Consider the following 271,731-nt stretch of genomic DNA (forward strand, 5'->3'; position numbering starts at 1 on the left):
ACGACATCAGCCATACATGACCGGTAACCGTTGACCAAATGCCCAAAACCCTAAAAAGGTAGAAAAACAGCCCCACGTCGACCGAAACTGGAAGCTTCTAGAGAATGGCAGAACTTCCGTCCATATCGGGCATAAAACTCATTGAACCGAACGCCTTGATGAGAGAGTGAACCTCTCAAGAAAAAAAGGGCCAAAATTCCGGCCGGACTCGAAGGATGTGCGTTGCCGATCCAGCCAGCGCCATGTGAACGCCGTCGCCAAATGTCATCTATACGTCGCCCTTGTACCCTGGGTATATCGCAAAGCGCCGCCCGTCGCTTGAAGAGATCGCTGAAATATCGAAATAGATGCTATGATGTTGTGATTGTTGGTGTGTTCGTCTGCTCGTCCAAGCCTCTAGGATTAAATCATGTCGGCCTCGGCTCCTGACTTGGCCCAGGCCCCTTGCGTTTCCTCATTCTTGGCCGGTGTTTGACGACATTCTGGCATCGCAGCGCCGTTTCCGCTGAGCCTCTGAATCGCAATGCCCCGTATTGTCGTAAGCCGCCCGTCGTTCTCAATATCGATTGTGTATCCGACGAGTCGAAAATCTGTCGCATCAGTTCGTCGTTATCTCCACTGAAACCTTCGTCTGATTCCAAATTGAAAGGGCGTTCAAGATTCTGGCGATCGTCGACCTCGATTTCTGGGAGGTCCGGGTACGTGAGTATTGATCGTGTTGACGACGTCGGCGCCGGAGTGACGTTGCACTGGGATTTGTCCGAAATCATGTCCCTCAAACGAGCCTCCATAGCGCGGGCATTGTTGGGGTTGTTGACATAACGGCTGTGCCATTGACGTCGTGATCTCTTCCAGTCAGCAACTGGCTGATGTTCCTTGACATCATTCATGGACTGGTCCATTTGGCAATCATCGTCCACCTCCAGCGCGACAGAAGACAAATGTGCGATGATCGATGATGGCCCTGATAACTTCCTCGTATGCGGTCTCCGTGAGAAATTTGGGGACGGAGTCTGTTTGTCGAGTTGGTGACCGAGGTTGTTGATGGGCTGTAACGGTGTTGAAGGCTTGTCGTCGGGGCAGGGAGCCAAATCCGAGAGTGCTGTGAGTGCCGTCGACAAGTCCAATTCCCTCGGTCGTTGCTTTGGTGATAAATGAGGCTCCGCATCGGCGGCATCAACAGCTGGGCGAACCTTGGTCCCCAAGGCGAAGTGGTCGAACATGTCTTTGAAGTCCGACGACCTAGGGTAAGCTGTCCCTTGAGTGCCCGAAGAAAAGGGAAGCGAAGAGGAAAGCTGTCGCTCGCTTGGGGCGGGCTGGTATTATGAAGGCATCCGCAACCGCGCTAAGGCTTGGGCGAGTAAACGCCGTGGCGGCCACAAAAGGCCCAGAGCAAGCACTAGGGCAGTTTTGGACGGTGAGTGCTACCAGCAGGAATGACGTTCCGTTAGTATCGAAGCCGAATACAGGACTGCGACTGGACGGAGATGGACCAGAACGTCTGCCATGTGGTTGGGTCTGAGTGATGTTTGATGTTGACGATGAACAGTGGGTGGGCAGAGTAGCGAAGTGCAATAGCGGGTGACAGGTTGGTCCCTCGTTGTGGTTGTCTTGGATCGAGGCAGAGAAGAGAGGGACGTTTAATGAGTGAGATGGGAGAAAAGGAGTTGATTTTGTTTGGTAGGGCAGGATGCGATTGAGGGATGGGGAAAGGGTGAAGAAGGGAAGGACCAAACAGAAACGGGTCTTTTGGCGTAGCGTCACATAGGACACCAGCTAGTGTACGGGATGAAGAATCTGGATCTGGACAGGGCCGATGAGGGTTGCAGAAGCGGGCAAGATGGGGTTTAGTATGGATACCGGTATCCAGTATCCAAGCAAGTGGAATCTGTACCGTACGGACGGCAGTCTAAAGAAGTAGCGCGGCGAAGTCTCTCTGCAGACGGTAGGCAGCTTGTCGGGATTGGTCGTTATTCAGGTAGGACAAGGGGGATGGTCGCACAAAGGTAAGGCTAGAGTTGACGGTGGCACCGAGAAGTTGCGCTACTCTTTACGCAGCAGCTGCCACGGCCAGATGTCGACGAAGTGCGTTACGGTGCGCTGTTGGCAGAGGCGGTCCGGAAATGGTGTGTGAATCAAGTGCAAGCGAGGTCTTGCGTGGGATATGGGTACACCAGCTTCATATGTGAGTACCGTAATTGCAAGACAGAGAGAGGTATTGGGATGTGGTGCCTGGATGCGGGAGTCGAGAAGTATTGGTGGTATCCGTACGTCGCGTCGAACCGTTTGACGCAAGCTAGGCTTGTAGAAGAGGTTTGGACCGAGGAAAACTGCTAGGGATTAGGGGTCAGCAGAGCTAAAAAGGGGATCTTAATTCGTAATACCAGGAATTTCGGGAATCAGTGTCGTCTGCCCTGCCGGTAAAACCGGACCGGGTGGAGTGATGGAAGTCGGAGATGGGACTCGAAACTCGATAGGCGAATGAGTACCTATCCTCGAGAAGCCAGAGTCGAAGATGAGGCGCCCCGAACCGTGGGAAACGGTTCAGGACCATTAGGTTGGGCCATTAGTACGAAGTAGTTTGGATGCGTAGTGTGTATTCGTAAATCGCGAAGCACCCGAAGTTCTGGGTCTGACGGCTGAGTCAAAACGACCAGAGACACTTGGGAGATTGGATGACGGCCGCAAGGAAGGAACGAGCGCCGAATGATGCCCCCTGCGTTGATTCCACATTGGATATTGAAGCCGTCCAGACTCTCGGGATTTAGCAAAAGGCCGGTCCCTCGACTACGGATATGGCTTGCAGCCGGGTTGCCGCAATACTCTCAGGCCTCTTGTTGGTTGGTGTTTTGCTGATCATCATAAAGTGAAGGCTGTACTTTGAAATGGAACAAGCAGAAATCAAAACGGAGATTGAAAACGACGACGAGAGGAAGACGATTGGAGACGGAACTGGGAACAAGGTGTTGGGGGCAACTTCCGACCCAGGACCCTGGCTCAACAACGGGCTAAACGCAGCCAAAGATTTAAGCGAGTGGTCCACGATCCACTGTGCCCACTGGACAAGCCGCAGCATCTCCGTCGGGAATGTGGGGACTCGAACCATGGCAGAGCCAAATTGCTGGTGTCCGTACTTAGACGTGGAATCCCTCTATATGATGCTCTCTCTGTACAACTCAGAAGCTGCGTTAAGTAAATGTGCAGCTGACGAGGTCTTGGACGATCAAATTCATCTTCCATCGTGAGTTTCAGCCGCATCTTGGTTTGAAAAGTCCCAGATCAGCTGTGCACGTTGTGGAATGCACAGCAGACCAAGTGCCGCCGCGGCGTTTCCAGCCAATCCAATAAGAGACGTGGACGCTACCTAGCATCTTCACATCCGAAGTGGATCCTTCTAAACATGTTATTATTGGCTGTGTTGGTTGGGTGGATATACATGACCCCTGTCCTGTGAGACCCACAACCGCAAACCACCTCCCCGGGCTCCACCGTTCGCTTGGACTCTTCAGTGTCTTCAGTGAGTCTCGTCGCTACCCAGAGCAAGTGCACACTGAAGACCGTCTCTTGCTGGCGACCGTAAAAGTCTGGCACACTGTGCTCGATACTTCCTCCCTCCAAACCTCCAAACCGCCAACGGGCAACCTCGTGGAATCTAGCCTCCCTCAAAAGTTCTCTTCACCAATTTCGATTCATCTACTAACTCGCTCTAGTTGAACTAAAACTCTGACACACACCACAAACATCCCTCTATATGGCCATTATTCAAGACCTTCTTCCGTGTGCCATCCAGACGACCCTAGAACTTCCTCAGTCCAACAAACACCGCAGCATCGCCGCCATCTATCGAATGCTTCCAACATTACGGATACACCGCGTCCGACGAGTTACCTTTGGTGTCATCAAGAAATGCTCTGCGCTCAGTCGGAGACCCCATCATCGTCTGATCAGAGTGAGACCAAGGCAGGCAGCCGGGCGCTTGGATGCATGGATTCTGAGACCGAGCCAGCTTAGCTCGACCGCTATTCATGTCACCATCCTCCTGCTCACCCTTCGAGAATCGCTAGAACAACCCGTTGTCTCTGAATCTCGCATCCATACGTCCGTCTCCGTCACCCTCTTGTCACCCGCGACCTGCCACCCATACCTGGTACTCGACGAACCCGGACGTGCTCACCACCCGCCCACTGAGATCTGAGACTCCTTGCTTGTTCGACCCTCGATGCAATGCACGGAACCGCGATAGTCACCTGCAGTCTGCAACATGCTGCATCCTGCTGCAGCCTCGCTTGCACCATCTACCGATGCTTACGGACCACCTTAGGCCCACCACACATCTACCATGTGGTGCCCGACGCCTCCAGCTCCGCTCCCGCCCCTCGGAAGGGACAAGAAACACGCCATTGTTGAGACGACGCAGATCCGTCGTTGCACAAAGCTCCCATCGCCAAACAAACACCACATGGTTCACAGTTTCCCTCGCCCGTGACACTGCATCAACTTGCCTTGCGACGGTTACCACCAACCACACAACAGAGAGGATGCCGTTGCATCGAATCAGTCCCAAACAAGTCCTCAAGTATCACATGCATTGTACAGAGTGGCATTTGTGACCAAAGCCTTTGCAAGTCGGCGAGGAAACCAGATGTTACACACAACCACGACTCGACCTACATATCCAGTGTGTCCGGGATGCCCCTGCCGCTGCCTTTGGCCAAGCTTGTCGGGATGGCGTCAGCGAGTGTGCGTCATTTCCACGAGGCATTCAGACCTTGATATCTCCAATCAACTGGGACAGCTTCGACACCAGAGCTGTCGAACAAGAAACTCAATGAGGTGGAGTTTGGATCGATGTCTTTCAGGACTGTCAAACCACGCGTTTGGAACGCATTGGGGCTATGTGCACATTGAATACTCTCCGATCAAGGCGCGAGCCCAAACATGAGACGACACAGCGGGCGACGTCTTTGACGACTGCTAATTCCGTCTTGAGGGCGTAACCAGTCTCTCGCAACCTGAGGTCGGTTAACCGCAGTACGTCATTGGTGATCGACAAAGCTGCCGGAACGAAGACATTCTGTTCCAGATCGAACTGCCTCCAACCAATCCGCCTAGACCACAGTCATCTTCGACATCTTCACCGGTGGGGCCATCCCCAGACATGATCACCAAGTCCCGTCCAGAAGTGGGTTTCAGCGGTCGGTGCAGACCCGGCCCAGACCGTTAGCAGTGGATATCGAAAGACGTAAAGCCGGGATGTCATCTGCAACGATCCAACTTCGTTGCCCGTCTCCACGACTCGTTCTTGAGACTCGTTGACTCCCGATGTTGTCCGAGACCCTTCGGTATGCAACCCAGTGTACTCTGTAACGATATCGCGTCTCTTTGCGCATTATCTGGGGTTGACTATGCGCCTTCGAATTGGTGGTAGCCATATCTCAATTAGGGAACCCGAGCTGGTTCGCCTGACCATTGACGTTGGAGCATATGCATCATGACACCCTACCGCATGCTGCCGGCTCATTCGTTGCCCCTTTCTATCTCAAACTATGGCTTCATTCAGTCTGTGGCACGAGACTAATGTCTTGAGTGTCACTAACAAACAAAAATTCGTGAGCCTAATGGAACGGTGTTTATTGCCATATGACCAAACCCTTCAGATATCTGAATAGTAATCTTGTCGACCATTAAATTTCCCCTGAACTCACTTGTTGCATCAATTCAATTCAAATATTCCACACCGGACCTCCGACTGTCGAATGCAAACCCCGCGACTAATCGCGTTATTTCTGTCACCCGATCCTTCTCCGACGCGGCCCCGATCCACCGGCTCGACCAGATGTCCGTTCCGCGCAGCGACCGTCGTCTCTGAAGACAACCTAAGCCGCGCTTAGCTTTCTATAGCTAAGGCCAACTGCAGAGGATTTTAAATCTCTCATGGTGATGCTAAGTTAGTTGGGCTTTCTCGAGCCTGGGGGCGCCATAGCAGACATGGCGACTGCTGGCTTGGATCCGCATCAAAGGGCAACTTGTTCACTATCCAGTTGGTCACCCGGACTACGAGAAAAACAAAAACCCAAACATTTGGGGCGATCCAGTTCGACCAGCTGAACGAACGTTCGCCCCAACTCCGCGCACTACGTCCGAACACCTGCCGCGGCCTCTTTTCTAGAGTTACAGCTCAAAAAAGCAAAGACGTTAGCTTCGCCGGTAGCTTCCGCCTCGCGATCTTTGTTGATCCCAGAGGCTGTGCTCCCCGGGTGGCTTACGGCACAGGGGACGACGACCAGACGGCTCCCCAATCTTTTCGTCCGTAACTCTATTTCACGGCATTCGCATTTTGAGGGGCCAAGTGCCGGAGGGGAGGTGATCTGCGATGTCTCGCGGAGATGTCGCAGGAAGGAGGCGCCCTTCTGAAGAAGATACCGGCCGCAGCTCCACGAACGCCTTGCTGCCTGGCGTCTAGGCGGAAGCTTATTTCGAGGGTCTGCGCAGATGGTCGACTGCGGCTGCGCAGTTCACGGTGAGTCGTTGTCGTCAGTGTCTCATACTTCTGAGTATTCCTGTGATCGGATTTTGAAGACCTGGAAATTTGATCGAGATCTTGAGCCTGAGGACAACGACCGTTGTGGACAGGATGGAGGTGACTTGATTGTTAAGTTCACGCCTGGAAGCACCGGCAATGTCACCAACCTATTCAGACGAAGTTTCTGGCCATTATCAGTAGGAGGCGTCAATGTCTCATCTTGTGGTTTCGTACCCCTCGTAAACTCGATGGCCTTCATGTGCTTCTTCTTGTGATGGGTTTGAGGTTGTCTTGTCCATTCTTGTGATGTACCGTTGCAGGCAACCCTGTAATGTCATCCGGGACTCGACTGTGTACTTTCTTAGTAGGTATTGCCACGACAACGTTTTGGAGTTCCAGCTCATGGACACGGTATTTTGAATAATCAACAATCGTGAGTACTATTATAAAGTCGTGGTAGTAACAACTACAATCCAACACCAAGAGACGAGCATGACAGCACTACAATGCAAGAAATTGAAGAAGTACAGCTCCACGCTGTCAGGCAGCGGCAAACTTAAACGTGTGAATATGTTTCTCTTCCCCCATCAAGGTCCCTCCGGAGGGTCTTGCTGTGCATCTTTAAAGTCTGCCCAGCCAGTAGGTAGAGCTGCGTACCCGTTGGACTTGGGAGTCTAATCTCGTGGCAACGAATTCTCACCACAAATGCAATATACCGAGCAATATAATGCAGCCACCATCGTTATTTTGATCAAAATCTCGCCATACCCAACGAGTACACACATTTCGAGTTCTCACAAGGTCCAATTCTACCTCGCTTGGCTGTCTGTACGAGTTGGATCTTTGGCTTAACTTTTGCGCATGATGAAGACCTCATCAAGGTGGCACTCTCAGCTTTCTGAGTTTTTCACTTGATAAAACCCCGTACTATTCGCCCGGCTTCCAATCTTCATCCCCGGCAGACTTTTCTCCCGGTCATCTTCTTGTCCACTACACAATTCTGGTTGAAGCAGTTTCGCCCCCATCCGTATATACTCTCTTCTTCTATACACGCGGAAACTATTCGCTAATTCCCGCCTACAGACACACTCCAGCTTCCAACGACACGAGAAGAAACAAAACCCCCCCACCAGCTACCACAATGACGACCGAAGCGCCCCACGAACTGCGCGCCGTAGGCAACACAAGCACCGAAGACGCTTCATCCATCGACATCGAGAAGACCGCCGCGCAGGGCGGCCCCCAACAACAGAGCACCCGCCGCTCAAAGATTGGTGTTTGCTTTGACATCTCTCGGGTCGTAGTAATCATCTTGTTGTTGGTGTTATTCGCATTCGTCACGGCCACCGCCGTGGGCCACATCATGGACGCGCGCGCGGCTCGACAGTGAAGTCGTCGATATCGTGGCTTTTCTCGCACGGATATCTGCGAGCGCCGATCACGGTTGTGTTGTCCGTGGGGGACTGACTCCGGCATCGGGGGAAAATGGAACGCGACAAGTCGAGGTTTTGCATGGACACACACCGGGTCGAGGGCTGAGAACGTGGAGAGATGTGCGAGGATGCTGGTAAGGAGGTCATCGAGCGGAGAAGGGACTCTAAAGTGTCATGTGTACGGATATGTGAGAAACGGGTCTCCTAACGAAGATGTCACTTCGGATGGCGACTCATCTGTCGCTGCTGGGGGCACCTTTTGAGGTAATCTATCGAATGGGTCTCTTCTGTGGCGGTTGGCTTCAACACTTAGACTTTCAAGGAGCATGTACCTCGCGGATCTTTCACAATGACTGATACTGGTTGCATTTACTGATTTTCAAATCACCGATTTGTCAACCTTGTCATGTATGTTGTCTAGTCTATCATCTTTTCTCTCATTTTCTGTCACACCTTTGATATTATCCTCATTCCCTGTGTTATCATCCATCAGCCCATCTCTAGCATAATACCTTAAGGTACCTTATGTGATAAACCTGCAAACGAAGTGCCTGTGGTGAAAATCGCTGAGACCGCGCTTCCCAGCAGTACGTCCACGTCCAACACCGCCGGCGTCGTGTCTTCGCTATCTCATTCAAAATCAACATAAAAGCCGGTAAGTTAAAACTATTTCCCAAGCCTTGATCTACCAGCTGCAGTCTTGTCAAAGTTGTTTTTCATCGTTCCGCAAAGCCGATCTGAGAATTCTCCGCATCAGCCAATTCAACAGACGGTACAGTTACAGGCTTTACCATGGCCGATGCGTCTCGAGGCCACCCAATCGCCTTGCTTCACGTCTGTTATCCCGGCAGTATTCCTTGTTTATACCACACATCGTCCCTATGGCACAGCCCACTCCCTTGGGCATTCTACGCTTGATGGTCTGCGACGACGTGGGCTTAATCAAGTGCATCAACAGCAACTAAGTAGACCAGGGACAAGCTACGGAAAGCGCGAAGACCAGTGGGTCAGTTGCCTGCTGGCTGTTCCTGAAGTCAGCCGGGATCTCTGTTTTGTATCTCATCAATGCCACATTCTTGTAGCGCGACGTTGGATCATGGGTCTGGTCGCGGTGTTACCTCACTCGAGTACTCGGCGTTTTTGATACATATAGTCGGTGTTCCCATTATTGAGATGTATGCGACACGGGTGGATGAAGGCGCCCCAGAAAGAGCTTTGCGTTAAGCCTGAGAGCCAGAAACCTCACGGGAAAAGGGCAAATCGTGTTCTCGACTGTTAGACTTGAATTGCTCGAATCAGGCAGCTAACCGTCTTCCTTCCCCTTTCCCGTCATTACTGTACTATTACTCCCATGTTCATCTTCACAGAGGAGGTATTGCACCTACGCTGCGGCCACAACATATTCCTCGGCTTTCATTCTACAGTCCAGACCAGAGGTCACGACATCATACAAAGCGTCGTGTGGTGTCTTAATATGGGGAGTAGCATTTCCATGCACTCTCATAGAGCCTATATAGACACAGAGAAACAGACATATGGGACAAACCGGATGCAACCGTTAGATGAGATAAATACAGGATGATCTAGCACTCGGGGTGTATCCCACATCGGCAAGGGCGTCAAGGCACCACTTGGAGTGACACCTCGTCGTTGATTAGATGATGTCTCGACTGCGACGCGGTGTTCCCGTGGCCGTGCTGCACCGCGTACGCGGAGGGGAAAATCGGTGGAATGATGGGAGTTCCTCTTGTTCCTGCGTTTCTCCGTTTTTTGCCCTCGTCTTGCCTCGCTGCTGTCATTCTGACCGTATTCTGTGTTTATGCAGTACGTCATGTTGCTCACAACATTCGTCTATTGAAATTCTACACCTGAAAAGGTGGCAAGCTGAGCACAGGATATAACTTGAAAGAAAGTCTACGAGACAACTTACTCCCCGTAGATCAACGCAAACTTCATCTTGTCCTGTCTGGCTTTCTTTTCTGGTACTGTGGACGGGCGAGGTGATTTTTATATCCCTCGGGGCAAAGTACTTCAGTCTTGTCACATGCCACACTCTTCACGGCTTTAGAGCGTGGGTTTGCGTCGCAGCATCACAGAGCCCACCCGATTCCTCAGTTACTGACTGAGCTACTAGTTACACATCTTACGTCATTTCGGTTTATCATGAATATTGATGTAAACGGGTTGATAATTATGGTGGCAAAAACGACAACGCCAGGCCTCATTCTAACCCAAACTTGTGAGCTAGGCACTTACAGCATTTCAAGGTATCACTGCGCTGAAACCATTTCTAATATGGCCATCGAAAACCGTCTTGGGCAACACCCCGGGATGCTGGTGGATACGTGCTGGGGACAGCGCCATGAGCTTGGTGGTCTCCTGTGTACCTAGTTAAAAGAGCCTCGCCATTCTTGAACACAGGTTCTCTGACGGCAGTGGATCTGGTAGATTGCGTTCGCAATCTCTACAGGTTGCCTTACTTGCTCAATACGGCCACGATGTTGAACTTTATAGGCTGAAACTAAGTTCATGATTCTTGAGATTACTCGTATGAGGTTGGATGTCTTCTCTTTTCTTCTTCACCATCGTCTTGGAAGTATTCATGCCATGTCAGCAAAGTATCCCACTTGAATTGTGACCTCGGTTTGTTACCAGAATTACGTTCATCGACGCAGAACAAAGTCGATTTTGACATACTGCTAATGTGAGACGGTAGAAATTTGTGTCGAATGCGGTGCCAAGGTCCTCGAATAACACCTGCGTTCCCTTATGTATAATATAGACATCAAGGGACAACTGTACACGTGGAATAAGTTGGGCGGTAGTTAGATGAGAGGAGGTGGTCACATGCGCAGGACCCTCCAGGCTTGATATAAACGTCAAGTTATTCCTTGTCATCACCGTCACGGCAAACCACCCAATTGGGCCAGTTCCGAGCACATTTCGATGAAGGGAGGTCCTTGACTGTATCCCTCTAGAAAGACGTCAAACCCCTCCCATTGGAGCCATTCAATGATTTTCCAGCTTCTACTATCAACAAATGACATCAACTCGTCGGCGTCCGCCTTCTCTGCCGCACTGATATTCGACGAGTATTCATTCTTCCGGGAATGTAAGTCATCTCATCAGCTCTGATCCTGACCCAGCTCATCATTCAAACGTAACAATCCCAGAGAGGTTAAGTAGCGCCGGTGTTGCATGTCCAATAGCTCTGTATCGCACTATCCAGCTGCAATCCTCAAAACCCGGTGCCAACACTCGTCTTTTATATAAGCCAAGGCCGCTTGACACATAACTCACCCATCTGGACGCTATGTAGTCAATACAACCAAACCGAAAACGCCATGATTATCAACAGACGTCAAATAAATTACCTTTCCCCCACGTAAGAGCCAAGCCGTCCGTCCCTCCAACATCATCCGAAAAGGGTCCGCCCCGAGAACCCTCGGACCTCACCGGAGCGCAGACCGCACCTTATCTTATCAAAACCCCGCCCCCTCCACTCCGCGACGGCGGGGCCTCTCCGGAGCTACAACATCACTTCTCTATCATACCATATCTCACTCACACATCCGAGTCACTCAATCTTCTCATCCCGCCCATCCAAACCCTCACAAACAATACACATGCGATCAGAAGAACCCCGAAAATGAACGCCCCTCCACCCCCAGAACTCGAAATCTCCCCTCCCCTCCTCAACTCCGCGAACCCGTGGTGCACGACCCTAGGCGACCTCAAACGCCTCCACGCCTCCCCTCACACCGGCGCCCTCACCACGCGGACCTCTCTCCTCTCCGGCTTCGCACACCGCGACGCAGTCCACCAGTACACCTTCTTCTCCCCGGCGACCTCCCAGCCCTCCTCCACGGTCCCGAACTCCTCGTCCCACCACACCACCCCCCAGGACCTCCAGCCCGAAGACGTCGCCTCGCTCAACAATCTGGGCTACTCGCCGCTGCCGCTGGACACGTACCTCGACTTCATCGCCGAGCTGCCGACGACCAAGATCGAGGGCCACGGCCACCACAAGCTCATCATCGTCTCGGTGACGGGGTCGCCCGCCGAGATCGCGGAGTGCTACGCGCGCATCGCGGCGTTCGCGACGACGACGGCGCATCCGCTGGCGATGGAGGTGAACCTGTCATGTCCCAACATCGCGAACGCGGCACCACCGGCGTCCGACCAGGCGCAGTTGCAGGCGTATCTGGCGGCGCTGCCCTCGAGGCCCGCGATCCCCGTCGGGCTGAAGACGCCTCCGTACACGCACCTGGCGCATTACAGGGCCCTCATCAGTGCTCTGCGCGAGGACGCGACGGTCGTTACGAAGAATGCGATGCTCAAGGTGCCAAGCAAGATCAGCTTCATTACGGCGGTGAACACCCTCGGCTCGTGCCTGCTGCTGGAACAGGACGATGAGGATCCGGACGGCGATTTGGTGGCGCGGCTTCCCGGTTCTGGGTTGGGCGGTATGGCTGGGCCTCCGCTTCATCCGCTGGCATTGGGGAATGTGAAGACGATCTCGGAGCTGGTGTCGCGAGAGCCAGAACTGTTACACATCAAGGTCATCGGTGTCGGCGGCGTCTCGGACGCGGATGGCTTCAGGCGCATGATGAGTGTTGGTGCCTACGCCGTTGGTGTCGGAACGGCGTTGGGCCGGGAAGGGGTGGACGTCTTCGAGAAGATCGCTTCCAATCTTGAGAAAAAGTAGGCAACACGTAACACCGGACAAAAGATACCAATATTGAATCTTAACCTTTATTCATCGAACTTCATTATCATTGGGTATATGGCAATTAATATAACAGGGGGCGCATTAGCCCGATGTCGCACAAAAAAATCAAAAACATTCGCTCATTCATACGGTCTGGGACCGCGTGTCATTGCTCGCCTCGGACGAGTTGTTGGAGTTCTTTTCTTCAGAATGCTCCACGGCCGGGGGAGTGACGCTTTCTCCGTTGGGTCTGCCCAAGTGGGAGATTTTGCTAAAGATGCTGCCGCGCTTGCTTTTCGCTGCAATAGTAGATAGGGTTCTACGCCGTCTTCTGACTTCGCGGTTCATGTCGATTTCGTCCGCGTGGGCTTGACGCTCCTCCGCGGTGACCACCGAATGGGCGGGATCCGTCATCGTCCTGGCGTCCCTGAGAGACTCGAGCCAGATTGGGTAAAAGGCTGTAAGCACCAGTAACGCCACGATGAGGACGAACGATAGCTGTACCGTGGCTCCGTGGTTGATAATGGCGTACACGACGTAGGGGAAGAAGGCCGCGCCAGAGCCTCCCATGGTGATAAATGCTGCGGCGCGCTTAGTGCGGCGGCCTTGACCCCGCAAACCGATGGCGAAGATTAGCGGCCAGATGGGCCCCTCGGCGAAGTAGAAGAGTATCACCGGGATGAGCAGGAGGTTGGGGTCCTTCGGCTTCAACACGACAGTAAGAAGCGCGAAAAGGAGGGCAAGCCCAACGCTGATGGACAGCCACGTTCTGGGTTTCGGCATACGGGGGTTTCGTACAGACATGTAAGTCAGGTACGCGACGATGAACCGAGAAATTGCGAAGACGCTGTGGGCGACCAGGTGATAGTCGGTCACCCCGAGGGTTAGACCAGGTGGTTTGTCGCTATTCTCCCCTGGGTTTGTGTCCGCGTTTGTCGCAGCAGATCCCGCATCCTCCTGGTTGGGAAGGATCGCGATGAGGAGCGTGCGGAAAAAGATATTATTGCACTCCTGGCAAGCGACATATGTCCACTGAGCAAGGACGGCAAAGATTAAACTCCACGTTCGGAGCTGCAACCCGCCGATGCTGCGCTTCTGGACATCAACTGGGATGCGTTCAGCGGTTTCTTGTAATTCGTTGTCGTTCAGCTCTGGCAGGGGCATGTAGTAAAAGAAGAGCCCAAGAGCAACGCAAAGTAGTGTGATAGCGAGGTATGTCCATTGGACGTTTAGTAGGGTTGTGGAGTTATCACTGGAGTTATTTTGGTTCGTGATCTTGGTGAAGAAGACCCTTTGGGCCATCAGTCCGCTGAGGACCGCACCGATGCCCTGAACACCTTGGGCAAGGAGAAGTCGGGTCTCGCCGTATTCCGGTGGCCCGCAGAGAATGAGGAAGGCATTAGCGCCGGTTTCCAATACTGACAGACCGAATCCGACGACGAAGTTGCTGAGCAAGAAACCGCCCCAAGACTTGGTGACGGCGGACGGCCAAAAGATGATTGTTCCAACGCCGTAGAAGCAGAGCCCAACGATGAAAGTAACCTTAAAGCCTCCAACGCTGTCCGGCTCACGGCGGCTGTTCTTTCGATTTCTTCGGTGGTGCTCGTCTCGTCTCAGAATCCACTCACCCACAACCAGGGGACCAAGGAAGTAGCCACCCCCGAAATAGGCGGTTGTGAGACCCAGTGTCTGAGCTACAGACATATTTGATACGCTTGAAATGACGTTGTTGAGTGTGTTGAGCAGGCCATATGAGATACCCCACATGAGAAACAGAATGGTGACCACAAGGCAGTATCGGAACGACTCCTGAGAATCGCATTTGACCATGCTTTTGGGCCGTCTCATGTTGACGAAGCCGAAGTAAATGGTGTTTTCCCTACTGGTAGCCATGGAGGTCCTTGTCCGGATTCCGCCCAACCTCCCTGCGTTTGATGCTTCGAATTGCTCCAGGGTCATGTCAGGTGTTGTCAGGAACTCGAGCGCGGTCATTCCATTTTCGTCCGTGTTTGCCGTGGGGTTCACAGCCCCGCTGAAATCGCGGCTAGCACGCGCGGCGGCTGCCGGCTGCTGGATGCTGATGCTGACGCTGCCACGGTTCGGGTTGGTCGTGGGTGACACGAGACCATCGCTACCTGTGCGGTTCCTTGGGCTGTCCAGGATGTCCTTCTCAGTCTGGGTGCTCGAGCGAGTGCCATCGGGATCGATGATCATGGCCGGGAGGATCTTGATGATGAGGGGCTTCAGAGTCGGGATACAAGCGCAAGACATTCCCACATTCACCTCCACGGCCGACCACATAAAGGATAAGGACGAGTTCCAGGCGAAGTTTGGGGTACCGCCAAAATGGGAGGCTGGGTCGGTCGATACACCGGTCGGAACAGATGTGACGGCTTGTTGCAAGTAGTAGATCCGAACGACGTCAACGATTGTGACGAAGATACCGAGGGTGAACGTGAGGACGAGGATGATCTTCTGCCTCGGGGGCAATCTCATGCCGGTCAAGACGGGAATCGGCAGGGCCAGAATGGCCAAATCGGTAACGATGTTGATCGGCGCGGAGCAAATGAACTCGGTGAGAAGCGGTATACATTGCGAGGTATCCCTGCCCACCTCCCACGCTGCCTGAACTGGTCGGCACTGAAAAATGTTGATGAGTGTGAGTACGGTGCCAGCGAGGTTCACGATACCCAGAGTAACCCAGGACGCGAATCTCAGGACCTTTTTGGTGTTTTTGGAAAGGCGCAAATAGAATATCAGGACAGCGGTCTTGGTGGCCATGAGAGCGGGATTCTGCATGATGTCAGCGGAGGGCCACTAGAGCGGCATCGTGGCGACGGGACTCACATAGAGGATTGAAAAGACATATTCGCACGCTCGTAATGAATGCCAATGATCCCCCGCAATATCCTTATCATAGCGGCCAAGACCTCTGGTGGTACCGAAGCAAATGGTGAAAGACAATCCGAAAGCAATGAGCCATGCCAGAAACATGGTCTTGTCGTCCCAGCTGACATTTCTAACAATGAAGCGTCTGCAGAAGAGTCGGGCGGCCACCATAACACTCGCTAATACGAATGTTGCGATTGTCACGGCAAAGACTGCCGGACCGCGATCTGGGACGCTTGTATTCGTGACATTGACGACTGACATGCTCGGCGAGAAGAGGCGGCCAACCGGGGGAAGTCGATCAAGATTTACCACCACGGAGGTTTGGTGAGGGGTGATGAGTGGTTAGCTTGACACCGATGACAACCATGCCATGGCTTTAGGCTCTGACACATGGACGCAATGAATGTGTTGATGTTCGGGGCGCAAGTCGGTCGGCGGTCATCGAGGTCCTGTGGCGAGGACTGTCGGCGGCGGTGCAGCTGTCGTGAGATGTTGTTGTTGATGGGCACGCGACGAGTTCGGAGTGGGCTTGGCGTTGTATGTTCGTGGGCAAAACCAAAAAAAGTCGGGGTCGCTGAGTCGTCTGTCGAGGCCGGGGTCGTCGCTAAGAGGCGGGAAAAGGCTGGGGCAGTAAGGTTGAAGTCTCTTTTTTTCAGTCGAGCGAGTCCGGCGCAGTCATCCAATCCTTCTGGCTGCAAGCTTGCGCGAATATCTTTCTTTGCCGGCAGTTCAAAGTGGTGTGGAGGTCCGACGAATCCGCGGCGGGCAATTGGCAGAGTCAAGACGGTTGAAGCGTCATCCACGACTCTGACAAGAACTAGCGGCCGTGTTGGCGCAAAGGGTTCGGTTGGATAGAGGCCGTGAGCGAGGGCGAAGAGCGGGAAGAAGGAGGTAGACAGGAAATAGAATTCGGCGAAAAGATGAGATGGGATGGGATGGTGAGGAAGCAAGGTAGGTACTGCGTAGAAAATGGGCATGCGAAAATGCTGGGCATCGGCCGTGAGGTACCTTGTCAATGTGAGCCTTCCAATTGACGGAGGAGGTAGGGTACTTGAGTACCTCACTTGGCAATGGAAGTGGATGGACTATCCATATGCGTGTGTATCCGTAATCCACCGGGGGTTGCAGTCCATCCACACAGGGCGTGGACCTCGAGGTCGAGGTGCCGCAGTCGGTGGGCAGTGGGCGGTGGGCTTGGCTTGAATTTGATTTGTCTTGGCCTCAGTTTTCTTTTGCTGTGTTGGCGGAGATGATGGAGTTTGTCGTTGGAGGTGGTAGCAAGCAAGCCAGCCAGCCGTTGCAGAGTTTTCCGATCCAGGACAAGACTGATGGAGTCGTCGGTATGGCGTATGGGTACGGTCACGTCTGTACGAAAACCTGTACCGCAGTACGGATACCCAAGGTACTATGTGAGGTAAGGTAAGGGTAGGGTAGGTATTCGTTCTTTTGCCGAAGGACAGGTGCTCCCTGTGTAAAAATGGAGCAGGCAACTCTGAATGAGTGGACGATGATGCGAATCGAAGGATGCCCTCTGCAGCGTTCCCCCGCCGAAGACAGGGCGGTCGCTGTCGGCTCAGGATTTCGCCTTTCGGAGTGGCAGAGCGAGATTGCCGTGGACCCTCTCCGTCTCCTTCAGCTTCTCCATCCTGTGCCTGTCTTGTCCCAGTCTTTATCAGCACGACAGATAAATCCACAATAGCGGTGACTGAGGGCGGCTACTGCTTGTCAATTGTAAGGGGTGGCTTTGGACATGACTTGGCCGAGGCCATGATAGGAGTTTGGACGGGACGGAAGAGGAAGTGTCTTTGCCAGCAAAGCACACCACACCACGGCGGTCGGTACTTCGACTCTTTGAGAAACAGACTGAAAGAGTCGAGGCTTGCATCGCCCTGTGCAAGAGGAAAGTAAAGAAGAAAAAAATCGAACGGTGCGATGTGGAGCCGCCTCTCACTACTGAAGTAAGTCCTGATTTCTACTTGCGACCTGACGGCGCGGGAAGTATTTCCGCTGCGGAAACACCAGAGAACGGTACTTCCTGTCGGCATTCACGACTGCAAAAACCAGGTGAGGAGGAAGTACCTCGTCTTGGCGAATTGCGGCGGACTGCGCAATAACCAGCGGTGGGCGATGACATAGGGTACGTCGATCCTCAGCCTACCGGAAGCCAATCAAAGATCTAATTGAGGCGGGACTACCCCGGATTCTGGTCCTCTTTGAGCCAAGTTCGAGTTCGCTCCTGCTACCAACGCCAGGATCCCTTTTCTTTCTGATTTTGGACGCTGGCAAGCTGGTCCAGTCGTCGTGAGGCCTCGAAGGAACTTTCCAGGATCACCTCTGAAGAGGAAAGAAGCACTGGCCGTTACCTGGCACGGCACTCGCAAGAAATAGAAACCGCCCAAAGTAAACATCCACAACTTTTGGATACCGCAATATCCACTGCACTCCTTGGGCAATCGTGACTCCGTGAGTGTCCTCCCCCAATATGGGAGTGTCCTCCCACTATTTGCCTCTTGAGACCGAGTCCGAACTGACGACGAAAAAGCAGGATCCGGCTTTCTGGGAGCTCCAACCTAAATTGCCTTTACCACAGTACACGCGTGGTCGCCAGTTCGCCACTGTCCACACAAGCTACTTCTCCTCCTCATCCGAGACTCCCCTCAATTTTTTAAGGGCCATTCCCCGTCTGGCATCTTCCGTACCGGGACCCTCGGCGATGCGGCTCGTGGTTCGTTGCCTCGGCCTGCGCTGCTACACCACGACGACTTGAGCATGCGGCAAATACATCGCGCATGTACTCTGCGTGGTGAGACGGCTGAGACTGAGAGAATAAACACGAATAAAGTGGAGAGACGACAGGCAAAATTTGTCTTCTCTGTGCCTCAATGCGACAGCGACAGCGAAGCGCCGCAATGCCCGACGTTGCCAGAATGCCAAGCTATTCACAGCCTGGCGCTGGCGCCGCCGCCCACTGCACTCCTCTGCAAAATGCTTGGCTGGCATTGACCTCGAGATGGAGCTCTCCTGTGGCCCCCAGTTATCGCGCGAGAAATGCACCGAAGTACGAGCGGGCCACGAGTTGCACGCTACAGCTGTGGGTGATAATTGATCTCCTATATTGTTTAAAACGCAACCTACGAATACGGACCCTTTGTCGATCACACTGAGGAGGGGGAAGAGGAGGTGAGAGCTCCTGCGCGAGCCCGGCCAGTCATGCGCAGCCGCTTACCATGGGCCACGGGAATCACAGAACAGCTGGCACTCCAACCATGGCATGGCAGCAACCGACGCTTATGCCGCCTTTTGGACGGCACCTCATCCTCACTTTGACGGGAGCATGGACGAACGCTCGGTGACCGCAACTTGTCATGCCGTAACTGCGGTCAGGGACAGACGGTACGTTGCTCCTTACTGACCATGTGTTCGTTTTGGCCTACCCTTTGGGAAATTTGTACCGTCTCGTTCTCGGTATTGAGACTGTCGCAATCAACGACACTACGTTACCGAGACTCCGTCACTCTAGACGTCGGCCAAGGCAGACCAGTCCCCCTCCTCTAGGATCTTGGGACGGGACGATCGGTCGGTCGGGTAGAAGCTGCTCTCTCAATTGGGAAGCTTATCCATCACGTCGTTCCACGTAAGTACCTTCCCTACCTCGCGCTTATCGACTGCCACTGACATCGCAGCCATCTAGTAGCGCATGTATCTGCAGCATCGTTGGCAACCCCATCCGCATTCTTCACGACCACGTTCGACTTTTCCTCATCCGGCCGACATCCCATCGCCTGATTCAACTTTCCATTGTCCTGGATTTGGGTTTGGAACAAGCAATTGCGTGGCGCACCTGTCAAAGAACAGACAGTGCCTCTCCCTCGGAAGCGCCTTACTAGGGCGTGTCGGACGGGCGCCTCGTTGTTTGAGGCACCAGATTGCGCCCAGACGAACAGCTGACTCAGCTAGGCCGTCAATGCTTCTCTTCACTTCACATCGCTCCAGCTTCTACGTAGTAGGGTCCGGAACATCCTGGCCATCCCATCTTGAAGCATCGATGTGCCTGCCGGATAGAGCAGACATGCTGCCAATAGCCGCCGACCCTGAGTCGAGAAACAGATCGTCCTCTTCCGAAACCTCAACTCCGTCAACCACAAGACTGCTTCATCAAGAAACAACGTCATCCGAACCGTTGAGAAAAGAACCTTCTTTGCGGTCCAGCATTGGTGCCCACGTCTTGACTTCTTTCTCCAAGGGCTACAAGTCCCCAACAACCCCCGGATCCCAGGTTACCCCCCGGCAGTGGATAGCGTAGCGGACCAACCCCACGGCACCAAATCTTGGAAGCAATTGGCAACACCTTCACTGAAAAGGCAATGACTGCCCGCATAGGGCCAGACATCGGATCGTCAACCTCAACCCACTGGCTGTTTCCACAGACTGCAACTCTGAGAGTTTCATGATGATGACGACCAGTACATGAGTGAAAACTCTGACTTGGAGAAAAATCACTCTTGCACAGTCTTTACGTACATCACAGGCGGGTTGCAACGCGGCGGCTAGCTTACCGCGATTTTTGCACAGGCTTTTTTGATCGACGTCCGGCGCCAAGCGACATTTTTTGCAACTTTACTTACGAGTCAGTCACCTGCAATTCGCAAACTAACCAACCTCGTACGACTTTCCTGCTTCCAAAGACTTCCGATGCCAAGACAATGGCAGCTGTCGATACACCAAGCGCAATCGACCCCGACCCCTCGTCGCCGCACGGCAGGCAAAACCTGCACGAACCGCCGGTCAATGTCCGACTATCGCCAGACCGCCTGGTCCCGGAACAGCTTGCTTCAGAGATACCGATTCGGAAGCCCCAACCTTCCAATGTCCCGTACCGATAGAGCACAAGCATCCCCGCACTTGCTCTCCAACGCGCATGTTTCCTGATGAGACCGCAACTTGGTGTCCGTAGCCGGACCCATGAGATTGCTTCACCCGCTCAACGGACCCGTCCCGAGCTGTATGGGAACGCGGTCCAGGCTCTGCCCGGGATCTAGTGTTCTCTCTCGAAGTCGATCCTACTTTTGATCAGTATTCACACCGATGACGAACTCACGTTGCAGTTCTTACACATGAGCAAACGTCATGTTTGTTTCGTCAGTCCCGCGATGCATATTGGGATGAGCGCAACTGTTCCCCACGGCATCAAACCCGGCGAATTGCCTTCCAATTCAGCACATTCTCATCTCCTCGCAGCTATGATAGATCCCGTTGATCAGACGAGATAAAGCCAGAAAGCTGATGTTCCCCTAATGGCTTTAGGTTTGGCGCAACTCGAGCCGCACAGTCGTCCGGCTGCACAGAGCATTTATCTCCGGCCTGACTCGCTCCTGCCTACCGCGAGTATCGTCTCGTAGCTACCGATGAGTCGCCCGCACATCGTTTCGAGCCCCGAGGTACTGTCCAATGGCGTTCTCTCTGAACGGTGAAACCCGTAGTCTGTAAAAGAGGCTCTGCGTGAGGATCCCTGCCTGACAGCCGAGTGGGTTGAGTCGATTCACGCGAACTTGCACCCACAGAGCCGATCTCACAAGGCCGTGTTATGCTTCTCAGAAGGTTTGCAGGGCGAGTGTACTCGTCGATTTCGGGCAGTTTCTGGCGGATGCGGAACCAACGTCCGCCTGTTGAGTTCCGTGGACTCCACGGACCAGAATCCCGTGTCGTGAGCACGTTTCTGATGATGGTCAGTCTCTGGGTGCTTTCGACGATGGGCGCGGAGGGCGACTCATTCAGTCGAACCTGACAGGATGCGTCCGCTTGAGGAATATATTCGGCTTTTGACTCCAGTCGCGGGGAAGAATCGTGAACTGTGACGACGACGTGTCATTCCTGAAAACTGCCGCCTAGAAACCCCCCGAAGAGGTGTCCGGGAGTGAGTTCTTAGTCTGCTGTTTATAGCATGTTCGTATGCCATCCCTATCGAGCGGAATGTCGAGGGCAAAGAACATGCCTCAAGCTGCATATGGCGAGTCGCAACGTAACCGGACACATGACATACCTGGTTTGCTCGACGCTCCTGATGCTGGGCGAAGTTGTCTGGCAACGAAGTAAGCTAGCTCACAGACACATAGAAAGCCGAGTGTTTGTTGCCCAACCCGACTCGACCCGACGTTGAATCTCATGCGTACGAATTATCCATCGCGATATGACAGTGACGTATTGCCCGTCTCAAAGAACTCTCAGCCGTTCCCAAGACCGCTAAAGCCTTGTCCTAGGCTTCTAGATACTAGGTTTCTTCATCCTAATATCGTCTCATTGATACTCGAAGCGTACGTGGCCCTCACAGGCAAGTGACTTCCTCTGAATACTAGGTGATGGGATGTTTGCGACTTCATTTGACCGAATCAAGCTCTAGTTCTCGTAGCTTATAGCCAATACATCTTCATGTGTGTTTGTATTCTCGTGAAGCTTTGCGCTGTAACCGCTTTCATATCACAAAGTCCCGTGAATAGCCACCGGTAGCGAACCAGATTCTCCGCACCCCGCCGAGAGCCTGCAAGAGCCGTGTTGAATGTTCCTTTCCTCTCACAAAGATGAGGAGCTCAGGATAAATACGCCTGGTCGCTTCTACAGCAAAGAATCTTCGTCGGCAAGTGAGGTCTGTGGAGGACTGCATAACAAGGAAACAGTACTCACCAACACGTACTCTGCGGCCGCGTCGAGCTCTTTGTGTCTGGAGACCATCTCACAGGGAAGTCTAGCACGCATAACAGACCCGTGATTTATTCAGGTGCTGGGATATACCGCGACCTGAGCAAATTATAGACGGTAACGAGTGACGATGGCTGCGGGATAGTTTGTTTTTCCGGCTTCTCATGACCAACATGGAGCCGGGCAGCATTGAAGGTATCTCCAATATGTCCCGAGAGTGAGCGCCAGCTGACTGTAACATTCACAGATGTCTGTGTACAGTTCCAGATACGCGAGCAACCTGTTCAGTCGATACATAACAAGTCCAAGATGCGATTCTTCCCCGGAACGTGTGATTATTCCACCTGAATGAACCATTCGGGGACCCAGGGGTATACAGCTCAAAGCTGTGATTGCTAATCCGAGTGTTCAGTGACATCTTCGCGTTGAGAGACGCAAACTTGGGCTTCAAATCAGACCCCATGCCGCACTAGATACGAGAACGCGAATAGAGTTATCTGGAACATTGCCACTGTTCGACGATGTTCGTGATCTGACCTAGGGAGCGACAACTCGTCCGCTCTTCCGCTAAAGCACTTCTACCATGCCCGTGTCTTTTCCGTTCCTGTTGTATTTTAAACGCATCGGATCCATCATCACGACGAATCTTTTCATGGCAATGACATAGTGTCTCGTCAAGAGCAACGGACCGCACCTTGAGTACCGGGCGCACCCTCGAGTACCTTTCTTTACAGAGGAACTGCTCCCTTAGCCTTCCAGTTCCACCTGATCAAAGACTGACAACTGGCTTGGTGTTGGCAATGTCTTCCGATGGAACACGCAAGCAACAGTAGAGGTGACATCCAGCATTTGTTCAGTCTGCTGCTCAAGATGTTATTCGATGGATTTTGGAAGTGGCCAAGGACCCTATGCAACTGGAGTTGTGGTCTTCCATATGAAACGTGAAGATTCTGGACCCAATACGCCTCCTCCTCGCCTCCACCCCTCATGAGAGATATATGCTTCGCTCCGTCCCAGAAATGCCCCAAATAGAGCGACGACACTGGTTTCAAGTGAAGGCCAACATCCATATACTACTCGTTAGGGTACTTAAAGCATAGGTTCCAGATCTTGTCAGACTTGGAAACGGACAATGACAACCATGTCCAGTTGACGCTCCCACATAACCGGTTTCCCCTGGCACAAGCTTCAACAAGTCATCCCTGCACTCTGGAATGCTTCTTTCGAGACTGACGCCTGGCTCGGTGTCGACAGTGTCTTATGATGGAATACTCCGGCAACAGCAGAAGTGAAGCCGAGCATCTGCTCTGTATGCTGCTGAAAGAGATTCATACGCTAAGGCTATTGTTATACCATCGATTAAACTGTCTCTGGTTTTCTTGTTCTGAAACTGGGCAACGTCCTTGCTATGCTTGGCTTCGTTGGCATGTGCTTTGAAAGGAGGCGAGATTTATATGAAGTTGAAGCACGTTAGATAGTGTGTATTCGCGACAGAATATCCTAGCCTTCTCTTGCACCTGACACGTCTGTATACCCTCAGGAGAGCTAATGTTTTCAGGCGAAGCATGTATAAGATGTAAGACGAGATCACCTGTCAAAACAGTAAACACTCAACTCACGGCCGCAGCCAGACCAGAGACTCACGAGCCGTATGCCTAGAGTATGCGATTAAACCCCATGACATCTTAGACCGAGCTGAGACACATAGTCAGCTCTGTGTCCACTGCCCTCTTCCTCTCGACAGATAGCCGCATATTCGGAAAACGACCGCCGCCAGCACGTCGGCCTTGGCCAGCGGCTTCCCGCGTCCAGTCCTCCTTCATCTTCTGTATTCCAGAATCAGTCCAGCTCTTGCTCAGAATAGTATTGATAAGTCAAGTCAATCATTCACAGTACTCTTACTGCTTTCTTCTCGTTGTCGTTCACTCTTGTGTCGTTGTTGTTGGCCGTACTTCCGTAGTTATCAGCCCTCTGTATGTGCCTCTGGCCTTTAGAAAACTATAACAGCTATAACTAGATATATGTGTAGAAGAGTTTAGTGATGAGTTGGTTATTTTCACTCCTTCTTTGATGAGTATAATGAAGCTCTACTGCAAATTATGTACATCTTAGATCATTGCTCTGACCGCCACTGAATATGGTTTGGATAATGCTCTTCCTTAGCTATTACATGCGGTTCGTACCATTGCTCTAGCCACTATCATATGCAGTTAAGGTGTGCTCTGTATACAGTGTGGTCCGGATCGAGCATTTCGCTCTTTAAACATACACTTCGGGGACACTCTGCAGACCAGTCTCGCCCGCTGGTCTACCGCACAAATAGGTACGACACATCGACGACTGACGAAACACTGCTTCCTGAGTATGCTCCTGAACGACTTCGAGCGCTGATTGTACACAAAACACAAAACGAAAAGCCGAACTGGAAGTGTCGATAATACCACGTCGGCCAACCCGTCCTCCCGTGCAACACGACCTACGTTCCCAACCACCGCCACAGAACATCACATGAACAATTCCAATCAACAGCCCATAAGAACACTCCGTCTCTCCCGTGTCCATCTCATAATAAACCGCCCAAACTTTCGCTATCCCGCCCCAACACGCCAATCACTTCCTCCCAAACCCATATGAACCCTCCACAGCACGTCTCCTCCCCCGCAATTCAATCCCCGCAGATCCTCCCACCCAGGTCCAGGGTTAAGCAAACCACGGAAAACCATCAAAACAAACATGGCTCTTTTCCATGCGTCCATTCCTTTTAATTCCTTTCAACGATCCTTCATTGGGAGGAATGAACGAACACACATCCCGTCCCCCCAGCTGAGCATCCATCACGAGAAGGTGAAAAAAGGCCTCGTAACATCGTGCTTTAGTCCCCCCTCTCTCCATCTCTTCCCACGCAATACAGCTGTCCCGCCGTTCTGCCCCTACGGTACCCGGTACGTCCGCCGCAGAGTCAGTCAGGCACGCAAGCCACACGAACCCCAATCTCACTACTACGTACCTCCCTTACTCACTCACCCATATCGCCCTCTGTTATATCCCCCCCTACGATGTCTCTCATTCTAGAAAAGAAAATAAAGAAATCAAAGGGCCTCAGATGCGACGGCCCGATGTCCCGTCAGAACGGAACCTCCGTCTTGCTGTTCCTGTTCCTGCTCCTCTCCCCCTCCAATTTCTCTGAAAGACAACGGAGCCGCACACACCGCCGTCACACACACACTTAGAAAAGAAAACATCGCCCTAACTACTCAATTTCCCTGCCTGCCTTGCCCTGCCCGTACCGTTCCCTCCCGACCCGAGCGAATACCGGGGACTCTCACCTGTCGTATTCGAACCCCGGTGTCTGGCGCCTCTCTCTCTCGTCTCACTCGCTCTCCCCCCGCATTCGAGGTGCCCAACGGGTCCTCGGCACATGATTCTTCTTGGGGGTGGTCCCCCGTCTCCTCCCTCATCGTAAAAAGAGAGACCAAGACCCCCCTGGTCTGCGTACCCTTCCGCTCGGCCGAGATGCACGAGGTACCCCAGAAAACCGCACAACCTACCTGACTCCTTCTTCATCTCAGTAGCAACTCAGATGGGGCGGGAAGGTAATGCAAATGCAAATGCATGGGGAATGGGGGGGATTGATTGATGATGAAGGCCCAGGACCGTGTCCACCTGTTCCCTCTTCCGCGGAGCACGCTCATCGCCCGCTGAGAAAGAGCCAAGACGCGTCTGCTTCTTGGCTCCTCGCCGGACTGGCAGTTGCGCGCACAAGAAGCAAGCGAGCAGCTCGGGACATGTGTGCCAGACGTGCAGAGGCGGCAACGGCGCTTGGGGGCCGATCGGATCAGACCGAGGTACACCGGGAGCATCTACAAGATAGCACAGGTCCCCGAATTTCCAAGATGAGATAGCGGACAAATAGGTTCGAGGTGCTTTGAGTAGACAGACTTCAGACTTTGGGTAGTGTTTTTATTCTTGATGATCGGCTCTGATAAGCGTGTACTACAGAGTCTGGAAACTCTGGCCGTAGTTCAAAAACCCCCCAAAATCGGGCTCAGTAAGAGACCCGTCGCCCAGCGACGAAGAAGAATAAAGTCCCTCCTTCGCGAGACACATCCGTCTCTCGGCTTCCCTCCCGGAAGCCATTACCCAGAAAATTCCAAGTTCCATAAATGCTTGTTCTTACACGATCCCCCCTCCGAGAAAGCACCACAGCCGAAACTCCCGGACATGCTAGATCATCCCGTCGTCAACGCTCCGTCCGAAAGTGCCGTTTCCCATCCCGATTGCTTTTCTCCCGATTTCTAAACAAGAAGGCCCAGGCCAGTGTCCGTCGAAAATGCGTGAAATAGAGGTATCGTGCTGGTGAAAAGAATTTGCAGAAAGGTGGAGGAATCGTTCGAATCGTACAAAAGTTTCTTACTGCGCCGCGCCGCCGCCGCCAAAGAAGAAGTCGAGCTCGCTGCCGGGCCGCGCGAATTGGTGCTCGTTCTCGGCGAGCTGCTCCAGCAGGCTCAGGAACGGGTCCTTCTCTTCGCCGGGACCGGTTCCGGTGCTGCCGTTGTTGCTCTTGTTCCCTGGGCTAGGAGCCGCAACCCCTACTGCCTTGTTTCCTGTCTCTTCGCCTTGCCATGCGGCGGGGCTGCCGAAGGCGTTGGTTGGCAAGCCGCCAAACATCGGATCGTAGCTGCCGCCCCCTTCATTGTTGCCACTTGGACCGGGAGTCGCAAAACTGAACTGTGGAGAAAACGGCGTCGAAGATAGCGCGGGGATGTTGCTCTGCTGGTGATGCTGAGGTCCAAGAGAGAATCCCGCAGCCGCCGCCGCCGCCACTGCCGCGCTGTTGGCTGCTGCCTCGTCGTACTGTCCATGGGACATGGACATAGAGCCGTGCTCTACTATCTCAGGGTGAGGTGGCAACGACGTGGGTGTTGCCAACAGTCCCGGGGAAGGGTGAGTGGCCACCGTCGGGGTGGGGTGTGAGAATGAGTGACGAGCATGAGATGGCGTCGGTAGCCCATGCGGAGGTGCCATGCTGGTGGTACTGAGAGGAGAGAGGACCTTTGGATCAGGGCGCTTGCGGCCGGATGGGGCCGTGTTCTTGCGCTTGAGGTTTGGCCGTTCAGTTTCGTGCATGCTATTTGCGCGAGGAGCGTAGAGATCATGTCCCGTGTACGTATCGGTGGTGAAGTCAACAACAACGTCGGACAGACTCAAGTTCGCCGCGTCAAAGTTGAATGACTGACCACCAGGACCACCAATGTTAGAGTACCGATCGAAGAAATCCTCCAGATGAAACGCCGGAGAGTACCGCATGGGGTTGTTCCCTAAGCTCTTGACAAGCTCGGAGTGAGCATTGTAAATCCCTTGAAGAGTTTCTCGTTGGTGCTGAACGCTGGCCCACGCATATCGCAGCTCGCTGAGTTGCTGCATCTCCCTCGATAGGAAGTCCGCCGACATGCTGAAGACGGTCGAGTCTCCGCTTCCCGCCTTGTTGTAGTGAGCGCCGTGGATGTGGACTGTACCGGCAGTGCAGATGCAGTAGCCCACGAAAGCAGGCCATTCGATCGTGCCCGTCTGCTTTCCGAGTTCGACAAGCTCAGAAATGGCATTGGCGTGCAGGAAGCACATGTTGGTTGCCTCTATCTGCCATGACTGATGCTGTCCGGTTCCGGCGAGCTCGGCAAGGTCGATGGGAAGGAAGGGACGGTAGATCAGGCAGTGTATGAGGTGGTAGATCAGCTTACTCAGGACCAAGATTGTTGAATCGGGCTGACCAAATAGCGTGTCCAAACTCGAAAAGACATCTTCGGTGCCCGAAGCCCAAATATCCAAGTCTTGGCGAATCTTGGACAGGTTCGAAAGCGAGTGCCAGGGGAAGTGAGAGTCTCCCTTGACACCTCCCGCTGCCAGGTATCGGTTCGTGATGCCGAGAATGCGACTGATATCGATGAGCATGCCTGTGCTTCCCTGCGACTTCTTCCCACTGCCCTGGAGGAACTGGAGATTGGATCCGGACTGGAAGAATTCACCGTCCATCGGCGGTGCTGATGGGTTGGGTGACCAGCACGGCAGCCTCAGGAGAATTGTTTTGTCGCCGATGAGGGACGGGCGTTTGGATCCGCATGCGAGAAATCGGTCCAGAAGATAGCATGTCCAGAATAGCCTCCTGCGCATTTCCCTCTCCACAGGTGTTACTCGGGCGTTGTTGTCCATCTCACGATGTGTTTCCAGAGCCATCGCCATCCCGACGGCATTCGCTGCGAATCTGTCAGCAGAGTTCTCGTTCGTGAAGTTTCCCACCACCTACTCATCAGCATGTACGCCTTCTTGCCTTTACCCGCTGCAGTGAAGGCAATAACCAGCAAGAGAAGTGCCTGCAAGGCGTCCACCGAAGGCTCATCCGTGTCGATCTCTGCCCTTGCCCGCGCCGCGAATTCCTCGCTCAGATGAACCGCCGACTGGTAACCACTGGGATGAGGCGTATATCTGTCGCACATGTCAACAAATCGTCCTCTGCAACGTTGTCTTGTGCATACCTTGCTGCAACAGCATAGATACCATGAACCAGGTAACTCGGCAGCTGATTCAACTGAAGCCGTTGCCGGACTGATGACTCGTCTAGGATGTGGTACGGTTTGGAGTGAAACCTCGTGAAGTATGTGTCCAGGAGGGCGTCGGGCTGAACACCAGGAGGCGATGGCTCACTGCAACAATGAGTTTTCTGTCCTGCAAGTTCGTGTAATAGCGACGTACCTTGCCGGGGCAGGTGAGTAGACGGCCGACTCATCCACGTCGATCTTTGAAGTATCCAAGGCTAGGCGTTTAGGGTTACTGTCTTCTTCCGTGTCGTCTTCTGCCCGCGAAGCCTCCTCTTCCTTGATGCCCGCTGAGGTGGGAGTCGTCGGTGTCTTCTCTCCGGCGTTCTTCTCTTTCAATTTCGCTTCCAAGCCATCCACTCTCTTGAGAAGAGCCTCAAGCACATCCGTCTTGGGTCCACGCTTTTTCGGCACGGCATCTGCAGGAAGGAAACCAAACAAGTTAGTCACAAACGAGCCCCTCCAAGTTGTTTTACGCCCGCATCTCAGAGCACCATCTGACTTACCGTATATGCATGGGCATTGAAAGACTTGACAAGCTTCGCACGAGGGGCGAAGTCGGTTGCACTTGATCTAGTAGACGAATGTGTAAGACGCCGATTCAGGTCTGCGATGGAAACCTTCCTATTCGTGCCGTGCCACGAGAAGGTTCCGTGGTCTGTCTCACCTTGCGCTTGCGGCATGACTTGCAGTTCATTGACTCCCGCGGCTCATTGCTCATCCGTCGTGTCGGTAGGCGCTCAATGCCGACCTGAGGACGGGACATGGCCACAGGGTGAACTCCTGGAGGCGCCATTCCGTTCATTGGTTCGAAGATGGACGTCGTCATATCTGAGTTGGTCGTCGGAAGAGGTACCGAAAGGCTTCGAGTCGTTATGAAGCTCTAAACAACAGCAAAAGTTGACGTCGGTGCGAGATTGTGTTGGCCCTGGTTGGCGTTGGCTGTCCGCAAAGCCAGTCTGGTTTCTAAAACATGTCAGGCGGCTCCGAGTTGTCGTAAGGGTCGTCGTCTAGTTGTCGATGAAGGACGACGTGTACAAGATGTTCGCTGTGAAAGTGCAGAAGCACAGAAACCAGAACAGAGGCCGGACTAGTGAGACGGGATCGGGGGCCGGTGAAGTTATGAAGTAAGGAAAGGCAGAGCAGAGCAGAGAGGAGGTTACCAGGCCTAGCCTAGCAGATAAAATGATGACTGTCCCCCAGTCCCAGACTCCAGTGGCCGTATGTGTGTGTGTGTGTAGACATGTGGAGGTGGCTAGTGCAGCAACGAGCTAGGGTGTGTTCGTCCCTCATCGCCCTGGGAGGCAGTTCGGATGCATCGAGCAGCAGGGGAGCTAAAGTGAACGGTTACAGAACCAGGGGAAGAGATTGACAAGGAGCCCGAGTCCAATCAAGGCAGAGTGTTGCACGAAGGGAACAGAAGAAAAATAGAATAGAGTAGCTAGGGTCACAGAGTCGTATGTACGAAGAGTATCCGTACGGTACTCAGTAGATGGATGGTAAGGTAGGGTAGCTCAGGAGGTACTTCGTACATGAGGTACTGCTGTGCTGTGTGTGTCCGGAGAAGAATGATCGAGTCGAGGAAGAGAGCAGCCAACCCAACGAGGGCCCCGGGACAAGAGCGGAGCCCTGAGGGGAATGAGAAGGGCCCAGCAGGAAAGGACCGAGGGTCAGGGAGTTGGAGGGGAGGGGAGGAAGGGGGGAAGGGCACGATGTTGGGGAAAGATGGGGCAAGCTGCTTTGCTAACGTAGCGTGCATGCCGGGGTATGGGGGGTAACCAGAGAGGCTTGTCTCGTTCTGTCGAAAGGTCTCGATGCGACAAGGAACCGGCCTGGGGCTGGCAGGCTGGGATGATGGGGTTTTGACGCCCATCGGCCCCATGTTCTTTTTCCTCTCTGTCTCCCCCGAACGAATGACCCATTCAACAGAAAGACACCAGACCGCTGCGAAGGCGTATCCGTATGGTAGGTATGGCCACTCGAGAGTCCGCAGTACCTCCGTACCGAGACCAGGTACGCAACCAGGGCGCGTGCTAAGGTACCTACTTGTCCGTCTGTTGCAGAGAGAGACCTTCCTTGCCTTAGAATACGCTGGACGGAGAGGAGAGGCTCGGTAATGGGCATGGAAAGACATCCTGTTGGTCCATCTCGTGGGCCAAATGTTCCAGAGCCCGAACAACCTATCCCGATCCCGACTCCCAGTAGTGTCTCGGAGGCCATCGACAATGGGTTGGGTTGGACAAGGCCTTGTTGTAGCCGTGGTCAGTGCCGCCGTGTCCGTGTCCAGCGTTGAGCATTGAAACAAGCAAAGTCAGGAATGTAATATAAAAAATCAGGTAGACGAGTCGGGTCCGTAGGCAAGGACGAAGGCAAACAAGGACAGGCAGTGAAGCCACCCGCTCCCGCTTACCTTATCGCCCTTCTCTGTGTACCTAAAACAAGCTCGACAATGCCGTTGAAGGTTAAAAAACGAAGAGATAGAGAAGGTCGATAAAGTGGTCAAGTCACCATCTAACATCCATCTACCTTGGTGTTCGAGACAAACGGCTTGCTGCAGACTCGCGTGGCTAACGAGCGTAAGGTACCTGCTTTGTGGCGTCTACGTCCTTTCTTCTCCCCTCACACGACTCGAGATACATATGGACGGCCAGGATGTAAGTCGGATGGATGAGTGGGGTCTTGAGATGAGAAGTGATGTCGCTGCACGCAAAAAAGCAGCGTGTGCAGTTTTCTGGCATGTCAGAAGGGATGCGAGATAGACAGCTCGCCTCCTCAGATGGCCAACCCAGCAAGGAACCTGGCGGACAGGGTCAGGTAGATGGTGAGTGCCGCAGGACGGGATAATGCACTGGCATGGTCGTTGCAAAAGACCCAAATGTTTTGTGGCGTCAGCGAGCTCATTCCAGGAGGATGCAATTAAGCGCGGTCGGTGTATGTGTCGATGATGCTCATGCTGACGCTGACGCTCTCACTGAGAAGGAAATCATTCTCTCCAAGACTCCCAACACGGGAATTACGCCGGGCGTCAAATGCACGTAATAGAACAAGCAACAGAGACAAACTCGGGTTGGGCGAGCCCGACTCGGCATAGCGGACACTGTGAGAGTATGATGGAGCAACATGGCATTCACGACCCAACAGATTGAAGTCAACCATGGTAGGTTGGTCTGAAGTGAAGTTGGTAATAAGAGACCTTGTTTTTGTGCCAAGCCATGAGTGAGAAGCCAGAACATGGGAGGAACATGGGGCACCACGTTCTTCCCGGCGCTCAATGCCCACATGAGATGGACACCGCAAAATGCATTTGAGCTGTGGATTCTGGGAAGCAGGGAGAGATCTTCTGTGGAGGAATGGAAGAAGGAACAGGCCGAAAACTCCACTGACGGGTCGCGGTACTTCATCTCCATTCTGACCTTGCCTTACCGCATTCCTTGGTCTTAACAGAGGCAGTTAAGTCAACGCCGTCCGGTTCACTACGGGGACTTCAAACCTCGCAATCGTCCTTCATATCATGTAACCACCCGCTGTCCACCTCAGGTACTCGGTATGCACGATGAGAATTGAATCACAGACATCAGACTCAGAAGCAGTCAACATAAGGTGCGCGGGACGCTTGTGAATCCCGAGTCAACGGCTACTTGCAGCACCGCCTGCCCGAGCAGCAACTCGATATTGCCGTCCCTACTACGCAGTAGTTCCATCTTGTATCCCACCACCAGAAGTTCCCTTGGCAACTTGGAGGGTATGTCACCTTACCTACCTTACCTTGATGCAGCCCCAGAGTCAAAGCCGGTCAGGCTGGAGTACTGACTTCAACATGCGAGATTCCATTCAACATCAGTGGCATCCCCGGCGAGCTCGCCAGATGTACCGACGCTGAGCGAGTCACAGGGCATCGTGTAACCCCCGGGTCACCCTTCAGACAGGGGCTATCAGGAAATCCATCCGCTGGTTCCTTTCTCACGCACATCTCCATCGGCCTCATCCAGCCAGCTACAGTCCAGGGCAGCTTGTAAATTGCCCAAATTTACTCGTTGCTACGTGGTGCAATGCCCCCCTAAGCCTCGACCGCGCAGTAGGGCATCCCGGACAGGGACTCAGCTGAGGGCATTTGCTGGCCCTTTCATTGCATTCTCCACACCGGCCGACAAAACCTACTACGGTACATACAATATACTATGACGGGTGGCAGCACGTAACAGCCGTTCCGCCCGCATCACGACTGAACATGACTCTGCTGCTCACTTACAACTCGTAAAGATGGGGCGTTTCTGGAAACCGCCTATCCACATCTCATACAATAACCTTTTCCCTCATACTTGCTCGTAACTATCCGTCGGCGTTGGACGAGCTAATCAACACGTGGGAGACAGAAACGCCCGGCCGCCTCATCCTCCCGTCAGCCCATATTATCAGAAGACGCTTAACTCGCCTCCGGCCCTGTCCTTCGCGGTCCTGAGCCTCCAACTTCATCACGGACAGCACGGAACGGTGTCAAACCACACCGATCCGAGTCAAAACAGCCAGCATACCATGCATCTTGACGCCGCCAAGCACCACGAGTGACTGATATGATACCCTTCGAATGGAACCTCCGAAGCCACTTGTACTACCCACGACACCATGCAGAGACGCAAAAAGGCCCGGCGAATGGACTGTTCCGCGGTCTAGGCGGCACCTGTCGGAGCCGGTACTTGGCCCAAATTGCGTACATTGCATGCATGCACTTCCCCAGGACCTATCTGGCAGACAAATTAATTCCTGTGCCGCGTGCCTTACGTACTACTTACTGTACTGGACGAGAAGCCATGGCGGAAGAGAAACGACGAACGAAAGGGCCAGTCGTTCTCCAACAAGGTGAGACGAAAATCGTTTGGATGATCATTCGAACTTTTGAGACGAACATGAACAACATTCAAGGCCCAACAAGACGCAACGGCAGCGGGCTTGGTAAACCTCCCTCCCGGCAGATCAACGACCTGGATGGGCATCGTGGTCGTCTTCGCTTACAGCCCAGATCCCCGCCGTCCCGTCAGGACCTTCGCCTTGCCTCGTCCTGCCTTTTGCAGGCAATGCTCCCGGCTGACCGCCCCGTCAGACCCTGCGAGGTTGCTTCGACAGTGGTGCTCTTTTTTTTCTGCTCACGAGGCTCACATTTGGTAGATTCAACGTCGAGAGACACGAATGCGGATATCCAGCTCTGGCCACGTCGGAAAAGGGACACACGGCAAAGTGATGGACTCCCCTGCCATGTGCCCTCGCACTTGGTGCAAGACCATTGTGTCGGACCCCGTTGGTCAAGCCGGCACTCACCGGGACCGCCAAGATCGGGCCATCTAATCAATCCATCGAGGCTGCCCTTGGCACAGGTCGTGGTCGTGCCTGGAACAGGTCATTTCTTATTCCACATGGCTTCATACAAACTCGGGTCATGGCTCTGACGCTGACGTTTGACACTGACACTTGACAGATTGGTTCCAAGCACACAATGACACAATGACGAGCTTGATGAGCTCGTTCCACGCTATGAAATGACGCCGACCTGAGTCACCGAGATAAAGGGCCGGACCGTCAAACATGCCCTGGTCAATGTCACTGCCAGATCTCGAAAGGATCGGTTGGAAAAGGAAAGACGTTGAAGAAGAAAACAAGCGGCGTGGGAAATGTTCCTCGGCACAGGCAGATTGGGACCCGGCATTGTGCCTCTCCCCTCCACCGTTTAAGCATGACAGTGACCGCTGCCATGGATGGAACTATCATCAAGTACCGGGAACCAAAAAGTGAGCATGCCCTGGCCATGCCTATGCCTGCTGGTCCTTCGTAAAGATTCCCTTTTCTGAGTTGGTGCCTTTTGACAGCGCTGGCCCTGTTCCTTTTGGTGTGCCTGCATACCAGTTGACATGGCAGACTTCATGTGAATGAGGGAAAGTGTGTGTGTGATGGAACAGGAGAGGGGCTAGGGCCCCTGGAGAGAAGGAAAGATGGGATGAAGGATCCTTGTCCAGACCCAGGTCCGAAGACTTTAGGGTAAGTTACGGGTCAGGGCCAGCCGGGCAACTCTTCTCGTCGACATGGGCGAAGCTGAATTTCGCGGTCATATTTTGTACCTTGGGCAAATATGGTATTGGGCCGCGGGTAGCTGGTGACATTCTGCAATGCGAATGTCCAGTATCCGAAGACTGACCTGCTCTCCAGAGGCACAGGCGGGTGCTGACTATCTGCAGGACCGTTGACGCCGCCCATACCTACTTTCTGTTCTCCTTCCTGCTCTCATTCACGCTGACCTCTTTGACTGGCGAGTGTTGTTGCGGGCGGTTGAGATATGCGTGATAGCGGCGCAATAGGAAGGACACATGAGGATCGACTTGGAGAGCGACTGGGTGCTCCTGCCGTCATCAAAAGCAGCTCCTCGATCGGGACATTTAAATCCGTTTCCGAGATAACGCCTGCCGTGAGATGGCTGCTTCAACATCGGATGTCGACATGAGAAACGATATCTACGACAACCACCACGCTGTCTGTGGTTCTATCTCGCGCCTCAAATTCCCTCATCAAAGGTCCCCTCCTCAGTACCGCGTTTGCCTGTTTCTTCTTTCAGGCACATCTCGAACGGCCGCCAGTCGAGGCCTGCCATTGCCTTGCTGGTCTGGCTAGGCATCTCGCATGGAAAAAGGAATCTCACCCGCCTCAATCCAACCCAACTTGGACCACGAGGACACGGCTGGCGTCTGCTCGTCTTCCGACATGAACCAATGATGCCTTTCTGCAATCCACCCATCCGTCCATCCGTCCATCCTCGACGCTCGCTCAGTGCCTTTTCGTTCAGGCCGCAGCTAACAAAGTGCTTCAACCCGGCAGGCCAGCCTGCCCTGGGGGATCGCAGCACATGGCAACCAGATGTGGTGATTGCATGGCGACGATCCCGGTTTGCCAGCAATCAATCGCGCCAGGGGGGGCGGCTCGGGACCAGAGATCATGGAGGGGGCGGGCAGAAGTACATGCGACAGGCACACAAGGGGCAGGCAACGAAAAGCAAAAGAACGTCAGCGAAAAAAGCCCATCGCATCACGTTCACAGCACGAAAGACACCAACATCAACATACCCTGAGCCTCCGGCTGAAGGGGAGCGGAGGGTATGTCGATCGATGCGGAGAAGCTTTCTGCATTGGTCTTCCTGCTGGACCGCCATGTCACGCCTATGGCCCAAGACCGTCTCAACTTATGGGGGTTTCGACCGCGGTTCGTTCGACCTTTCAGGGCAGCAACAAGGAAGGGCGGGCAACAACTTCAACCACACCTAGAGAGCAGAGACTAAGGTATATAAGTAAAGCGTATTTATATACTATATAACTAATATTCTAACCTAATATAGTAATAAAGTTAGTATTATTCCTAATACTATAAATAAATAAGTTCCCTCCTGATTTAACTTAAGAGTAAATTATTAAAATTTAAACTTTAAGTATATAGTTTACTTAAAAGGTAGTTATAAATAGCTTTATCTATTTAGGTCTTTATATTTTATTTAATAGAGTTATTAAATAGTAAAGCTTAATTAACTTTCTCTTTTATCCCTTTTCTTTAAGCTTCTTTAACTCCTTTAAAATAATACTTATTATTATATTAATAGCTATTTAAATACTCTATTAGAACTTTAAAGATAGCTTTTATAACCTTTAAGTAATTACTAAATAAAATAAAACCTCCTTTAAATACTTCTTTAAGAATAAGGGTATTATAATATATTAAAAGCCTAATTATTCTAAAAATATATTAATTTAGCTTTTTCTCTATAATATATAGCTCTAAAAGATTATTACTTATAGTAATATTACTATTTAATTAAGTTATAAAACTTTATTAAATATATATTAATCCCTTTTAGTTAATATTTATTAAAATAAATACTATTTAACTAGCTATCTCTATATATTAGTCTATACTTTATATTAAAATACTATCTTTAATATTATTAGGGAGGTTTAATAAGAAGAAGGGAAAATAAATCCTAAAGGTTATAATAGAATATAGGGGGGGAAATAGCTATATAGTAATAATAATAAGATAAATAATATATAAAGTAGAGTTTTAGCCTAATTAATATAATAATAAAGAAGTTTAAATAGTATACTTTTTTATAGGAGCTACCCTACTAGAGAGTAGAGACATTACCTATAGGTTAAAACCTCAAATTGGATCTACTCGTGGATCCCCCCTCGACCTCAACGACAACGGCACATGTTGCTTGCCGCTCGAATCAGAGCATTCTTGAAGCAGATTAATGACGTTGGCCGCCGCCCAGTTGACCCTTCGCAAGCCACCCGATGCCACGCCAATCCCAAGAGCTTGACAACCGGAACCAACGCGTTGGCCTGGCCTAGGATCTCTTCCCCAGATTGCCCTTCGTCATTCGCCACACCCAGCATCTTCCTTCACGAGAGGAACACTGCCGCTTGATGCCCAAGGCTTCTTACGACTATCTCATCACCGACCTTGTGGCTGCCATTGAGTCGTCACAGTCGCCCCCTAATAGATTGGTTGCCTCAAGATTCTCGCCTCAGCCTGTACGACCTTCGACAATGTCCTGTCGGTGTCGTGCAGGGTTCGACATCTTGTACAATGGTCCGCTGCAAGAAATCTCCACAGAAGGTGGACAGTTGTCGAGAGGACTTACCTACTCCAGCAAACTTGTAGACTTGGCGACCCAGAATCGAAGCAACTACAACATTGGCATCTCCGAAGCCAACTCCCTTCGGACTAAAGCCTGGGTACGGTAGGCGTATCGAGCAGCGAAATCGACATTCGCAAGCTTCAACAAGAAAGATCAAGTCGTTGCCCCGCACATGCGCACCTGACTCCCGTCTTCTCCTCCCAGTCTTCGTCCAACCGCTACAGCAGCCGAGCAACGACCGAGAGATACTCGGTTCAAGAGCTCGGTTTATGAGCCCGATGCAGGCCGGCGTAACAGCACCCAAACATGCCCTGGCTCATAATTAGAGCCTGCAGTTCCCTCTGGAAGCAGCCCAATACGTCTTGCTTGTCCACCTCGTGCCGCTTCGCTTAAAGCCCAGCTCTGATGGCATGCATGCATGCAGCCACGATGCTGGACAGCCACTGATGTCGATGCGCTGGTTCTGCGCTACTGCACCGAGGCTAAAAGAACAACGGCCGTGATCTCCAAATCTGGGGGCCAACCTCCATCTTCCCTGGTTATCACACGAACGCGCGAGGCGATTGGAAAGAAGCAGGGTTCGCGAGAGACTTTGTGTCACACGTGGTTTTCCTGCGCCGCAAGGAACAGATTGGCTACCCGGATTCTCGACCTGCTTGTTAAGAGGGCACTGTTCGAGGAGAAGGCCGTCCGTCCACCATTATCCGACGTCAGTTAAGAACCACTGCCGAGAGAAGCTTTGACTCTGCATCACGTTTCCTGTACCCCAACCGGTAGCGCGGAGTCGACCTTCGAGAAGGATGGAATGCTCCTCAGAGCCAACGGTCAGAAGAGTTCGGCTCTGCCGTACTGAAGTTCGCGCCACGCGCCTCGTTATTACAGGACATGGCGGAGAGATCAAACCAGCGGTTTACAAACTTCGGATATCGGAGATCCCTTGCTCTTCCTGCATACCCAACGGCCACTTCCTCATTTACATCCTCTGCCGTCGTTACATTACCAAGTCTTGACCGCCACACGTGGGTCCTACGCATCGCAAAGCGGTGATGTCGAGGAGGAGAGTGTCGAACCGCTGGTCTCGGCTCCCGGTTTCTAGTCATCCAATCTCAGCAAGACAAACCCGCGTCTAATTTCTGAAGTTGCGGGATCCTCGCCCAAATAACTCCGCGGTGTTGCCAGCTTGTATCAGTCGGAGGCTCTGACACGACCTTGACGAAACCTCAACTCTACGGTCCCTCAATCCCCGAAGACAGCGTCACAATGTGACAGAAAAGAAAGAGAGAAAAAGCCCTGTGCCGCCAAGATCGGCCGACCTCCGGCACCCACAACTGCCGCAACCCGGGCTTCAGACCACAGACGCGGTCAATACTGCAGACTCCCTGTACTTATCGAAAAAGGCCTTCCGCGATACGGTATCAGCTGATGCGACCTACCATTCTTAGCATTTTCTTAGCTTTCTTGAGATTTCCTGACGATCATCACGCCGGCTCACAAACCGAGGAGATCTATATGACTGCCAGCTATTGATCCAGCATCAGCAGCCCATTCTCTCACGGTTCCCAGCGCAGCCGGTCCGCCGGGAACTGCAAACAAAATACTGGCCTGTCTGGCGATGGTGCGGCGAGGTTTGCAAAGACCGAGGCAGCTTAACAGCCTGCGTGCGACTCAGAACCAAACAACGACCTGCCAGTTAATAAATGTCCTACAGGCACTAGATCGTTCCCATGCTAGCTGCATATGTATTTCGGAATCCTGGACACCAGACAGCCAAAAGTCTGCGAAAGTGGCGTCTGGGGCAATGTTCTGGCCTCATGTTCACTTTCCCAGTGCATGGCTGACGGCCTTGTCTTCATTTATCTTGCCGGGTTCTCCGTTCACAACAAGAACCAGCCATGCGGACGACGGGCAACGCCCAGACTGTCATTCCAAACTGCCGAACTGGGCCAAAACATGCCAAAGACACCTCGGCCTTGCTCCGACTTCACCGCCGGAGGCTCGGGCAGCCCCGACGGCTTCCATCGCGACGGCATCTCCAACGGAGTCGTCCACAGACATTGGCGGCGGACTCCTCTCGATACCCTCAACAAGCCCTTGCATATCTTGTTTAAGCTTATGGGCGGCTAGGCGCGAACCCGTCCCACAACCCTTCAACTCGCCATGATCTCTTCCAACCGTGCCAATCATCTCATTCCCTTCGCGGAAATTGGAGAATTTGGAGAAGTCGACCACCACCATCTGAGTCAAGCACCTCTCGAAGCTGGGGACCGAAGTTGCCAATAATTATCGACTCCGCTCAAGATGCCCCTCTCCGCACTCCTCCACACATCCACCATCGACGCCACCTTCACTTCTGCATGTCTTGAACCCTGTCAGGTACAGACTACCTGTGTTTACACGTATGCCCCGCGACACCTGATCACCGAGAAATGCCGGCCCGATACGCCAACCTCTGTGGAAGCCTCTCAACCCCAAAGGTGAGGGCGACACGGCCTTGCTTAATAGAAACAGGCACGGGAGGTGACACCCCGTAAGACGACAACCCTCGCTGTGATCTTTAGCGAATAGCGAGCCGTCTTTGTCAGTTCTTGTCAGCCACCTTATGATTTTGCCCTTCAGCAAGCGTGTACGCCTTGCCGAAGGAGGCACATCAAGGGCGGCAGCTTCGTTCAGTTGGTAGTTCAGCTGCCTGACAACATGCCACTGGTCCGCCTTGCCACGGCTGCCGGCATCTTGCCCTTCAATAGAAGTTGGCAGTCTTAGCAACGTCACTCGCATGTATCGAAAGTCTTCTGCTTCAAGGAGAAGCGTGAAGTGGCGAGGCATTTGCTTCCCCGACGCCGTGTGACAATAGACCCTGCCGTCTCTCTGCTACCAGGCACGTTAGACAGCAGTCAAACTGGCATATGCAGATGCGTCATGCTCGCCGTATCGAGTGGCGTATGCCAATTAAAGCGGGAGGGGTGCGTATGATTAGACGCCTCACTTCTGAATAGCGATTTGGGTCGGAAATATGGTCAATTATCGTTCAGCACGCTCAGAGCAAGCCTCTTTCACCCTTTCATTTCTCTACGGCAAGGCCGCATTCTCGTCACCTTTCCACACCTTTCTCCCCGCTCATCAGCTTCTCTGCCGTCAAACCCTGCCATCCAATTCCGACTCTCCCGAATCACGCCTGGCGTCACTGACACCCTAAACAAACCCCCGGAAGGTCGATACCTCTCCGTCTTCCGAATCTCACGGGCCTTCTGATTCGTCCCTGGAAAGCTAGAAGAAACAGCGTCGATCGGCCCAGCCGGGCAGCTCAGGGGCGACCCGGCCTTTGCTCTCCCGCCCTTGCATGACGACGTTTTCCTCTTTGGTGAAGCTCCATATACACGTCACCCCGTCTAGACTGGATAGAGCTGACCTTCGAGACGGGCCGAGCAGGCGTTGCGACCCCTCATCACACCCCAGCCTTTCAGCTGGTGGTAGGTTGGACAAGGGCTTCAAGACCGAGCCACTCGAGTTTGGTGGGAGAACAGGTCGGGTCAGCGTGACTTTTGCTTCTGCTTGGAGTCGAAGGAACGTCGAACCCTGATATTCTTCAGCATTTCTACCGAACGCTGCTACCAGGCGTCGTGTTTCCTCGGTGGGAAGACGCATGGAAGATGGCGGGGAGATGAAGTACATCACACGGGTCTTGTTAAAGATCACAAGTGTAAGCACGACGGTTTGAACCAGCTATCATACTTGCCATACACCGTCGATCTATCGGAGCCCGGCTCGACAATGACCACAACCACAAACACTGACACGGACAATTGCTCGTGTCTCTACGAGAACCATCTCCTCCCATTGCCTCTTCATGTTAGACCCTACTTTGATGACGCCGTTCTCTTCCGCATCAGTAAGTCATTACAACATGATCATGTCAGCCACACACGGCGGGCAACGTCCCTCCCGAGAAATGCGACGTTGTGGCCTGAGATGGGCGTGAAGATCACGACACTTTGAGTTCGTTGCAGGAGACGCGGCTTACACCCACCCCATTTCCCCTTGTGTTTCTTGCCCGTCACACCCTCGCGGCGGCGCAGCTTTATCCGGAGGAGGATGATGGTTCAGCTCGTCGTCCGCAGTCTTGCACGTGCTGCTTCCCTCAACCCGTCAACTATCGTGTGTCCAGAGGTCTCGATGATCCGTGTTCTTGAAGGTGAGTTTCGAGCTGCTTTATTGGCCAGTGGCGTATATGGAGATGATTGCGTTCAAAGACGGGGTATTGGAACGGTGTGTCGTCGTAGGATACATACAAGCAAGACCCATAACAGGGAATGTGCTCTCTGTACGTGTGGCTAGTGGGATTGGTGATCATTCTGGGCTCGGTTGAACGCAAATGACTCTGGCGAAGAAAAAGCACTGAGGTCTCGAGGCTATCCCGTCGTGACGCTTTGCAGCGTTGACTTTGCCACCGGACGATGACGAACAGAGTTGGCCATCGACCATCATAGGACACAAACAAGGTAGACTACAGAAACAGTAAGGTCCTCATTCATCATGGGTGAAGCCGCACGCAGGGTCCTGCGATCGTCAAGATGAGTCCATGTCCATCGGGATCGGACAGGGTAGGGTACCGCAAGTCGCTGTCGGGAGGTTCATCCAACGCATCTCCGAGTTGAAACTTTCATCAAACGACCTGGAATCGGCTTTACGAGGAAACAAGCATGTCAATGACCACCACAACTGTGACTGATGTGGCTGGCAGTTGCAAAATCAAAGCATGTACGCAAGTCCGTATTCGAAGAAGAATTATCTTGAAAGAAATGCGACGTCGCATAGGAACTAGATGAGACTAGATCTTGTTAAAATATGCTCTCCACACATCATCTCTCGTCTCCCCATCTGCCCGAATCCATTTCTCCAATATAAACGCCGTACATGCAATCGGGGCCTCCTTCGTATCCGCCGCCCCAGATGAGCTCTCAGGAAAGAGTTGCTCAAAATGTCTCATCGAGGCCCCATTTCCGCTTCTCCTCCTCGCAACCCTCCCCCTTGACATCGCTTCTCCGCGTTTCCCCAGGCCCTGGTATCGGAAATGACATGGTGGGCCGCCGTCATGCCCACCCGTTCCCACCCCATGTTGAGAACGTCGTGGAAATGCAGCTCGAGGAATTGGATCGTTTCTGGCTCCCTCCGTTCTCCGCACTGGGGGTGGCGGCCGATAGTCTGCCTTGGCTGCCGGCGTGGAGAACTCCACAATATTCCGCATGGTTGTCTGGGGGCATCAAGCCCATCGGCGCGGCCATCGTTGCTCTTGCTTGTCCAAGACCGAGCGAGGTCCTCTCGGACGTGCAGGATTCGCCACAGGGTGCCATTGAAGCGAGGCTGTGGTCTGGATATCCGCAGTTTTGACTCTTATCCGACTCTTGAGGCAGATATCATGCCGGTCCTTCTGTTGAAGCAGCTGTTTCGAAAGCCAGAAGTCTTGTTCTCTCAACTTGCTCAGAAGAGACTTCTACCGCTTGCCAACCTCACAAAGCTGTAAGGTACGTTCTGTCCCACCAGCAGCCTCAATGTTTCGACTGTGGTAAAGGCGGCCGTATCGGCGCTGCCGTAGGCAGAAAATCCGGCCTGTTGGGCAATGATACCAGGATCACCGCCTCTTCTCGCACCGGCGGTGTCGGCCAGGTCAAGGAAAACCTTCTTGGAGTTGGAATTTCCCTGAGAATTTGAGCCAAAGACTCGAACGAGCATACCGACGATATTACTCTTCTCCGCCCCAAGAGCCGAAACGACTAGGAACGGAGCCGCACCATCACCCACGGTTTGTGCTCTCTTTAGGCTTTCCAGGCTGTTGAATGGTTCAATCACCGGCCCGTCTCTGGCCAGGGCCGCCGGAGTCCGGAACCCAACAGTGTATATCTTGCCGACTTGGAGGGCCTTGAGAGCGTACATTACTGACGCAGCATCGTCGCCCGAGGAAGCCAGAACGACAGCTGTGCGGCCGAAGTACGCAGAAGGGGCCATGTCTCTTGTCAGCGTACTGATGATGCCTCTCCAACTGGCGTTGTCTAATATTAAGGACGTGCTTGGTGACAGGCTGGAAGCACCCGACGACAGATGTCCAAACGAATCATGGTGTCCGTGGCGTGGGCTTGATGGGATGGAGGCGGGCGCTGATGAGGCCGACGACGAAGATGATGACTTCACGATGATGGTGTCGACGGTCCCAATGAGTCTAGCAGCCTCTGTCACCTCCGGACCCTTGCCACCGCTGAGCGCCCCGAAGAAAGGACTGTACTTCAGCAGACTGCTCCAAGACACGGGAGGGCTGAGGTAGGCGCCACCGAAGTTCTTCTGGTTACACCACGCCTCCATGGCTTGGAAGTTGTTGGGCAAGCGCTCCACGATAGCAAAGTAATGGGGAAGGCCGAGCTCGTTGAAGCACTTTTCGTAAAACGGGGCTTGAGGTGTTGAACTTCGAAAGGCTGGGGTCGTGATGCCGTATATGCTCTTCTTGGGAAGTTGTCCCAACAGAGCCAGAGCCGCATTGATTTCCGACGCACTCATCTGTCCTGGAGCAGCAACGATGGGCAGTAAAGGATGGGTGATAGGAGTGAAGACTCTGTTCAAAGTTCGCGAGAACTGGCCAGTTTCTCCCATGTTAACTCCCGAGAATGGCGGAGAATTTGGGTAGTCTGCTCGCATCTTTGAGCGGAAGTATTCCAACTCGAAGTTTTCGTTGTGGTCGTTGATGATGGCAATCATCTTGATGATGTCGGCATATTTGCTTGATTCCACGTAGACCTGCTCTGCATACGAGGAGGGCCACTTGAAAGTGCCGGAGAAGTCGTGGAACGCAGACATGATGCGACTGCTACCTTTCTGTTCGTATAGCCTCTTTCGGATGGCCTCTGGTAGCCAGAGCTCAACGTCGATGTACTCAACGCCCCATTGGATGGCACGGTACAGATATTCGTAATAAAGATCAGGATTCTCCATCGGGAAACGACCATTCTCTCGCGTACATCTTGTAGTAAAGATGATGGGAAGTTCCGTCCGTTGGCGTAGAAGCATTAGTTGCTCTCCAACATAGCTCAAGCTGGGGATTGCGGAATACGTTCCGTCGCCAAGTGGCTCCTTGAGAAGATCGACACGAATTTCCACTGCGTCCGCGCCAACCGTGAGAATGTCGATGTTGGGGAGTGCTGCACTGACGTCGGGAAACGTTGTCGAGATGAAGTAAGTCCGTGGCTTCGACATCAGAGTCTCGTGATGGGTTATCTGCCCCAGTGTAAAAGAGATAAACCTGGCGAGGTCTCGGCGGAAGAATGGCGCTTCCGTGTACAGAAACTCGTAATCGCACTCGGCCGAGAGAAAAACGTCCGGTGGCATGCCGAGGTTGACACAGTGGGCGTTGATGGCAACGACGAGTTCTGTGTTACGCGATTTGATGTCGTTCTTGGCCAGCTCCGCTGGGAGGCCGACCACAAGCCCTTGGTCAGCAGCGGTGATCTCCTCGAAAGCGGAACGAATTGCGAATGGTTTGCCCAGGACATCGGCGAAGACTGACACGATCTTGTCCTGGCCTGAAGCATACAGGATAACCACGATCCTCGTGTCGCCCCGTTGAGGAGCGGTTCCAAATCTGGTCCCGCTCGCAACGGCCGGGCTTGCGTTTCGGTCGATGTCCATCTCGATGTCGTGGTTTCCAGAGCCGTTCATGCTGCGTGGGCGTGCCGGCGTTGGCCCAACCCCTAGTTGATGTACTGATGCCATGCCTGTCATCGAAGGTCCGTTGATTCCAAGGTGAGAGAACCGAGCAGTTACCCCAGGAATGGTGAACTGGGTTCTACTATTTGCAACGAAACCGCGATAGACCTCTTCCTCCCCTTCTCCTCCTTCAAAGTGATTTGGATAGTTGTACGGAATGTTGGCGGTGAATAGTGTTGCTGAGTATGTCAGGCCAAAGTCCCATGACAAGACGAACTGATACTCCTTGACGGATTATGCCAGCTCGAAGGGCGAATGGAAGTAGACTCGACAGGTCACAGAGGGGATAGACGGCGTGGTATGGCTGACGAGAGAAAGCAGGGCTAACACAGGTCAGGTGATTTGACGGTGTCAGAGATATGCGCCGGGAGCAGAAAGCCGGTGGGGGTCGTCGTGAGGCTGCTGCATAGGTGGTCTCCTCGAGATGGGAGGCGCGGTGTGCGCCGTGAGAGTTTGGATTGATAAGAGTAAGAGAAGTCCCCGGATGACTACTGAGAAGAGACCGACGATAGGGAGACCGTATCAAACGTTCTGCTGGGGTCCAAGTACTTTCTTCCACCAATTCGCGCGGGGCTCTGAGGTGGTTCCGATGCAGGATTGGGATTTCGCGATTTCAAGGGTGGGCAGGGTCGTCAAATTGAAGCACAGGCGGGCTCGGCTGCGTGACAATGACGGGTGGCAGGAATCTCGATTGAAGCTCTGGTGATGGTGCTACGGATCCAATCGCAGGTAGCGCGCGAGTCGGACCGTGGGGGGTTTTTGTGCCAGCGCGACGAGGACGGAAAGGTAGAGCTCAGACAAGCGCGATGGCTACAGAGCGAGAACGTGTTTGTGTGGACGTTGTCGCAATATGAGAGGAGTTGAGATGAACCGGCCGGTGGCACGGGAAGGACAGGCCGCAGACAGGTTTAGCTTGGTGGGAAGGGAAGTATTTCGCCGAGCAGGGAGCTGGCGAGGCGGCGGCGGTGGTGGCTTTCGGGATGGCACAGCGTCGTGAGGTCAATGTATTCGTACCTCGCTCCGTCTTGCTTTCCCCGGTTCGTTTGTATGGGGTTTTGGGAGTGCTTCGTAGTAGGCAGTATGGGCCGGACCAGAACCTGGAGATAGATCCCTGACCCGACAGGGCAATATGGAGGAACGATAATGCTGGGATGACGGGCGTAGCGATCGAGTAGGCGATGGCGTGTGGTTTCAACGGCAAAGCCGGCCGGTACGAAGACGATTCTCAACGAACAAAACTGGCGTTCGTCGTTGGTGGAGGAGACGGAAAGACTGATGGAAGTTGGGGACGAAGAATTGTTCCACCACAGACGCTGCGTTCCACCGGATTGCTTGACAAGAGCCAGAAGGGGGTAGAGGGGCAAGCCGAAGAGCTTGGCATGGGGCAAGGTCTGGGACGGAGCTTTCAGACGCGGGTGAGGTTGCTGCAATGCTGCTCCTGTACTGCATGTCTCCGGAGCCTTGCCAGGGGTATTGAGCTCTTTGGTCCCAAGAACAGCTACAGCTGTCTGCTGGCTGTCTGAGCTGCTGGATGCTTATCAGAATGGTCGTGCCGGTGTTCCTGGATGCCGGTAAGATACATCGAGTATTGAAGGTTACGGTTGATGAAGTACCTTTTTAGGCGGGAGATTTAATTGCTGTCCAGAACACGGTCTAACGATAATCTTCCCCAGACGGAATGAGTGTCTCGTTTTCTTGGCTGCTGATTCGGAAACGCTTTCCTTTCCAAGCTGCAACTCTTCGTGATGGATGTTCGTACGGGGTCCTCCGCTTTACCTCGATATCAAAAGATCCGTGGACAGACAAGACAGCGAGGAAAAAGGAACAAGAAGAATACAGATGTCGACGGTCTATCCGTACACGTACCTTAGACTTGGACAGCACAAGTTGTAAGGTAGATGCGGACCCGACTGATAGTGACTTCTCAAGCGTTACGCATGCCAAATGGTGGGGTAAATGGGGAAAGCACCGGGGAATGGCGTCCCTTGTGGCCCCTTACTGCGGATTTTACTGCAGCTGGCTGGGATGTTTCCCTCGAGTCCCTTGGAGAAATGGGGAGACTCGGGGGGTCGTGGACGATCGTGGTCGCCGCAAAGATTTACCGCATTTTCCCTATTTCCGGGATTTGGGAGACCGAGATTATCCGCCAATGGCAGCTTCCGATACTCACGTCGTTCGGGTCGACTTGGCACCGTTAGCGTCCCGCTGGGGAGGGAAACTCCTGTGCAAGGTCAAGGATGCTGACCAGACGTGCAGACTTGGTTCCATCACCCTCAACTTCCTCGAAACACCTCTGTGCCTCTCTTCCAGCCGTTGTCAGCTCAGTCCAGCCTAGCCCAGCCCAGCCCAGCTGTTGTTCTCCCTTCTCGAATCACACTCTCGCCTTACCAGCCAACTGATCAACCAACTTAACCCGTCCTGGCCTTGCCAAGCATCTCTGATGCCAATGGCGCGGACTCGACAGTTCACATAGCTGGAGGGCAACGACGACTCCTTTGTACACCTCAGCTGTCTCATATTCAATATGGAAACTCATATACGGCAGACAACAGACACTCAATCATCCACGATGTATGGTTACAGCCGACCGCAGCAGAGATCTTCCGGCGCCCGTGTCGCTGGCTGCGTGATTGCAAATGCTACCTTATCTCTTAGCCTGAAGTGCGAATACTTACACAATGATCCGGCCAAATCTACCCCGATCATGGCCTGGTTACATGCGGACGCTGTTACCTAACTCCTCATCCAACATGCTCCACATGGATCACCTCGTGAAACAAATGTTCATTCACGAGGATCGCGTCGGATACTCGCCGAGTCTTCTTTTCATCCATCATGTTCAGTCTGACCGGACATCGCTCCATCTGGGGACCGAATGTGGAAACATCATCGGCAAATATTTGATTGGGCCCCGCCGCCGCGCCGGGAATGCGACAACCTCGGGATCGCCCTGCCGTTGGCACGCCCTCAACCCCTTCACCACCGTCGTGCGGGTAGCCGTTTTCTGGAAGCCCGCGAGCCTGCAGACGGCTAAAGACGGACGCTGATCGACGTCCTTGCCTCAGACGTACAGAGTCTGCTTTAAACGAGGTCAACTATCCTTACGGAGTATTCGTACACCACCTGGAAACGGTCCAGTCTACACACTTCGCTCTCAAACCTCCTTCTTCTGTCATCTCTTCTGTGAGGACTGCCACCGGCATAGCCGCTGCTGCAGCTGCCAGTGTGCGCTCGGAGAAAAAACCCTACAGCTCAAGCTTATCTGCCCATCCAACAATCACACGTTGGCCTGTCTGGCGCTGGCATCGACTCCGAGAGGTCCAAGATGGATGGAGGTGGAGCTCGCCGCAGCCAAACTCCGGGGCCTCGAATCCCCCTTCATTCGCAACGTTTCCCTCAAATTGATACAGTTTCGAACATCATATCATGGCGGTGGGCATGCAATATACTCTCTCACAGGCAATTCGTGGAGATTGCTCAATCGACGTCCGCATCGCGCTAACGTGAGACGACGGTCCCGGCCGTCGCCTTATCCCAACGACTAACACGAAGCCGAAGTCTTGGGTCCAATATTCAGAGTTTCGAAATCCCAACCTCGCGGTCCTTGGCTCAACGAAGAAATCTTCTTCCAATCTATCGGAAGCTTATCACGACCTGAGAATCATAAACAGCAATTGGTGCGGAATCATCTCCTGCCGGAATCTCAAAGTCAGCCCTCTCCGTTGGTGGAGAAACGCAGATACGGCTCAAGGGTGGAGTGGTCGCTCGAGTTTCACCGCTTCATATGTACGCCAAGATTCCAAAGTACAAAACATAAAAAGGGAAGCAGGTCAGTTCATCCGGCCGTTCTCGACTCACCAACCGACATGCACCAGCGCCAAGGACGAAACGGCCCGGATAGGCGGAATGCGCAACCCCAGGAAGATACGGAATTTCTCATCGACTCGTCAAACCGCAAGCGAAGGAGGGCGACGCCAACATATCGACACGCGATGAGAGAATTTCTTGTGCAGAGGACGAAACCGAAGCCGCATGACAAAGATGACCAGACGTCGGAAGTTGAACTCGAGGCACTAAACAAACGCCATCTCTTGGAAACGTGGACCGACATACAATGAAACGGTTTACTCCTGAGCCCAGATACCGACCAAGTTGCCCTCGCAATCGATGAACCGACAGAAGAAACCCATCCCACCACCAATCGCGGTCTTCGGCCTGTATGAAGCAACGTCAGACACGGCTTTCCCAGGCAACTCTTTGGGTGTAGATGAGGACAACAACGAGTCTGTCACTCACACATGGACCTTCCCGCCCAACTTCTCGGCCTTCTCAACCGTCTCTTCGATGCTTGCCACGCAGAATGTCGGCAGTACTGACACTCGCTCCGGTTTCGACCCGTCGTAGTTGATAATCTGGTTGCTCTTCTCCATTAGGAGGAACGCACCGTTGAGGCCCCCCTTATTGAAGAAGTGCACCGACTTTACCCACGGCGTCGGCGACGGCATGGAGGCCTCGCCGCACTTCCATCCCAGCACCGCCGTGTAGAACTTGGCGGCGCGCCCCGCGTCCGTGACAGGGAGCTCTAGAAAGCACATCTCGCCGAACGGCTTGGGGGGCGGGACCGTGAGATCGCCGTCTACGATGTTTGAAGACATGTTGGACAATGTCGTTTGAATGTGAATGATACGGTCTTGTGTGATGAAATTCTGAAATGTTGCTCAATTGCTCCCGAGAGCGTGAGTGCGCTCTCGTCTCGTAATAAGTCGCCATCCCAGCGCCACCACAAGTCGGTGACTAGAACACTCAAGATTTCAGCCGCAAGCCTCGACCGAACTTTGGCGTCCCAGAAGCCGTTGAAGTCTCAGCTGCCCAAGCCATGATACAGCCACCCAGCCACACACCTGACAGCTCCTAACAAGCGTGCGTGCATCTCGTCTTGTAAAAGCCAATTGCCCTTGTCTCCGACAAGCAAGAAAAAAACCAGCCTTTGGGACAGCATGACTCCAGCTAGAGAACGGATGTTGCCGCAAGAAAGAGACGCGAGGACGAGGAAGCCCTCCAGCCGGGGCTACAATTCTCGGACACCAGTACATACAAGTCAACGGCGATCTTGGGCGACGGCAAAGGAGTTACTTGTTGGTCGATAATGGGTACCATGAGCCAGGTGAATTAGTCTACGACGAGCCGCCGCCCCCATGAAAACGATAAAACAGCCCGTTGGCAGGATTCTTCTGCAGGCCGGAAGCCTTCGCGGCATCGAATACATCCCCTTCGTACCATCACTCATGATTCTAATTAGACCTGTCATTTTCATCCAAGAAAATTATGTTTTATCATCTATGGTAGACGACTATGAATATGCGTGAGAAGATAAGTATACAGTTAGGACGATAACATGCCCCGGAATCTATGTACACGTCATCGAAGTGACATGGGTGTGTGGATGATGCCGCCATGCAAACCATCCAATGCGATATGTACCACCAAGGCCATTTTCCAATACCCAAGGTTAGACAAAGCCTCCGCGGGCCCGTCAGTCAGCCTTCTTCACGCTTCCCCAACGCCCTCATTCTCCATCAACGCCGCCCTCGCCTCCGCCTCATCGTCGGCCTCCACCTCCCTGACCGGACTCGTCCACCCCGAACACGCCTGGATCAAGATCGTGACGACAGCCAACGCCGCACCGGCCTGCCACGTCCCCCTCGACGCGCCAGCGTACCTCTCCACCGCGATAGCCTGCTCCACGGGCTTCAGCCCACCGTTGAACACCAGGGCCGGGCTGCCGATCAACCTCGTGATCAACGTCTCCCTCTCCGGACTCAAGCTTCCGCCGTCGAGCCTAGCAAAGCTCTCGGCCAGACCCGAGCGCAGGAGGCGGTAGAAGATGCCGCCGCCGATGGCCGTGCCGAAGCTGCCGCCGAAGCCGCGGAACGTGCCGAGCAGGCTGGTCGAGATGAAGTGCTCGGCGGGGTCGCTCAGGTGCAGCAGGTGTGCGAGGGTGTAGTTGAGTGTGGCGCCGGTGGCGAGGCCGTTGAGGACGACGGCGGCGACGAAGAGCCAGAGCGGGGTGCCGACGGTGCCGGCGAGTGACAGGCCGAACATGGTGGCGGCGAAGCACGAGAGGGCGACGATGGAGGGCAGCCAGAAGGCGCCGCTGCGGCGGACGTGCAGCCAGCCGACGATGAGGCCGCCGGAGCCGAAGCCGATGTTGGTCGGGATAAGGATGGAGCCGGCGACGGCGGGGGCGGCGCCGCGGACGGCGAGGACGAAGATTGGCGTGTAGTAGAGGAGGGTCCAGCGGATGGACATGAAGAAGAGCTGGGCGACGCAGGAGAGGAGGACGGGGCGGGAGGAGAGGATCGTGACGGGGATGATGGGGTCCGTGGCGATTTTGAACTCGATTGTGAGGAAAATTGCGAGGCCCAGGGCCGAGAGGAGGAGGGGCAGGTATTGGATGTCTCCTGAAAGGCCGTAGAGGAACAGAGAGATTGTTAGGACCTAAGGAGTCAGCAGGCGTTCAGACATGGCATTAAAGGGGTGCGGAGGAGCTACCAGCATGAAGGCGCCCGCGTAGTCGATGCGGGCGAGTTTCTGTGTCACCGATTTGCCCTGCGTTTTCGTTTCCTGCTCCGGGTTGAGGGACTTGGGGATACTCAGAAAAGCGCCGATGCCGGCGAGAATGGCGATGGGCGTCTGGGCTGCGAAGAGAGCTCTCTGAACTAAAGTCAGTCTATCATTCAGCGAGCATTTCATGAGAAACCACGAACCCATCCGATGACTGGCAACAAAGCCCCATACACGACGGCCCCAAACGACAAGCCGATCGTGAACCCGGCGTTCACGAGCCCGACGAAGATGCCTCGCCTCTTCTTCCCAACCAGCTCGAGAACCAAGATGACGGACAAGGTCATGATCCCGGCGCCACCGGTCCCGGTCACGATTCTGCCAAAGATGAGGACCCAGAACGAGTGCGCCATGGCGGTCACGATGCCGCCGACGGCGAAGAACCCGCCGAGCGGCAGGACCAGGTTCCGGGGCGGGAAGATGGTCGCCAGACGGCCGATCAGGGGCGCCAGGGAGGCCATGCTGATGAGATACGAGCTCGTGAACCACATGGCGCCCTCGTAGGCGTGCAGCTCCTCGGCGATGACGGATTGGGTCATGGTCATTCCCGACGTGTTGGACGCTGGCAGCAGTTAGTGACATTGCGCGCAGTCTCCGGTGATGATGTAGAGATGGACGACCGACCTTGGAGGAAGATGAGCATCCAGACGCTGAGCATGAGAACGGCGGCGCGAGCCGTGCCGATGGACTGTTTAGGAGCGTCGTCATCCTCATCCTCATCGCCATCATCCGAGTCCCGGCCTCGGCGACTCCCGGCCGGGGATCCATTTCGGAGCGTTCGCGAGCTCGTCTCGGAATTCAGCAACGTTGTCGTCTCCGTGGCGATGACGTCTTCAGAGGATGCATCGGCATCGCCCTCTGCGTTCTGCCTCCTCCGAACAGGTGTTTCATCCGCCATTTTGGAGCATTCGGCCAAAATGCCCTTATCTCGGATTTTGCGAATGGAAGCTCGGAAATAGTGTTCCCATTCAGAAGAAGCTTCGGCGGGGTAGCTTTCTTCTCCTCACGACAGGTCGAAGCTGCTCAGAAAAAGAAGGAAACGAAGATGTCTATCAAAACTTAGACTAGTCGCACGTCACATGAGTTGCCTGAAGCCGCCATGTGTCTCGTAGGATGAGGTGCCGTTAGACTAGTGTCACATGGGTTGGGGATCGTTTATCTCGATGGTTGGTAATCAATCGGGCTTCTTAATTAGTAGCTAACACGAAGTAAAAGCTGCGTCAGTTGAGCGCAATTTGTGGAACGCCAGCCCCGCTTCATGCGAACAAGCTGGGAAACCGACCATGACCAATCATGCTCTTCTCGTGCTTCAACAAACCAACCTCCTCGACGTTCTCTCCATCAAATATGTGCTCGCGTGTCGGCAATTCCGTCTACTCTGTAACTTGCTTCAGACCGTCCACTTCGGCCCATCATCTGCCAAAATACTCTCTCGTGTTTTGTGAGGGGACAAGAAATCGAGGGCCCTGTTAACCTTTTCAGCCCGTGGGATTTTGAATGTCCGATCTTGTTCGTCGACCAAGTCCTTCAGAGCTTGATGAGTGAGTGCGTCCATAAGTCCGGCGGTGGCTACATTTGTTGGAATGTATATAGGCCAAGGTCTCCCTCCGTAGTGGTGTTCTTTGAAGACGCGGAAGCAGCATGATGATTTTGTGTCCTTGAAAATGCAGTTCGCGCAGACACCTCCAAACTCCCCGGGAAGCGAGACGCAACCAAGGTATGGCGCCATCATGGGCTCGTTTTTGTCGTTTCTTTCTTCCTTCCATTGTTTGTTACAATTGTTGCAAGGCTGTGTGTTTTGGTCTCCAAATCCCTGGATGATAAGACTTCTCAGGCTGTCATTTATCACCAGCGCCCATTTACCAAAGTTTCCAGCGTATTGGCGGGCGATGAAGACGCGTCGTGTGAAGTTCCCGTCCTATGAGTATTTCTGGATCAGAGAGAAAAGGAAATCGTCGTAGGTATTCCACAGGCGTTTTGTCACGTTTTGGAGAGTGTCTCCTTCACCGACAGAACTTCGAAACTTGACCTCGACGAAGGAGTCTTGGCGAGGATGCTGGAGCAGCCAGTAGGAGAAAGCAGCAGAAATCTATGAAGCTGTCAGCGACATCAGTCTATCAGTCAGGTATAAGCATACCATGCACTGCTCCCCGCAGAGGATAACCCAGCCATTCTAGTGCTCCGGTCTGCTGTCCAGTAGCCATAGCTTTGGAGCAGGGTCCGGCGTCGGATAACTGCGTACTTTGTCGCAAGTGTATCTCGCGTGCCGCCGCGCGATATTCCGGAAAGTCTTCCCCCCTGAGGTGGACATGGTGTCAGTATAGATGCAAGAAGTTAAGTTGGCTTTACGCGACGTTTTGAATGCTGTAGACGGGCTAGATATGGGGTGCTTTCTGTGATGCTGGTTCTTTATGGCGACCGATGTTGGTTTGAATGAAGTGAAGTCTAGCGTATCGAATCCAGCCCAAGAGAAATAGAAGAGGTATGTAGCCTTGTAGTGGAAGGAGGAAAGCGCCATCCCCACTGATCGGAGGTTCCTGTCTTCAACCTCGCACACTCCCTGCCTCTTTCCGACTGCTACTTGGGCAGCGTCGCAGACCAGCTGCTTCCTCGGCGTATTGCAGAGATGATGAGTAACGATTCTGTGAGGTAAGAGCGGGAGACTCAAGTTGGAATTTGGAAAGCGACGGACTACTCAATGGAAGGTGACGACAGAGGTTGAAATCAACATCTCCTAGCAAAATCACAGAGTAGTAGCCAACGGTTGATAAGGGACCCTCACCGTCCCAATGTCATGCATATTCTCGTAACGACGTTCGCTCAGCTTCAACGCCGTTCATTAACTAACGCCGCTCATATCAGAAACCCACATTCATACAAGCACGTACGCCCTACATGTAAAGTCCCGGAGTCTTCCTCCTCACTTACTGACCCGAACCGCTGTAATTCCAAAACATTCGTTCCATACGCCAACATCCGTGTCTCAATCAGAAGCATCGGGACGGATACCCCTGGGGCATCAAGTCGAAAGGCGCCGGCATATACCACGCGAGGCCGATGGCGAGGTTGTACGCCCAGCCCTGGCTCGGACCGACGCCGTCTTTGGTGTACAGTTCCTCGTGTTTCTCGACTGGTGCGTCCCGGGTCTTCTTTGAGCCCTCGCTGTTCTCGGAGGCATCGCGATGACGATGGAGGCGGAGGAGCCGGCGAACTCTGCAGCGGTGGCTCCGTATGGGCCTTGAATGAGACATCTCAATGGGGGTTTCTTCAGCGACCTCGAGTAAAGGTGCGTCTTCTGAGTGCCGAGTGTTCGCAATCACCATCTTCTCGTCAATTTCCTCGGCTTTTGTTGATATGCGATTTGGCGCGACTGCACAGGTACTCTTCTTATGATGCCGCCTTGTCTAATACGCGTGTAAGTGAATTGAAGGTTGCGATGTTCTGAATGTGAAACACTCACCATAGAAGTCGGCAGACGCGATCTTCTCTTCATGCGAACGACGGTCCCGTCTCCGGACGACGGGGCCGCAATGGCGACTTTTGAACTCCATGGTTTCTTCGCGCTCCAGCGCCGCCAAGAAGCCGGCCACGTCGGAGATGGCGGTCCTGCGTGGGATGTCGGCTGTTGTGGGATTGCGCAAACATGCATCTTGATCGCGACTTACACCGGCAGTCGGCGGGTGTCGTGCAATTGATATTGACCACACCACTTACAAACCACAATCGACGGAGACTAGATGCGGCTGACTTTATAAGTAATTCCCTGGGAGGGAAATGTCTCTGATATTGCCAGCTCAGAAGTATGACAGCGTGCCACTGACGTGAGAATCGAGCGGTGCCGATGGCATGGAAAGTTACACCAAGCCAGACTTCCCGGTAGACTCCCGCATCCTCCGCTGGATCACGGCCGACCCTTGGTCGCCGGCGCCATTAAACCTCGGCGCCACGACTCGGCCACCGCATACAGCTACCCCATTCAAAAGCACGCTGGCAAGCTTATTTTGCGCCTTCGATTCGTGATCGTAAACAAACTTCCTGACGAAGTAACCAGGCTCACCGAACTCCCCAACAATGACGAGTGAGCTGGCAACCGCGGCGACGGCATTGGGGCAGTCCGCCGCCGAGCAATTGAGCTCGCAAGCGGCGCACAAACAAGCTTTTTGCGGGATGCCCTTGCGAGTAAGCGATTACCACCTTGAACAACGATGATTACTTTTGTGGCCGGCGACTATGTGCCTCCTTTAGGAATATAAACCTCTGCCATGCATCCGACTTTTTGGTAAAAGACATCTCTCAACGCCGAATTTCCTTACCCCAACCCATGGTATATGTGTATGTCGCAAGCGCAATGTTCAAACTTTTTGTTCCCTCAACGTCAAGGCAGATCATCCACGTAGGCCAGCATATCCCTATGTTCGTCGCACAGCCTCGCAAACTCAAGCAGCAACCGCCACACGTACAACCTCATGTCCTCGCGCCTGAGAACCTTGTCCGCCCACTCCTTCCCCTGTTCCGCGATCCATCTCGCAGCGTCATCGCCCTTGCTCTTCCTGCCCAGAACTTTGTGAACGTCCCATTTAGAGGGCGCTTCGTCGTCGCCGTCGGTGAAGAAGTCCAGAACGCCGTAGAGGTCTTGGAATGTGTTGTCCAGCGGGACGAAATGAAGCCACGGCATCAGGCGGTCGTCATGCCACTCGGTGTACACCGTCGCCTTTAGAGGCACACTGGTCGACAGCATGAATGCGCGGAACCGTCCGCTGAAGCTGTAGCCGTCCGCGTCGGGGAGGAACTTGCTCGAGAATTGCTCTGCCATGGGCGTGGCGTTGACGACGGAGAGGTGCGGCGCAAGCCAGTCGCATTCCTTGTCGTGACTGGGCCCGCACGACAAGTGAGTAAACCCCACGTCCGCGAATCCCGAGAGAAAATCACCCAGACGCTTCTCACGACGGCGTGTGGTGTTGTAGCGTTCCAGGGGCGGCATGTCGAACGTCATGGCGCGGACGTCGTTGGCCTCCATGCCGCGGACTGTGGTGCCGTTGAGCATCTCGACGAGGCGCTGGCGGTGGAAGTGCATCCAGTTGTCCGACTGCGCGAGACCGCCAGAGCCGACACCGCGCCAGACGAGGCGGTTCAACTTGTCCGGCCAAGCAGGCCCATGGGAGGTACCGCCGGTGTAGGCCTCGTCTTCTGAGAGGTACATGGCGCCCGGGATGAGAATGTCCGAATTGACGCGGAGTTTGGAACCGCTGAAGATCGGAATGAGATCCTTGGTGGTGTTGACGTTCAACGGCTCGACAAAGGTTCCGTGGAGAGAGCGCAGGTGAGGCTGTACGCAGGGGTCTTGAGAGCTGGTGAAGTTTTGAACGTAGCCTTGCCGCGAGAATGGTGCTTGCCAGGAGTATGGCAGCGTCGGCGGGAGAGACAGGTCTGTTGCCGCGGGCACGTTTCTAGCTGGGGAGTCACCAGGGCAAGCCTCGCGAACGAGGTCCCAGTACTTGCGACGGTCTCCGCTTGTCCAACCCTTCGAGTACGGCTTGCCTCTCGCGCCATCGACAGCCGCCAGGCCCTTGAAGTCATTTGTTGCCTTGTTCTTGGTGGGCATCTTCCGGGCCTTCTCCTCCTTCGCCGCCAGTTTCTCCTTCTCCTTCCACGGCACCAGGAGGCGCGGCTCTTGCATATAATTGATGGGCATATCCACGTCCGGCAGATGTTCCGAAAACTCGGACACAAGCGCCGTCCACAAGTCCAGCCACGGCTCCTTGCCCTCCGTGTCTCCCTCGCCCACTGCCGTGCCGTTGCGTACCCGAACCACGTGCTCTCCCGCGTTCGCCTGGCCTGTGATCGTCTTCGCATCGAGAGCCCAGAACGGCCTCAAGTCGTCGTAGATACGGTCGAAGAACTCTTCGACCACAATCGCGTCGGTCTCGGCGGCATGGCGGAACCACTCCTGGAAGCCCGGAGGCGGGTGTCTGCCGCGGCGCTCCCGGTATCGCTGGGCGGCGTTGTGCAGCGTGCGGCTCCGTTTCTGGAGCACCGCATCTTGTCTCGTTCGCGCGTCGTGGATCAGCCAGTCTATCGGGTTCGCGTGGGCGTCGCTGGCGTTGAAGGGGTACTTGAAATAGTCGGTCGCTTCGCCGTCGGTGAACTTGATCGTAGAGGCTTTGGTGGCTATCGTGTCGCGGTACATGTAGGTGCTCGTCAAGATGAAGGTCAGGATGAACGTGACCAGGGCGCCTTTCAGCAGCGGCTTGACCGACCTGGTGGGCGGTCTGTTGTTGGCCTGCCACACCATGGCGACGACGATTTTCCTACCGACTCGAGCTTCAGGGAAAAAAGGTTCAGGTCAGGTCATCGAGGTGGTTTCGGGGTGCGAACAACTGCCCATGTTCGACACCAGCAACGATTTGTCCACAAAAGCAAAGACCAATTCTTCATCCGCGAATGGAGAAGGTCATAATTGCTTTGCGGGTTGCTTTCGTAAAAGACTACGCGGCTCTGGAACCCCTTTACCCGTGGATGCGCTGCAGCGACAAACCCTGGTTCACTTGACGTGGAGACATGATTGCTTGGTGGGGGAGATTGCGCCGAGCCACTTTAACTCTGGAAATTTGAACCACAGCTGTTGTCTGAGACTTGATGACCTCTAGTGAAAGAGGTGGCGATATTGAAAGGAGAGATGCTCTAAGATTTGAGCAGATGCGTTTGCCGAGTTTACATTTTCAAAGGTTTGTTGTCTGGGAGAAGCGCTGAGTTGCTTTGGCGGGAATGTTCCAAGCCTGGATATCATCTTAGTCAACATCCGAAGCTCGGGGCCGACGCGGTGCCCTACCCTATTTTCCGTCCGGGTCACTCTCCTAGAATTGTGGTCATTGAGGATTCCAAGGAGGTCAACTACTCAAGGAAGTAAGCCTATTTTTGTGACCAAGGAAACATGTTTTGCTGCTCTGAAGGTGCTCTCACTATGTCCGATTTGTATTAGACGTCAAAACCGCCTGTTGAAGTAGAGCAAAAGTATTCCACTGAGCTACCCGACTGCACGAACTGATGGCCGGACGAGTGCGAGAATGCGCAACAAAACTTCACTTCAGCTTGGGCTTAGACATATCATCTCAGATCGACCTACTGCCTACATTTGCACTTCTGATAAGCTACAATCTAGGACACGAATACAGACGCTGCCTCTAACATGACTTGGAGATTATCGTTTCTAATTTCCCCTGCCTTGGATGCCACAAACTTGTCAAGTAGCCACCGATAATTCCAGATTAAACCGGCGGTAGCAATATATTCGGCAGCAATAACCACCGACAACCGTAGTTTTAGTGTAAGGCATCAACTTACACACAACGGTCGAACATTGGGATCGTGCAGTCACCGATGACACGTCGATTAGACCTCCGGGATGTCTAGCTGTGCCACTAAGATAACGACAAACACACGGCTTCGACTCTGGAATATGGACAGAACAGACCGAGAGTGGCAACTACACTGGAATAGCTGATGATAATCCAATAGAGAAATTGATGCAAGAAAAAGTCTACAATCGTTCACATCAATGACCAAAAGGTAACCTCACACAACCCCCACAAGCTTACCTAACCGCCCTCCTCTTCCCCCCAAAACCCGTCAACGGAGCTCGGACCAGCCCGGCCCCAAATCGACCAATCACAAGCTCCGTAATGCAATATTAGCGAACGCCCGAAAAAGAAGAGGCGAAAACCATCGACGACGTCGACTACTGCCGAAGCATCATCACCACTCGAATTCCCACCCCCCGTCCTCCCGCAGGCCGACCGCCCCCCCCGCCTCCCAAACCAACAGAAACCTCTCCACTCCGTCGCCAATCGAATCTCCATTCTCTTCGACCTACAACACATCCTCAACCACCTAAACGATAGAAACAATGCTTTCCTCCACGAGGACAGCGGCCTCCATGGCCCTGCGAGGTAAGCTCTCCTCCTCCCCGACCAGAACGAAACCCGACCGACCGACCGACATCGACCGCCACCCCGCGACTCAATTGGCATCCCGCGACGGTTCACGAATGGAAGGGAGCCATTGGGATGAATTTGTGTGTGTACGTGTAAGGAACAATGGCTGACTCCGACTGTCCCATCCAGCGAGACCGACCGCGTCCCTCATGCCTCTCCGCGTCGCCGCCGCCTCCATCCACTCCTCGTCACGAAAGGACGCCAGCTCCGTCACGTCGCACTCGGCCGGTGGACTCATCAAGAAGGACCGCAAGGAGGTTCCCCTGCCCAGCCAGGAGGGCACCAAGGGCGTCTTGCAATATGCTCTGTACGAAACTCTCTCCCCGTGTCCTCAACCCGATATCTCTATCTTCTTCAATACTACCCGACGACGTTCACGCATCAAAAACAAGCAAACACTAACCCTCGCACTCACAGCTCTTCCCTCGACGTAATAACGAACTGGGCCCGCCAGTCCTCCCTCTGGCCCATGACCTTCGGCCTCGCCTGCTGCGCCGTCGAGATGATGCACCTCTCCACCCCGCGCTACGACCAGGACCGCCTCGGCATCATCTTCCGCGCCTCCCCGCGCCAGTCCGACGTCATGATCGTCGCCGGCACCCTCACCAACAAGATGGCCCCCGCCCTCCGCCAGGTCTACGACCAGATGCCCGAGCCCCGCTGGGTCATCTCCATGGGCTCCTGCGCCAACGGCGGCGGCTACTACCACTACTCCTACTCCGTCGTCCGCGGCTGCGACCGCGTCGTCCCCGTCGACGTCTACGTCCCCGGCTGCCCCCCGACCTCCGAGGCCCTCATGTACGGCATCTTCCAGCTCCAGCGCAAGATGCGCAACACCAAGATCACCCGCATGTGGTACCGCAAGTAGATTGCTTCTTTGGATGGGCTATGGGCTCGAGAGGCAAGTGGTTGGAGGGCTAGTGGTAGTGGTGGCGATTGCGGAAGTTGTGTGGCTTTGCCTGGGATTGGTTTCCCCTTGGAATTTTAGAAAAGAAACAAGAATGGCAAAAACGAGAGAGCAGCGAGAGAGAGAAGGCTTGATTTACACATCTCGCCACACCAATCGGGGGGTAACCCGGGGAGGTGGGCTTCTTTTCTTTTGTATGCGTGTGCGAATGTGTACATATGCGGAGGATCCATTCGGCGCGGTAGAGTGGCCGCGGATGGATTGTAGATTACAAGTTCTGCTTCCATGATCATTTCCAATGCCTGGGTTTTCGCTGTCACGTTGTGATTGTGTAGTTTTAAGTGTAAGTACTGTGAATTGAGAGTGTATCAAGACCAGAGGTTGGTATTCGAACCATGAGTTGCATCAGAAGACGACGTTGGCACCTCTATCCGAAAGGGAGCGGCTACCACAAATCCCTCAATGCCACGCGCCAGTAAGGTGGCCCACCCCTGATTCAGCACCATCTCAACTCAATAGGGCAGAAAGCACCGATTCGCAATCGTACAAGGCAGGTATCCAAGCTCATATATGTATAGGACTATATATCTGATGCGGATTCCGTACTTGAGCGTGTGATGCCCCGTTTTGAAACAAAAGCGTCCGTCATCCCATAGCAAAAGCCCGCCGCATCCTTATCTTTCGCCCTTGGAGGCTCCGCGCGACTGCCCCGTCCTCCGAGGGCAGGTATTATCTCCTCGCTGCGACTTCACTTCCGCAGATGTCTAGATTCTCAATGCAATTTCGCCGCAACCCCGGCCTCGAGGGTTTGCGCACCATACGGGCCTGCTCGTCAACGCTCTTCTCATCTTTCTCTCCGACTTCAGCATCTCACTTCCCGCAGCCCTTCACTTATAGAAAGGAGAAAGAGAAGGTTTATTCCAAATATCCCTAACCGCACGCCGAACTTCCGAATGAATTTGATGCTGCAGAATTCCACACAAACGACAGCTCCGGGGGCCGGTCCCTTTCCATGACGCATGACCATAAGGCACGATACTGACAAGTCTTCAGTCAACGTCGAAACCGGGTAACAATAAGTAAGGATCGCAAGTCTTGTGCAAACATTGGTTGCCGTCTGACAGAAGACGACCGTAACGTTTATTCCTGGCCGAAACCCATCGTCTCCTCGACGGCAATCGTGAGCTTCTGCTGCAGCATCTCCAAACTCTTATACGGAGGCAGGTCCAGACGGTTGAAACTGAAACAGTTAGCGATTGTGTTTTCTTGAGGGATTTGATATCCAACTTACCATGTGTGGGCCTTGGGAAGGTTGTTGATCTCACCCGCCTTCTCAATAGTGAACCTTCTCGGTCCGTCACTTCCTTGCAAATCCTTGAAACCGTTGACCGGAATACGCGATGTACCGGTAGCAAATTGGAGCAGACGCGACTTCTGCTCTCCATCCCATGAGCGAATCGTCTGCCAGAAGAACTGAATAACCTCATCCGACTCAGTGTATCCACGGTAGTCGGTGTGCTTCTTCCAGTCGTCGACATCGATCTCAGCAATACCACCAATGAGCAACTCAAGCTCACGCTCGTCGAAGACGTTGACCAGGTCCTGAGGGATAAGCTCGTGGAAGCCATCCTTGAAGGCCTGGAACTGCTCCGCAATACGCTTCTCGATTCTCCACTTGACCATGAGGTCAACGTACTCCTTCTTGTTCTCGTTCGTTACGTCGATGTTGCGTCCGTTGGGAATGAGATCCTCGACGGTCATAACGCCGAAGCGCTCATCTTCCGTAGAGAACGTCTGCTCGAGAATACCGCCTGAGATGTCGTTGTCCAACATCCACTGGAGGGATCGGTGGAAGTCGGCATCCACACCCTCCATGTCGGCAAGTACGACCGACTTGCCGAGAATCATCTTGTACAGAGCACCGATGAAGAAGGCATCGAGGAAGCGACGGTGGAAGATGGCCAAACCAACAACACGGCCGATGAACTTGAAGTAGTTCAGATGCTCGGGGTTGATTCCAGAGTGGGGGTTGATCTGAAGAGTGTAGTTGTCGTGGGCGGAGTACTCGAAAAGACAGTAGAAGGGGTTGAACATTTCGTGGGAGAGCAGGAAGAAGAACTCTCTGGACAGACCACCGTAATCCAAACCATCTTCGCCATCAAACTTGATCATTAAACGCTTCTTCAAGTCAGTAGCAGATTGCCGAGTAATTTCGGCAAAGGAGTCCTCGAAAATGTGGGATCGCCGGACCTTGATATGGCATTGGCCGGACAAAATGCGCATAGCAGGTTGCGAGCGGAAGTAAATGAGCTTCCTCCTGAAGTCTCGCTTGTACTGAGGCACATTCTGGTCCAGGGACGACGGCAAACGGGGGTCGTCCCACGTCGTCGTCTTTGTGTTGTGATCCACGAAATACACCCTGGCAGTGTTTGTGAGACGCATCTCCCAGCCGCTTGGCAAAGGTCCCAATTGGGATACGGGCTGTTGCTGGATAGTCCCGTTCTGGTTGTTCTGACCGCCGTACATACGGATGTACTGTTGGCGACGGGGGTCCACCCACGTGGTTGTCCTGGTGTTGTGGTCCACAAAGTAAGGCCTTCCTTCCGGTGTCCACCTCTGTTCCCATCCAGGCGGCAGCTCGCCGGTGCCAGGACTAGTAGCTCCAGTATGCATCATCGTAGCATTGTTCGCGTTCTGAGTGGCTGCCGTCTGCTGGGCTTGCAGCGTCGGCGAGTTCGCACCGGTTCGGTCCTCGGGCAGGGTTCGGTTCTGGTGTCTCTGGCGCTCCACTTGGGTCGCGGCCTCACGGTCGTTCCTCTGTTCAACAGCTCCAGCAGCAGTAGGTCTGTTCCAGCTCGTGGTTCTCGTGTTATGGTCGACATAATACGTCCGTCCAAGGTTATCCTCCCGACGTTCCCATCCCGCTGGCAATCGACCCTGGGCGTCCTCGAAGGGGCTGAGAGCACTAGACTGTCGCGCCGGAGGAGGAGCCCCGTTAGCAGCCGGCGGCGGGCCGCTGGAAGTCATACTGGCCGGGCGATGTGGCAGGTTAACCTGGGAACCGGGCGCCGGAGTCCCGTTTGAAGCGCCCATGGCGGATCCCGGTCTGCCATCCTGCGCTGGAGCGGAAAGCGACGAGACGTTGGATCCTTGTGCAGGCGGGACAAGAGAGGGACGGCTGGATGAAGGCGCTCCAGCCCTCGCAGGTGTGGAGAGGTTCGTGGAAAGGTTGATAATTAGTTTGCCGTGAACGACGAGGTTATCGGTCGATTTCTTCAGGTCTCGCGTGAGCATCTGGTCTGTACGACAGGAGTCCGGTTAGCCAAGTGTTCCGCAATATGAAGCAAATCTAAGGGGGTGGAAGGGCGTTACCATCAGCGTCTGGTGCCAGTTCGATAACATCGCCAATTCTAACGTTAATAACGCCGAGAAATCCTTGATCCTTCTTCTTGAACTTCTTTTGGTCAAAGACTTGAACTGCGAGGATGGTGTCCTCATTCACATGGCTGTGGTTTGTCAGCAACGTCATTCTGCGCTCATATCCAAATGGCTACGCACAGATCGAAGCTCTCGTTCCAGTATGGGTTCAGCGTTCGCTTTTGAGCCGTCGTGGTCTTGGTCTGGTCTCCGTTGACGGTAATGACGGCGAAGGGATCCGGAAACCCTGTCACAAGAGTTAGTCTGCTTGTTCGAGCATTGGGGTTATCACGACTCAACGTACGGAAAACATCTCGCTTGTAAAGGCCGTCGGCGGCGATGACTGTGTCGAGGTTAGTAATTGTTGATCGAGCGCGGGGAGACGGCGAAGGGATGACGAACTCGTTACTCGGAGGTTGGGCTTGCGGCTGCGGGTAAAGTCGTTAGCTATGACGGATGGTTCGAGTTGGAGGCCATCGATGAAACACAATCGATGGAGGCCTGTCCGGATGAAAGGCACCAACACTCACTTGGGCTGCCCGGCATCGTTGCGGGAGGAACTCATTTCGTCGCGGGATGTCCAGCGACAACGGTATCGACTCCCAGAATATTCGTCGTGTCCAGACGAAGGTCGTTGGGTATTTGGAACTAGTGAGGGGTTACGGATGATCTGCGGAACTTGTTTGAGGATAACCGGTCGTGGTCGTTATCGGGTAGGATTGTTGTCGGCCACGGGATGCACGCGGCGAAAATGGATTGGTGAAGGTGAGGTAATCCGAACGGGATTGACGTTGACGACGACGGCAAAGGCAGAGCTGAGGCTGTGCTGTGCTGTGCTGTGGTCTGCAGAAAACCCCCCGCTTCGAGTAACCAAGTGGGCTGGGTTTTTGGGGGCCTTGGGGTTCCTCGGGGCTGCGGTGGATGATAAGGTGACGCGGCGGCGGGCGGGAAGACCGAGCAAAGGGCCAAGCCAGAACGGCACGGCTAAGAATACTGGGCTGGGTATCGAACCAGCGATGGGTGGGAGAGGAGCGAGGGGAATAGGTTGTGGTTCTCGCGGTCGACGTCGCTGCGGTGAGAGACGGTTTTCGCCGGGTGGATTCGTATGTTGCGAAAGGAGGTTGGCGATGGGAAGACAGGACGGCGGGAGTTTGGTGTTTTGGTAGTCGCCCCCGTCTGAGCGCTTGTCAAACGGTACAGAGGAGGAGGATGTGTGTGTGGGAGTGGATTTTGTCTCCGGTCGGAAGTGCGCACGCAGTAAGGCAAAGAAGGTTGTTAGGTGAGGTGCGGGAGGTGAAGTAGGAGGTGGGTAGGCCGGGTTGGCTGAAGCGGCGAACAATGGAACAGGCAGAGAGAGGAAGTACCTTGGCCCGGCCCGCAGAAGCCCAAGAGCTGGATGTACCTTACCTGCTCCTGTTAGGTCGGGTATGTAAGGTATGTCGAGCACCTCAGTATTTGGAACAGGCGCAGTGGACAGGTTGTAGCGGCAGCAAACCAGTGGTATGGTGCAGACGGCGAGTCCAGGTGAGTTGATGCAGCTAATAACAAGGCAAGAATACCAAACTGGCTGTGCAGATGGCGAATTCAGTTCCTTCTTCCAGGTTGTTAGGCCTCGGCGGGGCTTCGAAGTCACGATGGTGTACCCACTGACAGAAAGATACAATTTGGACGAGAGACTTTGCAACTGGGGTTTGATGTTTGCATGATGTCTGTATGTTCTGCTACTGCTAATAGCACATTGCTAGCTAATTACCTCTCATCATGGACGCACACAGAAGAGGGGTTGTTCTCGGAATAGGTACTTGAGCATTCCAGAGCAGGTTAGGACTGTAGATTAATGTGTGGTATGTATGGCTGACCATTGTAAGCTGCTGAGGCTGGTGAGATACCCAAGGTACGGCACAGGCATTAGATGACTCGGGCAAACAATGCTGTTGGTTGATGATGGGCATTTGCTGCACTAAACATGCTCCCAGTGTTCTGCAGGCTGCATTCCACGTTCTCGGCGTCTATTCATCTCCATCTCCATCTCTGTCTCTGTCTCTTGGAAAGCGATGATTCTCGACACACTCGTCCAATGGCCTCGGGATCGCAGTCGAGTCGAGTTCCACCTCCCGTTGGCCCCTGCCCTCCAGTCCCGTCTCCCGTCTTCCTGGTTTGCCTCTCGTCTCCCTCTTCCCGAGCTCGCGGGTGTCATGTCCTGTACCTGACGTAGTGCCTCAGAAACAGGTCGACTGCCCCTCCCTGCTCCTGGCACCTACCATCCCGTGTATTGAGGCAGTCCACGCAATCCACGCAAAACGAGTGACAACTGATGCGAAGCAAGCACCTCACCTTAAGTCACCTAACCGGAGCTGTGTTGTGGCTGGTGTTTTCAAGTCTCACCTCTCGCAATTCGAGGCACAGGAAATGGAGCTCAGCTCAGCTTCTCGTGTGTGGCAATGCATCAGCAATCTTCAACTCACCTCAGACTACGGATACCTCCTGCAAAATCGTGACAGGCCACCGACTGCTAAACACTGTTCCCAATGGCGTTTCATACTCATGGACGTCCTCAATACTTCCGATCCCCTTGCCTGACGTGACCCTACCTTTACTTTCCCCCAGCCAAGCAAAACCAGGTACATCATGTTTGCCCACGGTACCATCCGATATGTGTACCTTACCCTGACGATGCCCTGCCGTACTTTCTGCTAGCAGCAGCACCGCCCACGATTGCTTGGGAGGCCCCTCAGTTCGGCCCGTCGTCAAAGATCTAGAACCTGACCAAGCATCTCAGCGAGCGAATACCAATCGTTACATAATCCCTCTGTGCTCTGTGGCGAACATCCAGCATTCCCGTCCTCCAGAATTTTCTACGATCCATTACAGATAGATGACATGTCTTCACTAATCCAGAGACGCATTTTCTCACAAACGTTAGAAAGCAGACCCTAGAATCCAACACAAGCCTCTGGCCAAGGCCAAGACAAATAATGTACCGACAACGAACCCAAACCAGAAACAGCGCATTGTTGCTCGTCCCATCCACCCCCGAACCTCATGCGCCGCCCTCCCATCGACAGGCAAGCGAACCCCCAAAAAATCAACCCCCCGTCCGGTCCCAGCGTGCGAAGAGCCCAAGAGAGAGAGCGCGCGCGCCCTTGGAATCAAGGGCATATCCGTACTGAAGATCAAATCGCCCTTGGCATGATTGTCGCCCGGCACGTTCAGTCCGTTCCCCCCCTGCTCCATCCTCATCCTCCAGGCCCTCTTCTTCTTCCTCTCGCCGGGCTCCATCCATCCCATCCACGTCCAACCGCGCCTTACCTTCGGCGACAGAACCTCGCTCGCGCGTGCCATAAATAACACAAACTTGGCCGAATGAAGACATTCGTCCTATTCAAAAGTACCAACCCTCCTACGAGAGACTCGAAAAGTAGAGAAATATCAGCGGAACTGCCAATGAGAATTGATTTCGCGGCTGCGACATCACATATAATAGGAAGCACGTGCCGCAGTCACGCTTCACTCTGCATCAAATCCTCGGCGTGAAAAAGGACACCATCTCCCTGTCCTTTCTCGAGCCCGTCGATGTCTTTGCCTTCGCCTTTGCCTTTCCGGCGGCAAGGCAGCCCAGGGATTGAGGCCTTCCAAGCAGCCCGACGCACCCAATCCTGGGCCGTGTGTCAGCTGGCGGATGGAGACTCCGCGACATGTCAGCGACCTCGTCCGGCAACTTTGCGCCCGGGTCGGGCGACCGTCGTGGGTCACGAGCGGAAGGGCGGCACCGCTAGGCTCGTCTGCAGTGTCCTGTCTCGCAGGGTAGCGTCCCGACACTGTGGATTACACGCGATCGATCGCTTGGTGTTTTGGGGCTGCTCGACGTTCCGTTGACCCCTGTTCGACGATGTTTACATAAGTTGCTGAAGCTGCTGCTTAGCGTTGTGACGGCCTGCCATGTGCTGCAGTTATCACCACTCTGGGACCCGTTCGAGTGAAAGCTCGTTTTCTTTGCTACAAGATCTAGTCCGCGTCCGCTCTCTTGATGATCACTTCGGCTCGGATGGGGGACTAAAGAAACTGAAAACGCATCGACTCTTGATCGTTGAGTCCTGACCTATCCCTAAACGCCATAAGAAGCTTCCCTTGCCTCACCGGATCCTGTATGGTACAATCAAAGTGCAGTCCTATCGCCGCCCGAGACCTTACTGCATCGGAACCTCGCTGCGAGGTTTGGATGGATTCACTCCAGGCACCTAGTACGGTGTGAAGCCTCCTCTTCCTCGCCCACGGTATCCTCCGCGGTAACCTCCTCTGGGAGGGAAACCGCCGCGTCCGAAGCCGCCGCCGCGACCTCCACGGAATCCACCACGGCCGCGGCCGCGGGACATACCAGGGATGTTGGTGCGCTTGGGGGTGACCTTGATGTTGCGGCCCTTGAAGACGCTCTCGTTGAGGACGAGAGCTTGGGCGACGAGGGCGGGCTCGGTGAACTCGACGTACGCGTATCTGTTCAGAAGCACGTTAACTTTGCCGCCGTCTTTTTGGCATACCGGGATTAACACGTACCCCTTGGGCTGTCCGCTAAACTTGTCCAACAGGATGGTGACGCGGTTGATGGAGCCACAGCTCTGGAAGTGAGCCTGAATCTCCTCGGGAGAGGCCGAGTAGTCGACGTTGCCGACGAAGATGCTGCGACCATCGACGTCTCCCTTGTCGTCAGACAGGTCCTCGTTCTGCTGGGCGAGGGTTGCTTGCATCTCGCGGAGCTTAGCAGCCTCCTCTTCCATCTCGGCGACGCGTCTCTTCATCGCCGAGATCTCCGCCTACGATTTTTATGCTGGTCAGTCTAACCTCCTCTTGCTATGCGAAGGCCAATGGCGAGAAAACGGCTTTCTCTCTGCGCACCTCATCGTGACCGTCATCGTCCGCGACGCTTTTGTTCTCGACGCCGTGGTCCTCCACGGGCTTCTCCTCGGGCTTGACGTCCGACATGGCTATGATTCCTTGGTTGAAACGGAAGTTACGATCGCTCGCAGAAGCCTGTGTGGATAGAAAAGAGATGGTTAGTGATGTTGCGAAAAGCTAGCAAGCTGAACCGTGCGACGAGGCAGAGAATGGAACGCGCCAGTGAGGTAAGGCAACCAGCAGCCTTCCAGGTTGGGAGGGGTTCCCTAGCTGATGCTGGGCTGGCTCCTGCCGCCATTATGCCGCCAAGGTAGGGAGGGTAAATGCACTTACAACTGAGGCAACTGCGGACAAGCTCTTGCCCTGCGTTGATGGAATAGTAGCAGCTTGTGCAGAGGGACGTTTGAAGCCGATGGCGAGACGATGGTGCAGGTTGGGTCCAGATGGTCGACTTGCAAGGGAGAATCGGCCACAGTTTAGCCGGTGGCGCACCGATAAGACCTAGTGATAAGAGCTCTCGTAGCTGAATCGCGACACGAGATCCGGCTAGCTGATGTTGTAGAGAAGAAGTGCGTAGATGAGAGATGAAAAGGTTTCTGGAAAAATATATACGTATTGACTCTGATGCTGGAGATAGAGTAATCGCGGATGGGCAAAAGTCAGTCCAGCCCTGCGAGCACTTTTGAAGTTCCAGGCGACTGGCTGCCTGGCGGGTCGCGGAGCTCACTGAACAGCTCCCGTCACCCACCTCAGTGCAGGAAGCAAGGTCTGGCAAGGTGCCTGAAGCCGATCAAAGATCTCGGGAGGGTCCGCTTCACTCGAGCCTTTCACAGCATACGTTTACCAGCTATTATCCTCACCTTCCTGAGTTGCATCCCTTGCTTGGGTCCTATTTGTTTCAACACAACCTCCCTGGTAAATCAACAAAACTAAGTCGTCGATTGCCGCCCAAGGCGGTGGACGCTTCGTCAATGGCAAGCCGTGAGCTCTGGGGCACAAAGGAGACATGTTTAACCATGGCCTTTGGGGCTTTGTATCATCAGTTGGTTTACCAGCCGCCTTCTCTCGTCTCTAACCATGTCTTCGGTCGTTTCTTTCGTCCTTCGTGGTGTCCCTTACTTCCTCCCACACCTTAATCTATCTGCGAGTCAGCATCTTTTCGGCTTTCGAGGCGGACTAACTCTTTATTCAATTTTTCAAGCATCGATTCTACGCCAGACCTGTCCGGCATGGCAAACTTCAATATTCATCTCCCGTTGGATTCGTTGCTCGACCTTACGTCACGCAGGACCCTGGCCACGTTACATTACCAATGTCCACAGGTGCTGTCATAGCGGGGGAACGTGTGCTGAACCAAGCAACTCAGCAAGCAGACCGCCGAGCCACTCCCTCAACACGGTCAGGTCATTAAAGATGGACGGCCAGCTCTCGTTGATCCCCGTCCCCGGGATCGCCTATCCTCCGTGACAGCTCCGGCGAGCGATCCACATCCTGAGTCTCGGAGGGATCAAAGACCACAGAAGAGCCGGCTTTTAAACACCAACCCGGGGCTTTTCGGCGCGACGATAACCGACCACCCTCCCTTTCGGGACCGCTTAGCCGGACTTGAGGTCTCGTCGCAAGGAGGCTCGCAAAAGGGCAGCCCGCCAAGGTTTGGTGCTGTACTTAGTCAGCCCCGGGTCCTGTTGTCGTCGCCCACGTGTGACGTCGCTGACCACCGCGTCAGCAGCACCGCACCGGCGGCACCCGGCACCCATCTTGGCTCTTCCTCAGCCTTTTCGATTTTCTTGCGCGGGCAAGGAAAAAAAAACGAAGGGTCCCTCGTCCGGATAGGCTGCGATCACATCGCTTCGCCTGTGCCGCCCGGGAGAAGGCTACACCACATAATCGCAGCCCGGTTCCTGGTTGTTTCCATCGTGCGCCGGTATTCTGAATGGTCGAGTCCGTTTGAGACCAAACCATGGCGACCGACACCGACGACGACGAGGCCATCCGGCCTCTGCTCTGGAGCTTCAGCGGGTTCCGCGAGACGCACAGGCCGGCGCCCCTCAGGCGACACCTCACCGAGTCCCGCACCAGCCTCAAGGACGTCCTGGGGTCGCGGGCGAAGCATTACGTCGTCCTCGCGCTGGTGTCGCTCGACGTCGCGACGCTGCTGGCCAACATCTTCGTGGAGCTCGTCGCGTGCGACATGAAGCGCGAGGACGAGCCCTGGGTGCGGACCACGCGGCAGGGCCTGACGACCGCCGGACTGGTCTTCAGCTGCCTGTTCATGGCCGAGCTGATTCTCTGCGTCGTCGCGTTTGGTCTGCGGTGAGTTTCTTCCAAGTCTAAACCCTTCGAGTGCGCACAACGTCTGACAGAAATACTAGATATTTCTCCGACTGGTTTCACCTCCTTGACGGTACCGTCATCGTGGCTTCTTTCATTATTGACGTCCTGTCACACGGCATCGTCGAGGAGATCGCATCGCTTGTCATCGTATTCCGTTTGTTCAGGTTCGTCAAGGTGGTGGAGGAGATGAGCATGGGAGCGGCGGAGAGGATGGAAGGCCTCGAGACGCAGCTGGAGGCTCTGAGGCGAGAGAACGGGGAGATGAAGAGGCAACTCGCACGGCGGTAGTCCTGAGATACGTCTGGTTTTCTGGCGGCGCATGTAATTGTTCTCGTGCCTGTCGAGTAATGTGTTTAATGATAATGAATTATTTTTGGCACGACAATGAAGAAACCCCAGGCCATTTCGAGCGCTGTGGCTTTTCTTTAGTCGACGACCGTCGTCTGACGAATCGGATGCGGTTGATCTGTCTTTGACCTAAGCCCACAATCGCATCGCAACATACTCGGGAAACGTTTGAGATCTAATCGGTAGCCTCCCGACGCTGATCGTCTGTACGATCCCGAAGCTTTGTGCGGGCCGGAAAGCGCATGGGTATATCGCCAACCTGCGGATATCCGTATGCGTAAACCAACGTTGATATTGAACAAACAGAGCGCCGTCTCGCATCTTCTACAGTCTGCACGGCGGCGACATACGGTTGTCCCACTGACAACCGATAGAAAACCGGCGAATATTTGACATCTCGATCCAACCACCCCATGCCTCACCCAGATTCGTCACGTCTCGGCCGGGTTCGGTGGCAGCTGCAGCGGGGAGAGTTACAACGTCGCCGGAGGCAGCCTCCGGCGATGCAACGCCAGCCGCCCCGCGGCAGCTACTGCACCACCTCGTATTGCGCAGGTTCGAAAGATGGTCTCCGTGTCTCTCTCTGCGTGTGGTGGTTGGTTTGTGAGACAACTCTTCCCCTCTCCCAAAAAGCTGCCTGAGAGGAGAAACACTTCTTCTGCATGAGCGGATACCCCGAAGGCATGCAAAGGAACAAGAATAGAAGCGGCTGTGGATGGGAAGGGCTGGGAAATCGCGCGCCGTATCGTCAGCGACGGGCCAGGCCTCCGAGATGTACGAGGAGGCGAGAACAGGCGACTTGTTGTTATTCTTTTTTTGAAGGCTGGCGAATTTTTACGGGATTCGCTCTCTTAGCGTGGCCATGTCTCATGCTGCGTACGATGCCGCGACAGCCTGGAGAATTGCCATCTGAGCTACCACCACAACTGCAGTCAGTCCATTCTCATTCTTATTCTTATGCTTGATACCTTATCACAATATCGAAGCGAGGCGGGCTAGAAGAATCATAGCGGATATAACCATAATCGTTGAACGGCGAATCAGGACGAACAGAATCTGTGGAGCGCGACCAGTGTTCGGACCAAGAAAACAGGACTCGACACGCGAGTCACAGACCTCCAACCCGAGGCAATAAACAATGGCCGGACCATTTGAGCAGCGACGTGTATCCAGGAAAATGCCTTCCCCAAAGAAGACACGAAGAAGAAGAAATCCATTTCGAGGCTGACGACCCTGCTATTCCTTCACCATCTCGCAGCCCCGTGCGTGACCTGCATCAGGACCGTCAAAGCTCACATGTAAAACACCAGACGACAGGCGACGGCGGCGGCGTCGTGTTAGATCAGACGTGTCTGTCTGCCTATCTTCCTGGTGAGAGGATTGAAGGACAGTTGACGTCGAACGAGATGCAATGCAATTCCAACAACCTCCCCATCCATCCGCGGCATGCCGCCACGGACGGCACTTGCATCTCGGTGTAACCCATCCTTCGAGTCCTTCCACACCCCCCCTTGTCCAATGTTTTTGGTGCAACCCGTCTTGACGATTTTCCTTCTCTCAGTTCTTGGCCCGGGAAGAAGAAGAAGAAAAAAAGGAACCAGGGGCTCGGTCCCATGTCCTGACCAATCAGCCGACTGCCATATGGGGGCCTACCCCCCTAAGATTAGACTTCATCTCGACGTCCGGGCCCCATGGATGTCTCCGTTGTGGTCCGTTTTTCTATTGAACCTCGTCTCCGTCTGCCGTGATTCACTGCTGGATTATTCCTTCCGTTTCGGTCAACGAATGCATCATCAACTTGATGGGCGGGTTGCATTGGCAGAGCAATATTCTCGGTCGAAGGAGCAACAAAAAAGGGTGACGAGGCAGGCGTGCAGTCTAGTCTCAGCCCTGGATCGTCGGTTTCTTTGCCAACAATCTCTAGGCATTCCCTTTCCCTCGCGCCCTTCCACACCTCCGTTTTCCTTGTCAAAGAAAAGATGTCCCAGGAACAACCCGTTCGAGTTCTTCAGAAACAAAACCCGCCCGCCCTTGTGAAGAAACACCCAAAGAAAAAGGGCTGCCGCCGCCGAAGCGCGGTGCGCACAACGGCCGTCCTGCCCGTCCCTCCCGCAACCTTTGAAGCAGGGATTGGACGGACATTGTTCCCGTATCCTTTCTTTCCAAATCGTAAAAGTGGGAAGATATCAATCAAGCGGGGGATTATGAGCAGGGACGGCAAAGTCACAAGGGGAACTCGGGGACTCGAGGAGTCGAGGAGTCGAGACTCCAATCTCGCCCGTCTTTCTCGGTTCCAGCATCTGATTCCTCTCAGATCATCTGTCTGATTCACTCGCGCCGTCTCGATGCCTCCTCCTCTTGCCGGGGGGCTTGACGCCATCACCAATGTCCCCGAACAACCCACCTCACACTCCCGTCTCCTTTTCTTCCTGCAATAACTGCTGCAGGTAGGGTACTCCGTATCGCACCACACCACTTCTTACCTGCAATCGCGACTGCTACCCTCCCATGATCATCTCCATCACAGTCAAGCATCAGCGACGGGCCACTGACAAAAACAATAGACCCCTGGGAGGGACCCGCCCTCAACCCGGTCATCATCTCCTCCTCCACTCGCGTTGGTTCCTCACCCGGAGAAAAAAGCCCTCTTTTCTGTCTCTCTGTCTCTCTCTCAGCCTCTCCTGGTCCTCCTCCGGCCAGCCCATTCGCGAAACCCAGCGGCGTGCGCCACCATTTTCCCTCCTCGGCCTAGTCGAACGCCTTCCCCCTTCTTCCACCCCTTCTGCTTCTGCGCGATCCCTCCCCCGTCTTGCTGCACTACCATAGTACACTACCCACCCCCAGTACGAGATGCAGCTATCAAGTAGCCTAGCGTAGTGTCGCGGACGCGGCGAACGCTGGTCCCAATATCCACGCCCCCCAGAATATCACACACACGAAAATACGGATACAACGTTTTGTGATGGAAATTGGCCTTGCCCGTTCCTCCCCAAAATTTACATTAATATTCGCTTCTTGCCCAATTCCCACCCATTCCATCTCTCTCTCTCTTCTCCCTTCCCTTTCCCATCCCTCTACCGTAATAGCCTCCACGAACCCACAAGTTGGAATCAACCAGACAGCTTATTCCCGTCAACCCAATCCCTAATAAGCATCTTCAACTTCCTCTTCGAGGTTCATCAAGTCACTCGCTACACGACCACAAAACCAAAGTCTCGCCCGACTTACACCACATTCGTTGGATCAAACCACACCAGTCGTTACTCGGATCTATACCACGACCACACCAAAACCTCTTAATACTCATCCGAAACCGCTTCCTCCAAAACCAACCGTCAAGATGAAGTTCCTCCTCCCCATCACCCTCCTCGCCGCCGCCGTCGCCGCCCAGACCACCGCCGTCTCCTCCGGCGGCACCGTCAAGTGCGACGCCGAGAACATCGTCGAGACCTGCCTGCAGTCCGAGAACGCCAAGGTATGTCCATACTCACGAAACTCAATTCTTGAGGCTCTCGATATCCCAAGCCCTCATATCCACCAAACCTGAACCTTGCTAACACACACCCCCCTCCAGGTCCAAGCCTGCTCGCCCACCGACTACGACTGCCAGTGCGCCGCCTACCAGGCCGTCGCGACCTGCTACAACAACTGCCCCAAGGACGTCCGCGCCGCCCCCGCCCAGCAGCAGGTCGGCATCTACTGCCAGCAGGCCTCCCTCTACGGCTCCGCCGCCCAGCGCAAGACCCAGTCCGTCGCCTCCGGCACCGCCTCCGCCGCCGTCGCCTCCCACTCGGCCACGCCCACCGCCACCGACGACGCCGCCTCCACCACCGCCTCCGTCTCCGCCACGAGCACTCCTAACCTGGGCGTCGGCCAGCTCGCCCGCAACACCGGCGGCGTCCTTCTCGCCGTCGCCGGTGTCGTTGCCGCCGTCCTCTAAGCGTTTCTTCGCTCTCGGGAGGAGAATACATCTTATGCCATCTTTTCACGCCACACGTCTTTTTTTAGAGCGATAATGTTACACGGTGCAAGACACAACATACCATCTTGGATGAATACCATGGACCTGGGATTCCCAACAGGATATCAGTTACTTCTAGTGAAGGAGAATCAAAAGTAGGAGCAGGAGGAGGAGGAGCCATGACGACCCGGGCAAAAGGAGCAAAGACTCCTTTGGAAAAGGGAACTTGTTGTATATGGTTAATCTTTGTAATTACCTAATCCAGCCAAACAAGAAACTTCATGAACAATACTTCAGATGAACTTGGTGAACCCAATGCCGAGAAGTAAAAGCCTACGCATACGTCTGATTGAATTGGCTTCCGAGGAAACAAGTATCAAATCAAGTCCTCAGTCACATGTCGCAAATTCTCCCGTTCTAATTGGAGAGAAACCAAAGTCACCTCCCTCCCTACCCAGGACCCGAAGAGAAACAAATATTGGAGTCATTAGATTTGTTGACTCAGCAACATTCCTCCTGAAACATGCGTCAAATCTACGGCCAGCTGTGCTGTCATTTTCTCCTCCCCGTTCCCCACGTACCAAGTCTGAAGTAGATCAAAAAAAGGGCGGGAAATAATCATTATGTTTTTCCACGATTTCAAGAAGGGGACCTTGCTGCAGGGACGAAAGAAACAATATTGCGGGATATATGCACCAAACCGATGACACTAGATTCTCCCCCAGTTGTTTGGAATCGGTGGAGAGGGAGTTCCCACATGGTTGGTGATCTTCATCAGGCACATCACTGCTCCAGGGATGACGGCCAAGACCGCGATACGTCAGCGGTGGGAATGCGGGTGGAATTGGATACAAGTAACACCGATTGCCAAACATCGTCACGTGCGACACGGTGGAGACAGTTTGTGGGAGCTCAACGTGAGCTGGTTCTCATCATGTTTTTCATCAAGCCTTCTTCTCCAATCGCTATGATACAACACTGGTGTCCTTGAATCCTACAGCTGCCTCTCGCAAGCATTGTACCCCCCCTCGTGGGAGACTATCTCCGTCTCTTCCGTGTTCCTCTCGAACCCGTCTCCCACTCTCGGGGCGCTGTCATCCAGGGTGAGGTTGTAACAATGTAAAGTCTACAAGCAAAAAAAAACCAAGAATAATCAAAAGGCAGACGCTTCCCAACACCCGTGACGCCTGGTTCATATCTCTAACATGTGACGTTGCCCATCACTAGCCACAACATCATTGCAGCCTGCTTTTTTTTTCGTGCCAAGTGACCCCTGGTTGCGCAGAGTCGAATAATAAGGAGTATGAGAAGAGGAGGGAAAATAAACATCGTCGACTAAAGGGAGTATGTGTGCGCAAAAAAGTCTTGGTCGCCAGAAGAAAGCAAGTGAAATAGAAGGTAGTGGCGAAGGTAAGGGGCGAAGGTAAGGCTGCAAGAGCCTCGAAGGAATCTTCATGCAGAAACAAAACATGAGCATAATCGGTCCAGGAAACCGAAAACGCCCTAAACTTTTCGGGAACGTTTCGCGCCGTTGTTGACAGGGCTGACGAAGGTGACGTGCTTGTTGTCGTCTTTCTTCAGACGCATCGTGGTGCTAGAGCCGCTGTTTTCCCGGTGATGAATGGGTCGTCCCTCGTGATCTTCATCGAGCGTGATCTCAGCCACGTCGGAGACCGACTCGGCCTCCATGCGGTCGCTAACGCCAGACTCGGAAGAACCGTCATCGGAATCGTCGTACTCCCCGTCGTCGCTCACAAGCGAAGGCGCGTTGTTACTGACCATTGTGCTGGGACTCAGGTCAACGTCCATGTCGACGTCCTCGTTGTGGAGCATCATCATTCTCGGCCCTTCGTCCTTGTCGGGACTGCTCATGGGAGGAGAAGCGAAGCCCAAGTGAGGCGACCGGCCCTTGCTGCTTGTCGGTCTCGTCGGCGCCAAGGCAACGGGTGACATGACGGCCCTTGCCGGGACGCGCATGGCGGTCGAAGGCACGCGGGCCGCGGGCACGCCGACGCTGTTGGTAGGAGTGCTGAGACCAGCCTCGACCTCTTCCGATTCCTCTCCAGGCGACGCGACATCATCCAGTGACATCTTCTCCTTGGCGTCACTGACAATGTCACTGAGATTGCCGTTGAAGTTCCTGCTCTGCATGAGTCGCGAAAGGAAGGGTGTCTCTTTCGAAGCAACGAAGTTTCCAGCCTCCTCAGCAGCAGGTTCTGCGGGCTCCGCCTTCGGGGCGCTGGGAATGCTCGATACACCGGGCAGCTTGCCTTCACGATGCCACTTGATCGACACTTTGAGCCTAGAGAGCAAACGAGAGTAGGCCTCCTGGGTAGAAATGTCGCTTTGGGCAAAGGGATGAACGAGACCAGGGGCGACGGCGGGAGGCGGGGGCGCAGGCTTCTCCTCTCCAACGATACCACCGCCTTCATTCACCTCGATAGGGTGACCGCAGTGCACCGCAGCCTCCTCGTGGCTCTTGAAGTCTCTCCTGTGCGCAATACGACAATGGTTGATGAAACCTTGGGTACTGCTGAAGTTCTCGCGATTGCAATCCAAGCAGACGAGCTTCACCGTCTGACCATTAGAGCGCTTCAGAACGCAAGGTCCAGCCTTTTCCTTGGGTTGAGGGTAGCCGCTAGACAGAGACTGAAGCTTCTGACCAGACAGACCCCGGACCGGGCGGTTCTTGTTTGCGCTGACCAGGTCAGACATGCTGTTTCTCGTTGTCCGTCCCTCGGCCGAGCCTCTGCTACGGGCAGTCTCGAGCACGGGATACCACTCAAGCTGCATGCCATCAAATTTGGGATCTGGGATGAGCCACTTGGCATAGTGTCGAGCGTATGGGCCATCGACGACTCCAAAAGGCGGCGCCCATTCGGGAACAGACTCTCCCGGCCGGTTCTGCAGAGACGGGCCTTTGCCGTTGCTGATATCCACCATCTGTGCCGGGGTAGGGCAGGCAGTGGGATACGGAATGAGATGGCAGCGACGAAGCTGCTCGAGAGCAACCTGGCATTTGGCCAGTTCTTGGTTGATTAGCCTCAGCTCATTGTGCTTGAGCAAGATCTCAAGACCAAACTGGTACTGAATGGCGTCGCGCGCCTCTTCCATGTCGTTAGTCATTGTGGGAGTCGGATCCGACTCAAGCGCAGGTTCTGGCGCGACCACAGGCACGGGGACGGGAGCGGGAGCAGGAGCAGGCGCCGATGCTTGCATGGCAGTATCGCACGAGGGAACGTCAGCAACGGAGGGGCTGCTGTCCTCTTGCTTTGCCCGCTTCAAGGGCTGCTCACTGTTGGTTGAGGCAACATTCGGTGCGGATGAGGCGTCGACACTAGACAATCGCCTCTTGAGAGGCCGGGCTGGGCTCGAGAGAGCTGCCGTTGCCGATGGTGCAGGCGGATGCGGCAGGATGAACTGGTGTTTTTGCGGGAACGAAGTCATCGGGTGAGTGAGACCAACAGTCGTTTCGCTTCCCCGCTCTGAGCCCCAGAACCGGAACATGGGAGTGGGAAAGGATGAGACGAAGAGGTGGTGAGAGGGCGAGCTGGCGATTTTATGCGGTGCGAGGTGAGGCGCAAGGCAGCGACAGCGACAGCGACAGCCTGGCGAATGACACGATGTGACAGTTGGGTTGGCAGTGGCGGACGGGCCAGGCAGCTGCGACGACGTGATGCAGGTGCGGCGATGTGCAAGTGGAGATGCAATGCACTATGCGTTGTGCTGAGCTGTGCTGAGCTGAGCTTCGTTTCTTGGGGGCGGACGCTGACGTAACGCGCGAGAATGGAATCCCCGGAAACAGCGATAGCGGTGGGCGACAAGAAGCAGGAAGCTAAAGGCGTGGACGAGGACGAGGATGAGGTGGAGGGCGTGGGTGTGGCCTCGACGGGTGGGCGTGTGCTTGTTTGGTTGGCTCTAGTCGATGGGGCCAGAAAAGGGGTGGCAGGGGCGAGCAGAGTGAGAGGTGCGCGCGCGATGATGCGGTCGGGCGTGGGCGTGGTGGGCGTGGGCGTCCTCCTCTCAGAAAGTGTCGGGAAAGCGCAAGCAGGAGAAAGCCGGAGCGCCGAAAGATGGGCGACGAGGCGATCAAAGGGATGGGATTGCGACGGGTCGCGCAGCGAAGACAGCGACGCAGAATAATCGAGAACTAATGAAAGCCTCGATATCGCGCGTAAAAACGGAGAGAACGTGAATGCGCGAAGAGAGACGGGAACGAGCAAATGAAAAAGGGTGATACGCCTTTTGAAATGCTCTTCTCTGTGTCGGGCGGACGATGTTGTTTTCTGGGTTGGAAAATGGGGGGAGGAAAGGGTGTTTGTGAGGAGGGAGGAGAGATGTTAGAGATGGGAATCAGCGCAGATGCCAAAGAAGAGCGAGAATAAGGTGAACCACGGGGGGGAGGGTAGCGGGCAGCCCTTTCTCTGGAAGGCGTAGGCGGGCGACGAGCGACAGACGACAGACGACGGCGTGCGCGAGCTTGGTGTGGGAAATTGGCCTCTCTGGGGGTCGGAAGGAGAGAGGACGGGGTGATTGCGAGTGCGGGTGGGCCTTTGATCCTTGGGGGGGGGATACTGGATACGGTACGGTAGCAAGGCCGTAGCAAGTATTGGCAGTTGGATGTTGGATGTTGGATACGTCGATGCGAGGTATCAAAACAATGCCTTACCGCCACAGAATACCACCGAAGGGTAAAGGTAAAGGTGGATGTGCTGTGGGCAGTGGGCAGCGGGCAGTGGAAACACCCAACTCTCTCTTACCAGGGCACTGAGAGGTGCTTGCCGTGCCGGGCTTGCGATGCAGATTGGCACTTGGCCTTGGCTTGTGCCGGTTTGTGTGTCGCTGATTGAATGCGCCGCTCAGCTGTCTCTGCACAAATTGTGGGTGTCTTTGGTGCTGCTGCTGTTGATTGATGATGATGATGATGCGAGAGACACTGACTGACTAGGAAAAGGCAATTTGTGAAGTGAATGCAAGGGGGGGCATAAAATGGAGATGGAGGGTGTGAGATGTGGGTGGTGTGGATAACAATTGTGCAGACGCCGCCGCCTCTGATTGGCTCGTGGCGAGAGAGAACGACGGAATGCGCTTGTTTGGTCTGACCCGGTCCCAGACACCCAGACACACAGAAACACAGAGACACCGGCCGCCAGGGAAAAGAAGGCGAGGGAACCCAGGGATGATACTCCCGTCCGAGCCAAACGCAGGGTTGGGGGAACACGACAGCTAGGCAGGCAGGCAGGACGACACGAAGCCAGGGAGACGGAGCCAGACAAGAAGACCCGATGTCGACACAACCTAAAAAGACACCCGATGGTTTGACGAGGGAGACGAGAAGGGTGAAGAAAGAGTCAGGTCGACTGAACGTCTTACGCCCTTCGATTTCGTAACAAGGCGTGCCGCGACCAAGACGAAGGAAGACGTTGATGCTGCATAACAGACTGTCGACTCGACAGCGATGACAAGGGACAGAGACAGCGGCAAGCACTGAGCTTGCTCAACTGAAGTCTGTCTGACCTGAAGGGCAACCTAGAAAAAAGTCAGAAGTCAGAAGTCAGAAAGCCCCCTACATGGGATGGGACGCACACGCTGTTCCTCCCGGCTCCCGTTCTGTCTGCCTTCTGCGTCCGTGTTTGATGGTTGGATGATGAGACGGACGGGCGAACTCGGTCTGTCGCAACTCGCAGTCGGGTCGATGGCCACGCAGCAATGCGTGTTTTATCGCCGCACCGAAAATAGATCGGGTTAGGAGGTGGACGTCCAAGGTACAGCAGTTGTGGAGGTCTATCAAATAGGGATCCCCCTTTTTTCGTTGTTGGTGATGGACAGATGAGAACTGCGAGAGTTGAGAAATCAAAAGATAGGGAGGAGAGGAAGACGCGGATGAGCGAGAAAATGATGATGCATCTGACACGAACGCCCGCTCCTCTCGTCTTGCGCAATTGACATTAGGACTCGCTGTCGATCTACCTTACTTCGATCGTGTTTGGTTTGTGAAGGTTTCAACCAGTGTCTTATCGTCCGACCTGACTAACGACATTCACGGCGCAAAGTACCTTACCCAACTAAACAGTCGGCGGCGGTAAGGTTTCTCTAGCGAGGAGCAGAGACGGGGAAAGCTCGTGGTGTGCGAGAGTGAGAGTGCCTGGGCCGTTCATCACCTCGGGGGGTGGTAAACAGAATGCGTGCGCCAAAGCTACGGATACCTCACACCAGGAACCTAGTAATACTGGACCTAGAGGCGTGGGAATGGACCCGAATGCTTCAACAAGTCCCACTCCCGCAGAATCGGGCGCCTCCAGCAAATCCAACAACGCTAGACCGCCAGTGCGCATGTCCAGAAATGCCGACCGGCGGGACTGCCAACGACATGTCCAGAGCTGCCGGCTGGTCGCTTCCCGCCGTCAATTCCATCAGTGTTGTTGACTTCCGTGAGAGGCAACTTGCGAGGTATGGCGCTGCCTGGCGTATTTCCCATCGATCCAAAACATCAAAGGAGCCGTCCTTCGTGTATTCTCTGACGAATGCAAACATCAAACCGGCCTCTTATTTGTTGACGATGGTTGTTATTGCGCTACGTCCACAAACCGCGCCTTTCTGCTCCACGTTCAGGCTCGACTTCCCATTCGCCTGGTCGGCTGCGTTCGCCATTCCGGCTGGCTGGAAGATGGGTCGAGAGTCCCCGATTTCCAAATACCATCACAATCAAAGTTTCCCACGAGGCCGACGTGAAGCCGCCGCGCGCGCGGCAGGAACTTGGGAGTTCGGGAACGACGTGGGATGACATGAGAGCTGGACCCTTGAGCAGCAAGGGAAGGCCATGCCTCACGCATGCTTCTTCCGCTTCCATTCCCCTTCTCTGCCGCCTTCTTTTCGTCGCCTCGCTGGTCGAACCCTTCGAGCAGGTTCAAACACTCCGATCCTTCATCGGCCTCTGAGGCCTCGCATCTCGCTGTCTTTCGGGAGCCTCTGCGACCTTGATGACGGCCGGGCCTCGCACGAGGGCTGAGGGATGGGTGGGTGCGACATGCAGGAGAGCATGGATGGTCGCTTGAAGTGCCACGCCACCCGGCTTGCCCAGCTTTTGCCTTTAGCCAGTTCTGGTTTCAGACCTGAACAGTGCTAGCGAGGTACAACAGTCTCCAAGGCCTCGTCCACAGTAATAGCCAATCCGCTTGCCCAGACACCATGCGACGGTCCGCGGAAGCAACACCCATCGCTCCGGCTCACCGGCCAAGTCGCGACGATTCAAGTACCCGCCTAATACTGCACATCCTTGCCTTTAGCAGAAGCCAGCAGGCCCTATCCCGGGTGTCGAATGGCGCCTTCTGGGCGAAACGGATTGATGCGACTGCAGCATGCTGCATCTCGGAAGCTTGGAATCTTGGGGAGAACCACCATGGACCCTCTTGGAATCTGCTGAATGACGAGATGATGCTTGGTCCATGATTCAGTCGCGAGCCTCCATCGCTCTGGACCTTCCGACGACAACCCATTCGTATGCCACCGTACCGATTGTCCATCCTGGACACCCCGTTATCGCCGGTCGAGATGTCGTTTTCTGCGAGGGCTGCAAGCAGCTGCGCTCGTACCGTCGCCCAGCGAATCCAAACGATAGCGCATTCGAGGATGAGTCGTGCCACCGCACAGGCGTACCGAGCATGTGAAGTCGAAAAAGCCACCGCCAATCGTGCATGGGACGGCTTGATGCTCTAGCGGGGCTTTCCTGCTTCCGCGGAACGCTAGGCCATGTCCGGCGAGCAGGGCAGTGAGCTCGTGTTCAAGCGTGATTCACTGGCAGACTGGCAGTGTCCATAGAGATCCACGTGCTCCGTCACGGGACTTTGCGTGTTTGAAGTCATCTGAAGATGAACTCTAGACCAACAGATTGCGCCCGGTCGACGAATCACCGCAGTTTTCCAGTCAAGAACAAAAAATCGGCGTCCGTTGAGTTCGAAGTTTGATTTGTCTTACGTAACCATCTTGCGCCGGTTTTGCGGCTCCCGATCCATTGCAGCCGCCCCGACCTCGGCTCCGAACCCGCTGGTCCAAGCTTCTTATCCGATAAGATCTCGGAAAGATCTACCGCCGCACTTTTTCACAGCACCCCTCCGCCAGCCTTCCACAGCACGCCTCCAACGAACAAGATCTCGACCCCGCGCGTAACCGCTACAACCAGCCATTGAGGGTCGGCACTGCCATGCCGACAGGCGCCGACGATGCAGACCGCGGCTAAAGATACCGCCGCGATCCACGACGGCAGCAACAAGAAGAGAAAACCATCAGCCATGACGGAGCCGGAGGACTCGAAGAAGAACAAGCCATCGCCGGCGGCGGCGGCGGGCAGCGGCCCGATCACACCTATACCCCACGAAGCCCTACTCGACGAGCTGCGCCCCAAGTACGACATCCTCCCCGCCTTCACCATCTCCTCGACAAAGATCCACAAGCGCGTCGACTGGCTGCTGCTGCACCTGCGCAAGAATAACGGCGACCCGCGGAAGCGCGCCGTGCTCCTCTACGCGCGGCCCGGCGAGGTCGGCAAGATGATCACCATCTCGGAGCAGGTCAAGCGCGTCGTGGCGGAGGAGGAGAAGGAGGAGGGCGATGGCGGTGGCGGACGGTGGTTCCAGTACAACAAGATGTACGAGCTGCCGCCCAAGCCGGAGGTCGTGGAGGAGACGATGCTGGCCGGCGGGAACGACGACTCGGACGGCGACGACTTCGAGGTGATGGAGAGCCGGTTCGAGAAGGCGACGGTGCCGCAGCCGACGAAGCGCGCGCAGATGTCACTCAGCATCTTCCTGTCGACGGGGCCCATCCCGGAGCTGAAGGCGAAGGAGGGCGTTACGCAGCAGACGAACGAGCCGCATGGAGCTTCTGCTCCCGTCGCAGATCAATGAGCAGCTTCGGGACGACTTGGACGAGGGGAAGAAGGTTCTTTTCGAGCAGGACTGGCATCGGGAAATACAGTCATAGAAACGGGCAGGGCAGCACGTGCATATTGCATCTCACGGAGTTCGACGGACACATAAAAAAGGGACATTCACGGTTTTGATACCCAATCGAGCAGTAAGGCAGAGTTGATACGAGACAAAAAGAAAAGATGATTTTGCTAGACAATTACGCTGTCGTGAGCCGGACTGATGCAATTTTTCGGGTGCCAGTACTCCAATTCACAATGCATGCACTTTTCCACGTCCGCTTGCGCGGACCCTCCACATCCACACCTTATACAATAGCAAGACAAACGAAACCACAACTCCAAAGCGATCGCTATCTTTTGCGTTGCCAAAAGCCAACTGCTCTTGCGTCTCTCCGCCACCAGCTTACACGGGCACAGCATCCTCGCCACTGGCCCTGACGCGGATCACGCGTCCCCCATCTCAACCCCCAATCCATTCCCCGTTTCTCGATGTAGTCCTGGCTAGCTTAGTGCTTGCCCTCCTTGGAGGAGTAGGTTATGCGCAGGACGAAGTTGACGATGACGGCGAGGAGGAGGATGATGGCGAGGAAGGTGGGGCCGAAGCGGTCGTCGAAGCCGGCCTGGCCGCGGATGCGGATGGATTTCGCGCGCCAGTGGTACGTCGCGAGGGCGTAGACCATGGTCAGCATGGCGACGCCGGTGAAGAGGAAGGCGCTGATGAAGGCGGGGCGGTCGCCGAAGTTGAGCATGCCGATGGCGAGGGCGCCGAGGACGACGGTGAAGTTGAGCCACGAGAGGAAGGTGCGCTCGTTGGCGAAGAAGACCTTGGGCTCCACGCGCGTGGGGAGGGCGATGCGCTTGCCTGTTGATGGTCGGACGTTAGCAAGCTTTCCTGAGAAGAGGAAACATCGTGAACGTTGCGGCGCCTGACAGGGGCTGCGCTGGTGGTAATGGGGGAAGTTGACGTACCCGGAGCGGTCTGGAGGAGGGGTTGGCTAGACATTTTGGCTGTTTGTCTCGTGGTTGGAGATCTGGTGATGGGATATCGACGTCGTTCGGGAGCGACAAGGTGAAGAAGTTCCTTTTTCGGGAGGCTTGTCGTTCTTGAGGCTGAGAAGGCTTGGCGGTGTTCGAGCTCGGACCGCGGCGTTTGGACGAAGTGAAAGGATTCGAGCTTGAAGAGAGTCGCAGCGCAACGGAGGCACTGGGTGAGCTTGTGGTAAGTGAATTGGTACGTCAATTGGAGATATCGCAAAGTTTCGTCCGACGAAATTCCAGGTCACGAAAAGGTAGTAAAAACTCTGTCCAAGATGGTTTGCGGAGATACAGAGAAAAGAGCTAACAATATGGTAAATGCAACAGACCAAAAAGTGAGAGACAGAGAGAGTTCCCGTAACCTAACCGAACGAGACAGAGAGAACCCGCTTCAAAGCTTGTTCGATGCGACTCGACGGAGACGCAAGGCGAAGACAACTGGAGACAACCACCGCGGCCCCTCTTGCCTCCCATCAAGCTCCATCGCAGAACTCGCGACGCTAGGCATTGCACGGCTAGAGCTCCCCACCAGCCACATCTGCGACCCTTGCCGGGCGGCCGCGAACTGCTGCAGCTCGTCGTCGCCAGGCACACGTGCCATTCGTTGTTGTTTTGATTGGGGGAAGACACAAGCAGGGGCCTTCTGCGGGAATGCATACGGAGGTCCTGTGTGGCGCCGACAGATCTGATGACTAAGAATTGTGGCTCGGACAGATTGTCATCACGTGATCCGTTGCCCCGCGCACCGAGTGCCCAGAGCGGCCCGTGTTGCGACGCGAGAGCGGGCATCCGGTGCGCATCACAACACGCCCTGAACTTTTTGTGGAGGAGCCTCAACGTCGCCTTACCGTAACTGTCAACAACACCACCATATCACCTTGCGATAAACACCACACTCCACGCTGAACAGGACTTTTGCCTTTCGGTAATACACCTGTCACAACCTACGACTGTCAACCGTCCTAAAAGGCTTGTCAATCGCTCTTTCACCTTAAATAACAAAAGACAAAACTTCAAAATGTCGGCTCCGTCCACCGCAACTCCCGTAAGTCAAATGCCCCCGCCTCAATTGGCCGGCCATGTTGCATTTGGGCATGATGACTGACTCTCTACCAAATAGCCCGTCGCCTTCAACAGGCTCAAGCAGATCGCCACCGACGTAAGAACCTCAGCAACGCAACCGCTCGCAAACGACGAAAAACGACTGACACAGATATCCAGGCCTGCTCCTCTGCCATCGGCTCCGCCGAGTTCTACGACCACGCCAAAACCGAGCAATGGAACTCCCAAATCATTGTGAGTCTTCTTCTCCCCCCATTGTCACATGCCGGGAACCCTCCAAACTAACCACCCTACAAACAGAACTCCGTCCTGAAGGCCGTCATCTCCGAGTCCACGCCCCAAGGCGGCTCAGCTCCCACGTTCAAGTTCGCCTGCAACTCCACGATCGTCCAGCACCTCGTCCCGACGTCCTCGCTCAACAAGTCCAAGGGCACCACCGCCAACTCCGAGGAGCCCCACATCTCGACCAGCGCCGAGAGCACCGGCATCGACGGCAAGCCGCACGTCGGCAGGCGCGGCATGCACAGCGCCACCGGCGCCTACTGGGACGAGAAGAAGGACGGCATGTGGTCCTACAAGTACGACGGCGGCGAGGGCAAGGGCATGGATGTGGTCATCATGCTCATCTGGGTTGCCATCTAGGCGAGGTCATCTAGAGCGCAGAAGTCAAAGGAGACCGAGGATGCTCGAGACGAAGACAAGTCCCAGGAGCCCAGGGCGGAGACTGAGGAGATCATCGAAGAGGATCACCAGGAGGCAGGCTTCGGCGCTCTCCCTCTGCGCTGACCAGCGTCGACTGCGCAGAAGGGGCTTCTCCGTCCAGCCACGGGAGGTTGATACAGCCCCCTGACGGACAAGGTACGGTACATACACTGAGCGTCGAGCGTGTCGAGAGGAAGGGAGCGTCTGTCGGATTTTCCCATGTCAAAAAAGTCAGGCATCTACGGCGAACGGAGGGTCTCTGCAGGTCTATTCTATCGCAATATGCTGTCGAATTCCACACAGCCGGAGTTTTGATGAAACAAGAAACACGATGACATTCACGTCTGCAAGACTCGTCTTTCGTCTCCGGGTTGCTCAGTGACACAATCTGATTTGTTTGTTTGTTGTGGCCTTCACCGCTAAACAATCGAATTTCGTTAAAAATCACTCGGCCTGGTATCCCTGCGCGGCTGACATGTCACTGTTATGCATCTTTCAAAGCTATATGATCGGAGCCATGCCAATATCGCTCAGTTTAGATGGGTGGTGAGCTCACGTGCTGATATGCGCCGAGAGTGCTTGAACCGAGTGACCAGTCCGAGGTTTCGACGAAATTGTCTGCATGGCATCATAGCAACAAGCATTTGGTGCCGCAAGATCGGAGTGGTGTCTATCTGCAGCGCGATTCAACATCCAAGATTCCATCATAATCAGGGTGGTCCGTGTCGACCGCTGTAGTACTCCAAAATCGCTTGGCCCTGATGATCTTTCTTCTTGCCCGGTTGCATCCCATCTGGCATCTTGACGTTTGCCAATCGGGCTAAATGGCGAGGCGCATGTAGCTACCGGCGGGTAAGGTAGCGCTGGGGGCAAACGGTAAACCCGAAACGGATGGAAACGTCGTCATATGGCGGGATGGCACGAGTCGCAAAGAGGTCTAGCGAGGATCTTTGGGCGGTTCACGGCGGCAAATATTTAGTGGTTGCATTGCCGTAGACGAGTGGTTTTTCGGTGACCCTCAATGTCGGGACCGGAGGATGGCGAGAAGCAGACGACGGTGTTGAGTCCGGCGCCGACACCGGTGGTCTTGCACACCCTCTTCGGAGAGGACGAGGCGCATTGATCAGCGAAATGGTGGTTGTTGAAAATCGAGAAACTATCGAGGATTGGCGTTGAGGATCTGACCGTGCGTTGCGATTTTCACGACTTGCAAGGCCCGGGGCAGCTTGGGAGATGCACATCGGCACGACTATGATGCCAAGAGCGGCCGGAATGCTGCTTGAAGCGACAATGTGCGGCGAGGGTCAGATCATGTAAATTTGCTGGCAATACTCTGTCCTGGCCTGACCGGTGTGCGCCGACGGCCAGATTAGATCAGCGAAACGAGAGGCGTTTCGACCATTTCGTGGCAGCTGGTAGCCCAGGGCAGACGTTCGTCCACGTTTCTACCAAGGCCGCAAGGTCAAGCGTCGTCGTCGATTTGTGTCCGGTCGCACGATAGCTCCCCAAGACTAGGACCCTCTTATGGCCGCTGACGGGCGGGTCATATCGTGGACACCCCGTCCATCAACCCGATGCGCGGGTAAAAGAAAGCTGGGGTTCAGAGATGACAATCTGATTTTCGACGATGGTAACTGGGGCAGAATGGAGAATCCAGTACACCGACGAGCATGTCGCGACAGGTCACCGACGGAATTGCAGAGAAGATACTCGCCACCGCTTTTTTGGTCCCCCACAAAACTTGGGTGGTATCTGTGAATGTACGAGTGATACACCGCATAGCATGACGCCGTTGATCCTGTGAGAGGCAGTGCCCTGTTTCCCGCGGTCTGGGTGCCTTCTCTTCCGCAATGGCCCTCGACTGATCAGAAAGCCGCAGGCAGACATATGAGCGTTTGCTGATCTGATAGTACCTACTGCCGTGCGTTGCTGGCCAGTTGTTCGTGGTCATGAGACCATGTTTCCCGGGGTGAGACCTGTCTCGCTTCCCCGCGTTGCAACAGCGGCAGCCTTGCTGGTTTGTTGGCTTGGTGGCTTGCTTCGACTGATCTTGGCCTAGTCTGCGATCATGTTCTGATGGTGATGAGAATCATCATTCTCGAATGACAGCTGTGCCTCGAAAGTTAAGGCTGCGTTGGATGGTGACAGAGACATCAGACCAGTCGAGGGCGCCAACCGGAATGTCGATTGATGGGTGTGTATCCCTGCCAGGTCGTATTGGGGGGACGAACAGAAGATGGGAGAATCTTAGGAACGTTATCAATTAGACTCTCGAGGATAGATGGAGGGGCATGGAAGGGCTTCGGGCCGCCGTTGGCACCTCTGTGCCTGTCGATGCCTCTTCCATTCCTTCGATAACGGTCGTGTGTTTCCATGCGTTGAAGGTCGCATGCCGTTGACGTCTGGCCAATTCCAGAACAGCAACTCCATGGAAGGAAGACCTATCACAGCCTGTCAACCGTCAAGCCTGCGAAGTCCCCCTGTCGTGTCGCGCATCCCCCACGCCAGGCGCTGCTTGGTCAATGAGAAAGAAAGCTGGCTTGGAGGACATACGAGGGATGGCGGAGGGGTCAGGATGCGGATTCAGAGCTTCGGTTGGTCGACTGGCAGCCATGGCTTGCGTCGTTGTCGGTTGTAGGCAGTGTGATGTGGTGAGGCAGTTGCATATTGATGTCTCTCGCTTTTCCGACCTGCCGAGCGTTGTTCTCGGATCTGTCGATTCGCATGCTGGCGTGCTGCGGAGATGCCCTACGGTCTGCAACCTCCTCGCCGGTGACCGCTCGCGCTACACCCGACCTCACCTTGCTGCTGGTGCTGCTGGGCCTTATGACGAAAGTAACCGGACAAGTACTCGGTACTTGAGGATGCGCCCGCTGAGAGTCCGGTGGTACCTCGTACCTCAGCGGCGCACTCACCTCACCCACGAGTGGAGGGAGACCCGGACAGAGGCAAGTCAAAGACCCTCTAGGAAGAGTCGTAAGAAGAAGGTGAGTGGTTGAGAAGGCGACAGCTCGTCCCTTAGTTGGTTACAGACCTGGAGTCCGGCGTCAGCTATCTCCATCTTCTCCAGTGTTTTGGCGAGGATTTTCGAGATTATTTCTGTATGTGTTATTGGCCGTCATGCTCCATGATTCGCGCGAGGATAGCGATGACCGAATTACCCCATTTTTGTTTCTGCCACGTCCCCTCGGCTGATGGGCAAGGCGAAGGAAAGGAAAAGGCAGAAGAGATGAAGGGACCAAAGAAAAGACGAGAGAAAGTGCGCGCAGGCCGGGAATACCTAGCGCCACCTCAGCCAGAATGTCCAGCAATAGCAGTCGTGCCTCGCGCTATCCGCTAGCTTATCAGGGGAGGCACTGGAAGGAACTGGACCCAAAGGGCCACTTTGCTGCCGTACTTGGCAACTATGGCGTAGTTGGTGCTGCTGGTCGATTTTGCCAGTGACACTCTGGACACTCTGGACCCTCAAACCCCACCGCTAATCTGGTCGGTCAGGTCGGTGTTGCCCTGCTTGGCCTGACTAGTACTCGACCTCGTCCTTGTCGCGGTATTCGTACTATGTACCTGTGACTTCTTCGCGCCGGTCTCGAGGCCAGTCTTTGCTCCATCACACCACCACCGCTACCACACCCTTTTTTTCCCTTCCAGGGCTTCCCGTCTCTTCTTCTTCCTCAAAAGAACATAGTTGATCGGCACCCGAATTTGCCTCTTCAGGGTCCTGTCACTTCGCGCTTGACGTACCTTTAAATATCTAACGAACCTCCTCCCGACTCCGTTCTCAACGGTCCATATACTCAACTGATGAACTTGCTATTGAGGCATAACGGCACTATTACACCTCTCAACGACATAGGCCCTCCCAGCCACAACATCGACGTTACCTGAAGCGAAACACTCCTTACCAGCAACCAAGGAGTCCGAGAACATACTCAGCCTGAGCACAGCAACACAGATCCCACGAGCCTTTGACCGACGGCAGGTTTTCCCCTCACTGCACAGGGGACTTCTTTCGTCTGAGGAACGCCTCCTCTCATCTTACGGGACACGGCGTTCAACGTGGTTGGCCATCGTCAACCCCTCACACCACCATCCCATTTATCGTTGGATAGCTGTCCAGCTCGGGCCGTCGGCAGTCTGTCAACTTACCATCCGCTGATACGAGCTTCACGATGGTCGAAGTTCTGTCTCCGGGCCTCGCCCAGAACGGGCACTCCAACCCATCTCACGACGACAACGTCGCGTCTCTGGCTCGCATGCTCCTCGCCAGCAGCATTGCCTCTAACCAGGAAGACAAGATGATGAGTCGTGAAGAGCGTGTTGCTATGATGAAGGAGATCAGTCAGCACCAGGCTATCAAGGACGAATTGAACAAAAAGCGCGGCGGCTGGCGCACTCCCCGCCGAGGCTGGTCCATCACCGACTCACCAGTCGCGTCTTCGCAGGCAAGCCCTGCGCCCAATGCCTCCCCTTATCCTGCTCCTCCCATGGAGAAGCAACCATCTTCCTCCAACTCGGGCGCTATCTCTCCCGTTCCTGAGCAGGGTGAGCTTCCGGCTCAAGAGATGAGACATTCGCAACACCCTCCCCAGGTTCGCCGGCCTCCTCTGCCTCCCCCGCGTCGGTCCTACTCGGTCATGGAGTATGAGCCGCCACCACGCACCCACCGACCCTCGGCCCGTATGGATATCTTCGACCTTCCTGCCGAGCTTCACTACACGATCTTCGACTACCTCGACCCTATTGATAGCGCCTGTTTGGGCGTTACTAACACCCACTTCTACGATATCCACCGTCGCATGCATGGCAGTGTCCCCTTGTCATCTCACCGCACCGGGCCTAACGACCTCGAGTGGGCATTCTACCTTGCCAGCCGCAAAACAGGGCCTTCCGGCTCGGGCTCTTCTACACCAACAACCGAGACACACGATCAACCTCACCACCTTGAGGGCATGCGCCTGAAGGGGCAGGTCTATTGTCGCAAGTGTGGTCACTATCGGTGCCAACTCTACCGCCATCTCCGCGCGTGGATGGGCCCCGATAGAGAGTACTGCGAGGTCACCAAGAAATACGGCCGCAAAGCTCCTGAGGATGCTCCCGACCACTGCTCCATCAAGTCGCCCAAACATCCCCACCGATGCGGTCGACATGCCGCCAAACCCCCTCAGTCACCGACCAAATGAGAGGTTGCTTTCATTGCTCTCGATTGAGAGCCAAATTTTGTATCATTATAAAGGAGCGGCGAATCAGTAGGTTTCGCAAAACGTAGCGAGGAGTTAAGACTACAAAAGAAAAGACACAAGAGAATTGTATATCCATATGGGAAGGCGTTGAACTACGGTTTGCATTTAGACGAGGAGATGTTTTGGGGTTTGGTTGCATTCAGTCATTCAGAGTCTACGATTGGCTACAGACTTCTTGAACAAGACAGAAGAAAAAGAGACCACCAACCGCATTCTTGCCGGCGAGATGATCTATCATGAGCATACATTGCTAGAACATACAATATCAAGCATTATTACTGTAATTTTGGCCCGCCAAGCCTTGCATTTTTTGTCCCCTCCAAGTCGCAACGGCAAAGCCTAGGCAATGACGTAGTGCTGACACAGATAGATTGCGGAGCCCTACGGCACGTTTCGCCTTTAAGATAACAATGCTTGAATCATTGTTTGTCTTTACCGGTAACAACTCCCGTTTGCCGAGGCAGATCAGCCGTCGAGTCCCGTTCCGTAACGGCTGAGCGTGAGGCGTTTATGTGAGCCTGGCTGAGATTATTGCCAACTATGCCAAACGCACCAAGCTATTCAGGATTCGAATAAGTTGATGCGCTGCGGCCTGCTACGCCCGAAAGACTGGTTTACGGTTGCTGAGGAATACGCTCGAATGATTAACCAAGCGACGCCTCCGGACGCATCTTGAAAATACAACAGATATGGAGGGTAGAGTGCCGCCGTAACGACAACCAAGCGAAGTTAGGCGGTTCGATACGGAGCTGTTGACCTCCAACCGCTTGCACCCACTTGTAGGATGTGATGGTTCTTCAACATCATTTCTCTTCGCCCCCTTGGGTCTACGGAGTGCCCCACTGGTTTCCTCTATATTTCATCTTACAGTCTCGGCCGATGATTAATCACTGCTATGGTAGTGAGAAGATATTATTCGGCGGTAGTGGATTATGGCGAGATCAGAGGGCTGATAGCGTTGGGCCATGAAACTCCGCCTTCACATGACGAGAGGAGTTACCTCTTTGACACCCAGGCATCATATGACAGATACCGTATGATAGGAGCTTTGAGAACCCGTCTAAGTCGCTCAGAGTCCATTCTCTCAGAGATATTGCCGTTACCTGCCAGGGATAACTAAAAACGTTGTAGTTGATCCTGCGGTCTCAGTGTTGCACTTGAACTTCCCATGACCATTTACGTCACATATGCCGCCTTGGTTGAGTGTAAGTGTCATTGCGTTCCGAACCATTCCTCATTATGTGACAAAATCATCTTTTTTTTTTATATACAGATAGACGATAAAGCGATTCATATGAGAGAATAGGTTTGGTCTTTTCCGAAAATGTCAATTTCGAAGAAATACTAGCTATTGCCAGTTCAGAAGCTTTCCCCATGATCCTCTTTCTCTAACGCAATTGCGCTAGATATAAATATCTAGTTATGTTCCAGCTATGTTGAAAGGTTGGTAGAAAGAGTTACTTAGTTTTCTCGTTCCCCAGGTAAATGGTCAACTTAACTTCAAGGTTGTCATGAAATATTAGGTAGCCATTTTCTTGCTTTGCTCGTTCATGGACTCGAAGACACTTGAGCTTGCGTTTAGGGATCGATTAGCCCAGCATCTCTAATACCGAACTGAATAATAACGACTTCCAAAATGATCTCGGCGGTCTACGTGTATCGGGCCGACAGCGAGCACGAACTCTATCCATACGAGCCCGTCGACCCTTACGGTCTCTCACAGTACACCCGCAACCCCCCGCCACGACATCTTCCACCAGGCAGGATTCGGAACTTTGATCTCGACAACATCGGACCCGAACGCCGAGCTAGGATCCGCATTCGTGAGGCAATTGCCGTGGGCGATGACAGAGAATCCCAGATACTCCGCGTCGACATCATGGAGCCGCCGATCATCGAACGAAGCACCCACGCCTCCCTCATTGTCGACGGCAAGACTGAAGAGGGCATTCGAAAGTCTCCCATTACTCGAACACTCGTCCCCAAGGTCTACGATGCCGAGTTTCGCCCCAGCGACTGGGGTGCGCCGTGGAGCAACGTCGAGCAGGCCGACGGCGAGTTCGCCCGTGAGCATGGCGCCTACAAGTACTGCTACGAGCAAGGGAGGACGGGGGGTCAGCACCTTTTGCCGGAGTTCTTTGGTGGCTGGGCCATGGTTGTCGATGATGGTCCGGGGAAGACGAGACAGGTTGGACTCACGTTGATGGAGGATATTCGTGGCTTCTCCGTGGAGAATCTGTGTTATCGTGAGGTGACCGAGAAATGGGAGGGTCCTCTCGAGCCTACCGACCGCCCCGTCGGCTTCCTCAAGTCTGATAACGAATCCATCTATATGGATATCGACCTCGCCTTTCGCAAGGATGTTATGAAGCGGGCGCTGGACGGCATCGTCAACAACTTACACATCGGTGTCGAACACCGTGACTTCGAGCCAGCCAATCTATTCATCACGATGCGAAACGTCCACAACGACGAGACGAAACTGCGTGTCGTTCTGCTCGACCACACCTTCACCCAAGTCTGGTCTAAAACCACATACGCGGCCACCAATGGGGAACGCTACTGTCATCAGGCTCTTCCCTACCCGGCTCACCCTTACTTCCGCTTCGGCATCCTCGCCATGGATCGGTATGTTGGCTGGTATCCGATGGACTACGACGATGATAAGGAGTTCGACGAGTGGCTTCTCAGCGACGAGGTCTTCGGTCCTCTCAGGGAGGCCAGGGACGAGATGAGCGAGTTGAGGGCTACGAGGATGGCTTGGGTGTCGGCGTTGCGGAAGACTGGAGACGTGGCGGAGGAGAAGTTGCGGGGAGACGTGAAGTGGCCGCACGAGTACCCCAAGTACTCGATGTTTTCGACACTGGACGAGATACAAGAGATGAGGCGTAAAGGCTTGTCTGCTGTCTTTAACAGACTTCGACAAATGAGGCTTGGGTCTGAGGAACGTACTAAGGAAGGGCTGAAAGCGGAGAAGCAGTCGGCGGAGAATCTTCGCGAGATGGGTGACGCGATGCGTGCTCTTCAACAAAAGCAACGGCAAATGGATGAGCAGGTCCTTGAGAGAGCTTTGATAGCTCGTCTCAAAAAGCTTCCATGAAAAGCTTACATGAATATGAAAACGAGGTGTATCATCAGCTTTTTGAAACACTACTATGCTTAGCCAACTTAGATGGTTTTTAAAACTTCATCCTGTGTTTGACTCAGTGCTCTTGAAGTTGACACGGCTTGTGGACCGCCTGACTTCAAGAAACCTGATACTTCATTCACACTGGACACTATCCACCATGGCCCTTTCCATTCATGTTTGCAACCACATAGAAAGCTCATGTCAACCGGTTTATAGGCCAAGCTATTATTCAACGCGGTACCGTCTGCTGCGGGTGTAACATACAGTGATTACACAAAACCTATTTTCAAACCCAGGCGTCACGGCCCATAGCTCAAAGTACGATGAATCTCGAGAACCGATCAAGATCAACTCCCTCGCATCTCAACGAGTCATTGCAAAATAGCCTCCTCCAACGTCTTCATACTCACAACAAAGTTCTAGAACTTCTTGTACTCCCCATCGACAAAAGTCACATCGAAAGGCAACTCCTCAACATCCCCCTCAGCAAGCTTCAAGTAAAACTTGCCATGAGACTCGGGGTTGACATCCTTCCCCGTCCCACTCCCATCCGCATTCCTCTCATCAGCGTAGAAGAACCTAGTCAAAGCAAGTCAGCAAGCCGTCTCTTCGCATCAAGAGACAATAGAAGGACACCAAAAGAGAATAAACTCACCTCCACCCCTTCCCCTTAAAAAACCCATCGGCCGCACCCAACCACCACCAAGCCTGACTCTTCGCGACCCCCAACGACAAAAACACCGGCACAGGCTCGGGCTTCACGTTCAACCGGTTCCCCGTAAACACGAACCTGCCCCCCTCCTCCCCCACCTCCTTCCACGCCTCCACGGCCCGCTGCGCAGCAACGTACGCCCCCGTCGCGTTGACCCTGACGTCGTGCTCGAGCTGCCCGACGTCGAGGCTCAGCAGGTTCTCGGCGTCCGGGGGCTGCGAGATGGTGGCGGCGTTGTAGACGACGACGCGGGGCGGTTTGCCGAAGTGGGATCTGACGGCCGCGAAAGCGTCGGCGACCTGCGAGGGGATGGCGAGGTCGGCGCGGATGCGGAGGTGGGATGTGGAGGGGTCGAGGGCCGGCGGGGAGGGGTTGGAGCGGGAGACGACGGCGACGGAGTAGTCTGCCGACGAGAATGCACGGGCTATGCCTGCGCCGAGGCGGGAGCCGGCGCCGAGGATTAGGACTACGGGGGGAGACATTGCGGGGCTGAGATGAGTGTAATAGCAGAAATTGAAGGGGATATGGTTAGTTAATGGGAATGAAGACGAATCGGGTTGATAGAGTACGAACACTCAGGATATCCATTCACAACTTATATACCCAAGTTTCGAAACCGCCTCACCCAACCAGATTCATCCAATATGATATCCCGTAGTGTGACTGTGCCGTATCCGACTACATGTGCATATCACAGATACCACTTCCTACTCACCTGACCTGACAAATCGAAAGACACCAATCCCATGCGGCTCACATTCCCTCTCGGGCAACCTTACCACGACCATCTCACCGAGCTCACCGAGGCGCCGTAAGCAACGACGTCGCACCGCATATTCCTGTTTCCCCGCCATCCTAGACAAATCAGACTCGTCTGTCACAAAAAGACAGGACGGCCTGGAGAAGGGTGATCGTTTGATGACAAACACGACGGTGTGTAAGCACCACGTGAATCGCCATACCCCAACGTCAAGACGTCAAGAGAAGGATGCAATAGAATACCGCGCGGCTCCTACCGGCACATACGTCCCGGCCGAGATCGTCTGCCTGCCTGCTTTTGGTACGCCTGTCTCTTATGTCTCTACGTCTACCCGAACCGGCTTCGGCGTCCGCATCTACAAAGCAGACGGACGCCAGAGGCACGCTATCCCGCGCGGGATTGGACTAGTTCGATCCAAACCGCGAATGGCTTGTCATACGTCGCATTTCCTCCGTCCGAACATCCACCGGCTTATAAATCAGATGTCTGTCTACGCATCGTCAGTTCACCACATCATCACACATCGCTGGCGCATGAAAGAACCAAGTTGTCCAAGGCAGGGTACGAATTCCATTATCCACGACTACAATTACAGTCCCCCCCCCCAAATGGTATATCTGCCTTGAACCTGACTGCTTCCAAAAATAACTCAGGCAGTCCCCAATTCCAAAAGTATGTGGTATCAACCAACTTTCGCGTTGCACATCCCAACCCAATTCCTCATGTCTCGGGTCTCAACCAAGTGAGGGGGATTCCCGTCAGGGACCCCCTCGAAAACATCGCTCAAACGCAAAACCGTCAATTGCGTGTCATGTCGTCGTAAGGCTGAGTAGCGAACCATTGTTTTCGTCCTCCGCTTTTCCCCATCTGGCTCCAAGATGCTTTTCTGCTCCTGGGTCCGTTGCCGCCTGACAGATCTTTCCTGCCAATTCTATAGCAGATTGCACACATCTGCTTCAATATGTCTTATGATTATTGCCGATCATGTGGTTCAAGCTATCAAGTACCACCCACTCATTTGGTACGGCTCATTTCCTTGTACCGAATGGAAGGAGCTTGCGATGAGAAATCTTCTTCTAAAAGGTGTCGGTCTCGTTGCTGGCGACAGTGCCGAAAGTGTCTATGGAATGTTAGTTATATGTTCGTCAAGCCAGAGATAATATGATGTGCTTACCTCTCTTGCGGCGTCGCTCTTCTCTGGCAGCTTCCTCCTCCGCGCTCTTGGGGGTCATGGCTCGAGGACCGCTGGGCCGACGAGCTGGCATCCCAAGGGCAGCGTTGAGGTTGCGGTTCTCAGGCTTGGGGCTGCCAGTGTAGTTGCTGGGCTGAGTGCCAGCGCCGGTGCCGTAGCCGCTTTCTACGCTGTTGTAGGGAAGAGGGCTGTTTTTCGAGCCCAACTTTGAGATACGAGGCTTCGAAGGAGTGGTTGCCCTGTCCTCGATGGGCTCCTTGGGGGGTCGTGGAGGCCCAGCTGGAGAAGAGTTCCAGTACTCGCCGTTCGCAGCACCGGATCCGCCACTATAGCGGTTGGCGTTTGCTGGCAACCGGTGCAGACTGGTAGCAGAGCCAGCCCAGTCAGCGGTGTTGGGAGACATCGGAGTGTCGTATTCGTAAGCTTGACTCTCAAGTGCAGCCTTGAATCTCTCAGTCTGTCCTTGACGAGGCTGAGGGTGTTGGAGATTTACTGAGTTGCGATGCGCCTTGTACTTGGGATCCTCAGGGGTCATGTAGGTGTTGGGAGCAGGCGGGATAGTCTCCAGTCGCGGAGGAGCGGCAAGGTCTTGCTGGGAATAGCCAGTGTGCAATTGATCGCTCTGGTAGTCGTCTTGATACCGATCATCGAATCGAAGATCAGAGCCAGACCGGGAGGGAGGATGCTGGAGGAACTCTTCATCTTGATCTTTCTTGCTGGACCCGCTAACACGGAACGCCTTGCTAACGCTCGTTGCTGTCGATTCAGACCATCGGGAAATCTTGGGAAACCAGCTGGAGGATCCTCTGGACTTGTGCTTCTTTCCCTTGTCGGTCTTCGGCGTATTTTCGTTGCTCAACGACGCGTTCTGGGTGTGGACGGGCTGAGGTGGGGTGCCCAGGGGCACTGAGCCGCCGCGCTGGAATTCACGGGTAGGAGTCATGAGACCCTGGGAGTTGCGGTAATTGTCCTGGTGGTAGTCCTCCTCGTTGTCTTCGTGAACGGTGCTGATGCGGTTGGGCTCGTACCCCATCTTGGAAGGACCACGCGATTGTCCGAATGAAGACATGCCCGAGCCGTGGCTGGTAGAGGAGGTGCCAGCTTGGCCCTCGGGCTCGTACCCACGGTCTTGGTCGTACTGCGCTTCCGGGTCAAGATTCTCAAAGGATTGTCTATCGCTCGGCATGCCGGGCCGGACAGTTTGTGCCTTGAGGGTGTCAACCTCGCTCAGTAGCTGGTTCAGCATGTCCTCGATTCGGCTCAAGTCGTTGGTACCCTTGGTGCTGAGACCTTTGAGGGCCTTCTTGAAGAAGTTGCTCTTCTTGGTGGTCTCATCCAGAGTACTATTCTGAGAAGCGCCACTGGCCTTGATAGATCTGGGAGGAAGGCTGCCGGGGTAAGGCCGAGGACCGCCAATGACGTTCTTGACCGTTTCCTCGGTGTTCTCCTGGACCTCCTTGATAATGACGTCCTCAGTATTGGCAAGGAGCTTCTTGAGGTCCTCGAAGGAGTTTCGCATCTCTGCTGCCGAGCGGACGAGGGTGACGAGAATTTCAGTGTCACGGGCGCTTCTTTGAGCGTCGCGAACCATGAGCTAAGAAGAGTCAGCATTTGTTTCCAGGGCTAGAGAATGCAAGATTACTCACATGTTGCATCAGAGCAATAATGTCCTTGGACTCGATGTTGTCGATGCCGTTACCGGTGGAGGCATCGTAAAGGGGAGAAGCCATGCCCTGAGACATGCCACTTAGATGCCTTGTGTGTTGGGGCGCGTAGAAGGGGTCGTCCGAGTTAGGGCCATTGAAAGGCATCATAGCCTTGCCGTTGGGCTGTCCGATGGGCGATTGCATGGGTCCCTGCGAAATGTAGCCTTCGTCGAAATTTTTGTGGCCAGGGCTGCCGTGGAATTGCGCAGCGTAATCGTCAAACCCACGAGCTCCAAGAAGCTCTGGGTTTTCGATGGGGCTGGCACCGTCGTAGGGGTTTGTGATGACAGTGTCTCGCTTTCGCTCAGCCGAGGTGCGTCGCCACTCGTTCTCGTCGGTCGCGGGGTCTCGACTGGGCTGACGGTGGAGAGCCATGGCGGCTGCAGCTCCCGCAGCAGCACCAGCGGCGGCCATACCGAAATCGTGGCCCTGCTTATGGCTGTCATATTGCTCATGAAGCCCAACATCGCTCTGGCGAGGAGTGATATCGCCGGGCCAGTGACCGCGGTTGCCGTGATCACTGCCGCCAAGGGGCTCCTGAACGAGGGACGGGTTTGTCAACGCATCGTCATCCATGTAGCCGACCTCGGGCATGGGATCATTCATGGTGGGCATGGCACTAGCGCCCATCTTTGGTTGATCGTCCAGGTCGAGGCGGTCGATGCTGTGAGCCGGAGTATGGTTAGGCTCGCGTCCCTCCATTGTTCGCTGCTTGAACGACTTGTTCCTTGAGACACCATCTCCAACCCAGTCTTCATTGTCCTCCTCATCAACCTCTTCAACGGTCGGTTGCTTCTTGTCCTTGGCAGCTCGCAGAGCAGCAGCCGCGGCACCAACTGCGCCCGCGGCAATGGCCTTCTCTGAAGCTGTCGGCGAGTGTCTGGTCGAGGTGGAAGGAGAGTTCCTGTATCTGGCAGTGGGGATCTTTCTGCCGTGTTCATCAATCTCGTACTCTCCGTTGAACTCTCTCGACCTGCTTTGGCGGCTCGAGGTAGGTGTCCTGCTGCTCTCACGCTCTCGCTGCTCGAAGAATTCACGCTGGCTGGCCACAGAGCGTTTCTCGGGACTGACGTCTCTTGACTGCGCCTGGCTCTTAGTTGGGGCGTCGTAAGAGATTTGAGAGTCCCGGACGTATGACACGTTGGAGTCGCCATAGGAGATTTGTGAGTCTCTTCCGTAATCGTAACCAGACCCTGTGGTCATAATGGACTGATCAAGCATCGATCCGTCAATGAGAGAGGCCACGTTGGATTCGACCCCATTGGGGACATGGACAATGTTAGGGTTGGCGACTATGCCGCGCACAGCCTGACCGGGGACTCCAACATCACTGTTCTCGGTGTACTGGCTGTTGCGGTACCCAGCATCGCTGTTCTCCGTCATCTGACTGTTGCGGTAACCAGCTTCGCTGTTCCCAGTCATCCCAGTGATTTGACTCTCGGTGATTTGACTGGCAGGGAAACCAGCCTCACTGTTCTCAGTCATCTGGCTGTTGCGGAAATCCTGAGCACTACGAACACTGCGCTCATCCAGAGATTGCTCGTCAAACCCTCTGCCCATTACATTGCTAGGTATCGAAGACGAGGGAGACAGAGCTCTCATGTCTGCTTGAGATGGGTGAGACTTTGTCGGTGACGCAGTGCCGTGTGAGAGCCTGGAGTCGCGTTGCGCAGCCTCACTGCCGCCCTCAGTGTATCCGGACACACTGTAAATTGGGCTGAGGCCGCGGCGTTCTGGTTGGTACGGGACGTACTTCAACGGGGGCGGTACATCCTGCGTGTTGTAGTAGTCATACTCGTGAGAGTCGTCGTAGTCATCACCCTCTGTGAGACCGCTTCGGTCGTCGTAATCATCATACTCATCGCGGAGCGGCTGGACAGGGCTGTTGTAGTTGTCTATTTGTTCTGTCAACTCGCCGGTGCGTGTGCGGGAGAGCTCCCTCAGGTCACCGTGCGATATGTTGGCGTGCTTCGTGCCGAGAGTTTGCTGCAAGTTTGAAGCTGGCGTTTGAGTAGGCGTTGGCGTGGAGTTGGCTGAGGTCGCGTTGATCGAGGTGACGTTGCCTTTGGCGACCTCTTGAACCGTGGGCAATCTTTCCTCCATCGCTGAGTGAGGACGATCGGTATCAGCCGACAGGATTGATGTGCGAGTCATCTCAGAGGGGTTGATTTCACTCATGAGCGGCATCGGTGGAGCAGGTACTTCTTCCTCCTCATACTCCTCGTCGAATTTCTCTCGGCCTAAGCTGCGGCTACGGGCGGAGCCGTCAGCGCGACGCCTTCTCCGTTGTCGTCTGTCGTCGGCGGCCGGCGAAGCCGCGCTCAGAGCAGCCGCGGCGAGTCCAGCGGCTGCCGCACCTCCCGCTGCAGCCTTGAGAGCTCCATTGCTTCGTCGCGGCGTGTCGTCAACTGAGAGTACTGATTCTCCTTCAACTGATTCGCCGGCAATGCTGCGGGGTGAGTCGACGAAGTCGTGTCGAGCTTCCCGATCTCTGCGCTCGCGGTGGCGGCTGTCGCGGGCCGAATCGTTGCCTTTGGTAGAAGACCTGCGTCGGTCTACTCCCAGGTCCTCGCGAGACAGAGACGTGCCAGTGCCGGTAGATGTGATGGAGCTGCGCCTACTTTCGCGCTTGCTCTGCTCCCGTTTCAAAGCGCTCAGTTCTGGCAGAATAAGTCGTCGGATGGCGTCCTCGACGGTCTCCAACAATTTGGGGTTGTTGATTGAAGATTTTGATGCTCCAGAGCGGACAGAGCTCTGGTCATAGGAGCGGTGGCTGGGAGAAATGCTGGATGTGAGAATGCTGGAATCCACCCCAGACACAACAGAGTCAACATGACTGCGACTAGAGCGTCGCCTAGGCGATCGCGTTCCAGTCTCGGATTGCTTCTCGCTGATGCTGCTCGTTCGACTTTTGCTCGGGCGATGTTTGCGCTCCTTTTCTTTTGATCTCTCATTCGACACCTTTCGCTCGCCGCTGTGTCTCTTCTTGCTCCTCACTTGATCCGCAGCAGCTGCGCCAGCCATTGCGCCAGCGGCACCGGCAGCCAGTTCACCGCCTCGACTCGAACTCTTGCCTCGCTTGACATCAGACGATTTCGTCAAGACGGTCGATCCAGAGCCGTCGTAACCGTCGAGGAAGCTGTCGTTAGGAATGGCCGAAATCTCGGACATGTTGGGAGGCAAGTACGTTGACTCGTGAGCGGCGTCGGCGTCGGGGATCAAAGGGCTCGCCGGCCTTCGACGGCGTCCTCCGCTGCGGTCGATTTCGATGTCGATGGGGTTCTTGGAGACATTGGACTCCTCGGTGGCGGAGGCGTAGGACCGCATGCTGTCTCCGTCCTCGCCCTCGAGGGCTTCGACGTCGAGATGATGAGAGGAGGCTACGGTGGAGGTGCCTAGGGTAGAGGCCAAGGGCACGCGGCGGGCCAGCGAGGTCTTTCGGGTGTTGCTGCTGCTGCTCTTGGTCTCTGTGATTTGGATATGGTCGTGGCGGTGCTTCTTGGACGGGGTCAGGCGCACGCGGACGCTGGGCTTGCGGCTAACCGAGCTGGAATCGCCAGGTTTGCCACCCTCGAAATACTCAATCAGCAACGAGGTCTGGGAGCGATTGGGTCTGTGGCCGCGGGTCTTGATGGTGACGGGAGTGCCGTCCTCGGGCAGAGAGTAGTGGGAGGTTTCGTCGTTTGGCCTGGAAACATCGGTCGCCAGTTCGGTGGGGGTGGTGGAATCGGTCTCGGTCGGGGCAGGAAGTGGAGGAGGCTTGTCGGAGTCAACACCCATTGTGTTGCTCAGCTCTCGGCCTCGGCGACGGAGGAGGTGGTGTTTGCGCGGGCGCGGAAGACGAATGCCTCGTTCGACGGCTCACACGCACACACCTGTTGCACTTTCTCTTGTCCTTCCCTCGATCAGGGAAAGGAAAGAGAGAAGAGCAGCTCTGTGAAGGCGAGAGGAGGTGTGTGAGTGGGTTGCAAACGGTGGGCAAAGGCAAGGGTTTGTTGTGGGTGCCGGTTCGCCGTTCAAGACATCAGGAGCGGTTCGTTGCTGCGGGAAAAACTGGGCAGGCTGGGCGATAAGCTGGGCTGGCGAGGCGAGGCGAGCTCACGCCGTTTGGGGGCCGTTGCGATTCGGCGATGTTTGCGCGCAGAGGAGGGGGAATTATCGAAAATGGAAAAAGAAGAGTATGTGGCCGCTGATGCCACACGCGCAGCCAAAGAAGAAACCACAGCTGAGACAAAAATGATATCAGGTGCGGGAAGAAAAAAGTGAGGGAAAATGAGTGCGGCAGTACGATGGCGCAAGAGAAAGGCCAAGTGGTTGAGGTGCGGTGCAGTAAGAGCGAGGTGAGGTCAGGTAAGGTTGGCGGTTGCCAAACTGGGGTGGCTGGGCTGGCGGTTGCCCCCGGCGATGTTTTTTTCCCCGGCGGATCTTGGAGCTGAAGTGAACAAGAGAGGCAGGTAAGCTCCAGGGGTCTACCTCCTTTGGTTTTACAATAAGGTAGGTAGTCAGTCTACTTCTCCTCCCTTCAACGTCGTCGTCTTCGTCGTCGACTTAATCCCGAGACAACGACTAAAAAAGCTGGCGGTCTGGTCGAGAACGCAAGGGCGAGAACAATTCTTGTGTGTCAAAGAAGGATTTCGACGTTGGGTATCCGTATAGCAAACGGGCAGTCGATAATACAGAAAGCGACAAGGCGAGAGAGACGTGCAAACAGATGGCAGCCCGGGGGGTCGAGGTAGTTAGTTTGGAGGCGACAGGCTCACAGTCTTGGATGATGCAGGCAGACACAACCTGGAAAGGCAGAAGGCACAGGGAAGGACGCTCGAGGAGGGGGAACGGTAGGGGACTTGGGAACGCTTCGTCAGGCTCTGGTTTGGCTCTTCTGCGTCTGTGACTGCGTCTTGGTGTCTGTACCGGATCGCCTCCCCCGGTCGTCCCTCGTCCAAGCTTATGAGGCTTTGTTATCGAGGTACAAAGAAACCACCCCAAAATACTACGGTCATCCAAGTACCCGGCGTCATCTCAACTTGACAAGCTGGTAAGGTGAGAGCGGGAAGCGGCTGGGCTGGGCCGGGTTTTGGCTCTTTGGGCTGTGTGGCCTGGACTGGGAAGACTGGTCGACACATTTCGAGAGAGCAGAGCAGAGTCCTCCCGTCAGAAACAACAACCCGCCTGACGGACGGATATCTCACGGTTCAGTTCCCCGTCCACTGAATCGAAGCGGCGAGCAACCCCTCGAGAGCTAAAAACGGGTGCGACTGTGCCGACCAACAGATGGCCTTCGTCCCACGAGGTGGAGGGGCTTTGATGAGTTGTCCCTCGCTCCCTTCCCGAAAAGAGCTGGGAAGACGCCGGGAGACGGGCCAATTGCCGCCGCAGGCTTGGGGCGTGTGCGAAGGACCTTGCATCTGGGTGCTGTTCCAGAGGAACACTCATCACACATTCTCTCACTCTCGCTCTCACTCTCATGATATCGTCGTGCCTCCACGGCTTGAGCCACACATTCTCCCCTTCTCCGGCCCATCACATCGTTTAAACTCCCGACTACCTGTCTCAAGTGGCTTCTCTCGACCTTCACCGTCTCTTCTCCTGCAGCAGTTCTTACGGATACCCTGTTCACGTTACGTGCCTTACCTCTACCCAACGGCCAAGCCGACCCCTCCGTCGTGCCTTAGTCGAATTCCAGTGCTCCAGTCTCAGCCCGGGTCAGACAGAGCTCAATCACCAATTCGTGACATGTGTGGCAGCTTCACTTTGACCGTTGGCTCTTCACTCATAAGCTCATCTCACGAGCACCATCATCTCACTTGCCAATCCTCGTTTGTGATGCCCCTCTCTCTCTCTCTCTCCCAGCCACCCCGCGATAAACAATCACAATCGCACAATCGCACCCATATCATCCCACTTTCCTCGCTACCTTCCCGTCTCTCTCTCTCCCCTCCCCCCCAGCCCCTCCAAATCAACGGAAATCATTTTAGAAAAAAACCCAACTTTGGCTCAAAAAGGATCCCCTGTCCATTGGGTACATTGAAACATGGCGACGGCCCCCCACAGACGCCGAGTGGAGCGAGCTCGGGCGTCCGTCACATTTTGGCTGGACGACGGGAGGAGCCCGTGGAGAATGATCAGCCACTAGCAGGGCGCAAAATAAGAAATCAAAACTGGGGAGCTTGGGCTGTCCCGGTCCGCGCCTCTTATTTTCCCGTACGTTTCCTGAACTGACTGACGACTGACACCGCAAACACTGACGCTGACGCTGCCGCTGCCGCTGCGCTGCTGGCTTGACAGGGACATGAATCAAGGTAGGACCGGTAAGATGGCAAATCCTATCCCGTCCTGGCGCCTGAAACCGCATCTTCTATCTGCCACCCGCGGCGCCGCTCGTTATGTCCAGGATCAGTCCTACGTGGAGTGACATTCGGATGTCATCTCGCAACCGACGGAATCAAGAACCTCTCTGTAACCCGAGACCGGCCGAATCCAAAAGGCCTCCTTCAATACACCAGAAAGACAGAAAGAGACATCGGATGCCACCCGACTAACGGGTCTAATCTCACTTCAGCTGCCATCTTCCTCGATAGTGCGTGGGAAAATCGGTCTAGGCAAAAGTCCACGTATCTGGTCCAAGCAGTGGCAAACACACAACTCTCCCCCGCCTCCATCGGGATGCCTCGAAAGCCAAGACTCGCTCTCCGCCGACTCTCCGGCCCCAGGCCCCGGCCGTTTGCACACCCGTCTACCCGCAACGCTCCGTTAAGTCTCAATATCCGTACCAGTGGACTGACACTATCAATGGGCTCCGGCAAACATCCACTGCTTCTCCTCCTTCTTGCGCCGGGAAATTCGTATATCGCAGCATGCCCAACATAGATGCTTACCTACCTACCGCGAGCCACTCCGTGCCCGACAGAACGTCCTCTGCATGATGCAGGAAGACGACCGGCCAGTCCTCTCGACGCCGTTGGCAGACCGCTAGCGCATGCAAACTCGCGATCGCGGGGGCCGCCTTCGTTTGCACCACTCAGCTCCCCTGAACACGAATGACCGCCGTCGCCTCCGGGAGGACGCCCTCCTTCGCCCGCTTGATTGGCCCGTTTGGGCGCTCTCGTCCGACGAATTCGTACCGAGGGATAGATCGGCCTGCCGTGCGACTGTGGATACGCCTCCGGCGGAAACCCGCAGCTCTGTGGCTGTTGCCAGGGACGTCCGCCCCTTCTCGACATCTTACGAAAATAATGAACAGATGGATGTGTCACTTGGAGGTTGATAAAATATTAGGTCATGTCTGCTGTGAGGTTCAACTTATGTATTGTCATGCAATGATGCTGTCTGAGGGTCCTCCTCTTTGTGGTATCTTCTGCCGGCTCGCATCTGTGTACTACTACTACGCCAAATGCCAGATGCCGTGTCCCATTTAACCATGATTCGTCTATCGACACGTAAAGAATGAAGGAAACTACTGACGTCCAAAAACGTCTACGTTGACTATTAACATCCAGCCGTTGCTGGCTCATCTCCTCATTTTCTTGGCGTCCCGTGGCCGCAATGCGTACTGCGTCGATGAGTCCTCCGTCTCGGCGCCATCCAGCAGCTCTTCGACGGTCGGGTTCTCGTTGAAGTGAGTCGGCAGCCCGCCGCCCAGCACGGTCCGTGCCGCGTCGAGCCTCGCCATAAGAGACCACGAGTCGATGAGCACGACCTTGTTTCCTAACCTCAACTTTTCGCGGTACCCGAAGCCGCTCATGTCATCATCGTCGTCGTTTCTGCGTCCAGGCTCCGCCTTGGTTCCTCCGGTGTGCGGGTTGAACGACGGGCGGCCGGCGGTCGAGAAACCGGGGCCCTTGCCGTGTTCCAGGGAGGTGACGATGCTGGCGAACTGCTTGCGCAGGTGGCGACGATCCTTCCGGGAGGTCTGCTTCACCGAGGGCTTTGATGCTTCGCGCATGCGGCTGATGAGCCGCTTAGGATCGTACTGCAAGTTCATTGGCTCGCCCGTCTCTTCTTCCAGGTCTCTCGCAGCCTCGAAGATGAAGGCGATGTTGAAACCGGCGCTCGTCTGTACATCGACGTCCGTGCTGTCGAGCTGCTCTACAAAGGCGTCGATGGCCGTGTAGACGTTCTCGGTGATGTCGTCGATTTGGCTGGCGACAAAAGCCCATGATTCGAGTGCCGCAGTGACGACGTCGCCGCAGTCGCCAGCGCTGATGGATTCTCCGTCGCTTTCCACGATCGCGACGGTGTACTCGAGAAAGTCGCTAGCGGCCTCTTCGCTGCCGCCGCCGTAGAGTGTCGCGATGGCCATGGCCCAGATGGCAGCGGCCTTGACGTCATTGTCCTCGTCATCTTCGCACGTCTTCTCCAGTTGCGGGTAGATGTCGTCGAAGAGTGCCTCGGACGGCGAAGTAAGCAGGGTGGCCTGCAGCGACTTTAGGGAGAATATGCGCTCAACGGAGCTGCCTCCAGACCTGATGTTCTTCATCAGGGCGGAAACGATCTCGTTCAGAGAGCCGCTGATCTGGCGGCCACCGTAGTGGTGCTTGACGAGGTGTAAGTAGGACATGAGAGTTGTCTCACGGCCCTTGGTATTGGTTCGCTTGCGGTCCTGGAGCTCGACGATGCGGTCTTGCAGTAGAGTTGCCCATGATGCGTCGGATGCTCCGCCGGTGCCCTCGTCGCCGGAGTCGGTTGCGTTCGACAATGTGCTCATGGTCATGTTGTCATCGTACTCGTCGTCGCTGGCGTCGTCCTCGGAGGCATAGCGACTGCCCGGGCGCGAATGCGCGGGGGAGGCCACTTGCGAGTGAGAAGGAGAGATATTGGGGGAATTCCTCGTGGAACCCCGCGCGGACTCGGGACGCGATCTCGCCTTCTTGGAGACAGTCTTGCCGCTCTCGCGGAGAACCTTGAGTCGGAGGTCGTGCATGGTGGCGACGGTGAATGTCGAGTACTAGGTGTGTGTTGTGTAGGTAGGTATAGAAGTGGAAGTAGCGCGCGGTACTTCTCAGAGAGAAGACCAAGATCTGTAAGCGTTCCGATTAAGTGGAAACTAGAATATTCTGTATTTGTATCGGGGTCGCGATTGTTTGGTGTTGATTCTCGTGGTGTTTTCAATCTTTGACAACCAACAATCCATGAGGCAGCGTCGATGCGTGCTTATATATAGACGAAGTAGAGAGGAGTGGCGAAAGGTTTCGGAGATGAGGCAGCGTCTAGCGTGCTTCTTTCCCCGGTTGGTAGTCTGTGGGCGTCTTGTAGGTTCGTCAAAGACGCGGAGGTGTCGCGTATAGTCCGGGAGAATCACCAAACTACCGTCTCGGAGGTAGGAGTTTGGGGATTTAAATTAGGGCAACGGCGAAAAAAAAAAGTTGTGGAGGGTTCGATGAGTATGGTGGGTGGTAGCGGGTGAATATTAAGAAGAGGGTGTTTGGGTGGCACTTGATTTTGGAGGAGAAAGAACTATGACCCTTGACGTGAATGCTCATGGCATGGACCTGGGTACGTCCAGGTCCCAGTCAGCGGGTGGACATATGACGAATGACGACCGAGACTTTCTAATGGCCTGTAGGGCGAGACACGCATTTGCGCAAGGAACACAGCACTTCTGATTCTCTGCCATTTTTGCTCGGCGGCAGCTTGTCACTCCACATTCCCGAGTGCTGGACTCCAGAGTGATGTATTTTGGCGGGGGGCTTTGTGGGCGTGGTCCATCCGCTCGCGCAGTCTGGTTGGCGACCCCTGCACGTAAGGGAGATCGCCCCCGTCCTTGGTTGTTGGCCTGTGTCACTGATGAGTCTGTCACTCAGCTACTATGCAGTAGACCGCATGCGAAAGAGGGGTGTTGAGGGACCATTCCCTTCCGAGGTGACCGGCACCGAGGTACATGATGCCACTCAGCACTCTGGGGGTCTCAGCGATGGATGGGAAACAGGCAAAAATGCATCATCTGATCGTGGCAGATTCGGGCTTAGACAGTTGCGGCCGGCGCAAGCGACAACCGATTCTAGGTGTTTCTCAGAACCACCATCGGATTCGGTAGATCCGCAACTCATTTGTCTCTGGACATGACGGTTCGGCGACAGCTGCGTCTGTCTTGTCAGGTACCCGGCAAGAAAATGTTTGGCTTTGCTGACTATCGTACAAGCTATCCTGGTTGATAATGCGTAGGTAAGCTGTGATGGTCTAGCGCACGAGAAATCAAGGAAAGGTGTATGTTTTATGCCAACTTACCATCTTCACCCAGGCGAAGGCAACATGTGCATTATCTGCCTCAGGCAAGGGTATATTGTGCTTTCGGAAGGGAGAAACAGCGCATGAACAGATGGGAGGATGTCAAGGTAACCAGACCAACAAGCCAACAAGCTGTACGCACATTTGCGCATTAATTATTGAGCCAAGGCGACGTGGGCGGCGTCTGCTGGCGCGCCAGATGGTCAGATGGCGGACCAACGTTCAAGGCAGTAAGGTAGCAAGTAAGTATTCGTCAGTCGCCCCGGCTCTCACCGCGATCTCACTTGAAGGCGGATTCAGGCGACTAAAATAGAACTTAGAAGACTCGTCGGATACCTCGCTTGGTCTCACCTCACAAGACAAGGGTCATTATAGAAAGACTTTCACAAGGAGCCAACATTTGGACAAGTTTTCAAGTACGGACAAGCCTTGTACTGTAGTTTACCGGAAGGTGCGATTTCTCGAGTCGTGCCTGCCTCTCCGTCGCAGCTTCACCTGGTACCTTAGGCTTTTAGATTTACCTTGGTCTACCTACCTATCTCACCTAAAGTGCACCTCTCCAACCAATAAGCTACATCACCACCACTTCACACCTCTTGGCTGCCTTCCCTTCCACATCTTACCTTCCATTGCTCTATGACTCCCGTATCCATCTTTCACCTCTTCATACTTTTCTCATACAGCAAGCCATTTCGCCTGGCACTTCATCGTGTTGCTCATAAGCTCTCCGGCTGTCAGGCGTAAGGTCGAAGAGAGGTATCCACAAGGTGTGCCCCTCTTTCCTAATCCCGTCATCACCATTCCAAACTGACCCGGCTCGGAGTGAAGCCTGACGCCCAGACACACACTGTGTAGTCTGGCGGGGCACCAACCAATCAAGGTTCCTTTGGCGTACACTTGTGAATTGCACTTTCTGCCCTTTGGTCCCCTCAACTTTGAGAGAAACCTTGCGACAAAAAGTACTCATATCAAGAAGCCGCGGACGAGTCTTCTATTCCTTCTTCCACCTTACTTCTTCTACCTCTTCTCCCGGCAGGTCGAGTCAGTTCCGGGTCGGCAACTTCACCTCCTTCAGTGTCCTCTCTCTTATCACCACCACCCGACCAACACTTTATCTAAAGTGTCCGAACGTCACCTCACCGACCCCACTAATCCACCATCCCCCACCACCAGGGACGCCAACACCCTTGCAACCACCCCCTCCGCGCGCTTGCCTGAGGTCCGATAAGGCGTTATCGCAGTCAAGTTGCCTGCGACTGCCTGATACAGTAGCCAGCACGGTGCTGCTTCCCGATTTCTGCCCCACTGTACCTCACTGGCCTCAAGTCCTCCTTACTTACACTGTATCGCTCCTACCTCTTTACCTACCTGCCTTCACCTCCCACCTTCCTAACCTTCCCAGCCAGCCCGCGGCGGACAAGAAGGCTGATTTCTACGCCCGGTTGCCTTCTTTGCTTCTTCTACCATTTTCCACTCTTCACTCCGACGTGGTCTTCTGCGAAGATACACCTCAAATCTCACGTACTCATCGAGACCGAGTCGTCTTATCTTCGTCTGCACCCCATCAGCTCGGACACCTTCGGACGGAGGTAGCATCTCCCGAGACACGACCAAACACACCACCGCACCTCGATTTTGACCCTTCAAGCTACGTCGAGGATAGCAAGGTCCTCGCTTTTTTCGACAAGCACCCTGAGTTCACAATTACTTGCGGCCAAATCCCTTCACGATGGCTTCGGGTCAGAAGCAGCTGGCGAGAAGTGGTGAGTGCCTTCCCCCAACCCGCTCCTTCCTAATGGTATTGAATGCTGACCGATTTACCAGTGCTCCTCACATTCTCGACCTGCCACGCACCTCCCGAGTTCGAGTACCCCGAGCGCAGAATCTTGTTGGAGTCCAAGGGCACCGATACGCCCACTCCGAGCATCAAGATTGGCAGAACTAGCAAGCGCTTTCAAGAGCTTGGAGCCAAGGAGAACAACCTCTTCTTCGACAGCCCGGTTATGAGCCGCGACCATGCCGAGCTCTTGGTTGACTGGTACCACAAGGTACGTTCTCTTCTATAATATCTTAGCATCAATCTCTAACCTGCATGACAGAAAGTCTTCATCAAGGACACCAGCTCCCTCCATGGCACTCACCTGAACAACTCGAGACTGCGTTCTGATGAGAAGCGTGAGTTGGCTCACGGCGATATTCTGAAGTTTGGAATCGATATTCAGCGATCCACCGAGACGTTTCCGCCTTGCACAGTTGAAGTGCAGTGGGAGTGGAATCCCGCGCCTCATTCCCCCGAGAAAATAAACAACCGGCCTGCGTTTCAGGTCCCTGATGATTATGATACCAGTGACGACGACGATGACGAGAGCGACGTCAGAGCAACGGTTGAGAAGATTCGAAAGATCGAGCAATACCGTTCAATCCGCTCTTTTGGCAATATGCCGTCCATCGATCTGACCCGGGAGTCTCCCAAGCCCGGCCCTGTGGAGGGCCGTTCGGTCATCGTTATTGACGATGATGTCCCGAAGGCTGCCACTCCTGAAGTCGTGGTTTCGGAAGTCACAGTCTCGAACGTGCCTGCTATTGCGACCTCGTCGCAGCCCACCTCAGATGCGGTCCTAGATATCGACGCCCCGCACGAAGATGATCCACAGATGTACGATCATCCTCTTCGACCGCTTGACTTGGATTCTGATTCCGACAACGAGTTGGTGGACGAGGCATTGCCGCCGTACGACGACGACGTGTCAAGTCAGTCCGACTCATCTGCCGAGGAGGATATCTGCCTCAGTGACTCACTGAGTGGCTCCGACAGCGAAGAAGATCAGAGCAATGATGAACAAGATATCAACGATTCGGACAGCGAGCAAGACGCCAGTGGCGACGAAGAAGACATCGAAAGCCCCATGGATTACGACATGAATGATAACGACAGTGTCGACGACGAGTATGAGTCCCAAGTCGATGAGCCCACCTGGGAGATCCCGACGACCACTCTGGAGCAATCTGTTTACGGGAAGGTCGCCAACGTCCCCATTCCTCAGGTGCCATCTCAACATATTACCAATCTCCCTGTCTTTCCCAACATCAGCGTACTCTCTTCTACTTCGACTCTGCCACGTACCCCCTGGACTCAACTGCCTCAGCAGGGCGCGGAGGAGCTCAAGTTGCCGCCTCTTCTCGGCCAGAGAAACTTTCCCGACTTGTTGACGGCGCAGCCCTCGGATATCAACTCCTCTCATCGTCCTATGCTTTATGTACCTCCTCCCATGCCTCTGGAGAGAAACCCCTGGCTGCCTCAGAACGACGGGCCATCCGCTGAGGATCTGGGCCAGATGACTGGCAAGCCTGAATACTTCGCAGCTCGTGAGCATAATAAGGCAAAGATGGAACGAGAAGAAGTTCGGGAACCTTCTCCGGAGCCCATCCAGTCTGTTGCAGCCACCAAGGCGACTGACGACAACACGACGACTCAGCCCAGCTCGACGCCTGTCGAAGCTCCCAAGTCAACGCAGATTCCTCAGTCTGCTTGGATGACTCCCGGCAACAGGTTCATCAACTCGCCTCAAGAGCCCCCTCTGCTTCTGCGCAAGGCCAGCCCTGAGTACGATATGACTAGCGCGTACCAATTCCAGCAGAGCAAGCTTCAGGCGTCTACCATGCCGACATCAATTCCTCATGTTGCAGTCGACAGCATCCAGGCTCCTGTCAAGGAGCTTGCCAAGTCTCCGAAGCGCAAGGCTGATGACATTTCATCTTTGCTCCCGGAAGAACAGGCTGTCGAGGTCTCTGCTTCTGCTACGGAGCAACCCAATGGAGAGACGAGTCAAAGCGCCACTCCCACTGGAGAAGCCGCCGTTGCGAACGTTGCATCGAACGATATCATTGTGTCCACGAACACAAAGACTGAGCAGCCTCCCGCGAAACGTCTCCGTTTCCTTCCTAGCTGGAAGGGAGTCGGTACTTTTGGCGCTGGCATCAGTGCTGGTGGCATCATGCTTGCTAGTATGCTCGCCATGTCAGCTCCTAATCTTTGATCTAACGCACCGATTCTTTTCTTTCCTTTTTCTTTACTTGCTTACAACTCCCAAATTTGGGTCAAACGGTCCTAGACTGAAGGTTTGGCCACGGCGTCATGGACATTAGGTACAGGGTATCGGGTCGCTGAAGGGTCCGACGATGAAATGGCATTTTTAACGGTTATGGATACGAACGGTTATGGCTCGGATTCTGGGAGGACAACTACTATTACGACGGCTATGCCACAGGCCGCAACATTTCTTTGGCCGGACGTTTTCCTATTTTTAGCAGTTAACTTTTAGCCATTCTCAGGGTTAGCTTAGTCTACAAATGTTTCGCTACGTATTGCAGCTCAGGGCTATTCTGGGATCGTTTCGAGAGGTACCATGATGCTGAAGTATGGCCTTCTGCAGCGATGTTGTTGCGAGGACAGTGTTACCATAAACCAAGTATCGCCGTGCATAGCGAGCGTAACAGCATCTCCTCGGCGTTCCAGGTGTTGGGACGTTGCTAGCTTGAATGACGGAAACAGCAACAAAAGAAGACACAATGGGGAACTGTTGCGTCTGAGTAAAGCGGTCTCAAACTCTACACGTCCGTCTACTCCCCGTCTCGCGACGCACAACAGAAATATTACGCTGTGAATGCTCAGAGAGTGGTAAACGACTGTAATAATGTATAATGGTTCAGTCAACTGCGCGTTTTGACAGCTCAAGTAATGGAAAAGAATGAAACGTCAGAAACAGGCTGTTTGTTTTTCGCTGCTGTATATCAATCTACAGCGTTTAGACTCCCGTCCCTCCCTGACCGGGAAGTGCGGCGCGCGAAATACCTTTGACGACGACAGCGGCAGCGAGGACGATAAGGGGAAGCGCTGTCGGGAGAAAGGACTTTTATTTCCTGTCCCTCCGAGACATGCGTGAGCATGTTCTGACCTTGGTCCCCGGTCGAGGACTCCTTTTTGAAGAAAACGATGGCCAAGATTGGGGGCTAGTTCTTTTTGTGCTACTGTTCACTGCGTCTCGCAAGTTTATCTACGGCGGGCGACGCCACGCGGATGGCAGCTGCGTGTATTCAGGTTTCCAAGCCGGAGGAAAGACGAAGCGTTCTTGAGGTGTGCGGCATGCGTCGGTGAACGCAGCAAGACCGGGGGTAAGGGTAAGCGGTCGGGTAAGAGGAGAACGGAAGAAGGACGCAGGGAGAAGGACGCAGAGAGAAGGAGAGGAGATAAGCTTGATAGATGGGGAAATATCACGGGGTGCGAACACTATGTGCGTACTATTCCCCGGAATCTCTCAGACGCTTCTGAGAGGACCGTGTAAATGAAGGCGTGAGAGGTCCTGCATGGTGATCATGCCGGGAGGGGGAGGCGATGTAACGAGAAAACGAAGGAGGAAACATTCCTCACTCCCCTCGCGCGAGAAGGACCAGGGCCGTATCGGCGGGTGTCGGGAGTACTGTGATGGAAGCGCCGAGCCTTCAGTCCACGGCCACGTTGCCGTGCGGCGATGTTATACTGTGCCGGTTGGGATAAGGGGGAACTTTGGAGAGCGCCATCGAGAGCACAAACTTGTCAGATGACCTGCTATGACGGCGTCGAGAAGCTCCTTGATGGTGGTACGGCGCAGGAATTAGTTGATTGTTGTTACAGGAGTGCCGAGATCGTGAGGCCGGCAGAGCTGCGATCTTGTCAGAGTTCCCCGATGCTTAGTGGTTGCATCAGTTGAGGATCCTTCCACAGCCTCGAGCTATTCAGGAGGAAGTTGGATTATGAGAAAATGGCATCCGGTATATCCCGATGTGCCTGACCGATTGAAAACGGGAGAACCAGCACCTGGAGAAGGCAGCTGCGTGTAAGCTGGAATATTGGGTTGTTTATCCACAAAATGGCGCCTAAACCCAGCTGGCTGGCGGCGCCTTCATGCACTGTCGCATGTCGTAGACCGGTCAACTCTATGAGACCTCGCGTAGCCCAAGCTTGAGGCAAGCAAAGGCAGTAGTCCTCTTGCTGCGTTTATGATGACTGGCGTCAAATATTCGCCTCACCTAGCATGGGCCGTCCCGTGCTAGTCGCTTGACGAGACAGTGGTACTCGAAGGGAAGGGCTGAAGTGGCTGCTGTGTCCGGTAGCCCACGAGAGCCCAAAGGCAGCTCTGACATCTTTTGAGGCTCTCATTGGTTCCGGCCGAAAGCTTTGGGATGTGGTTGCACCGCCAGGGGTGAGATGGGTTCTTGCAACACCAACACTGCTTCCATCAGCCGCGAGCTTGTCGTGGCTGAGCCGACATCAATCAACACCGCTCTTTTCTTTTTTCCTTGTTCTGTGATATGCTGACGGACCCTTGGCCTGGCTTCTTTGACTGCAGTCTCCCAAGACCCTAATGTACTCGGTGTAAGTCTGTGTGGGCGGATCGGCATGGGTATGATGCAGGTATCCGGAGGCCGGTCGAGGTCGCAGGGTGGTTGCTGGGAACAGCTGGCGTCCGACGCAACCGGACCTATCGCCGAGCAAATCAGGAAGTTCCAGAGGAGAGTGCTTCCATTGTCAAAAAAGAACAATATGTATGCGACGCACTGCGATCGGGAGGTCGAGAGCTCGCTTGTATGGTAACGCAAAGGATATTCAGGCTACTGAAGTCAGGAAACAGTCACAGCATCGGAAACACAGATGCCACTTACCTCCAAGGCGCCGCCAGGATGGCATATGTAGGCTGAGGCCTGTACTTCCTGAGGCTGACGTCAATCTTGTGACGAAGTTGCTGAGTTGACTGACGTTTGAACAGCGTTTGTCGAAGGACCCATGTCGGTAAGGACATTATCCCGATCAGGATAGTAGAATAAGGCGGCATATGAAGTATCACCCACACCCTCCACCCCATTCGTTGGTACGCAGGATGAAACGAGGCAACCTTGGGAGCGGCGCCCGGTGTGGTCACAAGACCGGGCCAACAGTCTTCCCCTGTGATGACTTGATAGCTGATTGATGCTCTCGGCGAAGATGCCGAGAGCGATCTCTGGGGATGGCGGTGAGGGCTGACCGAAGTCGAAAGCCAGCTAGGTCCGTCAAACCTCATCCAAGGCGTGATACGCCTCCAGAGGCTTGTCAATAATCACCCGACAAGGTGTGATGGGAAAGTATAAAGCCGTCCCCGTGGCCTACCTCTTCAAGGGCCAAAAGCCTTGAAGAATCATCGCCAACTTGTCTGGTCATATAATACTGCAACTCCTAAAGCTCATTACAAGCAGTCGACGACATCAACACCATGTCTTCCATTGACGAAATTTGCGGTTGTATCGAAGACATGTACTCGGGCAAGTGGGACTTCAGAACCTGTACCCATTGTCTTGGGCATGAAAGGTGAGCAATCATAAACGAATGCTTCATCATCGCCGCACAAGTGACTGACGAGTGTTGAAGAAACGCATGCGATTTCTGTGGGTCTCAGGGTGTGGTTAGAGTCCCATGCTCTCATAGGCGTGCAGTCGAAGATCGATCCTGCAGCTCCAAGCCTCGGACTGGAGACACTCATCCAGGCAAGCCCGGGCCCAGAGGTCCCAGAGACCCAACCCAAGGAGGTCCCAATAGGGGAGTCGCCGCTGGTCGCAGCTGAAGACGTCTGACGAAGTCTCTTTGGAACCCCAGCAATGGGCATCTTGTATATGTCATCATCCCTGGCAACCGCACCGCTCTAGGTGAGAGCAGGGAGGCCGGAAGGGCCACAACTGTGTGTTTCTGGGCGGAGTTCCTGTGTCGAATTCGTTGAGTTTTGTTCAGTTCGGTGTGAAGTAGGATAGATCATTTGCGGCTGGCTCAGTTCCACGACACTGAATGAAACCATCGCCAGAGAGTAAGCCGTTAGAACCCCAAAAAAGAAGCGTTCTCAGATCGTAAATTCCCTGAGTCAAGAATATGAAAACATAATTGCTCAGTAGCTCTCGTTTTTGCTGCTCTCTGTTTCTTCTTGCATGTTGCGTTGCTATCGGGCTCTGCTTCCAGCCGCTGAGAACAGAAAGCCGAAGCCTCACCACGGCTCATGGCCCAAAGGAGCCCAGAAAAGATAGTCAGTTTCAATGGGCAACGAGAGGAAGTCCGATGTCGTCTGAAGTAACGTCCGCTCGCCTATCCGATGCAGCGGAACCACGGAATCTGCTCGAGGTATTGCGCAAATCCGATGTGTTGAGATAGTAAAATCGTTCGCATGACCCGCAAGGGACATTGTATGTGCTCTGTTGTAGACCATCGGGTCAGTATCCGGGTGACCCCATTGGATGAGTTATTACCTGTGTACTTTGGCACGATTCTTTGGGACGAATACCATCGTACCTCGATTTGAAGCTTCCTTCGGGGAAGTTTACATTGCTTCCGAAGTTGGACAAGGTCGTTGCAAGCCTTAGAGTTTAGCTCGCTAAAGAATTCGGGAGACGTGCTTGAGTACGAGCGCCGAGTGGCACAGCAGAATTTGCGTCAGCTTAAGGTAAGAAAAGAGACTTCCAAAAGACACTCGTGGTAATCGGCGTACTCGGGTTGAACAGTGTCCATGTTGTTCCCGGCTACAGGAGGGCTGACACGCAGACGTGGCATCGACAATGATTGACAGCATCGAATCTGGCGGACTTTGAAAAACTCGACATTCTATGTTATTTGCGTCCAAAACACTCCTCATATAAACCGCTTTGTGAGCAGATTGACAGATCTGCCCGGAGCCGTTGAGTCTGTTGAAAGATCTAATCGAACACTGTGTGTGTTTGATGTAGATCGACCAGGGGACTCTGCAAGTTCGGGCTGAAATGTACAAAATGCCGACGTCCAATCGTTTCCTCGGGACGTTTCCGTTCAGCAGTCGGGATGGCGTGGATTGAGACAAGTCGAATAAGGCAGCGATGTAGGTAGGGCAGTAAAAGATGGCAGCACCGCCAGTCTAATCTGATGACACAGTACAACAGTCGTTGTCATCGTAGAGAATCTTCGTCAAAACTCGTCGAAGACACGTGGGCACATCGGAGGAGGCGGTATCGGCCGAATCAGTGCTGCGTGAGGGAAACGTTCCAACGTCCGAATGTCATACGTGACGACACTTGAGGCCCAATTGACAACGTGGTGTTCCAGAAGATTTCAGCCTGATAAGTGACTGATCCGCCGACGGGATCTCCAAAGAGGCGTACGAGTTCTGTACGAGTCCTGCGCAAGTGGTTTGAGCAGATCATGGCGGCAGCACGAGACCTGATTCTGATGACGCTGGCGGTAAGTATGCCTATGCCACGTCGACGAGAAGCCGGTATTCGTACAGCAGCTGTACTTCTTCCAAAGCCGGATTCTGTCAAATCGTTCTCGTTATGTTATTGGTAACGAATACCAGTCCGTTGGACGCAGGCCAGGGCAATGTATCCGGTTACACTGCTGCATGGCTCGCCGAAGGTGTCATGTGGCCAGACTCGGGCCAATATCCGTGGCAGATCAACTTCAACACAGAATATTACGAGATGTAATTTCGTTCGCATTGGGGTGTTCGAATGACGCAACGTTGCAAATGTGGTCGAGGGAGGTTCAGATTGATGAACAGAGGAAGTCGAGCTGCAGGTGTAAGTGGTACGTACCTAGGACTTCTGTATCCGAGGTTTTTCCGACGGCAAGCACAGAGAGGTGGAGCCTCTGCGCCCCGGACCTCTGGTGGGGCCGTGTTGAATTAGGAACCACAGTGGAAGGTGCGCAGCTCCCGTCTAGCGATGGCAGTCCAGCCGACCGCATCGTGGAGGGGCAGCTTTTGGTGGACAACTTACGCGCAACACCCTCTCCGGCGCGACCTTCGAGTCCTCAACAATTTCTTTTATTTTATGCGGTATATGATGAGATAGCTGAAGCCAAAGACTTCTATGCAGTAACCATGTCTGTGATTCTTTGCACAGGTAAGCCCCAAAGTCTTTCGCATCACAAGGTGCCATTCAGCCATCGCGCCTTTCCACTGCTCAAATGCGCACATTGCTAACAGTTTGCCAGCGGGTTACGACCACACGATCAGGTAGCTGGAAGCCAACGCAACTTCCAAAACGTCGAAAGTTTCTGACACCTCCTAGGTTCTGGGAGGCCCTCTCTGGTATCTGCTCCCGTACGATCCAGCACCCCGACTCCCAGGTCAACCGCCTCTGCATCTCCCCCGACAAGCGCTTCCTCGCGGCCGCGGGCCACCACACCGTCAAGCTCTACGATATCAAATCTACGAATCCGAACCCGCTTCTGACTTTCGAGGGCCACACGGGCAATATCACTGGCGTCGCCTTTCACTGCGAGGGCAAGTGGATGGTCACCTCCTCCGAGGACGGCACCGTCAAGATCTGGGAGACGCGCAGCGGCCAGGTCCAGCGCAGCTACAACCACGGCTGCCCCGCCAACGATGTCGTTATCCACCCCAACCAGGGCGAGATTATCAGCTGCGATCGCATGGGTAGTGTTCGCGTCTGGGATCTCGCCGAGAACAACTGCTCGCACCAGCTGATCCCCGAGGAGGACGTCTCCGTTTCGAGCGTCACCGTCGCCAGCGATGGTTCCTTGCTTTGCGCGGCCAACAATGGCGTAAGCGAAATATCGCGCTTACGAAAGGAAATAGAAGGCTGACAAAACACAGGGAAACGTCTTCGTCTGGCAGCTCCTGCAAACATACGACCGCACTCAGCTTCTCCCCATCACACACTTCAACGCACACAAGGAGTATATCACTCGCATTCTCCTGTCCCCGGATGTGAAGAAACTCGCGACTTGCAGCGCCGACCACACCGCCCGCATATGGGAGGTCAAGGACTCCCCTCCCCCTCCCGGAGAAGAGCCTAAGCCTTTCGACCTCGAGGCCACCCTTACGGGCCATCAGCGCTGGGTGTGGGACTGTGCTTTCAGCGCCGACTCTGCTTACCTCGTGACCGCTTGCTCTGATCACTACGCGCGTCTCTGGGAGCTGCACAGCCAGCAGATCATCCGTCAGTACAACGGCCACCACCGAGGCGCAGTCTGCGTTGCTCTTAATGACTATTCGGAGTCGGCTAGATAACCAGTCAGGCCGTCATGGGTTGGCATTTTTTGCTTTTCGGCTGGTTTCAATTGGTCTTTAAAAGGACTTCACGCATGTGACGTTTTCTCTCTGTTGTTTTGGACTTGGGGAATGGTATGGCGGGGCGTCTGGACACTTTTCTTTGTATCGCATCACAGATGGGCTGCGGCCGTCTGCATTACGATTCTCATCCGCAGACTAGGGTAGCTGTTTCATGATCATTACAGGCAAGATTATGATATTTCAAGACGTGGGTCTCGCTGGACCTGACTCCAAACGCCGTACACGCTTCAAGATGTGTTTGCCGCAATTATTTACCAACCATCGCCCCAGCCATCGTCTTCGTCTTCTTGCTTGGGCTTCAGGTCTATCTTCTTCGCTACTATGGGCTTCGCTGCTGGCTTGGCTGTGAGGGGTTTCTTCGCTGTCGATGTCGACGACTTGGACAGACCCTTTGGCAGAGGCTTGCTCGATCCGCCCTTCTTCTGTGATTGGGCGGCTAACCAGCCTGCAAAGTCCGGCTCACCGTCATCGAACGGCGTTGCGCTGGCAGTGGATTTAGCAGCGGGCTTTGAGCTCTCAATTGGTTCTCCCCAGGCATCATCGCCCATGTCTCCCCAGGCGTCACCATCGTCCGCAGGCTCGGGATTAAATGAGTCCGCAACAACAGACGAAGGCGTCCGCGACATCGGAGGTGGCGACTTGACCGCTTGCCTATGCAGGGCAGAAGCCGATGAAGTCGTCGGTCTCTTAAGCTCCGGGCCAGGAGATGGGGCCGGCTTTGGTGATGCGGTCCCTGAGGCCGCCGTGGTCTGCATCTCACCCGCGGCCGAGGACAGCTTGTTGGTGAATGATGAGATGGCCCAACCAGTCCAGGAGGACGCCGCCGCGTCATTAGGTTGCGGCGTACCCATGCGGGGAGCCGCAGGGCCGTCAGCGCCCTGTGGCGGTAGAGCAGTGTCGGGCATGGCGGCGGCAGCTTTCCTGATCTTCTGCATGTAGACATCCATTGTCTTGCTTGCTTGGTCGCGAATCAGCTTCTCCTTGTCAATCAAAAGCGGGCAAACGACCGGCATAATCCGCAAGGCGACGTCTTCGTCGGAAAAGTACTCTCCAGTCACACCCAGAGCCAACAATGATGCATTACGGGCATGAACGAAAGGATCTCTGAGGGACCTGGTGAAAGCGGCGATTAAGACCTTGCCCCTAGAGGAAGTGCCGAGCTTGCCAGCGATCTTTCCGAGACAGATAGTCGTATTTGTTCGAATACCAGGCTGCTCGTCATTCGCAGTTTTAGCGAGATACTTGAGCAGATCACCGTTGATTGTGCGGTCAGACAGCTTGCCGATGATAACAAGAACCGATTTCAAAGTCTGCTCTCGGACGATGGGTGCAACGTCCGTGAAACCAGTGACTAGCTGCGGGAAGATTTTGTCGTTGACGATCTTTTGTGGAAGGCGGTCGATCATTAACGGCAGGCTGTCGAGAAGGCACACGCGGATGGCTCTGTCTGGGTTGGAGAAGAGCCGAACGACAACAGGAGTGATCTTGGCATCAAAATCCTCGTTGGAGAGTTTAGCCGCGATTTTCATGACGACGCTGAAAGCTTTGGGGCCTCCACCGCCAAACTCGACTGATTTTATTAATTCTGGAAGAACTTTCATTTTAAAGAAGTCTTCTGGAAAGTCGTCGGATAATTGGTCAAGATCACTGCGACGATCAGTCAGTAAGGTAGTCCTTAGTCTCATCATAAGTTGTCAACCCACTCAAGGAACTCCTCTCTTTCGGTTTCAGACTTGACACCAAGGTTTTCAATACCCTCGGTCAATTTGATGAGAGGACTGTCAAAGAATGAACCGCTACGTTGTCCTTGCTCCAAGAAGTGGCCAACGCTGACACGAGCTTTGGGGTTCGGGTTGACGAGGCGCTTGTAGCTTTGCTGCATTGTTGGCGGAATGCTCTTGGTTTGGCCAGCCTGATCTGAGCCCATATAGTCGCCGTTGAAAACCTCGAATATCATGCAGCCGAAACCAAACGAGTCGAGAGCAGAGTGGGGGTTCTTCTTGATGGCATCCCAACCGCCACGGGCGAGCTCTGGTGGTGCATATCTCGCAGAATCTGGAACTAAACTGCCGTATGTCTACGTGGACAGTCAACGACTGTGAGATCTTCTTGGGAGGGGAGTACTTACGTAGATTACTGCGTCGTCATCTTTCACGTTGCTCAGAACCTCGAAGCCACTCATCTTCCACTCCCCACTCTCGGACGTGTAAATCGAGCCAACCCTTACGTTGCCGTGAATTGAGGTTGCCTCATCGTTGATGAACTTGACAGTGCGCTACAAGCGGTCAGCCGTCTTCTTCCGCTCCTCACAGCTGTGCCTCCCCTACCGCAACGCTGCTTAGGCCCCATTTTATCGTCTCTGGCGTGAGACTCTTTCTCTTGACGTGCCACCGTAGGGGCACTACTCGCTCGGTCGCAATGTAGATGTATGAGTCGGTCTACGTCCAACTCGTTAGCTGACGCTTGGCCCGGACGAAGGGCTCCCATTACCTCCACTGTGTCCAACACTTTTATGACGCCAGGGTGGCGCAGAGTCCTCAGCTTGCGCAATGCGTTCTTAGCCAAAGGCAGTCGAGACTTATTCGCGGTAACGTCGAAGGAAAAGATACTGCAATTCGATCCGTCTTCCTATTGCAGATATTGATCGTTAGAAACCTGGAACCTTTGTTAGTTCGTTGGACAGCTACACGTACCCGCTTGGTGCCATTGTTCAGCGTCCAGACGGACTCGTCGATATCCACCCTGTCACCAAAGCTGTATGGAAATGGCGGTCCTTGTGCTATGGCAGATGCAACTGCCGACTTCAGGAAATTCATATCGGTCGTATCAGTCTTATTCCACTTCGAAAACGTCCGGCAAAGCTTCAAGAAATGAGACTGGTCTTGGAATCGTGCAAGGGCTAAGATGTTGCAACAACGCGCTTCTTGCGCAGGCAGGGAGCTTCGGGCAATTTGGCGACAGGACAGTGGACCGTTGACGCTGAACAGGGGCAGCACTATTCCTACCTCAAGCACCTCAGACAGCAGGGCCCCGCGCTAACCCGCGTTGGATAGAGGGGTGCCGCGGAGGGTGGTTGATCCGTTACCGATGTATTATGGGACCGAAATGGGTGTGAAGGTCTAGGTCCCCGTCTCGCCGGTCGCTAAAGAGTGGAAGCTAAGGCAGGCAAGGATTACCCGGAGGTCCCTCAGCAGTGGCAAGCACCTCAGTTTAAGCAACCAACACTTGACAACCTCTCCACTGAAGGTAACGCGAGGCGGGAGCCTCAGCAACCTTCCGCGACCACGAGTTCGCGTTCAGCGTTTGCTAGACACAGGCACAATTTCCTGTCGTCATTTCGACCTCGTTATGGAAACCGATCGCGTTTCACTGCTGTACCCGTCTTGAGGAATACTTACTTCTTCGGATCCATGCGAAACTGTCACTCAACAGCAGTCGCGAAGCGGAGGGTGCGTGGGCGCGAAATTGAGTCTGCAGGCAGGCAGGCGACAACAGGTGAGTTAAGACTTTTTTCGTTCTGTACATTTCATCTTACACTTCCGTCCTTTTCAATTCTTCATACTGCGCAATGATGACTATTGGTAAAAGGTCCGATCGAAAAGGATTCTTCTGGGGTTGTTGTCTCGTCTTGTTCCTGATTCATGGCTTCATTCTTCGGAGTGAGCCACGTCCTCGTCCCTGCAAAGCCTGCGCCCGCGTTGAGCTGCGTAATGTCTGTCGCTGCATTCTACTCACAGCTTCATTACAAAGGGACTGGGGAGCGATATCAAACAGACCTCATTTGGAGTTCAGCTTCCGGTTGCCTCGACGGAGTTGGACCAAAGGCCGAGGCAGACATGAGAGGTTCAAGAGCAGGCTTCAAAACCGCTGCATCCCCAAAATGAAGACCAAAATAGAAACTGAAAAGACCTGAGCGCTACTTCATCTTGACACTCTTGTGTTGTTTCTTCCACTGGATTCACAATCATGAGCTTTCATGGTGAACGCAAACTCATTCGCTAATCGTTCTTAGGATTCACGGCACACGTGTCTAATCACATTAGTCTCAGGCTTCGGAATATGAGGCCGGAGCACTCGATTGCCCTCGACTTCCCTTTCATCGAACGCAAGGGGAGGTGCGAGACTGATCGAGAGACCTCGAGGCCACAACTGCGGTAGCCTACTTGGCCAACCGGGTCACAAAATACGCGACTCCCAGGCCTCTGAGGCTCATCCGACTCAGCAAGAGAATACGCGACCCTAAGGAGTTCCTGACTCAGATATCGCGACTCGCATTATCTCAAACCCAGTACGGAAGGAACATACCAGGTACCTTGCGACCAGCTTATCGACCTGTCAGGGCATCCGAGTGAGGATGGAGGCGCCGCGCCAATTCCCTCGATGCGCCACGGCGGGGTGCAATTCTATCGTTATGAGCGACACCGGAATACACTGCCTCAAACACAACCCTCACATGATGAGAATCACCAGCAACAAGCAGAATAGCAGCTCGGCATCCTCCGCCACCTCTACTCAATCACCGAATGTCTCTTTCAATCCATCGTTTGGAGGCTCAAGGAATCCACGTGCAACAGAACCGGTCAACGGCCTATCTCAAAATGTGCACCACACCTCTCGTGGTAGCTTCGGCGCGGGCTCTCCCTCCATGGACCCCCGCAAGACGGTTCGGAACACACATCCACCGGCTGACATGCTGAACAAGCATGCGTTGACAGAGAAAAAGACGATCGGTGGATACACTGCAATGCCTCGAAGCCACCTGAAATCTTCCTCGCCACAATATTTTACGTCCGCGACTGGTCATAGCCAAGGGCAATACACCTCCAGGCTTTTCTCTCGGACATCAAGAAGCCCAGACAAAGCACCCCCTGGTACATCAGCGCAGAACGGCGTCCAGCCCGGCTTCAGGCCTTCGGCGAACGGGGAGAGTCAGCGCAAGGCTGCTAGGATCAGCTCAAGTGTATCTCCGTCGTCCGCTCGCGCCGTCTCACAAGTCTCCCCCCAAGACTTGCAATCTTCTCGATCTTCGGCGGCCGATCACAGTAGTCCCTTTCGTGCCCGTTTCGCCGGCGCATCACGGATAGCGGCCAACCATCGAACAAGTGATACCAGAGAAGAAGCGAAAGCTTCATCGCCGTCGACATCGTTTTCAGGAAGAAGAGACCTTCGCTCAATACCTGTCGTGAAAACCAATTTCCGGCCTCCGACAAGTATCAAAAGGGCACCGCCAGTCGATACGAGATCGCCCGGGAAACGCGAGAGGGACACCACTTCCGGCTCGGTTTCAATTTGCTCCTCTTCTGAGGACGAATCCGACGAGGACGATCTGATACAGTCAACGTCAGCAACAACTGTGCTCAGAGAAACGCAGGCCGCTGGTCCGTCGCTGAGATTCCGTGCTGCAACCGAGGCCTCGTCTGCAGGGGAAGCTGATGCGGACGCACATGACTGGGCTGCACATAATGGAAGTGTGGACAATAACATCTTCTCAGGCATGCCGAACATTCACAACTTTATCCCAGACCCCGATGGACCCTCGACGTTTGCGCCGAACAACCCTTTTCTTATTGCTGGACGCGATGCCTCACATCAAACACCTGACAACGATGAAGCAAGAACAGTGCTTCCTACTATCGAGAACCAGGAAACTCGCGCCAGCATGGAACACTCAAGCGTTCTCGAATCCGAAAACCAGCGGGTGTTCTTCGAGGCAGACGAACAGTGGCGCACAAGACCCTCGGTCCGGAAAAGAAAAACTTGCGAACAACGTCGGCTGGAACTCTGCGTCGAGTTCGACGAAGCCAAGTTTGACGCTGCTATCTATGGCCAGCCCGAAGCCTCCAAGCCTCCCGCGGGTGTTACCATTCCGGCAGACCCAATATACCACGGACCCGCCCCAGCCGCAGGAGAAGCGCCGAAGCCGTTCTACATGCGAATTGACCCTCGAATTCACTGGCCTCACGACTTCTCGGACGAGTGGTACGCGCGCAAAATTAAAGAGGTCCTCGCTCGCGGCGGGCGTAAGGCAAATTTCGGGAAGGCGACTCAGCGGATGCGTGAGCAGAGGATTGCTGAGGAGCGCCTTGAGGCGCAGGAGGCTGCTGAAAAGGCTGCTGCTGAAAGAGAGGGAGAGGAGACTCCTTCTCACAATCCACCTGTACCATGGTCGCACCGGAGGCCGATGGACTTTGGCGACGTGCCGGAGGACGAGCTGCCTAGCTACGTCCAGAATAATAAGGACTGGCTGCGCGCGGCGGCATCTATGCGAGAGAACCGCCAGCGGACTCTGCAAGCCAATGCTCTACAAGCCGCCGGTAAGCCCTGGGAACATCTGTTCTTGAAGGACAAGAACGGACGATACATCAATCAGCATAACGAAGCAGACGAGTGACCGGCTCTACATAGAGCTAAGCGGCTCAACTCGTACTTGTACATCATCATGAGGCATGATATTATCACGCGGAGAAGCACGCACATACAGCGAGACGGCCGACACCAGGAGGGAACGGAGGGTGAAGAGTTGGGCGGCTTTCCGGCTTTACTTTTACATTTTCTACAGCATGATACCTGGGTCCTAATGGGTCCTGTCTTTTTCTAATCGCGGGGGGAGGGTAGGGCAGCAGCGACTCGTACTAAGGTAGGGTCTAAAATCGCTTGTGGTTGCATCGGGAAAGGAGTCATAGAATAGCAACTATCATCAGATCCTTCAGCTTTGCGCTAGAAGCCGCCTGGCTGAACGAGCGAAACATATTCATGTGACCCTTTCTTGTGCGATATCTGCATGTGTCGGACACGTAGAATTCCATGGCACAGGACTAAGATATACTGTCATTTCAGCAGAAGAGCGATGAAAGCATCCCGGTTCTCTCGACAATCCTTTTTCGTGGATATACATAGAGAGCTATGATATTTTGCTTGCTGGTAAGCCAGTCTGTCGAAAGTTTAGGGATCTTGCAAAGTGGTGCTCCGGTGGCGTTGTAGACCCTGCGTCATTTCACATTTTCTGGTGACTGAACCCTTAGGATGGCACGACACAGTGGCCAAGGGAAGTAGGACAGGAAAGATATCAAAAAAGGAGTTGTTCTCTGAGCTGCTGATGATTTCGGTGTCATGTTCGGGGCAGTTCCATAGCCGACATGACTCCTTGCCAGAGGATGCGTCTGGCCATTTTCGAGCCCCAATATGAGGTTCACAAGATATCTGGAGCTGAGAGTTAATGGTAGGCATATATATTGAAGTTAAGGAAGGGAAGAAATAAAAACATACCCAATCTCCAAACCTATAAGGATTTTCTCAAAAGTCGTGGTTCAAAGAGTTGACGCCTCCCTCACATTCGATATTCCCTGATAATAGTCTCAGTCCTTGAATGGTAAACTCGATCTCCAGTAGTTCTTCTCTATCACCTTGTCTACGAAAATAGAGGTTCGTTGTTGAGTATTGAAAACAGATATATATTGTTCGCAGTGTAGGTGTACCGGTCATCGGAAAGATCCAGCGGTGTTTGCTGGTCCCTCGACGTTGCACTCTAGGATTGGACGTGAATGTCGAGGGGAGAAATTAAACAAACTCATCAAACCAGCGAGCTGGTACATGATCGAGTGAAATACCTAGATATATAAATCGAGGCTGAATCAACGGAGGGAGGCGAAGACCAGCAGAAAGGAGAGGGGTTAAGTAATATCCTTAACACCACATCTGCCATCCTTGACGTCTCGATGAGTGGAGATGGAAGTTCTTGGATTTCCTTGCAGACTCACCAAGCCCATGTGACCACCGGTCCAGTCCCCAGCACCATTGACCGCATTCCTGGCAATTTTGACGTATACCAATGTCATTGCGAAGGCCTCAAGAGGCTACAGCCATATCCTGGAAGACTACCGTGAATGATCGAGAGGTCAGTTGAATAATAGTTAAAACTTACCTCTTCGACGAGCAAAGTTTCCAAACACATCGTCTCGGTCAAGCTCCAGCCAGGGACTCGAGTTACCAGCGGAAGGGGGAAAGGGAAGGGGGATGTATGAGTAGCGAAAGCCACATCATCATTGATCTTGCAGCTATCAGTACGACACAGACACATGACACTCAGCTCAATGCAGTAATTTTCAAGTGAGTATACAAACGGGGCTGAGTGGTGTTTTGTTAAAGTGCGCCCATATGAAGGTATGCAGGTTATATAATAGTATTGACCAAGTCCTCGTCGTAAAACCCTCCTCATCTACACCGTCTTCCTCATGCCCGTCATCCTCCTCGCAGTACTGTTGCCAACGAGCTGTTTATTAGTAGAGAAATACTCAGAGAGAAATGGAGAAGAGTACGAACGAAAAGCAGCCCCGCATATGGTTAATATCCCACCGCCGTCGTCGGTGAGAATATTTGATCGCGATTACTGCTTCCACTTCCGCAGCAGGTCACGACGTTTCTCATCTTCCGAGAGCTCATGACGCCTTGGAACACTTGGCTGCTTATGGCGCTTAAAACAACAATGGTAGTTTCCATTATATGTACATATAAATAAATCAGCACACCAATACTCTGTTTTATCCGAACTCCTCGACGGCAAGAATCGGGTGATGTGTGATCACGAGGCGGACTCAGCATCTCAGTGTCCATATCTCAGGCCATCGACCACTTGAGGAACATGATAGGGGACCGAGGATGTAGCAATACATTAGCATACGATCGCGGAGCTAATCGTTCCGTTTTCCCCGAACGTACCTTCGACGAAGCAAGAGCGAGAAGGACCGCAATTAACTAGTCGTGAATTATACCACAGCTTGGCAGACTGCACCGAACAACACGCGCACGCGTCAACACAGGGACCCCCTTTTCAATCGTTTCTGTTTTGTGTGTACAACCCTAACTAACTCAAGGCCCAAGAAACAGACTATTTCACGAGGTATATAAGATCATCAATTTTTTCGTTCGCCGTTGTATCAATAAAGAATCCCAGTAAAACAAGAAAGCCAGCCACACGACGTGATATCTCCAACCATCTATCCCGAACCCCGTTCAGCTCCTTTTCCTTTCCCTCTCGAAACTCTACGCCTGGTTACGCTTGGCAAGCATGCTCAGCGCGCTGCCGGCGAGGATGAATCCGGCCTGGTCCTTGGTGACGGCGTGGAGGGTGGGGATGAGAACCTCGGAGCCGTCCTTCTTCTTGACGAGAAGCTGGACCTTGCCCTTGCCGCCGTTCTGCAGCATCTCGTACAGGCCGACGGTGCTGACCTCGTCGCAGGCGGAGATCTTGTCGTAGTCGGCCTCGTTCTCGAAGGTCAGGGGCACGACGCCCTGCTTCTTGAGGTTGGTCTCGTGGATGCGGGCGAAGGACTTGGTCAACACGACGCGGGCGCCGAGGTAGCGGGGCTGGAGGGCGGCGTGCTCGCGCGCGCTGCCCTCGCCGTAGTTGTGCTCGGCGACGACGAGCCACTCCTGGCCGCGCTCCTTCCAGCGCTGGGCGAGCTCGGGGATGGTGTGCTTGGAGCCGTCGACGTCGTAGGCAGCGTTGACCTCGCCGGTCTCCTTGTTGACGGCGGTGTTGAGGGTGTTCGTGCTGATGTTGGCCAGGTGGCCCTTGTACTTGAGCCAGGGGCCGGCGGCAGAGATGGTGTCGGTAGTGCACTTGCCGGTGACCTTAACGAGGACCTTGAGTCCGGTAATGTCGCCCTCGGGGAAGGGGGGGAAGGGCTCGAGGAAGGCGAGACGCTCGGAGGTCGGGGAGATGGCGACCTTGACGTCGGGGTTAGGCTTCTCGGGGGAGATGGACTGGAGGGAGGCGACGCCGGACTCGAAGGGGGTCTTGGGGTTCTCAAGACCACGCGGGGGATCGAAGCGGAATTCCTTGCCGTCGGAGGTTTGCAGCTTGTCGGTCATGGGGTTGAAGGTGGTAGATCCAGCATATGCCATGGCGGTGACAATCTCGGGGGAGGCAAGGAAATTCATGGTTCCAGGGTTGCCGTCGTTACGGCCGCGGAAGTTGCGGTTGTAGGACGTCAAAATGGCGTTGAGCTCGCCCTTGGGGATGTCGTCTTGACGCTTCCATTGACCGATGCAAGGGCCGCATGCGTTGGAGAGAACAATGCCGCCAGCTCCCTCGAGGGTCTGCAGGGTACCGTCACGCTCAAGAGTAGCACGGATCTGCTCGCTACCAGGGGTAATGTAGAAAGGGGCCTTGGGCTTCAAGCCAGCAGCCTCAGCCTGCTTGACCATGCTCTCGACCTTGGTCATATCCTCGTAGGAACTGTTGGTGCAGCTGCCAATGAGGCCGGCGGACAAAGCCTCCGGCCATTGCTCTTGTTGAATGGTGCTCTTGAACTGCGACAGGGGGGTAGCCAAATCGGGAGTGAAGGGGCCGTTGATGTGGGGCTCCAGCTCAGACAAGTTGATTTCGATAACTTGGTCGTACTCGGCGCCTTCGTCGGCTCTGAAGTTGAAACTTCCCCAGTTCTTGTAGCCCTCGAGGGCACGGTGCTGGGGCTCTCTGCGGGTTTGCAGGAGGTAGCGTTCTGAGGCTTTAGTGTAGGGGAAGATCGAGGTCGTAGCGCCGACTTCGGCGCCCATGTTGCAAATAGTTGCCATACCAGTAGCGCTGAGCGTCTCGACGCCCTCACCGAAGTACTCGACGATGAATCCGGTTCCACCTCGGACAGTAAGCTTGCCGGCTAAGTTGAGGATAACGTCCTTGGGAGAAACCCAGTCGTTCAGCTTGCCCGTCAACTTAACACCGAGGACGCGGGGCGCCTTGAGCTCCCACGGGGCACCAACGAGCGCCTCAACGGCGTCGGCACCACCAACACCAATGGTGATGGTAGACAGACCGCCGGCATTAGGGCTGTGAGAGTCGGTTCCCAGCATCATGATACCCGGAAGAGCGTACACCTCGAGGACCGTCTGGTGAATAATACCAGCACCAGGGGGCCAGAAGTCCATGCCGTACTTGCGTCCAGCCGATTCCAAAAAGTCGAAAACCTCCTTGTTCACACTGATGCCATCAACCAAATCGCTCTCAGCGCCCTTGGAGCCAACAATCAAGTGGTCGCAGTGGATACTGGCAGGAATGGCGGGCTGGGCCAGGTTGCAGGACATGAACTGCAGCAGAGCCATCTGCGCAGAAGCGTCCTGCATGTTGACTCGATCCGGGTTGAGCTTGAGGTTGGCGCTGCCACGGATGTTGCGTCCGTTCTCGGTGTTCGTAAGAAGCGACTCTTCGGCATTGTCGAGATGGCTGTACAGGATCTTCTCGGCGAGGGTTAGGCGCTGCTGTCCGAGGACGTGGCGAACCTTGAGGAGGTTGTCGTGAAGCTTGCGGTAAGTATCGGGCTTGATCGACTTGGGCAGAAGCCTGCGCATCTCGGCATCTTTCTGCTCAATGTCCTGCGTGGTCGCAAAGGTCCTCCTGGCCGGCAGGCATGAGGATGCGGTAAGGCATGGTCGCGTGCGTGTTAGGAGCCGCTGTCGTGGGGTTAATACTCTCATCGTTGCAATAATCGTGAGTTTAAGGAAGCTCATACCCTCGCGGCGCCTCCAGTTCGACTGGCAAGCTCAATTGGTGCCATTGTCGCAGCGCACCTCCCTCCCAGGACTGTGTGTGAGTCGTAGTGGCGGGGTGTGGAATTTTTTGGATTGCAAATTGGCGATGTCGGATTGGAAAGTCTGGGGGAGTTTTACACCATTTGTGGGTCAACCCCAAACGACCCTTGCACTGCCGGCACCGGCGAAGCTGCGTCGGAGCAAACCCCTGCCCTTAAAGAACAGACGGATGAATACTGTAGTATCTGTAATGTCCATCGAAATCGGTGACACACTCTGTAGAGAGCCTGCCAAGAGGCTTGTAAATGTTGTCAAGACTTTCTTTTTCTATATTTCATTCGACAAAAAAAGAAAAAGTTATTCCCCATCCCGAATCCGTATCCATCTTTCCAACTACCTGACCTGCATACTCCCGCAGATCTACAATGCTGAGGTTGGGTGGAAGATGGCCAGATACATATCTATACACAACCCTTTTAACTCCTATATCTCACAATGATGCCTTTGCGCTGCCAAATGCTCCTCTACTGGTCGTACTCAGAGTTCTTCGTTCCGATGAAGCCTTCGCTCCTCTCTCTCCTCCTTCCCCTGACCTCCTTGAACCACTCGGTAAGAGTGTAGCCCCAGTGGCCGGCCACAAGCACACCACTGACAACGTTCACAATCTTCATCAAGAACTGGAGGAAGCCATCTCTAGATTCTTCCACAGACAACAGGATTGGCTCAATGTCGTACTTGAAGAAGATGCCGGGGATGTTGTGGTCGTCAACTTCCTTGCTCTGCTCGGTAACGGCGTACTGGTTCGTGAAGATGGTGTTGCGGGAAGAACCTGACTTGCCCACGGTGTAGACAGTAGGAACTACAGAGAGGTAGTACTGGAACTTGTGGAAGTTGATTCTGGCAGTGTTGACGGTTCTGTCCAGAGGGTTGACGAGAGAGGGGTAGAATGGTCCAAATGACATCTCGGAGATGATGTGCGAGAAGTTGAACGCTGTGGTATTGTCAGTCTTTAATCCAAAAACCGACCAGTAACATGTCACTTACCAGCATGGTCGAGATGCTCTCCGAACTCCATGTAACCATGACCTCTCGCCGTGATATGGAAGTCACCCTGAACCCTGTTGACGTCCAAGTTGCCGTAGATACGACAGCTGTCGCCCTCGCCCCAGAGCCTGGGTGTCTTTGCCCACTTGGCCCTCTTCTTGCCGATCGCGACAATGTCGTGAACGTGCTCCTCTCCGAAACCTTCCTCTTCCTGCCATCCCTCGCCGGTGACGATCCTGCCCTTGCTGTCCCTGCCCAGACGGTGAATACCCTTGTTATCGACCCATTGCGACCAGTTCGTCTTGTCGCGCTTGAGCATGCTGGCGGCAAGAATGCGATCACCCGCAGCGTCCTGTACGTTGATGTGGAGGTCATCGCAGTGCATGCGCACGACGATGTCCAAATTGATCTGCATCTCGTGACCCACGCCCTTCTCGACAGCGAAGGTATGCGTCTCGGAGCCGCGCCACCAGCGGCCGACTTCAGTCCAGAAGAGAAAGAAAGATATGGCCGCCATGACAACAGTCCACTTGCCGCCGCCCGATGTCCGCGTTACATATTGAGGTTTCGCTTTGGCTGTTAGGCAGAACGTGGTCAGTATGTCTTCTCAAACTTCTCTTTCTTCTTCTTGAGCATTGAATTGCGGCGAAGCGCCCGCTCAATAGGGGGAACTCACGGAAGGCATCGAATGCGCTGACAATGTTCCCCTTCGCGCCGAACGCGTCGTCGTCCAGGCTGTGTTTCTCGTCCCAGCCGTTCATCATGGCTATTTGGTTTGTTCGCTCGGTCGTGATTCTTCGAGTTTCGAATCTTTGATCGAAGTAGTCGTAGTCCTCGGCTCAGTGTTGCCGATTTCCCGCGAGGCTGTCGCAATGTCGATGTGATGTTGTCCTGTTCGGCTTATGCAAGTGCCCGCCGTCGAAACCTTAACCTGCTACCGCATGCCTCGTGGTCGGCGCCGAAGTGCAAGATGAAAGACTTCGAAGCTTCTAGTGGAAGTTTGCTTAGATTTCGCCGCCTGGAAAGCTGGTCAGATTATTCGGCGCAAACCTCGTGAAGTGGGAGATGTACCACCACAATGTCTTAAGGACACTCTATCCAAAAGTTATCTGCAGTTCGTACCCCTTGTCCAGGGGTCTGTAATTGATTGGTGCCGTTACTAGCGCCAGTGGGCTCAGTGGGGCTTGTGCATTGGACCTTCCGACAGGGGTGCTATTACCTGCACGTGCCAGTTCCCATTCTAGAACATCAGATCTTCCGTCACTCCAGCTCCATTTCGAAGCTGTTATCTCGCTCCATCTTCGTATTTGGATACGTTCACAGAAAATAACCTCGGATTTCTTAGAGCTCGAGTAGCCACAATTGATTGCTGCCTAAAAACTACAAGTACCAAGTACCAATCTGTATTCTGTCATGAAAGCGTCATGAAACGAGCGTCACCTCGACCAACCTGGTTGACGAGTGATCGGTTCTTAGCATATATGCTGGCAAGGCAGCAGCGCATCGCGCCCTACTTCTGCCAACGACCGCTTCACTGTCTCGAACACAGGTTCTTATGAAAATCAAATACCCGAATAACCCTGTGAAAATGAAAAATGCGAAGAAAGCCAAAAGCCCTGAATAGACCGGTCACTCCATATCCAGCGGTAAACGAAACCTGACTGAAGTGGACTGTGTTTACTTCCTGAGCCGCCTCTGCTGCTCCTCGAGGAACTCCTCGTCAGAAGCGTCCAGAATGTCGTATTCCTCATCCGTCATGAAACCGTCCTCGGACGCGTCCCACTCTTCATCCTCACCGCAGTCCTCGAATTCTTCTGCCTCGGAGCTGGTAGCCGGAGCAGACTCGGACTTGACCTCCTCGTGAATGCTAGAAATGGGCGATTCCTTCTCCAACTTAGGGAAGATCATGTTGCTGCTCTGCATCTCGGCGGGAATTTCCTTGGGCTCTTCCTTGGGCTCCTCGACAACGGGCTTCGGGGCCTGGACGCTGACGTCGCACCAAAGTCTGTGACCGAACTTCAAGCCGTCCTGGGTCGTCAGACGCCAGTAAGAGATGATCTTGCCCTCACGCGCGGGAGTGCGGAGCAGAACGTTGAAAGAGAACTCCTGTCCCGGTGCGAGAGGCGTGTAGCAGACAGTCGACTCCGAGGCGGAAACGAGCTCAGAGATTCCGGCAGGGTGGTTAGAGTCGACGTGACCCATGTAGTCACCGCCGACAAACTTGACTGAGCAGCCAGCGGGCCATGCAACCTCGCCGTCGTTGCGGAGGACCCAGGTCTGCTCAAATACGTGGTTGGGTGGCAAGATAGTGCCATCGGCAACGGTGTCACGAACGAACACAGCCGCAAGGTCCTGCTCGGTGATAGGCTTCTCCGCAATAGGTGCTGCGGGCTTCTCCTCGATGACCTCCTCCTTGATTTCGGGCTCCTTCTTGATCTCAGGCACGGGCTCTGGTGCCTTCTCAACGACCTCCTCCTTGACAGCAGGCTCTGTTGGCTTCACGTCAACAACGGTCTGGACGGTGTTGATGGAAGCGTTAGCAGTGGTTTCGGTGGAGCGTGAGCTGGTGCGACCGATGTTATGGTCACCCATCTGCCGCATGCGCTGGCCGTCACCACGCTCGCCAGTAGTAGTGACGGTGACATGGCGAATGGGAGTCTTGAACTTCACGAGAGGGTGAGTCTTGTTGTGGGTGTTAGCGGGGCTAGCCTCGCAGTTAGCGCAGAAGTCGGTGTCGTTGCAGACAGTGCACTTGTAGCGGACGCCGGTGATGTAGGCGGGAGCGTTGTGGGCGCGGGCACACAGGGGCCCGTCGCAGCAGATGCCGAAGTGGACAGAGCGGGTGACGGCACGGCTGCGAACCTCCTCGAGAGGCTCGTAGATGGGGACGAAGCGGTGGTTGGGGTGAACAAACTTGGAGTTCACGATACAATCGGCGCAGTAGTCCCAGTCAGGGCAGTCGAGACACTTGTGGCGAACACCAGCAATGTACTTGTCGCAGCCGTCGCAGATGGCGTTGTGGCTCTGGTTACGGCCAGGAGAAAGCTTGACCTGGATGTGGCCGGGAACATGAGCACCCTCCACAGCGGGGACGAAGGGATGCTTGGGGTTGTGGCCGTGAGAGTCCTTCTCGAAGCATGCATGGCACAAGTCGAAATCCTCGCAAGCGGTGCAGTGGAGGAAGCTAGCTTCGGGGAGCTCGGTCACGCAGCAGTTGCAGGTACGCATGTTGTACATGGCGTTGCTGAAGACGGGAAGAATCCTGTCGGGGCCGAGGGGCTCGATGTGCTTCTGGAGTTCGGCGAAACTGATGGGTTCATTGACAGAGTCCTGCGCCTTGGACTTGATCTTGGGGGCGATAGTCTGCGTCGTGCTGTTAACGATCTGACCGTTCTTAACGATACGCTTGATGAGCCAGTGGTCGGCGCCGTAGCAAGTAATGCCTTGGTCGACACAGTTTTGGCAGAGGTCGAAGTCACCGTCGTCGCATGTCGAGCAGTGGTAGTGAGCATCGGGTACAGTCTGGTCACAGCTGTTGCAGCAGACGGCGAAGTTTGTGTTGGGATGCGTCAAAGCGGGGCAGCGAGCCCAAGAAGACCTGGATGGAGTATTCTCAGGCGCAGAGGCGTTGGCAAACCACTGGTTGCGAGCAGCGATTCCTTCCGAAACAGGAATGTCGGGAGTCGCCGGGGTCTCCTCATCGTTGATCTTGGCGTGTCTCCTCAGAAGAGAGGCCAGAATAGAGGCCTCGAAATCAAGACCAGTGTCGCTGGTGGGCAACTCCTTCTTAGGCTCGACATCGGCAGACTGTCTGAGATCGACGAGTGGCTGCACAAAGGCGGGAACTTCGGGTTGTGGCTGCTCCTCAACCTTGGGTGCAGGTACGGGCGTGCTGGACTCGGGAACATCCTCAACGGAAACCGGCCTTGGTGCCATCCTCTCTTCAGAGACCTTGGTAACGCGAAGCTTGAGCTTTTGCTTGGCCTTGGCGGCACGGTATAGCTGCTTGTAGACGGAGACGTTTTGCTTGTCGAGGGTGATGTACGAACCAGCCGAGTCAGAATATCTCTCGAGAACGACGTTGGCATCCTGGGTAATGGCAAGAAGAGCGCGAACCTATGAGATAAGGTGTCAGCAAGGCACGTCATTTACGCAGACTTGAAGTTTCAAATGAGCGGTGAAGAGACTCGACTCGGCGGCGCATCGAGGCATGGTGAGGCTCAAAACCTGACCATATCATGGAGGCAGGCCAAGCTGCTGGGCAGGGGAGGCGGCGACGGAAGCAACGGGAAGTGACGTACTCTCTCCTCAAGCGTGCTGGGTCCCATATCGCGCAGAGGAAGCTTGTGGCGGCGAGTCATGCCGTCGAAGTTGATTTTCAGGGTGACCTGAGTGTCTGGAGATGTTGTGTTGTTGGAAGCCATCTTGAATGATGGAAAGTGATTCTGGGGTATCAATGATGGATGTGGTCGCGGTCGGCCGGCGGGGAGGGGATGACGGCTCCTGCGGGTGTTTCACGAGCTGAGCTGCAAAGCACGGTGCACGAGGCTCGCTCGGTCGGGGTAGAAGAGGCGTATCTGGATTCTGGACGAAGGATACCGTGCTGATATATGTATGGGGTGTCGTGGGATTGATGTGAAAGGAAAGAAAGAAGAAACGGGGACAAAGAGTAGTGGGAGGCGGAAGTTGATGAAGCAGACGGAAAGGTCGTGGTGTGGGAGAGATAGTGACTTAAAGGATGATGGGGGTCGGTCGTCAGGTGGAGAAAGAAGGTGAGCAGGCGAGGAAGGAGACCCGTCGAGACTGGGGCCCTTTGGATCCTTGAAGGGTGGAGGTGGATGGAGGTGGAGGTGCCGTGCCAGGTGGGGAGGCTAAGCGGATGATGCGTCTTCTCTGGGCTGTCTCTGGAAGGTGGTCAAGGACTCTCCAAAGATGCCGACCTCGCTTTACGATAGGTAGGGTACTGGATGGAAAGGTCCTGCAGGTGACTTGACTTCGATACCGGGAGGGGACTGAGGGACACTTATGTACAACCACCTCGATGTCCTGGACTACGAGGCCGAAACCGTAGTGGCCAGTGAAGGGGGGGCGGCAAAGAAGGAGCAATCCAGGACCAAAGGGACCGTCGAACTGACCAGCAAGGCGGTGGATGGATTACGGATAGGCAGGAAAGGCCGGGGAGAGAGAGACCTGGACGGGAGATCCAATGCTCAGCATCCGTCACTCGCACCCGCCGAAAGCTGGGATTGGCACGTCCCGGTCGGTGTCGGGTACCTCCAGTATGCGCGATACCGCGAGTGCACTGGCTCTCTGGTTGACTGGTGACTGGTGACTGCCTGAGGTGGTGACTGGTGGACTTCCCCCAGCGATTGGCAATCAAGGCCGGTGTGGATTTGGGATGTGGTGAGTGGATCCCTCGAAGATTCCCACCATTGGCCTTCCCCAGGCAAGAAAAAAAAGAGAGGGGCAAGCAAGCGACTAACGCACGATGGTTGGCTGCCTGGGATTGGGTTCTACAGTGCCTTTGGAAGCACCGCACCTCAGCAGTGACATCCAGCAATGAGTGACGCGACTACGATTGATCACTGAGAAAAACCCATGCCAATTGTGCAGTGGTGCGAACTGCTCCGAAGTAACCTTGCCTCGGCGGGGACGGCTGGGTAAGAGTACGCTTGCGGAGATAGACTTGGCCGTGGGCCGCCCGAGACATCACTAACCGCGTCCATGTCCAAGTGTCACCTCGACACTCTGCATCTCAAGTCGCACGCCGTCTCTCCTTAGCATATCGCAGCGCCATCCTCACCAACCACGTTTGCTCTTCGGGAACCACAGACCTCACATGTCACCACCGTCAGAGACAAACGAGAAAGCAACCTACCATTCAGGCAGCCTAGGACACCTCAGCCCAGCTCCGTTTGACACGAGGGACCATTGAATAATCACCATGGAACGACTTCGAAAGAGGCGGTCAACTATACCGAACCTGCTACCATCTTCTTCGGCTCAACTTCGACCCGCCCTCAATATCAATATCGACTTGTTCGAGTCACCAATGTCGCCTCTCGCCTCGCCCAGGCAGACAAGGTCACCAGTCCCTCAGCGAAAGCTCCGACAAAACCATTCGGCACTCGAATCCTTCCATACCAATCTTTGCCTCCTTTTTTTCTCCTTTCCCACCCTTCGACATCTGGATTCGCACCTACACGCCCCCCAGCTTGATTCTTCTTGCCTTTTGCGACCAACCCTGGGCAAGACGCCATACCCAGTGCACATTGGCACATGACGGGGGACTGCCCTGCAAAGACAAGACTCGGAATGAGGCGAACTGGAGCCTCGCCGCAACATGTTCCTATGTTTACTCACTTCAACAATGCAAAAACCAGGAAAATAGTCCCCCATAGCGGTTCGTTCGCCGGACGCCGCGGCTTGGTTGGAAGAGCCTGCCTGGCTCCTTAATTCTTCCATCGACTTCTTCTTCCTCTTACACAATGGCATCCAGCGTTCAGACGTGCCATGTCACCATGCTGGCTCGTCCTCTCCATCCTGCCGCCGCCGTCGATACGGGGCAATTATGCAGCGAGTCGCGGCCCCCGAGAAATACGTTGTTGCATAGTTGCATAGTCGGTCACTCGGGCAATCGGTCACCCTCCTGAGCGATAACATAGAATCTACCTCCGACTCCCCGATTTCCAGCCCCGGTAGCTGGACAGGAGCCCAGCAATGTTCAGTGCCGTGCTTGCTCACAAGACACGTTGTCTCTCGCGAGTCCCGGGTTTTCCTATGCAACTATGCAGCAACTGCTGGTGCACCGCAGAAATGACTATTGCACTTGATGCGCTGGATACCACGGTGCGCTCTGTACAACACCAGCCTCATGCAGCTACCGCGACCGCTAGCTACCGCATCCGATCTTAGCGAGCCCGGAGGGCTGGGCGGCCTCGATCGGAGCAAGACGTGGGAGGGGCGGGTCGACGAGACTCCAACATCCGGAGGAGGAGTCTGTTCGCCCGTCACCTGAGCGGCTTCCTTTAATCGATGCAGCAGTGACAACCTCTGCACTGTCACGCAGCACGCAATCCTACCATCTCCATGGTCTTATCGGAGCCGGCGGAGGAAGTGTCAGGCGCGTTGCGACGAACAAGCCTGGAAAGCGGAAAAAGACCGCCGGGACCCAGTTGTCTTGACTCGCTCACGTGGTGCCTTCATCCGTCGCAGATCCAGAAACGATGTGTGAACTCAATGGCAAGACAGCCAAACAGCTGTCCGCCGCACCAAGCTACCTTACCTTACCTAGGTAGACTTTCCTCATCTCAGCCAGCCAGGGTTTCCGGAATCTTTCAGCGGCGCAGCAACCCCCTTCGATATCATCTACTTTCTCTCCTGTCCCAAAGTTGAGTAGTACATCATGCGTCTCCCGGGCCACCAGGCAGTCGAACGTCAATCGCCAACCGCCAACCTCGCATTACACTTCTTCTGACAAGCGTCCGTGAGATTCACCCAACAGAAGCGCCTATACCGAAAAGCCACGAGACAGCTGCCGACAACGCATCATCCAGAAGCAACTGCGGCGATGGCGGCGGCGGCGAGCCAACAAGAGAGAGAGGAGAGGCGGGTGAGGGAGCTCTCGGTGAGCAGTCTATTAGCGTTCAGCGGTTGGCTGGTTGGTTGAGATCAACAGATGGCCGGGATAAGCAGGGCGAGATCAAAGAACCAGACCACGTACCTCAGGTCCGAGAGCGCAGCAGCATGCCACGCTCGTCTTCGGCCCTTCGTCTTCCAGCGCAGGCAGTAAGGTGCCCTCTAGTGTTTGTTTAAACGCTTACACTGCACGCCATCTGGTTAGACGCTGCTAGTCATGCGAACTCAACCCCGCCTTTTTTCCCTTCTCTTGCCGTCAGAGTTCACGAAGACGGCGCCCCGCCAAGAAAGTGTCCCCAAAATCGTTGCATTTTGAGACACCTTGATCTGCTTCAACACTAAAAGTGTAAAAGAAAAAATGCATCACTCCGGAGTCACCTCAACGGGCATTCCGGCCAGGAGAAACCCCCTCTCCGGACCCGAACAATACCACCAGCCTTCTCGCTGCTTACCTCAGGGACCGGATACTTTACCCCGCCGTCGCAGGGCAGCCTCAACCATCATCCAATGTATACTCAAGGCAGGCAGAGAGATACGTCAGGCGAGGCACGGACAAAGTATCCTGCCGCTCTCCAAAAAAAAATCATCCTTCCCACAAATTCTCATCCCATGAATCCGCGGCCAGTGGCGGTCTTATCGAACCTTGATCCGTCGCGGGAGAAGCTTGCCCCTGTCGGAGGCGCACCGCCCACCAGAGACGAGGCAAAGCCCGAACAAAGGGGGGAGGGGTTCCAGACTTATATTCCAACTACGTCATCTCATTGTCCCGCCCTCTTTTTCCCCCTCACCTGGTATGTGTTCTTTGCTGAAAGATGAGGCGGCGAGAGAACGTGAATAGAAGACGAAGAAACAACTAGTCCTTGAAAAACGACGGCCTTGTTTCAGCATACCACCACGATTTCGGGCGAGTGTGGCCAAGCGTCCGCAAACGCGCGCGAACGCGTGTTCCTCGTGCCTGACTACCCACCAAAGCATCAGGCTTCTTATTTCTGCCTAGTTGATAAGTAAGGTAGCTAGCTATATGTGCAGATGGGTGTGGTGGTTGTTGTGTGGCGTGGTGAGGTGAGTTGAGGTGAGGTGAGGTGTACGTGCTCCTCGACGATTACGCACTCATTCATCAACCTGCGTGTGGCCAAAATTGGGATATTGGTAATAGGTCAACTTTCTCCCTCTCACCTCCCGTCGTTCGGAGGAAGATGCAACAAGAGCCTAAGCACTTTTCAATTAACTTGATATCTTTTTTGCAATGAAGCTACCCTTCAGAATGGAAGAATGAGGGGCAAGAGAGAGCAGGACGAAAACTTGATATAGCTGTTTGAAGTTCAGAGATGAGTTTTCGGACGCTGGTGAGAGAGTATCTTAATGACAGCTGTCTGTTCAGGGCGTCCCTTTCTTCTGCGCGTTGCCCGCCGCAGCTGTCCCCGGCATGACATCCTCGATTTCCTCCGCCGAGAGCGTGAAATACTTCCCGCTCACTCCTTGTTCTACGTAGAGACCGAATGTGTCCCAGAGACGTGCGTCGAAAGCCTCGTTCGTCCATATGGGCGGCCGGAGTCAGCCTCTGAACAACTCCGGTCCTCCGATGCTGAAACGGTTCCACAGGTGAGTAGAGGCTTCGGCATGCTCAGAAGGGGGTTGTCGGGCAAGCTCTTTGCTCTCCTCGGCGATGTGATATGTCATGGAGAGGCCGTTGCCGAGCATGGCAAGTCGTAGGGACTGTGGAGGAAGCAGAGGGCTCCCCTGGTCGCATCGGGGGACAAAGACGTTGTGCGGCCCGATCTCTGCGTTCTCGACGACAAAGGGGGTGTGTTGTATGAACATCCCCCATGAGCTGCTTGAGTATATTCTGGCGCATATTCAACCCTCGTGTTCAGGACCGCCGGCTCCGCGTGGTCGAACACGCGGTCCGACCTCAGTAGTAGTTTTCCATCTTATAGGGAATCCGGAAACCTTCATGGGAGTGTCGACGGAATGAACAGACGAGGTGAAGTAGCAAGATAAAGGAGGGCAGGCGCAGAAGAGATTTGCGGACCGGGACGCGATAGGGAGAGATGACCTTCTGCTTCTAAAACAGGTTTGAATACACGTCGAGATATCCCGGATTACGAGGACGATGATGACAATAGCGGTGGATTTGTGACGAGGGAAGGGGTGAAGAGAGAACAGCAAGATGGGAGAGACTGAGGGAAGTTATCAAGATCGCGAGGCACATCGAAAGTAGAGCGCCTCCGGGTCCAAAAGCCGTGATAACAGATCAAGGTTCGAATGTCCATGTTTTCCGGCGATCTATCTCACGACGGGAGTACTCGGAGTTCACGGGCATCCTCCAAGACCATGCCTCCAGGACTCGTAAGACTAGAAAGTAAATAGACGTGAACCCTCACCGACGTCCTGGTTGGATAGATGTGTGTATTCACTGATGAAGTCGGCATACCGTTGTTCGTGTGCGTGGAGAGGCAACATGACGAGACCAGCCGACGAGAGACTCTTGACAACAAACCTGTTCAGGTCGTTGACAGCAAAGTCGCATCCTCCATGAAGACAGCCTACTTAGCTTAATCGAAAGGTCAAGTACATGCCGAATCCTGAGGTTCCTCGTCAAGTCACGACATTCATCACAAGCGGTACGAACGATAAGACATCATCAATCCCATTTCTAAACTCCCCTACCCCAACCGCCGCCGCCTCCCCGTCGACCGAAAGTAAAGCCAAGCCCTTCCAGATCGACGATACACGGCAAACCCATACAACCACCAGAAACGGGTACCCCGACAAGACCAAGAAAGGAAAATCGTCTTAAACCCTTCCCATATCCCGACCTTCCGTCCCTCTCTCACAACACCTGCCAAGAAAATCCACACAAAAAGAGATGTCTTCATCCTCCCCCAATATCACCATTCCCTAATCGCCTCTCTCCAACACGAACTAGAAGGAAAAGTCGATGAATACCATAAAGAAACTTTTTTTTCCACCATCGCAGTATTTCAAACATGCATACCTGACCGAGACCGAGTAGAGAAGAAACGAAACACAAGATAAGAACAAAGGTCTGAGACAAGAGATAACAACAAAAGTCTAGGCATCGTGTGGTCATGAGAGTCGAGGACACAGAGGAAATAGGAACCAAGAACACGAGGTTGGAGGGGCTGAAAATACCTTGTCGTAAGGAATGTAGCAAGGAAATTCTAAGCAGACATTGGCGATTGAGTTGTAGTAGATACGGATGAGAAGAAACGTGACCCCATCACACGTAGAACGCGTGACGTGTTGGTAATCATGAAATTTGAACTGATGAGAAATGTTTAGACGCTGAAACAAACAGAAGTCGTCGGACACGCACCCGAACCTCCTCCGCCAGGTAAAATGAAAACGTTTTACACTGTGCAGGGTGGAAAAGGAGAATTGCAGAACGCCACGAACGCATGAAGTAGTAGTAGTAGTAGTAGTGATGAACGGGAATACCCAAGAAAGGGTAGAGGTGTCTGATTTGGGCATGGGAGGAACTTCTTGAATTCGAGAAAAGGCGTAGAGGTTGTAAGAAAACCAAGGGACCTTGCGCTGTCGACTCGTCCGTCTCTCCCCTTGTCCTACTTCACGAACCGGTCCTTCCCCTTCCTCCCTTGATTCGAACAAGTGCTCGGGAGCATGTTGGGACAAGGAGATGGAGTCTTCAATAAACCTCGATAACAAGTTCCACCCAAACAAAGCGCTCCTCAACGCGAATCAGTAGCACCCCCAATCCTAGCAATACTATAACCATAGAGAGATTCGTACCCATCGCTTTTTGGATTCCTCCAGCCCATTTGTCCCCGTCCAGCCGTCCGACGAGAAGAGGGTATAGCGACGACCAGAAAGCCGACAATGAGAATTACAAGGATTATGTATAAGGCGTTGCGGGGAACGAAGGCCAAAGTGGTGGTAGCTGCCCGTAGCCCTATTGCGAGTAGTACACCATTCCAGGCGCGGGCTGCTGGTAGTAGAAACCATCCGGGCTTGGCGTGATTCCGTTCATGCCACCAACACCGGGCCCGTACTGGGGAGGAGGCTGGTAACCCTGGTAGGCGTTCATGGGCGGCATTTGAGCCGCGTCATAATAGTATACCATGCCGTTGACCTCCTGAGCAACCAAGTTGGGTCCCCCAGGGGCCTGCCCATTTGCTTGAGCGCCCGCGGGGTCCACCTGGCCTTGTTGAGGGAATCCCTGGCCTTGCGCCTGTTGTCCAGAAGGAACAAATGACGGAGCAGTGGCCGAAGGGCCCAAGTTGCTGCCGTTGTACTGTCCAGGGTAGTAATACGGCTGTTGTTGCTGCATCATCGGGTACGGCTGGTTGTAGAAGTTCTGTTGCGGGGGGTAGTTCGGCTGGAAAGGGGCAGCATGAATTGCCCGCTCGGGGATCTGAGACAAGGGCGTGCCGGTTGAATGCTGTGTAGGGTAGGACGGCTGTCGCGAGTGGTTCTCTTGAGGCATGCCGTTGGTAACCTGCACGGGGACCTGCTGGTGGAAAGCCTGCTGGAAGGCCTGCGGGCCTTGGTTGAGGGTCGGCGATTCGATATTCGTGACCGACACAGCCTTCTGCGGCCGAGGCTGGTGCATAGGGATTTGGTTTGGTCGGTTCTCCTGGAATGCAGGCTTCTGGGGCAACGGGTGGGTCTGTGGCTGCGGCAAGTCGTTGATAGACGTCTCGTTTGGCTGCATGGGCTGCATGGGCTGCATAGGCTGCATAGGAATGCCGTCTTGCCCATAGAAGGGCTGATTTGGAGCGAAAGGCTGATGGTAGGGCTGGCCGGGGTGGTTCGCGGGCGGCAGCCGAACAACAGGTCTGGAATTCTCGACAGGTACCGGGGGCCTTGACATGACCGAGCCCGTGGGTGAGAACAGGTAGTCGCGTCCATCCGGGGCCAGGGAAGAACGCCGACTAAGCGCAATGCTCGGGGAGTAGGCACTGCCGTAGTAGCTTCCACCGAAGACGCTGGTTCGTCTGGAAAAGCCGCCGATGGAGCCAAGACCAGACCGGGGCTTCCCCCGAGTCCGTTGCTGATTAGGCCGCATCGCGCGGGGGATGAAGATGAAGGATCGGTCGACGGCCGGGAAGATGTACTTCGGTGGGTTATCGGGCAGGGAGATGCGGACGGGCTTGTCGCGACGGAGGGGCGGGCGGTGGTCTGGGAGCTTCGTGTACTGCTTGACTGGCATGCTAAACGCAGCCGGGCCTTTGCCCACGACGGGCAGTGACACCCTGACCTGAACATTGCCGATGTGTCGTTCGGTGGAAAGAGTCCTGTTGATAGGGGTCGGGTTGGACGGGCATGTGGGGATGAATCCATTGCCGTTGGCAGGTCCCTCTTCCACGGGCAGATGTCTTGGTTGTCTCGAGGGCGGGGGTTCAGCAACGGTCTCGTGCATATCGTGTGCCCATTGGCCACTGGTCAGAGGATCGGTCGGACTGTGTAATTGACTGAGCGGGTTAGCCTGGAGACGACGAGATGGGTTTTGCTGGGTGGCATACTTCATCGGTGCGTAGGGGCCTCCGATGCCTCCACCTCGGCCACGTCCACGACCTCTGCCGAAAGGCCGGAAGCCATTAGCAGAAGGTCCGGCATGACGATGGTCGTGCATGAAGAAGGCCCCTCTGTTGGGAACGAAGGCGGGGTCCTCGTCCCTTCTCCGCTTGTATTCCTCGTGTTCCCGACGACGACGCTCGCCGACGGGCTCGGCGGGACGAGATGAGTTGGAGCTCACTACGAGAGGAGCGGAAGACTTTGGCAGAGATGCACCATCCTCATCTACCTGGACCTCCTGAACGGTCTCGGATTGGTCGTTGATGGAAAGACCTTGGAGCTTGTCGTCGACATCGGACACGGGCTTGGTGTTCACCTGGGCCGAAGGGTTCCGGGGGGCAGACTTTGCATTTCCATTACCAGCCGACTTCCTCACGTTGGGGGTGATGGGAGAGGCCTCGTCGATGTTACTAGTGTCGCTATCGTTACCGTGATCGTGGTCGTCGCTAATGATGGAACCCTCGGTCATGGAGTCGTCATCGAGGTCGAGCTGGTCAGGGCCACCTTCTCCGTCTTCCTCATCCTCGATGCGTCGTCGATGACCAATCTTTCTGCGTCGAGGGGCTGCCATATTGAAGCTTGGTTGGAGCTAGGCTACCGGCACCTTTCTTCTCGGATATATAGGTGGCAGGGCGATGCTCAGGTTGACGGGGAGAGCAGGCTCTCGGAGCGGAGGAAGCGGCGGGAAGTTGTCGAGGGAATCATGCGATGCTTGCCAGGTATGTTGATGAATGAAAGAGGGGGAAAGCAAGTACCGCCCTGCGGTTGGCGAAGAATGAGGGTTCGGCGACGGGCAAACAGATGGCCAAGAGGCGTATTAAAAATAAAATACAACAGCGGCGTTCGGCAGTGCGAGTGCGGCGGCGGCGGCGGCGTCGGGGTCGGCAGCAACAGCAACAGCAACACGACACAGCTTGTCAGGCAGATTTGTTGCAGAGCGAAGCAGAGCGAATGTGGAAAAAACCGCAATGCTAAGAGCTCTGAACCCGTATCGTCTCCTCTGACCTCACTGCTTCTAGTGAAAGAGCAGATGAAGGGTGGAAGTCTAAAAGGAGGAGAGGAGAAGGAGGGTTTGAGTGCGAGGAGGAATCGCAGGGGTGGAGATGGTGGTGATGATAGAAGGGAGGGAGGAATTTCGGCCAGACGACAAGACAAGACAGCTGGAGACTGGACTGGAGACTGGAGACTGAGGACTGGAGACGCTGCCCTGCTCTCGTTTGCCTGTGAGCTGGCTGACTGCTGAGGTGGACGGACGACGGGTCCAGCAGGTTCCAGGCATGGGCACTTGCCAGCGGGTTGGGTCTGGAGCGGGCACACACCACCGACGGGCCGTTGACGGGTGGGCAAAGATTTGGCCAGAGTTCCGTTTTTTTTTTTTTATCATCCTCTTCCTTCAACATCCATTAACCTCCGCTCTCTCTCTCTCTGGTTGACCCGTCCAGTAGCAACTCAGTCACCTTCACAGCTCACTTCCCGTCTGTTGCTGCAATGAGCAGCACGCAGCACGCAGCACGATGCTGCGTTGGCTGTGCTTCCGCGAGTTGGGCGCCCGTGTTCCCCTCGTACCTAAGAAAAAAAAAAAACAGCTCTGCCTCGTCCAGCCAGTAGGATGTCACCCTTGGGACCGGCACACCGGACGTGCCACGCTGTTTTGGGTCGACTTGAGGCCTGGCCCAGCTGGATTGCCTGCTGTGGAGAGGAGCTCTCTGCTCTCACCCACTGATATTGACATTACCAACCCAGTAGCAACATCACCCATGCCGCTCACCCCAAGAATAGCCTCTCCACCAATCCGGGGGCGTCACAGAGCTTCGAGGGACCCGCTTTTGTATTTGTTTCGAGACTCGAGCTTCCGGCTGTGAAGTTGCATCTTGTCATCCAACAACCGTTTGTTACCCATCTTGATCCGGTATGCCCGGTGTTGGCAGACTCTTTCTTGTCATGTTTATTCCCGTCACCATACCATGGCCATATATCAACAAAAACAAATTCACACAACAAAACAAGCCCCGCGGCTTGGGTCAACACAGAGCTTCCGGTGAAGCTTCACCAATGGTCTGACACTCTGCAGACCACAGGCAGACCACAGGCAAACCACAGGGCGATGTGCCGACGCACCGTTTCAAGTCCCTCAACGCTGGGGCCGTCCAGGATCTGCCTGGGCTCGCAGCAAACCTTACTCACCATCTCTACCATGTGCTGCCCCGAGTCTGGGATGGGATGACAACTGGAAAATCCGGAATAGAGCAAACCTAATGGACCGTTGCCAAGAACCGACGGAAAAGCCCCAGCCCATTCACTGGACAGGTTCAGCCCATGTTTATCAACGCTGAGATCCCACGCCGTCGGAACAAACACTACGCCACAAACGCCCAATAACATGAGAGCTCCAGCACATACGCACGCTCTTGGACTGGGTTATTCAGCTTACTACGCCAGTAAGTCCGAGTTGACGCTGAGAATGCCGCAAAGACACATAACAACTTTGAGATTGAGCGCTCCCGTCACATCCTCATTTGAATCCGTATATCTGGTAGGGTTGTGTAGTCCAGTGAACGTAATCTCTAAAGAACAAAACTAATCATGTAAAAATTATTGGGTTTGAACTGGTGCCTGGCTCTGAATGGGCTTTAAAACAGTTTACCCGATAATTCTTATACAATTATTATGACGATAATAGCAGTCACGGTATGCCAGCTTCCGAGGAAACAGAGCAATACAAATTGGGCTCCCGGCCAAGGCGTTGATCAAGACAGAAATGGACAGCTCACCTTCAGGTTCACTTGGTGATAAAACTGGTTTCTGGTTCACAATGTCATTTGCTTCAGTCTCGGCCGTAATGCTTTCCAGCGTGAGATAGATTACCATACTATGTATGCCCTTACGTCTTTGTACGTGCCTTCGCTCAACCCATCTTCCTGCCTAGACCTGCTAGATCGCCGCCTTCCACCGTCTCGATATTACCATCTCCTGTTGATCGTTTCTACCATTTTCGAAGAGCCCGAGGGAGGCGTCAGATTCTGCGTCTTCTCAATCTTGGGAACGCATCCGAATCTCGTGTTTCCCTGGTCCCAGATCTAAACACAAAGTTAGCCATATCCCACCCACATCACATCAAAACCCAAAGCAACTTACCGCGTAGATCGACTTGAGAAACGCGTCGCCGAGGATGTCAAACCCGTTGGACCCCCGCGACTGGACACCGCCGTACCAGAACCCCTCCCCGGCCGGCGCGAACGCCAAGTCCTCCTTCTGAATCACAAACTCCTTGTCCCCGACGGCGACCTTGAACTCGGGCAGGTCGTCCGCCTTGGTGCTCGTGGGGAAGACGTATCCCTGCTGCTGCTCGTCGTACTTGGAGCCTGGGATCGCGGCGTACAGCGCCTCGCACACCTCGTCCGAGACGAGCGCGAGCGTCGTCCCCGTGTCCGCGATGGCCTTGTTCCCGCTCTTCCCGACAGCCTTACCGTTCACGCTCGCCATGTCCGACGAGAACATCCAGAAGCCCTGCGAGTTGTCGATCTCGGCCCAGTGGATCTCCTCGCCCGAGGCCTCGACCAGCTCCGTGTCGATCCACCCGAACGTGAAGAACGACCGAGGACTGCCGCCGTCTCTCTCGCTGTAGAAGGCGGACGTGAACAGCTCCGCGCCCTGGGGGATGTCCTTCTGCGCGATCATGTTGTCGACGGGGGTCTTCTGCGGGTCACGGAAGTTGCCCTCGCGCTGGACCGTGTTGATGGTGCTGAAGGCGAGCCCGAGGAGACCGTCGCCCGTGCCCTGGGAGAATTGCGGCGCGAGCTGCTTCGCCAGCTCGATGGCCTGGTTTTCGACCGTCAGGCCGCCCAGGACGAGGTTGTCTGTGCCGACATCGCCTGATGCGGAGCTGCCGTCGCCGTAGGAGATCTTCCAGCTGAGGTCGTCGAGCTTCTTGAACGTGGAGGACTTGGAGGGGTCGTAAATGTTGTGGTTGGTTTGAAGGGAGCTACTGAGCTCGGTTGAAAACACCTGAATTCGTATAAGTGACGTCTCCTTGAAAATTCACATGAGGGAAATACCCAGAGATCAGAAGAGCCGGTATCAAAGTCCAGCTTGAATTTCTGAGGTGGCGTTCCAATGGTCACCTCGCAGAGATACATAGAGTCGTACTGCTGGTCCTCGGCCGTCACGTCTCCGCTCTGCTCATCCGAGTCGGTCTTCTTGGTCAAGACTTTGGTCATCGAAACGCGGCCGCCAACTGCGGCATTGAAGCCCGGGGCGGCGAGGCCTCTCTGGGCCATCCTCTTGGTTTGGACATACGGGCCGGCCTTCGTGGGTTCGAACTTGTACTTGTTCAGCAAGTGGACATAGGACTTCGTGCCATGGCGTTGGTAGTTCTTGTTCGAAATGGCGGGGATCTTGGTCAGACTCTTGGCCTCTTTGAACTTGGCCTGGGTTTGCAAGAATGCCTCCATGGTGGACCTTGGAAGTTTGGCGAAGGAAAATTAAGTTGAAGGACAGATTTTGTGGTGATGAGGTTGTTGAATGTCGGGAGTTGAATGTAGTCCGAGTCACAAGTAGCTGCCAAGAGATGCGAAATTCTTGGCTTGAGTTTGCGATTAAATACTTCCCCGTCCTTGTAAGGCAATACAACTGATCGGATTTCGGCACAACAATATCCTGGCTCTGTCGCGTCGAGTGGTCACGGAGCGTGGTGTCTCTGCCGGAAAACCTGATTTCGAGATGTGATCTATCGGTAGTTGAGGGGAGATGTCGCCCAGGGTTAAGCGCGTTTGATTATGCGGCGGCCTATCGCAACTTATAAGAGGCCAGGGCTAATGTTTCGCTGACGACGGCTCAGCTGAAATGGTCGGGTTCAAGACGGCTGTTTTGTCATGAGAGAGAGAGCTCATGCCGGCATTGAAGTGTGACAGCTCTGAGCAAGGCACAGGGAGGTGGGGCGGTGCAACTGCAAGCTTGAAACGGAGCTGTCGTGACAGCGAAGCGCATTCGGACCTTTCGCCCGTGCTCTCAACTCAAGAGGGGGACAGAGGTGAATTTCGCCCTCGGTCCAGCCCGAAGAGGCAGTTAGTTAGGGTCTGAAAGTATTGGTGGAGACGCAGCTGAGTCGGTCAACCACCACGATGATGAGTTCCATCAGAATCGAGTAAGAAAGAGGGGAAACGTTGTGGAATTGGTTTGGTAGCTTCCACTTGGGCTTCTAGATGCTGCGGGAGCTTTGACTAACTTTCGAGGACCCTTTCTCGACACAAACATCGGCCATAAAACCTGCCGAGATTCAGGGGAGAATTGCACATGCAAATCAGAGACGGCTAATGAATCAATGCTGCCCAAGTATGTCGCCGCCTGGATATGAATTGGTCTGATGAACAAATCGGCCAAGAGATGAGGTCTCCCCCGCCTACTGAATGATGTAACGAATGCCGCACGGTGGTTCCGGGGCAGGGATCAGCTTAGCGGGCCATGTCCCGTCTTGGCGCCGATCGACTCCAGATTCCTGGATACCCTGCCAAGCGCGACGCGAGGGACGGAGGCTTCGCGGCCTATTGATGGTGGTTTGTTAGTTGAACCTGAACTTGGCATCGAGATGTCATCAAGGGTCCTTCGTGAACCCATGCTTGTGTTCCATCCGGAAATAAGGCATGTAGTCCAGAGATAAGACTGGCGTGTACTCCTCAACGAGATAGGCGCCTTGCTAAGGTACGTAAAATTATCACGTATTGACAATGACTGGTTTGACTTGACTGGCTTGAACTACCGCGGTGGGATCATACGAAGAACCGCTTGAAAGCTTCCGAAAAGACGTCATAATTTCAATACTTCAAGCAGCCTTGAGGCGTATCTTGCCAAAAGTGAAGCCACGCACGCCATTGCTCACCCAACATGGCTCGCCGTCGACAAGACTGTCGGCCTTGACCTCTTCCTCTACGGCCAGATTCCTGAACAGTTGATAAGTAATTGGTGCTGATGAGCCGTAAGAAACGTTTTTTTACTCACCTTTCGAGCGCCCACCGGCGGGTAGTCCCGTCTTGGCCACCACTCCCAGTCTCGGGATCAAACCTGGCAGACACCGGTGGCGTAACCCACCTACCGTTCCTCCAGAACCACGGAGTTGTCAAGCTGCCTTCCATGACCGTGCCGTCTCTCGCGTTGATCAGCAGAACTTCCTTGCGGTCCGTCGGGGCAATGCTCGCACGATCCCGAGCCGTGTCGTACATGGCCCGCTTGGTAGTTTTGAAATGGGTGTACTCAGATTGTGAGGTCTCCGTGCTGTCGACAACGACATCCATGAGAGGCTCTTCGAAAGGATCACTGGTTTCCTTGGCCTCTCCAGGAGGCGGAAGCCTCTCCGGGAAGAGGTTCTGCAACGGCACTGCCGGAACCTGCGACGCTTCGCAGCTGAGCTTCCCGTCCGCCGTCAGGAGGACCTTGACTCTCAAAGGGTTGTCCCTTCCATGCTGGGCCAAGAATGCCTCAATGGCATCAACAAGGTTCTGCAACCCGGCTTCTCCTGAAATGGCCTCGACTGCCGGTGTCCAATTCCAGTGAGTAGCGGCTCGCAGCATCCGGTCTCGGTGCAGGTCGAGCATATAGTACGGAGATGTCATCTTGGCGTTCCATCCTGCGTTGGCAAGGCGTCTCTTGGGAACGCCTAGCAGGCCGGGATCGAACCTGAGTGACGTGAAAAGCTCAAAGTTGTTCGTCATCTTGAGCTTTGGCTGCTGAAACTGTCGACTTCGTTGATTGGTTCGACGATGACTCTTCCGCCGCTCAAAAATGAGATTATGATGAACAGCACTTGTTGATTTCAGAGCTGAAAGTGGAAATAGATTCGAAAACGTTGTAATTGTCAAGGAATGAGGTCAATCCGGGAATTGAGGGATAGCAAGCAGGTGCCGTCACGTAAGGTTCTTGCTGCAACAGCAGTTGGAACCTTGAACTCGCTCGAATGTGACAAAGCGCGGAAGTAGAAGTCGCTCACTGAAGTCGCTAACATTTTACCACATGACAGGAATTTCATGTGTATTACGTAATGAGCAAATTACATCAATATCGTTGCTGTCCCCTCTGATTTTCTTCAACCACTCTATCCCGTCTTTCTTCAATTGCTCCGCCGAGTATTTAGAGCGACGATATACATCAGAAGACTAGTCGCTCGTTGCACTTGGCTTACAGGCTATGAGAGGCTCTCAAGACCAGTTACGAATGTTTCTGGGGAAAGTATTCCACCCTCGGCGTTCGCCGATTCGCCATCGGAAACAAGCAACCTTAACCCTTCAAAATCGCTCTCAAGGACGGCATGAGCGGAAGGAGAAAGCCCAGTGAAGGCGCAAGAGTCGTTGAAATATCAATTTTGGTCACCAAAATCCATCAATCTGTTCACTGCTACACCGATTTGAAAGTACCATGGACGTCTTCTTACTCACACAACATCGCAAAACTCCGCAAACGCCAATGGCGGGCTTCTCCGACAGCGATCTCACTAATACGATAACGCTCCGTGGTAGCAATTCTCAATAATCGGATATGTCCACCGGGACTAGGTCGAACATCCGACGCTCCATCTCACAATGGATCTCCCATAAGAGGCAGCATTCAAGGTCTCAATGTTGCTAGCCCACAGGATCGTCATCACTCGCAACAATTCAGACAACTACCACCCAGCCCGGCAAAATGCAGCTTGAACGTTTCCACGTCTCAGCCACCGGCCACAGTCTGAACTACCTCCCCGAATACATCGCCCAGAGACACGGTTTCTTCCGCGAACAAGGCCTGGATGTGACCGTCACGGTCCCGAAACCCTGGGATCGCGTCCTCGACGAGCTGGCCGACGGCACCGCCGCAGCAGCCCTCGGCGGCGTCTGGGTTCCCAGTATGTACCACAACCGGGTGCGCGACTACGTCGCCTTCGCACAAGTCGCCAACCGCGCGCCTCTTGCCATCGTGGGCAGGCGGTCTCTCGACAAAACGCAACCCTTCGCGCTGGCCGAGACGGTAGGCAGGACGGTGCTGATGAAGGGCAGCAACGGCGCCAGCGTCGGCCTTTACTTCAAGATGATCCTCCGTGAAAACGGAGTGGACCCGTCTGCTGTGAAGTACGTCCAAGACCTGGACGGCGCGATGTTGGGAGAGCTGTTTGCGGGTGGGATGGGTGATTTCCTGGTTGTCGATAACCTCTCGGCCCGAGCCCTCGTTGCTCGCCACGCGGACAAGATCGAGATCAAGTTCGAAGCTGTCTCGGAGGGCGGGGAGATCCCTTGGAGCGTCTACTACCGAGACGCTTCAACCATCACGCCCGAGGTGCTCGACGCTCAGGAGCGCTTCTGTATTGGTCTCGGCAAGGCGATGGACTGGGTGCTTGCGCACGATGCCGAGGAGTTCAGGGAGGAGTTGGCAGAGATCTTCCCGCAGATTCCGGTGGACGTTACTGTTGAGTTGACGAATGTCTTTAGGAGGGACGGTATGTGGACGTCTCCCGTCGTGTCTCGTAAGGGGTATGAGCGATGGCAGAAGGGAATCTGTGACGGATACCTGGTTGAGAAACCCCTGTCATACGAGGTCATTGTCAACGACGGGCCTTCGCAAGCTGCACTCCGTAAGAGAGAAGCAGCCTGAAGCTGGTGTTTACATGTGATTGGTGATGGGAGGTTGAAAAGGGCTGGGCAATGAGAGCAGTCTAGGTCTAATTGTCAAAAAGCGAAGGATGGCACTGCCGGTCATGATCAACTATTGAGAGGACTTCTTGTGAAAGTTGCGCTTTTCGACACATAATGCTCTTTCCACAGGGTTATCTCCCTCACCGTCATTCCTGCCCTCATTGCCTCCGTTGACATCCTCATTTGACATTGGTTTTCTTCTCTTTGCTGTTATCCGGTTCACATTATTAGCAGTCCCCAGAAGCCCAGACGCCGCCATAGTCCAAGCTATCAAAGTTCCCATCTTGACCAGTTGGCCACTCGGCGGCAGAACTCAACGTCTCCCCGAACCCAAAACTTCCAGACGACAAGATCGCCAACGGGTCTCCCTCAAACCCGTCCTGCACAAAAGCCGGCGGCAGCTGGTGCTGCAAGCTTTCAACTTGCTTCTCAAACTGCAAACAGCTTCTCTGGACCTCCTCGACGTTGGTGGTGATAAGCCAGCTAACCGTGGCAGCAGAGAGCGCCTCGAAGGCGTCCCGGCAGCCTGCCGCGCCATCCCATCTCTCTGCAAGTGCCGAAAGGGTAGCACCGCAACTTTGGAGCGTAGCAACGCTTTCTTTGACGTCGCTGTTCTCTCGCAGTTCTTGAGAGTGCCATAGACAGTATATCGTCGTCAGACCGGCGATGAAGAGGTGATGTACCCACTTCCACATGATGTCGATACGCCGCTCGCGGTGTAAAGTCTTGATACAGGCTATCAGCTGACGGGAAGAATCGAACGAGGCTTGGAGAGCTTCGAAGGATGGCTGTGGTTGTACGGGATTGGGACGGTAAAGGAGAAGGAGGGTGTCGTGATAGATGGCATCCCAGTATGCCTGGCTACTGAAGATTGATGATGGGTGCGCTTCTCTGAGCGGCGGTATGGCGTTGTACCATAATTGCAAGCGACCGCGGACATCGACGATCCAAAGTGCGTAGTCCGTCCTCGGGTAGGCCAGCGGAGAACCCAGGAACTGGCTGTACAGCACATGCTTGATCTCGGACTGAAGCTGAGCAAGCCGTATCAGGCTATTATGGGCCTCCAAAGCATGATCGTCATGGCCTGTTGTGACTGCGGCATTGTCAGAACCAGTAGGTGCAGGGCTCGGGAGTCCAACATTGATGCCCTGGTCCGCCATTCCGAAAGGCCGTCCGAGAGTGATACACAGGAGCCTGTCGAAAAGATACGCAGAGTACCACAGACGGCGCCGATCATTGAGCTCGATGGGATCCATGCGTAATTTGCTTTCCTCCGTTTCCCAGTGCATGCCTAGGTCAACAGCCAGGCGGAGCGCAGTTCCGCTGAGGAGCCATAAGCTGCCCTTCGAAGGACGCAGAGCTATGTACTGTGATAGCAGAAGAATCGCTCTCAGAGATTCTGTGGCACTTCCCGAGTACACTAAGATCTTCTCGACTTCTCCTATGGCGGCGAGAAAGCAATTTTCGCTTTCAGGCGGGCGACCCCCTGACGGGTGGCGGACGCTGCACAGGGCAATGGCCAAGATCATGAAAGTGGTGAAGACATTCATGGATGCCTCCCTCTTGGGCTGCCTTTGGCTATTCGCTGCGATGTAAGCGCCATCAAAAGCCTTAAGTGCCTGTGCCCGGTCGATGATAGGAAAGCTCGGCGTTCGATTCTGAAAATACACATCCATGAGGTGTTCCGCTGCTTGCCTCGGAGGAAGTGACGCCTGTGTTGCCGTGGAGTAGGGGTACTGCACGGTTTGTGATGATGACCTGTTACTCTCGGCGGGTAATGGTGATGGCAGGTTGTCGACCCGAATCGCAGACATGACAAGTCTGGCGAGTGTGATCCCGCTGCTGACACCGAAGAAGTGAGGCTGGTTCGACGGCTCGCAGACCACTTTTCCCAGGTTGCTGGTCATCCAGTTTTGGTAGTCATTCGGGCTCGTCGGCTGGGCTTCGCCATTTTCAGGACTACTTTGAAGGGAAGCACCGTCGTTAGAAGGTGCTGTTCTTCGGAGTTCTTCGATTTCCTTAGTCAACGCAGCGACTTTTGCCTCGAGAGTCGAGACATAGTTGCGAGGAACCTAGAGGCTTGTCAGTTACAGAATGATGACAGCGTAAACTAGATACGATGGGACTTCTGTAGTCGGCGTACCTCGGCTTGTTTTCCGGCATTATATACTAGACATGGCACGTTGGCTTCACCACAATTGGAACATTGCGGCGATTTAAGGTCACACTATTATGTGTTATTCCCGTTACTTAGAACTCAACCGAAAGGGGTATCAACCTTCTGTTTTCGTCTACGACATCTTTGGCATTCAATTAGTCAAAACCAATCCTCAAGTTAACAACTTGTACGGGAGAGCGAAGCCACCCTTACCTCTGACAAGCGGTTGCGCCTCTGCCTAACCTCATCTTTCTGGTCAGCGTCGCGTCGGACATTTCCTTCGGATGTGTCTCTCAATCAAATGCATCGGCGTTGTGCGAGAGCTCGTCAGCATATATCAGGCGTATCAAGTAGTGGCATTCATTATGTATTCGGCTTTGTCCGAAAGGCTCCACAAGAAGATAAGGAGGCACGTACAGCCCTCCACGGTTATTTTTCCGTTGCAAATACTTTTCGCTATCTCTATGCCTATCCTTTCTGCTGTTAGCTTTGGTATTCTCCTTGATATCCGGTGTTACCCCTGAAGTATTCGACCAGGAGTATAACCGTGGAGTAGTGTAGTCTGTCATGCCATTTGGACAACATTATCCGGGGTCCCCGCACGTCAATAAGGCACATATTCCTAGAGAGCTTATCGCGTGAAGTATTTGCAGTTTAACCGCCAGAATTGTTCCAACGCGTATCTGATTTCCTTGTAGGATGGTCACGATTAGCAGATTACGAGAGTTATCGATGCTCTGGCTGGTCGGAGATGGACCGTCGGTTTCGCAAATCACCGAGAATGCTGGTGTTATGTTTGCCACATACGGTATTGCTTTGTTGACTTATAAGCTTCTTAGCCGTCACAAATTTGCCGTTTTTGTCAATATGAAGGCTGAAATCCGAAAAGCTGACATTTGCGGAAGTATTCGCCCTCTTATCCGACCTTGAACTTGGCTTGGTAAGAGACAATGGAGAGCCAAAAGGACGACAAGGATTTGGCGGTATTGGATGTCACCGACTCCGTCAAACACACTCCCCTCGGCGTCGACACCATTCGAATCGATCCTCAGTTAGAGAAAGCCGCTCTGAAGAAGTTCGACAAGTTCCTTCTCCCTGTCGCCTTCTTATTCATGCTCCTTTCATCTCTTGACCGGTCGAATGTAAGTATAGGCGTGTGGTTGCGCCTGGAGCCAAAATCAAGCAAACCCTTCGTTACTTCTTGCCATTTGTCCTTGTCATCGATACTGACAACTTCCGCTCAGATTGGAAATGCGAGAGTCTTCGGGTTCGATGAAGATGTTGGCCTGCATGGTCGCCAGTTCGGCGACATCAACACCTTGTTCTTCGTAACATTCATCGTCTTCGAGACGCCCTGGGTCATGGCCGTCAAGCGTTGGGGCCCCAACAAAGTTCTCGGCATCGCGTTGGTCTCGTGGTCAGTTGTGACGCTGTGTACGGGCTTCATCCACAGCTACGCCGCAGCCATCGTGACACGCATGCTCCTGGGCGCCTGCGAAGCGGGCGTTAGTCCCAGCTTCGCGTTCATCTTCGCCACCATCTACGACCGTTCGTCCACGGCGAAGCGTATTGCGATGGGAAACATCTGCAATACAGTCGCTGGAGCCTTTGGAGGCTTGTTCGCCTACGGGATCCAGATGATGGGTAGTCAACGTGGCATTGCAGGTAAGCCTTGAGATCGTACTATTTGGAGAATCGCGGGCACTGACTGAACTCTCCCACAGCTTGGAGATGGCTCTTCATCATCGAAGGCTCCGTGACTTTGGTTGTCGGCGGCATCGGTTGGATGTTTCTGCCTTCGTCGCCCGAAACGGCTTGGTATTTGACTATAGAGGAGAAAGAAGTGATGGTTCTTAGAAAGCAGAAGAACATGGCTTTCCGAGGCGAGGACGGCTTCGACAAGAAATGGATCAAGCTCGCGTTTACAGATCCTTTCATCTATATTGCGGGTGCCGCCTTCTTCACCTCGTCGGTGGCTATTACGGGCTTCAGCATCTTTCTGCCCACCATCATTAAGGGTCTTGGGTCAGTACTAGTCCGGTCAGCTGAATCGATTCCAGTCGGCTAACAGTTGCCAGCTATGCATCTCTCAAGGTCAACTACATGACGATCCCCGTGTACGTCGCTGGAGCACTCTCCCTTCTGGTTCAGGCGTACTTCTCGGACAAGCTCCACATGAGAGCGCCGTTCCTCGTTGGCTCGGCGATTCCAGTGGCCGTGGGCTATTTGATTTGCGTGGGAACCTCGAATCCCGCAGCTGGCTACTTTGGCATGTTCCTTTTGGCGGCAGGTGAGTTGAGAATACACCCCAGAAAAAAGGAGACGCAAGTGATTGACACTTGGCAGGATGCTATACCATCTCGACTATCGTGGTCACCTGGGTCGCGACCAACCTGATGCCAGACTCCAAACGAAGTGTCGCATTGCCCGTGTTTTACTCCATTGGTAACATGTCTGGGTTGGTTTCTTCGCAGTTGTACCCATCGTACCACGCGCCGCGTTACGTCATGGGTAATGCTCTGTCGGCTGGTCTGGAACTTGTGTTCGTTGGGTTTGTGGCGGCGGCGTGGCTGTTGTTGAGGAAGAGAAACGCAGAGAAGGAGAAGCTCACGGCAGAAGGAGCAACTACCAACGGTTTGGAGGGAGATATGGCCTTGGGTTTTGAATACTGTCTTTAGATATGGGAACCTGAGGAATTGGTATAGACACGAGACAGCAAGACCAAACCACAATGGGAGGCGCCAAGACAGTGCTCATCTGAGAGACTTAATTAGTAGGTGGCACATGCCATTGAGAGTAAGAGCTTGAGCTGGGTAGCAAGAATAATTGATCGTGTAACGACAACGGGTTACAATTGACTCAATTCGATACCATTTCAGCCATTGAATAGAATTGAAAAGAAACACAATAGAAGAACAATAATGTTAGCAGCAGCAGCACTGACACCCTGCTGGCTGACCAACGTATCCTTGCCCCTCGCAGCGCCGGGACCCTCACTGGTTACGTAGTGTACAGCTTCAATAGGTGGCCCTCCCTTGCAACCCCCACTTGTAAATCGCCTGAGGCCAAGCTGATTTGGTCAGTTACAATAGCAGGACCCGTGGACCCATGAACAGCAGGCCGGAAAAACTCCTCACGAGCTTTTGCCCCGTCGCGCAATAATTTTTTGCGCGCTGCTCCGGAAAGCTCCCGTCCTGGCCCATCAAGCACCAGCACCAGCCCGCGCATAGCAAACAGCAGATAGCAGACCGCAGACCGCAGACCGCAGACAGCAAGCATCGCAGCCAGCCCAGCTCCAGCTACGCTCCCGCTCCCGCATCTGCAACCTCTATACATCATCGACCCAGACCACGCCGGTCAGGCCATTAATACCTTCCTCCCATCTACACCAAAACCTCCAGCGCTTTGCTCCCGCCCGCACCACTCTTGATACCTCTCCTCTTTTCACCAATTGCCTCGAGCAACCGCCAGCATGTCGAATCCCCTGCCCTCCGTGCCTCCCATGGCCAGCCCCCCTACCGTTATCCCGGTTGATTCCTCCTCCGGTCTTTGGGATCGCATCACCTCTTGGGCTTCAGAAAACAAGGCTATCGTCTACACCGCCGCCGGTGTTGCTGTCGTTGCTACCGGTGCCGGCGTTATCTACTTCCTCAACAGCGATTCCGTACGTTCTACTTTTTTTTATACCCACCTACTTGTGTTAGTTGGTTGTCGTCATGCGATCCAATTTTTTCTCAGCCGTCGCTGCCGAGATTTTGGCTTCCCGCGCTGGCCACAACTTGATAGACGTTGGAAGCTGACTTGAATGCGAGAAGAAGACGGACTCGACACCAAAGCTGAGCAAGAAGGAGCGGAGGAAAAAGAAGGAGGCTGAGCGCAAGGCCGCCGAGGCAGAGAAGGCCGCACCCGCAGAGAAGGCTGCTCCAGCGCAACCGAAGGTCGCCGCCGTCGAGAGCGCCGACGAGCTCCCCGAAATCACCGAGACCTCCGTCCAGAGCTTCACACAAGAACAGCGAGACGAGTACGCAGCCAAGCTTAAGGATGCTGGTAACCAGGCCTACGGCGGCAAGGACTACAACAAGGCGATCGAACTCTACTCCAAGGCCATCCACTGCAAGGCCAACCCCATCTTCTACTCCAACCGTGCCGCTTGCTACAATGCCCTCGGCAACTGGGACAAGGTCGTCGAGGACACCACTGCCGCCATCAACCTCGACCCCGAATACGTCAAGGCCCTGAACCGCCGCGCCAACGCCTACGAGCACCTCAAGATGTACGGCGAGGCCCTCCTCGACTTCACGGCTTCCTGCATCATCGACAGCTTTAAGAACGAGAACAGTGCGCAGGCTGTTGAGCGTCTGCTCAAGAAGTTCGCCGAGCAGAAGGCACAGGAGATGATGGCCAACCGCCCCAACAAGCTGCCCAGCCACACCTTCGTCGGCAACTACCTTCAGAGCTTCCGCGTCAAGCCCCGCCCGGCCGGCCTCGAGGATTCTATTGAGCTGGATGAGGAAACTGGAAAGGGCCAGCTGCAGCTCGGATTGAGATCATTGGAGAAGAAGACCGGTGACGGCTACGAGGAGGCGAGAGCGGCGTTCGAGAGGGCTCTCGACATTGGAGACCTGGACGAGTACGAGGCCCTGGCGTACAACCTCCGCGGTACCTTCAGCTGCCTGCTCGGCAAGCACGATGAGGCCATGGCCGACCTGACGAAGAGTGTCGAACTCGACCCCTCCATGACCCAGAGCTACATCAAGCGCGCGAGCATGAACCTCGAGCTTGGTGCCCCGGAGAAGGCCGCGGACGACTTCGAGAAGGCAATGGAGCAGAACGCCGATGACCCCGACATCTACTACCACCGAGCGCAGCTTCACTTCATTAAGGGCGAATTCTCCGACGCTGCCAAGGACTACCAAAAGTCCATCGACCTCGACCGCGACTTCATCTTCTCCCACATTCAGCTCGGTGTTACTCAGTACAAGATGGGATCCATTGCTTCATCCATGTCGACATTCCGCCGCTGCATCAAGAACTTCAAGGACGTCCCTGACGTTTACAACTACTATGGAGAACTGCTCCTCGACCAGGGCAACTTCCAGGAGGCTATTGAGAAGTTCGATGCGGCGATCGAGATGGAGTCCAAGACGAAGCCGATGGCCATGAACGTTCTCCCCCTCATCAACAAGGCTCTCACTCTCTTCCAGTGGAAGCAGGACTTCGGCGAGGCCGAGAAGCTTTGCCAGAAGGCCCTTATCAGTAAGTCGAGTATGACTTTCCCTCGGGTACATGTAGCTAATCAGACAAAGTCGACCCCGAGTGCGATATTGCCGTCGCCACCATGGCCCAGCTGCTCCTTCAGCAGGGCAAGGTCACCGAAGCCCTCAAGTACTTTGAGCGCGCCGCGGAGCTCGCCCGCACGGAGGGAGAGATCGTCAACGCCCTCTCTTACGCGGAGGCGACGCGCACGCAGCTCCAAGTGCAGGAGAAGTACCCCAAGCTGGCGGCCAAGCTCCAGGGCATGGGCCCTGGTGGCATGCCCCGATAAAGGACTGGAAACAGCACCTTTCCTGACGACATGTACACCGAAAAAATCAAACCTCACACCACTCACACACCGGCGCCGTGTAAGAAGAAGAAGAAAGGAGGAAGTAAAAAAACCCATGAAAGCAAAAAAGGGGAGCGGGAAAAACAGCCCCGGACATTCGGGTTCCAGGGCTCGTAATGGGGAGGGAGGATTGGACGAAACGAAACGATTCAGGACGGGATGAAGTAAGAAATGCCCGTTTGCTGTCATCATGTCTTTTTTTTTTATATTTATTTTATGTTGGTCGGCGGCGGCTGGGGCGGCGTGGAGGAGGCTTCGGGTTTTGGTGTCGGTGGGTGGTGGTGATTTGGCGGTGGTAAAAACACATTAAGGGCACGCACTCGCGCACGGCTGAGACGCATCGGTCGAAATCCCTACTACATGTTGTACATAATCCGACTTCCCTCACTTTGCGTACATTGGTGAGAGCACTGTAGAACTACTAGTCCATTGTCATCTGTATCCATTTTTCTGTCACGTCTTCAGGCGTCATCCGAGGAGCGTCGTCGTCTTTTCTCTTCCGCCGAAAAATTGTTCATGTACATAGACATATTGCACAGTTGGCTCAGCTGCCTTGATTGGTGGGAGCGTTGTAGGATATGAGATGTATGGTCTACAGTTTGGACCGCATGAAAACAGATCAACGAATAGCAAAGACGAATTCGAATACGTCTCTGTAGAGCAACCGAGATGCCGTGTGACTAAACAAGCAAAAAAGGAGTAGAAATCGCCTCAAAATGCAAAAAGGAAGAGTCATTGATTTCGCCCGGACTTGAACCGGAGACCTTCAGTGTGTTAGACTGACGTGATAACCAACTACACCACGAAACCATTTGTTGTTGCAACAGAGGTGACCCACTGCGCCCTTGAATCGCGAGGCCCTGCGGGCAAGGCCCGGCTTGCTGGAAGGCACCGCGCATCGTGCATTTCGCATCGCGGCGGGACCAACAGCCGGCAGCCGGACGACGGAGCGCTGAGACATTCTGGCCGTTGGCCGGGGTAGGCATGGTTCCCGGGCCCGCGTGCCAACCCGAACCGGCGGTTCGGTTGCTGGGCAGGGCGCAACGAATTTTTTCATCTTGTCACGAGCCATCACAAAAGTTCCAAACATCACGGTGCGCCAGCCGGTCCAGTCGTAAAGCTCTCGCCATTGTGCAATAAACTGTGCCGCTTCATCCAATGGATTGGAAGAAAGGAGGCGATGAATACATACAAAAGTAAGAGGGAAAAAAATAAAAAAGTAAAAAAAAAGAGACTCCGTAACCCCCCCTTCTCCCGTGTGGTCGTAAGAAAGGTATGCGTACATGAGTTAAAAACCTGCGGCTTGGGGAATCAGGAGCCCGCCGCGATTGAATGCTCGGCGGTAAGAGTAAAAATGGTTCGTGGCCTCGTCGGAGTGAAGTCGTTCGGATGCGGCGGGACGTGATCGCGTGCCCGTCCTGATTAAGCCTTCCTCCATTTCGAGCCATGGTCATGAATTCTAAAACAATCGTCGTGCCCTTCCTTCTCTTTAAAGTGCTGTCCCTTTCCTTCGTCATATGTCCGGGCCGTCCAGCCCGGGCCCCCATAGTCCAGTCCATCCTTCCCGTGTCGTTTCATATCCGCTCTTCCTCGAGAGTTATTTTCATGATTTACTTGCCGCCGCACTTGTTGTTAGCGCAGTACAGGCCGGCGCCCAAACCGACGGCGAGGGCGATGATGATGATGGTGACGAGGAGACACCACCACTTAAGCTTTCTGCGGTTGCGGGCATGCTTGTTGGCGGTGGTGATCTCGTCGTTGCCCTTGGCGATGTTGTCGACGGTCTGCTGGGCGTTCTGCTCGGCGGCGTCGACGACGGGGTCCTGCTGCTCTACGATGGTGGCCATTTCCTGGAAAAGCGTAGCGAGCTCGATCAGGGTCTTCTCGATGCGCTGCAATTCGTTGTGACGGGCCCTGACGTTGCCCAAGACCGCGTTGGCCTGGCCTGTGCGATTTGTCTTGAGCTGTAAGATTGATGTTAGCATCCGGGTTCGACGGGAAATACGGGCAGAACGTTGTTGAGACATACCGCCGTCTGGAAAATACCCTCATCGCCCCAATCCGCCTCCGTTGCCTGCTTGACCTCATCTTCCGTCGCTTCCGGGTTGACGATGCGGTACTGACGGGCGATCTGGTCGCGGTAGCGCTTCTGGTAATCGTTCTCAATCTGCTGGTACTTGGAGAGCTCCGACTTGAAGTTGTTGCGGAGAGAGTTGAGCTGGGCGCTCTTGGTCGCGCGAGAGCCGTCCTGGGTCTTTGCGAGGTCCCTCTCGAGGCCCTTGATGCCGTCTCTGACCGCGGTGTTGCGGAGCTGCGTTGCGGAGACGGCTTGCTCGAGATGCTGGCTAGCACTGGCGTCGGTGGAGGCGAGGGAGCGCTGGTGAAGCTGGGCAATGTTCTCAATGTCGGAAGTAAGGCCCTGGATCTCGGAGCGGAGGTATTGCACACGCGACAGGAACTCTTGCTGGCTCAAGGTGGTAGGTGGTGGCGGTTGGTTGGCGTACTGCTGGTTCGGTTCTTCGCCGTAGGGCTGCATCTCATATTGGCCCTGTCCGTACTGTTCATGATTGTTAGTGACGATGCGATGCGACAGCGAAATTGAGCTTTCGCAGTGGGAACGCAAGCGATTGAATGGCGACGGACCTGGTTGTTATTGTTGTTGTCGGCATATCCATATCTGCTCTCTTGCCCAGGACCCTGGGCGTAGGGGTTCTGATTATACTGTCCGTACGACATATTGAGTGTTTTGCTGCTGTCGAGGCGATCACAGACAGAGCGTTGAAGAGTGGGATAGTGATGTGAAGCCGGTTGGAATTGGCGGAGGGGTAAGTCCGGCAACGAGGGAATGGGTCGGCTCTCGTGAGATGGATCGGGGTGGTAGCAGGCGCGAGCGCTGAGGATATTTCGGCTGATGTCTGGCCGTTAAATGACGTCCAGGTTGGACCTCCGGCCGCTGACAGGAACTGGGAAGTGCTGGAAAGGCACTGAAATGACAGTGTGGACGGACCCAATCAGGAACCGGGACCTGTCAGAGCGGATACCCCGGGCAGTGTCTGTGGTTGGGTGGGATGGGGCGCAAGTGGGCAGGATTGGCCGATCAGATTTCCGGGGTCCTGTTTTTTTCCAGGTCTTTTTTCCTTTTGGCTGAGCCTGGCGCTAGGAATAAAGTAAACAACGATATCTTCGACTGGCTATACGTTTGAGGTTATGCAATGTATATGAGACTGGAACCGTGTGAGAGAATTGAGGAAGACAAGAAGAGGCGGGAGGGAATGGATTCGTCCGGTCCGGAGAGACAAGCTGGCGCGAGGTCAGTGACATCAGAGCATGTTGCGCCGACGGGCGGGGCGAAGCTTATTATACACGGGACGCATGTTTTCTGTTAACGCGCTGAGGTCTGCTGTCCTAGCAGCCCAGCCCGCGGCAAGGTTCCTCTACCTACTGTCTCACACACCGTCCGTCCGACGGTGCGGTGCCGTGCAGATGGTAAGGTACGGGAGTCCAGCTTCTGCCCGCTGCTTGCCATTGTTGCTGCAGTCTCACTTACGAGTCTGACGAGTGACGAACCGCCCAGCCCCATTGCCTTGCCCAGCCTTTCGCTTATACCCTAGTATAAGGTGACGATTGACAGCAAGCGGGTACGGTACTGGAAAATCAAAATGGGCTGAGCGGCGGCGACACCACGCAACAATCTGTTTCCCAAAAATAGCCGACATCTGGAATGGCGAATAAGGCTACGAGCACTTGCCGTTGGCCTCAATCGACGAATCGAAACCGCTCAATGTCTTCATCTGTATCTGCAACGGCTGCAGCGGCGGCCGGAAAGAGGTGACACATCAGTAAGTCCGCCGTGCTGTCGGTACTTTGTCTACTCAGTACTGCGTACCTTGCAACTTGCTGACCGCGTGCGCTAGTCGACCGCAAGTTCTGACGACTGGAAGAGCGTGCCGGGAAACCAATGAGCGTCGCCAGCTTGTGGCTGTGCGGACGAACCGCCATCCATTTTTGCCCATCCCAAAGTCCAAGCCTCCCTGCCTTTCCGCGGTTCGTCCTTTTTCATCGCCTCTTCCAATGCGGCTCTCACAACGGCGAGTAGAGCCTGCGGTCCACAGGCAACGGCGAATTCCAAAAGCCCGCTTTCGTTCCGTATCCGTGTTCCGCGTACAACATCGTGGCGGGGCGGGTCTTTGAGGACCTGATTCGCAAGCAACCCAGTCCGACAGGGGCCGGTTCGTTTTTAACCTTTCAGATGGAGAGCTCGGCAACGTGACCGCCGGATGACGAAAACATGCCGCCCCTTATTGGTTCGTGATGGCTATTGCAACGACGTCGACCTCAGATTGTTTGTTAAAATTGAGGGCCATCAATTCAGTCCTCCAGTATGGTTTTGCTGTTCCTACTTCTCCTGTGACGGCCCGTCAAGAACGCACCTGTTTGGACCGTGCCTATAATATGCATTTAAACATTACATGGCTGTAGAAAACCCTCATTATTTACATCATCCCGTGTTACGCATGTTGAAAAGTGTTAGTTGACGATTATGCATCAATCCAATGTCATTGTCTTGCAGCGGTGACTACATTCTACGACCCAGCCATAATTAGAAGAAAATGATCTACTTTTATCATTCGCCGAGTTGGTTGCTACATCTGGAAATTCATTCTGAAATATTATGTTGGTACATTCAGATCGGTAGCCTCACAGGCGTCCCTGACCAGGTTCTTGTATCTACCGTTGCCTCTGGCCTGCGCCTTGATTTTGATGTCTGTCCCGCGCAATTTTTTATGCCTAAACTCCTGAATAACACACTCTCCCGCTTCTGCCCATGGACTCAAGCATCAATGTCCTACATTGGGGTGAGACGCAACATGGCGTATTTCATCAACCCGAGCCATTCCACCGCATGCTGCTGACCCAAGTCGCAGCAACTCTCATGTTAGTGTTTGCTTTTGACCTTCCTTGCTTTTCCGCCAACTGACATGCCATATGGCGGTACGGCGTCTTCCACCATGGACACGACCACGACAGGGGCTTCAACGACGCTTCTGTCCGTCGTTTTTGGACATCCCTCACAGGTACTCCTTCTTTCTACCCGTGCGAGTGTATTGCGTCATATGCCATTCTACGTCGCCATCCTTGTTCTCAAGAGTGCCCGCGCGTATCTCGAAGGGACGAAGAGTCATGCGTGGCCCAACCTCAGCAAGCTCGACGGAGTCGTATGATGTACGAACGAAGACATGACTTTCACGTTGGTGAGCAAATGCAAGCACATGGGCAAAATTGATGACTTACTGTCGGACCTCTATGCTGTCCTCATTGTTGACAAAGGTCACTACCCTGTTGCCAATCTTGTTTTTGGCGGTAATAGGGTCGCGCGGTGGGAAGAGATGCTTCAGCACCTTGACGATGCGCTGTCCAAGACGACTACGCCAAACGTTAGCCTTCGTTTGTTTTTGTTGTTGCTTTGCGCCCTTCGTTTTCGCAACAACAACAAAAGGCGTCTGCAACCATGTGAGGTATTCATACCTTTTGAATCCCTCGAAAATAAGATGCGGATATGCTTCTGATACGCTGCCTCTGATGGAACCAGGTATATCATGGCCTACATCCTGTCAGTGGATGAAAACCGCATAGCTGGGACAACTCACGCAGCACAACGTTGTGCAAAGAAAATGACACCGTCGGGCCGTGTGGAAGATGAGAAACGGTGAGAGCGCTTGCTCGTCCTCGATGCTCGTGGCACACAACGATGTCTGTCAACGCATTCGATTTGCAGGATTGAACAAGATCGGGCAGAATCAGGTTTCCACGGTTCAGGCGCACTGATGTGGGGAGAAGAAGCCTGATTTCTTTGCTAAACGCAGCTAGACGGCTCGAGGGGTCTCTGCTAGTTGTGACACTGAGAAGAAGTCAATATATATTCATGCGTACTCCTGAATGCCACTCACAGGATTCTGGGATCTGAGATACCACTCAGCTGCGAGTATTCGTCGTCCAGATCCATCGCCTCGTTCATGCTAATATCAGCATTGGCCTCGTCATATTGGTAACTGTTGAAGTTTAGCAATATTGCCATTTAATAATGGTAAAAATAATGTAATTACTCCTTTCGCAAAGCCTTGTCCTTCGCGATAGATGGGTCAAGAGGCTTGCCGGAGGCCAGCGCGCTCTTGAGGGCCGCGCGCTTTTCGTTTGTCTCCGCATCTTTGAGCATCACCGCTCTCCTATAAAGGTAGTCGCGCCTCTGGCGCGCTTGTTTCCGCTAGAGAACATGTTAGATATATCTCTAAGTATGGCGTGTAAGGTAGGCAGGTTTTCGAGTCTCAGTATGGGGTATGAACACAAATGAATGAGATTACAAAAGACCCATGCTTTGAAAAAACACAAGCCTAGCGTTGGGAGTTCATCAGCAACTTACAATCATTTTGGCGGTTTCTCGTTGTGATGATGTCGATGAGAGATCCTGTAAACATGAGCGGTCGTTGGACAATTGGCGACACAATTTTTTAGTGGAGCCATACAGACTGGCAGCGACGGCAATCGCGCCCGCATTGGCCATCCATTCCTACGGTTCGTGCCTTATCTTATCGTACATATCACGTGATACATGCCACCAGAAATGGCTGCACCTTTCGCCGCTTTCTTTGGGCGGGCCAAACCCGAATGACCAAGTTGCGGCAGCACACATACGTTCAGGTCAACTTTTCGCTCAGTTGGTGTACCTTTTGAGGTCTCGACACCGAACCCTGGACTTGCCGCACCGATATGATGTGACGTTCCCCGTCCTTCTACACCTCGAATTCCTTTCCGTACGACCTGAGCCGTCCGAAGCTCTGCGACGCCGAAATATTCGAGATCAACAAAAGAGGCTGAGGTAAGTTGCGCTTGCGCCTGTTCCTACCAAAACGATTCCAAATCTTTCGCCACAACCTTTTCGAACAAGCACTGCATCGTTTTCTGCCCGTTTCTTGCAGTCCGACTTATTCCGCCAAGAACATCTCACTAACTTGTTTCCCTCAAAAGTGAGTAGAAGATCAGCACAAACGGAGAGACAAGCGGAGCAACGATCGCGACCATGGAGGGAGCCTTTACCCACCTTGGGAACCATCTCGTAAATGATTCAACTGCCGCAATCAAGGCTGGCGCCGACGACTTTGCCGGTATCGACCCCGACGAAAGCCTTCTCTACGGGAAGTTCGGCGGCCGCGGTGGTCGCCGCCGCGCCGATGACGATGACAACCAAACGGAGCTCTACGACGATGACGATAATGACAGTCTGACCAGCATGCCTGTCGGGGCTATGAAGGATCTGAACATCGGCAGACCTCAGGAGGAAGATAGAGAGCTTCCTCCCCACGCCTGCGCGTACGTTGGCCTTCTGCATACTTGCGCCAGGTTCTTGACTGACGCTTTCTAGGTACTGCGGAATCCACTCACCGAGCTCCGTCGTCAAGTGCCTTGGCTGCAACAAGTGGTTCTGCAGCGCTCGAGGAAATGCGACATCTTCCCACATAGTGAACCATCTGGTTAGAGCTAGACATAAGGAGGTTCAACTTCACCCGGAGTCGACCCTGGGTGATACTGTGCTCGAATGCTACAACTGCGGAACCAAGAACGTCTTCCTTCTGGGTTTCATCCCTGCCAAATCGGATACTGTCGTCGTCCTTCTCTGCCGTCAACCTTGCGCCGCCAATACCTCCTCCAAGGACATGAGCTGGGACACCTCGAGATGGCAACCTCTGATTGAGGAGCGAGCCTTCCTGACTTGGCTAGTCGCGACCCCCTCCGATGCCGAGCAGCTGCGCGCACGACATCTGACTCCCCCCATGATTGCCAGGCTGGAGGAAATGTGGAAGGACAACTCAACCGCGACTGTTGCCGATCTCGAAAAAGCGAACAGCATCGATGATGACCCGCACCCGGTTCTCCTCAAATATGACGACCCTTACCACTACCAGAACATCTTCGGCCCCTTGGTCAAGATGGAGTCTGACTACGACAAGAAACTCAAGGAGGCGCAGTCTGAGGATGGCTTGACCGTTCGCTGGGATTACGGTCTTAACAACAAGCACCTTGTCAGCTTCGAGCTTCACAAGATAGAGTCCGGTGATGTCAAGCTTGCGGTGGGCGACGAAATGCGACTGCGATACAAGGGAGAGCTCCGTCCCGCTTGGGAGGGTGTTGGATATGTCATCAAGATTCCCAACAACCAATCCGATGAGGTCACTCTGGAGCTGCGAAAGGCCGGTAACGAGAAATCTGTTCCGATCGACTGCACCCACAACTTCTCGGCGGATTACGTCTGGAAGGCTACCTCTTACGACCGCATGCAGTATGCGATGAAGACCTTTGCTGTCGACGACATGAGTGTTTCTGGATACATCTTCCATAAGCTGCTTGGTCATGATGTCGCGGTTGCGCCGCAAAAGGCAGTCATGCCTAAGAAGTTTAGTGTGCCCGGCCTTCCCGACCTCAACACCAGCCAGATCGCCGCCATCAAAGCCGTCCTGTCAACCCCTCTCAGCTTGATCCAAGGCCCTCCCGGAACTGGCAAGACCGTCACCTCGGCCACCATCATCTACCACTTGTGCAAGATGAACAATGGGCAGGTTCTTGTTTGCGCGCCATCGAACGTCGCCGTTGACCAGCTCTGCGAGCGTATCCATCGCACCGGTCTGAAGGTTGTGCGCCTCACGGCCAAGTCTCGTGAGGATGTCGAATCATCTGTAAGCTTCCTGGCCCTCCACGAGCAGGTCCGTATGAACGACAGCAACGGAGAGCTGGTGAAGCTTGCGCAGCTCAAGAGCGAATTGGGCGAGTTGTCCAGCCAGGATGAGAAGAAGTTCAAGCAGCTCACAAAGGCGGCCGAGAGAGACATCTTGCACAACGCGGATGTCGTCTGCTGCACTTGTGTTGGTGCTGGTGATCCTCGTCTCTCGAAGATGAAGTTCCGCAACGTTCTGATCGACGAGTCTACCCAGTCGGCCGAGCCGGAGTGCATGATTCCTCTTGTTCTGGGCTGCAAACAGGTTGTCCTGGTCGGCGATCACAAGCAACTGGGCCCTGTCATCATGAACAAGAAGGCTGCGAAGGCTGGTCTGAACCAGTCCCTCTTCGAGCGTCTCGTCAACCTGCGCTTGGTTCCCATTCGCCTCAACATCCAGTACCGCATGCATCCTTGCTTGTCCGAGTTCCCCTCCAACATGTTCTACGACGGATCGCTTCAAAACGGTGTTACGGTCAAGGAGCGCCTCCGCCGTGACGTTGATTTCCCTTGGCCTGTTGCTGACATGCCGATGATGTTCTGGTCCAACCTTGGCAACGAGGAAATTTCAGCATCTGGAACGTCTTATCTCAACCGCACAGAGGCTTCCAACGTTGAGAAAGTTGTCACGCGCTTTTTCAAGGCTGGCGTCAAACCATTGGACATTGGTGTCATCACCCCGTACGAGGGTCAGCGAAGCTACATTGTTAGCACCATGCAGAACACTGGCACTTTCAAGAAGGAGAGCTACAAGGAGGTCGAAGTCGCATCCGTCGACGCTTTCCAGGGTCGTGAGAAGGATTTCATCGTCTTGTCTTGTGTGCGATCCAATGACAATCAGGGCATCGGTTTCCTTTCAGACCCGCGTCGTCTCAACGTCGCCTTGACTCGTGCCAAGTATGGTCTCGTCATTATCGGCAACCCCAAGGTCCTTTCCAAGCACGAGCTCTGGCATCACCTTCTGGTCCACTTCAAGGACCGGAAGTGCTTGGTCGAGGGACCTCTGACCAACCTGCAGACCTCCCTTTTGCAGTTTGGCAAGCCTAGAACCGCCTATCGCCAGAAGATGAGCCAGCCTCCTCAATTCAACGCCGGTGCAGTTCCCAACGGCAACCGCTTCAACGGCGGTGGCTCAACCCGCGATTTCGACTCTGGGTCGATGATGTCTTACATCCCTGATGATGTTTCGTCTATTCACAGTTCCTTGGGTGGCGCTGGCCTTACCACGTACCCTCCCATCTTCTCAAGCTTTACCCCTGAGCAATGGCCCGGCCTGCCCGGAGTGCCTCAAGCTGGCCGTTCTAGCAACAAGAGAGGCGGACGTGCTACCGAAAGCATTGCCGGCGAGAGTGTCGCCAACTCCGAGTACACCGACGCCAGCGCCAGCGTTATCGGCGCCAAGGGTGTTGGACAGGGCGGTGTCAGCTTGGGCGCCGGTCTTCAGGATGCCATTCACGGTATGCGGCCGGCTTCCTACAGCCATAGCGATCGTCTCAAACAATACGTCGAGAGTGGCGGACGAATGGGGACCGGCAATGGCTACGGCCGTCGATATGACGACGACGAGAAGAGCGTTAGCACCGCCTTCCACAGCCAAATCGGAGGCGGCTTCGACTGAGAATCGTGACGGAAAAGGATATGGATATGCTATATCAACCACCCAAGTGGTTTCTCACCAAATCCTCCGACGGCTTTCAGCCCTCGCCGCACCATGCTCGGTGCTGTACGACGGAGCAGGCAGTTCGCCTTAGCCCAGACGCGTCTGCGGGAGTCAACCCCGATCAGCCGTAGACGTTCTATCTGGCCGCAGATTCGGCTTCCGACCACGACGTGCCGTAGGCGGGTTATGGACCGATCAGCGAGAGCTGCAACCGACGGAGCGACCGCTCGCGAGCGCCCTCAACGGCCCGCAATTGGCAGATCGTTATCAGTGTGCTATCAGTGTTAGCAATGGGGGAGGAGAATGAGGCGGTGGGCGTGGAACTCGACTTGGGGACAGAGATTTGCATCTCAAAGGGCAACTTGCACTGGGAAAGCACGATTCTAGACAATCTGGTCTGGTCTTGAAAGTCCAAAGCTTGCCAACAGAGAATTGGAACGGATCTTCACGCAACTTCGCAACGAATGCGAAAATGCATAACCTAGCTTAGAGTTAGTCGTCTACATACCAGTTACGCTCGTTACTTGTGTCTTTGATGCCCCAAACTTTGCACCGCTTTTAAATTACCGAATTACTGATTATCGGGAAATTGATACAGCAGTCGTGATATCTCAAGCTTCAGACAACCAAGGCATCGTGCTTGTGCCTGGTGACAAACAGGGGCCGGCAGCCGGCAACCCCCACAGAATTCTAAATTAATTACGTGGAACGACTAGCGTCCAGGAACACCCCCGTTCAAGCGCGGGAACTGGCACTCAATCTGACGGGGGAAACGCAAGTCTTTTCCCCCAAAGGTCATGATCCTCGTCGCGAGACCGGGCGCATCCAATAGAAGGTCCACTATGACGATTCCGTCCGATTCCTGGTCTCGCAAAGCGTCTGGTCAGCGGAGTTGAAGTTGCAACGGGCGGGCAATGTCACAACTCGAGGCTCGTTTTTCCAGCGCCGCTCGGGTGCCGCTGCTGCAGCTGAACGGCACGCTGACTACGACTGCCGCTACCTGCAGGAAAAGGGGAAGAATTCTCTTGGCAATTCCTTACGTACACGTGTTGAGTGTCGAGCATCGACAAACGGTAAGATGGGCCGTCTTGGCTCGGAAACGAAAAGCAACGGTCCCCCTGACCTCCTCCGGGTTGTTTGGTCTCAAACCTTGGAGCTCTGCCACCTCGGGTTCCTCTTTTCTGCCAAGTTTGGGAACTCCTTCCCTTCCCAGACATCCAACGTCGTTCGTTGGTTCTTCCTTCGCTGTTCGAGAGAAGGAACCCTCCAAACCACAACACCCCCATTCTAACGGGGGAACCGACATGATTGACGACTACCTGCGCCGAGACATGCTGCCGCTGCCGCCGCTCTCTTCGTCCTCCGAGCCGCCGACATGATCACAATACGCCGCCGCCCCGCGAGGCTACCAATCTACCTGGGCATCGCCCTCACTCTCATCTTCCTCTGGCACACCGGCCTCCCCGCCGGCTGGGGCGCCCGCGAGCTCTCCTACAATGGCATTCGCTATCGCAAGTCGAGCTACGACTGGGGCAGCTTGAACCTCGAATATCCTCTGACGAAGCCTCTCCGCACGCCGCCGAGAGGCATGCCCCTCGATCTCCCGCGCGTCCAATACGACTTTGATGGAAGTGGGAAGAAAGGCGGCAAGAAGAACAAGAAACTCTCACATGATGACGACCGGGAACGCGAGCGTGGGCAGCAGGTCGAATCTCGCCGCGCCGCCGTCGTTCACGCCTTCAGACGTAGCTGGGAGAGCTACAAGGAGCACGCGTGGACGTGGGACGAGTTGAAGCCCGTCTCCGGAGGCGGGAAGAATACCTTTGGCGGCTGGGCGGCTAGCATGGTCGACGGCCTCGACACGTTGTGGATCATGGGGATGCACGACGAGTTCCGTCAAGCCGTCCGCACCGTCGCCCTGATGGACTGGTCCAACACCACCGAATCGGCCGCGAACATGTTCGAGACGACCATCCGCCATCTCGGAGGTCTCATCAGCGCCTACGACCTCAGCGGCGAGCCCGCCCTGCTGGCCAAGGCCGTTGAGCTCGGCGACATGCTGTACATGGGATTCGACACGCCTAACCGCATGCCGCCGTTCTGGTTCAAGTTCTCCGATGCCAAGTACGGCACCCAGCAGGTTGGCCAGCGCGAATCCTCTGCGGCGGGATGCTCGTTGTCCATGGAGTTCACTCGCCTGTCACAAATCACCGGGGATCTGAAATACTACGATGCCACAGAGCGCGTAAAGGAGTTCCTCGTCAAGACCCAGCACGACACGAAACTGCCGGGAATGTGGCCCACATTCATGAACTACCGCGAGGAGAAGGCGGACGACAGTTCCTTCACCATCGGCGCCCAGGCCGATTCCCTCTACGAGTACCTACCGAAAATGCATGCGCTGCTGGGTGGTCTCGACAGCGAGTACGAGAAGCTAACGACAAGCTCCTTCGACGTCATCAACAAATACATCCTGTTCCGGCCCATCCTCCCCAACAAGACCGATATCCTCATCCCCGGTAACGTCTTCGCACACGGCACCAGCTCGGTCGACCTGACCCCCGAGGCCCAACACCTCGGTTGCTTCGCCGGAGCCATGTACGGTCTGGCTGGTCGACTCCTCGAATCCGACTCGTACGTCAACATCGGCGAGCGGATCTCCCGCGGTTGTGCCTGGGCCTACAAAGCCTTCCCCCTCGGCATCATGCCCGAGATCATGACCCTCTGGCCGTGCAACGAGCCGGACCACGGCGCCTGCGAGTGGGACGAGAAGTCACTTAGCCGTATGGACGTCCCATCAGGCGTCAAGCAGGTTCGTGACGCGAGGTACATCCTCCGTCCGGAGGCCATCGAGAGCATATTCTACATGTACCGCATCACGGGCGACGACGAGTGGCGCGACATCGCGTGGGACATGTTCCAGGCCATCCAGCGCGCCACCGAGACGCCCTTGGCCTACTCGGCCATCTCCAACGTCAACGTAGCGTCTTCCCAATTGACGACCAAGACGGACTCCATGGAGAGCTTCTGGTTCTCGGAGACGTTGAAGTACTTTTACCTTATCTTCTCGCCGCCTGACGTCATTAGTCTTGACGATTGGGTGCTGAACACCGAGGCGCACCCCTTTAAACGGCCCAAGAGGACACACAGTGTCGAGACGGAGGCTGAGATTCGCGGGCAGTCGTAGGAGACCACCCGTTTTTGATTATGTTTTAAGAACAACCTGCATCGGCATTGGATGTGCCTGGCGAGTGTTGGGAATAGGTGCATGGGAGAGGAACTGCATAGGATACCTACCATAGACTTGGGTTTGGATGGTGCATACTCGGTGGCCTGGTCCCAGTTGAGAGTTCATTGCATACGCCGCTTGTACCTATCGACAAGAGTTCCAAGATTCGTTTCTACGTTTATGAATGCGTTGACGTGCTATTTTGGGGGCTCCGCCTTTGAGCAACCGCGAGTCGTGTGCCGGAGACAACTCCGATGCCCCAACCGTGCAGCCGGAGATGAACGGGTCTCTCAGTTGAGACAATCTCATCAGGTAATTTAGCATCTTGGGCCAATTTCAAAATTGATGCTTCACGTGTAGCAACTTGCACGGCAACTTGACTCTGCGATCCGTTCGTGCTATTCCTGCTGATCTGCAATCACGATGGTTCTTCACTTTCCTAGCCCCGGCCAAGACTTGTTGGTGAAGCTCCCCATGTCGGATGGGGGCCGCCATGTCCGTCGCCGCTCCGGCTGGAGGGGGGGCCGCTATGGAAGCCGACATAGCTCCGTATGTCGATAGTGTATGTGCAAATGACTCCGGACTTCATCTCCGCCGTGCTAGATTGCAATTCGAAACCGCATCATCGCAAAGTGCGCTGAATCTTGAGGCATGCAGCTGCAGTCTGCATGAAGCAGAGCGGCTCGCAACGAGCGCCGGATTCGCTGGTGAGATCTGCTGCGCGGGGATCTGCATCGATTTGCCCATGCAGGATCTGCAGGCTTTGTTTTTTTTCCTTCCATCCACGAAGAAGTTAGATTCGTCCCCCTTGCAGCAGTCGCAGCAGCAGCGCTGCGGCGTAGTCTTGGGTGTTCTCCAGCCCGGCCAAAGAAGCAATGCGCACCAAGCGCGATATATCGCGGCTGCGTCGGCTCGCAGAAGTGTTGGCGGGCTCGTCACCATGTGTCATGGACTTGCGGTTCCAAGGAATGCTGTGAGACATCCGTCCCGTCCCTTCGACAGGATCTGATTACGCAGCTGCAAGTTAAGCCACCGACATCCAGTCGCGGGTGTAACCCGGGGAGAAGCTCCCCGGTTATGGTTGGCACCAGCAACCGCCTGCGTAGGATCATTCGAGCCAACAATAGATCGATCTGGAAAGAGAGAGACCCAATGGCCGTATCGGTGAAGGTGTCTTCAGAAGTTGGGAAAAAGCAAGTGTTGACAGCAAGGATCCCGTTCGATCTCATCCTGTCATCTGTCTGCACCTACCAAAAATAATAGCAACGGCTCCACTACCAGCCTAGGGCCCTTGTCACCGTCGCCGCGGCGTTGGTGCTTTCTTCTGGGCTCACCGGCGATGTACGACGAAACGATGATGACGCTTCTGAAGCACTTCGTCTTTTCACGACTGTCTTCGTCGTTTGTCGCCCCCGTATGCTTTTCGCAAGACAAGGCAGAAAAAGGAAAACAGTCGTCAACATATGGATACCCAAGAACGTGGGACAGTGGATCGACCGTCTGTGCAACCGCCAGGGACCGGCCGGATGTATTTCTTTTCTCTTCTCTTGTTGCGAAGAAGGAAACAGACAACCCCGTCTTTTTGAGTCTCGAGGGGAGGGATATCCGTAGACCGATATAACGATCCACCACATCGCGGGGTGGAGTCGAGGTCCGAGGGTTGTGTGTTCGATTTGCAGCAAAGACCGTAGATCGTGGATGTGTACTCCGTACACACAGCGACTTATATCCAGATACCAAACGGCCGCACAGAAGCGAGACAAGCAGGTTTTTTCGAGAATGATCTCCAGGCACGCGGCAGTAGATGAAGGAAAGCCTGGGAAAGATGAGATAAGCTGGAAGACGTCCCGACTGGCTGGGATACGGCACGCGGGAGATTGGCTCAGGAGGATGAACTGGTGAGGTGAGAATTTGGTGCTGTTGATCATGGCCCTTTGGGTCGTCCAGCTATTGCGTTGTGTAGCCTTTTGTGTTGCGTTGCAATACAATTTATCCATCGGAGGTTTTCTCGTCTGGAAATATGCCGTCCGATAGTGAGTTGGGTAGGTCCCGCTTCATCATGATCCGGGGTGTTGCCATTGATTGCGATTGCGCCGCACAACCCACTCGCGCTGCCACCGTCTTCTTGATGAATGATCCGGCCAAGCATGGCGAAACCCAGCAACAACAGGCATTCATTTGAGGGCGCCTGTGGGGGTGGTCGTTCGCTTGTGTTTGACTAGCAGAAAGAGATCCTTCACATCGTTGCGCTTGTCTTGTTGCTGGCTAGCCCGGGCTGAAGAAGTGTGGCTCTCTCTGTCAGACATGGTTGCTGGGGTGGCTCGCTGACGGGAGACGAGCCTTCCATTGACGAGGGCAAAGGCGACGGGTCGCGGAGGATATCGACCATTAATAGAAGTCAGGACCGGTAAAGCGAGGGCGCTTGAGGCAGACAGACGATACGCAGGGCGCCGCCACGGGGCTTTGTTCTGGATTCGAGGTGCCTGGCGCTATCGGTGGACTAAGACGTTAGGACGATTGAAACGAAGTTGAGCGCAGGTGCCAGGTGGTCGTCAGCCAGCCCCTCTTCATCCGAACATGTCTGCAAGTTTGGTTTCGATGACTCGAGAGAGCCGACAGAGAGGGGCGGGCGTTGAGGGATTGCCGCGGAGCAAAGGGATCAATGCACGAGGTCGCCGTACCGTGCGCTGCATGGCGCAGGCCAGCATGCTGGGTTGATTCGTGCTAGTGTCGAATCCACGCCCCTCTGGTCTGCGCTTTGGGGGCTCTCGATGGCGCGAAGACGGATCGTCGAGTTGTTTGGCCGCGAGCCGAAAGGGAACAGTACATGGCGAGCCGGGATAGTGTCGCTGGTGGCCGGGGACGTGGTCGATGAAGAGGAGAGGCGTTGGGTTGGAAACCGTTCAACGTTCTATCTGCGGTATCCGTACCGTCTTGTTTGATATCAGGGGGAAAAGCAGCAAGGGCGGAATGGAATGGTGGGTGACAGAGGTCGATAGTGACACCTGAGAGCTGATGTGGAAGGGGCGAGGGGCAGTTCGGAGAGATAAAAGAGGAATGGATGGGCGAGTGCCGTTGGTGGTGGTGTGGTCTTGAATGGATGGACGAGGTCAGCGACTCTGGATGCCGACGTGTTGTGGGGTGGGATGAACCGGGAGGGCGGATTCGCATTCTCGAGTGGTGAGTGGACGGGTGGTGGATGGGATGGCATGCCACTTGATTGAGACAGACGGCTGGAACAAAGGGATCGATCAAGCTCCTGTCCATCATCCGGTTGACAATGGGATGAAGGTGTCGGCGAGACCAGACAAGACACGAGACACTGTAGAATCCGGGGTTAGTTCGTCCCATTGACGCTGTAGGGACTAAGGTTTGAATCCACCCGCCTCAGTTGCCAACAACACATGGCCATCTTGAGTTTTGATACTGGCTTTCAAGCCATATCGTCTGAGGTACTTTGGTTTTCACATGGAGGAAAGTAGGTAGCAGACAAGGTACGTACATAAGATAGCTGCAACTTCCCGAGTCACTGGCCTCCCCTTGCCTTTACTAGGTACTAAGACTGCAGACTCCGACCAAACCGCATATTGACCGGTGAGATGAGGTAAGGCGTGCAAGAAGATACAAAAAAGCAAGCAGTAATTACCAGCCACGGCTTTCATCTGACGGCGAGTCCGGACCGGCCCATCTCCTCTCCTTCAAGTCACGTTCTGAAGGCAACTGACGCTGAGGTGCTCACCGTCACTGTCCGTGCCTTTTGAGGCTTTACTGGGAGGATGAGCAACGGCAACGGCCACTTGCGCCTTCTCTACCTGAACTTAGGTTGCTTAGGCTTGCAGTAAGGCAAGCGGCCATTCAACGTGGGTTGGTCATGTGCCCTATTTCTTAATATATCGGGTGTGGCAGAAGATGAAGTCCGCTAGGCGTGATATTCACAAAGAGAGTGTAAATGGCTTTTTCTTTTCCTCGACGTGAAATCGAAGGGAGAGAGAGATGGATCGGGATGTCACAGTGTTACCTCCTATACTGCTGGGTCTGCTTACCTCATGCATGAAGTTGCTCTCCTGCCTCATGAGATCCATGGATATCCAATGGCTTCGTTTCCAAGGCAAACACCTAAGGTAAGGAAGGTATGCATGTATCAAGTACTCCGTACCCTCTCGGGACCTGAAGCCTTACTCTTTAGAGCCAGGTGCGGTGTGTGCTAATTAAGACATCGACCAAAACACCCCCAAGGCCATTTGAATGCGGGAAACTGGACGGGACGCTTCTTCTGCCGTGCCTACCGCCTCTATTGCTTTGCTTCCATTACCTTTCCTACCTTACCTCACCGTTCGTACCGTACCCGTACCCGTACCCGTCACTAAGGTAAGGTGCCTTACCGATCTTAGCACCTTAGTTGGAGGATTCCTTTCTCATCTTCTCCCCCTCGTGTTCCTGCTTCTGTCTCCTTCCTTTCCAGTTTCCTTTCCGTTCCTCCGTCTGCTTCTAGACCTGCCGACGATATTCTGGTCGCCTTCCTCTCGTTTCCTCTGTCTTTCCCAGCATTTCTGTATCCCTTCAGCGCCAGGGGCGCAAAAATACGCGAGCTTATCTTGCCCCTCGCTGGGCTGCACGACTGATCTTTCCCTCAGCTGTCGTTTATGGCCCGGGGAAGTGTCTCACCAGCTTCCGCTCCGCTGGTTCGAATAGCTTCGTTCCATCTGCAGGCACCGCAGCTGCGCCGTTGACCTCCCTCCTATTGGCAGCGGTATCGATATTGCTCCGTCATAATTCATCACAGGGCGTCGTCCAGTCCTTTCGGGATTTGATGGATAGCTACTGTAAGTTTATTCTCCCCCTCCCCCTCCTCCTCCTTCGAGACTCAATACTCGAGACTCTTGCTTTTCTCATTTTCCCTCCCTCTTGCACCAACATCGAGTCTCCATCTGCCCGACGTACCGAATACTACCACGTCGCCCTCGCCCTCGCTCTCCGGGCTCCCTTTCTCAGTTCGCAGCCCCCAAAAACACCCCGTACTGCAACTGCGGCAGGCATATTGCCGGTCTCCTCGTCGTCGACGACGCCCCCGACCTGGCATGTTTCTGTCCCATCCCCTTGCCCATACACCCAACATCTATCGCCCCCATGCATGTCGCTTGCTTTTCCCATCCATCTTCCAAGGCCTCCCTCCACTGACATTGGATATCTCGCTTGCCAACCAGCCCGGTCCCCAGTCTTCGCCATCTTCCCTGCCCTGATCCTCCGTGGTTCCACAGGCCTTGCCCGATTGCCTGTCCGACCCTGGAGCTTGAGACAGCCTTAATATGCATGTCGCGGCAGCACACTGGCCGAATATCTTACCCAGCAGCTAGCAACACAACCAGCGACATCCTTGGTGATCGATTCCACCGCGCCGAACATCTAATCAGCAATAATACCTAGGTCCCCGGGTCCATCTCCGTTCTGGGTCCTCAGAATTTGCGACGAAGAAAAAAGAAGTGGGAAATCAGAAAAAGCAATTAATACCACTTCAAACCCACTCAAGTCGTCGCTTGATTGATTTACTTACACGCTTTCCCTTCGCTTCTACGGATACGCTGAGGTTCTACCGCTCAACCAGGGCCGAGTTGTCTCCGTCTCCGCACCCTCTGCGCCGTTCTCGTCGTCGCCTCGACTTCCTGAGGCCATCTTCCCCTCCTCCGCGTCCTCGGTCATTTTCACCGCCGCCACCATCCCGCAGAGAACTCTTTTTCGACGCGACCCCCGATCTTCCACCGCCTGTGCGACTTTGACTTTGGCAGCACCGCCGAACACCGTACGAAACCAAACTGTCCTGTCTCCTCAAAACTTGGACAGCCGCTCGTCGCTGCAACCCTGCATCATCCCACCTTGGACCTGTGGATCAGCTATCAAAATTCCCCGCTCTCGACCTCCCATCCCGCTGCCAATCCATTCTTCTCCCGCTTGTTCCCTCGTCTGCCTTGCCCTGGGCTGGGCATGATTGTTGGCCACCACACCGCGTCACATTTAGAGGACTCCCCGAAATTATTGGACTGCACGAGTTGAGCGTCTCTGTCCCCCAACGACAACCAGCGCCACCTCCGATCCGCTGGCTTTGCGACGACTCGCCTCGCTGTGAGATTCATTCACGAGCTCCAGGGCGAACAGCCTGTGACTAGCATGCTTACTGCCGTGTGGCGCCATACGCATCAGTCTCGAAAGCAAAATCGAATCGGCCAGCAACTAGTCGCCAGAGGGCCCAAGAAGCGTACAAGATAGGATTTGGGGAAACCAGACGTGGTGGGACGTCAAGGTGCAGCCTCGAGAGAGACAAGAAAACACCGGGACGCACACACGATCACAGAACCTCAGATGCGGGCAGTTCCCCAATGAGGACAAATCATGGAATGAGCATGGCACCACCAGGCATGGATGGACGAACCTACCACAACGGTGGTCACAACGTTACGCCGCGCCTCGAGTGGCCTCAGAGCCAAAGTCAGACCTTGTCCGCCGACTCGTCCTCCCGCGGCATGGAACGCGCTTCGATTACCAACCTGCGCACATCCTTCCGTCCCAACGCCCCGTCGAACCCCACGATCCGCGCCGTAACACCGGAGTACCACCACCCCGAAGTGTCGCCGGCAGTGTCCGCCAGCTCCGTCTTCGATCCGGCTGCCAGCGCGCATACGGCCCGCGGCTTTGATGCGACCTCTCCCCAAACTTCTCCGAGATCTATACCTGGGGACTTTCAGAGACGACAGGGAATGGTGTTCAACGATACATACGGTGGCAGCTCATACGAGAATAACAACTCAACAAGCCCACCGTTGAGACAGTCCAGCAATTTTCGCCCGAGAACACACACCATGGACGGCGCACTGAGACAGCAATTCCTCAATGCGACCGCAAGAGAGGGTCGTCCGCGCTTAGGATCCTTCTCTTCCTCCGGGTCACAGCCGCTCTTTGACGATGCCCGTTCGCCGCCTCCGCCCGTTGAGTCACTTGGGTTTCCCTCCGTAATCCCCGCTCGTCATTCCGAAATACCTGCTGGCGCCACACACAGCTTAAGAGAAAAGAAGTCATCGAGTAAAAGACTGATTAAGCGGCAATCTTCACGACCGACTACTCCTCCAGCCACAACACCTTCGGTGGACTCACTCCCAATCCCCGTTCCCACGGAAAATGCGAATAATATCCTGCTTTTGATGAAGAATCTCTGTGGCCGCATGAGAGGCGAGATCGAATATCGGACAGAGACATCGGGACATTGGCTTTTCGGCATAGCATATGTCGATGAGGAGAAAGGCTCCTTGATGTTCGATTCTGGCAATGATGGGCCTTTCCACGTTCCTCTCGTGTCCGATTTGCGTGGATGTCGTATATCTCCAATGGATTCCCCGGAAGGAAAGCGGTGCCTGGAAATTTCTTCTTGCACTCAGCCTCCTGTGGACCTCCTCATCCATCCACTTCTTATAGAGGAGCGTGACCTCTGGCTGGCAGCTTTGTTGTGCTGGCAACAATTACGCCCTCCGAAGGTGAAGCTCTCGAACGCAAACCGGAACACGCTGCCAACATCATTACGTCCAGCAGTGAGAAGACGCGGCTCTGAAAATGGGACGCCCAAAACCACCAACGCACTCATCAAAGTCGGGCAGGTTAGGTTGTGGGACAAAGGTCTGGCAAGCTCACCCAGGGCCATTGTCAAAAGGCCTTCAACCCGGGATTTGAGGTCGCCAAATACTTCCTGGCGCATCGTATCTTGCCTCCTCCAGGAAAATGGTGAGCTCAGGCTTACTACGAATGACGGCGATGCTGTCATCGCGGTTGTCGAACTTTCTCAGCTTTCCCGTTGCGCCATCCAACAGCTCGACAGATCTGTCTTGGACGAGGAGTACTGCATCGGTATTTTCCCGCATTACTCAACGATATCTACGCAATTGTCAATTTTCCGGCCCGTGTATATCGCGCTGGAAAACCGACTTCTCTTCGAAGTCTGGTTCGTTCTTCTGCGCGCGTTTGCCCTTCCAGACATCTTCCTGCTGGAATCGCCTTCTGCAGAATGTGCATTGGAAGTCACAGATTTAGATTCTGACCTTACGGGAGAAGTCTTCAGGATCGAAAAGACAATCAGCCTGAGGGTGACCGAGGCGAAGCTGAAACCAAAGATGTCTTCACCGGACGTCGGTTTCGTCGACCGGCAGCCTAGAGATGTGGATCCTCTCGTTGGTAATTACCTGACTGAGGTGATTCTGGACGGCGAGGTTCGAGCACGATCGACAATCAAGACCGCAACGAAGAATCCTTTCTGGAGAGAAGACTATCAGTTCTTAGACCTTCCTCTGGCCATGCCGTTCCTCTCCATCGTTCTGAAGAGAGTTGATGGCAATCTGGAGAGCTGGAGCAACCAGTTGCAGGCCTCTTTAGGCCTACCGAAGACAGGCAATCTCACAGAGGCTCTGTGCGGCTCAGTTGACATTCCTCTCGACCACATCGAACCTGGCAAAGATCTTGAAAGATGGCTCGACATATTCGACGACCGGCAGCAAGTCATGGGCACAATGCTCGTTAAGCTTCATCACGAAGAGTTGGTGGTCCTCCACTCAAAAGAATACCAAGCGCTCTCGACACTTCTCCACAGCTTTCCATCCGGTCTGACGGCACAAATTGCAGACGCGCTTCCCGGCAATCTTAGGCGCCTGTCCGAAATCTTCCTTAACATCTTTCAAGTGTCAGGCCACGCCAACGAGTGGCTTCAAACGCTAGTTGAAGACGAGATCGATGGTATCGGCGGCACCCAGAACCAGTTGAAAAAGTACCGATTCAGCAGTCGATTGAAATCCGGCGAAAATCTGGATTATCACAATGGCAGGGAGCAGATCCTGCGCGACATGGGCAAATCACTGGCTGGAGAGGCCAACTTACTCTTTCGAGGCAACACCCTGCTTACGCAAGCTCTCGAATTTCACATGAGACGTTCAGGCAAGGAGTACCTTGAACATATGCTCATGCTCAAGATCGTTGAGATTAACGAGATGAACCCAAATTGCGAGGTCGACCCGAGCAAGCTGAAGCCCGGTGAGAACGTGACAGAGCACTGGAACCGACTCATCCAGATCACAACGGATGTTTGGCAATGCATCTGCAAGGAGCCGACTAAGTGTCCTCCAGAGCTGCGGTCCATACTGAAGTACATCAGAGCGGTCGCCGAGGATCGCTACGGTGATTGGCTGCGAACGGTGACCTACACCAGCGTCTCCGGATTCCTTTTCCTCCGCTTCATCTGCCCCGCCATTCTGAGCCCCAAGCTCTTCGGTTTGCTGAGGGACCACCCGCGCCCGCGGGCTCAGCGAACACTGACGCTTGTCGCCAAAGCTCTTCAGGCGCTCGGGAATCTTTCAACCTTTGGAAAGAAGGAGGAGTGGATGGAGCCAATGAACAAGTTCCTAGGGTCCAACCGCCAGTCGGTCAAGGACTACATCGACACCATCTGCTCGATTCCTGTTGAGCGCAACAAGGTCGCTCTGGGACCTTCCTACTCAACGCCCATCACCATTCTAGGGCGTTTGTCGCCGACAGCACGAGAGGGCTTCCCTGCGCTGCCTCATTTGATCGATCACGCTCGAAACTTCGCTGGACTAGTCAAGATGTGGACCGAGGCGAACCCCATCGCCAACGGCGAAATCCTGAAACCCAATGGCGGCGAAGACGACATCCTCATTTTCAATGAAATGTGCATTGGTCTGCAAGAGCGCGCAGATCTCTGTTATTCCAAGATGGACAGTCCTCTCCATGACACGGCGTCGCTTCCTGCGTCCGAGTTCGCTGATGCGTTGGAACACAGCCAGGCCATGATGGAGTCCATGAGCTTCTCGACTTATCACAACAACAACTCTACCACAAACTCTACCACGGCATCAACAGTTTGGATGGAACAGGACAATCTTGTGCCACCCGGATCAGCTGGCAGCGACGCAGTAGTAGACTCCTCGTCACGAAGCCGTGAGCACCGTCGCGGCCGTGACAGAAGCTCCATCAGGCAAGGGTCGGGCCATTCGGACCACTCCTCGGGACACTTGGCAACGCTCAAGCGCAATGGTAGGGCGACACGCCACATTCTATCCGGCATCATGAAGCCTTTTGCTCGCGGCGAGTCTCCTGACTCTTCACCATCGGCATCCCGAACCAAGAACTTTGAGCGAAATTGGAATACCGGTTATTGATGAAGGGTTTATCTGACCCGTCTCTATTCGGATAATCGACAGCAACATCGCTCTGGCCTGTTTATTTTCTTTGTTACCTACTTTCTCCACATACGAATACGAACAAACACACTCAAAAGCCCAAGGGTCAAGGACGATCAAAGTCTTTTTCATCACCTCTTTTTTTTTTGCATTCTTACGACGAGGAGGATATCTGGATACGCGTATTTGGAAGCGTAAAGGATGGCGGTCATGGCTGCATTACCACTCGGAACGGGAGGCAAGCTGGTTTTTGTGGTCAAAACTTCCTCAGGCGTTTCGTTTCCCGACATGACCAGAAGGGGTTTTGCTTGCTCGGAAAGACGGGCGGACAAAACGGGCTTCTCATACAGTGGTCGGAAGCTCGGCCCTGCTTTCTTCATGTTCATTGCTATTTTTTTTGTTTCCCTCTTACTCGAGCTTCCTTGGTGTAAGGTAGCCTTCGCATCATGGGACACGACGAATATACCCAGAAATATCATGACTAGAAATCACTTGTCACGTTCAGATTCCCGGAAGCCACTGCAGAAAAAGTGTGTAAGATTTTGTGTGTAAAGATGTAATGATATTGAACTTTGTCGAGGTATCTACCCGAATCCTAATTTTTTTTCGTCTCGCCGTATTCATCGTCTCTGTACGCCTCAATGCTCCAATGAAATAACCCTGTTTTAATTGCCCAGAAACCAAAACGCTGCTTCGTCTCTCTCCTTTCTCTGCTCTACGCCATCCTGGCTCCAGACGCCGCCGGCATTCTTGCCAGCCAACCTCTGCCGTCTCGACAATCACCTCGCCGACCGAAACGGAGGGCGCCTCTCCTTGCTTCCTAAGGAAATCTTCTATTGGAAGAACTTCTTGTACGCGGCCTTCTCCTTGGCCGCACGGGCGGTCGCCTTCTGCTTAACAGCATTGAGCTCGTTGAGGACAACCTTGTCCTCGGGGACGAGCTTGTGGGCCTCCTCGAGGTCCTTGAGGGCGCTCTCTTCATCCTTAAGACGGACACTGGCAAAGCCGCGGCGGTAGAGGGCCTTGGCGCGATCGGCGTCCTTAGTGCCGGCGACGTCGAGCGCGTAACCCGCGCATCTGGCGGCATCCTCCCAGTTCTCGAGCTTGATGTTCAGCAGAGCAGAGTTGTTGTTGAGGGAGAAACGGAGGGCCTGGAGCTCCGTCTTGACCTCGGCGGGCTCGTTGTCGAGTTCGGGCTCCTCATTGAGGTAGCGCAGACCCTTCTGGTACTTGTCGAGGCCAGTCTGGAAGTCGCCCGCCTTGAAGGCCTTGTTGCCAAAGTCCTTGCAGGCGGTCGCAATCTTGAGTGTCTCCTTGGCGTCGGGAGGGGTGGCGCAGTCTTCCGGGTAGTCCTCGTACTGATCGCCCATGGCGTCGGGGGCCTTGACGTCGGCGGCGAGGGCAGCGTCGCCGGTGAGCTCACCGCAGTCCGCGATGATCGCGTCCTTGACCGGCGCATCACTACTGGCGGTCGTAAGGTTCTCGATCTGGCGGACAACAGACTTGCCGTTCAGGACGTGGCCGAAGACTACGTGCTTGTTGTCGAGGTGGGGGGTGGGGACGGTGGTGATGAAGAACTGGGAGCCGTTGGTGTCTGTTGCAGAAGTTGTGAGCCGACGATCTCTTTTGGGAAAGGGCAATGGGAGGCTTAGTTACTTACTAGGTCCAGCGTTGGCCATGGACAGGAGGAAGGGACGCTCGTGCTTCATGGGGAAAGCCTCGTCCTCGAACTTCTCGCCGTAGATGGACTCGCCGCCGGTGCCGTTACCCGCGGTGAAGTCACCACCCTGGATCATGAATTGCTTGATGACGCGGTGGAATCCGGAGCCCTTGTAGTGGAGGGGCTTCCCGGACTTGCCCAGGCCCTTCTCACCGGTGCAGAGGGCGCGGAAGTTCTCGGCGGTCTTGGGTACGAGATCGTTGTAGAGCTCCATGGTGATGCGGCCGGCGGCCTTGCCGCCAATGGTGACGTCGAAGAAGACGCGGGGGCGCGTCGGCTTGGTCTCTTCGGAAGACATTCTGGCGGTTCGTGTGTGTGGTTTGTGGTTTGAAGGAGGGAAGGTTGATGCTGTCCTGGTTGTAGATCAGGCTGAGACGTTGCGCTCTGGTCGGGTAGGTGCGGGGTAGAGATCTGATAGAGTGAGTCTCTGGGTATCTATTGGGCTGTTAATTGGTCTGAGCTTGGGAAAGCTTTTGGCGAGTACATACAATTCGCAATTGCGCAGGAACACAGAAAAGAGTTGATCAGTTGTCAGCTTGGGGCGTGATGAAAGTTTGCTGGTGGTGCAGTTTCGCAACTTTAAGAATACCTCTGAGCACTGAGCTCTTAGCTGAGGTGGGGTTACGATAGAAGTTTCTAGCTCCAACGAAGGAAGGCAGGCCCGACGCGGGGCAATTGCTGTGGTGGTGGGGGGCACTCGTGTTGTCACCCGAGAAACCGTTCTCTTCGTATTTGCTCCTGTTGTTTGCACGCAAGGCAGGTAGGTTGAAAAAGAGAAAGTTGGTATCTGCCAATCAGCTCCTTCCGTTTAAAACCATCTAGAAAGCGTTTGTACGTGGCGATTGGTTGGTATTGAGGTTGAAATATGCCTCCTTCTAGTGATCTATGAGTTTTGTTCGTCTAAGTCTATGAGCACCACGATTATACTCAGTATACTTACAGAGGGAGTACGGCATCACTCCCGTGCAGCGCTGAAGAAACTCTTCATTGCTTTGGCGTAGGGTCTGTGTTGAGCTCGAGAGTAACAGGTCCATCATTGACGAGAGCGACCTCCATCATGGCTTGAAATCTTCCGTCCTTCACCTTGTCTGCTGCATAACCGTCCTGGACTTTCTGCAGGAAGTGGTGGTAAAGCCTCTTGGCATCTTCAGCTGGTGCCGAGAGACGAAAGTCAGGCTTGTTCTTATTGATCTTGGCAAATAAGGTGAATTGGGAAACTGCCTGGTCAGAAAAAACACGATGCCATTATCACAAGAAAAAAAACATACCACATAGAACTTCCCCGGAAATATCCTGGACGTTTTTCTTCCACCTGCCACCAGCCTCGTCATCCCACATCTTGAGCTTCAGCACCTTGGTCGCCAGAGCCTCAGCTTCTTTCTCGGTATCACCAGGGGCAACAGCGGCAAGGACGAGAATGCCTTTGCCGATAGAGGAGATGACCTCCTTGTCCACGGTGACCGAGGCGGACAGAACACGCTGGATGATGGCTGTACCCAAGGAGGTCAACAAATGAGACTTGCGACAACAGCGGAAGGTCCCTTGCCTTTCATCTTGCAGGATACCTAGATTACTAGCGTATGTGTTGTGTAAAGGCAATTTTGGGAATGACAGGGAAATGGTTTCAGAGCCGAGAACGACAGAGGCTTCAGATGCGAGGATCCGTCTCTTCAGACACAGGTTGATCGACCGGAACGCTTAGCCGGTGACCGGATGAGGTTAAAATGTCAAACGCAACGAACCCGGGGTTCAAGGCAATAGTATGCCGCCAGCCAATGCCGTCTGAAGGTTGAAAAGCCACCAACCGAGCGTGCAGAGAGCAAACAGCAAACGACTAGCAAGCGACGTGAGAGAGGCAGGCTACTTTAGCTTGGTGTCTTGGCTTGAGCCGGCATTTAGGGGAAGAAGGGAAGAGGAATGGAAAGTTGCAGATTTGGTCTGTTTGCTTCAGGTTGAGGTCTGAATGAGAAGGCAATAGTGGCCAAATAATAGCAGGTTGATTGATTCAGCGGGAAAAATGAGACACTGGACCGGATGGCTGCCGATGCCATCGGGGCTTGCTACCTCAGAAGACACCTTGAGCAGGGAGTTTAATGGTAAGGTAGCCCAGGTGCGTGCAGCTTGGTGGCCGGGCTTCACATCCCTGAACGCGACTGTGGCAGGCAAGGCACCTGGGCTGAAATAGGCCGTGTCATCATCTGCCCTACACAGTACAGACCGAAGTCAGTCGCAACTTCCCTCAGATAGAGCAGGAATAATTTACACCTGGAAAATAAGGGTTTGGAATTGATTTTCTTGTGACCAAATGGCTGCATTTCGGGCTTGTCTCAATCTCTGACGTATTTGCAGCACTCAGGAAGCAATATTTCTCCACTTTTACTGACCCTTTGGTGGCTGTTTACCTCCTGCCTCACCCTCTTCCCCTACCACACATCAGGTATCCGGGACGTCCCACCTAGACGCACGGCTTTCTCACACGCCTCAAGCTGGCTGGCCTTTCTTCCACAGCCTCAAATCACCAAACAGCCGCATCTGTTTGTAGCCAGCAAATTTGAATCGCGCAATTACCGATCGCCGCTATCCCACGGCGTAATAGTCGCCAAGCGAGGGACACACACAAAAATCCCTACTCATCCGCCTCGCGACCACTTTCCCACTATCCCCCGATCGGCTCCGATCCGAAAACCATCATCATCATCAGCATCAAACCATACAGCCCTGATTGACACCCCTCTCACCCCCCGATCCCTCGATATCGAGATACGAAACAGAGTCTAGAGTCTCCATCTCGTCGATACACAGTCAGGCACGATGGCGGCACGAAAACTGCAACAAGAAGTCGACAAGTGCTTCAAAAAGGTGGCCGAAGGGGTTGCCGAGTTCGAGGCCATCTACGAGAAGATCGAGCAATCGAATAACATCTCACAAAAGGAGAAGCTGGAGGACAATCTTAAGCGCGAAATCAAGAAGCTCCAGCGGCTTCGCGACCAGATCAAGACATGGGCGGCGAGCAACGACATCAAGGACAAGGCTCCTTTACTGGAGCATCGCCGCTTGATCGAGACGGTCCGTCCATGACCCCGCGGCAGCCACCCACCGCACTGCTAACTCCCTCGCAGCAAATGGAGAAATTCAAGGCGGTCGAGAAGGCCATGAAGACTAAGGCATACTCCAAGGAAGGGTTGGCCTCTTCAGCGAAACTCGACCCACAAGAACAAGCCAAGGCAGAGGCAAGCGATTTCCTGAGCAGCATGGTCGACGAGCTGGAACAACAAATCGAGACCCTTGAAGCCGAGAGCGAATCGATACAAGCCACCATGAAGAAGGGCAAGAGCCAAACGGCCAAGGCGGAGCGCATTGCCGAGATCGAGCGCATAATCGAGCGGCACAAGTGGCACCAAAGCAAGCTCGAGCTGATTCGCAGATCTTTGGAGAACGGCGGCGTGGATACCGACCAAGTCACCGACCTCGAGGAGACGATTCGTTATTACGTTTCGGACGGCATGAACGACGACTTTATTGAAGACGACGAAATGTACGACGACCTCAACCTGGATGACGAGGAGGGCCAGTACGCTGTGCCTCAGGACGGCGACAAGGGCTCGTCGCAAGATGCCCAATCGACAGCAGAAGAACCAACACCAGAGCCGGAGATCAAGCCCCCAAGCGCAAAGGTGAAGGCGGTGGTAGAGGTTGCTGCTTCGGGACGGAAGTCGAGCGCACAGTCCAAGTCCCCGTTACCGGCGTTGGCAACATTGCACACGCCATTAGCGACAATCGGCAACGGCACCGTGAGCGGGCCGGCCATGAAGCCCGCATCTGTGCCTGCAAGGCCCGCCGAAGGCCTCAAGTACGCATCCGCCGCCGCGGCAGCAGCAGCGTCAGACAAGATTGGTATTTCCCCCTTACCGCCCCCGCCAGGCGCACAACCCGTGCCGGTTGCTCCTCCGGTGCAGGCAAAGACAAGCGCGACGAGCTCGCCGGCAACAACATCCGTACATCCTGTGGCGGCAAAGGAGGTGGAGCCCAAACAACTCGCGGTTCCTTCAGGAAGCGCAAGCGAAACTCCAACGATCATCGCGAAGCCAACTCCAGCCCCGACAACCAAGGCAGAGAAGCGGGCGGCCAAGAACCAGGCCGCGGCGGAGGCGGCCGAAGCGTCCAAGGGTGAGTTGTCGTGGATTCGTTATCGATGTGACATGCTGATTATTACTAGCTGCGCAAACAAACGGCACCTCGAACGGTGTCAAGGCCGTCGCAGAAGAGGAAGAAGAATCGATATACCACCTCCCTGCATCTTTGCAAGATCTTGTCGAGTCCTTTGAGACATCTCGCAAGCGCCCAGCCTCTTACAATTCGGCTACCACGCAGCGGATGCTTCAGGCAAGTCAAGCCATGTGTCCCGACATCATGGACACAGACGTGCCTCGAACTTACCGTCCGGAGCTGCGCTACTCATCAACAGGATTGGGCTTCCCGTCGGAGCCTCTCCCGTTGTTCGATGACCCGCGGCTGTACCAGCGCATCGACCCGGATACTCTCTTCTACGTATTCTACTACAAGCAAGGTACACCTCAACAGTACCTGGCAGCCAAGGCGCTGAAGGATCAGAGTTGGAGGTTTCATAAGCAGTACCAGACCTGGTTCCAGCGTCATGAGGAGCCGAAGAGCATCACGGAGGAGTACGAGCAAGGCACCTACCGTTTCTTCGACTACGAGAGCACCTGGTAAGCCGATATGGAGATGATTGGGTTTGGACTTGTGCTAACAGGCGACGTAGGATGAACCGTAGAAAGGCTGACTTCAAGTTTGCCTACAAATTCCTTGAGGACGATGTATGAATAGGCGGAGTGGTTCACTCTGTTTCACCAGGCGTAGCCGCGGATTGGGTTGGGGTCTCGAACCTCTGGTATCGAGGTGGAATGGCGTTTGCCTCGTTTTGTGGAACACGCGGCCGGTATTGATCCGGCTCACAATTGTTGAAGTACACTAACTATTGACTGGCTATGAAAGGGGAAGCGGACAATAAGCGCCAGCATATTACTCCCTCTGCACATGAAGAATGCCCTGCCGCCGTCGCGTGACCATAGATGACCGCGTTTGCAACGGCCAAGCTTCAAAGCCCCATCGTGATACCTGCGCCATGGCCTCGGGCGATCTGTGGCTTGCGATTGTCCTCTCACAATCTAGAACCCAAAGACGAAGGCTGCGGTTACACATATTGATGACTTCGATTGAGACCAGGATCAGACCGCAATCACGCAAGCGGTTAAACCCGCTGTAGCTTCTCAGGTTTGTGCAACACATCGAACACTGCATAGTCGCCTTCTCTGCAAGGCAGCCGAATAACAAGTCATCCGATACGCGGCGGCTAAGCCTCACTAATATGTCGCCGTTTGGGTCGGGTGCATTCCCCAGACGATCCAGTCTTCATGGGTTCCAGGGTGCAGATGACGAACGGATGTGGTTGCAATGAAGCACGACGACGGCGACTATGGCGAGTGAAGCAATTGCCGTCTGCAATAGAACCGCTCCGCCACCATCTCATATCATAAGCCGGGCGTAAGTACGCAGCAGAGCATCCAGGTGGGAAGTTGGCAGGGACGGAGATGACTGGACGGACTCGGGCAGCCAGTGGTTGTTCGAGGACCGAGGTATGTATGTACCTTTAGCTGCAGTGCAGGGAAGAGCAACGTAAGACAATCGTCACCCAGAGTTGGGTTCCCAGATAAGGTGCCTGGCACAAGTGGGTGCTGGGTAGGGTAGGGGACGTCAAGACAGGCCAGCTATCCGAGGGTGTCGTGAGTTGAGGTGGACTTGTTGACTGCAGTCGGACGTGTTTGTGTGTTGGTGGTGGCAGGGGAAGACAAGGTAGTGGGGCCCCGGGAGGATACGCAGGCCACCCAGGTCATTTGCTAGGTACCTTCAGGTTAAGGCACCAGGTGGTCAGTGTCTGCGTTAAGCGATAGAAGTTTTCTAGAAGGTCCCCGGGCTCCACCCATGTCATCCCCGAGTGAGGTGTGCCTGCCACCTGCCTCTCACGTCCCCTGCGCCAACCCAGCAGCATCCTGCCAGGCTGTTCGTGCTCTGATCATCACCTTGCATGGAAACTCCATTTTGGCCACACATGATCATCACGACTGTTGTTGGAACCCACCGCCTCGACTTCTCTTCGACGACAGCCGCCCTAACGAAGCAGTGAACCTTCTCTGCATGCTTCCAGAAAATGGCTCGTCCGAGCCATGTCTCCATCGGGAATGGATCTCTCTCGTACCTATCGCCTCCGTTGCGCGGTTTTGACGAACCAACCGGCAGACACCCATTGAGAGCAGAAAGAGGGTGAGCACTGAGCGCGCGCTCTTCGCTTCACCGAGTCCATTGCTCGCATCGCACGGCATCGCATCACATCGCATCGCATCGCCGCCTGTCAGCCCGACCGTTGAGCAAGCCTAAGCTGCAGGGCAGGGTTCGACTTATCTATTACCCCATTTGGTCTACCGGGGCTGTCTATTGCGAATTCGTCGCAAAACAGTAAGGCGCCTGTCCATTTCCTCGGAGGCAGGTGACCCTAGAAGTGTCATTGTCATATTGGCAACTGAGAGAAGTTCCGAGATATGGACGGGACGAGCACCCGCAACCCCCCGTCAGAGTCACCGTCACCGCTCGCGGAACCTCCTGTTCAAAGAGAACGGACCGCCTCGGATAATCAAGAGTGGGCAGTCTGAGAAAATCAGAGCGGAAGAGGAACCTAGAGGAGTCGTCGTTGGTTCTAACTCGTTCGTTGTCTCTGGACGTCTGGGTCTCTCCGGCTATTTCGGTGGGCGGCGGCATGCAGCTTTACGGCGGCGGATCCAGCAAAATGGCCCCGGGGAGGACACAAGACGAGCATTGAGTTGTTGCACTGCAACTAAGGTGCGCAGCCCAGTCTGTCAGCCATTCGGCCGACCACTCACCATCAAGAGTTTCGAGGAGACGAGAGCTTCAACCGAGGTACCTGGGGTACTCCAGATGCGCGACGAGGCTTACTACCCATGCTTCATGCTCGTGCTTGTGGTATCTCGCTCATGCTGCTGCGAGCTGCTGCCACGGTTCGTGGTCTCACCTGCCCTATTACGAATGGGCCAGTGAGCAGTTCGTGATTTGCGGTACCATTGTTTCTTGGCTGATTCCACTTTCAGCATGCTGTTGGACCCTTGACGGCAAGGTTTGGAGCGTTCACGGGGCCACTAGTGTGGCAGTGCGGGGCCAGCGAGCAGGCAACCACATAATATCCTTCGAGTCAAGCCTCTCCGCGATTCCGATCTTCACCTCTATCTCGAGTTCGACAGCCGCATCGCATTCCTGCCAAGTCCGCCCCGAGCCCTACCTTGTCACTCGTTTCCAATGAGCGATAAAACTAGCATTGCCATGACATATTGAGCCCCTGTTTTTTACGTCGCTTTCACTCTGACTGGTCTCTGACCCAGAGGCTAGAGAGACAGTCAATCCCTTGCCTGCGGACCACAGCACACCATGAAGACTCCCAAAACTACTACCTTACCTTCTTCTGATTACCTTGCCCTACTGAATGAGTACGGTGCAGTCGCCTCAGCTGAGTCTAGAGGTACGGTACCCCAACCCTGCCGTTGCTGTGCCTTAGCTAAGAGAGGTACCTGGCGCCGTACGGCCCCATATATGACTACATACACCACCACACCAACTTCCAACGACAAGCTCAAAGCAGACTGGACTGAATACGGTACATGCTGTCCCCAACACCGGGTTGACTGACCTTGTCCCTGACCCTGCTTTGACTTCTCGTGCCGTCCAAACCGACCGTCATAAACATTTCCGCAATAGCCCTTACCCTGCCCCGTTTTATCTTTTGGGTCTACCAGACATGTCTTGGTCTGTTGGTGTCTATGCCAATGAACATCGAACCAGCGTTCCTCAGAGCTGACTGCCCAGCCGGACGTCTCCCCAAGACGACCCCCTTCCGAGGAGTCGAGGTCGACGGCCGTTGAGGCCCCCTTCCTGCACGTACAGAGTACGGATACAGACACCTTAATCCCCGCCAGCCCTGCCTAGTGATAGGTCCGCGGGCGGCACATCGTCATGGGTACGGGGGTGTGAGCGCGGCGGGTCTGGGCTGACCTTGTCGAACATGTTGCAAATGTGTCGACGTGCCAGTCGCTCGCTAGTATATGCATGTCTTCGCGCGTGGATCCATCAACTGGGTGGCTGGCGGCTTCTAAGCCTCTTTCCAGAAGTATGTCACTCACCGAGGAACCGCTTCTGATAGCTTCATCTCTGTGGAGCGACCCCAGCACTTGCAGTTGTCTCCTCGCTTCCCGCCGCCTGGGCACATATACTCTAAGCTATCCTTCACCCTACACGGCAAAGACCCGGGGGCTGAAGGGTGGCCCTGGGTTGTTTGATATGCGTCTTTTGAGGCTCCCCATACGCCAAGAAGTGCCCAATGGCCGTCTACGGAGATGAAGCCATGTGTTCTGGGTGGGCGGCCATGACCCCATCCCGTTGCTTCTTACCAGCTCGTGTCTCCGTGCCGCTTGACGTATTCCTCCATCGAGCATGGCGGTGAAGTTGTGTCTCAAGTAATACTTGAACCACCCGTTTCCCACCTCGATTCGTGTATCCATTGTTTGTAATCACTTCCAACATTCCAACTATCCAATCCTTACAGAGTCAAAAACTTCAATACTCCAAGCCAAAGGCTCAGACTACCTAGCTCCGTTCCAGAAAGAAGACTCCCACGCTCCTTCCTTGTTGAACGTACGCACACATATATTCCAGGAGCAATCATAACCACTCCTCCACCAACCATTTTTTAAGCTTTCTGGATGGGAAGTTGCTTGCACGCCACGCCTGCGTTCATCTGAAGTCAGACCCCCACGGCCACCGTAGCGGCATCTGATTTGTGTAAGTCATCAGATTTTTACTTGGATAACAACCCCCCGGCAGCCTCTTTTTTTTAACCATGGCCCATTCTTCTCGTCAACAAATTCCACACACTATCTCACACAAGGGCGACCCTCCCTTACTGAACTGCTATCCAGAGACCGGGATACAAAACGGTTTAGACAGCACGCCAGTGTCCCTCCCACAGAAGAAACAATGGACAGCCACTACTACCGCGGAGCAAACTATTATGTTAACGCAACGTCTCCAGTGTCGGCGGGAGGAGACTACCTCGAGTCTCCCACGTTCTTAGAGGCACCGGCACTCGTCCGACAACTGTCCGACGCCAGCTCGAGAGAGCCTCTCACCCCGTCCTCCTACGGCTCGCCTGGATCTCCGGGCATGTCGTACGCCTACCACACCATGAGTCACTCTCCGGCGGACGACAGCTATGCGGCATACTACGGCGAGGACGCCGCGTACTACGGCGACGAATACGCCAGCACCGCGACGTCCTCGTCGGCGCAGCAAGCCGGCGAAGCCTACTACGGCGACGTCGACTGGTCAAAATATGACTACGTCCCCACCGAAGACGGAGGTTATTGGCAGATGAAACCACGATTCGTTCCTGCAGGACAGTATCCACCGGTGATACCTCACTCGGGGTGAGTAGCCATCTGAAAACGGAGGCCTCTTGGATATCGACGCGCAGATCTCGAAGCTAACAATGCTGTGAACCAGGGGCCAGGAGCAGCAAGAGGCGGTAGACTACAAGTTCCCCTGCCTCGAGGCGGGCTGCAGCGCGAACCCGTTCAAGCGCAAGGCGGACCTGGAGAGACACTACAGACAAGTCCATCAAGACCCGTCCAAGAAGGAAGCTCACAAGTGCGACTACCCCAAGTGCTCGAGGAAGAACGAACCGTTCGGACGGCGAGACCACTTCCGGGACCACCTGCGAGACTATCACAACGAGGACATCTTCAAGCGGGGGACGCACGTGGACGACAGCTGGCTCCAGGGCCGCAACCTCTCGTCGCGGTGGTGGCGGTGCTCAAAGTGCCTGATCAGGGTCGACGTCAACTCGTACCCCGACCACGTTTGTCCGAAATGCAAGAACCCGTGCGAGGACAAGCGCAAGCGGGCTCGAGGTTGGCATTGAGAGGATTGAGGGGAACATCGAGAGTGCTGCGAGTTTTGCGCCGACTTTCTGCGCGAACGAACGAAACGCCGTAATGGCGCTTCGACTGCGCCCCTCACCCCTCTATTCCCATGCGCGAGGTGGACTCCTCATTGGGTGGGCAACAGACTGATGCCTAGAACTGCGAAGGGAAGAAGGAAGAAAAAAAAAAGGGACCAGAGGGAGAGAGAGAATGACCCCACATTGGAGTTGATGTTCGCGACGAGCCAACGAAGGACGAGAGAAACGAGAAGACGAAACCAGGTTTCCGAGGGGCGTGTGTACGGATTGTCGACCAGTCTGACCGACTGACTTTGGTCTTGTCTCTGCCACCCCATGGAAAGCCCCAGGGTCCCGTTGCCCGACACGACTCTGACCGCCGCCGACTTGTTCGGATGGGGGATTTTTCTATTGGAGTTCGGACTCTTTTACGTTTACAAGAGTGCGGCTGAGGCCGCCGATGGCCAGAAGACGACGGAACGCTACGCACACCTTGGCTCGAAGAGACGCACACGCTCATGACGTTTGTCCATAGAGCCGGGAAAGAGAATTGCCCAATCACGACTTCGCATCCTGGGTCGGGTGTAGCAGCTCCATTTCTCATTCGGAATTGGCGGCCAGCACAGCAGCACCGTCATCATCAGCAAACGAACGAACAAACAAACGAACAGACAGACCGCGGCATCGGAGGTCCAAGGCCATTGCAAACGTCCCTTTGCCAGCCTGCTATGCTAGCTGGGAACCCAAAGGTGCCTTGCTTTCTTGCCTGCCGTCGAGTTCTGAATGGCTGGCAATCTTTTTTACCTTTTGAGTCTAGAAGCGATTGGGCGATGTGTGTCCGCTGTCTGCATGGGTTTGCTCAGGCAGTCATGTGGAGCGGGAGAGGAGTTGGAGGGGAGGGGTGTGTGACGATGGAGAGAGTTTGCGAGGGGGGAGTGTTGTTGGTGGTTTGTCGACATGATTGAGCCTTACCTGAACAGGAAGGCTTCGAGAAGGGTTCCATGCGGGCAGTGTGGCTTTGACGTCTCCATATCTGACGATGTGGGCATGCAGAGTGTCGACAACTGGAGCGCGCAAGCAATAGTAGCATGTGGGTGGCAGGTGGTTGGGTTTCGTTTTCTTTTCTTACTTGTGGTTTCTGCATGGCGGCGGGGGCTGTGTCTTTTTTTTTTTCTTCCCCTTTGCTCTCCCGCCTTTTCTTCCTTTTTCCTTTCCCTCTTCTTGTTCTTCACTTCTCACTTGGAAATTGGGGTGGGATGTGATCTGATACGACGATTGGGTCACTTGCATGTTGTGGCGCAAGGCATATTCTCGATGTTGAGAGGACGAGGTTGTTTTTCTTACGCTGTTGTAATGTGGGGCAGCGAAGGGACCTTTTTTTCTTGTCCCTCGCATCATTTCGACGGGCTCCTATCGGAGGGTCGGCCTGTCATCATCACGGATACGGGACGCCGGTATGGCGGCTTACCTCTCGCTTCGCAGCACACTGTTGCTGCATCTTTTTTTACGACGAACGGCTATTGCGACGAGCTAGTCATCTTACGATTTCAACGATTTTTAACGGCACTACATGGGTCCGAGTAAGAGGAGGAAAGACGATATCTCATTTTCTACTTTATTTTTAGGTGACAATATTTAGAGAGATACCCCGTTTGGGAAATAGAGTACACATGACACCTCACACATCACACACACTCACACTCACACACATACACACCGCATCGCATCACATCACATCAGGCATATGCGCATCTCGCGTCCGCATGGCATTTTTACCTAGCGACCTCACCTTATTTCATACCTGGACACACACTTTTCGCGTCGAAGATACCTCAATGGGGATGCAGGGATGGTGGGAGCGGTAGAGGCTGAGCAAGACCTTTCCTCTGGCTGTCTCTCAGATTGGGCTCGTCGTCATCAACACACCCCTACCTAACTACCCTTGGAAACGGCCTCGCTTCGGTCGCGGAAGAAAAGGATGGTATTCTTTCTTAGTTGGGGTTGGTGCCGTGACAGCTTAATTTCTACCGTGGTCGCATGAAACATATCTTTCGATACTCGATACTCAGCCACACCCGCCTACTGAGAATCGGTTAGTAGGGCCAATCGTATGGATGAGAAGTCTGCCTAGGTCAAGTCAAGGCGGCGCGGTTGAACTTCCGTAGGGCGTGTCTTGTTTTCAGTGTGCTGTACTATAGTGGTGTACGGTCACGGAGAGAGTATTGAGGTTTCCTATCCTATGGATCGATGGTCTTTTTGGAGATGACGGGTCTTGGCTCTCGGGTTACACAGAAGCAGCCTTGTAGGAATTGGCAGGGCATTCTTGTAATGTAGATTGGAAGTCACTTTTGTCTTTTTTTCCTCGGCGAGAAACCTGGAAATTGGGGTGATGCGAGTACGTACCTCAACTACCTTACCTTACTCCTCTGCCACAACATCCATCCTCCCCACCCGTTGAATCCTCGAGCCATTTCGTTTTGAAACGAAACGGAAGCCGGGGGTCGTGTTCTTAAGAATGGTTCTCCGTGGAGCAAGATACGTTATACCGCGTTGGGAAATGTTTCTCCAAGAGCCAGGCGCAGCGCGCACGTTGATACACGGCGGGACCAACAAGAGGAGGAAGAAGAAGTAAAGAGGCGGTGGCTCATTCGTGAGGGGTGTGTGCCAGATTTCCACGGTAGCAAGTTAACAAGGTGCAGTTTTCTGTGTTATCCTACGATCTGAACGCCCCGCTGTCAGTTCAGCTCAGATGATGATCTCGCGCCGCTAGCGTCTTGTCGGAATACCTGGGGGTGGGAAAACGGCTTTTTTGGAGGAATCGTTTGATTTGAGGGAAAAATGGAGGGATCTTTGCTGTTTCGCGGTAGACTACTGCAAAGCGGGATTTTGGAAATTTTTAGGTCTTACGAGGAGACGCGGGAGCGGGCGATGGGAAGGAATGATGGGAATCCTTCCCATCGTCGAGTCGTCGAGTCTTGTTCTGGTCAGACGTCTCTTTTTGGGGTGTGGGAATTCATGCTGCCGAGATGGGTTCCGTACGATGCCCTTTTTTTAGCCTCACTTTTCTCGTTGGAAATGGTGTTGTTAGTTCGTACGGCGTGAAGGACGGCGCTTCATAAGGACCGTCGCGGCAGGGAGGAGGTCGTTTATGCGTATTAGAGGCGTGGGAAGGGGACCTAATTATCGTCATAAAGCGGTGGTGATGGATGGGCGCGCGCGCCGTCCGTCCAATCTGGGGCCGTTGACTTGAGGGCCAAGTTTAAACTGACGCAGCAGTAGGGGCAGATTTCGAAATAGACATTTGTTGGCTAGGCTGAGAGGGAACTAGTGTGTGGTTGATACGGGATGAATACCTGACGACGTACGTAGTACTATGGTAAGGTAACGAACGAGCTTGAGGCTTCCATCACACACACACCCCTGCTGTAGTCCTTGTGCCTTGGGGGTGTCATATCCTGGGGGCCTTTTGGCGACTAGCGCAGCCGCGAGCGGATCGAGGATTGCTGTGCAGTTTTTGTTGCTCTTTGGACCGCACTGAGTCATTGCCGTCGTCGGTATCGTTGTCATATCATTTTGCCGTACCTGCTGAGATTGGTATTTCTCCGATGTTTCGCAGGATGGAATAGCGGGGGGACTTGATGTCTACCAACGCGGCCAAGATCGTCCCGCCCAGGGATGCACACGGGACCGAGGCGACCGACCGTGGCCGAACACTCCCGGCCGACCGACCGCCGAGCAAGGCGGAGTGCCTAATTGCCTGGAATCAGGAATGGGATGGATAGGGCTGAAGCATGCGAACTGGGAGGATCATGTGAGACAAGTGATGATCGGAACTTGTGTGTGTGTCTTGTCTGCTGGTGAACATTGGAATATCTGGGCTGTGAATGGCACAGGTAGGCTGCGGGCCGTGTCTCGTGGCGCTACTACCTTACCTTACTATCCCTTCCGCCCCCGTGTCGTGACGCGAATGGTTCTGACCTCGGGTTCCCATTTACCTCGTTCGTCCGCACTCGTTTCCCCTCTCGTCCGGGACATGATGTCTGTAGACAGAATCGAAAGGAAAATCTATTTCTATTTACGGGAACGGGCACTAAGGCTGGCTACATGGTGTTGCATCGCATCGTAAGGCAGCGCACCTGGGATGGCAGGCTGGTATTACAGGACATGGATGGGCTCCGACGGAAGGAGTCACTGACGTTGACCTGCGTTTTACGTCGTCTTTTGCTGCTGCGCTGGCGTCCGCGGGATCACTGGCGACGGACAAAGTAGGCGTGTGGTGCGTGCAGCTGGTTGATGGCGAGGAGGTTGTCGTATGCACGATGTCCCGCGGAGTGCGAGAATGCCGTGATGCTGTTGAGGTTGAGCTAGGTAGGTGCCTACGCACCTCGTTAGTTTAAGGTTAGGTAAGCGAAAGGTCTAATTGCTTAGGTAAGTGAAGCTGAGCTCAGCTCCCAGGAATTTGATTATGTAAACGACCCTCGGTGATCTCGGTGGTTTCGGTGGTTTCGGTGGATTAATCTCTCAAGGTGAGGTTCGCTCCTCGCGGGAATCGGGCGCGCGGGTCTAAGCAGCACCGAGATCGGAGGCGAAGCAGTCATAGTGGGGTCCTCAATTGTGGTTTCACCGAGCTCGAGGCTTTACTCGACATGATTTTATTGTCAATTATTGTGTAAGTGCCCAGGGAGCTATCGTCAAAGTCTTGGGAAAGCTCCAGAGACGGTGGATGTGCTCTGAAACTGTGGGTTTCCCTCAATTGAGCCTGGTGTTTGACCTTGGGTATCCTCGATGAGGGGTTGAAGGACTGGATGAACGGGACGGAGGAGCTGGCGGATGATAGGAGAAACGCATCTTATGCGGCTTGGCTTCCCGATTCTATGACCTCGGAGCGGTCAATTGAAGCCTCCGTTCAGCATAAACATCAACGAAAGACATGGCAATGCGGCAAAACAGCAATGCCCTGATCAATGGCTTAAAGGAGCTTTCCCCGCACGAAGCTCTAACAACATGTGGGGAAAAGAGCAGAGACATCAGAATCAGGACAATCCCCCAGAGGTGACATGGGTGCGTCTAGCCTCTGGCTTTAGCCCTTCCAATCACACTCGTTCCGTGCAGTTTTCCCATCCCATTCCCTCCAATGACGATGTTGATCTGGCCGCAACCAGGAGGGAGGAGGGGAAACGAGAGCAGCTTAACAAGCGCCCGAGACAAGGTCACCTTACCTCAGCTAAGACCCTGCCATTGCCACATGCCCTCAGTCTTGCTTGCTCTGCTTGCCGTCGGCTCGTGTGCTGCAGAAAACTCTGCTGAAGAAGATTGACCTTCTTCATGCAGCAAAGGTAGCGTGACTGCGTCTTTTTCTTCAGGCGACATCAATCCTCAAGACTTGAGACCAAAACAATAGAGCCGCTTGAGAAAAAAGAAGAGTCAGCTTTAGCTCAAGCTTCAAAGCCGATATAGGATCAAAAATGACTCCATCGCAGAGAGCAGTGGCCGAAAAGAGGTCCGAGGTGAGGAAAGAGCCCCCCAGTTCCCTCGCTGCTAGGTCGGGGGGCCGATGCTATCCATTGATATCGATAATCGATTAGTCGCGGTACTGACAAAAGGCCGCAAATGTTGTAACGATCTGAGAGAAATAACCGCAAAAACGCAGCAAAACAGGCTCTCGTGGTACCTCTACTTCGGTCCCCGGAACACTCTCCTGTGACGATCTCGGCTCGGCTACCCTCCCGCTCTCGCTCGTGGCTCGCCCTCTGTCCTCTCGATACCTTGCTCAGGGTATTTTTTCGCGGTGCTTGACTCTTGCTTTGACAGGTTTCAATTGCAACCGGCATTAATTTTCCCTCCCGCTCTCCCGCACTCCCGCCTCCTTCTCCTCATCCTCCAAAGTGTCCTAGGTTGCTGTCAATTGCCTTTTGCCTGTCGCAAACTTCCCCTCCTCCAACTCCAAAAAACCACGACGTCCTTTAGTTTTTAGTGTCTTGTGGTGGCTTCGCGATCGTCATCGTTAGCTTTAGCCCAGCTGTCAAGCCGTCTCCCCTCCAAGCTCCTCGCGCCGTCACCAGCAGCAGCAGCAGCATCCTGCAGCAAGCCAACAGCTCCGGAAGCCAGTCACCTTGTTGCATCGTTTCCCCCTCCTTCCGCCGCCACCCGAATCATACTACAGCCCGGTACCTAGTTCTGACAGTAACCGCGGCTTCTTGAACCCTCTGCCCGATCGACCGAAGAGCCGAAGAAAAAAATCAGGGACCCCTCTCCGAGACAGACAAAACAGAAAAGTGACCCCGCGGAAACACCACGCACAACCGTCACCATGAACGCAGCATGCTTCCTCCGCCGTCCCGCAACCTTTGCCCTCCGGCCCTCCTTCGTCGTCCCCAAGTCCGCCTCCGCCTTCAACATCGCCCGCACAATGGCTACCGCCGCCAAGATCAAGGTCAAGAACCCCGTCGTCGAGCTCGACGGCGACGAGATGACCCGCATCATCTGGCAGACCATCAAGGACAAGTTCATCCACCCCTACCTCGACATCGACCTCAAGTACTACGACCTCGGCCTGCCCTACCGCGACGAGACCAACGACAAGGTCACCCTCGACGCCGCCGAGGCCATCAAGAAGTACTCCGTCGGTGTCAAGTGCGCCACCATCACCCCCGATGAGGCCCGCGTTGAGGAGTTCAAGCTGAAGCAGAGTGAGTTGTTGCCCAGTTGCCTCTTTTCGCAAATACCCTTTCGGCGCATGCGCCGGCAAAGTAGTCCCGTGGATGGCGGCATCGGGTGGCATGCGCACCGCGGGGAGACTTGTCTCGCTTCCGCAGCTTGATTTTCCCCCGCATTCCGGACGCGGCGCCGGCTCCTGCATTGAGTTTCCCGATGCACAGCTCCCGCGCGATCAGCCCCAGCCCGAGCCCCTCCCGTTCCTCTCCAATCCTTAGAGTTGTAACCCCCCCAGTAGCAGCGAACATCATGTGCAGTAGTTCCTCATAGACTAACATACCGACCCCTCCCGCAGTGTGGCTCTCCCCCAACGGCACCATCCGCAACCACCTCGGCGGTACCGTCTTCCGCGAGCCCATCGTCATCCCCCGCGTCCCTCGTCTGGTGCCCGGCTGGAAGAAGCCCATCGTCATCGGCCGTCATGCCTTTGGTGACCAGTACCGCGCCAAGGACGCCGTCCTCCCCGGCCCGGGAACCCTCAAGATGGTCTTCACGCCCGAGGGCGGCGAGGCCCAGGAGATTGAGGTCTTCAAGTTCAAGAACGGCGGCGGCATCGCCCAGACCCAGTACAACACCGACGAGTCCATCACCGGCTTCGCCCACGCCTCGTTCAAGCTCGCCATCCAGAAGGGCCTTCCCCTGTACATGTCCACCAAGAACACCATCCTTAAGAAGTACGACGGCCGCTTCAAGGACATCTTCCAGGAGCTCTACGAGACCCAGTACAAGGCCGAGTTCGAGGCCAAGGGCATCTGGTACGAGCACCGCCTCATCGACGACATGGTCGCCCAGATGATCAAGAGCTCCGGTGGATACATCATGGCTCTGAAGAGTACGTCTCCCCCCATCACCACATCCTCTCCCCAGCGGGTTCCCGCAAGCTAACACGTCCCGCCACGCAGACTACGACGGTGACGTCCAGTCCGACATCGTCGCTCAGGGCTTCGGCTCCCTCGGCCTCATGACCTCGGTCCTCATCACCCCCGACGGCAAGACCTTCGAGTCCGAGGCCGCCCACGGCACCGTCACCCGCCACTTCCGCGAGCACCAGAAGGGCAAGGAGACCTCCACCAACCCCATCGCCTCCATCTTCGCCTGGACCCGCGGCCTCATCCAGCGCGGCAAGCTCGACGAGACCCCCGAGCTCGTCGCCTTCGCCGAGTCCCTCGAGAAGGCCTGCGTCGACACCGTCGACATCGACGGCATCATGACCAAGGACCTCGCCCTCGCCTGCGGCAAGACCGCCCGCGAGGACTACGTCACCACCAACGAGTACCTCGACGCCGTCGAGCGCCGCATGAAGAACACCCTCAAGCAGAAGCTGTAAAAGGTGTTCAAACTCTTCATGAACACCGATCCTAGCGGCGTAGAGAAGAAGAACGAGGTGAACGACATGATGAAGGGGTCGGATCCGATCGGATCACTCTCCCCGGAACTGTAGAAAGATGGAGAGAGGTGGCCGCCTCTGTATCTATGGGCATCGCGTCACATCTTTTTTCCCCTGTTGTGGGCATTTGAAAGCAAACAGCAACGTCATGCCATGGCCATATATCTGTTGTATTTTCCGTTCTTATTATTTTTGATATCACAACCCGTCAGCAAGCATTTACACATGCTAGAAGACAGAACGGAGAGAGAGCGAGGTGGGGGAAGAGAGGAAGAAAGAAAGGACCTTGGGTGGCTATCTTTTATATAGAGAAGCGTCCAGCAGGTACATAACGAAACACTTTTATGCATCAACAAACATGAAAAAGGAAAGAAGAAGTGTGTCATTTACTTTGCTGCCCTGCCTACCATTTGAATCCACACACACACACACACACCCGCTGCGAGCAGTATTCCCGCGCTGAATTTCCGTGACGCCTGCCTGCCTGCCCCATCTTCGAGTCCTCCATACACGCGCAGATGCTCCAACCCGGCTCTGTCTCGAGAAGGCTATTTTCTCCCAATTGAATTTAACGCGTAATGTACAGTACAAGTCTAGAAGAAATCGGCAATGGAAAAAAAGGGACTGCCAGGACTGGAAACAAAACAAAAAGAAAAGAGTCCCGTGGAATTCCCCCGTCAAACTGAGCGCCATGGAAGCTGCCTGATACCATCATGGATCCATTTCTCCCCATCGACGACAACCCGTAGTTGTGAAGCGATCACTGCACCCGTGATTACTGCGTTTCTTCACGATTCATCGGATCCACACGCAACGATGTGTCGGTGTCCGGAGTTTCTCGCTGCGATTCAGCCAGCGACCGAGCCCGCGATTGAGCCCGCGTCTCCATTTGCGGAGCATCGCCGGCCGCCGAGGCAGGACGCTCCGTCTAGTCGTCCCTGTCGCGCGCGGCCTCGCTCTTGCGTCCCCTCTTGGACACTGTCGGCGTGCCGACATCGACGCTCTCGCTCTTACGCTTCTTCTTGGCCGGTCTGCCGGTGGAGCCTCTAGGTCTGTAGCCACCGTCGTCGTCGTCCCTGGGTGCGGCCCGCTTCCGCTTTCCGCGTCCCGTGGCCGGGGTGGCGACCGCGTGTTCGTCGTCGTCCTCATCCATGGCCTCCCAGGCCTCGGCAGCCTCGCGCATAGCGGCGGCCTTCTCGGCGGCGATGGCGGCCTTTTCAGCAGCCTTCTCGGCGGCTCGCTCGGCGCGGGAAAGGGCCAAAGACGCGCGCTTGCCTCCACGGGAACCGCGTCCACCACGGCTGCCTTCGCCCCTGGCGCCGCCGCGTCGTCTGCGCCCGTCGGTCTGAGGCGTCTCGACGGTGTTCTCCTCGTCCATTGCACTGGAGACGGCGTTTTCGGCGTCCTGCAGGAAGGTCTTGGGTGCATGCTTTCGCAGCCAGTTGTAAACACTCGTAGGGTTCTTCATGGCTATGGTTTGGGACAGGGCATGGGGGTTTGTCTCGGGCAAGGGAACGTTGGTACGGGCGGAGGGCGCCAGGGTGGGTAGGAGGTTGTCCGGGTTGACGCGCCTGTCGATGTCGTAGAGGTAGTCGTCAATGTCGTCGGCGGTGAGGAAGGGAGGAGGATGCGTCTCGCCTGAGAAAGGTTCCATGTCGGCAACGACAGAAGGGGAGTGCTCCTTTGCTTGGGTATATGTGGAGTGCGGGACGTCCTTGAGGAGACTTCGGAGTGATTTCGTCGGCCCCTCTAGGTCATTCTTCTCGGCGGATGTGTCGACATCGAGGGGTTCGTAGGGGAGATCCGCGGGAGGCTCCTCGGAGATGTCGATGCGTTTGTCTAGTGGGAGCTGGGCTGATGTGTTCATGTCTAGGAGCAGGTCGAGAATGCGACTGATGACGGCAAAAGTCAGCAGGCTGTTGTACGATTGCCGGTGGTGATGGGACACAAAGGGACTCACTCATTTTCGATGGCGATGCGCTTCGCAGTAGCAAGAGCTTTTGACTCTTGACGATGCAGGTCCTCGCAGTCGTGCATCTTCTGGTCGAACGTGATGCGCATCTTGCGGTACTTCTTCTTCCACGACTTATACGTCGCCTTGCCATCGCCCGTCCTTCCATCATCGGAGTCGTTGTGTTCATCTTTCACGTCGCGGGCGACGCTGCCGTTCGCGTCGTCCATCGCGGCAGGCATGGTGGGCAGGTTCGGAGAGGATGGAGTTTTCGATGCTCGTTCGGGGCAATCAATCGCGACGGAGAAATGATGTCGATTGATGGGGGAGAAAGGAATTGAGCAGGCTATGATAGATGGAAGGTTGTTGTGGTCATTAAGGTTTGTTGAAAGTTGCTGCTGTTGATGGATGGCATTAAAGGAAGGCCCTAGGATTGGCAACGACCAGAGCTGAGTTGGGGGTTTCCACGGGCGCGCGGATGCAGGGCGACGGACGAGGCTACGATGCACGTTCCTGGTAACTTCTCGCCAGTTAGAAGCTTGGGAAAAGCGTCACTGATAGGCATACAGTGGGTGTTGAGATAAGCGAGCCCCCATCGCGGACAGTGCACAGTGTGGTGTGGATCGAGTCAGATACTGTGGGGTGTGGCTATCACATCTCAAAACTTCACTTTTTGCCTTCTGCAGTCCATCACCACTACCACCGTCTGCTCTTGACGATTCATCCAGTCTTTCTATTGCGGGGTCTATTGTTTCCCACAATTTCAACGGACACCAACACTTCGAATTCTCACCCTCCTGGTTGTCGATTTCGCTGAGCTGGTACTCTCGCAACAAGCCAGCCAACTTTTCACCCACTTATTCCCCCTCAGCTGCATGTTCCGCAGCTTCTTCAGAACAAACCCTTTACGAATGGCTGAAAACGCTGCAAAGAGAGTCAAGATGTCGCCCGTCACCATCGGCACCCACAACGGCCACTTCCACGCCGACGAGGCCCTGGCCGTGCACATGCTCCGCCTGCTGCCGACCTACAAAGACTCCCAGCTGGTGCGAACCCGCGACACCAAGCTCCTCGAGACCTGCCACACCGTCGTCGACGTCGGCGGTGAGTATGACGATGGCAAGAAGCGCTACGACCACCACCAGCGCGGCTTCACCACCACCTTCCCCGGCAGAGCCACCAAGCTCTCCAGCGCCGGCCTCGTCTTCATGCACTTCGGCAAGGCCATCATCGCCCAGAAGCTCAGCGAGGGCGCGGAGGCCCCTGTTGCCGAGGACAGCGCTGAGGTCGAGATGCTATACAAGAAGTTGTACGAGAGCTTCATCGAGGCCCTTGACGCCCACGACAACGGAATCTCTGTCTACGACCCCAAGGCCGTCGCGGCTGCCGGCCTCGAGAAGCGTTTCAGCGAGGGCGCCTTCACCCTCGGTGCCATCGTGGGCCGCCTGAACCCCAACTGGAACGACCCCGTCCCCTCGGACCCGGTCGAGGCCCAGCGTCTGGAGGATGAGCGCTTCTCCAAGGCGAGCCGCCGTATCGGAGAGGAGTTCGACGCCGACCTTGACTACTACACCAAGGCCTGGCTGCCCGCCCGCGCCGTCGTGCAGGCCGCTTTTGAGAAGCGAACCCAGTACGACCCCCAGGGTCGCGTTCTCGTTCTCGAAGGCCAGAGCGCTCCCTGGAAGGACCACCTCTACTCTCTCGAGGGCGGCAACCCTTCCGTTCAGTACGTGCTGTACCCCGAGAAGCCCACTCCCGATGCCAAGTGGCGCGTGCAGGCCGTCCCCGTCACCAAGGACTCTTTCGAGAGCCGCAAGCCTCTGCCTGAGGCGTGGAGGGGATTCAGAGATGAGGAGTTGGACGGCATCTCTGGCATTCCCGGATGCGTTTTCGTCCACGCTGCCGGCTTCATTGGTGGAAACAAGACTTTCGATGGCGCCAAGGATATGGCCATCAAGGCGTTGGATCTGTAAAAAGGGCCTCCCTAGGGATTTGGGACTGGGAGGAAGGGCACAGGAACATGGGATGGCGTATGGCATCAGAAAAAAGTTGTCTTTTGCTTATCAATACATCGGGATCCCACAACTTGTCCAAGACTTGAATTTCTTCTTCATGACAAACAACTCCTGACTACAAGCCAATACTCCGCAAGGCATTAATGGTTTTGCAGTGAGTGGAAGCTCCCACTTGAAACCCGCTGAGTATTCGAGGGTGAACACAGTCTGTAAGACGTCTCGACATCGTCCTACACTGATGAAAGAGCCGGTGCTATCACATTGAAACCCGCGTTTGGTAAGACAGAATAGTCTTGATTTGGCTGCTTTCATTTATCGTTCACTCCCTCCGCCCCAGCCCATAAAACATGTACGGAAAATCAGTCTTCCTAGAAGTCCCGCGCAGAGCCAGGAGAGCGTTCAAAGGCTTGGCGTGTCGTCCAAGCCGCTCATCCCAGCAAAGCAGCCGACAACTCAAGTCTCTTTCCACTCAACAACCGATTGTGCTTGGTTTCCCACCCAATCCAACGCCAAGGAGTCTCATGAAAAGGTTCAACACTTCATCATAACATCATGGTAGAAATTCAGCCCCCCAGACAAACACCCAATTTGCCTCCGGGGAGTTTCCGATAAACACCCGTCACGAAACCTGGGATAACAACGCAGAGAAAGGACGCCGGACGAAAAGGCTCACGAGGGGAGCTTCTCATCTCCGGATGGGAATGCTTTCGGTCTTAGCGGCGCTATCGACTGGCGAGTTGTTCTCCTTGTCCTTGTTCTGCTCGACCTCCTCGGCGCTGGTCTCTCGGTTGAGGAAGCTGGACTCCTTCACAGGGCTGCCGGCTTGGGCGCCGCTGGGGACGGTGGGGTGGTGCTTGGCGCCGCCGTTGAGGGAGGAGGAGGAGTTGTTCACCGGGCTCGAGAGGTGGGGGATATTCTCGGGGACGGGGTGCTGGCTGCCGACGGCGCCAGTGTCGACGCTGTCGCCCTTGCCGGCCTTGGACATGGCATAGTCGCCCGAGTCGAAGTACTTGCGTTCCTTCAAGTGCTTGGCGAAGTGGTCGGATCGGGAGGGGAGCTTGCCGTAGAGGCGGAAGAGACGCTGTTCCTCGGGGGAAAGGGACTGTATCAGAAGCAGTCAGCAAGAGTTGGTTCGAAAGGGCGGGCAGCAGAATGGTTGATTGCGTGTGCTGTGATGCAATCGCGGGCTTCGTCGTCGAGGTGGGGCATTGGGTAGGAAGGAGGGCGTGGCTAACGTACCGAAACGTCAATCTTGTTCTTCTGAAGCGGGTTCATTTTGACGTTGTGTTTGGGTTGCTGGAGGAGTATTTGATGCTCGATAAGGAGGATTCTACGACTTCTCGAGGCAAATAAAAGGAGCGGTGCCGCGGAAAAGAAGACCGGAGGAGGGACGGTTGCTGTGGACGAGGTGGGATGCAGGTGTGTGTATGTGACGGGAGTTGGAGGTGCAGTGGGATGGTAACGTCTTAGTGGTTTTTAGCGGGGCCCCTTTCTTTTTGGGGAGGAGGGGGAGGGACGGAGACAGTGAAGTCAGGCCGGGTCCAACTGGACGCGAGTGCCAGTACTATTCGTAGGTAGGTACAGTCGTAGGGCAGCTCTTCCAGGGGCGTTCGGTACGTACCTTTTCCGAAGAAGTACCGCTCTATCGAGGAAGAATCCAAGTTGAGGCTGGCTACCTACCTTAAGCTGAGCTGGACAAACGGCGAGCAAGACTTTCTGCAGAAAAACGAGTCATCGAAAGATGAACGACAATGGGAATGGGGTTCAGGATTGGAGTGAATTTTGATTGCTAACTATAGATGGTTCTGAGAAAATTCGGTTTCATCTGGTTCCCATGGACACGGCAAAGCATAGGATGCCCTGAACAAGAGAGAAAAAGGGTCCAGGTCAAGGTCCAGCAGCTCCTGAGCATGAGGCACTCCGTCTTTTCGCCGTGAACTACTGGCTGCATGAATGTTTACCGTCCGTGTTATTGCTAGTCTCCCTGTCTTCGCTTCGGATTCACCGTTTGCCAGCTCACGATTGCTTTTGTTTTCTGACTTTGCCCTGCTTGGTCTTGCCAATTGAGTAACGTAACTGTTGCTCCTCTCAACCCCAAGCTTTGCCTTGCTGTATCGTGCCATCAGACCCCAATGACTCCAACTCGACCCAGGTTTTGCGTGGGCTGGATGACACGCGAACAACGGGGCATCTCCATTGCAGCAAACCTATGGATTGGAATGGTGAAGACAGTGGAGGACCCTGGTTTGTTAGTCTGAGACTTGGGGGCCGTCCATTGGCTGTGGCTGAAGCGTGCTAGGGATTCCTTCCGGCTCAAGACTCGATGGCTCCTGCGCTGCATTGCACGTCCCTGTCGCCTTCCAACGGCCATTTCAACTTTTTGTCATCATCGTCTCGCTGTCGTCTTCGCCATTGGTCTATCGTTGCTTGTCAGGCATTCTGTCAAAGCAATAACAACGCGCAAACACATTAACATCACTCATTTCTTGGTCATAATCGCGTCCCGGCGAACCGACAGTTTGCTCTTCGTCTTCATCAACTTGAGCTAACTCCCCGCGCCGACACCAACGACGCGCATCATTTGCAACATGCGTAACCGTCGTCGATGACACGGCTGTCCGCCCTACCGGAAATCTTCCAGGTGCTCACTTGACCACTCGACTCGTCCCCAAATGGAAGGGATGAGCTGCTTCTCGGGAACTGATGCAGCTCGCACTGCCACAGACAGAATGCAACGCGCCTCTTCGGCCAACTGGCGAGCCCCCACCGAGACACGAGATTTCCAGAGGCATTCCAAGATTCACACGTTGATTCTCCTGCTTCCCTGACGATCCCCAGGTCCCTGAGCTACCGCTTGGCCACCCGATCGGCCTGGTCTTGACGCTGGGCATCCGTTGGGCCCAATCCTGATGTCCTTGGTGCCTGCGGCCGTCCCGCGGGCTCGCATACCCGGAGACGCTATCATGGCGACCGGATCCAAGCTCCAAGCCTTCCAAGCTCGATGTGGCATTCACCTCGGCCCTTATCAACCTTTCACTCTATCAGCTCTTGACTGGCCCACGGCAGTACCAGGTGCGACAGCTAGTTCAAGGAGGGGACGATCCTCAATGTCTGATATAGTATCCAAACACCATAAGTGACGTAAAGCTGCTATCCCTGCCATGCCTCGGTGGACAACAACAAACCGACATCAGAGCTTCTCGTGTGTCTGCCTCCAAAGACCGCCACCGTTCACCGACCACCACATGGGCTCCAAATGTCGAGGTGGTCCGGTCAGTCGGCCAGTCGGCATTCCCTCCCCGCATTCTAGCAACCACCTCCAGACGGTCTTTTCGACTTTGGCAATCCCCGAGGTGTGCGGGGAGCAAGTGCCGGGTCACGACCTGAGCGGTGTCGAACAGCTTTCTTTTCCATAGCTTCTTCACACCACACCAATAAGTCTCGAAAGTCAGTTCATCTTTCACCATCGTCGCCGAGGTCATCCACGAAGCACGAGGTAACACAAGAAACTTCGACACGGCCGTAGGCGTGCTCCTGGCGTGTCATTCGCGGTCAATGGGATGCTTCTGCGACCCTTCTTTTTGTCCATGGCTTCATATACCGTTGCTCGACTACAACCATCATACGACCCCGCGTGGTTGAGGTTGCACAGTTAGCAATTGACAGCCGTCGGTCCCCTGCTAATCCAGCGGCGCACATACGCTTGGCCAAACGCCGCTAGCCGCTGATAGAGTTTCCCGCTCCGGTCTCCCAGGGTTGCCTGCATGCGCATGCTGCCATCCTACCGAGTCCCGCCATTCCCGTCTCGTCTGGCCTCAAATGGCAACTGTTGGAGTTGGAGATGCTTTCGGATATTGGAGGACGATGTCTTTACTCCCCGACGGCGGTCCTGTCCGTCGTTGATACCCCGCTTATCAGCCTTCGTTGCATGCATGTTGAAGCGCCATACATGAGTCGTTGGAGTGCCATCGTGACCTGGACAGTGAAGGGATGGTCACCATGTACACGCATTGGCGAGCTGTCACAACACTGTAATCCATGAATTAAGTAAGGTAACTAAACATTACACGCGCAGTGAAAAGAAAGCGTCCCTCGCCGAGCTCTGCGAGCACATCCCTACCTCTGGCGTCACGACACGGTCTAGACCAGAATCTGCTTCTCTTTCTTCAACTGCTCGACAAACTCAACCGGAACCTTAAGAGTTTGGGCTACGATTTCCGGCGGCGTCAGAGCAAGCCATTGCGTGAGAGGAACATCCGCAATTCTGTCTGATTTGTACAGTTCAATCCAAACCAGGTCTTCGGTGTCGGACGTGTTCTCGATGTAGTGTCTATGGCTGTATGTCAGCATGGCAACCAGCTGTGGAGGAATAGGGACAAAACTTACCCAGAGTTGTCCGGAAAGGCGGCCGTATCACCAGCTGAGAAGTCGAAGGTCCGCGCTGCCGCATTTCCGATGAATACCGTTGCCCGGCCTTCGCCCTTGTGGAAGTACAGCCACTCCTCGGCCTGCAGTCCGTTAGAATAGCTCAAGTCTGATGAAGAAGGCGGACTAACGTTGGGATGCCAGTGCAGCTCTCTCAAGCCGCCCGGCTTCAAGGTGACAAAGGTCGCGGCGATGGTCTTGCTGATTGGGAAATTGGTCGAATCGATCTTTCGGAACTCGCCGCCGTTCCCGGGGACAACCTCGGCCGGGTGCTCCAGCGTACGGTACACGAACGAGCTGTTTCCAGAGAGGTACCCGTTGGCGCCTCCGGTCACGTTTTGAGTCGCAACGGTTCCGTTGAAGATGTATGGATTGGTGGCCGGCAGCTTGTCGAAGACGGAGCGGTCGACGCCGAAGTTCTTGGCCAGGACATCACGGGGGGTGTGAGCCAGCCAGTCGACGATGTTGAACGTCGTGCTTCGAATGTATTAGCATTCATCATGAACGACTGCTTCCCTGGGTCTTTGCCTACCCAATCTTGTCAAAGTCGGCTTCGTCGAAGGCGAGCAAGTACTCGTTCTCGTCGTCCAGGCCTTGGATGGTATGAGGAGCCTGAGAGTATCCGAGTCAGCGAGACGAAGCTGATACTTCTGCCCGGCGTAAACTTACTCCTTTTGGGAAGTACCAAATGTCGCCGTAGTTCAGCTTCTCAGCTTGGTATCTACCATTCTCGTCCACGGCCGAAACGAGTACAGATCCCGAGTAGACGAAGCCCCATTCCGCCTGCATGTGAGGTAAGCATTGATATAGTAGTTGATGTTAACTGAAATGACTTACGACTTTATGCCAATGAAGCTCTCGTACACCACCCTTTCTAAGATGCTGCTGAGCGGCGGCGATGTCGTGGCTCTGAGGCAGATCTTGGATGACCTGCTCCCGGACCCAGCCCCCGTTCAGGATCCGGGTCTTGGAGTCGGAGAACCTCCACTTCAGGTTCGGGACCACACCGTTGTCGGTCGGCTGCTGGCCCAGGTTATCTGGGTTATCTCTGTCGATTTCGTTGTTGGTGCCTCCTGGGGCTTGTTGTCAGAATACATCCCGGGCGATCGTTTGCAGGAGACATACCGAGGATTGGACCGCCCTTGCCATTGGCGTCGATGGGTTGGCCTACGTTGAACTGGGCGTCCCTCTTTGTGTTCTGCGGCACGGCAGACGTGCTCGAGAGGAGACCTAGTAGGCCAATCGCGGAGGCTTGGAGGAGTTTCATGGCGTACACAATCGCGACGAATAAGTGAGGGAGGGGATGGGTGAGAAGCGCTGGTAGACAAGGAGGTGCCGAGATAATCAAGGCCGAACCAAACTCCTCTACACAATGCATTTATACCTGCTCCCAAGCACTACAATTTCCTCGATCTCAGTACCATTACACGGCATTCTCGCCGGCGATGGCGGAATATCACGGCGCGTTCACGTTAGGCGCGGTGAACGTGGTGACAGTGAGGTTGCAGCTCCAGAAAGTGACGGTCCTCAATGACGACATGGACTATTGATGCTACCTGACAATATTGTCTCGTTGACACCTTCTCAAAGATTGCAGGTTCGGGCTTGAGATCGTCTGCATCTGTCGTTCAATCGGGAATACCGGTAGCCTCGACCCCGGCCATTCGACATCCGTCCGAAGATCACGACATCGTGGGAAGCGTGGGGTGGACGCCGATCGCCATCGACCGGATCTTGTTAGTGCTCAAATGTTAACTTCGGTCGGTGGTTTTGGATTACCTTTTTCTTTGGGAATATCGGTCAACTTGATTGATCTGGGGTTGTCGCTGGTTCAAATGATTGCGAGGACAATTGACGACATGGAAGGACCTGTGAAGGTGCTTTCCTCTTCGACGAAGCAACTGAGACAACAACATACCTTTTCTGCCATATTCATCTGCCAGTCATTCAACCGAATAAGTACGAAAAAAAAGGATTCCTTGTGCCCCGACATATGCTGTTGGTCGTGGGGGTCGCATCCTTGGCCCAGCCACCTGGTTGATCACCCAGCGGAGTATTAAATCTGAAATCGATCACGTCTTTTTTCAGAGTCGTGCCTTTCTCTACGAGATTAATTACACTCGAAGTTGAAATCCCAAGGCTAAAGCTTCAACTTCCCTGTCTCTCAGCCTTAACCGGATCCTCGATGGATTGGCACTCACCGTTGTGAATCCCTACAGCTTTAAGACTTGCCATTCGTCGGCAATGATATCATTTGGAGCTATTGGAAGCAACACTGATCTTAATGTTCACAACTTCACACTTACTCAAGGCATAGATCGACGGTCTCAACTCGGCCCAGAACTCCTTTGGGGTCATGAGATTTGATGGGAATCTTAGCTCGACTACCGTCGGCCGTCGATCTCTCCCGTTCCTGTTGTCAGCAATAGGCTCGAATACCAGGGGTTCGGGACCTCGTGAGATACTTGTTTCCTGATTGAGACGTCCTCCAGTGTTGGTTACCCTTCTCGGGCATGCTGGTCTCACCGGATGCTTGACTTGCCGTCGTTGGTGAGATGGCGACATCGTCTTCTTCTTTACCGGCTAGTCTCTCGCGGCTGTGATATTGGGATGAGCATCTCTTGATTGTCTTGGCAGAGACATGTTAGAGCATGTGCCGCACTGCGCGGCTAGGTACGAAGGAGTTTCCTGTCGGTATCATCAGCTTCATGGTGTCTGCGGCGTCGATGGCGTGGATGAGGAGTTTTGTTGGGTTTATGATGCGATATTATGGAGGGGGTTTTGTCGATGATCACAACGGCAGATTTGGAAAGGCAACCTTCGTGAACTTCAAGTCTTTCGGGATGGCTGGGTATAAGAAGGACACATGATGGCTCGGATTGAAGCATTGATATAAGCATTGTCATGCAGACTTCTCCTAGCATATTCTTGACAGTCAGAACTCAACCATCTCGATTATCATGCTCTCGAAAACCTACGTTGCTGCTCTCGCGGGCATTCTGCTATCACCTGTCTCGGGTGGACCGGTGAATGGAAACGACCACTCGCCGGCCAGCAAGAGGAGTCCCCTCGGTGTCAGCCTGCCTCCCCTGATCCCTTCGATTCCAGGCGTGACAGAGCCTCTGGCCTCTAATGCCCCTCCCCTCCCCATTCTACAAGTGCCCACACCTCCGCTTGATAGTCCTCCGTTTACGGGAGCCAACATCAAGCCGAAGAAGATTGGGTACTTCTGGACTGGGGCTGGTGATAACATCCACAAGGATTTCCTCGTGACGGCGAGTTTGGATGATGTGTGTCTACAATTTCTTTCGTGTTCATGTCTTGTCGCCGCGTACAGAACGAGTTGAGTATGCTGACATCCTGATTTCCCAGGATACCTTTGGGCAGATCATCGCCCTCACGGACGTTCCTACCAGCGGTAACTCGCCTCATCACCTGGGAAGCTCACTCGACGGCAAGACTCTCATCGGAGGCGGTCTCCTCTCACTTCTCAAGACGCAAGACACCGCCTTCTACTTCGACGTCTCGAACCCCTACGCTCCCAAATTCAAGAAGTCCAACCGCGCCCTCTTGAGTTCCATCGTCGACGAGATCAGAGCGAAGCCAGAAGGGTTTGTACACCCTCTCAAATACCTCTTTTCTTCCTAACAAGAGACTGACTTGTTGGTAACAGTGGTTTCTTCATCACCTACATGGGAAGCGCCGTGGGAACTGCCCCTGGCCGCCTCGTCGAGACCAATGCCGAGGGCGACATCATCCACGAATGGCCGGAGGATGTCGCTGGCACGCTCAACATTCTCGGAGAGCAGTTCAGCCCGCACGGTCTGGCGGTTGACTTTGACCGGGGTGTCATCCTGACCTCGGACTTTGTTGTTCCTATCACCATCCTCAAGCCAACGTTGGGCATCAAGAAGGCGAATACGTTGAGGCTCTGGAACTTGTCTGACCGGACAATCATCTCGACCATAACCATTCCCGATGTAAGTCCCATCTGATGCGATGATTTGTCGACTGCGAATCGATACTGACCGTTTTCAGGGCTTGGGTATCCAGGACGTCAAGTTCATCCCGAAGCATCCCGAGGGCGCCGCCATCGCGACGTGAGTAACGCAGTCTACTGGTGTAAATAAACCTATAGCTAACAACGTCAATCAGTGCTGTCGGCCCGGGCCAAGTCTGGATCATCTATCCCTTCCGCCGCGACTCATCCGGCAAGCAGGGCGTCGCCGAGCTGCTTTACGACCTCGGACCGAAGGCCAAGGACTCGCTGGCCATTTACTCGGACATTTCTGACGACGGAAAGTTCGCGTACTTTACCATCACGCTCGGAAACCACGTTGCGGCGCTCGACATCTCGGACCTGAACAACGTCAAGAGGCTCGACGACCCCAACGAGACGCAGCCTATCGTGGGACCGCACTACGTGAAGATCAGCCCCGACAAGAAGAACCTGCTTGTGACTGGATACTTCGTCCAGGGCGGCGACGTAAGTAATTTGCTGCCTATGCGGTGAAACTTTTGCTGACTGCTTCCTTGTTCAAACAGATCTCGATCGTGAACACGCCTGGTGACTACAAGGGTCACTGGATCGACATCCTCCCTGGCGGAGGCCTGAGCTTCAACAGGACCATCGACTTCGAGAGCATCTTCACCCGGGACCGCGGTGGTGCTCGGCCTCACTCTTCGGTCATTTTCGACCTGACCGATCCCGAGAACCCTAAGTACTACTGAGGCTGTTGGATTTCGGACAGAGGAGTGACTGTTGGGAATAATGACGTGTGACGTCGGAGTATGTGAGTGGTTACAGTTGAAGTTGTCTTTCGTAATAATTTTGAAATTTATTAATGTTTCCGTTTGAATTCGTGTCTTCCTCAATTTGCCGTTTTGGAGTGCCAGTGACATCGCGAGTTCTCCCCAAGATTACGGAACTGTCCTTGTACCCGCATTGAGAACCATCAGGATTTTGTCCGAATTTAAAGAAAACCGCGAAAACGAGAGCTTCCTAACAACACTCCAAAGCTTTTTTTTTACGCTGAAATGAGATGTAAGCGCTCGAAGTATCGGGCTGTTGTGATAAAGATCTCATGAATTCCCATGACATCGCAGGTGAAAGAGGTATTATGTCGTCGGGTTAAGCGTTCGGGGTCCACAGACAACTCCGGCACTGCTCGTGCATCGCGCTAGCACTAACAATTTCCAGAATAGGCGGGTAAGGGTGCGTCATTCCCTGAATGTCCGGCCGGCACTTCCGTGTCGCACATACCTAACATCCATCCGCGCGTTCGTCGGGATGGCTGAACGCTAAACACCCCTGCGCCCCGTGTCCGTCTCTTCGTTTCGACTTCACTTCTACTCGTGTTTTAATCAGTCTTCATTTCACACTGGCATAGACTTAAAAAATGCCGGCAAGACGAAGCGTCGATAAAAGCCCCGCCTCTCCGGCGGCGGCAACTCAAACGGCTTCTGCCCCACCAAGCTCCCGGAGAGCTCCCCGTCTGCTTTGCCTGGTCGGCCTGATTCTGTCCTGTTTGGTCGTTTACGGATTATTTACGCCCCAAGAAGTTTTCTACGATGGCGGGAAGTGGTTTCCCGGCAGCTTCAACACCGCGGACATCGATGCGGAGAATGACCTGTATCTTCTCGGCGCCGGCCGCGCTGACATTACCGGTCCGGTTGTGGAGATCAACATGATGGGTTACGCGGATCCCAAACAGGTCGGTTCTGGACTTCGACAGAGGTTGTATGCCCGTGCTTTCATCGTCGGAAGCGTTGACAGACCTGACGATCGATTCGTCTACGTTATCCTGGACACCCAGTCTGGAGACACCGCAGTGCGTTACGGCGTCTTACGTGGAATCGCGGACCTAGGCTACGAGTACTCCATGTATGGACACCATAACCTGGCTCTCACCGGCACACATTCCCACTCTGGGCCGGGTGCCTGGCTCAACTATCTTCTACCGCAGATCACCAGCAAGGGATTCAACAAGCAGAGTTATCGGGCTATCGTTGACGGCACGCTGCTGGCAATTCGGCGTGCGCACGAGAGCTTGGAGCCGGGTCACCTAAGCGTTGGAACTACAAAAGTCAAGGGCGCCAACATCAACCGGAGTTTGTATGCGTACATGGCAAACCCCGAGGAGGAACGCTCTAGGTACAACATCAGTGCCGAAGAAGACGGGTCCGTCGAAAAAGATTTGACTCTGCTGAAGTTCCAGCGAGCTTCTGATGGCAAGAGTATGGCTGTTTTGACTTGGTTCCCAACCCACGGCACCTCCATGCTTGGCAACAATACTCTCATCTCGGGCGACAACAAAGGCGTCGCGGCCTGGCTTTTCGAGAAGAGTGTCCGAGGGCAGGATCACGTCACCCGGAACTTCATTGCGGGCTTTTCGCAGGCCAACATGGGAGATGTCAGCCCCAATGTCCTCGGCGCTTGGTGCGAAGATGGCAGTGGCTCGCAGTGCGACTTCAAGACGAGCACCTGCGGCGACGGCAAGAGTCAGAAGTGTCACGCGAGAGGCCCCTTCTTCCGAAAGAAGGATAATGGAGCGTCATCATGCTACGAAATTGGCAGAAGACAGTTTGATGCTGCCAGGAAGCTCCACGATCAAATGGGTGACAATGCCCAGCGAGTGCGCGGATCGTGGGTCAAATCCTTCCACACCTTCCACAACATGTCAGAGTTCGAGTTCGAACTTCCCAACGGGACTGAGGTTCGAACTTGTCCTGCGGCATTGGGATACTCATTTGCGGCGGGTACCTCTGACGGACCTGGGGCTTTCGACTTTACTCAACACGACTCGAACTCTTCGAACACATCGCCTTTGTGGAAAGTAGTCTCCGGGCTACTGAAGGCACCAACTCAGGATCAGCTTGCATGTCACGCCCCTAAGCCCATTCTGCTAGACGTGGGCGAAGTTTTCAACCCGTATCAGTGGACCCCCAACATTGTCGACATCCAAGCTTTCCGAGTCGGTCAGCTGGTTATTATTGTCAGCCCTGGCGAAGCGTCGACCATGGCCGGACGTCGATGGAAAGATGCCGTCAGGGATGAGGCCGAGTCTTTGTTCGGAGGAGAGACTGAAGTGAAACCTATCGTGGTCATTGGCGGGCCGGCGAACAGTTATACACACTACATCACGACCCAGCAGGAATATGCGTAAGTATAGAACCGCACTCCAGAGATCATACTCAGGCGCTAATCGGCTTGGTAGGATCCAACGATACGAAGGCGCGTCAACGCTTTACGGGCCATACACGCTGGACGCATACATCAATCGTACTCTGACATACCTCCCGTCGCTGGGCGCTTCGTCAGCCAAAGCACCGCCTTCCCACGCTGGCCGACCTTTCCCCCCGGACAACAGCGATCGTTCTCTGAGCTTCATTACTGGCGTTGTGCGAGACGGAACGCCTGTCTTCCGTAGCTTCGGTGATGTGAAGGAAGACGTGAGAGAGAAGTACTCTATTGGTGAGGTTGTGCGAGCTACGTTTGTAGGCGCAAACCCACGCAACGACCTCAAGCTCGAAGGAACATATGCCTCTGTTGAGCGCCTTGTCATTGACCGAGGGGGAATCACTAAGTGGGATGTTGTTCGAGATGACCAGGATTGGGGACTGATCTTCCACTGGAAGCGGACGAGCGATCTCCTCGCCACCAGCGAAGTCGAGATCGTATGGGAGACGGAGGAGGATGCGGAACCAGGGACGTACCGCTTCCGCTACCATGGAGATTCCAAGGCTCTAGGGGGGAAGATTACTAGTTTTGAGGGTACCAGCGGACAATTCGACTTGCTTTGATATTCTGTGGGCGCTGGCTGGGAATTAGACATTGGACGGGGGCCCTTGATACCATGGATTAGGTGGGCAGAGACATAATGCTAGGAGAAATATAACAGACAGACTGGATGATTATCAGCATGTGTGTTAAAAACCGAGAGTAACGTTGGCTCATGGCAGGAAGCAGGCGGAATAGGTAACCAGGTCGCTGTGGTGGCACAAATTGGAAGTGCTTTTTCGGTGGTAATCTAGACCCCGGACCTTGCCTAGACACGCCATGCCGCTGTCCTGCATCGGGCGCAGCCGAGACATCAGCATTTTAAAGTTGACGTGCAAGACGTGTCTCTCTGTCGGCTGGACGACGAATCAAGCCAGTCAATATCGCGTATGTTGGAAGTGGCGCCTCTAGAACACCTCGGAATCCTACGAGGGGTTCTCGGTCGTCTCGTGTACCTCGTTTATCGTAACTTTCAGAGGAAAGGAATTGACATCCCATGAAAATGCATGCGGGGAGGAAAGCAGTTTTGGCTCCTGCAGAAAGTCTCCGGGGGGCAATTTATGGGGTGAACTACCGCTGCCAATAGGGACCTTGGGTACGGGTGTAGTGCACCCCACTTGGTGGACCCGCCCCGCCGGGAACCAACTGCGTGTCACACATGGGTGGGCTTCTGCTTCCATGCTTGCAGCCCAAGACTCTTGAGTTTTGCTTCTTCCCGAGTCTGTGATTCATCAAGCTGTCGTGACCTTATTCAAACATACCTTACTTTGTTGTTCAACCTATTGACGCGGTACATCCGGCGATTGTTGAATTCTCGCTACAGAACAATCAACGGGAACATTTTTCCAAGCGAGGAGGCGCAACTCTGCTGTCATCGGATGGAACCTACCCCTGTCGCGAGAGCGACATCCCATACCTAAAGAACAATCGCCAATTCTTCATATTGTCGTTTTCTCGAAGTTTACTCCATGTCGACAAATCACATGCAGACCATTAGCAAGAGGAAAGAATCCACCCCGCCCTCTACCAGCGCGTGTGTTTGTTCAGGCTAAGCTCACGCTACCCATTCAACCTTGCGATACAATGGGGGTAGGGGTTTTGCTAGTTTCGGGTCGAGCGTACTCCGAAACCAGAGTCGCGACCCCTGCCCAGGGCCGCTGCCACGCACCAGGCCATGGGGCTTGTCCCGCAGTATGTGTGTGTTTGCTTGGACGTTTCTGTTCCTTCTTTCGTTTTTTTCCATCGCTCTTCTGTCAAATTTCCTTTTCACTCTTCTCTTGCATAGGTGGTGACGTTTCTTCCTTTACCCTGTTAATATCACTATACATATTATTAAAGCTTCCTGGCGTTCGTGTTGAAGCCAGGGGTCACGGAACGGACATCGACGTTCTCTGTCCTCAAGACCGCCATACGCTACTAGTTGAGGTAGCTATAACTTTTCCTACGACCCAGTCCGCTCGGTTCTGTCGCCTGAAGTTGTCAACTGCCGTGGTCTGAACATCTTGCATCATGGTATCCTCCGTCTATGCTCTCCTCGGAGCATTGGTCGCCTATGGCGTCTACGCCTGCGTCTCCGGCTTGCAGCGCAACATAGCTGAGGCGAAGAAGAGCGGGTTGCCGTACATTATATCCCGTACGTATTCGTGAAGCGACCAGTTGACTCCTGCTGACTTGTCATACGCATGAAGCTGTGTCGCCCTTCTCCATGGGATGGCAGCTCACCCACAAGCTGTGGCTCCCAATCGTCAAGTCTCTACCGAAAGTGTGGTGGGAGAACTGGCTCCCGTCAGTACCACCTTCACCCCGCCTCATCGACGGGTACATACTGACCCAGAAGATAGAATCTCCATCCCCAACTACTCCTACACTCTGCTCCATGAACCCTTCGCGCGCCATGGCGAGACCTTCATGATCGTCTCCCCCTTCCAGATCCTCATCCTGACCGACAGCGCCGAGGCCATCCACTCCATCACCCAACAGCGCGAGAAGTTCCCCAAGCTGGTCGAGACGTACGAGATCCTCAAGCAGTTCGGCGACAACGTCCTGACCACCGAGGGCACCGTCTGGCGCATGCACCGCAAGGTCACCTCCGCCGCCTTCAACGAGAAGAACGCCGCCCTCGTCTTCGCCGAGTCCATCAAGCAGGCACAGAGCATGACGCAGAAGTGGCTCGGCCCTAACGGCGAGGGCAAGATCGACACGCTGGACCACGACACGATGCGCCTCGCGCTCAACATCATCAGCTACGTTGGGTTCGGCATGCGGCTGCTCTGGCCCGGGCAGACGCTGCCTGAGGGTACGGATCCGAAGCTCACCAAGTATAGCTCGCTTGATGCGCCTCCGGGACACACGATGAGCTTCGTCGATGCGATTGCCGAGATGCTGGAGCACATTTTGGTTTTGTTGCTGGTTCCGCGGTGGTTGCTGAAGCTGCTGCCGTTCAAGTACACCAAGCTCGCGCTGGATTCGCACGATAACTACGAGCAGTACATTGACGAGCTGATGCAAGACAAGATCGAGGACTTACAGAGGGGCGACCACGGCGACGCGGGTATGGATTTGATGGGCCAATTGGTGCGGTCCAAGTATGGCAACGAGGGCGAGATCAATGGGGGCGTGAACGGCATCGTGGGCAAGGGCAAGGATTCGAAGATCCCCCAGTTGTCGAAGTCGGAAATCACGGGAAACGCCTTCATCATGCTCGTCGCGGGCCACGAGACGACAGCCAACGCCATGCACTTCGGCTGCATCGAGATTGCCTGTAATCCGGCGGTGCAGCGGCAGCTGCAGAGAGACATCGACGGCATCTTTGGCGACAGCGACCCGAGCACATGGAACTACGAGAGTACCGTCAACCCCATGCTTGCCTCGATGCTGGGTGCTTGCATGAACGAAACGTTGCGAATGACGCCGGCTGTGACGGAGATCCCTAAGAAGGTCGACCCTGAAGGCGACGGCATTCTATCCCTTGACGGCGAGAAACACGCTTTGCCCAAGGGCGCGTACATTTCCATCGTAGGAGTAGCAGCGCACCGCAACCCACGCAACTGGCCGTCGAAGCCAAGCGCTATCACAAATGAGCCGCACGACCTCAACGACTATGTGCCGGAGCGGTGGTACCGACAAAGCGCGGAGCAGGCGGAGGTCAAGAGCGGGGACACGGAAGATTACGGCGGCTACAAGGGCTCCGACACCAGCGAGAAGATGTTCAGGCCGGTGCGGGGGTCCTACGTGCCCTTCTCCGACGGCCCGCGGTCATGTCTGGGGCGGCGGATCGCGCAGGTGGAGATCATCGCCGCGCTGTCCGTCATCTTCCAGCGGTACAGTCTCGAGCTGGCGGTCGACGAGTGGGCGAGCGATTCCGAGGTCGAGGCGATGGACCGGGCGGAGAGGGCGAAGCTGTACAAGAAGGCGCAGGAGAAGTGCCGGGCGACGTTGAGGACGGCGAGCACCATGTTGACGTTGAAGTTGCCGCAGGGCGTTAGCGTGCCGCTTCGCATTGTGCCGAGAGGACAGGAGAGATTTGTAAATTTTGTCGACTCTGCCTAGACTGGACAGTGGTAGGGTTGGTTGGGTAAGGCGTTTTGCCGGCTTTGTACATGGTTCATCTTGGGACATATGGAGATACTTAGGGGAACGGTCGGATTGGTGTTTTCTGTACAGGGAAGTGCAGTGAGAATGAAGGCAAATCCATGTCAATACTTCATGGTCATGTTGTCGTGGTTGGGTGAAAATGATCCTGATACTGACCTGATCAGATGCCGTGGTTGGGTGAGAGTGAAGCCGACTTCAGATCACAGTCACTGTTGACACTGGGAAAATGGCGGTTGGCACGGCAGCTGGGAATATTGATCGCGTATGGGCTTCCTCAACGCGTGTCCTGTAGACCGCGTCTTGTCGAAAAGCACGCATCATCCTGGCACCATCCCCAGATTGCTGATAACGGGAGATCACCAGCTGTCGAGTGCAAAGGCCAGCGACTGCCGTTTGTTTACATGCTTTTCCTAATTCGGACAGCTCCTTGGGGGCGGGCGCATTCATCTTGCAGTCGCGTTAATGGTGGATATGGGCAGCACCTGCCGTCCGGGGTGCCCATTTTTTCGTCATTTCTGGCCAGTGCTTGCTGCTCCCGGGGAAAGTACCTTACAGAGTACCCTCCGCGCTAAGCCAGTCGCAACGCATGTCTCTAGCACTCGCAGTGCAGTGCAGCTGCTGCACCTTGGTGATTTTCCTCGAGATGACTCGGGATCGGGAGCGTGAGGAAGGTATCCTCGAGTCGCTCCTGCCAGTGCGCCTGTCTCTCCCCCTCCTTCTTCCAATCCCCGACATCCCGCCGTAAGCCCCCCCTCTATCTCACCACAACAACAGACGTCCGGAAGAAAACATAAACAACGCTTCGGCCAGCTCGCACATCCACATACACTACACCCTTACAACCTAGCTCAGCCCAGCTATCCGTCGCCCGTTATCACCATCAGCCCCTCCACGTTCCTCCATTATCGCGACCAAAGGACCAATCTACCCTTGCATCGCTTCAATCACTCTACGAGAGAACATCTTCGCTTGAAGACTTCGAGTCGCCGACTTTGCGCGATTCTTTTGATACCCCTTTCAATCACCTTTTCTGTTGTTACAACTATCAAACCATGTCGGGCGCAACGAATGCCTGGCTGTCTCGGCAGCGCAAGAGCGACCTCGTCGAGCTCGCCGAGCTGACCGGACTTACTGGGTACGTAAAGCCTTCCCTTTTTCCTCGTTATACTCGTGTCTATCGCAAGTTCGAGCTCTCTGCGCATATCGCCTTTGAGGTTATGCTGCGCTGCCGTCGCGTTTCATCGGATCGTCGCGCAAGGCTCTCCGAGGCGCGTCGAATTATCACGAGCCAAGACACGTCATGATACCATCACGAATATTGAGACTAACGACGCGCTCTTCACAGGTACGAGTCCCAAAAGAAGGCCGACTTGGAGGTCACTCTCGATGAGTACCTTGCCGAAAACGCGACGAAATTCTCTAGGGAACCCAAGCTCGTCCCTTACTACAACAGCCGCGCCAAGGCAGCTGGTTCGCCTGTGAAGAGGGAAGCACCCCTGACGGATCTTGTCAAGTCTACGCGACGCAGGACCACGAGGGCTATTGAGGAGATCCTTCCCGAGTACGTCCAAACTTCTGCTGCTTGCTTCTTTGCCCTGCGATGCGCTTCGCAGAGAAATCACAGCGCGTCCCGCATTTTCAATCGCAAACTAACAGACGCGTCTTTTAGGCCCGAGGCTGAAGAGGAATCAGTGTCATCATCTAGCCCAGAGCCTGCCGCGACTTCGACCGCCTTGGCGACGCGTACTCCTGCCCGCCAACTGTCACTAGCCAGCCGCATCCCTCTACCCGCAACGCCGGCCGACGTTGCTGAAGCTGTTGACCGACACACCGTTGCCCTCCGCGAGCGCGCGACTGAACTGTACGACCAGTCTGGTATCCAGGAGGGTACTCAAGCTGTCCGCTCTTCTCTGTCGACAGTCACCGCCATCCTATTCACCGTTGCCGCCTTCGAAGCTTGGAACCTTCGCGCGGAGGTACTGCCGACACGCTATGCCTTCACAATTCCCGCAATTCCGGCTTTGGGCACGAATTTCTACCCTGTCTACGTACCCGACGCGTTCTTGTTCGTGACTTCGTCATTCTGGTCACCCGTTACCCTATGGACTCTCACCTCTGTCCTCATTCCTTCTCTGTTTGGGTACTTCTACAACCTGAGCGCTGCGAGCCATCCCCAGGGACGCGGTCGCACTCAGACAGTCGAATACAACGTCGACCCGTTGGTATTTAGCATCGTGAAGGCCCTGATCTCCTTTGTCGTCTACGGGCAAAAAGTCACTTTCGGTGGCTGGATCAGCGACAACTCGATCGAGCGTATCAACGGCGCCTTGTACGGCGAGTGGAAAGGAATCCTGACAGGCGCTGCCATCACTGGTCTGGTGAGCCTGTACGACGCCGTTTTGAAGAAATAGGACGACTCTTCAATTGGCCAAGAGAGGCATCGTCCGACGGGTCGTTCAGCGGCCCTTCTCGCGGAAACTCCAGATACGACCAGGCTTTTGAGAAGCTCAACTCGTGGACGCGGCTCAAATCGTGGGCGTGGCCGCGCTCGCGGGGAAAGAGCACGCAGATCACCTCCTGGTATGTAGGCGTATGTTTCTTTTCTTATTCAAATCACTCGGAGGGTGGCGTTTTGGGCGTTTTATCGGCCTCTTGCGTGGCTCTTCGGCTGATACTTTCTCAGCTCGTATTATTGACTTGGCCTCCTTTGGCGACGATGTCCACTTCGAGGAGCTTGGTGCGGTGTCGGAAATACGGTTCGAGTCGATGTTGGCCATCGTCTTGTTTGTTCTACTTTTGGTTCTTACTGCGTTACAGTTTCTCTCTCAGAAACTTGGTGGGAGTTTTTGAGACGCGTTCTTGTTTCCTTATTGACTACGTCAGCTCAGGCTGGCTATTATATATCATGGGAGGGCTTGACGGTTGGTTGGTAGGTCGGTCATGGTTAGCAGGCAGCGCTTTTTCTATTTCAAAGAGTTTGGCCGGCGGTAGGAAGGAAGGATGCTTTCAAGTTAAGCCATTAGTAACGGCAGAATATATTGTCTTCGGAAGTTCTACAACCAGGTGCTCGTGCCCACAAACCGCAGCTCCGGGCTCGTGATTTTACGTAACTCATCGATAAATACGGAACTCTTGCTCGCAGCTTCAATGACTCTAGCCATAGAAAGTCGGTAAGGCCAGTCAATTGTAATGCTGATTACTGAGTATAAGTTTCATGATCACTTGTCCGTGAGGACTCATATGTAGTCATCCCTGCCCGACCCTGCTAAGAGGCACACTGTCCACCGTAAGGGCCGATGTAAAATAAAACAACATCTCCATCTATTGAACCCATTCAAATTCCTGCGAGCTTGAATTCCAGACGGAGCAACCGGTCTTCCCTAACAAGCTTGGAGCTGCGCGGAGCACCGATGCGTAGAAGAGTATTGACGGGGCTATTCTGAGGTAGGGTCTAGGTCTAATACGTCCTCCGTTCTCTTTCCATGTCTCTCTGTTTCTGCCTCCATCGTCATGCCTATGTGAGTGTTCCTACTTGTTCATAGCAGTAGACCCACGATATTCCTGTTCATCGCGGTATGTACTCCACGTGAAGCCAAGTTGAAAGCCGGACCGTCACAGCAACAACAATTGTGCCGACCAACCGTTACTATTGAGCGAATCCACCACTCAAATGGAAAAACGCTAGGGGATTTCCACTGCACCTTTGATCTGTCTCAGGGCCGTCTTGTTGTTGCGAGGTGCATACCGGGACACACGGGGAAGGGTGTCCGGTATCGGTCGGGCATCGAGCACTGCATTTTTAACCCACACGAAGGCGATGATAGCCCGGGCCGGAGCACGATCAGACAAATCGGACCTGTGACTGCATGAGCACTGCAATTTTAACCTACACGGAGACGATGATAACCCGGTCAATTTTCGGCCCAGCCTCCCGAGATGATTTCCGTTGGTTCAAACGATGCGCAGAATTGTAACACAACCCCGGAACCCAGTCATCACCAACTTCTGACACCTTCCGCTGCGGACAGTCAAGCGGCAGCATGATGGACGACGAATAATCCAATTCATTACATCGACAAATGTAGCGAGCGCGTCAGGCTTCATTCGACAGTCATCAAAACCATGAATTCCATACGCTACCTAGAAGATAGATCCCTATCCCGCCGATATATTCCAAAACCATCCCGTCTCGTGAGATGCCACGCCGGACCACCACATATTTTGCACTTAAAAGATCATCATCGCTCTCATTGTTCTCCAGTCAAATCTCAAATATCATAGCCCGTAATTCCCATCCAAACCCTCGAGAAATAGCCCGTCATTGTTGTTCCCCGAGCACGAAGCCAACAACGCGTTGCGGTATTCTAAACTGCTGACGCTCATGTTCAAATCACTCGCCAAATCCTCTCCCGAACTCAGCGACTCTTCGCTTACGCTCAGAACACTTTGCGGCGGCGCTGGGTTCGTTCCAAAGTCGCCAATGTTGAAGCTTGCAAGGTCCCATGAGTCCGGCGACCAGCCATCCAGATTCGTTGACGCGGGCGTCGTGTCACTCATCTGCGTGAGACCGCCACCGCCACCGTAGATCGCGTCGTAAACGTTGTTCAGACCACAATCCATAGAGCCGAGCAACGCCTCCCATTCGGTCGTCGACACACCGGATATCTTTTGCGGTTGCTGCTGCGAGTTGTACAAGCTCTGATGCGCCGCGGCGAGAAGATGTTGTTGGAGACGTGCCGATGTGGGTGATGGTGGTGAGGAGCCATTGGGCGTGTTGCTGAGGGAGAGGTAGTCGAGATTCTGCTTTCCGTTATGTGTCCTAATGCGATTGGCGATTTGTGACATGGAAAGACGGTGGTGTTCCCGGCGGGCGGCGGACATGTCTTGCTGTTGTTGCAAGTTGTCGATTGACGGCCGTGAGCGGGAGCGGTAGAGTTCTGGGCGGTTATGAATGCTAGGCATGGTCATGCGGCGCATCTTCTCCTGCTGCTGGATGAGATCGCTCTCGCTTGCAGCGGCGCTGGGAAGACGACCTAGAGTTTGTTGCGGGGACTTCTTCTTGTTCGCCGATGCGGGCGGTGATGACCTTTGCGGTGCACGCATGGACGTATCAGGGCTCGGTTGTGGCGGCGTGGGCAAAGAAGGCTCGTCTAGCTTAATGAGCATGCCGGCGACGCGTTTGAGGTCGAATGATCCAGGGGCCTTGGCTTTCGTGAGGATCCTGAGAACACTGTTGACGAGGCGCTCGACGTCCTTCATCATTTTGCTGTCCTGCTTCAGCTCGAAGCTGTGGTAGAGCAGGGTCATGCCACACAGCACAAGAGTGTCGGTCTTGTTCAGGCAGAAGGAGAAAGTCATGTTGCGCTCTTCGAGAAGCTGAATGATTTGCACAATGTGCTTGCTGGACTCTCCAATCGACAAGAGTGCAGGTGCAGCCTTGTGGCCGAGAGAGGAGCCAACGGCAGGGCGGTAGATGAGCGTTCGCGTGTAGTAGTAGGCGAGCGCCAGCAGAGGGGATCGGCTTCCAGTAACATCGGTCGAGGGCTTGTCCTGAACAAAGTTGAGCTTCAAATGAGCCGGTAGTGACTCGCACCACTCGTCGAGCTCAGCCTCCATGGCGGACATTTGCTGCAGTGAGAGCTCGTGAGACGTCGCTGCCGGGTAGTTCTTCTCCATGACCTTGGCTAGAATCCTGCAACAGCGGAAGAGGGCGAGGGCGCTGGACAAGCGAGTGTACTCTCCTGGCAGAGTCGGTTGGAAGCCCTTCTCAGTCACGTACTCATCATCGGTATCTGACGGATACTCAGCGTGAATGTCGTCCTCCTTCAATAACTTCGGTAGACCAAGAATAGCGCCGGAGAAGCTTCGACCGTTAGCTAAGTTAATAATCTAGCAAATGAAGGCACTCACCAGTCAAGCGTGTAAAGAGTCCAGAAGACCTTCTTGCGTGTCTCAATAGTGAGAGCACCGAATGAGAAGCGCTTCTGGCTTTGGTGGAGTCCAAGGCGGTGCGACAAACCGACGGCGATGCCCTTGTAGTGCTGGAGGCGCTTGTAGTCCGCTCTCACGATGCAGTAGAGAAGAGCCAGCTCAAGGCATTGCAGCGTGATCATGGTGTTTTCCATGAGCACAGCCTCGACAGCACGCTGCCACTGCTGCTCACAAACCGCAATCTGGTCATAGTCGGGCTGGTCGCTGCCGAGAGCTGCGATACCGAAGACGAGATACAATTGCGCGATCTTGTGGTTATTCTTGACCTTCTCTGGGTCTGATACAAACTCTTCGTAGATGTGCAAGAAAGTCGGCTTGTGCAACACGGGGAACAACGGTGCCCATTCCTGGAAGTAGACGTTGACGCAGCGGTCGGAAAACAATCGTGGCGGTACTCTGAGAGCTTGGTCTGGGGACTTGGGCGTCAAAGGATGGCAGCCCTGAATATGCAAAAAAGCTTCTGGGTTGAAATCCGAGCAAGGCTTTCCGTTTTCTTGCATCCTACGCTTGAATGCCTCTGTATCTCATGTTAGCTACACACACGGAGATTTCGCTCGGACGCTCCGGAACGGAGCGGGGGTTCCACGGACCGATGAAGGCACGGCCGCTCGAGGGGCCCATGAAGTAGGAGTCTGAGTTCTCGACGCCCAAAAGCAGCGGCGACGCCTGGACGCGGAACGTATCCTCCTTGGCCGGTGACCCGGACTTTTCCCTGACATCCACGGCGGAAGACGACCCGGCCGGCGAGTTCGCTGATGCGGCGGCCACGGACGGGCTACGATGACTTGAGTGGTGGCTGTGATTTCCGTGCATACGCGATAGCATGTCAATCTTCTCGTCTTTCTCGTCCAGCAGGTCCTTCAGCTCCCTAACCTCGAGCTCGAGCTGGCGAACGCGCTCTTCGAGAGACTCAGTGTATCCACGCGGAAAGGCGCGACGGCTCAGCTTGTCGCTGGTGCGACACTCGAAGCCTACGTTGGCGCATTGCGAGCAGGTCGGCCGAATACCGTCGCAGCGAATCTTCTTGCTGCGGCAGCGGTCGCAGGCTTGGGCGATGCGGCTCTGGGAGCTGGTGCCCACCTTGATCACCTTCATGGGCAGGATTCCGGGCATGTTGGCGATTTCCCTTCCTCCTCTTTTTACGGTGGCGCCTGTTTGTTGGAGGTTTCGACAAATGTGTGGTGGCGTCTGAGAGCGGCTTCCCTACGAGTAGCCCCGGAGGCTTCGGCGGCTTGGGTTTTCTCGGTCGGTCGTGAACACGTTCAAATGCGGTAGATGGCGTGAAGTAGTCCGAACATTCCCATAAATCAGATTCCACCTCTTCAGAGATCTTCAGATGGTCGTTTGTCAAGTTTCGTCGTTGATTTGCGTTTGCGGTTGCAGATAAGGGCCGTGGTATCTTCTTAGTCACTAAAAAAGGCAAATAGGCGAAGGTAAAGAACAACCCCAAAGTCTTCCAAACAAGAACAGGACAGAAAATAGACAGGAGTGGAGAGGGTCGAAAGTCGACAACTTGGAAGTGGCAGACAGACACTCAGACAGACAGACAGGAATCAAGTAGTCGAAGGTGCTGTCGATGTCAAAGGTCGTGTTGGGGTGTTGAGGGAAAAAGAGGGAGAAGAAGTGGAAGGAGACCGTGGGAGGGACGTGAGAGGTGTGGAGTACCTAAAAAGAGACCCCGTGGACGGGAGGCAGACGGGACCGCTGGACACCACGACTGGACCGGGGACCGGGGGGAGGGCTGGAAACTTCAGAAACAGCGACTCATTCCTCATTGGAATGAAAATGGTGAATGCCTGCACCGGGATTGGAACGGTGCACTTGGAGACTGGGGGACTGGCCACCGGTCCGGCCTGGCATTTGCCTTCAAAGAGCACTGGACCCGCTGATGGGGGAATCTGGGGGAATAAGCCCGGGATATTGCTGGTTGGCTGCGTTGTTGGGAACAAAACGACGCTAACGACCAGTGAGGAGGACCAATAACAGCAGGGCAATTGTCCTCGAGTTGCGCTGAACCCCGTTGAAAGGTATCCACTGTACGACCCCAGCATGCGAGAATCAGCACCAGCACCAGCACCACCAGCAGGACGCAGCGGAACATCAAACTCGCAGCTTCCATCTGTGTATTCCCAGCGCACCAAAGTTCCTACATCGCTTCTTGCGCTAGTCGACCCTTTAGCGAGCACGAACCGGAGGATACACCGTGGAACCACCATCCAATTCCATTCCCACCGGCAGCACCGCTACAGCAGGAGAAAGGCACACCACCACACCACCACCACCACCCGCCACGATCGAACTGTCCATCACCTTTCACCAACACCAAATCACACCGTATCGCACCTCGTCGACTCCTGCGTATCTTACCTGCCTCAAGTTTACAACAGATACACCCGCCAGTCCTTGCCATAAACTGACAACCCCCAACCCTCGCAACCAACCAACTCGCAAACCCTGACACGAACCCACGGCACTAAACGCGAAGAACCACCAGCAAACGCAGCCATGACACCACTCGACCCCGGAAGCGGGGGATTATCTGCCAATTTCGCCCTCCTTCTCCAGACTATCCGGTCTTCTCCAGACCCCAGACTCTTCACGACACTTCCTCAGAGGCTCTAGGCCCTCGACAATGGCCCCACCCCCAGAGTTAACAACGTGTTGGAAACAACAATGACCGACCTCGAGGACCGGCCAGTCATGCAGCCATAATCGATTCGCCAATGCGCATTCATCCCACCATCTTCGCCTTTGTCGGGAATGCCCCGTTTTCCCCAGGTTTTCGCCGTTCGAGGAAAAGTTTCGGCAACAAAGAAAGGAAGATCGAAAAAGGAGCTACTGCAACTTTGAAATGTTCGGCAAGAACAGGAACTCAGGAAACCGGGGTGAGGGTCACACAGGCACTCGTACACCATACTCGCCGCGCAACCTCTTAGCACAGCCTGGGGGAGGACAAGAAACTGGGGTACTGGCGTGGCCGGGGCGCAGGACAACTGGAGAAATCTGGGGCAGACGAAGGAAAAGGGAAAGGTTGAGGGCCACATCGTTGCAATCGTTCCGGGGTCTATTTCGCGATACGTCGGATCGGAGGGACGATCGCTGCTCTGTAACTGGTGGTTCAGTCCTCGCCGCCTGACCACACTTGGCCGACACCTTGGCCCACGCAACCTGAACCGCTGTTTGGGGTTCCTTTCCAGCTGAGCTATCGGCTTGGATTACATCCTGCGCCCAGATATCAACCACTTCTTGATATGTGGCCGCGACATACTGATAATCGTCACCCGGACGAGAGGTGAACCTCCAATGAGACGTCACGACATTGTCTGCTACAACACGACTCCAGCGCCAGCAGTTTGGTGATCAGCGCTTGGGTTGCTGGGTCTGGATCTGACGATGGCTCGTCATCCAGACGTCGCCGGTACTATTTCGTCACGGTTTTGTTGGAGCCAAGAGCTGTCAAATTCGACATGACAGAATGATGAGGCTATTGACGCTCTGCCGGCGCCTGCATGAATCATCGTCACGGAAAGCGGCCATCGGGTTAGGCCTTGTGTATAAGCTGCCTCGGATCGCCAACAACGCATCAACGCTCATACGACGTCGCACGAAAACCGTTGAAACCGATACCCATATTCCAATCAATCGAGCATCCGAACTGCAACTTCGAGCTGCCTGGCTGCCTCCTCGTGGCACATCGTTATTGTTGTCGTCGTCGTCGTCGATGATAGCGACTCAACCCCCCCGCAACTCCAACAGCTCTCGACATCCCATCCCACTCCGCACTCGGGCCAACCGGCTTCGGCTGAACGGGGAACTGGTCGACCCCAAATGCTCGCGTGCTCACTCCCGAGTCCTTATCGTGGGCCAAACGTACCTCGCCAGGCGTCCCTTGACATCTTCACACATCTCTCGGTCCTATTCGGGAAAGCGGACATGTCTCGTCAAATTTCCCAAACAATCCCATCCCAGGAGAATGGCATTTGGGGAAAGTCAAAAAGAGACCACAATCGGGATCGGACGAAATTAAGACATCCTGTCATGTCCAAAGGGTTCGCCTCAGACAGTGACAACAGGAAAAGCTGGAACCACCTTGCACCGCAGGACTGCCAGCCCCCGTGCAATTACCCCGTACCCCGTAGATCCAGGGCCAGCTAGTGCACGCAGGCCCGTAGCCGATGAAGGAATGACGCTCTGCTCCCGCAATCCTTCATCCCCGGTTTCTCCACCGTTGGGGGCGATCCACGCATCCGCGCGGCAGCCCTTTGGACCCGGGGCGGGGAACCACCTTTTTTCTGATTTGAAGCAGCGTATCCGTTGAGCTGCAGAGTCGGCAATACAAGGAACAAAACCATTGTGTTGAGACTGATGTTGCGATGCAGGGCAGACTGCCGCGCTTCAGCTTCGTTGGTCTTTCATGCAAGGACAGGCCGAGACCCGTCCTGTCGTGCTGCATCCCTCCTCTCTGGCAGGGTCCAGGGGAGTTCGCAGCGCGCAACGCGGATCTGCCTCTCTGCCTTACTCGGCCTGTCACTTCCCCCGCGGCTCCCTGCCTAAAACACAAGTGTTTCTCTCTGGCTGTGTGGTCGTAATAAATGCTTGATTTCAGGCAAAATACCACCTTTCCGCCTCAAGGATACTGTTGCTGCACCTCATCGCGGCTTCAATATAATTATGGGCGAGGTCCGTTCCGAAGACGGCCAAGCTGCGCCGATCTTCCTCTGCATGTAAGTAGGTACGGCCGCGAGAGTTGGTTAGCTGCCAAGTCTGTTTGAGCCCTACTCAGACCAGAATGCCATCTGGGGTAGACATTCCGCACATGCCGGCGGACACGTTGGAGCGAGGCGCTTCATCTGCGGTGTGTGTGTTGTGGCTGCCGACGACGTCGGATGATGGCTCGTTGGCTCCCTGTCATCATCCGCATCCTTCGCATCGCGCAGGCTGTCAAAAGGCGCCGTCGCCCGACGCGGGGTGAATCGGGAGATCCGTTCCCTCTCCGCACAGCTTTACAGTCATCTCTCGCGTGCTCTAAGAAAGTGAGATCGGTGGTTGACTATTTCATGTGCCATGTGGCAGGCGAGAATATCTCGGACGGGAAGCCAACGGCCACCGTTTCGAACAAGCCTAGAAGGATCAAGGATAAGACCGCTCGCATTGCTCCGTGCCGCACGTAGTCTTGGGGGACGTTTCTCACCCCCCCCCCCCAACCGCTTTGCTTCGTAACGGCTTACAAGGAACGGAGTGAAGACCCCTCAAACAATAGGGCACGCCTGACGGAAGAATGTCCGCCCAGAGGTTCGAACGAGTGCCGAATGGATCGACCCGGCCGCATGGCTTCGCCTATCCCTCCCTGTTCAACTGAAGTCCTCCTCGTCATTGGATGCCTCGCCCTCCACTAGGTCGTTTTGGGTATCTTCCATCGATCCGAGATAAGCCACCACGTTTTCGTCTGCAAGAAGTTGTGTTTTCTGCAAGGTTGGGGCATGACGCCCACCCCCGGTCAGTCTTGGCACCACATTACGCGGGGGAGCGAGCGAGCAGTTGGGGACGGTGGGGGAGGAGTCGACGCAGGAGTAATCCAGAAGGAATGCGAGAGGCTCAAAAGGGGAAAAGGGCAATGGGCCAGGAGGACATGGGCAGAGCATCGTATGTTATCGCTGCAGCCCTGACACTGACAGAGAGGACCCGACAGGAGAATAAACTCACCTGGTCTTCCAGAGACTTCATGGCGGCTTCCAGTAAGCTGGTCTCCTGTTCCCTCAACGTAGCGGCGGCGTTGATGCACGCCCCGCATATGAGACCTCCCTCGCTGAGCGAAGCGTCCAGGTCGTCAAGGGACATGCCGGTAGCGAGTCGCTCGAGCTGTCCGGACACCAGATCCTGCAAGACGGTAACCACTCGAAGACGAAAGATTTGTGCGATGGGGTGGCCGTCGATGTGTTTCTCAAAGTCCTTGGTCGACGCTGTCACGTCGTCCTCCTGCCAGAACACTTTTAGCTCCCGTGATCCTCCGGTGTCCTGCAGCACGCGAAAGTCGAGGCCGTCCTCCTCGTTCAGGCACATGAAGTAGGCGAAGGGGCTCTTCCAGCCGACGACGCCATTCGTCCGGTCGAACTCCACCGTCGGGGCTCCCTCGAAGATGTGCAGCTTCGCCTTACCCAGCGGGTCGTCTTCGAGGGGCGCCAGGGGCAGCGTGATCCTGTCGGCGACGGACGCGGGGTCGATGAACCCGTAGCTGAAGAGCATCTCCGCCCCGGATTTCGCGTCCCCGTACGAGATTGTCATCTCGTCCCCGGGCGAGACCCTGCAGCCGGGCCGCAGGAGGAGGACCACCTCGTCCTTGTCGTTTTCCTCGTAGTACGCGTTGGCCTTTGCCGAGTGGTTCGCCAGGTCCAGCACGGGGACCATGGCCTCGCCCGACTTTGGCAGCTCTAGGCATCGGGAGCGGAACCATGCGTCGACGCGGGCCCAGTCGATGAGGGAGACCTTGTTGCTTTCCCAGAAGAGCTCGTTCCAGAAGGGCAGGGCCTCGGAAGTCTCACGAAGTTCGTCGAACTCGTCAGTCAGCGCGACAATCTTGGCAGCAGTAGCCGACTTGTGTCTGTTAGAACGTGATTCTGGTGTGATAGCCGCCGCCCAGGGCATGCCCAGCCGCCTTCCTCAGCCGCAAGCTGCTTGGCTTGCCGTGAGACGGGTCGCCACTAGGAAGAGCTATGTTCATGGGTATTTGCATGCACCAGTGACAACCTGGGGTACGGTGATACGATGTCCACTGGTTGTCAACTGTCCGAGCATGTCTAGGGCGGCTGCTAAATGGCGACGGAGTGCAGATGGATTGCGGTGAGGTAGAATAGGTGAGGCGAACTCACCTCCAGTGATGTGCCGTTCAACATCTCACGCTCCTGTTCAGTCCAGAGAGTCGTAACAGGCACCTGTGGTGGCAGGTACTTGACATACTCCGTCCACGGCGTCGATACGCCACCCTTCAAGTTGGTCTTCGGTCGGTCAGATAGCACCATTTGCGTCAATAAAAATAAGCAAACATCGTGCCGAGTCGACTAGTCCAGCGTCAGCGATGATGAGCCATGTCCGGGGCCTGAGATGACCTACCTTGTGGCCACACGCATCGAGCAGCTGGCGAAAATTCTTGTCGACCTTGGCACAACTCTCGACTGCTTCGGCAGACAGGACCAGCTCATGTGGAATCCTGAGCACTGCAGGGATATCGAATGTTTCCTCCTCTCGGCTGAGTTCCTTGTTCACCAGAAGCCCCAGCCCGCAGCCGGGAATTTCGCGCGCCTCGACGTCGACGAGGTCGACATCGTGGAACATGGCCCAGGTGGGCAGCGTGTCGACGGCCAGCTGTGGAGTTGCCATGGTCGCGGATTCAATGTCTCGTCTGCGGTTCTTGAAGTCCCAAGGTCGGTAGTGTCGAGATGCGGACGCCGTTTCCCGTCGTCGTTGTAGGAGAAGGTTAGCGGGCCGAGAAATCGGAGTTGGTTCGTCAGTGGAGGTTTTTGGTGGGTTATCCAGGACCGATGCAATGCGTCAATGATTGACTTTGCGCAGAGTACAACTGCAACTTTTGGCGATCAATTTTTCACCATTTGTGTTCACAACCCTGTGCGATTTTCAGCATGGCAAGGTTGAAGTTGGCAAAGTGGTTCTCTTCGCATCTAAGCCCTCTGGGGTCGCTGAGACCAAGGCCCGAAAACGACCTGACGCGTTCCGTCCAATATTTGGTCACTAATTAAACGACATCCCAAACTCTGATGTTCCTGCTGCAATTTCCGTTGCCACGCAATCGGAATGGCCGACTCGAACCGAAGATGTTGAGCCTTTGAGTATCGATCGGTGGTGCCGTTTCTTTTCTCATGAACCATTCGACATAGTCTTCAGCTAGTTACCCAGCCGCCGACACATGCGACTCGCGATTGCCTCCAATCACCCAGCTCTTAGCTGCTCATCCTTGAGACGCATCTCAGTTACTCCAGATCACCTCGGGAGTGTACTCGGGTAAGGAAACCAACCGCATGGGCAACTCAATTTATGTACTTCTTCCTCGAGTCTATTTTTACCATCGTCGATGAATCCCAAAACTGGAGTTGAGCCCCGAACCCTGCAGCCTCGTCCTTGCAGCCTCTTCGATATCCATAACCTCAAACCTTTGTATTCTCGACTACTGAATTAGTCTCATTCCTCCACGCTCTTGGGACTGGAACAGTTCCTCGTCTCATCATGGAGAAACGAAGTCTCGGCCTCGCTGGGCTCTTCCATAGGTCTTCCCTTTCGATCAAGCTCATCCTGTTCGGCGTCGGCAGCATCTGTCTCGTTCAGATTCTCCTTGTACTCTGAAAGCTCCCGCTTCTGAAGTATAGAAGAAGACGCGGGCTTCGAGGCCACTTTGGTGTCAGAATTCGACATCGGCTCTTTTTCCGAGGTCGAGAGGGTCTGAACCGGCTCAAGCGCTCCCTTGAGAGATGCAAGTTGCGTCTGGAAGTGCGACTTGACAGCTGGCCTCATGCCTTCGAGCTTTTCTTGCTCAATTGCCCATCTTATGGTTCCTATCAGGAGCGCTTTCTCCAGTTCGATATCCTCGGTGGTGTTTTTGCCCGTGTATGGCTCGACTTCAGTGTATTCCTCGAGTAAGGTATGGAGGACCATGTCGATTGCGTAGCAGGCGATATCTTCACTAGACCTATCAGTCAGAACACCCTGGGGTATCCTCGTTATCTTAGTCCAATACATTGTACGGGGCCAGGGGACATACCTGCAAATCGCCGTAATCGCGAACCAAAATCTTGATGCGACGGCGAATTTGGATCTGGATGGTCACTGTCAGTCCGAGATTCAAATCAACGAAGCATCCACCTTACCTCCGGAAAGTCGAAGGGAGCGATGAATTCGTTCAACTCCTCCTGCAGGCTACGGATGCCGGATTTCGATTGAACGTCAGCCATCTTCGGTGGTTGTGTGAATGTTTGAGATGATGTAAAAAAAAGCAGTTTGTTGACGCGTTGCAGAGTGACTAACCGCTATTTGAATCCAAGAAGTTGTCCGTGGCCAGAGGAGATGATGACTTGTAGAGGTTGTTCGAATGAACTGACCAGAAGACGACTTCAAATACCCGCAGGTAGGAGGGGAAAATCAGCGACAACAAGAAGAAGCTGGATCAGCGGCAAGAACGACGGAGAAGTTGAAGTATGGTAAGTGCAAGAGCCGCGCCAAATTCAGTACGGAACTGCTACGTTGTTGCCCCAGTCGCAACATCATGCCGCCGCTACTTCTTTTCTAAATATTAACGTGACACCTGCAACTGCTGTTTCTGAGAAATATGGTTGCGTTGAGAAGGAACTATCACCGTCACTGCATGGATCATGTTGTTGATCCGACTTTGGTTGCGAAGTGATGAGTAAGTGCGAGGGACACTTGAGGTTTCCAACAATACGAAGTCGAATGTTTCAATATCGGTCAACCAGATTATGGAAAAGCCTAGACACAGAGCAAAAAGCACATAAACCACAACTCACAGGCTGCCTGCCTCCTCTTCACATCAACCTAGCAACTCCTTCCATATCACAGTGTACATGCAAGAGCGCATTATTGTTCACAGTTGATATTTGAGAAAGAATGGCAAGGAAACCGACGCAGAAGAAAAACAAAAAAAAAACAGTGCGTGCCCAAGGGGACTTTAAACAGTAGATTTAGACTTAGCAACGCCAGCGACGCGATTCGGTCAAGAAACAATACTTGGAAACTCTGTACGACCCCCAAAGGGGGAATGGACTCACTGGGGATTGAACCCAGGATCTTCCGCAGACATTGATGACAATGCAAAGCGGACGCCTTACCGCTAGGCCATAAGCCCTATGACAGGTGAGAGATGTGTCGATTTCCAAGATTATACCCGCAAGCGAGACACTGGCGGGGCTTGTGGGACCGACCGAGAACGAGGAACGAATGCCAAGAGTCTGTGGCTTTGAGAATCGCTAACACGCCTCGAGTACGACATCTAGGAGCAATGTCATGGTGAAGGGGATAAACAAAAAGCAATGAAAATGGGTTACTCTGTGTTTTAGTGTGTGGTGACAGCTGACCGGGAGGGCGGGTCTGCCGTGCAGCGACGCTCGAAAGATGTTGAGATCCATGGAGCGGTGGCTGATGCAGTTGTCGGACACAAAACATCGCTGACGTCCAAATGGATCGATTGGACGCTATCGGGGCAGCCCCTCATTGCATTATCGGGACGGGATGACAGAGCTGGGTGGATTCCGCCCTTCGCAAAATCGCTACCCCTCGAACGACTCTCGAATTCCACCTCGCCAGCATCGCAAAACCATAGGCTCCGAAACACAATGCCTCGAGATCCTCTGATCGGCCTGGTCGGCAAGCCGTCCGCCGGCAAGAGCACAACGCTCAACAGTCTGACAGACGCCACCTCAAAAGTTGGTCCGTAAAACACTCTCACCAAGAAAAAAAAAATTAAGCCCGCTCGACCGAGAAAAACCGACCCCACCATCGATCGACCTGGCCGCTGATGGATTTTGTGAACAGGAAACTTTCCGTACGCCCTGCTTCTACTCCTCTGCCCGCCGCGAAACCTCTGTTCTTCGAGGCAATGCTAATGCGACCACCCTCCCGTCCACAGATTCACAACGATTGACCCCCAACGAGCGATCGGATACCTCCAAATAGAATGCGCCTGCGCACGACATAACGTTTCGGACCGCTGCAAGCCGAACTACGGCGCCTGCACCGACGGCCGCCGCTCCGTACCCATCGAGCTCCTCGACGTCGCCGGTCTCGTCCCCGGGGCTCACCAGGGCAAAGGCCTCGGCAACAAGTTCCTCGACGACTTGCGCCACGCCGATGCGCTGATACACGTGGTGGACGCATCGGGCACGGTGGACGCCGAGGGCAAGGAGACCCGCGGGTACGACCCCTCGGTCGACATCGCATGGCTGCGCGGGGAGATCGTGGCGTGGATCAAGGGCAACCTGATGGAGAAATGGGGGTCCATCAGGAGGCGTCACATGGCGATCAAGGCCACGGCCATCGAGACGCTGCAGGGCCAGTTCTCCGGCTACGGCAGTACGGCCAACGTCGTCGCCCGCGCGCTCGACAGGCTGGGCATCAAGGAGCCGCTCGAGGACTGGGACGAGTCGACCATCGACCGCGTCGTCAACGCCTTCACGGACGAGAAGTTCCCGACCGTCATCGCGCTCAACAAGATCGACCACCCGGACGCCGACAAGAACATCGCCAAGATCGCAAAGATGCAGGACCCCAACACCATCGTCCTCTGCTCCGCCATCTCGGAGATCTTCCTGCGCAAGATGGCCAAGCAGGGCTACGTCAAGTACACCGAGGGCAGCGAGTTCGTCGACACGCGCGAGGACCTGATCGAGCAGGGCGACCCGGAGGGCGGCGGCCTCAAGGAGCTCGACGAGAAGAACCGCAACCGGATAGAGAACCTCAAGGACATGGTGCTGTACCGTTTCGGCTCGACCGGCGTCGTGCAGGTGCTCAGCAAGGCGGCCGAGATCCTGGGCCTCGTGCCAGTGTTCCCCGTGCGCAACACGACGACGTTCCAGTCCGGCGCCAACGACTCCAAGGTCGTCTTCAGGGACTGCGTGCTGGTCAAGAAGGGCACGACGGTGGGCGAGGCGGCGCGCAAGGTCATGGGCGACGCGCCGATCGCGTATATCGAGGGCGCGGGGGGTATCAGAGTGGCCGAGGACGACCCTGTCGCCGTCGGGAAGAACGATGTAAGCGCCCGTTTCCCTTTGTCAATCTCGCATCTCCCCCTCAGCCAGCAGCGAGACACGCCTATCGTGCGGTCACACACTCAAGGGCCCCGACTGAAGACTGGTTTGCTAACGTCGCACAACACAGATCCTGTCATTCAAGGTCGGAAGAGGTTGAGCGCGTCGCACCTCCGCAATCAATATGCGCGGAGATCTCCGCGAACCTGCAAGGCCCGATAGTGATCTAAAAATTCCACACCGCCCCCATCCTCACATCCAACAACTGTTGCTGCTGCTAGTGTCCGAAGATGGATGCCCCCCGTGACACAGAAACGGCACCGCAGCCCCCATGGAAACCCCGGAGAATGGGGCGTGGTTCATCGCAACGATTGAAATGAAATGCATAGAGTTGGCAGGCGGGTACGCCGGAACCTTTAGCCCAGCGAGGCGGGATCACCAGGGCCAGAATGGCAGGGGTACGATGGGGGCCGAATGATGAGGGGCGGCGCCGGCCCTTCGAAATAAAAAAACGAATTCAGAAATCTCAGCCCTTTTCTTCCATCTTCACCGAGTCATTGCCGGAGTGGATCCCGCCATTGTTTCTGCTTCGTTCTCGCATCGCAATTCGCTCGCCCTCACCGCAGCTCTTCTGTACTTTAGTGTACGGTGTACCTGAGACATACCCGCCCTTGGGCGTTTTTCTCTCTCTGCAGTCTCAGACCTCCTTCCACAGCCCTGCGCAACGGCTTGCGTGCAATTAAACACAGCCCATGGGCCGGGGTGAAGCTGTTCTCAGGGTTGAATGCCCCAGTTGACAATTTGGCGCTCTGGCCAGCCTTGTGTTGAATAGAGGATCCGCTATGCTGCATTGGAGTTACGCGTCCCTCGGATCCCGTTGGTTGTCGAGAAACGTTCTGGATTCGGCTGGTCGTCAGGCGCAGAAACATGACCCCATAATCGTGGCTGATTGAGCATGAGTAAACGCGATAAAGAAGGTTATTTCTTTGCAGCAGAGAATGTCTAAGCGCATCATTGCAAAGAAATAAGCTGCATGGACATTGAGTGTTTGATGCGGTCTAGAACCTTTCCGGAATGCATACGGCGTTTCAATGCGGTAAAGAATGACATCACAAGGATCGCCGGCAGTCACTGGCAGTGGCGGGGAGGAGCGCTTCCGAATGCACCTCTCGCACCACCGCTGTCATGCGGCACAGCCGGGTGTCGAGCAAGGACTGGAGCTGTCTGACAACACATCACGGTGCATGAGGGAGAATGTCATTTTGAAGAAACGTCTTTAGTTTGAAGATTGATGTCGGGTATCGAATTAAGCATCAAGTGTACACAGTCCAATGTCTCCCATCCCTCCGTATCTCGCGTGCCGCGAAAAGCAGAAACGATGATGATGATGAAGTCCGTGATGAAAACCGCCTCCCAAAGGAAAAGAGGCCGTTGATGTGTTGTGGTCGTTAAACAAAACAAAAAAAGAGGTGAAGAGGGAGCAAGACCACCCTGCAGTGACAGGTGAAATCCCTGCCCTCGGCTGCAGGAGAGCTCCAAGGTTGTCGGATGAGACGGAAGCTGAGGTCGCTGGAATGCCCGGCCACCGCCCATACCACTGTCCTCCTGTCACACGATTGGGTATCGCATACTGGAGGCTGAGGTCATGCCGCTGTCGCTTGCTTATTCGTCATGGCCCTCGACAGCGTGGACGATTTTTTGAGGTCGGGGGTTCTCAGCGACTGGTCGCTTAATACTTCAAGATGATGTACAGAGCGTGAATGATACCGGGCAGGTAACCTGTGGTTGTTAGTGACTGTGGTGGACGAGCGGCGACAACGTTGAAGCTTACCAAGAATGGTCAACAGAATGTTGATGAAGAAGTCCGCACCGCAACCACGCTCGAGGAAGACACCGACGGGCGGGAGGATAATGGCAAGAAGGATCTTGCAGATATCGGAAGCGGTGAAAGGCATGGTGATTGATGTGTGTTGTGTTGTAGGTGAGTGTTTGTTGATAGTTTGCGACGGGATCTCAAGATCTGACGTTGGGGTCGAGTTGTATGTTCGTTGGATGATGATGTCGAAGAGGGGAAGGTTAGATGATCTGGGGATGAGATGCTTAAATAGAGAAGGAGTGCTCTTGCGCAAGCCAAGACCCAACGAAGAAAAAAAATAGGGCCCTAGGAAGGTAAGGCAGGCGCAAGGTCACGGTCACCAAGCAAGCAAGCAAGCTCACAGTGATGTGATGTGGACTTGCATGGGCCACCCCCTTCCCGCCTTCGACCTTCGACCTTACGTCTGACAAGGGACAAGCCAGTCGCAGGTAGCTGGGCCACAGAGGTCCGGAAGCACCCAAGCACCACCCAAGCGCAAGTTCCCCCATCCAAGCAAAGCAAAACCACCAGGTGCCAGGCGCCAGGCGCCCGTCGCCTTGGTGGTCATGCCGGGGAGAGGCTTGGGGGTAGAATGAGAGGGAACATGCGTCATCGACTCATTACCGGTTTGCTGCGGCCAGAAATTAAGGTGCAGGTGCGGCCTGTCGTAAGGCACACACAGCACTAGACCTCTTGACCTCGCACCTCGCATTTCGCTGCTGCTGCCCTCGGACGCGGTTCGCTAATTTTCTTGGGGGAAGGGATGGCGTTGCCGTGTCTTGCGGACAAGCCACACCTTCACCCACTTTTTGGGCAATGTCCCTGTCGACATTGACAAGCTTGCCTTATTCAACCCGAGCAGAAACGCTAGTGACAGCAGCCGCGGCTTCACGACGTATCGCCGTGGCAGATACGGCACGGCTGTTCCTGCAAAGAATCATCCCGCCTGTTCGTTGCCAGGTTTGTGGTATTACATCAACAGGTACAGCAGTTCGTTAACCCCCTTACAGATTTACTCGTTGTTCACTCCTTTGCCATGGCAGCTTGTTGTTTCCGATCCATCCTTACCAGATCGAGCTTCACATTGCGCGTCCTCCCCGCCCCAGCCATTCCTGTACCGCCGTCATTGGGAGCCAGGAACCCAGCCCAGCACAGCACGGTGTTTCCGACCTCCCTCACCAAGCGTGCACAGTCGCTGCACTGCAACTTGCTTGTTTTCTCGCGTATTCCCGTACATCAGAATCTAATGGACAGGAAAAGCTGCGCGAACAGGTCTTGGGCCTTTGGGCGGGTAAGGTAGAGAAGTGGATGCTACGTCATCAGCCGAGCCCACCGCTAGCGCCGTCCGCTAATAGGATCCACCTTCTTAATTTTGCTTCTTTTGCTCATCGCTCCGCCGGCCATCGACCAGTCAGAGGAGCCAGAAGCAGTCACGATGGTGCAGGGAGGGCCCCCAGCAACAGAATAAAAATGCAGGCCATGAGCCACAACGCCACAGATGGAGGGCTGACTTCATCCAGGGATTGCGCAACAATGATGGCACAGCCACAGACGACATCGGGGATCAGCCTGGCAATTTCGTCCTGGTCCATCATCCTCTCCCAGGTTGATGCTAAAGGCGTTTCTCCAGCGGATATCGGTCCGTCCGCGCATGCTGCGGAGAAGAACGCAAAGAATTTGAGTGAATGGCCAAAGTGGCTTTCCCCCTCCCCACCGCTTTTCCCTTCTGGCTGCCGCTCTTCGGCTGGCTCCTGTCTCTTCGTCCCAAAAAAACTTGTCAAAACTGTCTTACCAATGAAACCCAAGTCACCCGGGTGGCTTATGACGCAAGGGGCACGGCCATGTCCGGCGGCAAAGGGGGCCAAGTCGGCTCGGCAGCTGGCAGGGCTGCGACGGAGACGCGGCCTGTACCCGCTTTGCGACGGGGGGCGCGGATGGCGAGAGGACGCCGAAGCGAATAACGTCCCTTTTCGTCCACGTCGTGGAGATGGTAGGGCTGTGATAAGTGAGGCAAACCCGACTTGCAAGGCTAGCTGTGGCTGGAGATATGAATCGTGCCACACGTTACGTTGCCGTTTCATTCCACTTGCAGATTTCGATTGCGACATTCCGAGACCATCATTGAGGCAAACTTACTCATCATCACGATTATTCCTTTTCCACCATATTCAGCGCAATCCAAGCGTCGGAAACATTCTTGGTTTCTTGGTTGACTTGGCTCAGCTACTGACAATCGGCGCTGGCTATTATACATCAATGTTTACACGGAAGCCATGTAGCTAGCCAAGGGCTAAGTCTGCTGAAGCCGTTGAGGCCTACTAAACACCCCCGAAGCTATACCGCCTTTTGCAATCAGGTCTAGGGCCTAGACACGGCACACCTGATCCGAAGACGTTTTGCTGAACTGACTATGACGAAGACCGTTTCTCGGCATATCTAGCTCTCATTCGAGAACCGAGTCAGGTTGTCGATATCTTGTAAGAGTGAATTCCAGCCTTTCTTTTCTAGAGAGTCTTGGCCATTGCCACAAGCTCACTCGTCGTCTTTCGCGGAACTCGCCATCTTCTTGCCAAACGCCAGAGTGCCGCCGACCGTCTTGCCCAGGATGTAACCAGCATACAAGCCGCACAGGATCGTGACCGGCCACTTCTGCCACTCACGATCCCAGTCTAGGGGAATGGGCACCGCGCCGAGCCACGCGCCCAGCAGCCCGCCCACCAGACCGCCGTATGCCTCGTCCAGAGGTGCAGCTGAGCTGGCGATGGACACCCATGTGCTGGCCTCGACACCGTGGACGTAGAAGAGCGGGAAGAGCGATAGGAGGGCGACGTTGGCGGAGCAGAGGAGGGTATGGGGAACGTGGGTGAGGAAAGGGGCGCCGAAGAGGACGAGGACGATGTGGAGGGCCGGCGTGATCAGGGCGGCGAGGAGGACGGAGAGGAAGATGGCCTAAGTTAGTTGTCAGTAACGAGCCACGGCTCGCGGGGCGTAGATGGACTTACGATGAAGGGATTCGGCCCCGTGCTCTCGGCCTTCTTCTTCTCGCCGGGCCGGGACTTGCGCACACCCTTTGCAGCTTGCGACCCAGCCGCTGGCAAACTGATGAATGCGTAGATGATCTGTATCGCAGCGACTACCGGTAGGGAACTCGACAAAGTGCGCACGGGTTCGGCCACGAGCGAGCTGAACTGCGCGACGAAGAGTCCGCCGAGGAGCACCGGTTGCACGTGTCGGACTACCTGCGCGGCAGGGCTCGACAGGGGATGAACTGGGTGCAGCCCGTCCCTGGGCTTGCCGGCGTCGGAGGCGGCCTTTGCTGGTGTCGACATCGTCACAGGGTCTACCAATGGCATGGCGGGCTCAAATGTGAGTCAGTCGATCGGTCGGACGGTCGGGAGACGGAAGGAGGGTGATTTCGGAGCGGTCGGTCGATGAAGAAGTTCGATGGAGCTGGAACCCGGAAGGCCACGGCTCAGGAAAAACCGCGGAACGGCGACCACGTCCGAACGCGCTGGCGGGTCCGTCCGGGTCACATGGCGATAAGGCTGAGAAGACGCTGCGATAAGCTGGCTGTCCCCAGGTTCTTGGGCCAGTCACGGCGTCCACAGGCTCTTGCAGGGTCGCACCAGCTGCGAAGCGTTGACTGACAGGCCGCTACGTACCGCATCTGCAGAGAACGTCGCATCGCGCCATTCACCTGATTCTTTGAGGAGAAGAAAAAGGATGACGATGTTATCTCATCCCCTATTCTAGTTTGGGATCTGAAGACCAACATTTCGCGTCTTCGGATCAAGGCAGGTGTCAGTCTTCTTCCCCGGATTCTCCCTCGTCGTCGCTCCCAGCCGGTTGGGCCCATGGTTCGATTGTTCGCTTCGATGGTCAGCAGTGGCGATCATTTCATTCGCCAGGAATCCAGGCCCTGACGCCGGCCAATCACCGCCCTTCCATGGTGGCCGCCGTCAGACCATATCACCCCATAATGGTTGGCAGTCGTCAGGAAACAGAATGAAAACGCGCGATCGCCCATCGACCGTTTTTTCTCCCATTACGACCAACCTATTGTTCAGCCAGGCCTCTTTTTCTGCAATCGCTGCCCGAACACATGCGTTTGTCTTCCCCACACGCGCCTGCGCGGCTGCGCCTATTGGGTGAGACACTCTTGTCTTGTCAATTTTCATTGCAGAATCCCACGGCCATGGATACACTTGGGGGCCGTTGGAGATGCGATGGCATGATTTTGACCGAGCCTGGATTGAGAAGCCTCGTCCGCTCCGCCCAGGCACGGGAATCTTACGGACAAAGCTGCCCGTTCATCTGCCCACAATAGGCGTTTGCCGTTGGAAATCCCGGAATAGATTGTCAACGATGCATAGATCTCGTAGGTTCGCGGCCTGGACGCACAATATCTCCTTGGTATAAGATCCAAAGCAGCTTCCCGTCTGCTGTGTTCCCTTTCCCTCATCATCACCATCTCACATCAACATCATCAAACAGAGTCTCGACTCAAACACACTACCAACTCTCCACTACATCTTTTGTACGAGTGTATTACCACCACTTCACTCCTCTCAACTCCTCCAAGAAAAAGTCTCTACTCGACTACCCTCTTACAAACCCAACCACCACTCAAAATGTCTCCCGCATTCGCTGCTCGCACCGCTGCCCGCATGGCCATCCAGCGCAGACAATTCTCTCTGCTCACCAACATGCGCAACGTCGCTCGCTCCTTCGAGCCCCACCCCTTCCAGAGAATGTCCCAGACCGGTGTTCAGGCAAAGCCCTACTACGGTGCCATGCTCAAGAAGCGTGCTGCCACCGCAGGAATGTAAGCAGTGATCTCTTCGACATCTTCTGAATGAATCAAGTCTAACACCGCACTCAACAGGTTCTTCCCTCTCGCTGGCTTCATTCTCGGATGGCCCTACCTCACCTACCTGATGTTCGATGGCCGCATCTAAACATCAACATCCATTCCTCATACTGCAATGAATGGTAACCACGACTTGGGAGTTTTAGATTTGGGAATTTGGAACATATTCGAGATACCTGTACATATTTCATCTCAGCATCTACGGCGTTCGGGAGCTTCTTGGATACCTAAAGCATCGGTAGAAGTCCAATCGGACCACGCATAATTCACTTTGTTCAAACATTAAAATATGATCAAGTATCTAGTGAAATTTCTGAGAAATCCGTCCAGCAACTGAATTTTATGATTAATTGCCTGCTTGCATACAAAACATAACCAGACGTTCCAGTGTCTCGCTCACTTACACAATCCGGCAGAGACCCTGAATGGCCAGTGCACACCAGCTCCGAGTCGCGCTACTCCACTTCCGTCCTAGCCATTCGCGCCCCTGCAGCTCCCCGGACTGTGTGACCGCGTCGTGTTGAAGCTGTCCTCCAATTTTGACCACTTTGACAACACGCCTTCGACCCGGGCGACCGACGACGACGACGACCGCGACGACACCACATATTTGCACTTCCTTTCCGCCCATTTGCAACTACTTACGGCGGACTGCTTGCTTTCTGCAGCTTAACCCCTCTCGCCAGCGAATCGAAAGGGTCCCCACTTCGCAGTCACCGCCAGACCAACAAACATAGGGGCGTTTGCGCGAAATCGGGACGAGGACCACGCCGAGTGACGACAGCGGGCACAATCACCTTGGAAGGGAGAACATAGCTTTTAAAATCGGATGCATTTCGCAAGATGACGGACTCGCTGCATAACGCGCCCATTGTCTTGGACAATGGCTCCGGCACCATTCGCGCCGGTTTTGCGGGCGATGACCTGCCCAAGTGCTACTTCCCTTCATTCGTCGGCCGCCCCAAGCACCTGAGAGTCCTGGCTGGCGCGCTTGAGGGCGAGGTTTTCATCGGTCAGAAGGCGGCGACGGAGCTCCGGGGTCTGCTGAAGATCAGGTACCCGCTGGAGCACGGCATCGTCACGGACTGGGACGACATGGAGAAGATTTGGGAGTACGTCTACGGAGAAGGGCTCAAGACCCTCAGTGAAGAGGTTCGTTGACGGCAGAGCGCCGAGAAAACCGTATCTCATGCGTTCGAATGCTAACGAGCGGCCCAAAGCACCCCGTCCTCCTGACCGAACCGCCCCTCAACCCCCGCAGCAACCGCGACACAGCGGCCCAGATTCTCTTCGAGACCTTCAACGTGCCTGCGTTGTACACATCGATCCAGGCGGTGCTGTCATTATACGCCAGCGGCCGGACGACGGGTATCGTGCTGGACTCGGGCGATGGCGTGTCGCACGCCGTGCCGGTGTACGAGGGATTCGCCATGCCGAGCAGCATTAGGCGGATAGACGTCGCGGGTCGCGACGTGACCGAGTACATGCAGACGCTGCTTCGCAAGAGCGGCTACGTCTTCCACACGAGCGCCGAGAAGGAGGTCGTCCGGCTCATCAAGGAGTCGGTGACGTACGTGGCCCACGACCCCAGGAAAGAGGAGAAGGAGTGGGCCAACAGGACGGACCCGGCCAAGGGCATGGAGTACGTGCTCCCGGACGGACACAAGCTCAAGGTAAGTCTGCGCTGCGAGCTAAGAAGGCGAGTCTCAGTCCTCAGTCACAGCTTGCTGACACTGTCCCCAGATCGGCGCGGAACGCTTCAGAGCCCCGGAAATCCTCTTCGACCCGGAGATCATTGGCCTCGAGTACCCCGGCGTGCACCAGATCGTCGTCGACGCCATCAACCGGACGGATCTCGACCTCCGCAAGTCGCTGTACAGCAACATCGTTCTCTCCGGAGGCAGCACGCTGACCAAGGGCTTCGGCGACCGGTTGCTCACGGAGCTGCAGCGGCTGGCGGTTAAGGACATGAGGATAAAGATCTTTGCGCCGCCCGAGCGCAAGTACTCTACGTGGATCGGAGGAAGTATTTTGGCTGGTCTCAGCACGTTCAGAAAGGTGAGTCTTATACTTGTTATCCTCCACGTTGGCCTGCTGGAAGCTGACAACATTACAGATGTGGGTGAGCATCGACGACTGGCACGAGAACCCCGACATCATCCACACCAAATTTACGTGAGACGGCTCTTCTTGTTTTTTGAAATTTTATACGGATGAGAAAAGAGAGAGCGGCTTTTTCCCTAGACACATCTTTTTCGGGGAGCCTACGCTTCATAGATCTTTGGGTGTGTTTCCTTGTCGTGATAGCCCTGCATCATTCAAGCACATACACCATTAGACGCGGCGAAAACAAGAGATGGTGCCCTTTTTTTCTTCTCCGAGGAATGTATGTCACGAGAAGAGGGACGACGATAGGAAAGGGAATGAAGGACTGGCTGGCTAGATTTCGAAGATCAAAAACCCCCCTTTTTAAAGAGATAGCCCTGGCGGGGACCCCCGGTGTGTGTCGCGAGGCAAGAGCAGGGCGAAAGGCAGGCAGGCAGCATGTTGAGGTAATGGTCAGCTAGAAAGTTGAGAATGATACCCGAGTCTTGTTGTCTCAGTTACGTGCGTGACGGCATTTCATCGTATGCTATCATCCCGTCACGAAGCTATTGTTAGCTAGGGGCTGCAGAGGCAGGATGCGTCTTTCTGTATCCTTAGTCGAGGCGAATGGTGCCCCGACTTGATGCGTGTCTTGCCCGCACGCGAGCTCTTCCAGCAAGCGCGCGCGCACACACACGTTTGTATTTGCTTATTCGTGTCTCGTAAGTAAGCTTCTGGACGCGGCTTCATGGCTATCGGAGGGGTCATAGCTCTGGCGAGGCTCTTTTCTTCTGTCTTATCAAGTTCTCGTTGCTTTTCTTGGGTGTGTGTCTTTCTTATTGGGTTTCTGTATCTCTGTCGCAGGTCAATGCGGTTATGGGCAGATGATGATGGTCCCGTGAATTGTGAGGCGGCTTGCAGGCGCTGGGAATCAGACAGCCGAATACTCCCGTAATTTTCGAGAAGTTTGACTCGCAGACTTGCGCTAGCCTGGAGGACAAATTGATCGTTTTGCATAATGCTCTAAACGTCTGGGTTCAGCTTGGACACAATTCATCTACACAATCACATCAATCAATTGTCGATAGATGTGAGCCGTAAAAGTGAAGTGGAGTCATGGCAGCACATAGAACCGACGTTTGATGAAGTTTGAAAAACTTTCAATTCAAGGACACCATCCACGGATGGGTCACGCTATGCAAAGAACACCTAATGCTTCTTTTTGGGTGGGGGTATTGTGTGGTCCGCTCGACCTCGCTGTCATATCGTATTCACCAGAAACAAAAACGCCGTTTTCTTCTCCCGCTATGCCTCCTCTGGAATCTACCAGCCAGAGGACGGGTTCGTCTTTCTTCGTCATGTTCTGAGGCACCCTCGCTCTCATGAAAAATACCAGTCCCGCTCATATGTTTTTTTTCCGCCATTACCACATGAGATCAAATATCCGACAAATAACTTTTTTGGTTTCCTTCGTAACGCCTTGCTGATTCTTTTTTGGGGTGATGTAGTGTGGAAACAAAACATCCATATACAGTTGTTGTAAAAGAGGTAATAAGAAGAGAGAAGACTGAAGACTCTTCTCAGTTCTTCTTGGAGCCGAGGCGGCGGAGGAAGTTGCCGCCGCGCTCCTTGATGGACTTGAGGGAGGAGCCCGAGGAGGCGGAGGACTCGTCGCTCAGGACGGAGGAGGCGTCGGAGCCCTTGCGGCGGGAGACGTTGCCGGCGCCGCCGATGCCGACGTGGCCGACGGTGGCGCGGTCGCGGACCTGCTGGCGGTCAAAGTCCTCGTCGAAGCTGACGGGGGGCCTGGCGGTGCCGACGTGGGCGTTGCCGGCGCCGCCGATGCCCGAGTAGAAGCGGCGGACGCTGTTGTTGTTGGTGGTGACGGGGGCGGGCTTGAGGGGGGTGGTGATGCCGGCGGCCGGGGTGGTGACGGCCGGGGCGCGGAAGATGTTGCCGGCGCCGCCGCGGCCGGAGTAGATGTAGGTGTTTGGTGCCACGGTGGGGTGGGGCTCTGTGACGAAGATTTGGGAAGGCATTTTGAATGCTTGTGTGTGTGTGTGTGAAGTTTGAGGGTGGTGGTGGTGATGTTGATGTGGTGGTTCGTGGTGTAAGTGGGTTGGTGCCACGGATGTCGTCTGAAGTCTCGGATGAGGTGATGAGATTAGATGAACTGGTCTGAACAGACGGGTTGAATGTCTTGGGATGAGTCAATGAGATGAGGTGAGGTCAGTAGCGAGAGAAACGAAGGAGGGTCCATGGTCTATATAGGTTTGTTCTCTTTGAGGGTGGTGGATGCCAAGTACGAAGTACACAGAGAGAAGAAACGGCCGGACTCTCTGGCGCTGGTGTCCTCCTGACATGCAAAAAGTTTCCCAATGGGCTGAGTGACGGCGTTGCACTGGCAAAGAGTCACCTGGGGGCGTGAAGTAGCGGTACGTAGCTACCTTGGGCTGGGTGAGGTACGTACAGGGCTCCAGACTCGGCCAAATAACACTAAAAATTCTCACCAATGGAGTCCGGGACCCAGAAGGAGGGAAAAGTTTTGGCGGCTCTAACGCCGTAGGGGAAGACGAGGTGGGAGCGGAAGAGGGACGGCCTGGGAGATGGGAGATCTTGGTTGCAAAATTAGGGCGGTCCCGAGGCCCCGAAACGTCGTCGGCGGGCCCTTGAAGCTAGGTACCTCAGGCCGGTGAAGCTGGTTTGGACAGCTCATGGGTAGCTTGGTTCGCTGTCGTTGGTTGCTCTGTTTTGTTTCTCACCCTCTTGCAAGTGGGGGCGTGAAGAAGCAAGGAGGAGAAGACCTTGAAATGTCGTGATGCAGCTTGGTGGATGATAACTCCTCATTCCTACGTACCGAGACGAGACGTCCAGGCTTGACTTGCGTGTTCTTGGGGTCTATGAGACGATGAAGACATATTGGACCTTGGGGGTGGTGTGTGTGTGTGTGAGACAGGGTCTCTGATCGGAGGCATGCTGCATACTGCGTATGCCGTTTGCCTTACCTCACTGACACCCTCCCTGCCAAAGGAGCTTTCGCTGTAAGGAGCTTCCAACGACGTGTAAGCTGCCCAACCGCATATTGGCAACCTGTTATCTGCCAATAAGCAAGCCCGAAATAGGATCTCTTCCTCAACTTGATTAATCTAGATAAGAAGCTCAAAGAAGCAAACACACCAACTCGCCGTCAGCCAAGCAAAAATGCCAGCGCAATCGCACGCCGGTAAAAAGGTGAAGTCCGATGAGGCAATGAGGTGAGTCCGTACCCTTCTGTCACCATCTACGTGAGATCTCTGCTATTTCCCCCCCACTTCCCTTGGGGTTCGCGTGATGCAAACCTGCTACGGGATGGCGTCCCTGGGGGCTCTTGGGGCCAGACTTGTCACGCGGAGGGGCAGGAAAAAAAAACCACCACTTTGCTGGAATGAAAATTGAAAACACCTCGAAGACGCCATTGCGCTCTGGAGCAATCTGTTAGCAAAGCGTTACCCCATCGATTGCCGCTTTCGTCCGTAGCGTGCCATCTTGGGGACCACCCGAGGCTTGCCCGGGGGGCCACAACTGGGGAAGATGGGGCTAATGCAAGGAACTGGAAGTCAGTCTCTGGCTGGAAGTTTTTTTTTGGTGCAATTTTCTTCACACTTTTTCCACTCTCGTCCGCTTGAGTTGATCGCCGCTGGCATGTTCTGCTTTGTCATTCGAGGACCAACAAGTAAGTACCGCTACCTTCACCCAACTCACCCACGCCCCCCTGCTTGGGGCCACGGCATGGGACGACGACGTCAAAGGTCCAGTGTGGTCCCCTTGGCGCGACCAGTCAGCGGTTTCCTGGGGGTAATGGAAATTCTGTTTGCCGCGTCGACGATGGTCACCGGACCTCTCAACCCATGCTCGCAATGCCACGATGCTTGTTGCAGGTTGAGATTCCGGGGAAGGCCTCTTGTCCCCGACTTTTCTCTCCTGACGGAAAACGTGCTGGTTCCTGGGCATGTCGTTTGTTCGTTCCGAGTCGAAGCGCTGGTGCACCATCGTGGACCTTGTGGCGCGAGCTCGCTGTTTCATTTCGCCATACCAGAGGGTCTGCTAATGAGTTATGTTGCCAGTGTTTGAGCCCTTTTCTGGTAGAAGATACGTCAAAGAGAACAGGTTTAGACGTTCGGGGTCTTGTAAAGACTGAGACAATGCCCCGGCCTCGGCGTCAGAACCAGGACTGACTGAATCCGAACAAAGGCGGGAGGTTCATCGTGTTCGACGTTGAGCGAGACATCTTGTGTGTATCTTCAACATCGCGTAAAGTTGGAAGTGAGACAGCCACCGATATGTCGCTCTTCACACCTTCAAGACGGACACCGCTTCAACGCAGCTTGCTTCGCCGTCTTCAACGCCCGCAACATCTCACGATCGTGACGGTCCGGCCCGCAAGCTTGGAGGACAACTGCGCCTCCAAACAACTCGGCTCTTCACCATCAATCACCAGTCCCAACTCGCCGGCGCGAAGCACAGATATCCTAAGGGGCCACACTTCTGCAGCTTAGCCGGGAGTAAAGTCGTCTCCGTCTCGACATCCTCCTGGGTCCTCAACATGCTCGCACGTCTCTTCTCGATCACCATTACGTACAAATCTGCTCTCTCCCCCGGATCTTCATCTCCCTCTCCCTCTTTCTACCCCGCATTCCAGTCGAGAGGCAAAACCTTAAAAGTTGATGGTGCCATCAGATCACTGGCGGTCGCTCGCGGGGGGGAAGCGAGCCAGGAAGTGAGGCTCCATTCATTAGGTAATGGCGTTCTGCCCCAGGGCTGAGCGCCCGCAGCAACGTGGTCGGAAGCAGCGGTCGGCGAACGTCTGTCTTGGTGGTTGGGTGGCTGGGATGCTCGTTAGCCGAGAGCAAAGTTTGTCTGTCACATTCTGACCAGAAGGGCGGTGATGGGTGAGTATCTGCGGTGTGTTGATTTCGACTTTTGCCCGTTGTTTGACCCATTATCGAAACAGACGGCCGTGACTTAAAGGCTTCAGCGCACCTTCTCCATCATTATTCCTGAGAAAAAGCATTATTCCTGATAGATTGTTACATTCTACCGCTGGGGCCGTTACAGTGGGTGCCGTCATTATCAACACGGCTACTACTATGTGTACTGCTGTCTTCCCCTCGAAGCACTTCCCACAAGAATGATAGCACCGGGTAGGTAGGAGCTGTGAGTAATTTGGTTCAACTAGACTGGTGCCGTCTGCCACCCATTGATGTCTCAATCAAGTTTATCCATTGCTATAGACTGACCACTCACAGTACTCCGGGGGTCTCGAGTTATTGCTATTGTTATTGCTATTGTTATTGTTATTGTTATTATTATTGCTATTGTTATTGCTATTGTTATTGCTATTGTTATTGCTATTGTTATTGTTATTATTATTGCTATTATTATTGCTGTCGTTGTTGCTGTCGTTATTGTTACTTCTCACTGTTGTTTGGAGAGTATTCGCTTCAGAATAAGTCCATATTGTGATGCCAAATAAAGAAGAGCCGGCATACTTTCAGTTGACCAAACTGGTATCATAGTTGAGGGCTCCTTCCACGAAGCCATCTCAGCTTATCCAACCATCATCATGTTGAATCGGCGAGAGCACCAAGCCATTTGCTCGATTTGCCGTAAGAAGCATGGGAACCAATCCACGTCAAGTTGCAGAGAAAAGCAGGTGATAACGATCATGAGGTGTCAAGTCCGAAGCGTCTGCTGTGCTTGGGTCTCTCTCAACATAGCCTTTTACTACATCATCGCAGTCGGTGACCCATTGAGAACCATTGTCTCTCTCCAACGCCTGTTCCACAGTATGGAGAATTGGTCTCGCAAGCTAGGGTTTCTCAGGCCGAGGAAAAGTAGAGCATCGTACCGGCTGGATATGAATACTCTCAGGCGATGTTACCTGCTCTCCTGGTTTGGAGACCCACCCAAACAGAGCATGAGCTAGATGCGGTATATGCATGGACGAGAAATTGTGTATCTGGAAGACAAAACCTCGCAAGACCAGAAGCGAGGAGCACCGAGATGATAGTGTTGTTGCCAGGTTCGAGAGGCTCGTGGCTGCGCGGGTTTTGATGTGGCGAAAGGTGAATATGCTGAGGGAATGACTCAGTTGGAAAGACGTGACCGCTTGCTGCAGTACAGTAGGTAACAAGCGCCAATCATTACATCTAATACTCAAAAGACCTTCTATCTTGAATGCTCGCGGGTGATTTATTCTTGATCAAATGCATAAGTAGCACGACTTCGATCGTTTCCATCTTCGGGACTCGAGGAACCTGTCCGTCCCCGGTTCGCGTGCCTACAGCTCCATCTACAGCTCCATCTACAGATCCAATGGCTGTGAAAAAATGCTTCAAAACATTCATGCCAATCTACCGTTCAGAGACGAAGATCTGTTTATTACAGTGAGAACTTTATCCGAAGCTGAAGACGTAGCAGCAACAACGTGAACAGTAGGAATTACTCGAAGTTTAGCAGGACGTCCCCTGGGGGTGGGATGAAATCGCAGTGAAAGCTGCGAGGACTGCAGGGGTCGGGCATGATGCAGGGGACCTGTAAGAACTACACTGCAATCATCGATGCGATGGCGCTCTTGGCTCGTGAAACACTAGACCATCTTTGCAGTGAATAGTCTCACACGTTGTAGGAGGCTTCAAGGAAATCACTGACCAATATGCTTACCGAAAATGGCTCTACAATCAGGTATCTTCAAACGAGGAAGCGTATCACCGCAGGCCCGGTGGTATAACAGCTTTAGATGGGACTTGATAACGGTGACCGCCAGAGTTTTGCAGGATACCTGTTACGAACATTGATCAAGACATTGATGCTGGTGATGGCCCTGTGAGAGTGTGTATCCATCTCCAGTCTAGCTACTGTAGACCAATGACAATTCCAACTCAAGCTGAAGACATTACAACCAGACAGCGTAGCATGCCGAGCACTTCCTCCAATCTGTCCATCCCAGTAGATCCCATCTATACGAATACAGTTGCAAAGCTGCATCTCTATGATACACTTCCCCTATCTATCTTCCACCCAGTCTTCCGTACGCCGAGGAAGCCTTCGCAGAATATCACAACCGCAAAGCCTTCGCCGCCTTCGGGCCCGGTCCCACAACCCCGAACCGCGCAACAATCATAAGCAGCGGCGTAAACACCGCCACGAGTACCTGAATGAAGACGACCTCGAGGTACAGCTTGAACGTCCTCTTCCACCCGCGATCTTTCGACCGACGGAGCTGCTCAAGCCTCTTCTCGCCCCCGGTCATGTCCTCGGAGGCAGCAGAAGTCCCGGGAAGCGCTTTCGCGCCCTCCCACCGTCTGCAGACCTCCAGGAACGCCTCCGGCTCGTCGGTGATGACCCCGTCCACGCCCGCACGGATGCTCCACTCCATCCACTCCTCGTCGTTCACGGTCCAGACGAACAGCCTGCGGCCCTCTGATCTGACCTTCTTGATGAAGGCCCTGCCGAGGGGCCCGACGAGAGACTTTTGGAACATGTTGAAGGAGATGGACGGCTGGGCGAGGAATTTGCGGGCGTAGAGGGGTGACCAGGAGATTAGAGCGACGGGGTAGGAGGGGACGTAGGTTGCGCAGTGGTTGATGTATGGTTGCTGCGTATGACAGGTCAGTCGGAACAGCGAACTCGAAGAAGGGAAAGTACTCACGTTCCAACATCCAAATACGACCCTCTTATCCCACAGCACAGGACCCGGCGTCGACGCCAGAGCCTGCGCCACGCGACTCAACAGCTCCGGGGCAGGGTCATCCGCCTATCCCAACTTATCAGCCATCGCTCTCCAACCGCGTCCACAGAAAACAAACCTTGATATCGAGCAAGACCCAAGCCTTCTCCCTCCCCTCCTCCGCCAAAAACTCCAACAAGTCAATCAACCGCGGCATCCTCTGCCTCGGCTCCCTCATCGTCTCCAGCGTGCTCAAGTACTCCCAATCACACTCGTTGATCTTGGCATCGACCCCGAAACAGCGCTTCAGCGTGCCATCGTGCGAGAGGACGACGACGCCGTCCTTTGACAGGTGCAGGTCCGTCTCGAGGGCGTGCGCGCCGACATCGAGTGCCGCGCGGAAGGCGAGGAGGGTGTTTTCGGGGTAGAGCGCTTTGTAGCCGCGGTGCGCTATCGCTTGCGGGAGGGTCGATGTGGAAGAGGAGCTCGAGGGGAGGGCGCGAGTGAAGAGTGCTGTTTGAGCACGGCAATTAGCTACTAGATCTTGCTACGAGGTGTCGAGGATGACGTACCGCCAGGAGTGTCCTCCGAGAGGAGCGGCTTCGTTTCGGACACCATTGTTGCTTTATTTCTCTCTCGTCGGAGTCTAGTCTTCGTTTATATCGGAAAGGGATGTATATCGGCGATCAATTGAGTGTAGATATCTTCTATCGTCGGGATCGAGTTGAGCCAGCCGTCAGTGTATTCGCAACGGCCAGCGCGCGCTGGGGCAGGAGAGTAGTGTATTAAATCTATAATAAGATACTAAAACATGATCGGAGTAGTCATCATCAACAAAAAGGGACTTAAGATAAAGCCGGGCTCGATCGGTGGAATACAAAAGCCCGTACCGCACGCGGTCGTGGAATGATTTGCACCTCGGGGAGCTGGCGACCGCAGTGGGGGTGGTTATGGATGGTGGTGGGTGGTTGACGGAATCAGGCCTCGGGATGTTGAATGCGGTCCGGGCCCAGAGCTGCGAGGCATGTCGGGAGCCACGTGCTGATGCGTGCCTGCTGGAGTGGAGCGGAACGGACTTTGGCTCTGCTATCAACTCACCCCGCCGGGCAAATCCAATCGGTCAAGACGGCGTCTGGCTGCTTAAATCCGCCCCTGCTGCAGTAGCGTCTTCATTGGCGATGTCACTTGCGTATGTCACAATTATGGCTGAAGGCCTGCTGAGGCATCTAGGTCATTGATTCCGCTTTTATAACCATGTGGTGTCTAATCTACAATTCATTGCGCTGGAGGAAGCCTGGTGTAGGGTGCCTTTGATATGCATACTCAAGAATGTCCCGTTATATAGCCAGTTGCCTTTCTTTGCCCGTTGTGGGAAAACCCCAGTGAAATGTTATATTCCGGTTGCCATCTGCAACCAGATCCGCTTTAGTCAATTTCGACGTCGATGTCGAGGTCCAAAGCTCCAATGATGTCGTCGTCCATGAGTGGTTTGTGGATGGTAGGGATGCCCTTCTTCTGGTTCGCCGCGTGCAGCTTGGCGAGATGGGGCAACATGGATCCCGAGCTCTGGGCCCCAAGCTGGGGTGTGCCGTTTGCTGGGGTGCTCGCATTGCTGCCATTTGTGCTGGAGGGCTTCTTGATGCCATCATTGACGTCGTGGATGAACTTGGCCTTTGTGCGCAGTCGCCGTGACAGATCGTTCTTGATGTCTTCTCCTCTCTCCATCGCGGCTTCGAGCTTGCGAGCCTCGGCTTTTTCCTTGAGCTGCGCCTTCCTAACATTCTCAGCGTTTTGGAGTCTGCGCTGGCGGTTGATGTCGGCCAGACGATCCTGTTGAGAAGTGGCGTTGGGCTTCGATGAGCTGTCACTGAGGCTGGTTTTGAACGCAAGGACATTCGTCTTGAGATCATCGAGCTGTTCTTGGAGCTCCTCTGCCTTTCGGGTGTTGCCCTGTATCCGGGCACTCTCGATGTCCTGCGCGAGTCGCTCGCGGATTTTGGGGTCGAACTTCTTGCGGAGGGCAGCCTTGCGCTGAATGCGCTCATCGATTTCCGTTGTTGTGGGGTGGTAGTTGACGAGTGCATTGATCTCATCGATCTTGTCAAGCAGTATCTGCTTCTTCGGCATGGTCAGGCCATCCGACTGCACGACTTTCTCATATCTAATGTATTCGCGCTGCGTATGTCAGTATGCGTAAAGCTCAGCATACACGACGGGGCATACCTCGGTGAATGGCCTGTCCGACAGGAAGATGAAGGGAAACGGCCTTTCGGCTTTGCCGTGAGCAGCCAGAACATACTGGTCAGTGACGAAAGAGCCGCCGGGGCCGGTCATGGCATAAGGCTTGCCGACAGTGATAGCTATACAAGTCAGCGAGGACCATGTGAATCAATCTTAGATGATCTACCTTGAATCCGCGCCATGCGATACTCGTCCGCGCCTGTCTTGGGATCAGGTCCAAGACTGATGCGAACGTAGCAGCCGATCATAGTCGACTCAAAGGACGGGTGGAAGCAGTACTCAGCAAAGCGACTCTTGCCCACGCGGACGCGCTCAAAGTCGCGCATGTCTGGCGGCGGCAGCTCGCGCGCGACAATCTCCTCCTCAGGCGATCTCGTCTTGCGGCGTCGTCGATTGCGCTCGTCGTAATCGTCGTCAGCGTCGCTATCGCCAGCAGCACCGTAGTCGTCATCGCGCGGTGAACGGTTGCCCTTTTGTCGGTCCTCCTCTCTGCGGCGTTGGCGATCGCTCTTCTCCGCGCGGGCGTGACGCAGCTTATCTATAGCAGACGCCTTTCCATCCGCGCGAGGACGCGACGTCTTGCGCGAGGCGTCTTCGAGGTCTGCGGCGTCGGCACTGCGCTTTTTGAGGTTCTGTTTCTTCTCCTTGTTCTCTTGCTGACTGACGAGCTGGCGCAGCATGCGGTTCTGTCTGTGGCGCTCGATCTCGGCCTGACGTTCTGCGAGCAGTGACTCTCTCTCGACCTCACGCATCGCCATAACTTGCTCCTTCTCCGCGAGACTCCTGAACATGCCGTCGACAGGGTACTTGTCCTCTTCATCGTCATCGTGCGCGGCGCGGCCGCTCGGTTGTTCGGCCTCGGAGTCGGACTCGTCCATCGCGGCCGATCCTATCGAATTCGGGCTACCGATTGCTGATGATCTGAGGCGCATTTTAGCCATTTTAGGAAATAACGATAATGATTAGGTATTGCGACGGCGAATGGTGTAAAGAGAAGATGCGCGTAATGGCTAGAAGGTTGGTTGAGAGAAAGTGAAGTTTGTTGACAGCGAGGGTGCAAGAGTTTGTCGGGACGCAGTTGTGCGGATTTCTGAAGATGGAAGGAACTTACGCTTCACCTTCCTCCTCAGAGTCGTCCCCTCCTGTGCGCTTCTTCACTTTCTTTGCCACAGGCTTCTTTGCAGCTGCCTTAGGCGGAGGCGAAACGGATTGCGCCCTGCTCTCTGCCTCTGACATCACCTCCTCCTCATCTGAGGACTCTCCACCTCCCGCAAGAGCCAAAAGCTCATCGTCTATGTCGGCCATTGTCTATTATGGTGGAAAACTCGAAAAGGGGGGAACAAAGGTGCCTTCGGTGGCCTTCTCGAGGGATCGCGACGGAAATTGGTCGTCTACGCGCTGATTTATCGATACTACGGTTTTTTCGGGTGATTCGGACGGTCAGGAATGAGGTCGTGGGTTGAAAGGAGGAAAGATCGAACAGCGGTCGAGGGGAGGGGAATGAAAATGATGTTGAAGTCGGGAAAAGAACTGCGAAAGTCTGGTAGCTGCTCAGAGCCCTTGGGACGGCTGCGGTCGGAAGCGCGTACGTGATTGGCCAATATTATGTCATTCAGCTGCGTAAAATAATGGGTCGTCGGAGGGTCGGCCACGTTCCATCCGATCTGGAGTGACGTCAACCAATCATCGCGCGCTGCGAAGCTCGGCATCTGGTGGACTAAATCGTTCGATATCATTGACACCTTCGTTTGCTAGAGTCCTTCGGCCGAGTTGAATCCGAGTAGGGGTAGACTTTCCAGCTACAAAAATCACACAATGGCGTCGGTACGATCAGCTTTGAGACCCTGCAGCAGTATCGCAAGGCGGTCAACATGCAGTGCGCATGCGACGGCCCTGTGCATCTCTCAGCGACAACTTTCGACGACCCCTAGGTCGCAGGCCGAGGCCGCCAGCAAAGCGCCACCTCGGCGCAAGCCCTTGACCCAGGAGCAGCGTGACTTCTTGTCCTCAGCCGTTCGTCCAACATATTGAAAATGTGTGTAGTAGTACATGCTGACTTTCAGTAGCTTCGAGTGAACCAAGCCGGAGAGCTTGCCGCGACGCTCATTTACACTGCTCAAACCCCACCGATCGTCAACCGACACCCGCACCTCCGACCCCTCATGGCGCATATGTACGACCAGGAGGAAGGACATCTCAAAACCTTCAACTCCCTGATTCACAAACACCGAGTGCGCCCAACAGCGATGTACCCTCTCTGGCAGGTTATGGCAACAGGCCTGGGCTGGAGCACAGCAGTCATGGGTCGCGAGGCGGCCATGGCATGTACGGAAGCCGTGGAGACGGAAATCGGAGACCATTACAACAATCAGATCCGCACGCTGCTGGAGATGGTAACGGAGTGGGAGGCAGAAGGTTACGAGGTCGGACCTGAGTTCTCGGATCTCATCAAGACGTTGCGGAGAATCAGAGATGAAGAGTTGGAGCACCTGGACCATGCTGTCGAGCACGATGCTAAGAAAGCAGAGCCGCATTGGCTGCTTACAGGCGTTATTCGGGCAGGCTGCAAGGGTGCCATCTGGGTCAGCGAAAAAATATAATAAAGGCTGTAGTGTAAGAATGTGTATAGTACAAGTAATAACAAGACCGAAGCTGGAAAGCTAAACAGAAAGGCGATGAATCCCTCTTCGCCAATGTCCGCCCGCGACTCCGCCCATTGCAGAAAAAGTCCAGTTGTCACCGCTCGTAGCGTTTTCGATACCTTCAGCGTCTGTGTCTCTTAACCTTCTCTTCGTCATCTCTCTTCAAGGTTGCACGCCGCGCTCTCTCTTGTGAGCAAAGTTTATCTGTGACTTCATCCCTCTCCAATGACCATGACGTCTACCCATACAATGGGAGCACCTAGTTGCTGCACAGACTGTTAGTAATTGCAACTTGAATGTTGTCAACGGGCTAGGACTTACTAAATTTGCAGGGGTGCAACGCCATCAACTTGGAAGCCCCAGTTTCCATTCTGCTCTTCTGTGAGCAGCCAATCGTACGGGAATTGTACGACATGTCCCTGGATCAAGTTGAGAAGCTCCTCTGCCTCTGCCCTGGGAAGCAATTCTTCGGGCGGTTGACCGCGTCGACTGCCCTTAGTAGTGGCTCGCCGGCGGCGTTTCACCGACCCCTGAGCTTGCTGCGCTGGCGTGCTCACATCGCGAGATGGCGGCTTTTCGAGAGGCGAAAATGTGGTCTTTCGTTCCCTGCTCTTTTCACGGGCAGGGTCCAACAAGGTCATGTCAGGAGAGGGACCGGTCTCGAAAGCCGGAAACGGGACGTCGCCGGCAGGGAGGACTGGCGACGGAGCCTCTGGTGACCGGAGGGCAGCCTTTTCGTCTGTCTTTTCTCTGTCTTCCGCATCCGCGTTGCGGCCTGCGTGGCCGTTGGCATGCTGGCCATCATTGCCCGGTATGATAATAATGGGGTGGGGCAGCTTCTCTTCCGTCTTCTCTGCTGCCGCCTTGAGAACAGCGGCTGGGCCAGGTGCACCTACACCGGCACCACCACCAGTAACCGGGGATTGGTGACGAGCCAAATTAGGGTCTTCATCGGTTTGCGTCTTTCCTTCTAGACTCTCTCTGAATCGTTCCGCGTATGACATTGCCTGTTGATAGTCAGGCCAAGTCAGTACTTCGGAATCAGGCATGCACCGGAAGACGCGGCGGTACAGCTTGGTGTTGTTCTCCGCAACACGGTTCCAGACATCATCGAAGAAGGTGGAATTGACAGGATCGCGCATGCAGTCCTTGTCGATATGCGCTTGTCTGATGTCCGCAGCCAGAGGATGCATTGGCCCATTGGTTGGTTGTCCGCTTTGGTCCAGGTGAACAGGCGGACCACCAATGTCAGTGTCATCCATAGCAGGAAGCGTGGGAAGTCCAGCGATGCGGGGAAGACCGAGCTGGTCAGTCGTTCGTCTGTTAAGAGCTGGCATAGGCGGCAGAGCATCGTTGCTGACGCAGTTGTCATCTTCGATGTGGTGATCGGCGGTCGAAGTTCTACGCTCGTGAGGCTTGACGGGTGATTCGAGGGTGCCCTTGCCTTCGGCTAAGACATCGTGGACGAGAACCTCACGACCGTTGATGATAACCGAGTCACGCCCTTGGTCAAGCCCGAGCTTCTCTGCTGTCTTCCAGTTGTCCTTTCCGTAGCCGGCAATATCGAGAGCGTGTTCCTTGTTGTCCGTGACTCGAGGGTCGACCTCCTTACCCTTGGATGAAGAAGCCGAAGAAGCCTCGTCTGCAGCTTCATCTGGCACAGCGGAAGCATCGTGGTTGAAGCTTGGGGTTTGACCTGGCAGTGCTGGTTTGAGAGGCCGCTCGTCTGGTTGCTGTCCACTTGATCCGGCAACGGGCGGCGACTCATCATCGTCTGCGTAGATCTGGTCCATCTCTGCCTCATACTCGGCTTGGCGGTCAAGCTCGGCCTGTCTTTCCTCTTCTAGGATCTCATCCACGTCCAAGCCAAGATGCTCGCGCATGAGCCGGAGACGAAGAGTGTGCGCGAAGCGACCAACGCGGTAAGGCTTGCCAGCCATTGTCGACCAGATCATATCTGTGTCACGAACAACGGCAGCCAGTTCAGAATCGCGACTGCCAAGCATAGAACGCTCGTTGATGTTGGCAGAGCCAATGAGAGCCACACGGTCATCCACGATGATACACTTTGCGTGGATGTAAAGCTGCTCAGTTACCAAAGCATTCCTGGCGCCGATTTTGCCCCACTGCCGCAAACTGTAGAATTGGATGTAGTCCTCGGGTTCGATGCCAGCAGCCCGGAGACGTGAAAAGATGGAACCATCTCCACGGCAAATACTGCGGTACTGACACTGCAGAATCAATCGCACACTGGTACCTTCCTGCTCATCGACGGTGTTCTGGAAACCGGGCATAAGAGGGATAACGATGCATGCCTTCCACTCCTCACCACCCTCGTGAGCTCTGATGATACGTTCAACCAGAGCATCGCCAATGCGGTTGACAATCTTGGTGTTGAAAGCTTCCGTGCTGGTGATGAAAAACTGGTTCTCAATGTAGACAAAGTGATCCGAGTCTTCGATCATCTTGATGTAAGCGTTTTGAATGCTGCACTCCGTGTGTTCAATTCCGAGAGACCAGTTGCTTGAGGATCTCAAGATTTGGACCTCGCAAGTGCCATTCAACCCGAGAGCCTCCAGCTCGGCCATCTTAACGTCCGGAGGCGGGAGCAAAAAGGGAAGAGGCCGAGTCGTCTTTCTTCCTCTCTTGATGTAGTTCCATCGCTGAACGAAGTGTCTTGTCAGGTCTCTGGCAGGCTGCCCGACGACTTGCATGGCAATATCATGCCAGGGCATTCTGGGCACCTTGCTTCTGTCATACATTTCTTCGTACGGCTCATCCAGCTTGAAAAAGTCCTGAACTCGAGGGTTGGAGTAGTCCTTGCCAGGGAAGAGCTGAACGTGCTCGGCATCCTTGGGTTGCTCGCTCTGCTCGAATCCTGTCGGCTTGTCGTCAGTGATTGGGTGCTGCGGACAGTCCCAACGGCCGAAACAGAGGTCGATGCCACCAACGAAAGCGACGTCATGATCGACGATGCACAACTTCTCGTGATGGGCGAAGAAGAATTGGTTCTTCTTGAATTGGTTGGGCGACCTCTGAACGAAGATGTTTGGGTGCAGGTTCAGAAGCGAGTATTTGGTGTACTCTGAATCGATAGGGATGGCAGCTTCTACGTTGCGGTAGACGATGACGAACACCTTCACACCCTCTCGAGCCTTCCGCTGCAAAAGACGATCCAAACGCCATTTTTGGCTGATCGCAGCAGGTCGACGCATGTACAGCTCGGGACTCAGCCACCAGTCGTGGATGTAGATGACGTCGCGAGCCATGCTGATGGCGCGGGATACGTTCCACATGTAGTCTCTTCCGTCGACAAGCCACTGTGCAAAGACGCCGTTTCTGATAGGAGCGAAACTGTCGAAGCGGTTGATGTCGTGCCACTTGGTCTGCTTGAGCATCTCTGCTATTGAGTCTTCAAACTGCTTCATGACATGCTGATTCCTCGAAAACAGCTTGACTTTCCGCTCGGCCGTATGCAATGTCAGGGTGTGGTGCTTCTCGGTATCTGGCTCTGCGATCAAGTCGATTTCCTTCTCCTCAGACTTAGTCTTTCCTTTGCCTAGTTGTTTCAACGTGCTCTTCTTGGAAACAATGCGAAACTTGGAATCCACAAGATAGACATCGTAGACGTTCATCTTCTCTGGTGATTCCACGCAGACAATGTAACTGGACCGCACAAGGAACCATTTTCGACTGTGACGGGCAATAACCTTCTTTGGCGTCAGGACTCGGCGGAAGTCCATTCCTTTGGAGGATTGAATGTGGAGGTAGCACTCTTTGCCGTGGTAGCTGCCTTCAGCAGCCAAGCGCACACCCAAGGCAGAAAGTTCCAAGAACTTGCAAAGCCGGTTGCTGTCAGCACGGAACATGAGCCAACGGATCATGTCCTGCAAATACTTTTCAAGGACCCGTCTTTGTCTCTCAAAATATCTCTTTCTCGCCTGAGCCAGTTCGAGTTGATTATTTTCCGCGCCTGACTCTCCGGGGTCCGTAAAACCGGTCGATTTTCGGCGCATGCCCAGCATACCAAGACGGGACTTTTTCCTATTGCCAGGCCCAGCTCGGCCTCCCTCCCACTCACTGGCAGTCCCATCTCCGGCGGTTGCTTCGGCAGCAGTACCCTCGGCCCCGGTCTCGTCGCCTCTAATGCTTGCCGCCCTGATGCTGGCTCCGTCGTCGTCCCCGTCGCTGTCGTCCTTGTTGCGAGCGGCGCGCAAATAGGGGAAGGCGCCCCAGGGAAATTTGGGCATTTTGGGTCGAGCACCCACATCGGCGCGCCCATGCAAGTACTTGTCGTTGCTCATCGCAAGCTTGTAACGGACATGAAGGTTGTAAACATCCTTGAGGGTCCTGATGATGGTCCATTTCATGCGCGACGGCCCGCTGCCGTATTCCAGATCCATGGTGAAAACCCAGTGGCGTTCGCTGTCGTCGTCATCTGACTCTGGCTGGCTGTCGGTAATACGTAAACGAACTTGTTCTAGGAGGACGGGGATTCGCTTGTTGCCATGTTCGTCTCTCTGAATCATGCTGGCCAGCATGAGTGCGGCGGGCGCGCCGGCTCGTAGCTCAGCCATGAGTTCCGCCGACTTGGCAAAGTCGAAACGATCCTCCTTCTTCTGCCTAAGAAGCTTCAACGTGTTCTTGACGTACTTCCATGTGGACGCTCTCTCATTGCCAAAGAAGGGTCTCTTAGGTGTCGTCATCGCGTCTCCATCTGATACTCCACCGCCGCCGAGGACCGTGATGCGGCGCATGTGTCCACGTCTGGCGGTTCCGCCGGGGCTTTCGGCGCCGTCTACCCTGTGAGGCCGCATCCAGGATGGACCGGCCAGCTGATCGCGACCTTCGCCCTCAGACATGCCGTGGGGTTGTTCGGACTGGTCAGGCATCGATAAGCGGCGTCGCAAGGCACCCATACGTCCATAGCCAACGGGCGAGTCGGGACCGGGCAAGTGCGACGGTAGATGCGACTGCCTCAAGTTTGGGGTGCCGGGAGCAGACGACTGCGGCTTCTTCGACCTGCGCATCCTTCTCTTCTTCTTTGGCTTGGCGACATTGTCGGTCGCGTTGCCTTCATCCGCAGTCTCGACATCGGCGTCGGCATCGCTACCACCCTGACCGCCATCGTCCTCGTCCAGTGTCCCGGGTATTCTTGGCCGGCCACTCGTTGGGGAGTTGCTTCGGGAGGGTGTGCCCGACTCGTTCAAATTTCCTGAACTGCTTGTTTTGAGAGTCTGAAGAGAACCAGAGCCTGTCAACTGCTTCAGTTTGGTCATGAAAGAAGACCCAATCGACTTGCCGCCGTCCTCC

At 54.5% G+C, this 271,731-nt stretch overlaps 64 protein-coding genes across 64 annotated transcripts in view; 28 read left to right on the forward strand and 36 right to left on the reverse strand.

Annotated features, from left to right (window-relative positions):
• Nucleotides 1-7,664: 7,664 nt before the first annotated feature.
• CkaCkLH20_00169 (uncharacterized protein) lies at nt 7,665-7,913 on the forward strand (the record flags this gene model as incomplete). Its single annotated transcript, XM_038882889.1, has 1 exon — nt 7,665-7,913. One exon carries the CDS (start codon nt 7,665-7,667, stop codon nt 7,911-7,913), a length of 249 nt encoding a protein of 82 aa, XP_038751594.1.
• A 3,692-nt stretch (nt 7,914-11,605) lies between these two features.
• CkaCkLH20_00170 (dihydroorotate dehydrogenase) lies at nt 11,606-12,664 on the forward strand (the record flags this gene model as incomplete). The annotated part of the gene is made up of 1 exon (XM_038882890.1): nt 11,606-12,664. One exon carries the CDS (start codon nt 11,606-11,608, stop codon nt 12,662-12,664), a length of 1,059 nt encoding a protein of 352 aa, XP_038751595.1.
• A 147-nt stretch (nt 12,665-12,811) lies between these two features.
• Nucleotides 12,812-15,820, reverse strand: CkaCkLH20_00171 (fucose permease; the record flags this gene model as incomplete). Its single annotated transcript, XM_038882891.1, has 2 exons — nt 12,812-15,460; nt 15,515-15,820. The coding sequence occupies 2 exons, from the start codon at nt 15,818-15,820 to the stop codon at nt 12,812-12,814; spliced, it is 2,955 nt and encodes a 984-aa protein (XP_038751596.1).
• Nucleotides 15,821-26,662: 10,842 nt separating this feature from the next.
• On the reverse strand, nt 26,663-29,647 carry CkaCkLH20_00172 (fungal specific transcription factor domain-containing protein; the record flags this gene model as incomplete). Its single annotated transcript, XM_038882892.1, has 6 exons — nt 26,663-28,503; nt 28,554-28,732; nt 28,783-28,950; nt 29,000-29,261; nt 29,349-29,415; nt 29,510-29,647. The coding sequence occupies 6 exons, from the start codon at nt 29,645-29,647 to the stop codon at nt 26,663-26,665; spliced, it is 2,655 nt and encodes an 884-aa protein (XP_038751597.1).
• A 13,341-nt stretch (nt 29,648-42,988) lies between these two features.
• On the reverse strand, nt 42,989-45,211 carry CkaCkLH20_00173 (pentafunctional arom; the record flags this gene model as incomplete). Its single annotated transcript, XM_038882893.1, has 1 exon — nt 42,989-45,211. One exon carries the CDS (start codon nt 45,209-45,211, stop codon nt 42,989-42,991), a length of 2,223 nt encoding a protein of 740 aa, XP_038751598.1.
• A 4,172-nt stretch (nt 45,212-49,383) lies between these two features.
• CkaCkLH20_00174 (uncharacterized protein) lies at nt 49,384-49,914 on the reverse strand (the record flags this gene model as incomplete). Its single annotated transcript, XM_038882894.1, has 2 exons — nt 49,384-49,474; nt 49,556-49,914. 2 exons carry the CDS (start codon nt 49,912-49,914, stop codon nt 49,384-49,386), a joined length of 450 nt encoding a protein of 149 aa, XP_038751599.1.
• An 892-nt stretch (nt 49,915-50,806) lies between these two features.
• Nucleotides 50,807-52,781, reverse strand: CkaCkLH20_00175 (major facilitator superfamily transporter; the record flags this gene model as incomplete). Its single annotated transcript, XM_038882895.1, has 4 exons — nt 50,807-51,757; nt 51,812-51,973; nt 52,027-52,445; nt 52,508-52,781. 4 exons carry the CDS (start codon nt 52,779-52,781, stop codon nt 50,807-50,809), a joined length of 1,806 nt encoding a protein of 601 aa, XP_038751600.1.
• Nucleotides 52,782-54,870: 2,089 nt separating this feature from the next.
• CkaCkLH20_00176 (capsular associated protein) lies at nt 54,871-58,175 on the reverse strand (the record flags this gene model as incomplete). The annotated part of the gene is made up of 3 exons (XM_038882896.1): nt 54,871-55,226; nt 55,344-55,489; nt 56,344-58,175. 3 exons carry the CDS (start codon nt 58,173-58,175, stop codon nt 54,871-54,873), a joined length of 2,334 nt encoding a protein of 777 aa, XP_038751601.1.
• Nucleotides 58,176-60,023: 1,848 nt separating this feature from the next.
• On the forward strand, nt 60,024-60,742 carry CkaCkLH20_00177 (nadh-ubiquinone oxidoreductase subunit; the record flags this gene model as incomplete). The annotated part of the gene is made up of 2 exons (XM_038882897.1): nt 60,024-60,181; nt 60,292-60,742. The coding sequence occupies 2 exons, from the start codon at nt 60,024-60,026 to the stop codon at nt 60,740-60,742; spliced, it is 609 nt and encodes a 202-aa protein (XP_038751602.1).
• Nucleotides 60,743-61,921: 1,179 nt separating this feature from the next.
• On the reverse strand, nt 61,922-64,763 carry CkaCkLH20_00178 (ubiquitin-protein ligase; the record flags this gene model as incomplete). Its single annotated transcript, XM_038882898.1, has 7 exons — nt 61,922-62,021; nt 62,073-64,080; nt 64,154-64,287; nt 64,340-64,445; nt 64,503-64,541; nt 64,601-64,626; nt 64,729-64,763. 7 exons carry the CDS (start codon nt 64,761-64,763, stop codon nt 61,922-61,924), a joined length of 2,448 nt encoding a protein of 815 aa, XP_038751603.1.
• Nucleotides 64,764-68,436: 3,673 nt separating this feature from the next.
• CkaCkLH20_00179 (RNA recognition domain-containing protein) lies at nt 68,437-69,175 on the reverse strand (the record flags this gene model as incomplete). The annotated part of the gene is made up of 2 exons (XM_038882899.1): nt 68,437-69,006; nt 69,071-69,175. 2 exons carry the CDS (start codon nt 69,173-69,175, stop codon nt 68,437-68,439), a joined length of 675 nt encoding a protein of 224 aa, XP_038751604.1.
• A 1,873-nt stretch (nt 69,176-71,048) lies between these two features.
• On the forward strand, nt 71,049-71,710 carry CkaCkLH20_00180 (uncharacterized protein; the record flags this gene model as incomplete). The annotated part of the gene is made up of 2 exons (XM_038882900.1): nt 71,049-71,401; nt 71,461-71,710. 2 exons carry the CDS (start codon nt 71,049-71,051, stop codon nt 71,708-71,710), a joined length of 603 nt encoding a protein of 200 aa, XP_038751605.1.
• A 3,400-nt stretch (nt 71,711-75,110) lies between these two features.
• Nucleotides 75,111-75,710, forward strand: CkaCkLH20_00181 (uncharacterized protein; the record flags this gene model as incomplete). The annotated part of the gene is made up of 2 exons (XM_038882901.1): nt 75,111-75,245; nt 75,345-75,710. The coding sequence occupies 2 exons, from the start codon at nt 75,111-75,113 to the stop codon at nt 75,708-75,710; spliced, it is 501 nt and encodes a 166-aa protein (XP_038751606.1).
• Nucleotides 75,711-77,234: 1,524 nt separating this feature from the next.
• On the reverse strand, nt 77,235-79,178 carry CkaCkLH20_00182 (uncharacterized protein; the record flags this gene model as incomplete). The annotated part of the gene is made up of 1 exon (XM_038882902.1): nt 77,235-79,178. One exon carries the CDS (start codon nt 79,176-79,178, stop codon nt 77,235-77,237), a length of 1,944 nt encoding a protein of 647 aa, XP_038751607.1.
• A 4,772-nt stretch (nt 79,179-83,950) lies between these two features.
• Nucleotides 83,951-84,634, forward strand: CkaCkLH20_00183 (uncharacterized protein; the record flags this gene model as incomplete). Its single annotated transcript, XM_038882903.1, has 1 exon — nt 83,951-84,634. The coding sequence occupies one exon, from the start codon at nt 83,951-83,953 to the stop codon at nt 84,632-84,634; it is 684 nt and encodes a 227-aa protein (XP_038751608.1).
• A 529-nt stretch (nt 84,635-85,163) lies between these two features.
• Nucleotides 85,164-85,660, reverse strand: CkaCkLH20_00184 (vacuolar transporter chaperone 1; the record flags this gene model as incomplete). The annotated part of the gene is made up of 2 exons (XM_038882904.1): nt 85,164-85,519; nt 85,627-85,660. 2 exons carry the CDS (start codon nt 85,658-85,660, stop codon nt 85,164-85,166), a joined length of 390 nt encoding a protein of 129 aa, XP_038751609.1.
• Nucleotides 85,661-86,710: 1,050 nt separating this feature from the next.
• Nucleotides 86,711-87,540, forward strand: CkaCkLH20_00185 (dynein light chain; the record flags this gene model as incomplete). Its single annotated transcript, XM_038882905.1, has 5 exons — nt 86,711-86,737; nt 86,813-86,851; nt 86,914-86,988; nt 87,055-87,363; nt 87,418-87,540. 5 exons carry the CDS (start codon nt 86,711-86,713, stop codon nt 87,538-87,540), a joined length of 573 nt encoding a protein of 190 aa, XP_038751610.1.
• Nucleotides 87,541-91,625: 4,085 nt separating this feature from the next.
• Nucleotides 91,626-92,636, forward strand: CkaCkLH20_00186 (F-box domain-containing protein; the record flags this gene model as incomplete). The annotated part of the gene is made up of 1 exon (XM_038882906.1): nt 91,626-92,636. The coding sequence occupies one exon, from the start codon at nt 91,626-91,628 to the stop codon at nt 92,634-92,636; it is 1,011 nt and encodes a 336-aa protein (XP_038751611.1).
• Nucleotides 92,637-94,332: 1,696 nt separating this feature from the next.
• On the forward strand, nt 94,333-95,796 carry CkaCkLH20_00187 (uncharacterized protein; the record flags this gene model as incomplete). Its single annotated transcript, XM_038882907.1, has 1 exon — nt 94,333-95,796. The coding sequence occupies one exon, from the start codon at nt 94,333-94,335 to the stop codon at nt 95,794-95,796; it is 1,464 nt and encodes a 487-aa protein (XP_038751612.1).
• Nucleotides 95,797-96,245: 449 nt separating this feature from the next.
• On the reverse strand, nt 96,246-97,020 carry CkaCkLH20_00188 (short-chain dehydrogenase; the record flags this gene model as incomplete). The annotated part of the gene is made up of 2 exons (XM_038882908.1): nt 96,246-96,405; nt 96,482-97,020. 2 exons carry the CDS (start codon nt 97,018-97,020, stop codon nt 96,246-96,248), a joined length of 699 nt encoding a protein of 232 aa, XP_038751613.1.
• A 1,354-nt stretch (nt 97,021-98,374) lies between these two features.
• On the reverse strand, nt 98,375-103,976 carry CkaCkLH20_00189 (uncharacterized protein; the record flags this gene model as incomplete). The annotated part of the gene is made up of 3 exons (XM_038882909.1): nt 98,375-98,418; nt 98,473-100,084; nt 100,137-103,976. The coding sequence occupies 3 exons, from the start codon at nt 103,974-103,976 to the stop codon at nt 98,375-98,377; spliced, it is 5,496 nt and encodes a 1,831-aa protein (XP_038751614.1).
• A 3,727-nt stretch (nt 103,977-107,703) lies between these two features.
• Nucleotides 107,704-109,116, reverse strand: CkaCkLH20_00190 (ifrd domain protein; the record flags this gene model as incomplete). The annotated part of the gene is made up of 1 exon (XM_038882910.1): nt 107,704-109,116. One exon carries the CDS (start codon nt 109,114-109,116, stop codon nt 107,704-107,706), a length of 1,413 nt encoding a protein of 470 aa, XP_038751615.1.
• Nucleotides 109,117-112,149: 3,033 nt separating this feature from the next.
• CkaCkLH20_00191 (uncharacterized protein) lies at nt 112,150-114,457 on the forward strand (the record flags this gene model as incomplete). Its single annotated transcript, XM_038882911.1, has 3 exons — nt 112,150-112,183; nt 112,245-112,468; nt 112,520-114,457. The coding sequence occupies 3 exons, from the start codon at nt 112,150-112,152 to the stop codon at nt 114,455-114,457; spliced, it is 2,196 nt and encodes a 731-aa protein (XP_038751616.1).
• A 7,334-nt stretch (nt 114,458-121,791) lies between these two features.
• CkaCkLH20_00192 (uncharacterized protein) lies at nt 121,792-124,356 on the reverse strand (the record flags this gene model as incomplete). Its single annotated transcript, XM_038882912.1, has 6 exons — nt 121,792-123,187; nt 123,244-123,617; nt 123,669-123,815; nt 123,868-123,978; nt 124,031-124,168; nt 124,234-124,356. 6 exons carry the CDS (start codon nt 124,354-124,356, stop codon nt 121,792-121,794), a joined length of 2,289 nt encoding a protein of 762 aa, XP_038751617.1.
• Nucleotides 124,357-127,034: 2,678 nt separating this feature from the next.
• CkaCkLH20_00193 (uncharacterized protein) lies at nt 127,035-127,931 on the forward strand (the record flags this gene model as incomplete). The annotated part of the gene is made up of 1 exon (XM_038882913.1): nt 127,035-127,931. One exon carries the CDS (start codon nt 127,035-127,037, stop codon nt 127,929-127,931), a length of 897 nt encoding a protein of 298 aa, XP_038751618.1.
• Nucleotides 127,932-130,579: 2,648 nt separating this feature from the next.
• CkaCkLH20_00194 (aconitate hydratase) lies at nt 130,580-133,012 on the reverse strand (the record flags this gene model as incomplete). Its single annotated transcript, XM_038882914.1, has 1 exon — nt 130,580-133,012. One exon carries the CDS (start codon nt 133,010-133,012, stop codon nt 130,580-130,582), a length of 2,433 nt encoding a protein of 810 aa, XP_038751619.1.
• A 578-nt stretch (nt 133,013-133,590) lies between these two features.
• CkaCkLH20_00195 (copii-coated vesicle protein) lies at nt 133,591-134,871 on the reverse strand (the record flags this gene model as incomplete). The annotated part of the gene is made up of 3 exons (XM_038882915.1): nt 133,591-134,057; nt 134,111-134,686; nt 134,787-134,871. 3 exons carry the CDS (start codon nt 134,869-134,871, stop codon nt 133,591-133,593), a joined length of 1,128 nt encoding a protein of 375 aa, XP_038751620.1.
• Nucleotides 134,872-135,787: 916 nt separating this feature from the next.
• Nucleotides 135,788-138,534, reverse strand: CkaCkLH20_00196 (zz type zinc finger domain-containing protein; the record flags this gene model as incomplete). The annotated part of the gene is made up of 2 exons (XM_038882916.1): nt 135,788-138,226; nt 138,412-138,534. The coding sequence occupies 2 exons, from the start codon at nt 138,532-138,534 to the stop codon at nt 135,788-135,790; spliced, it is 2,562 nt and encodes an 853-aa protein (XP_038751621.1).
• Nucleotides 138,535-145,682: 7,148 nt separating this feature from the next.
• On the reverse strand, nt 145,683-147,878 carry CkaCkLH20_00197 (uncharacterized protein; the record flags this gene model as incomplete). Its single annotated transcript, XM_038882917.1, has 1 exon — nt 145,683-147,878. One exon carries the CDS (start codon nt 147,876-147,878, stop codon nt 145,683-145,685), a length of 2,196 nt encoding a protein of 731 aa, XP_038751622.1.
• Nucleotides 147,879-150,267: 2,389 nt separating this feature from the next.
• On the reverse strand, nt 150,268-151,758 carry CkaCkLH20_00198 (aspartic endopeptidase; the record flags this gene model as incomplete). The annotated part of the gene is made up of 3 exons (XM_038882918.1): nt 150,268-150,384; nt 150,443-151,312; nt 151,363-151,758. 3 exons carry the CDS (start codon nt 151,756-151,758, stop codon nt 150,268-150,270), a joined length of 1,383 nt encoding a protein of 460 aa, XP_038751623.1.
• Nucleotides 151,759-153,125: 1,367 nt separating this feature from the next.
• On the reverse strand, nt 153,126-154,011 carry CkaCkLH20_00199 (aminodeoxychorismate lyase; the record flags this gene model as incomplete). The annotated part of the gene is made up of 2 exons (XM_038882919.1): nt 153,126-153,243; nt 153,302-154,011. 2 exons carry the CDS (start codon nt 154,009-154,011, stop codon nt 153,126-153,128), a joined length of 828 nt encoding a protein of 275 aa, XP_038751624.1.
• A 967-nt stretch (nt 154,012-154,978) lies between these two features.
• CkaCkLH20_00200 (putative abc-type nitrate sulfonate bicarbonate transport periplasmic component protein) lies at nt 154,979-155,920 on the forward strand (the record flags this gene model as incomplete). The annotated part of the gene is made up of 1 exon (XM_038882920.1): nt 154,979-155,920. The coding sequence occupies one exon, from the start codon at nt 154,979-154,981 to the stop codon at nt 155,918-155,920; it is 942 nt and encodes a 313-aa protein (XP_038751625.1).
• Nucleotides 155,921-156,188: 268 nt separating this feature from the next.
• Nucleotides 156,189-158,124, reverse strand: CkaCkLH20_00201 (Zn(2)-C6 fungal-type DNA-binding domain; the record flags this gene model as incomplete). Its single annotated transcript, XM_038882921.1, has 2 exons — nt 156,189-158,033; nt 158,080-158,124. 2 exons carry the CDS (start codon nt 158,122-158,124, stop codon nt 156,189-156,191), a joined length of 1,890 nt encoding a protein of 629 aa, XP_038751626.1.
• A 945-nt stretch (nt 158,125-159,069) lies between these two features.
• On the forward strand, nt 159,070-160,797 carry CkaCkLH20_00202 (putative high-affinity nicotinic acid transporter protein; the record flags this gene model as incomplete). Its single annotated transcript, XM_038882922.1, has 5 exons — nt 159,070-159,261; nt 159,364-159,784; nt 159,844-160,144; nt 160,198-160,409; nt 160,466-160,797. The coding sequence occupies 5 exons, from the start codon at nt 159,070-159,072 to the stop codon at nt 160,795-160,797; spliced, it is 1,458 nt and encodes a 485-aa protein (XP_038751627.1).
• A 794-nt stretch (nt 160,798-161,591) lies between these two features.
• CkaCkLH20_00203 (putative import receptor) lies at nt 161,592-163,664 on the forward strand (the record flags this gene model as incomplete). Its single annotated transcript, XM_038882923.1, has 3 exons — nt 161,592-161,783; nt 161,932-163,375; nt 163,426-163,664. 3 exons carry the CDS (start codon nt 161,592-161,594, stop codon nt 163,662-163,664), a joined length of 1,875 nt encoding a protein of 624 aa, XP_038751628.1.
• A 1,670-nt stretch (nt 163,665-165,334) lies between these two features.
• Nucleotides 165,335-166,460, reverse strand: CkaCkLH20_00204 (snare domain-containing protein; the record flags this gene model as incomplete). The annotated part of the gene is made up of 3 exons (XM_038882924.1): nt 165,335-165,688; nt 165,754-166,281; nt 166,368-166,460. The coding sequence occupies 3 exons, from the start codon at nt 166,458-166,460 to the stop codon at nt 165,335-165,337; spliced, it is 975 nt and encodes a 324-aa protein (XP_038751629.1).
• Nucleotides 166,461-168,793: 2,333 nt separating this feature from the next.
• Nucleotides 168,794-169,938, reverse strand: CkaCkLH20_00205 (brix domain-containing protein; the record flags this gene model as incomplete). The annotated part of the gene is made up of 6 exons (XM_038882925.1): nt 168,794-168,965; nt 169,017-169,148; nt 169,251-169,326; nt 169,373-169,623; nt 169,673-169,774; nt 169,829-169,938. The coding sequence occupies 6 exons, from the start codon at nt 169,936-169,938 to the stop codon at nt 168,794-168,796; spliced, it is 843 nt and encodes a 280-aa protein (XP_038751630.1).
• An 861-nt stretch (nt 169,939-170,799) lies between these two features.
• CkaCkLH20_00206 (ATP-dependent helicase nam7) lies at nt 170,800-174,106 on the forward strand (the record flags this gene model as incomplete). Its single annotated transcript, XM_038882926.1, has 2 exons — nt 170,800-171,089; nt 171,142-174,106. 2 exons carry the CDS (start codon nt 170,800-170,802, stop codon nt 174,104-174,106), a joined length of 3,255 nt encoding a protein of 1,084 aa, XP_038751631.1.
• A 1,417-nt stretch (nt 174,107-175,523) lies between these two features.
• CkaCkLH20_00207 (glycosyl hydrolase family 47) lies at nt 175,524-177,335 on the forward strand (the record flags this gene model as incomplete). The annotated part of the gene is made up of 1 exon (XM_038882927.1): nt 175,524-177,335. The coding sequence occupies one exon, from the start codon at nt 175,524-175,526 to the stop codon at nt 177,333-177,335; it is 1,812 nt and encodes a 603-aa protein (XP_038751632.1).
• An 11,101-nt stretch (nt 177,336-188,436) lies between these two features.
• Nucleotides 188,437-189,621, reverse strand: CkaCkLH20_00208 (uncharacterized protein; the record flags this gene model as incomplete). The annotated part of the gene is made up of 2 exons (XM_038882928.1): nt 188,437-189,197; nt 189,264-189,621. The coding sequence occupies 2 exons, from the start codon at nt 189,619-189,621 to the stop codon at nt 188,437-188,439; spliced, it is 1,119 nt and encodes a 372-aa protein (XP_038751633.1).
• Nucleotides 189,622-190,307: 686 nt separating this feature from the next.
• On the reverse strand, nt 190,308-190,832 carry CkaCkLH20_00209 (uncharacterized protein; the record flags this gene model as incomplete). Its single annotated transcript, XM_038882929.1, has 2 exons — nt 190,308-190,540; nt 190,592-190,832. 2 exons carry the CDS (start codon nt 190,830-190,832, stop codon nt 190,308-190,310), a joined length of 474 nt encoding a protein of 157 aa, XP_038751634.1.
• Nucleotides 190,833-192,134: 1,302 nt separating this feature from the next.
• Nucleotides 192,135-194,164, forward strand: CkaCkLH20_00210 (uncharacterized protein; the record flags this gene model as incomplete). Its single annotated transcript, XM_038882930.1, has 4 exons — nt 192,135-192,389; nt 192,443-193,490; nt 193,540-194,050; nt 194,104-194,164. 4 exons carry the CDS (start codon nt 192,135-192,137, stop codon nt 194,162-194,164), a joined length of 1,875 nt encoding a protein of 624 aa, XP_038751635.1.
• A 4,273-nt stretch (nt 194,165-198,437) lies between these two features.
• On the forward strand, nt 198,438-199,380 carry CkaCkLH20_00211 (uncharacterized protein; the record flags this gene model as incomplete). The annotated part of the gene is made up of 2 exons (XM_038882931.1): nt 198,438-198,886; nt 198,963-199,380. The coding sequence occupies 2 exons, from the start codon at nt 198,438-198,440 to the stop codon at nt 199,378-199,380; spliced, it is 867 nt and encodes a 288-aa protein (XP_038751636.1).
• A 6,328-nt stretch (nt 199,381-205,708) lies between these two features.
• CkaCkLH20_00212 (isocitrate dehydrogenase) lies at nt 205,709-207,439 on the forward strand (the record flags this gene model as incomplete). Its single annotated transcript, XM_038882932.1, has 3 exons — nt 205,709-206,087; nt 206,408-206,944; nt 207,015-207,439. The coding sequence occupies 3 exons, from the start codon at nt 205,709-205,711 to the stop codon at nt 207,437-207,439; spliced, it is 1,341 nt and encodes a 446-aa protein (XP_038751637.1).
• Nucleotides 207,440-208,427: 988 nt separating this feature from the next.
• Nucleotides 208,428-209,692, reverse strand: CkaCkLH20_00213 (uncharacterized protein; the record flags this gene model as incomplete). Its single annotated transcript, XM_038882933.1, has 2 exons — nt 208,428-209,391; nt 209,460-209,692. 2 exons carry the CDS (start codon nt 209,690-209,692, stop codon nt 208,428-208,430), a joined length of 1,197 nt encoding a protein of 398 aa, XP_038751638.1.
• Nucleotides 209,693-210,361: 669 nt separating this feature from the next.
• On the forward strand, nt 210,362-211,423 carry CkaCkLH20_00214 (uncharacterized protein; the record flags this gene model as incomplete). Its single annotated transcript, XM_038882934.1, has 1 exon — nt 210,362-211,423. One exon carries the CDS (start codon nt 210,362-210,364, stop codon nt 211,421-211,423), a length of 1,062 nt encoding a protein of 353 aa, XP_038751639.1.
• A 727-nt stretch (nt 211,424-212,150) lies between these two features.
• CkaCkLH20_00215 (camp-regulated phosphoprotein family protein) lies at nt 212,151-212,740 on the reverse strand (the record flags this gene model as incomplete). The annotated part of the gene is made up of 2 exons (XM_038882935.1): nt 212,151-212,567; nt 212,705-212,740. 2 exons carry the CDS (start codon nt 212,738-212,740, stop codon nt 212,151-212,153), a joined length of 453 nt encoding a protein of 150 aa, XP_038751640.1.
• Nucleotides 212,741-215,605: 2,865 nt separating this feature from the next.
• CkaCkLH20_00216 (uncharacterized protein) lies at nt 215,606-217,157 on the reverse strand (the record flags this gene model as incomplete). The annotated part of the gene is made up of 7 exons (XM_038882936.1): nt 215,606-215,795; nt 215,852-215,973; nt 216,022-216,367; nt 216,423-216,502; nt 216,560-216,673; nt 216,728-216,963; nt 217,016-217,157. 7 exons carry the CDS (start codon nt 217,155-217,157, stop codon nt 215,606-215,608), a joined length of 1,230 nt encoding a protein of 409 aa, XP_038751641.1.
• A 1,693-nt stretch (nt 217,158-218,850) lies between these two features.
• CkaCkLH20_00217 (selenium binding protein) lies at nt 218,851-220,621 on the forward strand (the record flags this gene model as incomplete). The annotated part of the gene is made up of 6 exons (XM_038882937.1): nt 218,851-219,180; nt 219,263-219,501; nt 219,564-219,870; nt 219,929-219,990; nt 220,046-220,376; nt 220,436-220,621. 6 exons carry the CDS (start codon nt 218,851-218,853, stop codon nt 220,619-220,621), a joined length of 1,455 nt encoding a protein of 484 aa, XP_038751642.1.
• Nucleotides 220,622-221,289: 668 nt separating this feature from the next.
• On the forward strand, nt 221,290-223,693 carry CkaCkLH20_00218 (neutral/alkaline non-lysosomal ceramidase; the record flags this gene model as incomplete). The annotated part of the gene is made up of 2 exons (XM_038882938.1): nt 221,290-223,052; nt 223,108-223,693. 2 exons carry the CDS (start codon nt 221,290-221,292, stop codon nt 223,691-223,693), a joined length of 2,349 nt encoding a protein of 782 aa, XP_038751643.1.
• Nucleotides 223,694-225,179: 1,486 nt separating this feature from the next.
• On the forward strand, nt 225,180-227,219 carry CkaCkLH20_00219 (cytochrome P450; the record flags this gene model as incomplete). Its single annotated transcript, XM_038882939.1, has 3 exons — nt 225,180-225,303; nt 225,359-225,455; nt 225,512-227,219. 3 exons carry the CDS (start codon nt 225,180-225,182, stop codon nt 227,217-227,219), a joined length of 1,929 nt encoding a protein of 642 aa, XP_038751644.1.
• Nucleotides 227,220-228,316: 1,097 nt separating this feature from the next.
• On the forward strand, nt 228,317-229,675 carry CkaCkLH20_00220 (uncharacterized protein; the record flags this gene model as incomplete). The annotated part of the gene is made up of 3 exons (XM_038882940.1): nt 228,317-228,399; nt 228,610-228,825; nt 228,934-229,675. The coding sequence occupies 3 exons, from the start codon at nt 228,317-228,319 to the stop codon at nt 229,673-229,675; spliced, it is 1,041 nt and encodes a 346-aa protein (XP_038751645.1).
• A 1,864-nt stretch (nt 229,676-231,539) lies between these two features.
• On the reverse strand, nt 231,540-234,368 carry CkaCkLH20_00221 (uncharacterized protein; the record flags this gene model as incomplete). Its single annotated transcript, XM_038882941.1, has 3 exons — nt 231,540-233,127; nt 233,175-233,772; nt 233,846-234,368. 3 exons carry the CDS (start codon nt 234,366-234,368, stop codon nt 231,540-231,542), a joined length of 2,709 nt encoding a protein of 902 aa, XP_038751646.1.
• A 4,482-nt stretch (nt 234,369-238,850) lies between these two features.
• On the reverse strand, nt 238,851-240,629 carry CkaCkLH20_00222 (set domain-containing protein; the record flags this gene model as incomplete). The annotated part of the gene is made up of 3 exons (XM_038882942.1): nt 238,851-239,846; nt 240,122-240,247; nt 240,363-240,629. The coding sequence occupies 3 exons, from the start codon at nt 240,627-240,629 to the stop codon at nt 238,851-238,853; spliced, it is 1,389 nt and encodes a 462-aa protein (XP_038751647.1).
• Nucleotides 240,630-241,445: 816 nt separating this feature from the next.
• CkaCkLH20_00223 (uncharacterized protein) lies at nt 241,446-242,212 on the reverse strand (the record flags this gene model as incomplete). The annotated part of the gene is made up of 3 exons (XM_038882943.1): nt 241,446-241,967; nt 242,023-242,076; nt 242,129-242,212. The coding sequence occupies 3 exons, from the start codon at nt 242,210-242,212 to the stop codon at nt 241,446-241,448; spliced, it is 660 nt and encodes a 219-aa protein (XP_038751648.1).
• Nucleotides 242,213-243,607: 1,395 nt separating this feature from the next.
• CkaCkLH20_00224 (uncharacterized protein) lies at nt 243,608-245,177 on the forward strand (the record flags this gene model as incomplete). Its single annotated transcript, XM_038882944.1, has 3 exons — nt 243,608-243,705; nt 243,901-245,020; nt 245,148-245,177. 3 exons carry the CDS (start codon nt 243,608-243,610, stop codon nt 245,175-245,177), a joined length of 1,248 nt encoding a protein of 415 aa, XP_038751649.1.
• Nucleotides 245,178-249,404: 4,227 nt separating this feature from the next.
• CkaCkLH20_00225 (GPI biosynthesis protein family Pig-F) lies at nt 249,405-250,225 on the reverse strand (the record flags this gene model as incomplete). Its single annotated transcript, XM_038882945.1, has 2 exons — nt 249,405-249,821; nt 249,875-250,225. The coding sequence occupies 2 exons, from the start codon at nt 250,223-250,225 to the stop codon at nt 249,405-249,407; spliced, it is 768 nt and encodes a 255-aa protein (XP_038751650.1).
• A 1,278-nt stretch (nt 250,226-251,503) lies between these two features.
• Nucleotides 251,504-251,830, forward strand: CkaCkLH20_00226 (uncharacterized protein; the record flags this gene model as incomplete). Its single annotated transcript, XM_038882946.1, has 2 exons — nt 251,504-251,697; nt 251,758-251,830. 2 exons carry the CDS (start codon nt 251,504-251,506, stop codon nt 251,828-251,830), a joined length of 267 nt encoding a protein of 88 aa, XP_038751651.1.
• Nucleotides 251,831-252,585: 755 nt separating this feature from the next.
• Nucleotides 252,586-253,921, forward strand: CkaCkLH20_00227 (actin; the record flags this gene model as incomplete). The annotated part of the gene is made up of 4 exons (XM_038882947.1): nt 252,586-252,894; nt 252,963-253,415; nt 253,486-253,800; nt 253,859-253,921. 4 exons carry the CDS (start codon nt 252,586-252,588, stop codon nt 253,919-253,921), a joined length of 1,140 nt encoding a protein of 379 aa, XP_038751652.1.
• A 1,486-nt stretch (nt 253,922-255,407) lies between these two features.
• Nucleotides 255,408-255,866, reverse strand: CkaCkLH20_00228 (uncharacterized protein; the record flags this gene model as incomplete). Its single annotated transcript, XM_038882948.1, has 1 exon — nt 255,408-255,866. One exon carries the CDS (start codon nt 255,864-255,866, stop codon nt 255,408-255,410), a length of 459 nt encoding a protein of 152 aa, XP_038751653.1.
• Nucleotides 255,867-260,923: 5,057 nt separating this feature from the next.
• On the reverse strand, nt 260,924-262,153 carry CkaCkLH20_00229 (glycerophosphoryl diester phosphodiesterase; the record flags this gene model as incomplete). Its single annotated transcript, XM_038882949.1, has 4 exons — nt 260,924-261,463; nt 261,518-261,622; nt 261,675-262,048; nt 262,108-262,153. 4 exons carry the CDS (start codon nt 262,151-262,153, stop codon nt 260,924-260,926), a joined length of 1,065 nt encoding a protein of 354 aa, XP_038751654.1.
• An 807-nt stretch (nt 262,154-262,960) lies between these two features.
• CkaCkLH20_00230 (plus-3 domain-containing protein) lies at nt 262,961-265,081 on the reverse strand (the record flags this gene model as incomplete). The annotated part of the gene is made up of 4 exons (XM_038882950.1): nt 262,961-263,710; nt 263,759-263,895; nt 263,943-264,697; nt 264,888-265,081. 4 exons carry the CDS (start codon nt 265,079-265,081, stop codon nt 262,961-262,963), a joined length of 1,836 nt encoding a protein of 611 aa, XP_038751655.1.
• Nucleotides 265,082-265,591: 510 nt separating this feature from the next.
• On the forward strand, nt 265,592-266,376 carry CkaCkLH20_00231 (ubiquinone biosynthesis protein COQ7; the record flags this gene model as incomplete). Its single annotated transcript, XM_038882951.1, has 2 exons — nt 265,592-265,789; nt 265,843-266,376. The coding sequence occupies 2 exons, from the start codon at nt 265,592-265,594 to the stop codon at nt 266,374-266,376; spliced, it is 732 nt and encodes a 243-aa protein (XP_038751656.1).
• Nucleotides 266,377-266,738: 362 nt separating this feature from the next.
• The window catches only part of CkaCkLH20_00232 (phospholipase d1), a gene marked incomplete at both ends in the record, with an annotated part of 5,415 nt that continues 422 nt past the window's right edge, over nt 266,739-271,731 (reverse strand). Inside the window, one exon of the mRNA XM_038882952.1 lies at nt 266,739-271,731. This exon is cut by the window's right edge and continues 422 nt beyond it. Within this exon, the coding sequence (XP_038751657.1) occupies nt 266,739-271,731 (4,993 nt within the window).

This window comes from Colletotrichum karsti (genome assembly GCF_011947395.1).
Source record: "Colletotrichum karsti strain CkLH20 chromosome Unknown Scaffold1, whole genome shotgun sequence".
NCBI classification, from domain to species: domain Eukaryota; kingdom Fungi; phylum Ascomycota; class Sordariomycetes; order Glomerellales; family Glomerellaceae; genus Colletotrichum; species Colletotrichum karsti.